A 251,957-nucleotide genomic window follows, 5' to 3' on the forward strand; every position below is an offset into this window, starting at 1 on the left:
CCGCACACTGTCACTGGACAGTGATCCTCTCATGGGCCCCCTACTGACCCGGGCCCTCGGGCAATGCCCGAATGGTCAGTCCGCCCGCATCACTTTCTGAGATGAGAAAGAGAGACACCTTTTAGCATAAATTATGTAGACAAAGGACACATTCCTGCCACCCTCTTGTTATGCAGAAGAATTACTGTACAAAATACCAAAAGAATTACCGTTTAAACTTGCAAGTGTTCTTTTTTTCACTACTACATTTTCTCGATGCTGGCTTTTCAAAATAACACATAAAGATGGATATACAGTTCAGTCCAGTAGAACACATTTTTAGTAGTCATATAGCACATTTTTATTTATCTAGAAATCAGACCAAAAAAGATGGGCATTTGAGGAGGAAAGAGAGACTGAGGGATTTGCTTCTAAAAAAAGTAATTCCAAATGAAGGACTATCTGGAGCAACAGCTGACTGTTGACTTCCATTGTCACCGCCTCCAGAACCATGAACGAGAGTCCAGGATAAAAACAGTATTGCTTACAAGGACTAAAATGCACCACTGTTCACTCTGCAATATATGCTTTGTTTGGACTCTCAAGGTCCAGCACTGACATCTTAAGAGAACAAACCAAACAAATACAAGGTCTGCTCATTCCTTCTCAGCACAAGCAACTGGAACAAATGTTGGTCCATTGTATACTTTTCCATTCTTTTTCCATGGACTCTGTACTCTTTTTCAACAGACTGTGAAGCTGTTAATATTTTGTTACAGAAGTGTTAAGCGCTCTCCACTTCAGAGGAAGTTTACCAACAATTACCTGTCATGGAACATACTGAAAATTGAGTCTATTTAAAATCATGGCAAGAAAAATCTCTGACTCATAGTTCACAGACTGACGCCCCTGGGCGATCTCAAGGGATCACATTTTTCACCCTACCTGCCATTAATTCCAAGAGGTACTCGGGTTAGGAATTCTAAATAAAAGTCACATCTGTTTACATATGTGAACCTGGAAGCATTCTGCTCTGGGCACTTCCAATTTCACAGCTTACACATGCTGGCCTGTTCTGGCCAGAAAGGAGCAAAGCAAGTACTGTCTGCATTCCATTTCCAGGGATGCAGTGCAGGGGAGACATCAGGGTTCTAACAGACTTAGACATCTTCAGTTACCATTATTTTATTCAATGGGTTCTCCAGAAACAAAAATTGAATACACTGTATATTTACCAGTCTTTAGATGTCTTGTCTGAATTAGTTATATTTTTTTTTAATTCTTTCCCTTTATTCTCATGTGGTGACTCTGCCATTTACACACTTCCTGTCCTAGGATGACAACACTCAGGCACCTTTCTGCTTTAGGACAACAGAAACAAAATAGAAGTATGAAACCCTGTACCTCTTCTATTGTCTATAACATAGCGGGGAGTGGTTTTGTTGTCTTCAGAGAAAAATGTAATTGATAACTATCACCTAGCACAGGAAGGTATAAGCTCAGGATTTCTGGTAGGATCAACAGGTACTTTTTAAAACGTATTAAATAGGTACAAAAAACACTTTCAAAGTTAGGGTTTTTTCTTTTTTCCCCAAATAGTTTATTAAGAAACAATATACATTACGAAATAAAACACATTATTGAATAAAGAAATTGTAACAAACAGTTGTCAGCATATATGAATGTACAATATACTGTACACTGTATGTAAAGTGCTGTGTAAACTGTTGGCGCTATGCAAATATAATAATAAATAAAACATTTGTCAACCACTCTACTACAAGATGCCAAAGCAATTGTTAGGGTATTACAACTGGATATGTATATGACATATAAAATCAATGGATTCTCTATAAAATAAACAACTGTATGGCACAAGCGATGGGAGGAGGACAGGTAGAGTCATGCTAGAGGCTTTAATGTAAGGGTATACACGCTAATGCCCTGTACACAATATCAGTATTTTTTTGTTCAACCCAATGGGCTGAATGGAAAAAAAACTGACGGATCGCCACACCAACAGAAGCGGTGTTACAGAGATCTCTCCTGCTGTGCTATTGTGTTCTGACAGGCGGACTGTCCCCGCAAGAACACACCAGACAGCGCTCTCGGCAGACCTTTTTTGGTCATGCTTCTGTCAGACCTGTTGCCATACACATGTGCTGAATGTCGTCCAGTTTCTATAGAACTGAACTATACCATCTGATAGTCAGCCGTGTATATGCAGTTTTCGTAATTTCGCAGGTCTAAAATGCCCATATTTACATGTGTGTTGAGAAAAGGTAAGATTTTGCATGTTTTTCAGGAGGGAAATGGAACAAGGGGTTTAAAGCCACAAGGGGCTATGGAGTGGCAATCCCTCCCAGCTGGCACATGTGCAATCTAATATGGTAATAGGGCAATTCTTTATTAGGTCATTTGCACCATTGTAACAGTTCACATAAGCCAAACATATTACCTGACAAAGCAAACCAGACTTCTCCAATAAACCCCAACTGTTTATGTATAGTTTCTCATTGAGACACCACAAAGGACCAACCTGACAGAATCCTTGGTGGCATTGGCAACAGGTGTTAATGTCTTCTAGGCAGGGACGGACTGACCATTTGGGCACTCGGGCACTGTCCAAAGGCCCAGGGTCAGCAGGGCCCCATGATATGCCCCTGGTACCTTTCATAGGCTTTTTTGGATGTGGTTTGAGTGTATGCGAGGACTCAGGGGCCCCATGATTCCCTATTGCCCGGGGGCCCAATGAGTTGTCAGTCTGCCCCTGCTTCTAGGTGAGGGGAAAGGGTATGAAGATAAGCAGGCTCAGCAGCATGGAAGAGAGACATGCTCAGTCTAGATCCATCACTCATTCTAGATTCCACATTCACCAGAGCAGCAGACAGGGAAGCCCTATTACTGGTACACATATACGCCAACAGCTGGTAGGTTAGCCAGCAATCAACATCATCCAGCAAGAGACATGGTATCCCTGTCCATAGAATCTGCTGCACGATAAATGTCCACAGGCCTCGGAAGAAGAATCTTCAAAATGGGTAAACAATTAGCGGTATGACACACTATTTAAAATAATGATAAGAAGCATTTTCTTTTACAAAAGTATTTATTGAAGTTTTCCAAAAGTTTCATACAGCACATGACATTGGTACAAAAAAGAGTAAGTGCCAGTAAGCAAACAGAGAAGGAATATGGGTCAGTAGGCCTATGACGATAAAGGCAATTCAAAACAAATTGATTGGTATCACGGAGCAGTAGCACAGAAAACTGCCCGAACTTGCGGGGTCTGCACCTCAGTTGTGATCAGCACCACCTACAACTCAGTGGAGGAGGTGGTCCAGGCACAATGTTACATATAGTTACATAGTTAGTCTGGCTGAAAAAAGACAAACGTCCATCCAGTTCAACCATAGAAAAAAAAAAAGTTATAATCCTACACCCGCAGTTGATCCAGAGGAAGGCAAAAAAAAAACAGCAAAGCATGATCCAATTTGCTCCTGCTGGGAAAAAAATTACTTCCTGATCCCCCGAGGTAAAAAAAAAACAGTTAAGGACAAAAAACAAGATTACAGCAAGTAGGGAATAGAAAGGAGAGGACTGGAAGGACAAGGGAAGAAGGAGGGAGCTTGGGGAGGGGGTTCCCACAGGATACAACCACACGTCCACAGCTGATAACTGCATCAGAATAATCAAGTCAAAAGCAAAGAGCAGTCCAGGTTCAGATTGTCATTATATGCGATCCATCTTCAAATGTTGACCATGCGCTCCATTCATAATGGAGGTGAGCTTCTTCTGCACCATAGTTCCCATTAGTTGATGTTTGAAGAAGCATTTTCAATAGCGTTTTACCTTGAAGTTCTGTTTTTCTCTATCACCTAAATATACAACAGCAGGGTAAAGGCTAGATGACATTTGGAGATTATTTCCAACCCCAGAAAATATCTGTACAGAGTTTGTGTGGGCCAACTCTTTCTTTCCACAATCCAAAACATATTGGTAGGTCAACAGGCTTTTATCCAAACTAGTATTAAGATGTATACGTGCAGGATGTGGTAGGTTGATTTGACTGATCACCTTTAGGATATGGATGGACTGGCTTAGTGTTCTCTGTAAAGTGCTGTGAAGTAAATTGGCACGGTATAAATGGATGAAATAAGTCAACTAAGAAAAAATGTCAGCATTTGATGCACTTACTTGGCTGAAACACAAAGCACCCCTCAATAAGTTGAAGTATGCTGTCTCCAAAATTGTTTGAGAAGTAAAATCTGAGAACAGAAAGTTTGTGGATCCAATGCTAACAAATAAGGGAAGAAATTTAAAAATAACTGCTGGGATTGAAAGATGTGGCTCAAAACCACATTAATCTGACATAAATCTGATATGTGCACAGGTAATGCCAAACAAGTAGAATTCCAATTCTTACACAAACTTTAGGCCATCTGTTTTTGCTATGTGTATAGGTTTGCATCGTAAGCAATATAATGGATAAGTGTACTTTCCCCCAAAAATCTGTTTCTGCATTAGACAGATGATGTGCTGACAGAATGTCAATATAATGGAGCATTTAAAATTGTGTGCCTTCAACTACTCAGCGCCTGTGATGACAGTGCCGCATTTACATCATCTACAGGTCTGTATAAGGTCAGCGGGAGACCAGCCATGGAAGTCAGGTACAGCAAGTGACTTTGGGGTCAAGTCACTAAAGTTTACCGCATGCGCTAACACTGTCACATGACTCATTTGCATAAATTATCCATGCGGTAACAAAATGTCCACTTCACAAAAAAAAACAAAAAAAAAACAATGCAGAGGTATTTAACAGAAGATTAAAAATGTGTCAGTAAATACCGCAAAAAAAAAAAATCATGAAGTAAGCTGTTAAGTCCAATTCACAAACAGAACAGAAAGTAAATAGACAGATGCAGTTCTGTCTTCATTATTATATAATTAAGTGCAAGTATTTGAATTTGAACTGGTATTTGGTTTCAATACACTTGAAAAAGTTTGCAGAGAGTCGTTTTGACCTGGTATTTTACCTGCCCTGCACCTATTGCAGTGTCTGTGCAGCAGAGCCCAGACTTGGAGAGGGGAAAGCAGTACAAGACGTTCATGGTCTAACAAGGAGCATGTTGACAGGAGGAGAATGCAGAGTGAGAGATAAATGAGAGTATCAAGATGATGCTTTCTCTTCGGTGTCTTCAGTCATAAGCTGGGAGCAGGTCCATGACAGATTGGGCTCATGGAAGTGGGATGAATTAAACTGGGCATCATTCAGCCTAGAAGAGTGAGGACATCTAGTGGTAAAGAATAAATACTGCATGGGACAGCTTCAGATTGATGGTGACTATTGCAGCAAATAATTATCCTAACTGCTGACAGCATGCAAATAATTATTCTGCAGGGCTGTTATTTTCATTGCCAAAATGTTATTTAGAGGACTGGATGAGTCTCCAGTCACAACAGAAAATACCTTTTAATGGAAGCATTGCCAAACTTTTACCAGGCAGTGCTACTACTTATGGACAGTATATATATCCTGAAATATTCAAAGCTTTGTTTTACAAGCTGTAGTACTGAATGAGGAAGCAGCTCGTGACAACGTTCTGGATTGGATTTTTAGTAAACTCTATTAAACATACAATTTCTATATCCTGGATATCCTAAAGAGAGAAGTAATACACTCTACACACTCTGCTTCATTCACTTCATATCAAAATATTATTTTAGCTGTAACCATAGAAAAGAAAATAAATCCGATTTCCCCATTAAGATTAAATGACTCCTCTAAATTAATCCTAAAATCAATAAACCACGCAAACTGATATTAAGCGCTGAACAGAGACTCTGCTGTGCATCAAAATAATCAAATATCAGAATTTAAACATCTGAAATGAATTAAACTTAGGTAGGAAATCGATGTCACCATTTAAGTGGAGATGGGATAAGCAAAAGTGATCTTTTCCCCGTATGAATCTCGCTAAAACCAAGCAGAGCTCGCTGCACAAGGTTGAATAAAAACCTCAGGTATGATGTAACTTGATGTAAATGTCCAGTGTCACCATGTAAAGAATTTTAAATATAAGGAACTCTCTACCAGACCTGCTAAGCTGTCCATACACACTACAATAGGATAGTGAAGAAATCATTTTTTTTTTAAAGGCAATGGTTAAGTGGTTAGCACTGGCAGTACTAGGGTCAATGGTTCGAATCCCAACCATGGCACCACCTGCCTGGAGTTTGCATGTTCTCCCTGTGCCTGTGTGGGTCCCGCCGGGTACTCCAGTTTCCTACCACACTCCAAAGACATGCTGGTAGGTTAATTGGCTCCAAATGTCCCTAATATGTGTATGTATGAATGTGAGTTAGGGACCTTAGATTGTACGCCCCTTGGGGGTTAGGTACTGATGTGAATGTACAATATATGCGTAAAGCGCTGTGCAAATTGACGGCACTATGTAAGTACCTGAAATAAATAAATAAAGACAAGCTACTGACAGGTGTAAAAAGAAGGCACCTACAGGTCTATACACAATATCTTTAGCAGCCTTCAGTGCCCATGGTCTCCCTGATTGCTGGGCCCTTCCAGGCAGTGAGACAGCTTGGCCACTCCATCCCATTTTTATTGGCCCATCATTATAATTGGCTGCCCCCCTGGCCAATAGAAACATGTTTCAGGCAGGATGAACAGTGCACAGTACTCCCTCTGACAATGACCTAATCTGCTTTGCTCTCCAGAACGATGGCGCCATCTTTGTTCTGGCATTATCTAAGGTCACCTACTTCTTGAACTAAGGAGTTGGCTCAGAGATGATACTGTAGTTAGATTCAGCAGTAAAAAAGGAAACAATCAATGGAAAATACACAGATAATAACAGCTATGTGAAGTATTTAAAGTGTTTATTCAGTATAAGGGAAAGTATTCTTTCATTTATGAAAAAAAAACATAATCTAGTGCACTACACGTATGTAATCATACAACAAGGAATACTAGTATAACGTCTCTAAATTAGACCCGACCACACTTATACTGTAAAGATGATACAAATCCAAACAGTATAGGTAGAATATGTGGACCTCTATTGGGCCAATAAACATCTTGACGCGTTTCATGGATAATCCACTTCTTCTGAAGAAATGTTGAGCAGAACACAACAAATAATATACATTTATTTACAATACCAATAGATAAACATCAAAGCATCAATCCTGGACATCAACATGTTATGGTTACAAATATGTAAAAGCCTTATATGAACAAAAAACATAGAGAGTTACAGTAGTACAGTGAGCACTGTGAGGATTATGTTTTTACAGTATTACAGTGAGCACTGTGAGGATTATTTTTTTTACTTCTCCAATGCTTTTGATACCGTCAGGCCAGATCTCTTGGGTGAGAAGCCAATAGCAATGCAGGTTGAGGTCTCCTTTGTGTCCCGAATTGTTCACTACTTGACTGGAAGACTGCCATAAGGTGATCAGCAATGCTGGGGCCTAACAGAGGACATTAGAGTACCTACATTAGTGTACTCACTGGGAGGCAGGAGAGAAAGGAGGGGGGAGACATCACTCACAGTGGATGGATGGATGGATGGATCAGTAGACTGCACCTTTCCTCTTCTGGCTACTGGGCTTCACACTTCCCGCCCACGCATCTCCTTCTCTGAGGCACAACACTGCTGGGAAGTGTGGGCATAGCAGACACAGGAGGGGAGGGTGGGATAGGGAGGAGTAGAAGCAGCTCTCTCTCATCTCCTGTCTGTGTGTACGGGAGGGGAACTGTCAGTGCTGGCTGTAGGCTGTGAGAGAAAGACTCTCTCAGCTCACAGTCGTGCAGCTGCTGGGGAGCGACAGTCCAGCCTCTTGGCCCCCCTCCCCACAGTGGCATCAGAGCGGCCCAGGGGGCAATTGCTCCATCCCTGCTATTAAGTTATACAATTTCTCTCTGTCAGTCCTGGATGCGAGGTTGTTAATCTAGAATTAAGATTTCAATGTCGTTTATTCTGTAATATTTTGCTAGTGTTAGGCCTATTTGTGCTAGCTTTGAAAGCAGACGTTTGAGGGGCGTTTTTAATGCTCCTCAAATGCCTATGGAATTGATACAATGGGCAGCCCACAGTGCTGTTCACATTATCAAAACATGAAGCTTTAGAGTCGCGTTGCTTCAAAATTGAAGCCTCATGTCGAGTCAGGAGGAGTTTGAAGCCTTACAACTCCTCCCATTCAAGTCTATGGTGACGCTCCTCAAACGCACTGGCAGGCGTTTGCGGGGTGTTGATACCATTAGAGTTTATTATAGGCATTTGTGGTGCAGTTTTAACACTTATAAAAAGCTTATAAAATGCCTCAAAACCACGCATAGCGCGTTTAGGGAGCGTTTTTAATACTTGCCCATACTAAAGCTCATTAACGTCTGTCTAATGCCCATCCCCGTCGGAGATGCTAGGTAATCACTGGGCGCCAGCGGGTAATCACCTGTGATTTTATATACATGATTTTACTCAATCATGTATCAGAGTGCCCCTTAGCATAAAATGCACCCATCAGAGTGTCTCTTCACGTTTTGTTAAGGGGCACTCTGATGGGCACATTTATATTAAGGGGCACTCTGATGGGCGCATTTATGTTAAGGGGCACTCTGATGGGCGCATTTATGTTAAGGGGCACTTGATGGGCACATTTTATGCTAAGGGGCACTCTGATGGGCGCATTTATATTAAGGGGCACTCTGATGGATACATTTTATGTTAAGGGGCACTCTGATGGGCGCATTTATGTTAAGGGGCACTCTGATGGGCACATTTTATGCTAAGGGGCACTTTGATGGGCGCATTTATATTAAAGGGCACTCTGATGAGCACATTTATATTAAGGGGCACTCTGATGGATACATTTTATGTTAAGGGGCACTCTGATGGGCACATTCTATGTTGTGCCCATCAGAGTGCACCTTAACTTTAACTGTGCCCATCAGCATGACCCTTTAACATTCAATGTGCCCATCAGAGTGCCCCTGTAAGACTACACCCGACCCTGAGAGCAGACAGGAGCTGTGGGGGGATCTTTGCTGAAGGATCAGCTGCACGCTTGTGTACAGGCAGGGAGCGGGAGCCGGAGAGACAGTGAGCTGGAAGGGGCACACGTGATGTCATCGGTTGCTGTGACAACCGCCCTGCTGAGCAGTGGATCTGTCAATCCAGTTTGGCGGGCTGGTGGTCCAGAAGGGAACGCTCTTCTGGCCGTTCTTGGACCATGGTTGTCCATTTGGTGACTGCTGCCTTAGAGGTTATAATATAAATAATCGGGGATTTGTTTCTCAACCAATAGGTGCAGAAACGTCCCTCCTCCGAGTCACCCCTTGTCTCCGCCCCCTACCCACCTCAACCCCTCCCCCAGCTCCCAGTACTGCCCCTTTTTGAGAATACGGAACCAAGTATCATGTTGTATGGAACAGAAAAGCAGTAAAATAGATCCCGTGCAGCCAGCAACAATAGATCCCCCTCATATTAATAGACCCCCCAGCAACAATACATCTCCCCACAACAATAGACTCACCCAGCAACAATGGACCCTTCACAACAAAACATCCCCCAGCAACAATAGATCCACACCAGCAACAATAGTCCCAAGCAGCGACAACATTAGATCTCCCAGTAGCCAGCATCAATAGACCTGTCCCTCAACAGTAGTTCCCTCCAAACAGCTATTGACTCCCCCAGAAACAGACCCCCCCGTAACAATAGATTCCTCACCAGTAACAATGGACCCTCTGCAACAACAACAGATCTCCCAGTAGTCAGCATCAATAGACCTGTCCCTCAACAGTAGTTCCCACCAAACAGCTATTTACTCCCCCAGAAACAGAACCCCCCCCCCAACAATAGATTCCTCACCAGTAACAATGGACCCTCTGCAACGAAATATCACCCCTTAACAATAGACCCACACCAGCAACAAAAAAACCCCAGAAGCAACAGCAGATCTCCCAGTAGCCAGCATCAATAGATGTCTCCCTCAACAGTAGATCCCTCCAAACAACAATTGACCCCCCCAGACACAGAATACCACTCCCCAGTAACAATAGATTCCCCACCAGCAACAATAGTCCCAAGCAGCGACAACATTAGATCTCCCAGTAGCCAGCATCAATAGACCTGTCCCTCAACAGTAGTTCCCACCAAACAGCTATTTACTCCCCCAGAAACAGAACCCCCCCCCAACAATAGATTCCTCACCAGTAACAATGGACCCTCTGCAACGAAATATCACCCCTTAACAATAGATCCACACCAGCAACAAAAAACCCCAGCAGCAAGAGCAGATTTCCCAGTAGCCAGCATCAATAGACGTCTCCCTCAACAGTAGATCCCTCCAAACAACAATTGACCCCCCCAGACACAGAATACCACTCCCCAGTAACAACAGATTCCCCACCAGCAACAATGGACCCTCTGCAACAAAATACCACCCATCAACAATAGATCCACACCAGCAACACTAAACCCCAGCAGCAACAGCAGATCTCCCAGTAGCCAGCATCAATAGACCTGTCCCCCAACAGTAGTTCCCACCAAACAGCTATTTACTCCCCCAGAAACAGAACCCCCCCCAACAATTGACCCCCCCAGACACAGACTATCCCTCCCCCAGTAACAATATATTCCCCACCAGCAACAATAGACTCCCACTTAAAAATAGATCCCCTCCAGCAACCATAGATCACCAAACAGCATATGCAGCCCCTTCAGCACACCCCAGCACCCCTTGCCATTACATACATTCAGTGCTGCTGGAAATAGCAATGTTTAGTGCACAGGTGAGATGTTTGTCAGGTAAGAGGCGCTCTTCCTTAGAAGCTTGCCATCTACAAGGAGGGATCACTGCAGGTATGTATGTACGGCTGTACAGCACAAGGTATGACACATAAGCAGCTATCTTCACCTATCTCCCATCAGTGCCTTTGCCTTGTTTGTCAGATGTGAGTATGGTGTCTGTGTGTGCTGCCCTCTGACCTGCAGCAATAACTGAGTACATAGTCCTCCCTTCCAGCTGGGATGGCATTGTCCCTGCTATTTACCAGCATGTGGGTGTGGATAATCCTGCACTGAGCAATTACTTTCTCTTCTGGACTCTGAGCGGTAAGTAAAAGGGTTTTTTCTTTGCGATTGTTTGAGATGTATGTAACAAGGCACATTGTATAGTATAGTGAGGGACACTTTGCAGTTTGGAGGGTAGACCTTGTCTCATTATGTACACAGTATTCTCCTTTACATCTTCGTCATTGCCTCCTCTTCTGTGATGTCTTACAGATCCCTTACATGCATTTTATATGTTTATTTTTTCTTTTTACATGAATATTGTTTCGAAAGAACAGGAAACACTAGGGCTCATTTACAGTTGCGGTCAAAGGGCGGTAAAAAAAGGTGGTTTAGCCCCCCGATCACCTCCTCTTAACCCCTAGACATCGAGTGCACGCAAATATGTGGCCTCTCAGCATCTGGGCCTTGATGCTGAGAGTGCCATTAGAAAATACATATCTGCTGAGAGCGTGCGCCCTGCCCGCTCCCAGCACTTACGTCTATGACCAGGGGCAGACTGACAACTCATGGGGCCCCCGGGCAATAGGGGATCATGGGGCCTCTGTGTCCTTGCCCAAACTCAAAAAAGCCTATGAAAAAGGTACCAGGGGCATCTCATGGGGCCCCCTACTGACCACGGGCCCTCGGGCAATGGCTGAGCTTCCAAATGGTCAGTCCGCCGCTGTCCGTGACTTGCGGAAAGGTCCTGATCTCCCCTTGGAATCGGGACCTTTTCTGATCATGTGACCGCCATGACAGCAAATCGCATGACTCTAAAACCCCGCTCGCCTCCCGGCTTCTGAAACTCTTAAAGGGCGGTGCCGGAGCAAAGGAATTAAAGTGGTTGTAAAGGGTGAAGGTTTTTTTACCTGAAAAAAACCTTCTGTGCGTGCCTCTCCCCCCCCCCCAGTACTTACCTGAGCCTCATCCATTGATGTGAATGACAGCCTCGGTTGTCCTAGGTCTCTGCCTCCTCATTGGCTGAGACAGCAAGCGGGATGTCAATTACAGCCAGTCAGCCAATGAGGAGACAGGGCGGGCAGGCGGGTGGCCCCCAAGCTGTGGCTTCATGTGTGAATGCAAATGTACAATCCAGACGCACACGTTCCTGCGTTAAAAATGGCTGTGTGTATAAGTGGGTGCTGCAGCGACCGTCGGCTGGAACCAAACAGAATCAGCAAGGGAGAATGTCAACAGCACACTGAGGATCACCAATATGGGTCCAAAAGTTTTAATGAACAGTTACATAGTTACAGCAAGGCAACGTTTCGGAGTCCCGCAGGACCCCAGATGACTGATGAAGGGGTCCTGCGAGACTCCGAAATGGTGCCTTGCTGTATATGTGATCGTTCATTAAAACTTTGGACCCATATTAGTGATCCTCGGTGTGCTGGTGACATTCTCCCTTCATGTGTGAATGGACACACGGAGCAGAAGTTGCCCCCATAGCAAGCTGCTTGCTGTGGGGGCACCCGACAGGAGGGAGGAGCCAGGAGAGCCTGCAGGGGACCAGAAAAGAGGATCTGGGCTGCTCTGTGCAAAACCACTTCACACAGTAGGTAAGTATATACATGTTTGTTATTTTACAAAAAAAAAAAAAATTAACCTTTTTTATTATTATTATACAGGATTTATATATTATTATTATACAGGATTTATATAGCGCCAACAGTTTGCTCAGCACTTTACAATATAGCGGGAGACAATACAGCAACAATACAGTTCAATACAAGAGGGTTAGGAGGGCCCTGATCCTTGGAGCTTACAAGATTTAGAATCACTTTAAGCGGCCAAGGCATACAGACCAGGTTGTACACATGCTGCAGCAAAAGGTTGCATTTTTGTGTCTATAGACTTCAATGGAAATGCTGCAGAAAAGCATGTATTTCATTTTTGCTGCATTTTTGCCATGTTTTGGATGCGTTTTTGATACGTTTTGTGTTTTAAATCAAACAACAAGAGAAATGTAAAAAAAAATTGAAAACACCCCTGCAAAACGCATCAAAAACACAGCAAAAATGTGTCAAAAAAGCAAGTGCAAAAATGCAAAACGCAATGCAAAACGCAGTGCAGAAACAACTGAAACGCAACCTACACAAGTGTGAACCCAGACTTAACAAGCCTTCGCTTTAGCAGACTTTCACTAACTCCACTCCATGCTCTGCTTCTGCATCCAAATCTACGCACTTATCTATAAATATAGCCGCCTAATGCCTTCAATATGTATGAAATATACCATATGCCGGGGTTTGTAGACAATAGGTGCTCTGTTTTATAGAACTCCCCTCTGCTCTCCACACCCCCCTTCTCTCCTCCTTAGTGCTCCTTCTCCCTGCCTTCTTCCTGAGCCTGGGGCTGCTGAGTGACACAGGGAGAGTGCAGTGCGAGCTCTGCCTGCATCTGGCTCAGCACATCACTCTGCCTAGGTGGATGTGACAGGGGCTGCTTGCTGCACCATTCACCAGACAAGGTAAGTCCCTGCACACTGCAGCATCCTGCCCAAGGGCAGTGGTAGATGAGTGCCATGCACAGAGCTGGGCAAAAGTTCAAAAAAGTTCTTAAAGAGATACAGGAGATTATAACAACAGGGGGTAGCTGGAGGACCACAAATTGTGGTGACCACCTATGTAACGACTATTCACAGCTCTGCCGTTTTTAGTAAAATTTCAATTATTTAGTCACATGAAAACAATTTTATCTGAAATATTAATAGAAAAAAATTAAAGGAAGTTTCATTTGAAATATATGATGGACCTGTGATAAGGAAGTGAGTGCTGTCATAATGATAGATCTCTAATCTAAAGCTATGTGATCAATTGCATGATTGTTTGATAAAAAGATGAAATGAGAAGTGATTGAGTTTTAAAAAGCACATGATGTGACCGGCTATAGCTATTGTTCTTCTGTGCATTGGGTTACCTGTATTATCACCTGGCAGGCAAGTGCAATGACAAGGATTTGTTATTACCTTGATATTGCTCATAAACTGCTGAGCTGTATGTTGTTTTTTTTTATTGTAATTTAATAAAAATGTTTACTTCAAGGGTTTATTTCATTTTCAAGATCTCAAAAAGATGCTGCTAAGAACGATAACCAATCAGAAATCAGCTTTCATCAGGAAGCCCATTCTTGATTGGTGTCTGTGGTTTAATGCATCCCGATAATCACTGTACTCTGTTATTCTATAAGCCCAAATTTTATTATTATCGTTATTATTATTATTGGTATTAGTATTATTATTAGTAATAGTATTTGTATGATTATTATTAGTAGTAGTAGTAGTAGCAGTAGTAGTATTTGTATCTTATTATTATTAATAACAAAAACAGCAATCATAATAATGTAATATGTTATTAGTATTATTATTATTATTAGTAGTAGTAGTAGTATTTGCATGATTATTATTATTATTATTATTAGTAGTAGTAGTAGTATTTGCATGATTATTATTATTATTATTATTAGTAGTAGTAGTAGTATTTGCATGATTATTATTATTAGTAGTAGTAGTAGCAGTAGTAGTATTTGCATCTTATTATTATTAATAACAAAAAACAACAATCATAATAATGTAATGTGTTATTAGTATTATTATTATTATTATTATTAGTAGTAGTAGTATTTGCATGATTATTATTATTATTAGTAGCATTTGTATCTTATTATTAATAATAACAAACACAACAATCATAATAATGTAATGTATTATTATTATTATTAGTAGTAGTTGTATGATGATGATTATTATTATTATTATTATTATTAGTAGTAGTAGTAGTAGTAGTAGTAGTATTTGTATCTTATTTTTATTATTATTATTATTATTATTATTAATAATAATAATAATAATAATAATAACAAAAACAACAATCATAATAATGTAATGTATTATTATTATTGTTATTAGTATTAGTAATATTATTATTAGTAGTAGTAATTGTATGATTATTATTATTATTAGTAGTACCGTAGTAGCAGTAGTATGTGTATCTTATTATTATTACTATTATTATTATTATCATTATTAATAACAAAAACAACAATTATAATAATGTAATATATTAATATTATTGTTATTAGTATTATTATTATTAAGAGTAGTAGTAGTAATATTTGTAAGATGATTATTATTATTAACAATAACAACTATTATAATGCATTATTATTGTTATTATTTCTTACTACTCTTATTATGCACAGGCCAGGTTTGTGTGACAGCAGGGGGATTCAGGTGTGCTTGTGTTCTGCTCTTGATTCTCTATAATGCAATATTTGTTCATGTACAGCATGGATGACAATGGAAGAGCTGTATATACTGTATGTGTAGGGTAATAGTTATACCATTGCTAGTAATAAATGATTCATGGACCTCATTGATCAAAGTGCCTGACATGAAAACTGTCTAAGATGTCTTGTAATGCGTGCTCCAGCTGTCATGTTCAGCACTGAATATACAGGAGATGCTTGCTGTTGGCCAACACAGGCAGTTCACTCATCCACAAGGCCTTATAATTACTGTTATTATGGTAGTTGTGATTTGTAGGCTTGTACGCTCGCTTATTTTTAAGATTGTGAAAAGAGTGTATTTGCATGTCTCACCATACACAAGAAAAGAAACAGCCACAAAGAAAGAAGGTGAAAGTGCAATGCATGTCTGCACACTACCCACAGGATACACACAGAAGGCCATGTACACCCAATGTACCCAGGACATAAACACTCAAAAGCACAAATGCAAAATCTATTCTGCTTCCCAAATATTCAATCTAATTGAATCTAGCACGGTAATATTAGGTAGCTACATCATTTGTATAGATTTACACAGTCCGTGGAAGTTGGTGATAACATGTAGGTGTGCATGTATATACTACTGATAAATGAATCTCAAGTTTACTAATTTAAGACAACTGTTTGCAATGTACGAGGAATTCAAGGTACACTCATACTTGATAAACACTCAGAATTTAGTCATCGGTGTGGCGTCGTATGCACGCAGGAACAGAAATAGTTTCCTTTGTGTACATAGGTGGTGTATTGTGCTAAAAATGTGCTTTTTTTCCATTCATTGTGTATGTGGACTGTATATTAGAGGTATTGATAAAGGTGGACCAAAATGTTTCATAATAAACTGTCGTGCGACAGCCCAGTGGCTAAGTGGTTAGCACTTCTACCTAGCAGTACTAGGGTTGTGGGTTCAAATCCCCACCATGGTCCTGCCTGTAGTTTGCATGTTCCTGTGCCTGCATGGGTTTCCTCCCATACTCTAAAGCAGCCATTCCCAACCAGGGTTCCATGGAACCCTAGGGTTCATCCAAAGGTTGGTAGGGGTTCCTTGAGCTGTTGTTTGTTGACCTCTCATTTGATGGTGCCTGTATGGTTCCAGGACCTGCACCACTTGGCAAAGCCACCAGTTACATTATAAGCTGCCTGTAAGGGTGGTATTCTGGCCACCACTGTAAGGGTTCTTCCTACTGACCACCAACACAAAGGGAATTTTTGCCGTTAACTACCTAAAGTTGGCTTAAGTAAGGGTTCCCTGAGACCTGAAAATTATTTTAGGGACTCCTCTGGGTTACAAAGGTTGAGAAGCGCTGCTCTAAAGACATGCTGATAGGTAAATTGGCCCAAACATGTATGAATGTGAGTTAGGAACCTTAGAATTTTGGTTCCTTGAGGGACTGATGTGAATGTACAATATATACAGTTGCAAGAAAAAGTATGTGAACCCCTTGGGATTACGTGGAGTTTTGCATGAATTGGGCATAAAATGTGCTCTGAACGTCATCTAAGTCACAACAATAGAAGAACACAGTCTGCTGAACATAATACTACACAAACATTAGATGTTGCCATGGTTTAATTGCACATAACATGTAAACATTCACAGTGCAGGGAGGAAAAAGTATGTGAGGCCCTAGCTTAATGACTTCTCCCAGAGCTCATTGGAGACAGGAGTGAGCCAACCTTGACTCCAATCAGTGTGATGATATTGGATGTGTTGCTGACAGCTGTCCTGCCCTTAAAAAACACACACCTGTTTTGTGTTTACTGGTTTCAAGAAGCACTGTCTGATGTGAACCATGCCTCGCAGAAAAGAGCTCTCAGAAGACCTACGATCAAGAATTGTTGACTTGCATGAAGCTGGAAAGGGTTACAAAAGTATCTCCAAAAGCCTTGATGTTCATGTGTCCACGGTACGACAGACTGTCTACAAATGGAGAAAGTTTAGCACTGTTGCTACTCTCCCTAGGCGTGGTCGTCCTGTAAAAATGACTGCAAGAGCACAGCGCAGAATGCTGCATGAGGTAAAGAAGAATCCCAGAGTGTCAGCTAAAGACCTACAGAAATCTCTGGCACATGCTAACATTTTTGTTGACACATCTACAATAAGGAAAACATTAAACAAGAATGGAGTACATGGGAGGACACCACGGAGGAAGCCATTGCTGTCCAAAGAGAATATTGCAGCACGTTTGAAGTTTGCAAAAGAGCACCTGGATGTTCCACAGCACTACTGGCAGAATATACTGTGGACAGATGAAACCAAGATTGAGTTGTTTGGGAAGAACACACAACACTATGTGTGGAGAAAAAAAGGCACAGCACACCAACATCAAAACCTCATCCCCACTGTAAAACATGGCGGAGGGAGCACCATGGTTTGGGGCTGCTTTGCTGCCTCAGGGCCTGGACGGATTGTTGTCATTGATGGGAAAATGAATTCCAGAGTTTATCAAGACATTTTGCAGGAAAACATACGACCATCTGTCCGCCAACTGAAGCTCCGCAGAGGATGGGTGATGCAACTGGACAATGACCCAAAGCATACAAGTAATTCAACAAAACAATGGCTGCAACAGCACAGAATACGCCTTCTGGAGTGGCCCAGTCAGAGTCCTGACCTCAACCCGATTGAAATGCTGTGGCATGACCTTAAGAGAGCGATTCACACCAGACATCCCAAGAATATTGCTACACTGAAACAGTTTGGTGAAGAGGAGTGGTCCAAAATGACTCCAGATCGTTGTGCAGGTCTGATCTGCAACTACAGGAAACGTTTGGTTGAGGTTATTGCTGCCAAAGGAGGGTCAACCAGTTATTAAGTCCAAAGGTTCACATACTTTTTCCTCCCTGCACTGTGAATGTTTACATGTTATGTGCAATTAAACCATGGCAACATCTAATGTTTGTGTAGTATTATGTTCAGCAGACTGTGTTCTTCTATTGTTGTGATTTAGATGACGTTCAGAGCACATTTTATGCCCAATTCATGCAAAACTCCACGTAATCCCAAGGGGTTCACATACTTTTTCTTGCAACTGTATATATGAAAAGCGCTGCGTAAATTAAATGCGCTATATATAAGTACCTAAAAATAAATGTGTGTTTAAATAATGAGCTGAGATGTAACAATTTGGACACACATGCTCAGGGGCGGACTGACAACTCATGGGGCCCCTGGTCAATAAGGGATCATGGGGCCCCTGTGTCCTTGCCCAAACTCAAAAAAGCCTATGAAAAAGGTACCAGGGGCATCTCATGGGGCCCCCTACTGACCCCAGGCCCTCGGGCAGTGCCCTAGTTTCCAAATGGTCAGTCCGCCCCTGCACGTGCTTTGTATGGAAGTGTGTCTACTGTCTTCTGGGATGTAGTTGGCAAACACCTTGTAAGCAGTGGGAAAGGGGGGGGGGGGAGGGGCATGGGGGTGGCAAGAGTGCCTCTATTTTAGCCAGTGCACAGCTTTATTAAATTCTCTGTTATACAGCTGTTGAGCCTTACACTTGGGTAATCAATTTATATTTAAATTTATATTTGGTACTTAACTGGGTAATTTGGGTACTAGCAGGTGTAAGTACACATCACTTGCACCTTTTCATGCGTATACTTGCAGAGTCTTTGTGCAAGCTTAAAATGCTTGTAAACCTAAAAACAAAACAAATGTAATATATTGCAGTTTACCAGTCCTTAGATGTGGTAGCTGCATTAGTCTTCTTTTTTTCGCTTTATTTTCACCTGGTGAGACAGCCAGTAACACACTTCCTATCCTAGGGTGTTTTCCCATCATTGAAGGAGCAATGGAAACACCTTTGCACATCAGCATTGTCGGTCTGGGGAGAGGGTAGTGGTAGGCTAGCTAATTTGGATGGATTCAGCTAAAATTTAAAGCTGAACAGATAATTTTAACGTTTTTACAGCAAACTGTTTTTTTTCTCCTTTTGAGATGAAGGTTTGGTATAAAAGAATACAAGCTGACCATTGTAAGTACTCCTGTCAGTGTTGAATGTTTTGTCTCAACCCTCCAACTGCCATTTTTGCTGAACTGCTTGGTTTATTGAAGGAAATTAAAAAATAACAGACTTAGTGTCAGGATCACCAAGTGAAAATAAAGGAAAAACTAAAAAAGAAAATAAATAAATCCACCGTATCTAAGAATTGGTAAGATGCAATATATTTCATTTTTGTTTTTGGATTTCATACCGCTTTGATTATGGATGTATTTAAAGTGACACTATCACAGATGCTACCAGAGTGTCTGAAAGTATCTGTAGTTGTTTGTTAGTCATCCTCAGGGGGCGGAGTCAAGTCAAGTAAGGGGTCTTATAGTAAAATTCATGGTGATCCAGTTGGTAAGATTTTTAGTTGGTAAGATTTTTATCTGGCTGAGGTCTGAATCTCATGTTTGCGCTATAACACATCTCAGTCCCCTTTTACATCACATTCACCCCTTTATATCACTGTCCTCAGCCCCCCCTTTACATCACAGTCCCTCTTTTATATCATTGTCTACAGTCCCCCTTTAAATCACAGTCCCCCCCTTTAAAACAGTCCAACTGTTCAGGACTAGCCTCTTCTTCAGAGTGGCTCTGAAGAAGAGGCTAGTCCTAAACAGTGGCTCTGAAGAAGAGGCTAGTCCTGAACAGTGGTTCTGAACTAGAGGCTAGTCCTGAACAGTGGCTCTGAAAAAGAGGATAGTCCCGAACAGTGGCTCTGAAGAAGAGGTTAGTCTTGAACAATGGTTCTGAAGCAGAGGATAGTCCTGAACAATGGCTCTGAAGAAGATGTTAGTCCTGAACAGTGGCTCTGAAGAAGAGGCTAGTCCTGAACAATGGCTCTGAAGAAGAGGTTAGTCCTGAACAATGGCTCTGAAGGAGAGGCTAGTCCTGAACAGTGGATCTGAAGAAGAGGCTAGTCCTGAACAATGGCTCTGAAGAAGAGGTTAGTCCTGAACAGTGGATCTGAAGAAGAGGCTAGTCCTGAACAGTGGATCTGAAGAAGAGGCTAGTCCTGAACAATGGCTCTGAAGAAGAGGTTAGTCCTGAACAGTGGCTCTAAAGAAGAGGCTAGTCCTGAACAATGGATCTGAAGAAGAGGATAGTCCTGAACAATGGCTCTGAAGAAGAGGATAGTCCTGAACAATGGCTCTGAAAGAGAGGCTAGTCCTGAACAGTGGATCTGAAGAAGAGGCTAGTCCTGAACAATGGCTCTGAAGAAGAGGTTAGTCCTGAACAGTGGATCTGAAGAAGAGGCTAGTCCTGAACAGTGGATCTGAAGAAGAGGCTAGTCCTGAACAATGGCTCTGAAGAAGAGGTTAGTCCTGAACAGTGGCTCTAAAGAAGAGGCTAGTCCTGAACAATGGATCTGAAGAAGAGGATAGTCCTGAACAATGGCTCTGAAGAAGAGGATAGTCCTGAACAATGGCTCTGAAGGAGAGGCTAGTCCTGAACAGTGGATCTGAAGAAGAGGCTAGTCCTGAACAATGGCTCTGAAGAAGAGGTTAGTCCTGAACAGTGGATCTGAAGAAGAGGCTAGTCCTGAACAGTGGATCTGAAGAAGAGGCTAGTCCTGAACAATGGCTCTGAAGAAGAGGTTAGTCCTGAACAGTGGCTCTAAAGAAGAGGCTAGTCCTGAACAATGGATCTGAAGAAGAGGATAGTCCTGAACAATGGCTCTAAAGAAGATCTTAGTCCTGAACAGTGGCTCTAAAGAAGAGGCTAGTGCTCAAAACCCGTCAGCCTGTTGGAGGTCCTATTGTCCTGTCTGGTAATATGATGAATTGTGGATTGGATGGTGCTGTTTCCATTTGATGAGCTTGTGATACTTGCTATCTTTGTGAGTATGATACTTACTAGCCATGTTTTCAGGATAATGCACTAGGGTGCCCTCTGTCTTGTTTGTTAATATTACTGGCTTATTAATATGAAAGGAATCCTGCCCTCTGTCCTTATATGCAGCCCCTTCCTCTCCCACCGCCATGAGAATGATAGCGGGGACCAGGCAGGAGACCAGAGAGAGAGTACACCCAGGGTAATAAGTGGCATGACTGTGGTCCGGACAAGACTGTCACCCAGTACGGGTCCAGATCATGGTCCGCCATATGGTGAACCCTGCTCTAAGTGATCAGGAAATCCCTAACCTCGGGTGTATACTTATTTAACCCCCCCGTATTGTAGCTTTCAGAACTTTGATAGACCCACCTCCCACATCCCACCATTGCATACTCCAATACAAGTGCCTCTTCATTGGACATTGATGTCCCTCATTGGATTGTGGGATAGACGGAAAGGTGGGAGAACTTCAGAAGCTAGTGTCAAGTATGCCAGGATCTGTGCACTCGGGGTTCAGGGGCTCCATAATAGCCCAGCGGATAATTTAGTGACAAGTAGATGTGCTTTCAAGTAGCTTGGAGTGGCAGGCTAGAATTAGCATTAACATAAGGCAGCACAGTGGCTAAATGGTTAGCTCTTCCGCCTGGCAGTACTAGGGTCGTTGGTTTGAATCCCAACCACGGCACCACCTGCCTGGAGTTTGCATGTTCTCCCTTTGCCTGCATGAATTTCCTCTGGGTACTCTGGTTTCCTCCCACACTCCAAAGCCATGCTGGTAGGTTAATTGGCTCCTGTCTAAATTGGCCCTAGTATGTGAGTTAGGGACCTTAGATTGTACACCCCTTGAGGGTTAGGGACTGATGTGAATGTAATATATATGTGTAAATTACTGTGTAAAATGACAACACTATACAAGTATCTGAAATAAATAAACATTTTGAGTTTTCCATGACAAATATGTTTTCAGTAGACCATAAAAATCAGTGTTTTGATGACGGGTGCTCATGTACCTCTGTAAGGGACCGCCTGGCGGTACCACTAGCACTCCACTGAATAGGCGTCCCCAGCGCACGGAATCTAAGTCCCAGGGTGCTTGTTCACCAGGGCCCCTGATGGTGGGGATGGACTTGGAGCCCCCCGAGACCAGGTCGTGGCTACTGGTTGCGTCCGTCAGTGGTAGTGGTATGCGCCAAGGGCTCCCACGGGGAAGAGTCTGATGTGAGGAGGTCAGAAGACCCCACTGCAAGGGATGGATAGATGGATGGATGAGCAAGGTCAGACGGGCCGGGTCGGTAACAGAGAGGACGGCAAGGTACAAGGCAGCGGGCATAGAATGGTCGGGTCACACGCCAGGTCAGCAACAGCAGGTCAAATCCAATCAGGGGCATTCAGGAGAGAGGTCAGGCAAAGCAAGGGTCAGAATAGGAGAAAGCAGCAAGGTCAGGTACAATCCGGGTCAAAACTTACAAGGTACAGGTTCACAGGATGCAGGGAAGACCAGAAGGCACTGAATGACAGCTCAGGGCCATTTAAATATCCCGCCCTGCGCTGCCATTGGTGCCCAGCGGGCGGCCGCGGCTTCTACTGCACATGCGCGAACTCGAACGCCGCGGCCCGGACCTAGTGCCCGTGTCCCTGCACAGGGTGGTGCACTGCGCCTGCGCCGGGACCATCGCGGCGGGGATCGAGGAGATCCCTGACAACCTCTATAAGTCCTTGGACTTCATTCCGCAAGGCAGTGTAAAGAGTACTAATGATGTGCAAAGTACAGTAACATAACAGCAATCAATCAGAATCTAATATATTGTAATCAGATCAATGAAATATTGATTACCATTGCTTGCTGTTCTGATTGATTGTTATCACCCTTAAAGTGGAGATCCACTCAAAAGTGGAAGCTCCGCTTATTTGCCTCCCCCCCCCCTCCATTGCCATATTTGGCACCTTTTGGGGGGAGCTGGTACCTGGTTTTGACAGGTACCTGCTCCCACTTCCGGCTCAGTTTGCTGTGCCAATGTGAGCCGGAAATTCGGCCCCCTCTTCCCTCCCGCAGTCTCCTGGTAACGTTCACGAATTAGGGAGCGCAGTGCGACTCACGCATGCGCAGTGGGCACCCGGCTGTGAAGCCGCAAGCTGTCACAACCTAGTGCCCACAGTTGAGATACTGGCGCCGTGGAGGAAAGAAGGGGAGACGGGACGGCGCGGGTCAGCACATCGCTGGACTCCGGGACAGGTGAGTGTGTGTTTATTAGAAGTCAGCAGTTACAACTTGAACAACTTTAGTGCTTCTGTTGTGAACTTTGAGGATGAATTGCTCCACAGTGCCTATAGCTAAAAAGGTCACTGGGGACATGTTTTGAAGCTCATTTTCTGCTTGTTAAGAATATGTAAATACTTGTATGTCCACAGCCTAGCCTCAGTTCCTTTTAAAGCATCACTGTCTGGAAAATGAAATTAGCTTCCATTTGCTTCCTTTGAAGAGAAATTTTCCATTTAATTTTCTTTTCTTCAAAACAAGACACTTTCAGGAGTGTTGATCTCCTGTTCTCCTTCTGCTCCCAGTGGTTTCAACCACCATGTTAGTACAGTGTCCTGTAGTGATGTAAAGGTTGACAGGGGAACCACTGAGTATGGTGGGGAACCAGGAGATGGATAGTTCTGGTGTAGGCTGTAAATCTTCTTATTTACTCTCTTCTTTTATTTTGGCTAATTTAAATTTCCCAATAGGGTCACTTCAAGGTATGGTACCTCTAGTTACATATCATGTGTTGTTTTAATAATTTTTTGAGGGGGTACAAGTTTATTTATTTGGGGGGGGGGGGTCTGAGCTGCTGTCGACATAGACCATAGAATTGTCAGCTGGAGTTTTCAATTTGATAGCATATTCCGTAGATGTCCAATGGTAAAAGTGCCTCATATTTCATACTGGGGACCTTAACTCTAAAAAAGCAAATCTAAATCTTCAACCGACTGCAGGGGAGTTAACTCCCTCAAGAGCTGGTTCTGGCCAGCTCAGTGGATTGCTTCCCAAAGGGCCTGGATTCTTCCTTAGATACACAGAATATAACTGGATACTAACATTTATAGGTAAAGTTGTTCCAGGGAATATCTGATTGCCTCTCGGGGGATCAGGAAGGAATTTTTTTCCCTGCAGGAGCAAATTGGATCATGCTTTTCTGGATTTTTTTTTCCTTCTTCTGGATCAACTGTGGGTGTAGGATTATAACTTTTTTTTTTTTATGGTTGAACTGGATGGACTTTTGTCTTTTTTCAGCCAGACTAACTATGTAACTAAAGACTGGGTACTCCAAGTGTTTACAGAGCTCCATGCAGAACGAATGCAACATCTTCAGACAGTAACAGGATTGTATGTTCCTTCTGTCTCTGTACCAGCCAGTGAGATCCTCATGAGAACTCAGCCTATGAAGTCACTAGGAAGCCAACTCAAATTAACCTAAGCCCCTATGAAGTTTGTTTTGTACAATAAATGTAATATCAGCCTTACAGCAGTAATCTGTAGGGCCAATACAAGTGCTTTATGGCACAGAATGAGCATTTCACAAAGTAAATGACACAAAAAGGTAATATATCAATTTTATTACCATTACCTTGACAGTAACATCACAAATGCAAAACAAAGTACAGTAATGCTGTGTTGATTAAAGCTGAACTACAGCCTTTTCCTTTGGCACAGTTGTACCGGCTCCTCTTCTGTACAGAAATGACTTACTCTGAATTTTCTGCACACTGTGAGCTTCTCATAGTGTACATTAGAAGCTGCAACAAGTTAAAGCCTGCCTTGTTTTTTTGTCTGGAGGACCAGCATTATCTGGCATTTTTTACCCCTACATTACTGTTTATGGCTCATTGCTTTTATTCACTGAATTGAGCTCTTTCAATCACAGAGGCTCAGCATCACATGTGGGCGATCCCTAGGGTAGTCTGCATTCAACAGTAACCTGCATAGATTTGCCCAGTCCCCCAGACTGACATCCACCAAGTAATTCATTTTGATATTTCCATAACTCTTGCCAGGAGCCAGCACACTGCTTGCATCAGGGCTGAGAACACTTAGTACACTGAGTACTGAAGCTGGGTGCTGTGATGTTTTCTCAAAGCTATGTACTGCACCCTTCCAGCCCCTCCCACCAGTCATGATCTGCCTAAATTGCATAGGGAAACACAGAGAACGAGTGATGATTTGTAATGAAAACAGAAAGGTTTCATGTAAAACTTTCATTATCATGCTGATGTGGGGCAAAGGAGGAACCAGGGAGTGCAAATTAGCAAGTTAAACTTCAGCTTAACAGTAAAAACAGCTTTTGGCAAGAAAGGACTACATTAGACCTGCTTTGCCTGCAGCCAAAATGCACCTCCTAAGGACATGCTGCTTCCAGAGAAATACAATGCAACATAGAACAGGACAATGGCAGCCTCTGATTTCAATTGTTTACTGCTCAGTTAAGGTCAATAGAATTTTGTTCACCTTCTTTTGATGTGTGTTACAAACGCATGTCAGAAAAGCAATGCCCTTCAATATGAGCCCTTCTTTAAAGTGTTACTAAACCCACAAAGGGTAAAATCGGTCTGTATATGCAGTAAAGCATGCTTGTTATACTCACTGTGGAACCTAAGAGGTAAATACTTTGCATTGTGTAAAAAGGATGTTTAAACTTGTCCTCTCTGATCCTCCCCTTCTTCTACTGTCCCCAATCCATTTTCTGATAAAACAGAGCCTTGGAGGCAAGCTGCACGGTTTGGTGTGTATTGCTAGAGAGGTTTTTTTTTTGGGGGGGGGGGGGTGCATGATATCAGCACAGGGCCAATCAACTTTGTTGAGACAGAGGGTCAGGGGTCCTGTAGCCTCATAGGACAGTCAGGGGAGAAAGAATACTCCTACAAGCTTTAATCAGTGCTCTGCTGGACACTGATAGAAGCCACAAGCCTGCTCTAACTGCTGATGTGAAAAGGTATTTAGCAGTTTATATTTACTAAAATAATTGCATTTCCATGTTGTGTGTACTGTGGGAGACCAGATATAGTGAATGCAGGGTCCTGGGTTTAGTAACACTTTAAGAATCCATTTATTACACACATCACTTTGATGTTGTTGCAGCAACAATAAAACAGGGTTTCTTGATAGCTATGGAGGAGTTAACTCTCTGTGGGCAAACTTGTAAATACATAAGCTCTTAGGCTCGGTTCACACTACTTCGACCTGAAAGTTGCACGACATAGCCAGGTAACTTCCTGGCGACTTGAGAATGACTTTAATGCGACTTTCATGCCATGGGACTTTGCCTGGGTATCCAGTAATGTCAGATCCAAGTCACATCAACATAGATGAGCATCTGACTTGGAGGTGACTTCCATTAAAGTCTATGGGCACAAGTCGGATAGAAGTAGCCTTGAAGTAGTACAGGAACCTTCTCTAAAGTCGGAGCGACTTCAGTAGTGCTGATTAAGACAGCTCTCATTGACTAACATGGAATTTCACATGTCATGTGACTTTGGGTCTCACAAGTCGGATCCCAAGTTGCGGCAGTGTGAACCGAGCCTTAAGACTCAACTTTTACTACTACAACAACACTTACTGTATTTGTCATGGTGAAGGGACCATTCTGCTCGCAGTACACTTATTACATGTGCAGGTACCCTGCAATGTGAAGCCAAACCCCTTTCCCATCCAACTTGTCACAGCTGGTGCAAACCATTACACTATCACTACATACTGAAGGACGAGTGCATATATACTTTATACATCCACCCCATTGTTACTACATGGAGGGATTCAGAATCATTTGGCTGAATCCAATTTTTACTAATGAGTCACTTTAAATGGCTTTAAATTCTAATACCACTCAGCCTCAGGCTTTAGTCCTTGTCCCTTTATAAAGACTTTTATTGTAAGGCGTATATATTGCATACATGGGATTGTCAGATGCATATGACGTAGTTAATATCTTCTTATCAGCTGTGTCAGAGAATACTGACATAGTGTGACATGGTAATATAGATAATTGAAAGTAGCCAAGAAAAATTATATACCTACTCCCACATTATCTAAAACTATGGTTACCAATATACAAGACTAAACACTGATAGATGTATAGTCAAGATGTGTACAGCAAGTGACGTTTTACAAGCAATCAGAAGAGTGGTAATGCGTAGAATGGTTACTTATCTTTGTGATGAACTGTGGAAAGAATTAAGACATATAGCTAGATATTAATATAAAGAAGGAAGGTGGTAACTTGGTTCCTACAGTCATTGATGTCCAGAAGAACTGGAGAACCTGGAATTCCTATGTCACTATTCCACTGGCAAAAGTAAGTGATACAAAATGATGTGATACCCTGCATCCCTTGGCCTCTCTTCCAACATAAATGGGCTGTGCCTGTCTTCTTCAGCCCCTAGGTGGAAATGATATGGTTGGCAGCACTATTAGAAAATACAAAGGAACAACAAGCAGGGCGCCAGGTCAGCGTGGATAAAAGCAGTAATACTTTATTTAAAAGACACTTACATCTAAAAATCCCTCAGCGAGTGTGGTAAATGAGAACACTGGAGCCAGGGGCATCAGAAGAGCGGATCCGATGATCTGTGCATGGCCTTGGAAGAGATCCGCAGTGGTGGATGATCGGCGTCTAAAGTATTACTGCTTTTATCCACGCTGACCTGGCACCCTGCTTGTTGTTCCTTTGCATACCTCTGTGGGATCCCCCCCGTCCTTGGCAAGGAGCTGCCAGTCTGCTTGTGTGGTTTACAGCTTCCACGGTCTTCTTCCCTATTCTGCACACCCATTGGATGGTTTTTTGACCACTGCATCCTGAACACACCAATTCCGCCCGGAATCCTGCCCCCCATCCATAAATCCCTGGACTGGTTTTTATTCCTCTGTATTCCTTTTAATTTCTTTTTAATTCCAGTTCATTTCATATTTACTTTCCCAAAATATTGATTTCCATCTTCTGTGTGAGCGCTGAAGGGTTGTTCATAGTTTGTGATGATCATCTTTGATGCTATTAGAAAATACAGTACATTTTAATAGGGATGCAAGGGATGCAGACATTTACACAGCTCCCTTCATTTATTTCAATAAAAATAAGCCAGGATCAATTTCTTGTACAGGATCTTAACAGGATGAGTATAATGCTTGAAGTGGTAGGGTATTTTTCCAAATGGTTCTCATGAAATTGTCTATGTTTCTGTTGGCGGGGCAGTTTCCAAAATCAAGTACAGATTGCTACACTCTAAAAAGTTTATCCTTCAGACTAATTCTTACATGAACCATGACCGCATTAAACAAATAAAGCATGGGAGAAAAGTCTGAACCAAAAATCTTTTAAAGGAAATTTACACGAAAAGAATTACTCTTTATGACATGATTTTTAATTAATTGCATGTGCAAACAGAATTAATATAAAGTATAATAAATTCCATGTTTAAAAGTGACCAGCAGATGGCAAGCTGTATCAGAAAAGCTACTGCCTGTATAGTTTCCATATACTACTCAGATCTCCTCCCCCAGTCAATAAGTTTCACATAATTGACTTAGAATATTAGTATTTAAGTTTCTGTTAATGTTTTCCTATGTCTCTAAGGAACTCAGGAGGTGAGAATAGCTGTCCTTTAGTACCCAGTAGAGATGAGTGAAACTGACTGGGTTCGATTTGCAGGAGATTATTTGAATCCTGCTTGAAATCCATGAACCCGATTTAGCTGCCAACCCGGTTGAAGTCAATAGAGGACAAATCTTTTTACTAAATTCTGGCTCATTTCAAGGCTAATAGACAAGCTTTTGAAAAAATAATAGGGCACAAGGAGCTGGACACTGCCATGGGGGACATTTAACAAAGCAGAAAAAAATGTTTAAAATATAGTTCAGTGGGTTCTTTCAATGCAACTATGAGGGTGACATGGAAAAAACACCCAACACCTTAAATGGCATGCTTAGGAGACAGCATATTCTGGCATCATGGGTGTGTTTTTGATTTTTAACCTTCACCTTTAACTTGGCTTGAATACCCCATCAGCACATCCATCTGTTTCATTTCAACTCCATATAACAATATTTTTAGGTAGTTTGCTGCAACTGTTGATTCTTTTATTAACAGGTCTGAATTGAACATTGAAAATGGCAGCTTCAACAGATCTTAAAGCTGTAGTAAAGTTCACTCCTATAAAAATAAAACTAAAGCCCTCAACTTGGCATAAACTGGCCAGTGGCACAACAGTTTAAGAGTATAGTTTTCTTCCTTCCTTCTTTACCTTTTCCTCCTGCTCCCACTCCTCCAACTCCACCTCTTCCTCCCTCTACTTCTATCAGCCATGGTAAAAGTACCAGCCATTTGGGTTCCACATTCATGAGGAAAAACATGGTTTTGCACCACAGAGCTTAATGGGAGCAGCATCTCAAGAAAGAATTTGGCAGCCAAGAGCCCACACTCTTTCTCCGCATTCCCCAATTTCTGCATCTCCTCCTTTCCACAACATTCTCCTCCTGAATCAGCCAGACCACCTTCACCCTCTAGCGACAGGGAGGGAAATCTCTAACGGTATTTCAGAAGCTCGGGATATGTAACATCAAGAAGGGAAGAGTTTCATGAGACACGTTGAATAGAATGAAGTAAAAGCTTGGATTTCTTCATAATTCTCCTATACCCAACATCTCCAGCAGCATCTTACCCAAGGCAGGTGTCCTTTTCTGAAGCGTAAAAAAAAAATGCTCCCAAATCACCGTTATGCCCAGTGTCTAAAGCCTAACATGGCAAAACTTCCAGCTTTGCAGGTGCTCCAGTTCCAACTTACAGAATCACCCCTTTATGCAAGTTCATAACCTGTGCTACATCACAGTGTCAGGTTACCCAGCCACCATTATTTTACCCAAAAGGTCATCCCTGCCCTTCAACAGCATAAGGAATGCAATTAGGAAGCAGGAGACAGAGGAGGAATAGGGAATAGGGGGAGAAGATTTGGGGTTCTAGGTGTGAGGAGGAGGAAATACAGCAGGCTTTAAGGGGGCATTCCATCCATCTCAAACCCTGGGAGCTGTGTGTGGTTGCAGTTTTTTACCACAGTAGGCTGGAGGCTGATCTCACATGCAGCTCCTACACTACGATTGCTGACTACATTGGGTCCAGAACTAATGTGGGCACTCTCAGAAGTGAGGACCCCATGGACTATTGCCTGCAGACAGCAGAAAATGGAGAAGGGAAATTCAAACACCAAGAGGAAGGGCAGGTAAAACCAAAAAATATGCGTTGAATCTTTTGGCCATAGACTTCTCACCCTCCCCCAAACCAGACTGATCCAAAAGAAAAAAAGGTAGTACATAGGTAGTAGTTTGAGAGCCTTGGTAATATGACCTCTTCCTTCTCCACCTCCTCCTTCTGTTACTCCACCCCTCCTTTCTTCTTCACCTCTTCTTCCTCAGTTTGTGACTGAGTAGCTGACTTTTAAAAAAATGAACTTGATCACAGAGGACTACCATACACCCACTGCAAATATTACAATCAATACAATTATTTTATACATGTTTATGTGAAAAAAGACCAAACACTTTTTTGGTATAAAGGGATACGGCAGGGGGTCCACCTGGGGCAAGGGTATCTAGTGTTTTAGGTGCACAGTGTTTTACTTTTTTTTTTTTTTTTTTAAACCACATTTTCTGTATGGCTGCTGTGACCTCACTCTTGTGTAGTGAGAGGGCTGGGTTATTGAAAATCCCTCTTATTGGCCCTTCTAAGCCAGCTGACTTAAGTTCAAAGGCCCAGCAAAGCATTATGGTTGCAAAAAATTTGGTCTGATGAATTTCCACATAAATTTGCAGACATCAGGATTTTCTAACCTGCTGGATTCGTGGCAGTGGTGAACCAAAACTCATCCCTAATCCCCAGGTCTGCACATCTACAATTATTAAGGGGTCCCACTCTCCAAAGAAAATTTTCAGCTCAGCTCAGTCCCATTTTAGCAAAAGGAGTAAGAGTTTAATGTGGTTAGCAACTATGGGTAGAACATTTAACTGATAATATAGTATCACATGTGTGTTGATCTGATCCCTACTACTGCATGTACTGTGGTTGATTTGAATTGTAGTATCAGGTAAAGCCTGAAACAAGTTTTATGAGTGGTCCAGCTGGAATGACTAGCAGGTTTAGAACAAATCCATAACAAGCTAAAGCAAATCCATAGTTATCTGCTGATGGCCACCTAATTCAACTGATTTTAGTCAGCGTGAGAAACAATCTCAGCTCCGTAAGAACTAGCAGACAACCCTGATCAACTGATCTTGGGGGGAAGTAATCAACTGGAGTGATCAAAAAAACTGACTGACTGCAATTGTTTACTGCCTGCATAATAGATGGGATGATTATGAATTAAAAGATGCTGACCCAGAATTTTGCTGATGGTTGGATAACGCATCTGTTCTCTGAAGTCTCTGGTCACTATAGAATTTTTAACAGGTCAATATTTCAGAAATAACAGAGACCATAGACCAGCACAACAGGCGAGTGACTAAAATTTTCAATGGTAACTTGCAAATTTTTATTTCTACATATATCCCTAAATTCATTAGTAAACTTTGTAGGCTTAGTTCAAGCATATTTCTGTAGAAAGGGAAAGGTGTAGGGTTTTACTTTCCAGATATAATTACATAATTGTATATAATGAGAATGGCTTGGAGTGTGTGTGTCTGGCTATAGAATTACTCAGGGCTGGGTTGACTCTTCCTTGTGTAACAGATGGGCTGGTACTGTCTGCTGGAGAAATCATTTCTAGAGCACCCTATATTTGTGAGTGAATAAGATTTTTCTGCTATGTAATACCCATCTACAGCTTCAGCTCTGCCACCCTAGACTGGAAACTTTTTTGTCATACAGGAAATAGTCTGAGCGTGTGAACTGGTGGAGGGTGTAGTCTGGGAATGCTGGCTACCAATGCTCCAACCTGCATGGGTGAAACACCTTCATTGTGTTCACTGACAATCCCAACTGCTGGAAGAGACTGACCACAATTCACTGTTCGTTTCCTGATTCACTGAAGACATGACTTTTCTTTTTACAACAAATCTATGGTATGGTATAGGCTGAAATGATCAGTTGTGTAACTATAAACTTTTTTTTTAGAAAATAGTTTAGTAGGAACCGAAACACTAGTGGCTAGGGTTAATGTCAATCATTATAGTAGACCCCACTGTAGCCCATCTAGGAAAACACCTTCCTGCTTGCTCCTACTTGTGCAGTCCTGCCCATCACTGCACATCCCATTCAAAAGACAATGTCTGATTTGGGAATTTGCTCTGACCATAGATGTAGTTGAAACTTGCATAGGGTACTCCATGTGACAGCACTCAGGCCTGGTGATTGGCTGCTCAGGCACTGTTTGAGAAATTATCTGAGGTACCCAGAAGTACTTTTTCTGAAGAATCATTGTGGGAGAGCATAAAAAATAAGTATAATCTCATTACTGTGCCTCCCAACCAGCAAATCTGTTACTTTACTTTATATGAACATAGTTTATTGAAATCCCAGTCATATTTATTTTCCACCATTGAACACTTGTATTGGCTTATTTAAACATTTTAATTAGGTTAGCATTTTGATTATGGTAATAAGCTCTTATATCAACGAACTAAGATTACACTTATCTGGGTCATTATATGTGTGAGAAAATCAATTACAATGGAATGAAACTATACAAAGGTAAATAGGAATAGTTGTGACCTAGGTAATATAAACCTCATTAATACTGATGTCATCTATTGACATAATGGTAATCTATCCCACAAAATGTACTGCGGGTAGGGCAGATCATAAAATAAAGGAGCCTATTAAAAGGTCAAGATTACTAAATCAGAAATGTACTAAATCAGGAATCAGTTTCTAAAAATTCCACCAATTTCTAAATCTATTCAAGATAATTACTCCATATTTTCTCCATATTTAAAATTAAGTTTTAAAAGGCAGCAAAATCTATTTTTCAGAGAACTTCTTGAATGTATATAAACTTTCATTAGTTATCCTCACTTTTTCATTTTTGCTAATATCCTACCTCAGCCGTCTTCTTGAGTGGGTTATTTACTTTGACTTTTTTAATGTGTTTTGACTTTCTTTTTTATTTGTATCCCATTTTTGTTTTAGTTCAGCTCACTGTGGAGTGTCTTTTAACAATGCAGGGCCAAGTACTAGGTTTGCTTTTTTCCCTACTTCCAAGGAGCATGTAAGCATCTTTTCTTTCCTACCAGCTGCTCTCTTCAGCTGCCGATTTTTGGCTTTGGAGGAATATGTAATCATTTGATGAGAAAGCAAGGGGCTAATCTCCAGCAATGCTAAACGGGGAAGGTCCATAGCCCTGTGCAGGGATGGGCTGTATGTTCGAGTCAAACGTAAGTTGGACTTGAACATTGGCTGTTCGTGTGTTCACTGAACACACGTACATATGGGGCGTTTGACGGGATGTTCGCCCCCCCACAATGCAATGCGCTCTGGCGACACTTTGTGATTGGCCAAAGCATTGCACCTGACCACAAGTTAGGTGCAATGCTTTGGCCATTCACAGCTTGAGATCACAGGAAGAGCCATGATTGGCCAAAGTCTTGGTGACTTTGGCCAATCATGGCTCAGGGGCTAAGTCCATACCCCACACTATATAAGGCTGCTTATACAAATTATATAACTTATGTTATAGGAGCAGCCTTGTGCACTGTTATTGGAGCAGCCTTGTGCACTGTTATTGGAGCAGCCTTGTACACAGTTATAGGAGAAGCCTCGTGCATGGTGATAGGAGCAATGTTATAGGAGCGGTGTTATAGGAGCAGCCTTGTGCACTGTTATTGGAGCAGCCTTGTGCACTGTTATTGGAGCAGCCTTGTACACTGTTATAGGAGAAGCCTCGTGCATGGTGATAGGAGCAATGTTATAGGAGTGGTGCTATAGGAGCAGCCTTGTGCACTGTTATTGGAGCAGCCTTGTGCACTGTTATTGGAGCAGCCTTGTGCACTGTTATAGGAGAAGCCTCGTGCATGGTGATAGGAGCAATGTTATAGGAGCGGTGCTATAGGAGCAGCCTTGTGCAGTGTTATAGGAGCAGCCTTGTGCACTGTTATAGGAGAAGCCTCGTGCATGGTGATAGGAGCAATGTTATAGGAGCGGTGCTATAGGAGCAGCCTTGTGCAGTGTTATAGGAGCAGCCTTGTTCAGTGTAATAGAAGAAAAAAATAAAAAATAAAACAGTTTATAGTGCACTAAGCACAAACATATTGCATCTAAGCACAAAAATCCCATCCCGCAAAAAAAAATAAAGTGATACAAATCCCCTAAAAACATTTCCATCATGTCTGAAAGGCCAAGAAGGAGAGGCAGCTGCTCACAGGTGGCTAAGAGACGGCAAGCAGCCTCTGTGTCCACAGTGAAAAGTGGTGGTTGTGGACACGGTTTATCCTCTGCAGGCAGGACACGCTTGTACTTTTTTTCCGGTGCTGGCCGTATTATTGAGCCACAACATGCAGAAGAGGTGGTGGAGTGGATGACTAAGCCATCCTCATCCTCCTCATCCTCTGTCACCCAGGCTCATACTATTTTGCCTTCCACCACAGCTGCAAAAGCAGTCTATTCCGCAGGCTCCTTATCCACCACAGCTGCTCCTTCCATAGCCCCACCATCATGCATGGAGTCACCAGAATTATTTGATTATGGTGTCAGTTACATGCTGCTGGAGGATGACCAGCAATTTGAATGCTCCAATGTTGGTTCCCAGGTTGAGGAAAGGAGTGACTTGAGCCTAGAGAGAGGAGGTGCCAGAGATGGAAAAGAAATTGGCAGTCATGTTCCTCCAGCCACAGCACGCTTACAAGTTGGCTCCAGTGATGAGGAGGAAGGGGATGATGAGGTCACTGACTGTACTTGGGTGCCTGAGAGAACAGAGGAGGAAAGTGAGGAGGAGGCAGAACTCCAATGAGACAGGATGTCCTTCAGGGGCAGGCGTAAGGGCAGCCAACCAATGGCATCACACAACAGAGCTCCACAGGTGCAGGGCACAGCTGACTCCCAGCAGACTTCCAAAAGTTCTCTGGTGTGGGCTTTTTTCAACACATGTGCAGCAGACTGCAGCATTGCTGTTTGCAGTCTCTGTCTGAAGTGGATCAAGTGTGGACAAAACACCAGCCGCTTGGGCACTACATGCTTGACAAGACATATGACGACCTGCCATGCAGCCCGTTGGCAACAGCACCTGAAAGACCCAAATCTGAAAAAAGTGCAGACTTCTTGTTGCTCCTCATCTGGGATCTCTGCCCTACTCTAAAAGGTCAAGTCTTCTCAACAGCCTGCACTGAGAGGAGTGATGGTACAGCAATGGGTGCCACAGGTCCTCACACCCAATCTGCTAGCAGTACACCACCTGTTGATTACAGCAGGCAAAATTTGCTACCACAGTTGCTAAACCTTAAAAAAATACTGTCCCACATATCCACATGCTCAGCTTCTAAAAGCTAGCCTGGCCAAATTGCTAGTGTTACAACTATAAACCAGGGTCCTCCTGCACTTAAAAAGAAGTGTAACCTCACTTGAAGCTGCCAACACTCAAAACTGATACCTAAACAGTGTTAAATGATTCACAAATAGTGCAGTGCTCACTCGAAAATAATAATATTAAATACTAAAGCACTGGGTGTGAATAGATACACTCAAAAGTGCAAAGATATTACAATAAAGTGCCAAAATGAAACAATGAAAATAAGTAATTAAATAAAATATATAGTGCCACTATAAATAAAGTGACTCATAAACCGTGTATACACACAAAGAATGATGTAGACCCCTTTGATAACCAAAAGTGCTTAGGTGCCAGATAAGTGTCCACACTTTAAAACACTCAAATAATCAAAAAGTCCATACAGCAAACAATATGTGATGGATGCGTTCATGCAATGTGTAATGGTGCTTTGTAATTCCGTGACCGCGTCAACACACTTCTTCTATTGCGGCTAAATTGCCTCCTCACCTCCTCCTGGTGACCCCCAGGGACCAAACAGCTTTCAGGATCACCCTGGATCCTTTACCATAAGGGCTGGTAACAATCCTCATGCAGTGGATCTCCTAAAGAGCTCCCGTTGCCCCAGACAGGAAGTTTCTGTAGAACAATAGCTCACCAACACAGTGAGCCAAAAAAGATCCTCTATTGTGCAGTATTTCTTTACACCAAAACTCCTTTATTTAGAGAAAAAATGCCACTCACATGACAAGCAGTTCTCCCTCCTCACCGATGTATGAGTGTACTGCATGTGTGTGGGACTTCCTGGGTATACCAAGATGGCCACCAATGCCGGAAGTGCGTCACCGCACACCGGAAGCTGCGTATTACCGTACCTACGCGTTACGTCACAGACTGCTCGTGACTTCCTTGGGGTATCGGGGTAGTGTTACAACTGCTGCGTTTCCATCTGGTGGACTCAGCCCCCTTCCGGGAATTTGCAGAATGTGCTGTACCACAGTGGCTGGTTCTGAAAAGACAATTATTTTCACGTAATGCCATTCCAGCTCTGTACTATCATGTGGAAGGCAATGTTTTGGCCTTGTTGGACAGGGCGGTCAGCAGCAAGGCCCACATTATTGCTGACACGTGGTCCAGCAGGCCTGGTCAGGAACATTACATATCCTTCACAGCACACTGGGTAACTCTGCTAGCAGCTGGGAAGGATGAAGCACAGGGTTCAGTGCTGGAGCTTGTTCCACCACTACGCCTCCAGTAAGCTAGTGATTCTTCCACATCTGTGTGCTCCACCCCCTCTACGGCCTCTTCTGCTGAATTGTCATCTGAACCAGCAGTACTGAGTAAGCATTCAAGGGGTTACAAAAGCAGACAGGCTAAAAGATGCCTCACGGTGCTTCAGCAGGTCTGTCAAGGGGACAGGAGCCACACCGGGCCAATGATTCTGTCAGCTCAGCAGGGACAGGCTCAGAGGTGGGTGACACCATGGCAGCTTGCATGCATGGCACATGTCTTTGGTGGTGTAGCGTTTTTTAAACAAGTACCCAGGCTTTTACGATTTTCTGAGGCAGGCCAGAAAAGTCTGTGGCCATTTCCAGCAGTCATACATGGTGGGAGCTTGGCTTCTTTTCGCCGCGCCAGTGACTGCTGATAAAAGATGCATGCACTGTCCTGTCACCATTTGAGGAGGTCACAAGGATGGTGAGCCATGACACTGCATGCATCAGTGACACTATCCCTGTAGTCTTCCTGCTGGAGCACACGCTGAATGGAATCATGGACAGGGCACTTTAGGCAGAACAGCGGGTGGAAGAGGAGCATTTCCTGTCCTCTCAAGGCCCCCTTTATGCTGAAACCATTCCTGCGGGGTCACAGAACACACAGTAGGAGGAGAAAGAGGGGGAGGAGGAGAATTGCAGCAGCATGGAAGCAGAGGATCACATACAGCCATCTTCAAGGGGCGGTTTTCAGTCCCCAGAAACCCAGCCAGGATTAGTACATGGCTGGGAGGAGGTAGTTCCTGACAATTTCATCCTTAGTGACCCAGAGGACTCAGAATCTCCTGCCTCCTCATACTTACACCGCATGGGCTCCCTGATTGTGCAAAGCCTGCGAAATGTCCTAAGGATTCATGGTATCAAGGAGAGGGATCAATACTGGTTGGCAACCCTTCTTGATCCACGTTACAAGGATAAAGTAGCAGAGCTCATCCAGTCTTTCCAGAGGGAGCAGAGGATGAAACATGTTGAAGACACCTTGAAAAAAATTTGTGTAACACCTTTCCAAACAATGGGATGTTACCATTTCCTGGACAACATGTTTCTGAGGCTTTGTTCTGTCAAAGGAAGAGTGGTGGAGAAGGTGGCCGGCTAACTGATGCCTTTAAAAAGTTCTTTAGTCCTCAGTGCCCAGGGCTGCGTGTGCATTATATGGTGCAGGATTATCTAGGGGCAAGAGCAGACTTGAAGACCTTTCCAACTGAGCATCCACTGAGCTACTGGGTCTTGAGGATGGATCACTGGCCAGAACTTACTCAATATGCCATTGAGCTACTGGCCTGTCCTGCATCCAGCGTGCTTTCCGAACTGACATTTATTGCTGCTGGAGGTTTTGTGATAAAAGAGTAATCTGTCCACAGACTCTGTTGAACAGCTGACATACATCAAAATTAATCAGTCCTGAATCAACAGCAACTATCTTGCCCCTGATGCTGATGTCACTGATTAAATTTTTTAGGGATCTGGGATACCTTAAAGACTACCTATTCTATTCCTGAATCCTGATTTTGCTAGCTTCCAACAATTGTTTTGGTTTAGGGCACCACCAACACCCAAGGCCCAATTTTTCTGCAACTGTTTCACAGGTGCATGTAATTTCAATTTTTGTTTACCATTTTTCTGTTATTGTTAACAATTTTTACTGAGGGGCCCATGCCTGCACCCAGCAAGAGTAACTGTAAGGGGCTACAGTGTTCAGGCACCACCAACACCCAAGGCTCAATTTTTCTGCACCTGTATGACAGTTGCATATAATTAGAATTTTTAGAGCAGGGTGCAATCCTGCACTTGTCAAGAATATCTCTGAAGGGTTACGGTGTGAAGGCACAACCAACTGTTGCCCGCCAAACACCCCACAATGCACTGTGCTCTCACAGTGCACAGTATCCACACCACACTATATAAGACAGAGGGGAGAATACACTCCCCGAAAAAACAAAACAATTTCGAAAACATTTTTTTCACTGATTCACGTCCCTCAGGGCAGTACCCAAGTCCCCCTACTACATTTATGGCCAATACTTTGCATATAAGCCTTCAAAATGGGCACTTTTGAATTTGCAAGTTCGAGTCCCATAGACTTGCATTAGGTTCGATGTTTGCGGCAAACTTTTTGGTCGTTTGAAGGTTCTACTGCAAACTGTACCTGGGGAGTGTTCGGCCCATCACTAGCCCTGTGTAAGCACAAGTAACTTTCACCTTACACAGGGTGGCTTCTCCTACTCCCAGCAGTCCAAAAGAGTGGTGAATACGTACTTCTGGGGATGTGGGATTACATTGAACTTGCTCCTCTTCATTGTCAGGTCCACTTTTCCTCTAAAACACCATCCCCCATATAAAGAAACATTTTAAAATAAACCTGTCAGAGTGCGCATGCGCGGCCGCCGGGATCGGATGTCCCGGCATTAGCTCCGCACATCTCCGGCACTGACAGCAGCCCATAAAAGGGCATAGTGCCGCTTCACCCCCGGGGCCCCCCCCTGCCTATCTCCGGATCTCGGGCACCTGTCACTATGCCCGGCAAGTCGGCGATTAAGAGCCGTGGAGGCTCCCAGCTGCGGCTCCCTGCGGGGACTGGGAGGACCAAGATGGCGGCCGGATCGGCGCCCGCGGCTCATGGGGTCTCCTCTGCCTCTCCTACAGCAGCACCTCTCCCTCGGAGAGAGAAGATGGGCTCCTCGTCCCACGCTGGGCCAGGGAGGACTACAGCAGCATCGCTAGGTGGGGTGAGTGACTTCCTGCAGCCCCCCCAGTCATCCTCCAGCCCTGTGCCACTAGAGTCCCAGGCTTCGGCCTGTCCATTGAGCCGTGACTCCCCTGCATCCTCGCCCTTGAGCAGCGACATAGCTGCCATTTTTTCAAGCCAGCATAGCGGTCCAGATCCCGCTGATGACAGCCCGGCTTCCTCGCCAACGATTCCTCCTGACCCGCCTCTATACTCTTGTGATGCGACTTTGATAGCTCGATTCGCAGATTTGCTGCAACGCGAATTAGACAGAGCTACCTCAAAATTGGCGGCGGATTTAAAGCAGGATTTTCAGGCCTTGGGCCACCGTTTAGACTGTATTGAGGCTAAAGTTGATGCGACAGTCCAAAGTATCTCCCAAAATTCTAACATGATCACCGACTTGCAAGATCGCCTGGAGGAGGCGTATTCTAAAATTGATGACCTGGAGAATCGGGCTAGGCGATACAATTTTCGCATTCGAGGTCTTCCTGAGTCGGTTAAGGAGCTTACTAGCTGCGCACATACCCTCATGCGGTCCGCTATGCCTGCAATTGATGATCTTCATCTTGAGATTGATCGCATTCACCGGGCATTGATCCCCCCCCGGCAAGGGGGGCCTCCTAGAGATATCATCGTCAAGCCTCATTTTTTTCAGGTTAAGGAAGCGGTTATGCGGTTTGGCAGGGAGAATCCGGATATAGAGCTTGCAGGGCACAAGGTACAAATCTTTGCTGATGTTTCGTCGGCCACTATCCAGAGGCGGCGCTCCCTCAAGCCACTTCTTTCTCACTTGGTTCAAAAGGGCATTAAATATCGTTGGGCCTACCCTTTTCGTCTGCAGTTCACTCTTAATGGGAAATCCTATGGGTTTACTACATTCCAGGATGGCGAGGAGTTGCTGCTTCAGCTGGGTATTATATCTCGCAGTCCGACGTCCCATTCTCCCACGGGATCGGCTTCTCGACCTCCGCCGCTCCAGCCTTTGTGGACTACTCCATCGTCTAAGAAGAAGGGGTCCCGGAATCCGCCCGGGTGGACTTCTTGAACTTTTGTGTTCTTTTGGGGACTTTTCGCTGGAATATGTTCGTTGATGGCGGCCTTTCTGTGGCTCTTCGGAGCATTGGCCGCTGTTGTTATATTGGTTTGGGGGGATGGGCTGGGGGTGGGACTTAGGATGTTAATTACATTTGTTTGCTGAATATCATTTCAGTGGCTCTAATTGCTTTGTTTTTTTGTTTAATGCACTGTGCGTTTGATTTATTGTTATTGGGTTGTAACTGCTGTTAGTGCCGGAGAGTGTCTTTGCGCTCTCCCTGATTGGAAGACTCTTCCCCGGGAATGTTTCTCTGGGCAGACCTATTCCACCGCAGGGCTATTGCTCTGTATTTCCTGGTACATTGTTTCCTTCATTTTCTGATATTGTTTTGTGTACCGCGGTCACTTGGCATTTGGACTTTTGTGATCCGAATGTTCTCTTTTCTTTTTTCTGTTTTTTTCTGTCTTTTTTTTTTTTGTTGTTTTCTGATTTTTTGGGGGGTCAGCTGGCGACATTTAGGGACTTATAGGGATCTTCTTACTTTTAAGGAACGAGGGGTCTTTATTCTGCTTAGTTCCATAATTATTTGTCATGTCTTCCGTACGGTCCACTAGCGGAGAAATTCGCTTCCTTTCTCATAATGTTCAGGGGTTCAATTCCCCATCCAAACGTATACAGGCTTTCAGCTCATACTACTCCCTTGGGGCGGATATAGTTGCCTTACAGGAGACTCATTTTCCACCCTCCTTCTCTCCACGTTATATTCATAAAAATTACCCTCTCTGCTTTTTTGCTAATGCCACAGAGAAAAAGCGGGGGGTGGCCCTTTGCTTTTCTCGTCGAGTGTCCTTTGTTGACTCTAAAATTATCCGGGACAAGGAGGGGAGATATCTTTTGGTGAAAGGCCACTTGGGAGGCGACCTTATCACTTTTATAATTTATTATACCCCCAATACCAATCAGGTTGAATTTTTCCAATCTTTGCTAAGTACTCTGGTAGGAGAATTTGAGGGTGACGTTATTCTAGCTGGTGACTCTAATTTAGCATTGGATCAGACTCTGGATCGTTCCCAAACCGCCACGCTTCAACCTCCTTCTAGACGGAGCCGTAAATTGGCTCAACTTTTATATCGCTATGATCTTATTGATGCATGGAGGGAGGCTAATCCTACTTCCCGAGACTACTCCCACTACTCCAGGGCTCATGATAGTTATTCTCGCATTGACCATATTTTTCTTCATACATATTCACTCCCCAAACTTGTCACTGCTAAAATCTTTTCCACGCCCTGGTCTGACCACGACCCAGTTTCTATCACCTTTTCGTCCGAGACTCTTGGTAAGACGGCTTTTCATTGGCGTCTTAATGACTCTATTTTGGGTAATCCATCTCATTGTCGGGAAATTTCATCGCACCTACAAATGTTTTTTGATTTTAATAAAGCAGAGGACACGAACCCGGCGATTAATTGGGCAGCTCATAAGGCCTCAGTCAGGGGCTATATTATTCAACTCTCTTCTCGTTTAAAAAAAGCCCGAACTGACCTACTTGCTACTAAAACTCAGTTATATATTGACCTGGTTGCTCAACATAAACATCATCCCAGTTCTGATTTGTTACTTAAACTTGACCAGGCCCGACTGGAACTTAATTTATGTCTTACTACCACTGCGGATAAACAACTTCGTTGGTCTAATCATAAATTCTTTACGTGGAGGGACAGACCTGGCACCTTGTTGGCACGCAAGCTGACTCCTAGACACTCCCAGACGGCCCTCCCCAAGCTCAGACTGGACAATGGTTCGTTATCCCAGGACCCGGGTAAGATCCTCCACAAATTTCAGTCTTTTTACTCTCAGCTTTATAGTTCGCCCACGGGGGGCTGTTCTTCTTCCTCTCTGGAGGCTTTTTTGGAGTCTATCTCCTTTTCCCCCCTCCAGGAGGCACATAGGGAGCTAATGGAACAACCTATCTCCTGTGAAGAGGTTGGGAATGCGGTGAAATCCCTGGCCTCTCACAAGGCCCCGGGACCGGATGGTCTTCCTAATACTTACTATAAAGCTTTCCCGGACATTCTGATACCCCATATGGCCCTGTACTTTAATTATTTGCGGGAGGGGGGTGTGGTTCTCCCAGAGGAAAATAAGGCATTCATTAGTGTCATTCCCAAGCCTTTCAAGGATGCCGCTATGGTCTCCAATTACCGGCCTATTTCTTTAATTAATTGTGATTTAAAGATTCTTACTAAAATCCTGGCCTTACGGCTCCATAACTTCTTGGCCTTATACATTCATGATGACCAATCAGGATTCATAAGTGGTCGACAAACATCGGACCAAATTAGGCGGACTATAGCTCTGCTGTCAGCTGTGCAGTCCAATTGGGATGGATCGTCGCAAAGGGATGTTTTTCTACTGTCACTGGATATTCAGAAGGCATTCGACAGTCTGTCCTGGGATTATTTGTTTAAAACGTTGGACAGGTTTGGGTTTGGCCCTTATTTTACGACGTTGTTGCGGGCCCTCTATTCTACCCCGTCAGCTCAGGTATCCATTCGTGGACATAAATCAGTTCCTTTTTCGATAGAGCGAGGAACTAGACAGGGATGTCCTCTTTCTCCGTTGCTCTTTGCATTGGCGATGGAACCTCTTGCGATTGCTATTCGCGCTGATTCCTCTATATCGGGTGTTATCTGTGGTCAAAGGGTTCATAAATGTGCCCTATTTGCCGATGATGTTCTTATGTATATATCTGATCCTCGAACGTCTCTACCTGGTTTCTTCCATCTGTTTCATCGTTTTTCTGAGGTCTCCGGTCTTACGCTCAACTCCTCTAAAACTGTTGCTTTGAATATCTCTTTACCCGATTCAGAGGTTCGCTACTGCCGGGAAAACTTTGCTTTTCAGTGGGCTCCTGGTTCTCTCCCCTATCTGGGGATTCTTCTTACGAAATCTGTATCGACGCTATACCAGGCCAACTATATCCCGCTTTTCAAGCGACTTAAGAATGACTTATTAGCCTGGCAGGATCTTTCTCTTTCCTGGTTCGGTAGAATTAATTCTATTAAAATGACCTTCCTACCTAGATTATTATACTATTTTAGGACGTTACCAATTTTGATTCCCAAACGAGAACTAGTCTTCCTGCAGGCTGCAGTCTCCAGATTTGTTTGGAGGGGAAAGCGCCCTAGGCTGAACAAATCTACCTTGTTTTCTTTGAAGAGGCATGGTGGTTTGGGACTCCCTAATCTTTTCGCATATTTTCAGGCGGCCCAAATAGCACAATTATCTTGTACTACGGCCAGGGGATATGTCCCCCAATGGGTTGGGATTGAGGCTCTTTCGTGCCGTCCATATGCTATTGGTACTCTCATGTGGCTTCCCAATAGATTGCGCCCTCCTATTTTGTGTCCTACTCTATCTTATTCATTGTCAGTGTGGGATAGATGGCGAGCTCGTAAACCTTTTTTCTCTCCGCATACTCCGTTGGCTCCGGTGTTTGGTAATCCTGAGTTTGTTCCGGGTTTGTCTTTCGCGGGGTTCCAATGGTGGATTAATAAGGGTTTGCTACGTATTGGTGATTATTTAGATGGGGTTCGCCCTCGGTCTCGTCAGTATTTTGTGAATTTTTGTGGGATGCCTCGTGGAGAGATATTTCGTTACCATCAACTTCGCTCTTTTATTGATAGCAAACTTAGACTACTCACAGAACCTTGTGCGCTTACTTCCCTCGAGGTCTCCTGTGGGGCGAGTGGGGTAATGCGGGGTCGCTTGTCCATTGTTTATGCTTTGTTGGTTGATCCTCTAACAAAATTGTCTTACATGACTTTATGGGAACGGGATTTAAATAGTTCATTGGATTTGGATACCTGGCGGACGGCGGCCCATGCCTTATCGAAGATTTCGATTAACACTGATCTTGTTGAATCTAATTACAAGACGCTACTTCGGTGGTATTTGGTCCCTGCTCGCCTAGCCATTATGTATCCTTCCGTTTCTTCTGCCTGTTTCCGACGCTGTGGTCAAGAGGGTACTATGTTCCATGTCTGGTGGAAATGCCCAGTCGTGAGTAGGTTCTGGATCCGCATATTTAATTTTCTTTACTCAGTGACAGGAATTAATATCCGTAGATCGCCGGAAGTAGCCTTGTTTAATATACTACCCTCTGATGTTCCCAAAAGATCGATTAAACTAATTGTATATATCTTATTGGCGGCTCGCATTACTATAGCTAGGAGTTGGAAGCAATCTTTGATCCCGCTGGATAGGGTGAAACAAAAACTGAACTGGATAATGGTTAATGATAAACTGACGAGTATCGTCTCTGATGATGTGTCCAGATTTGAGAGGACTTGGGATCCTTGGATTGCTTATATTACTGTGTCGTGAGTGTCTGGCAGCTGACCCCCCCCCCCCCCCCCTCCTTTCTCTATTTTTCCTCTTTTTTTCTCTTTTCCTACTATTTGTTAAACATTTTTATTTTTCTTTGTTATTTTTGGTCTATTTTGCTATAATTGTTGTTTATTGATCTTTGAAACTTGTATATTTTGATGGCTTTGACTTTTTTCATGTGCATTGTAATGCTATTATCTGCTAAATTTCTTTTTTTTTTTTTTTTTTTTTTTTTTTTTTTTACCTACCAGTATTATGTTTATGATTCTGAATCTGGTTCCATTTTGTTGGTGGGCCCTTTCCTTTTTTTTTTCTTTTCTTTTATTGTTAGCCATCTTGTTTTAATATGTTTATTTCTCAATAAAAATATTGAAATATAAAATAAACCTGTCAATAATAGGAAGTTTACTTATAGTGGTACGTGTGACATGCATGCATCTAGTAGTCCATGCATGTACTCTCAGCCTGTCACATAAAATCCCAATAAAATACATTTATGGTTTTGATTGTAACATGACAAAATGTGGAAAATTTCAAGGGGTATGAATACTTTTTCAAGGCACTGTATTGCCAAAAGTATTGAGACGCCTGTCTTTACACGTACATGAATGTTAGTGACATCCCAGTCTTAGTCTGTAGGGTTCAATATTGAGTTGGGCCACCCTTTGCAGCTATAATAGCTTCAACTCTTCTGGGAAGGCTGTCCACAAGGTTTAGGAGTGTACCTATGGGAATGCTTGACCATTCCTCCAGAAGCGCATTTGTGAGGTCAGGCACTGATATCGGACGAGAAGGCCTGGCTCACAGTCTCTGCTTTAATTCTTCCCAAAGATGTTCTATCTGGTTGAGGTCAGGACTCTGTGCAGGCCAGTCAAGTTCCTCCACTCCAAACTCGTTCATCCATGTCTTTATGGACCTTACTTTGTGCACTGGTGCGAAGTCATGTTGGAACAGGAAGAGGCTGTCAACAAACTGTTTCCACCAAGTTGGGAGCATGAAATTATCCAACATGTCTTGGTATGCTGACCCCTTAAGAGTTCTCTTCACTGGATCTAAGGGGCCAAGCCCAACCCCTGTAAAACAACCCCACACCTCAATCCCCCCTCCACCAAACTTTACACTTGGTACAATGTAGTAAGGCAAGTACTGTTCTCCTGGCAACCGCCAAACCCAGACACGTCCATTGGATTGTTAGACTGAGAAGCATGATTCTTCACTCCAGAGATGCAGCTACTTAGCCATGGAAACCCATTCCATGAAGCTCTCTTCACACTGTTGTTGTGCTAATCTGAAGGCCACACAAAGTTTGGAGGTCTTTAGCTATTGACTTTCCAGACAGTTGGCGACATCTGCGTACCGTGCCCTTCAGCATGCGCTGACCGCGCTCTGTCATTTTGTGTGGCCAACCACTTCGTGGCTGAGTTGCTGTTGTTCTTAGTTGCTTCCACTTTGTTATAATACCACTAATAGTTGACCGTGGAATATTTAGTAGCAAGGAAATTTCACTGATGGATTTATTGCACAGGTGGCAACCTCTCGCAGTACCACGCTTGAATTCACTCCTGAGAGTGACCCATTTTTTCATAAATGTTTGTAGAAGCAGTCTGCATGCCTAGGTGCTTGAATTCATACACCGGTGGCCATGGAGGTGATTGGAACACCTGAATCCAATTATTTGGAGGGATGTCCCAATACTTTTGGCAATATGGTGTAAGTTGTTATGCGCGTTAGTAACATGAGAATTGGATGTAATCATAACATAGGTATCACCGTATATTATGTTTACACAGGACTGACGTCAGTAAAGACAATATTAAACTATAAAACACTTACATTCTCTCTATTCCCAGCTCTACGAAAGCTAGATACAATATGAGCAGGTCTATTAAACAGACAAACATATAGCATCTCAAGAACTTGAAGGAGAACAGTTCTCACTCAAACAAGCTGGAGCAAAGAACTGATACTATAGAGAAGAACAGGGTTGGGTGGATAGCAAGCTGTGGCCTCTCCTTCAACTGCACCCTGTGGCCAGCATAAAAGCATTTGTAGGCAGTGAGAGAAGGTGCAAAGCTGGGCCTGGACTGCCTGCAGTAAATGTAAGAGGAATAGGGTGAGATAGAAAGTGGTGCAATGCTTGTCCCTGTATTTTATTTCCTATGAATTGCCATTGTTGCACATTTGCTGTCCATGCATTTGCCATTATCATCTCTTTGTTTCCTGTGCATTGCCACTATTGGCAGCTGTTGCCCATCTATTGTATGTGTAATGCCTTTATTGTCCGTCAGTTGAACACGTGCCGTGACCACGGACAGTGTATTGTCCATACTGTGTGTTGTCATGATTACAAGTGTGTTGCCCACATATTACCACAGTTGTGTACCACAGTATCCCTGTCTTCCTTTGTGCGTTCAAAACAGAAAAGTAGAGGGACCAGGAAAGTTTACTCTCTGGATTAGGTTATATTGCAGGGTCTGGTTATTGTATAAATTACACTCATAATCATACCCATTTTACTTGAAACCCTTATTCATGTCACTTCAAGGATCCATTAGTTTTTGCCTTGTTCCACCTGGATACCCAAGATCTTCTTACAGACACCTATAGTTCTCTTAAGCTGCATCTTCCTAACTTTATTGAACTAAAATGAACGCTTTAAAACCTCAGTATTTTTTTCCATTTTTACTGTGCCCCTATCACCAAAATTTTCCCTCAGTTCCTGCCCCCATAGACACAACAGTGGTAACTCACAACAGGTATCCCCATTGAAAGGTTTGCTTGCTATTCCTTTCCTAATGAGACATGTTCCTCTTCTGGTGACAATGGTCTCCGGGATAAGTAATGGAAATCTTTCCAACAGGGAAACTGCAATGAAAACCTGACCCTACCCCACTCTTTCAAAAAGTAGAAAAAATGTGCTGCATAAAGAAAAAGCATAAAGTTTAAAGTAAACAAAAACATGGTTCATGGTACAAGCTACAGCCAGATACAGAGGGAATGAAAGATCTGTAAAAATGTTCATATATGAGTATTACCCAAACATTATGCATTCAGGATTTAGAAGTTTACACATGTAAGTGGAGTTGTTCTTTAATTTCCTAAGTGGGATAGTGGAAGGTTGTTCTAGAAGATATAAGCATTACCCCCCTTGTTATGCCTCCTTGCAGTGTGTTGTGTCAGTGGTCATCTATATATTGGTGGAGCTTATAGCATAACATTTATATATGTAGTTCCTACACTGACCAGACCCTTCCCCTTTTACGGTACATCCCTATAGCCTTGTTATTCTACACTCAGGTCATCTAGGTTGTCTAAAAAAAAAAATTAGGCTTTCTGGAGCAGAATACTATAAATGAAATATAGGTAGCTTCTGAGCTATTGTTAGATCTCAAAATAATCATTCTTGGTATCAAGTTCACTTCACAAAGTCAAAATTCCTTTTTATATCACTCTAGGGTTTCAGCTCATGATATAAAGATGAATCATTTTTATTTAGTGGCCATTGTGAGTGTGGAAAGGAGTTGTTTCCCTGAAACCGGAAAACAGATAAGTTGTATTCCCCATGCATGTGAGGGGTTAAGTGAAGCTGGACATAAGATGAGTATCCAGTTTCCATTTGGCAGGGAAGTGGTGGAAATATTTGTGGAGGCGTTATTTTTATTCTCTTAGAAACTCTGGCCTGTGCATTAGACAGCATTTCAAAATATTAAAATATGCTGTTTAAACAAGCATTGAGAAAAGAAATTGTCTTTACTGTTAATATCAACCAATCAGGCTAGGCAAGAAACTGTACGTTTTATAAAATGAAGGTTCTTCTTTAAAACCCAACTCTGGGCTCTAGCCCGCCCCCTCCCCCCAACCAGTAGCCCTCCTCCACCCCTAGGGACCTCCCCAAGCAGTATTTTTTCTTTCTTTGTTATACTTACCCTTTCCAGATGTCTTCAGGCTGGCATTGCCTGAATTCTCTTCCTCTTTGCCACTTCACTGGTGCTGGGTGTTCCTCAGTGATATTTAAGATTCACAGAGAAGATAAAGTACAAGAGAAGCTCTTCGCTTTCAGACTTTCTGTCTCTCATTGAAACTCTTTATGTCTTTTGTGCCTAACATATGGTCCGAGGGTCTCAGCAGCCAAGCAAATGTTTTTCTTCCCAGTAAACAATGCCTCAGGTCTGTCCTGCTTTTCAGATTTCACTTTTAAAGGATGGGTTCAGCTTTGAGGAGTGGTGTCTGGAGTAAGACTGACTAGGCAGCATTGAGTTGCTAGGAGAAGGATCCATGTCCTTGGTATTGAGTTTTCCCTAGAACTGTGCAGAATGCACTAAAACACCCCCCCGATAATGTGAACAGGATCCTTTTTTTATTCCACCAAGTATGGCTACTGAAGTATGTCAGAGATTCCTGATGATGTTTACTGTTTGATTGCAATGTCATCATGTGGAAGATGTACTGACTACATTTTCAGTAAAGAAATTGGACTTAGCTTCTGCCTAGAAATGTGTTATTCAGAGAGGATAATACTTGAATATCTGAATGAAAGTGTGTAAAAATTTGTTTATTCTCTGTGTATTATGTGAATCTAATCACTTCACTGGGTATATGTAAGGGTTTCGAAGCACTTCATTTGTAAACCTGGTTGGGTTAGAGGTGGCTAATGGGAAGAGGACTACCCTCCTGGCAGTAAGTAGAGAACCCTTCAAATGGAACATGCATCAGATGTCCTGAGTGTTGTGTTTTATGGGTCCCAGGTGCATGGTGAGACTATCTGAGCCATAGCATGCATCCACAGTTAGAATACAAGGCCATGTGATGAGATTAACTAAGCGATTATATGGACGGGTCGGTGCTGAGGTTGACCAGGAAGATAGCGTTATGGGGTTTTGAACCTTCCCTCTGTTTATAAGGTGAGCAGACAGAATGGGCCTGCATGAGTTTTGGGGTGGTTTCCAGTACAGACAAGGTGGCCCCTGGATAGTTCAGTAATTACTGTAGGCCCCTAGCTGAACAACAACTACGAGAAACAGCAAGGTAGGTCTACTTGAATATTGAGTCGCTAATGGTGTTCTGCTCTCTAAAAGTATTACAGGTGCTGAATATTACATTCAAGCACTTGGTGACATCAAGGGCCACAACTGATGTCTCCTATGTCTAGTAAGTTGACTAGTACTTCCGTACACCCCTCTTACAGAACAGGAGGGAGGAGGATGAATAAATGGAAAAGGGATATGAATGCAAACAGACATTTTTTAGTGTGTTGAAAGTTGATGTTTACCAGGAGTGAATGACTTCCTCTCTTTGATTACATGCTGATCAGAGAGCCATGTTGCAGAGTCCTGTTTAGAACGAAATTATACCTTGATAACTTTGTCAGTTTATGATACTTGACAGCATCTGCATAGAAAGTTTACACCAATTTGAGTTGGATTAAAGAGGGTAGTTCACAAAAGAAAATATTGTTAACTTAAAGCAATTCTAAAGGTCCTTTTTTTTTTGGGAAAATAACAAACATGCTATACTTTACCTACTGTGTGCAGTGGTTTTACACAGAGCAGCCTGGATCCTCCTCTTCTCGGGTCCCCCGCAAGCTCTCCTGGCCCCTCGCTCCTGTCGGGTGCCCCTAGAGCAAGCAGCTTGGCCTCACCCTCTCTCTCTTCTCATTGGCTGACTGGCTGTGATTGACAGCAGCGGGAGCCAATGTTATGTCAGCCAATGAGGAGGCAGGGACCCAGGACAGTCGAGGCTGTTGTTCACATTGCTGGATCACGATAAGGCTCAGGTAAGTATTGAGGGGGCTGGGGGCACTACTGTACACAGTAGGTTTTTTTACCTTCATGTATAGAATGCATGAAGGTAAAAAAACTTGAGCCTTTACAACCACTTTAAGTAAACCTCTCATTAGAGAAACACAAAGGCTAGCATTACTTCCTTCAGAGTTTATGCTGACCCTAGTAGTTTTTGTGTGAGTGACCCAGAGCAATCATAAAGATCTACAAATTTAGAATAAAGACAGAAGTAACATCACCCCAAAGTGTCCAAACAGATATATAGGGATGATGTAGACAGTTGCTAAGAAGGTTGTCTGTACCCTGTCTTTGTCAAGTTCAGGGCAGATGGAGGGTTCCCCTGTGTCCACTGCGTATAACAGCTGCCCTCAACCCTTTATTAGAACTCTTGATAATTTTCAAGTCTTAGGGAACCCCTACTAAAAATTATTTTATCTACAGCTCATGTTGTAGATATGATAATAAATAAAAGAAAAAGGAAAGAACTGTACATGTGAGTATTTGGCACCTAAAAAAGGATACTTTGTACCATCCTACAGTTCTATACAACAAAATAATTTTCAGTAATAATCATGATATACAATTAATACTTACGGCCAGAAAAGTTCCCCTCACTCCCATATTGGTGGTCAGTGGAGAAGGGTTCACTTACACTGGTGGTTATTGGGGAAGAGCTCCTTTATACTGGAGGTCATTAGAAAGCATGACCCTCACATTAGTGCTCATTGTAGTGCCTTCTTACATTGATGGCCAGTTGGAAAACGTCCTTATTACTCTGGGGGTCAGGGGAGATGCTCCCCTTACAGACAATTGAAAAGATCATTGCTGTCAGTGGTTACTTCACTAAGAAAGAAAAGGAAGAAGTCCCACCGAGTACCAAGTGATTTTGGCCTCCGACTATACACAGCATCAAGTGGGAGATTCAGTTACCACTGAACACTGCTTGCACAGTTTTAGGTAGAATGACCCTTTAGCTACAAAGTGTGCGTAGGTGTGTTGTACCTTTGTATCTACCCAATTTCCTCTAACTCAAATGCTGTTAGTAAAATCAGTGTAAACTTTCTATGCTAATGCCATCAAGTATCAAGTATAAACAGCCATAGACAGTTAAGGTGGATGAAAACCCAGTCACTAAATTGTCATATGAGCATTAATGTGTGAATGTATTTTCAAAAGTATTTTAATTTTGTTTTCATTAAAATAATACCTGATGATCCTGCCATAAAAGTTCTTGTTCAGGTACTGTAATTCTTATTATAGAGTGAAAATATTTTTTCCCTATTTCCCACATGTGCCCCTGCCTTGCCCCTTACACATGAGCTTCCAATGGAGATTACAAGTTGCCGATTCAACACATATGGTCCACTGAAAACCCACCACAAGAAATACCATGCAGCCATTGCTGGTGTGTTCAAGTTGCAGTAGATCAGCAGCACTGAGATGCAACAAAGGATAAATTAAGCTGTAAACAAGCATTTTATTAAAGTAAAACTTAAGTGTTTACATCTACTATAGGCCCGCCAAGGTTGTAGTTGACAGGGTAATTTAACTGGCATGGACTCAGTTGCGTTCTCCAATCTTTGTAGCTTGGCAGGGTGTTTTCAACAGTGGAGGGAATTTTATTATCTTTAAAAAAGATTTGATTGTCTGAATGTTCCTTCACTGGGAGTGGAGATTAGATTTAAAGAGCTTTATAAAAAAGTTCACAGTGCCTTCTGGTTTCTTAAAACTGTGAACTCACCTTTATTATGGCTTTTTAGCATCCTCAGTTCATATTAGAATGTTATCCTTTGCTTTAAGTCTTCTCATTGTAATCCAAGGGATTACATTCAGGGGTCACAGAGCCCTTTAAATCCATGGTTTTGTACTAAATTTGACAGATTCATGGTGATCTTATAATAAATTTATTTTTAAATTTTCCTGCTGATCTTCTTTCACACCTAGGTCCAGACATGTTTATTATCTGCAGCTATAGCACATGACAACACTAAATTTTAAAATTGTTGGCAATCTTTCTTTTCAGAACAAAATGATTGTAAATTATGCCATGTTTACCAAAATTATATACTTCAAACCAAATTCAGAACATATGTTTTAGCCATTTGTGCATTCTGTGTTGAGAAATATTATTATGTTATACTGTGGCTCTGGACATTGCTTTGGAGAAATTTAATTTGTTGTTAAAAAGAAAGACTGAAGAAACTGCAATTAATTAACTTAAAATTTAGAATAATAGTATGTCGAGAAATATATGAAAATGCAATAAATAACTTAATACTACAGTGTTTTAATACGGGAATAAAATGGCATCTGATATAAAAGAACTATTGATAATATTCTCAGTTAAGTTTTCTAAAAACTACATATCTGATTTTAAGAAAAAGTTCACACAATAAGTCCAATATATTTGTGAGCTGCTAGTGTGAGCAAAGAATAATTTCAGCTATTCTGAAATTAGAATACTTTATTTTTATAATTACATTTTAATCTGGTAAATGAAAAACTGAATACATATTGTACATGTGAACTGCCTTACCTGCCAGAAGATTTGTAATTCTGTTCAGTTAGCGGTGTGATCTAGGCTCCCCTGCCACACAACATAGTTTGGTTGGTGACCTCAATTTTCTCTTCTGCAGTTAAGCAATACAGCTTGGTCATGAACCCGCTCTTAGCCTGCAGCCTGGGCAATAAAGGCGCAGTGACACACTGAGTTTATCAATGATCTCATTCTGCTTTTACCTACTGTTAGCAAATTGTCTACAGAAGTGGTCCCCAAATTGTGGCCTGTGGTCTGAACGTGGCCCTTTGCTTGCCTTTATCCGGCCCTTGGGGCACTATTCCTCCCACTGACACCAACAAGGAGGCACCATTCTTTCCACTGACACCAATAGTGGGGAACCATTACTCTCACTGATACCAACAATTGGGCATTTTTCATTCCATTGTCACCAATGAAGGGGCACTATTCCTCCCAATAATACCAATGATGGGCACTATTCCTCCCAATAATACCAATGATGGGGCACTATTCATCTCAATAATACCAATGATGGGGTACTATTCCTCCTTCTACTGACAACAGACACTATGTAATTGTTTTACTCCTACTGATGTTGGGGCATTTTCAACTTCCACTGGCCACTTCAGCCCCCCTAAAATTTGAAAGACAGTAAAGTGGCCCTTTGATTAGAAAATTTGAAGTCCCCTGGTCTAGAGGAATACAAGATGCTAGGATAAAATCAGATTTTGATTTTTAGACTAGCTATATTTAAAGAGATGGTCCATCTTTTCAGGTTTTGCTAGGTATTGGAGAGTTAAACCACCTGACAGCTCATCTCATTTCCAGAGGCTGCTGAGAGAAGTGTTTAGTTTTGTTGCAACCTGTAATAAGCAATTGTTACGTGACATGTATTAGCAATAATATTAGTCCTAAATGATCTTTAAATTCTTACTGCTGTGATTTGATGAGTAAACATTGAATTGAATCAAGGCTTCTGTTCTTCCACAGATTATGGAAGCCAAACACAGTTACAAGTGTGATGAGTTTGCACATCTCCTGTGCGATCCCTTTCCATGAGTGTCTACGCCAAATCCTGCTGCTCATTGCAAGCTGACGCATGCCTTGAATTGGTGAACTCTTACTCAGCCTTTTATTTGTGCCTGGGGCTGTGTCACCACTACTGCAAAACAGGAAAGGGATCAGGGAGAAGACAGGGAGACTTTTCTAAAACAGCAGTTGCTTGATAGATGTAGTATGGGTAGTATTCCGTTTTCTTCTGTTCTTCTGACTCTATATATGACAATTTGTTCAATTTACCTTTACTTTTTCTAAAGTCAAAACTTTTTTTAATTATAGTAGAGAATGGTTAAAACCCCTGCCAATATTTATTTGCTATCTGTGCTCATTCTAGAGAATTCCCTTCACTTCCAGGCCTGCAGACACAACAGGAGGTGAAAAGAAATCTCTCTAAAGTAAGGAAAGACTTCTTTCAGACAGCTGTCACTGAAGCAAGTGTCTGCATTGGAAAATTTTTGCCATTGGTCTTGTTAAGGTGACAACTTAATATTGGATTTTCCCTCACTTTCTGTCCCTGTTGTAGGCAGGAGTGGGGCCTGGTGGTGGGTACCCAAAGGGGAAGGAAAGATACACGGAGGTTTGAAATTTCAAGGAAGTGTATTTTCAAGAATGTTCCAACCACAATGTTACAGAGTCTCTGCAGCAGTATCAAACTGGCAGAGACACAGGTAACTATGCAGAACGATGTTCAGATGCCGGCAAGGGGGGCAACTTACAGACAGTGATGCAACAAGGCACTAGTAGAGGAAAGGCTCCACACAGCAGAACAAATCCTACTGTCCCTATTTTGTCCCTCCTCCTCTGGAACCTCTCCCTTAGCTAGGCACACTCTCCCTATCCATTCCATGTTCTTGTCCATAACCCAACCATATGCAAAATGCAGGCCAACTGCAACTGCAGGCCAACTGCAGGGAGCCAGTGCTTTTTATAAGCACTGCTCTCACAAAACATCGCCGCAGAGGTCATTGGGGGCACAGCATACTCAAGTATTCCCTCATGGTGGCCTCAGCCTTGCCTCATCCGTGAAAATGACATGAGAGTTTAGGTACCCCATATGTGTGAAGTAGAGTGATCCTGTTACAGGTGGCTAGTGTAGCCCGGAAGAACCCACCCCAGGGGTAGTTCTTGCATGTGACCCTCATGTGACCATCACGTGGCACCCAGTGAGTTAATGGGAAACATGAAGGAAGGTCCATCATCAGCTACCCCTTGCCTCACAGTCCTACACACTGCCTCACACTTAGCAGCAGTGTTTCCAGCCTGCTGTGCATGCTCCTTCAGTTAGATGTTGTTCTGATAGACTTGATAGGCCACCCAGCATCCAACAAAAGAAGGACGCACGAAAGGCTGACAGTGCTGCTGCTAATTGCAAAGCAGTGGCTTAGTTGTCAGGCTGCAACCGAAAGTGCCATTGCTGGCAAAATCTCTGGTATAAAAACCTTTGCAACAAATTGACAAAAAAAACATTTTGCTTATGAAAACTGTAAACAGAGAGATATGATGTGGAACACAGAAAAAAAATGTTATTGGGTTTACATACACTTTAATAGTATCAGAATCACAGACCTGAATAAAGTATGCAGATCAGTAAAGTTATTGCCAGTTGGAAGCTATGATAGTTAGGATAGTTAGGTCATTTCATGCTAACAAAGTGATCAGCACAGTTGCTTATTGGTTATCGCTTTTGCCTTGCAGTAATGAGTCCCATGGGTTACATCTTGGCCAGGACACTATCTGTATGGATTTTGCACAATCTCCCTGTGTTTTCATGGGTTTTCTCTGGTTTCTCCAATGCTCTAAAGATATGCTACCTTGTAAAAAAAAATGTCAAAGGCTTTAATCTATCAGAAATGGTGCCCAGAGAGCAAGCCCATAGAATCAAAGAGTCACAGAGTCAGCTATGGTCAAAAAAATATATACTGTACATATAGTTAGTATTACGCCTGTGCTTACTATCACTTTGTGCAAAGCAAGATTTTCTGCCTTATGAATAACTGAATATATTTTGCATGATCCAAAGTTTTAGTCATGGTTTCCTGTTAGGAGACAAATAAGATGGATTTACAGCAAGGAGGTGACCACACTTCCTTCATGCATAAATCAAGTTTCAAGCTTGCCTGAGACTACACATGTCATACTGACAGACTTATTCAGTAAATATTACTAACCCTGAAACAGTAATTGTTAAACGGATAATATACTATATTTTTAATAAGTATATATTCTGAGTTATTATTGCAGATTTTTACCTTGATATCATTTTTGATGTGCCTTCCATGTTTTAAATGTGTGCTCATCCATATTAAGTACTCTTTGAATGACAGAAACTGTGCTATTCCCTCTCCGGTTATTGAAGGGTTACAGCTGAAACTGGGTGAAAATAACTCTCACTAGCAAGGAAAAACAGACTCATATTTTGCATTCTTTTGGGACAGTTAAAAAGGAAATAGAGTAATCCAGCAGAGGTATCCCATGTGTATAATCAGAGCAATTTGCCATCTGTTTAAATATACACACTCACAAATAACTTCTTTCAAGTCCAGCAAATAAAGTGGTATATGTGTAACTGAATGTAAATATCTTGACCTGTACCAATTATCATTTACCAGGTCAAAGACCAGCACATGTTGAGTCGTGTTTTGACAGGACTGAATTGAATGACTATATCGGTAGCACTTCATCAACAGAAAAGAAGCAGGCACCTGGAATTATACTTTACAAAATAGTGAAAAATAAGAATAGGAATAGTGAACATGTTTTCATTTAATTGAAGGATGAAAGATTAATGTCCATTCACAGTATGATGGTACAGGTAGAAGAGATACATAGGTAGATGATGGAAATTTGTACAAATTGAGATAGATAGATAGATAGATAGATAGATAGATAGATAGATAGATAGATTGATTGATTGACCTTTCTACCTATGTATCTATCTTAACTAAATAAAAATATAATCTGTCTATCTATTGCACAAAGAAATTATATAGGTCAGGGTTTTTCGACAAAGATTCAGTGAAACTCTGGGGTTCCTCCAGTGGTTGCTAGTGGTTCATTCCTTGAGCAATGAAAAGTTTTTAACTCCCAGTAAGCATTGATATTAATTATCTTTTTAACCTTTACATTAGAGGTGGGGGGTGGTCAATAATGTAAAGGTGTTTTTCCCCCATTGACCCTTAATAACGGGTCCTTTCCCCATTGGCCACCAGTGTATGTGACCACTACACTGACTACCAATATAAGAAGGCATTTTCCACTGAAATATTTTCTTCTTATAGAGCAGGGGAGTGTAAAAAACTGCTCTGGGTTTTATATATGCTAGATACACTACATTCTTTATTCTTTTATGTATTATTACATTTACAACTTACTGACCATGCAACTAGAGATGTACTAAGTTACCAGGGGTTCCCTGAGGCATGAAAATTATTTCAAGGGTTCCTCTGTGTTAAAAAAAGTAAAGTTAAGAAAGGATGATTTAAATAGGATAGATTTGTAGGTAGGTAGATGAGATAGATAGATAGATAGATAGATAGATAGATAGATAGATAGATAGATAGATAGATAGGGCTCCTCATTAAATTAGCACCTTGAAGGTACCTGTAATGTTCAGCTGTGTTCAGGAACTCTAAAATCCCAAGGAGCTCTATTATGCAAATTCTAATTTTTGTTTCTAAACTTAACAGCTTGCCTTCGCCCTCCCACAACTTCCTCCCTTCATTATTGGTCATTTAGGACATCCATCCTAGTGTTTATTAAGTGGGTCAGTTTTTGACTTTGAGGGGCAAATTTGGAAATTTGAAGGTTTTAGGTATCAGAAAGATGGCTGAAGGTATGTGCAGGGACCTCTGCGTGCATGCAGCATGTTCCTGTTGCTTGTTTAATGCATTTTACTAATGTAGATGACAGGTTTACAGTAACAATAGCGCACATTAAAACACTCATAGCACAGCTGTGTCAGACTTTCTAATGCATAGGAGGAATATTTACAGTAATATTAATTTAGCAGAAAGCTAATTTTTGGTTAAACTGGTTGAGTGAAAGTTACAGAAAGCCAGTCCACATTTTCCGAGCGTATGTGGGGAATATAATCCTGTTCTTACTGATGAAGAAATGACTTCACTGTATGTTGAACAGGAGCCATATAATCAGTCTTTATGCTGAAAGAGACTTTTATCCTGCATAGGTCTCCGGTACTGCCAGTCTAAAGTTAAGAACCTGATCTGGCGGGATGTGTCTGGGTAAAGTGAAGCCAGATGGCAAAGTTTTGAATACAACACTGAAGCCCATTACGTCATTTTCTTCTCTTTGATGAATTTGCTCTGTAAAGGATAAAAGATTTGCTGCCTAATGCAACACAATGGCCCAAAAATCGTGCATGCATATTGTAGAATGTATGGCACCACAGGCTACCAATGCACATAGTGTGCCTTACTGCAGCACGATAGTGTGAATTGTCCCTTAAGGGCAGAGCTTTAAAAAAAAACAGTGTGAGGGTCCACCCAATCCATACCAGGCCCTTTGGATTCCCTGTTGACAGCAAATTGTAAACAAAAGAGATACCATAAGAATAAACAGCATGGGGGACCTCCCCAATCCTTACCAGACCCTATGACGTCATAGGGTGGTGTCTGCGAGGGACGGCATGTGTTGTCATAGGGGGCAGCGGCACCTGGTGATATCACAGGGTGACCCTATCCTCTATGATGTCATTTCTTGAGGTCTCCAAGGGACATCATAGGGGATGGATCATCTAGTCCCTTTGTTTGCTTAGCAGCGGGGGGAAGATGTGCAGTCATTTAGCAAGGGCCCCTTCCCCTTTCCTGGTCTGCTGGGCTACATGCTTGAATAAGGGTCTGGTATGGATTTTGAACATTAAAGTTTAGTTTGACATGATTTTCATAGCTAATTTAATAGGCGCCAGAGAACAGGTTTACCATTTGATACATAAACATTTCTTAAAAGTAAATTATACTAAAATTATACTTAGTAATATTTTTGCAATCATATTTTTATCTTTATAAAATATAAACCTTAGATTTATTATAGTAATGTTGTTAGAATACAATTTGTAATCATTAGAATATGAACTCAACCTATAGTTACGACAACCATGCAACCACAACTGCTGTAGGACTGCATACATTTTAGAGGCAGTGTTAAAGGGGCAATTCCCCCAAAGAGATAGTTTAATTGTAGATGGAGTCTGGTATAAGGAGTCAACCTCTGGTTTCTTATACTATGGATTTGATTTACAAAAACTGGAATGCAACATCTGGTGCAGCTATGCATAGTAGCCAATCAGCTTCTAACTTCAACTTATTAAATTAAACTTTGACAAAAAAAACCTGGAAGCTGATTGGTTTCTACCAGATTTTGCAATCTCCAGTTTTATTAAATCAACCTCTATGTCTTGGATATTCCAACATTGAGATCTCCCAACCAAAACACTATTTCTGTCCTGGGAGTTTGGGGTTCTTTGCCCATCTGTGCACACTCCATCACCTACTGTTGCATTATCCATATAATCCATAACTAGATGAGATATTCAAAAGAAACAGTGGTACCCCCTCATAACAGCCTTAGTAGGTACACAGTCTTAAATGCGAAGATCTCACAAACTATAAAGCCAAAAAATATAAGAACCTGTCCTGCTCACTTTCAGACACCATAATGTCTTTAGCTAGAAATCCCTTGTCTGTGTGACACTCTAAACCTAGCTTCAAATTTTTAGGGTTTGACATCTTAAGACAAGCCTAAGCCTTGCAAATGCCGTCCTGTCCAATTAATGTATCTCAATTGCCAGTGAAGGCTTTCTCATTTGATAGGGGGTTAGCTTTTGATGAAGCTTAGTCCTGAAGCCACAAATGTCAAGCCTCTATTACCCAAGTGACGCTAGTATCAGAAAAGCTATTCTGGCCAACAAAGGTAGTAATTGGTATCCTGTGGTGCTCTTTAAGTTATTAAATGGGTCGAATGGTGTGCTTTAACGTAAATACAAGAGTTTAGTATGTTGTGTCTCATGCCTCAGTTGAGTACTAGTTTTAAACAAACAGACTACTTTATATTGATTCAGCCCATAAAATACCTTTTTGTGCAAGTTACAGGATACACTTACATTTGTTTCCTATTTGATCTCCTAATATAGTATAATATATAATAGTAAATATTTCCCAGTTGCTTATAGCAACAAATCTGATGACTTTTTTGTATTTTTGTGTCATTTTAGGAGAAAGGAAAGAAAGCTGTGAAAATTCAAGAGGAATACGCCAAGAGAACCATCATCATTGAACCCACAGGAACCTCTGTACATTAGGGACAATTCCTGCATGTACTGTACACGGTGCTGTTTTTTGTTCCCTGTTTCTTTTGGAGAAGTGCCTATTAGATCACACTCCATCTGCCTTCCCTGCAGAAAGAAAAACATTGGATTCTATTATAGGTTGCTATCAGTGATATTATAAAAGTGCAGAACTTATTCTTTTTCTACGGAAAATATGAAGTAACCTGTCAGGTGGCAAACAAAGGTATTAAAAAAACTTCATTTAATAGGGATGTTTTTGATCATACAAAGAATATCATAGAACACAGCAGTTGTAGTTTGAGGGAAAGTTATATTCTCAGTTTTCTTATTAAACCTTCTAGAGGATGACAAGTTATTAGTTTCAAATTTATCAGCTGTTGTTGTAAGTGACGGTCGGTTCTTACAAAGAAGCCATGATGTTGAAGTCCAGAACAGTTCCACAGAATGGATCTTTAGTGGGACATGGACCATCTTGTGGTTTTGTTGATCAGAACATAGATGTGGAACATGGAACCTGGAATGCCACGCCAGATGACTGCGTGAGGGAAGAAAATACCAGCACTGATAAGGCAAAGGAGAGTGACGGTGATGAAATCATAGAGATAAGAACAGCCCATTGGGCTGTAGTTGAAGAAGAACCTGAGCAGTCGACAAATGGTTTCACCGAAACAGGAGATAAGATGGTGGATGGAGGAACCAGAGTGACTGAAGCTACTTTAAGGATCGATCCCATTCCTACCAAGACTGAAAACAACCTTGAGTGGAAAATTGTGCCAAGTACCACGGTGGTGTCTACTGTTCAGCATTCAAGAAAGATACGTAAGTCATTGCTACATGCATGCAACCTTTACATTATATATAAAAAGAAGGTTTCCTGTTATTTGACTGATGTGTTCTGGAGTTATATAGCTTTGGAAATAGATGATTTCAAGAAGCCATAGATTGACCAAAATATAAGGCTTAAAAAAAGAAAAGTTCTAGTTAATATAGTGAAATGTTACTTCACCTAACATTTAATCCCTCTCAGTGGGTGAAGTTAAGAGGAAAGAGATCGACATTGGTAATTTTCATTCCTTTCCGTGCACCAGCTCTGCAGGTCCACTACTTTGAAGTACCGAATAAGCAATTTCAGATGTTTCTTCCTTAGCTCTCTCTCAGCCTGAGAATGTCAGGCATGTAGACGTTTAATGGAAAGAATTGTCATCCAGGTAAAGGAAGCTGCAGGAAGACTGCAACGACTGCTACTTTAAGTTGAAATATAGGAGTGCCAAACATGAAAGGTCTGAAAACTGGATACATAGAGTTTTAGTTGATTTGTTTATCCAAACCTTCAAAAAAAAAACCACATGGCAACCTGTTTTGACAATTTAAGTAAATAAAAGCTCTAAAAATCTATACATCCTGTCTGCATCCTTTTATGTTTGATACTCCTACAGTTCGACCTATTCAGAACTACAAAGGCCTTCCACCAGGGAGGCCAGCCTTTCCGTGTGTGCATTCTTGATCATAGCAGAGTGGAGGTCTGGGATAAGTGCACCAGCAGAACATAAACCTCCAGAACCCCACCCGTTCCCAAACACACACCACGCATACACAAACACACACTCACGCACCTTTCTAAACAAACTAAAATGTATGTATAGTCATGTGTATGTATAGTTCATGTTGAGGTAGATTCACCCTTCATATTTCTCCTGGTGATTGTAACTGAATTATAAAAATGGTGAGAAATCCAAGAACAAGAGCTTTTCCAGTAGGGACACCTGCTCTGGTAATGTCAAAAAAAGAATTCCTGTTACTTTGTAAAGACTTCTTCTTACTTCCTGTTGCATCTCAGCAAACATTCCCATTGGGTCACACACATCAAAATGAATAAAACCTATAGGCGGTTAACCCCTCCCTACTCTTTGCAGAACAAAAACATTACATTATATAGTTATAAAAACAATTTTCATTGACCAAGGACACCAGAAGATGGTTGCATGTGCAGACACTCTGGTGTCTTCATTGGCCAACACATCCTTGAGCACAAACCATTGCACCAGGAAGATATTCTTGTTTTTGTCTATGGGGAGTGTTGGAGAAAACAGACACCAATAATGCTGGATTAGAGGAGGGGAAAAATGAGTGAGTCTTGGCTAGCTTTAGCTGCAGGTGCCTGCAAATAAATTGTTGCCCAATCTGTCTGGAAACAATCAGATAATATTGTTATTTAATTTCATTGGGCACCTTACGCGGTCAAAATATCAGACCTCAGACCAGCCTTCCACCCACCTTCTCAAATGCTACAGCCTGTTCAGGACTGGTCACCACTTCACCATCCCAGGAGCTGTGAGTTTTTTTCCAAGTCCATGTTTTTGCGTGGCCCCTTAGCCAGTCATCTAGACATTGTACTAATTGGAGAACTTACAAAACCTGTCCCACTTACTACTTCTCCCAATTCCCTCCCCTCTCCATAGAAGTTACTTGTAAGGTCAGCTAAGCACTTTGTGACACTTTTACGATAGTGGTGATAGAGGTCAGATTGTGCATGCATAATCAAATGTCCTCTAAAGGACCGGTGCCAGTGCCGGTGGTTATGCTGAGGGACCGCACCTGTTTCCATCCCCGCAGACACGCACAATGAAAAATGCTATCCTGCTCAGGAGATGCATGGGAGGACCATTAATCTTAATGGCACCACCACGCACTGGAAAGTGCAGCGTGGTTTCTTGCACTTGGAACAGTACTGCACTATGCAGTTTCCCTGTGGCTGCGTTTTCTGAATAGGTGCAGGGACCTTTTCCCTGTGTCATCAGTGGATACAGCAACCTATTCAAATGAATGGGCTGCTGTGCCCTAGCCAACGTGGCTGTGGGAAAAACTGCATAGATGTGAACCAAGCCTACTGTGTTTCTCTGTCTTGTTTTCCAGAAAGGAAGCCTGTTTTCTGGATACTTGGGAGTTAATAAGGCTCTGATTAGTCAAGTAGCATGGTTTCCTAATGATATGTAAACATCTTTTACCAGAAATAGTATAATGATTCTCTATGTGTTGCCACAGTGTTTACATGATAGAAACCTCATCAGCTCCCTGTTTTACTAATTGCTCTTTTGGGAACAGAGATCTAATCATCAAACATAATGAGAAAACAGAATTATGTTGGCTGTATATAACCGATTTGCACAGATAGTGATTTTTTTTTTTGTTCAGATGGTTTATACATATTTATTTTATATCATCTTTTTATTTACATTTTTCATAGATGATATGTTCTTTTTAGCAAGGAGGGTTGCCCATCTTAAGTACGAAACCAATTCTTGAAAATATTCTACTGTCATTTGTTTTGAAAGCCCAATGAAAACATCCCTTTTTGTCCCTGTAGTGCATTAACAGTAAGACTCCATGGCTTAAAAATCGCTGCTTCTACAGGAGTTTTGTGTTTTGCCTGTAGAAGCAGCTCAATGTTATCCTATGTGTCCATGCACTTTAGGATGTTTAGAGGCATATTTTAAGCTCAGCATTTAGAGGCAGAAAAAAAAACATTTTTTGATTGGAGTTTTATGGCAAAAAAACCTGCTAAACACTAAAGATGTATACAAAAATGCTCTATATGAGTGTTTTTTTTATCCTGCCAAGGGAGCTGGCGTTTTTTAAGCCCAGTGTGAATGGAGCCTAATATTTTTTATACCTCTCCACCCCTCACCTCACCCCCACTATCTCCGCCCGCATCACTCACCTCCTAAATGACATCCCAGACTGGATGTCGCTACACTTCCTCAAGCTCAACCTCTCCAAAACCGAGCTTCTCGTCTTTCCCCCTGCCAACACCCCCCCCCCATCCTATCCATCATCACCAACAACTCCACTATCACTTCCGCCCCGCAAGCCAAAGTCCTTGGCGTCATTCTTGATGGGAACCTCTCCCTCCAACCGCATGTCAAATCACTCACAAACACATGCAGGCTCCATCTTCGCAACATTGCCAAGATACGCTCCTTCCTCACCCCAGACACCACCAAACTTCTAGTACACTCCCTCATCATCTCACGCCTTGACTACTGCAACTCCCTCCTCACTGGCCTACCCAAGTGCAGGCTCTCCCCGCTCCAGACCATCCACAACTCAGCTGCCAGACTCATCCACCTCACCACCCGCTCCACCTCTGCCACCCCCCTCTGCCTCTCCCTCCACTGGCTCCCGATTGCCCAACGCATCAAATTTAAACTCCTAACCCTGACCTACAAAGCCGTTCACAACACTGCCCCTGACTACCTCACCAACCTTATCACCAAGTACCACCCTACCCGTACCCTTCGCTCCTCACAGGACCTCCTTCTATCCTGCTCCCTGGTCTCCTCCTCCCATGCACGACTGCAGGACTTCTCCAGGTCCTCCCCCATCCTCTGGAACTCACTGCCCCAATCCATCAGACTGTCGCCTTCCCTATTCACATTCAGGCGCTCCCTCAAAACCCATCTCTTCAGGGAAGCCTACCCCACCCTCACCTAACGGCCATCCTCCCTCATTCCTCCCACCACTTCATCCCCCTCAGCCACTTCCTACTGTACCTTTTACCCCCTCCCTCCTAGATTGTAAGCTCGTAAGAGTAGGGCCCTCTTACCCCTCGTACATTGTTTGTTGTTGTTGTACTGTGCCATGTATTGTCCCCCCTATTGTACAGCGCTGAGCAAACCCTTTGGCGCTATATAAACTCGTAGTAATAATAATAATAATAATACAAGAGGGTTAGGAGGGCCCTGCTCCTTGGAGCTTACAATCTAAGAGGGAGGGGCTAGTGGTACAAAAGGTAATAACTGTGGGGATGGACTGGTAGGAGGAATTGAAGATTCCATTATTAAGACAGGATAGGCTTCACTGAAGAGATAGGTTTTCAGAGATTGCCTAAAAGTGAGTAGAGTCAGTGATAGTCTGATAAATTGGGGTAGAGAGTTCCAGAGGATGGGGGAGGCTCTGGAGAGGTCCTGGAGACGAGCATGGGAGGAGGGGACAAGGGAGCTAGAGAGTAGGAGGTCGTGCGAGGAGATTTCATTTATGTATAGCATTGCATGACCGTGCAATTGTCAGGTAAAGTAACGCAGCACCATATCGCAAAAGGTCAAGTGGCTAGACTACCTGATGTGCATAGATGCATAGGATAACATTTGTTGTTTCTACAGGCAAAAAGCTAAACTCATCTAGGAGCAGCGTTTGTTTTTTTAATCCAGTGTGCATGGAGCCTAATGATTGGTAAACTGCAATATATTATATTTTTGGTTTAGGTTTATTACCACTTTAACGTTTCACTTTGTGAAAATCCCCACATGTGTCTATGTCCCTGAATTCTGTGACACACATTCACTTACTAGCCCTGTGAGTAGGCACTGCTGTGGCACACATTTCACAGAGCCTGCCTTCTGAACCACAGAGGCGCTGAGAAGAGGAGTTTCAGGAGGCAGAGTCAATACAGGAATTACTGTTTGCAGGCAGCAAGGTACCATGGGATATGTAGTCCTTGAAAATAGAGAAGCTGCAAAGCATGCAGGGAGTCCAGGAAGTTGTGGAAAGAGGTGACCAGCAGACAGGCAGCACTTACAACATGAAAGGAGATTTTTCAAGTATGTTTGTATTGGATTATCAAAAATAACTATTGTGTGTATTGCTATTACAATGCTGATGTTATAAAATAAAAATGTATGCTGTCACAATGGGACTCCTTTAAATTTGAACCATTTTTCACAAACTCACAAAGTTTGTCATTGCACCCACAGTTTTCACAGCAAACAGAGGGAGATTCCTGCGATGGTACAATTAATAAGCAGCATACTTTTCTTTGTTAGAACAGTATTTTACGTCACACATGTATAATGTGCATTAGGCATATGTTCCAGTGGCAGTATTTGTAGAACAAGAGCAGCATAAATCAAGAAGTATTTGCAGTTTAACGAGAACTCCTTTGTACAACTCCCGGAGAAAATGTGTCATTTGTATGGTGTGCACAGTGGCCACAGCAGATAAAGGACATTTGGGTGGGTTGATTATAAGGAAAGCAATCCCACATTCTTTACTGTCCGCAAAAAAAGAAAATCAACCTTTTATTTTAGGTAACGCTTTATTTTTCCTTAAGCTGAAATCCAGTCAAACAGCTAAATGCAAAGATAAAATAAACTGGAAGCTGCTTTACCCGACAAATGATTTGTGTTATTCTCCATACAGTCCTGAAATTTACACGGCTCAGGTTAAAACAGAAATGAAAACCATTTGTGTATACATATAAAAAAAATCCAAATACATTTTTCCCCATTTTTTATAAGCAGGGCTTTTTTTTAGGGGAAATGTGGGGGGACGCAGTCCCGGCACCTCCAGCACTGAATGTATGTAATGGCAAGGGATGCTGGGGTGTGCTGGAGGGTCTATTGATGCTGGCTGCTGGGGATCTATTGTTGCGGAGGGGGTTCAAATATGCTGGGGTGTCTATTGGTGCTGGTGGTGGATCTATCATTGTGAAGGGTTCTGTTGTGCTGGGGAGGTCTATTAATGTTGGTGTGGGATCTATTGTTGTGGGGGGTTTCTGTTGTGCTGGGGAGGTCTGTTAATGGTGGTGGGAGATCTATTGTTGCTGGGGGATTAATTGTTGATGGGATGGATTTTCTGTTGAGAGAGGAGTCTATTATTGCTGATTGCTGGAGGGTCTATTGATGTTGGCTGAGGGGAGAGCTGTTGTTGCTGGGGGGGGGGTCTATTGTTGCTAGAGGGGGTCTATTGTTGCTGGAGGGGGATATATTGTTGCTGGAGGGGGGGTCTATTGTTGGGAACAGCAAGGGATCTATTTTACGGCTTTATTTATTTATTTTAGGTACTTGTATAGCGCTTTCAATTTACGCAACACTTTACATATATATTGTACATTCACATCAGTCCCTAACCCTCAAGAGTGTATGAATGAATCTAAAGTCCCTAACTTACATTAACTTGCTTTTCTTGTTATCATTAACAATTTCCATACAAATTACTTAGCACCACAAAATGATACTTGGTTTTGTATTCTCTAAAAGAGCGGTACTGGGAGTGGGTAGAACCAAGTAACAGTGCTTGAAGGTGGGTAGGGGGCGGAGACAAGGGGTGACTTAGAAAGGGGAAGTTCCTGCACCTATCGTTTGAGAAAAAAGTCCTGTTTATAAGTGATCCCATACTCTCTGTTCTTATTTGAATAAGGAGCTCAGAGAGCTAGGGGAGGAGAAACAGTTGTTCACCGGTCTTCCCAGTGAATGGCTGTGCTGGGAGCATATGTTTGATCATTGGAGTCGAGCAGGCTGAGTTCCCAGCACAGCCGAAGACTAACCACTCTGGGCTCTCGTGCCTACTTTGGTCAGTTTTTAATAGGAAAGCAGAGGGACTGGTAGTGTTTGTCTATTGTTGTCACATACTTTTTCTTGTCACTGTACAGCTGTAGAAACAGGAGTAGCACCGCAATATTTCACGAGAAATCCAACTAAAGGATTTTTTTTAACCGCTTCCCCGCCGCCCTATAGCAGATATACTGCTACAGGGCGGCAGGGGTGCGCAAAATAATGTGATTTCGCATTTCCGGGTAGGGGGCACATGCGCTCCCAACCCGCGCTGCCAGTCACGGCTGTTAGTCACTGGGTCCCGGCCGGTGATTACCCGCTGGCACCCGGTGATTACCAAGGATCTACGACGGGGAGGAGGACTACTTTGTTTACTAACAATTCTCCTCCCTGTTGGCTCGGGCACACTGCTCTGGATGGCTGTGCACAGCACAGCCATCGAGAACAGTGTGCTTACAGTGAAGCACCAACACACCGCCCCCCAGTAAAACACTCCCCGCGCAGTCAGTTCCCCTCAGTGTCAGAATGTCCACCGCAGTCCCGCTATAAGTCGCTGATCGTCGCCATTGTTAGTAAAAAAAAACAACATTCCAGTATCTATACCGCCATTTGTAAACCCTATAACTTTCACATAAACCAATTAATTTACACGTATTGGGATTTTTTTTTAGCAAAGACATGTAGAAGAATACATTTTGCCCTAAATTTATAACTGAATTAAATTTTTTACATTTTTTTACTGGACATGTTTAATGGCAAAAAGTCCAAAATATTGTTTTTTTTTTTTTTCTCAAAATTGTCGATATTTTTTTTTATAGCGCAAAAAATAAAAAACGCACAGGCGATCAAATACCACCAAAAGAAAGCTCAATTTGTGGGGAAAAAAGGAAATAAATTTCAATTGGGTGCAGCATTGCATGACCGCACAATTTTCAGTTAAAATAACGCAGCGCCGTAACGCAAAAAATGACCTGGTCAGGAAGGGGGGTAAATCCTCTGGAGGGCAAGTGGTTAAAGAGTACTGCTTGGACATATTTCACATTTCTAGTTCACAGTAAAATAGCAAAACTTCACTTTTTGAGTTTTAAACTACTTTGAGTTCTTGTGCACAAATGTTTAAAGATATTTCGTACACCTGGAGTGCACATGGTTTCAAATGTAACCGTTCATTGTGTATGGAAACTTTAGAACGTGTATAATATATTTATGCTAAGCTCTGTCTGCCTGCCAGATGATTTCATTTCATTTCATGACACAAAAGCTTTTATATCTTTGCACCCAAATAGATCATATAATACTTCCCTTGGTTGAGGAGCAGCATAAATCGCGTCAACTTTTCATATCCATCTGATGTAAATGTCACCTTTAAGATCTTAATATAATCATCCAAAGATGAAATCCTGTAAGACAATCTCATTGTATATAGGACATCAGTCGCACCTAAAAAAACTAAAAATAAATCTGTTCTTTGGAAAATGTTAAAGTGGTTGTAAACCTCAGATATGACCTATGAACAAAGCATGTCCCTCTATAGTGTGTCTTTCAATCAAGAGCACTAAAGCTGGATTCATACTTGAGTGATTTTTGCACGTTTATGCACTTATTCATACAGTGTTTTTCAAATGTTTTTGAGCTTTTAGTTTTTTAGATTTTGTTTATTAGACCAGTAGAGAAAAATATCACCTGTTGCATCATTTGCTATGTTTTTCAGCTTGTTTAGTTTTTCCATCAGCTTTTATTTCTTTTTTCTTCTTCTTCTTTTTCTTCTTATTATTAATAATAATTTATTATAATTTTTTTTGTTAGAGTAGGGTAGAGTGCAGTTAATATTTTATGTATTGTCTTCTTATTTTTTTTTTTGTTAGGGCTAGGGTGTTAATAATAACATAATAATAACAACAATAAAATAACAATAATAATAATAATAAATACATGTAAAATAAATAAAAATAATCATAAATAATAAATACAATAAATGAATAATATGTAATAATACATAAATAATAACTAACCCCCTAATTATTACAAAGTGGAAGCAACTGGGAACAACAGCAACTCAGCCACCAAGTGGTAGGCCATGTAAAATGAAAGGGGGTCACATGCTGAAGCGCACAGTGCGTAGAAGTCACCAACTGTCTGCCCAGTCAATAGCTGAAGACCTCCAAAGGTCATGTGACCTTCAGATTAGCACAACAGTGCGTAGAGAGCTTCATGGAATGGGTTTCCATGGCCGAGCAGCTGCATCCAAGCCTTACATCACCAAGTGCAATGCAAAGCGTTGGATGCCGTGGTGTAAAGTACTGGACTCTAGAGCAGTGGAGACGTGTTCTCTGGAGTGACGAGTCCTGCTTCCCTTTCTGGCTCCTTTCTTGCCAGGAGAACGGTACTTGCCTGACTGCATTGTGCCAAGTTTGGTGGAGGGGGATTATGGTGTGGGGTTGTGTTTCAGGGGTTGGGCTTGGCCCCTTAGTTCCAGTGAAGGGAACTCTTAAGGTGTCAGCATACCAAGACATTTTGGACAATTTCATGCTCCCAACTTTGTGGGAACAGTTTGGGGATGGCCCCTTCCTGTTCCAACATGACTGTGCACCAGTGCACAAGCAAGGTCCGTAAAGACATGGGGGAGCGAGCTTGAGGTGGAGGAACTTGACTGGCCTGCACATAGCCCTGTCCTCATCCCCATAGAACACATTTGGGATGAATTAGAGTGTAGACTGCGATCCAGGCCTTCTCGTCTGACATCAGTGCCTGACATCTCAAATGCGCTTCTAGAAGATTGGTCAAACCTTCCCATAGACACCCTCCTAAACCTTGTGGACGGCCTTCCCAGAAGAGTTGAAGCTGTTATAGCTGCAAATGGTGGGCCAACTCAATATTGAACCCTACGGACTAAGACTGGGATGTCATTAAAGTTCATGTGCGTGTAAAGGCAGGTGTCCCTATACTTTTGGCAATATAGTGTATGTATACAGTTCAATAGCCTTCCCCACCTAAGCCTATGGTATTGGCCCCTACCCATCTGATACATGGAACAGAGGTATTACCGCTCAGGCAAAGAATCCAGACCAATCCATGTGATGCAATAGGAAGAAGGGTTAACCGCACTCCGGAGGATTGATGAGTATAGTAAATATTTCTTGATCCATAGGATACATAAAACACCAGGACATGAATACAGGACTTGTTAACGCGTTTCACACGATTGCGCGCTTAATCATAACAAAAAAAAACATCCAGAATGCTGTCTTATATAGGCATTCGTTAATAAAGAACACCTGTCTTAATCAGTACTCCTGAATCCTGAGGATACGTCTATGATACATTGTGACAAGACATATAAAACCATTGTCTCAAAAAGAATATCAACAAACAAAAAAAAGGAAGGAAAAAGAAATGGACAAAGGGAAAAAATTGAAAAAAGAGAGAAAAACAGAGAAAGAGAATAAAAAAATAAAAATTAAGAATGAAAAATAAAGTAAAAATACTTACACAAATGATTAAATAAAAAGCAGTAAATATAACAGAAAACTACAAATACATATGGGCATAAGAACCACATTTGTAAATAATCACCTATGGTTAGTGGGAGGAGAAATAATGCCCTATCATTGGGGCCCGTAGGGAGAATAGTGCTCCATCATTGGTATCCATGGGAGCAATTATGCTCCATCATTTGTGTTGGTGAAAGGAATAGTGCCCCAGCGTTGTTGTTAGTGGGAGGAAAAGTTCCCTATTGTGTCTATGAGGAATAATAACACAAGGGCCAGATAAAGGCAAGCAAAGGGCTGTAGCTTGGGGACCACTGCGTTGTAACATCTCAGCAGTAGGTAAACATATTCTTACAAATGCTCATTACTGACCGGTCTTCTGATTTTTAAATAAATATATAACTAGATTGTAAGCTCCAAGGAGCAGGGCCCTCCTTTCCCTCTTGTATTGAACTGTATTGTTGCTGTATTGTCTCCCGTTCTATTGTAAAGCACTGAGCAAACTGTTGGCGCTATATAAATCCTGTATAATAATAATAAGAATGGTGTTCTTGCTTTGCCCGGAGTTCCCTTTTAGCGATGTCAGGCAGAAAGTAGGCTGGCTGTCACAGCAGTTTTAAAGTAGGCACTTCTTTCTGATGAAATGTTACCCTTCTGTGAACTAGCATATGTCACGGCCTCCTATACAACATATGTATTGTGAGTAAATTGCTACAAGTCAAGCATAACAACTCGTATGTATCAAAGAGAACAGAACATTTCATTTTAGGAAGAGCTTTGCAGCACAGCTGGAGCGGTGTGCTTGTGAGGGGCCCCTCCTCTGCCCTCCTGTGTATTACAAGTTCATGGGGTGTTGAGTTTCTCGGAGAAGGCCCTTGTAGGCCGTGTTTTGTTCTGTTGTGATTGCCTCATGGAACTGCACCAATTCACATGACTAGACATCAGGGGGATTTTCTCGGTAATTATCTATGTAATTACTTTACAGTTAGAGTGAGTTTTCTTCCAGACTTAACTGCAGGTTTGTAATGGTTTGGCAAGAGCACCTAGTGATTTTTTTTTATCGTTTTATTGCCAAAGGGGTGTGTGAGATCCCAGTATGGCCCCCAGCACTGATGGAGACAGTTACACACCAGCATAGACTTGCATCTTAGGCCTTTTTACAAGTCTCCCCGCCCTGTGGACCTCCTGCCATGAAGATTGATCACAGCACTTGAGGTCCTAGTTTCAGACAGTAGCATTTTTTGTCTAAGGTCAGGGCACACGGGCCCAGAGGTCAACTGGGATGAGGTTTTTCTGCAAGGACCGGTAGTTGTCACTTGATTTATATTATAGTTAGGGAGTCAATAAAGATCAGGATGATGTACAGCTATAGAGATACACAGTTTGGCAAAAGAACTTGTGAATGAAAAAATGTTCATGTTTGCCAGTACGGATTCTCCCATTGCTGTTTCAAGGATATAGCTGTCAAGGGTACAGTTTTGGATATGATATACTTCTGTAACTTGAGGTGAGGTGATGTATGTGCTGTTGGAAGCTCAGCACATTGCTTCACACACACAGACATAAATACACACACATGCACAAAGCTAAGTGTGCTCATGGGATGACAGACGCTGCTTTCAGGTGGCCTGAGCTACAGTTTCATCAGCCATCCGCAAGTCTCCCAGCCAGCCTCTGGAGAAACAATCCTTCGGACAGGTTACATAATCTGTCCCAAGAAAAAGAGAGGAAGGCACCTCTAAGTGCAGTATTGAAAATTTATTCAGTAAACAATGGAAAATTTGCACTTACAAGATAAATGGTTAAAAAGGCTCATCGTGTGGTAATTAGATCCAGGTGGGACATCCAGCCGCCCAGCAGCAAACTATGCCTATAGGATCAGGAAGTAGAGACCAGGATTTGCCTGTGCATCAAAAATGAAGCTTGGAGAGCAGAGTCAGATGTAGCAGGTGAAGGGGGCGGTAATGCATTTCGGAGCATGCTCAATAGGCTCAATAGGCTCTGTCTTCTCCAACAAGCGTGCCCTATACGATGTACATTACATAATCTGTCCCAGCTGCTTTTGTTTCTCCCTGTGCTAAGCCATACCTGCCACATCTCTCTTCCCTTTCCTTAGCTTTTTTTCTGTTAACTAAATAGGAACATTTGTTTGATACCTTTTGGTCACCTAATGAAAGCAAACCTGAGGAACTGGCCCTGTGGGGCCCTGCCCGACATATCTTGACTTAAAATAGTCAAGCCAAAATGCAGCTGCATCCAATCAGATGTAGTCACCATTTTCCAGCCCTGCCCCAGCTGGAGATTCTTCCATCCAATATTCTTGTTAACATGGATGGAGGAATCTGTTAGTTTATTTTCATTCAGCTTGCAGGCTGAACAAAAGCAGATCTAGGATCAGACCCATCCTCTGTAATGCAAGAGGACCTAGGATTAGAACCACCCTCTGTAATGCAAACGGACCTAGGATCAGACCCATCCTCTGTAATGCAAGAGGACCTAGGATTAGAACCACCCTCTGTAATGCAAGAAGACCTAGGATCAGACCCATCCTCGGTAATGCAAGAGGACCTAGGATTAGAATCACCCTCTGTAATGCAAGAAGACCTAGGATTAGAATCACCCTCTGTAATGCAAGAAGACCTAGGATCAGACCCATCCTCGGTAATGCAAGAGGACCTAGGATTAGAACCACCCTCTGTAATGTAAGTGGACCTAGGATCAGACCCATCCTCTGTAATGCAAGAGGACCTAGGAGTAGAACCATACTCTGTAATGCAAGCGGACCTAGGATCAGACCCATCCTCTGTAATGCAAGAGGACCTAGGATTAGAACCACCCTCTGTAATGCAAGTAGACCTAGGATCAGACACCTCCTCTGTAATGCAAGCAGACCTAGGATTATACCCCTCTTCTGTAATGCAAGCAGACCTAGGATTATACTCCTCTTCTGTAATGCAAGCAGACCTAGGATCATACCCCTCTTCTGTAATGCTAGCAGACCTAGGATTAGACCCCCTCCTCTGTAATGCAAGCAGACCTAGGATTAGACCCCCTCCTCTGTAATGCAAGCAGACCTAGGATCTCGGCCTTTTGGCTAAGATCAAGTGTAGTATCTGCTCTTATCAGTGCCCAGTAGGTGTGCTCTGCCATCATTCTTGCCTTTTGGTGAGGATGGCTAGCTGTATAGTACCCCTGCTGGTATGATGGGGGCTCTGAAGGCTAATACCGGCTGGAACAGAAAGCGGAGCAATCACAGGCAGTTGAGGCACTGGAGTAATTCCCCTGGGAAAACCGGATGGGTCCAGTTCCTCCTGATTTGAATCGGTCTACCTTGTCTGGCCAGGTGCCGAGGAGGCAGAAAGTCCTCAGAACTGTGCCCCCTGGGAGTGTTTGCCCCAGAGGTGCTCCTAGTAACACTTGGGGGTGGGAGCCCAATGTGTGAAATGTGCACATAGTCACAGTTCTAAACACTTTTTCTGCACTGTACCTTTTAGGGATAGGCCTTTTGGTCAGGGCAGGTCTTTTGCTACGGGCCTCAGGGCCTAGCCAGTGCACTATTGCACAGCCACATATTTATTTATTTAGTTTCTCCACGTTTGTCACCTTTCATCTATGTGTGTGTTTTTTTCCTTAGTGGATGGAGGGTGTGTGTCCTTGGGCCTGCCATGACATCTAGGGGGGGATGTGTGGTCCTTCCTTCCTCCTCCAATCGTTGGGGGTTCTCTCTTCGGGGGAGCCCCTCAACTAAGTACTTGGTGGTCAGCTTCGGCTGGCCACAAGCAAAGGGGTCCGCCAGGCCCTTTGGCTAGATGGACCATGTTGCAAACACTTTGTCTCTGTCAGGAACTTTGTGCCCTGAAGGATCAGGGTAGAGTTTCTACCCCTTTGGGGGGGTGGACAAGAAGCACATCCCTAAGTGCACTTTTTTGTGTTGGTGTTTTGCACTTGCATGTTTTTTTTCTCTTACGAGTTTTCATTTTCCACACTTCTGCGGACAAGAAAAAAAAAATCAAACCCATCCTCTGTAATGCAAGCATATCTAGGATCAAACTCCTCCTCTGTATTGCAAGCAAATCTAGGATCAAACCCCTCCTCTATAATGCAAGCAGACCTAGGATTAGACCACTCCTCTGTAATGCAAGCAGACCTACAGTCAGACCCCTCCTCTGTAATGCAAGGAGACCTAGGATCAGACCCCTCCTCTGTAATGCAAGAAGACCTAGGATCAGACCCATCCTCTGTGATGCAAGCAGACCTAGGATTATACCCATCCTCTGTGATGCAAGCAGACCTAGGATCAGACCCATCCTCTGTGATGCAAGCAGACCTAGGATCAGACCCATCCTCTGTGATGCAAGCAGACCTAGGATCAGACCCATCCTCTGTGATGCAAGCAGACCTAGGATCAGACCCATCCTCTGTGATGCAAGCAGACCTAGGTTAGATCCCTACTGAATATTACAAGCAGATTCAGAATAAGTCTCCATGCACACGGGGCGTTTTAATAACATTGGTAACGTTAGCTGTGGAAAGTCACGGTAAAAACGTGAGTTTTTCAGCGTTTTTTTGTATTAGCGTTTAGCAGTGTTTTGCCACGTTTCTTCGCGTTTGCGGTTTTTAGAGGTTTTTTTAGTCAAAAAAAAGGCTCAGGACTCTCCAGTCTTTGTAATGCACGAAGGTATAGGAAAAATCTGCATTTTTGGTTAGTAATTTACGCCACCTGCGCGCAAATATGAGCATACAAGCATAAATAATCAATTTTCCCTAAGGATATATTGTATGCGCATGCACATATGAGCGCAAATATGTGCGTAAATACGCGTGAATACATGCTAAACAAGTGCCTGAAATTACATTAAAAAAGTATATGCTCAAACACCAGTACCATGTGCAGGAGGCCTTATGCAAGCAGCACTAGGACCAAACCAACTCCACTTTCTTTAATGTAAGCAGACCTCGGATCAGACGCCAGCCTCTGTAATGAAAACAGAACAAACATCAGATCCCTCTTCTGTAATGCCATTCAAACTAGGATCAAACCCCTCTCTGTTATGTAAGAATAGTTGGGTCAGATTTCTCCTCTGCAATGAAAGGAGAGCTAGAATCAGACCCCTCCTGCAATGCAAGCAGTTAGACGCCTCCTCACCTGTAAATGATGCAGACCTAGGATTAGAGCCCTCCCCTGTAATGCAAACAGACCTCAGAATGGAACCCTCCTCTGCAACACAAGCAGACCTATGGTGAGAACTCTCCTCTGCAATACAAGCAGACCTTAGAACTGACCCCTCCTCTGCAGTGCAGGCAGAGCTTAGAACTGACCCCTCCTCTGCAGTGCAAGCAGACCTTAGAACTTACCCCTCCTCTGCAATGCAGGCAGACCTTAGAACTGACCCCCCTTCTGCAATGCAGGCAGAGCTTAGAACTGACCCCTCCTCTGCAATGCAGGCAGAGCTTAGAACTGACCCCTCCTCTGCAATGCAAGCAGAGCTTAGAAAAGACCCCTCCTCTGCAATGCAGGCAGAGCTTAGAACTGACCCCTCCTCTGCATTGCAGGCAGAGCTTAGAACTGACCCCTCCTCTGCAGTGCAGGCAGACCTTAGAACTGACCCCTCCTCTGCAATGCAGGCAGAGCTTAGAACTGACCCCTCCTCTGCAGTGCAGGCAGACCTTAGAACTGACCCCTCCTCTGAAATGCAGGCAGACCTTAGAACTGACCCCTCCTCTGCAGTGCAGGCAGACCATAGAACTGACCCCTCCTCTGCAATGCAGGCAGAGCTTAGAACTGACCCCTCCTCTGCAGTGCAGGCAGACCTTAGAACTGACCACTCCTCTGCAATGCAGGCAGAGCTTAGAACTGACCCCTCCTCTGCAGTGCAAGCAGACCTTAGAACTGACCCCTCCTCTGCAGTGCAGGCAGACTGTAGAACTGACCCCTCCTCTGCAGTGCAGGCAGACCGTAGAACTGACCCCTCCTCTGCAATGCAGGCAGACCTTAGAACTGACCCCTCCTCTGCAATGCAGGCAGACCTTAGAACTGACCCCTTCTCTGCAATGCAGGCAGACCTTAGAACTGACCCCTTCTCTGCAATGCAGGCAGACCTTAGAACTGACCCCTTCTCTGCAATGCAGGCAGACCTTAGAACTGACCCCTTCTCTGAAATGCAGGCAGACCTTAGAACTGATCCCTCTTCTGCAATGCAAGCAGACCATAGAACTGACCCCTCCTCTGCAATGCAAGCAGACCATAGAACTGACCCCTCCTCTGCAATGCAAGCAGTCTAGGATCAGATCCCTCCTCTGTAATGCAAACAGACCTGAGAACAGACCCCTCTGTAATTCATGCAGACCTTGAATCAGACCCTCCAATAAGCAGACCTTAGTGTAGACCCTTCCTTTGTAATGTAAGCAGAGCTCAGGTTGGACCTTTTCTCTTTGACACAAGTATAGCTTAGATTAGACCTTCCATAGTCTTTCCAGATTCATGCCATAATACTAATGAGAGAGTACTTGCTGTTTAGTGTGTGTTTGTGTGTAGGAAGTAATGATAATGACAGAGTGTGTACAACCACCACCACTCCATCGGCTTCTGTGATTTTAAAATTTAACAAGGCTGTGAGCATATGTCATGCATACACATGGTCTCCACTGTTGCATCGTATTCCTATCATTCTCCCTCTGTAATTTTGTGGCCTCTCTCATTGTCTGTATGTCAGTCAGTAATATGTACACAAGTTAGTAATGTGAGCAATTGGAGGCTGGTCTGAATACATTGACATCTCACAGCTCAGGTGGCCTAGCAGTCAGGTGTACTGAATAAACATGAATTATTTAAAGACATGCTGGGACTTTAAACCACAGATGAAAAATGAGGACAATGCTCATTGAAAGATGGCAATACCTATGATGGTGAATACCTATGATGGTGTGTACATGGCAATGCCTTTATTTAGACTGTCAGCTGTCCAGGCCTAGTGAGGGCTGCCAATGGTCCCTTATTATCAAGCTTGTTCATTTGGTTTAGTTAAAATAAATAGTTCATGTCATCTCTTGGGCTTCTACTTTACCTGTAGATTTTTCCCAGGGGTCTCCAAACTTTCTAATCAAAGTGCCAATTATCTGTCCTTCAGACTATAGGGGGACTGGATTGTGGCCAGTGGGAGTAGAAAATGTCTCAAGTTTGGTGGTCAGTACGAGTATAAAAAATTATATTCAGCAGGAGGAGGACTAGTGCCCCATCATTGCTATTAGTGGAAGGAATAGTGCCCCATTGGTGGTATCAGTGGAAGGAATAGTGCCCCATCATTGGTATCATTAGGAAGAATAGTGCCCCATCATTGGTATCAGTGGGAGGAATAGTGCCCCATCATTGGTATCAGTGGGAGGAATAGTGCCCCATCATTGGTATCAGTGGGAGGAATAGTGCCCCATCATTGGTATCAGTGGGAGGAATACTGTCCTATCATTGGTATCAGTGGGAGGAATAATGTCCCATCATTGATATCAGAGGGAGGAATAGTTCCCCATCATTGGTATCAGAGGAAGGAATAGTGTCCCATCATTGGTATCAGTGGGAGGAATAGTGCCCCATCATTGGTATCAGTGGGAGGAATAATGTCCCATCATTGGTATCAGTGGGAGGAATAATGTCCCATCATTGATATCAGTGGGAGGAATAGTGCCCCATCATTGGTGTCAGTGGGAGGAATAGTGCCCCATCATTGGTATCAGTGGGAGGAATAGTGCCCCATCATTGGTATCAGTGGGAGGAATAGTGTCCCATCATTGATATCAGTGGGAGGAATAGTGCCCCATCATTGGTGATAGTGGGTGGAATAGTGCCCCATCATTGGTGTCAGTGGGAGGAATAGTGCCCCATCATTGGTATCAGTGGGAGGAATAGTGTTCCATCATTGGTATCAGAGGGAGGAATAGCGTTCCATCTTTGGTATCAGTGGGAGGAGTAATGCCTCATATCAGCTGGAGGAATAGTACCTCATATCAGTGAGTGGAATGGTGCCCAAAGGACCAGATAGGAGTAAGCAAAGGGCTGCAGTTTGGAGACCATTGATTTATCTAATACCTGTTTGAAACTCAAGGTCAATAAAGAGAATCTGTCTTCTTGACCAATCAGGACAAAGTGATTCTGTATAAAGCCTTCCCCCAGACCAACTTATGCTGACATATCTGGCACTCCCTTACGGATCCTTCATCCATGTGTTTGCAGGAATTGGAATATGGGACCTACTCCTATGATACAGGGCTTGGGACTAGTGGCTAGGTCAGAGGAGGTGACATCACCATTCCCTCTAAGTTGTGACATCAGCCAAGTGTGAATAACTTGGTGACAGCTGAGACAGAGGAAAGAATGCTGATGGAGAACTGGAGCTATGAGTATAAGGTGGTCAGGACGTGGTTTTTATACAGTCCTTGTCACCTTGCACTGAATGGACAGGGTCCTTTAATGTACACATTTTATACAGCGTCCCAAACCCGCTGGTGCTGTGGTACAGAAGGCAACCACCCGTGATTTTTCTCAACATCTCTGTCTACTCAAATCCGTTGGGTTTTCATTACTGTCTGTGAGATCTGAACTCCCTTTTTCTTGTTGATGAGCCAGGGAAATCCAGACTTTTACAGGTGTTACTGGAAGAGGAGTTAGGGAAGAATACACAAATGTAGACACATGGTCAGGTGGGCATGTAGAAGGGCATTTTACTTTATACTGCTTTACATCAAAATGGGGGTGGTTGGTGGTATCAGTGTGCATTAATTTTGCAGCACTTTCAGATGACTATAACCCTTTCCTCCATCTACAAGGGAGAGTGTTAAAGAACGGTTTCAATTCTTGGCCAGTTTACAGCAATAGTGGATCTTCACTAGCATGTTGAAGCCAGTGAACAAAATATACAAGTTTTGTATGTAAAAAAGTTTGGAGAGCATTCATACATAAATAAATGTAGTCTTAGGCCTCATGCGCACTAGACGTTAAAAAAACTCTCCTAGAAGCCTTCCTCCTGGCAGCACGCCTGACGCTTGCAAAAGTATCTAACGCTTTCACAAATGTTTAGGCAAGCATCAAGCGCTTGGGCGTTAATTGATTCCATTTGGCAGAAAAATTATTTGTTCTGGCCATTGAAATTAATTAACGCTCAAGCGCTAAACGCTCCTAGTGTTAACACTCGTCTAGAAGCGTTTAATCGCCTCTACCCACGGAAAGCGGTTTTTCTGCCAAAACGCTGCTCCTGGATGCACTGGCCCAGTCTTTTTTTTTTTTCGCCTGTAAACGTTTCTGCCACTAAAAGCTCCTAAAAGTCCATGTGTGTATAGACACATAGGATAAAATGATGGGCTGTTTACAAGCAGTGGAAAAAACGCCCGATGCCCCTAAAAGTGGCTGCAAAAACACTCTGTGTGTATGAGGCCTTATTTACTTACACTGAATACACTTATAATCAAAGTAGCACAGTAAAGAGTACAACTAACTAACATCCCTGGAAACAAATGAGAAATGTGCTGAAAAGCGCTCAAAGTATGGTGCTTTTTAGTGTCATTTGTCAGTGTCATCTGAAAGAAGCCATGATTAGCATCCCTTTATATGTATTTGCTTACTGTAGGTCTTTATACAGCTAGGCAAATGCACATCTAGGTGAAGGCCAGGGATGCCTTTTTTCAGATATCAGTATATACAGAAAACCCTGGGTCTGTAAAAGGTTTTGTTAGGGAAAAGATGGAAAATTAAAATAGTGTGGCTTCTAATGGCCCCGGTGCGGTCTCATAAACCAAAAGGATAAAAGAAAAAGGTCATTTTTACAAATCTGCCTGTTTTGCCTTGGTATATGATGAGCTCATCACTGTACTGCTACTGCTTCACTGTACAGGCAGTAACTGAGGGCAGCCCCATGACAGGCCGGGCTCAGAAAGAGTGAACTGAATGATAATGGCTGTCATTCAACCTGTAACACTGTTATACTGGGGGAGGAGGGGGTTGGCAGCTTTGGTTGGAAGGTAAATATTGCAGAAAAGGCTGCTTTTTTATTTCACCTTTGAATTCACTATTCTTTTGGTTTTTATTTTTGGCTGGAGTTCTACTTTAGGCCTCTTTTATGCTGTTGTTGCTTGAAGGGGTAGCTAAATGAGATGACAGAATACAGATAGATTTAATAGTTACCCACCTAAAGACACACCAGCAGGATGCACAGCAGCTTTTATTCCTGACATAGGCATTGAATAGACAAGGTTGGGTTTTAATGGTCTGATCTTTAGGCCAATTTTACTGTGCTGTCGGATGGCCCAAAAATTTGTATACAACAGATTAAAGGAATTTTCCATGTTGTGGGATACTCTGTATTCTTTCTCTGCTGTCTTTCAGTTTATTATCCCTACCACACTCACATACAAGCATACCTCTCAAATTTATAAGATAAGGAAAAAAGGAACACCTTTCACCACAAAGCGTGTAGGCAAAGGACAACCCACACTACCCCATAAGCTACATGGGCCATGAACAAATAATAATATGCAAAAAATTATTGGTAAAACCCACAAGTGGTTTTTTTCCACCACTGCTTTTCCTTTACGCTGGGTTTCAAAATAACATATGTAACTATATAGTGGTTGGATGAAAGATTTATTGTAGTATAGCACTTTTTAGCAATTCAATTATTCTTTTTTTAAAGGAGTCCAATAGAACCAAAAAAATGGACAACTGATAAAGAAAGTGGGGCAGAGTGATTTTTTTTTTCTAAAAGATGGACAGTCTCACAAAATGAGGAACACTTGGGTATGTCCTCCATCCACACAAACAAGATGGATGAAGAAATGAAGGAATCCTCCTGCCTGGACATTGTGTCCTGACTGTGGCACCCACATTGATCAGCAGCTGCAGCCAGCAACCAAGAAAAGGTTTCCAACATGTCCGTCAAACAGACATCAATTAAATGATCAATGTTTGTCGAGCAGAAACTGACAAATAAGGCAAGGGAAGAAGGAGGAATGCACAGGCACTTTTGACTTATCTTTGGAGAAACAATACCAACAGACAAGGTATTATAACCTGTCAATTTGCTTTAGCCCCTGAAACTGACCAAACACTGTTTATAATCCTTATAGTGCGTGGCCCTACTGGCTCAACAGAAGTTGATCACTCAGTCAACTTTTGTCAAAGGAGCCAGGCCAAATATCATCAGTCATACAGTGCCTGCAGCCAGTTAGAATACAATAGCCAGCATGTAGGCATGTGCGGTTGGTTTCTCCAATGCAGGTGTTGCTCATACCAAGTGGCACCTCAGCCTGGAGAGGAAGTCCAAGAGAAACAATGTTTCTCTATGGTTTCCTTGGTCAGTGGAGCAGTGTTCTGGTTGGCTACGCTGCACCCATGTGACCCTCTGTTAGTACATCCCTGCCCCCCAGATTAGGGAAAGTAACTAGCAGTAGGGAATGGTTCCTAATGAAGAGGGAAAGATTAGTGACTTGCTATCCTGAAAAGGAGCTTCCCTCTTGGGACCAGACTGGCCAGGCCACGCTTCACCGTCTGAAACAGATGCTGTCAGAACCTCTTCTCCTATACATCTGACTACATTGAACTTTGAGTTATTTCCCAAGCGGTGTTCTCCCGCCAGGTGTTTCTAACATTGGCATTCTGTTTAATTCAAGTTCCAAGTTTTGCTGCAAACGGACATGGTGTATTTACTACCTGCACCATGCTGTACCTCCCCACAAGCAGGGGTGGATTTGCCCACTCATGCTGTATGTGTGGATGGAGGAATCAGTGTGGTCCTCTAAAGAAATATTTAATGGTAGTGATTTGGGGTGTTTGACTCTAAAACCAGAAATTAGCAAAAATTGTTGCAGGACGGAGTATAAATCGGGGATGGAAGTGATAGGGGAGAAGAGCAGCAATAATATGTCTGGACTGGACTGGACTTTTACAAGTTTTACCTTCCCAAAGAAAATATCCCACTCTTCACAATTACGCCTTATTCATGTCATCAGTTTTCGGCAGCTCCTATTGTATATTTGTAAGCAACTATTTTCAAGGATGTAGCACACAAAGAGCAAAATTAGAACCAAAATATCTGAGGAGCACCTTGTGAATTAATTGAGAATTGATACTACATCCATCTAACCAGATATGGATACGTTAGCTTATCAAATACAGTGTCAAATATCGCACTAGTTTTATATTGCCCTCTGTTACTTTTATAATAAAAAATATTACAAAAAATGAAGTTTTATTACTCAGATAGGTACATTATCTATATCAGTGATCGTCAACATGTGATCTGCCCAATGTTTTCTGCTTATCAGCTATGCTTATTGTTAGTGTATTTTATAGTGTGTTGCCCAAGACAATTCTTCTTCTTCCAATGTGGCCCAGGAAAGTCAAAAGGTTGTACACCCCTAGACCACAGGTTCATATGCAAGGAGCTGTCTTGTTAAGGGAAACCATAATTTGTTTGGAATGTATGTTCTTTCTCTCTCTCTATAGATAAATATATGTGTACACAAACCGGCCACTATATTAGGTACACCTTTTCAATTGCTTGGTAATACAAATTACTAATCAGCCAATCACATGGCAGCAACTCAGTGCACTTGGGCATCTAGGCGTGGTGAAGACAACTTGTTGAAGTTCAAACTGAGCATCAAAATGGCGAAGAATGGGGATTTAGACAACTTTCAACATGGCATGTTTGTTGGTGCCAGACAGGCTGGTCTGAGTATTTAAAAAACTGCTAATCTACTGAGATTTTCAAGCACAACCATCTCTAGGGTTTACAGAGAATGGTCCAAAAAAGAGAAAATACCCAGTGAGTGGCAGTTGTGTGGATGAAAATGCCTTGTTGATGTCAGAGAAGAATGAGCAGACTGGTATGAGATGATAAAAAGGCAACAGTAACTCAAATAACCATTCGTTACAACCAAGGTATACAGAATACCTTCTTTGAACGCATAACACGTCAAACCTTGAAGCAGATGGGCTACAGAAGCAAAAGACTACACCGGTGCCACTCCTGTCAGCTAAGAACAGGAAATGGAAGCTACAATTGGCACAGGCTCACCAAAATTGGACAACAGAAGATTGGAAAAACATTGCCTGGTCTGATGAGTCTCAATTTCAGCTGCGACATTCAGACGGTAGGGTAAGAATGTGGCGTAAACCACATGAAAGCATGGACCCATCCTGCCTTTTATCAACAATTTAAGTATGTGCAGCCAACAAATCTGCAGCAACTGTGTGATGTTATCATGTCAATGTGAACCAATATCTCTGAGGAATGTTTCCAACAACTTGTTGAACCTAGGCCATAAAGAATTAAGGCAGTTGTTAAGACAAAAGAGGGTCCAACCCCTGGTACTAGCAAAGTGTACCTAATGAAGTGGCCAATGAGTGTATATTTTATATATACTGTGTGTGTGTGTATATATATATATATATATATATATATATATATAAATATATATACACAGTATAAGACCTTTGTTTCCAATTAAGCATTTCATAAGTGACAAAGTATTCCCATACCAATACAGGTCATCCAAAAGGATAGCACAGTAGAAAATTCCTCTCTGGAAACTGGCATTTTCTTAGGGCAATGAGTAACCCTTTTTGCTCATTCATTTGCATGTGTACATTATAGTTTAAGATACTAAGCTCTAAAAACAACAGTCCTTAAGGGAAAGTGGAAAATGTGAAGCTGTGTCCTTCCCCTGCTGGTTAAAAATGAGAATGCAAAATATTAATACACAGTATTTCATGTTTACTTGGTAAAAAAAAGATCAGACCATAATAAATAAAGAAAAATATATACAAATTCACTGTACATTCCCAGTAAACCCCTTTCACAGAGATAACTGTACCACACTGGGGTGTAATGAGCTTGTTGAGAAATAATGATACACCGCACCGATGAGGGAATTTCCAGAGTGCACAGGGGAAAAAAACACAATGCCCTTAAATTTACCTTATTAGTTAATCTTTTCTATCTGTAATAAGCTGATTTTGGCAGTGTGACACAAGTAACATGTCATTGTATCATGTTTGCCTGAGATTTGGATCTATGAGGTTTTTGTGTTTGTGAGACAGGAGGAAGTTGAGGTGTGTGCGGGGTGTGTCACCACTGCAAAGACCAGTGAGACTGGGAAGATCAGTAAAGTACAGTAAAGGAAGAGGGCATAGCTCTGTTTTAGTGGGGGATAGTCTACTAGCAATTTTAAGAAACAATTGGTGCTTCCAAATTTTTAACAGAACTAGAAAAATAAAGAAATTTGTTTGTCAATTAGTATCCATTACTTAAAGCTGACATTTAATCTGCCTATATTTGCCCTCCCTGATTCCTTTTTTCCCCCTCATCAACATTTTTAGGTAAAACCATTTCGTTTTCATTACATACTAATTTTGGCCCCATTGAGGGCATCTTTATGCAATGCAGGAAAATCTGGACCGTGTTTCCTGTAAAAGTCGCAGCACCCTGCCTCTGTACATCTCTGAAGAGTCCTTAGCCCGGCAAGTAATGGGCTGGGTCTCGGGAGGAGTTTTGGAAATATCAAAAAGCCTTGATGGACAGATGTCAGTCTAGAAGAGTGTCTGAAGTTAGTGGGAGAGTGCTGGACTGAGTTAACTGGTGACTGGTAGCTATCTCCATGGAGAGTATTGAAGGAATCACTTCTTGTGGGTCATCTCTCAATGGTGGATGGTGGTGATAGGGGTCTGGGGCTGCTGCCTGTCTGACAGAACAATGCGGTAGTTTCAGCAGAAGACACTTGGGTGAATATGAAGGAACACCTGGCATAAAAAAAAATCTCACTTGATGAATTGTTAAAATCTTATATGGAAGATGCGTACAAGTATGGCCAACATATTTTGAAGTGATTTAACAATGTATGCATCTTACATTGAAATGCATAAGGTATACCCGTTGCAGATTTTTATTGTATTTATCTAATTATGCATATATTTTATTTGCATATTGTCCTGAAGAAGTGGGAGAATGTTCCCCCAAAATGTGTTGGCCCTACTTGTACTTACACATTTTCAACAAAAGGTTTTACCATTTCATCACGTGAGACTTTTTTTTTTTTTACACCGGGCACTCTTTCATTAGAGTCTAAAAAGTGGACATTCCTAGGCAGACTGTACTTGCATGCATATCAACCAGTTAAGCTCCGAAAGATTTTACTCCCTTTACAACCAGGGCATTTTTTTGCTATTCGGCACTTTGCTACTTTAACTGGCAATTCGCAGTCATGCAACACTGTGCACAAATGAAATTTATATAATTGTTTTCACACAAATAGAGTTTTCTTTTGTGGTATTTGATAATCACTGTTTTTTTTAATTTTTTATTACATAAACAAAAAAAAACCCCAAATTTTGAACAAAAAATATTTTTTACTTTCTGCTATAAAACATATCCCATAAAAAAATTTTAAACAATCAAATGTCTTCATAAATTTTGGCCTAAAAAGAATTCCAATAAGTTTATATGGATTGATTTGTGTGAAAGCTATAGTGTCTACAAACAATAGTGTATATATACTGGAATTTTTATTTATTTGTTTATTTATGTATTTATTTATTTTTATACTGCTAATGGTGGTGATCAGTGACTTATAGTGAGACTGTGATAGTATGGTGGACCATCTGACACTAACTGACACTGGCATCTCTAGTGACACTAATACAGTGATCAATAATAATACTATACACTGTCACTATACTAATGTCACTGGCTGGAAAGGGGTTACTATCTAGAGGCAATCAAAGGGTTACCTGTGTGCCTAACAAGTGCAATGTGTTCTGCTTTTACAAAGAGATATGATTGTTTCATCTCCCTGCTGTGCAGGGAGAAAAAAAACAGCCACATCTCTGCTCCATGTACAGTGTCCTGTGTTGTTAGGAAACACAGGCTTCTGTACTGTGATTCACTAAGCTGATCAGCAGGTCCCAGGCATAAATCATTGGCCGAGACCTGCTGATCAACTTTTGCTGTACCCAATGACAGCACAGATGGGGTGGAATGCACGTGTGCTCCCCCACTTGAAAATTCACAGAGCAGCCGACCCGCCATAGTATATTTACATGAGGTGGTCCTCTTGTAGTTAAAGAAGTGGCCAGTGCATTCAATGAGACTCAAAAAAATATATTGAGGTTCCATTATAGAATACTAAAAATGTAAAGTACAAAAAAAGCACATCCACTGATGTTCTGGGAGAAAGAAAGAGAGATGGAGAGAGAGGGGAGAAGGAGAAAGAGATGGGAGAAGGAGAAAGAGATGGGAGAAGGAGAAAGAGAGATGGAGAGAGAGGGGAGAAGGAGAAAGAGAGAGAGAGGGGGGAGAAGGAGAAAGAGAGAAGGAGAGAGGGGGCAGAAGGAGAAAGACAGGGGAGAAGAAGTAAGAGAGAGTGGGTAGAAGGAGAAAGAGAGAGAGAGAAGGGAGAAGAAGAAAGAGAGAAGGGAGAAGGAAAGAAGAGAGAGAAAAGGGAGAAGAAGAAAGAGAGAAGAGAGAGAGAAGGGAGAAGAAGAAAGAGAGAAGGAGAGAGGGGGCAGAAGGAGAAAGAGAGAAGGAGAGAGGGGGCAGAAGGAGAAAGAGAGAAGGAGAGAGGGGGCAGAAGAAGAAAGAGAGAAGGAGAGAGGGGGCAGAAGACGAAAGAGCGAGATGGAGAGAGGGAGCAGAAGGCGAAAGAGAGAGAGGGGAGACGAAGTAAGAGAGTTGGAGAGAGAGGGATAGAGAGCAGGGAGAGAGATAGAGAGAGAATGAAGAAAGAGGGGAGAAGGAGAAAGCGAGAGGGAGAGAGAGGGGAGAAGAAGAAAGAGAGGGGGGGTAGGAGAAAGAGAGAGGGGAGAAGGAGAAAGAGAGAAGGAGAGAGGAGGCAGAAGGAGAAACAGAGATGGAGAGAGAGGGGAGAAGAAGTAAGTGAGAGGGGAGAAGGAGAAAGAGAAATGGAGAGAAGGGAGAGAGGGGGAGAAGGATAAAGAGAAATGGAGAGAGAAGGGAGAAGGAGAAAGAGAGATGAAGAGAAGGGAGAGGAAGGGGATAGAAGATAGAGGGAAGGGGGAAGAGAGAGGGAGAGCAGGGAAAGAGAAAGAAGAATATAAGAGAGAGAGGGGGGGAGAGGAAGGAATACAGAGAGAGGGGAGAAGGGGAAAGAGGGAGAGAGGGGAAGAGAGAAAGAGGGGAAGAGAAGGAGATGGGTGAGAGAGAGAGAAAATTGAGAGAAAATGGAGAAAAAGGGGGAGAACGGGGGGAGAGACAAGAGGAGGGGAGGAGAAAGAGAGCATGGAAGAGAGTTAGGGAAGGAGAGAAAGAAAAAAAGGAAGGAAAAAGAGGTGGGGAGAGGAAGAGAAAGAGAGGGAGAAGGAAGAGAGTGGGGAAAAGAAAGGGGGAGAGGAGGAAAAGAGAGAGAGAAAGGGAAGAAAGATAGGGTGGAGAGAGAAAGAGAGAGAGAGAGAGAGAGAGGAGGGACAGTGAAGGAAAAAGAGAGCACGGAACAGAGAGAAGGAAAGAGGGAGGGAGAGAAATGGAGGAAAAGAAAGGTGGGGGGAGAAGCAGAGAGAGCAGGAGAGCCCTGAGCATCAGTCAGTTCACATATAAAAAGGCTAATGGACAGCTGAGCCTGTTATAAGGTAATATATGGACATAGGAATAGAAACGTATCCTGCCCAAAGCTCTACAAATCTTTTAGGCTCCAGGACACAAAACAGGACTTATTAGGACTTCAAGTTTGTTATCTCTATATCCGCGATAAACCCTGGAGCCCTTCACCATGTGTAAGTGAGAACTCTACGTGACATATACGGTGTACACCATCCCCAATCCTGCCAGCCAGTAACTCACACAGGTTTACTTTATGTTTTTGTTTTTTGACTGGTCTATCCCACCACCAAGTACAAGAAAAGAAAATATCCTTGCAGTTGGCTCTTCCTTTTCCAAACTCTACAAGGGTGAAATGTTCATTAGGCGCAGAGGGGAATAACAAAGTGTAATACTTACCTTATCTCCGGCAGGCTCCCTCTGTCTTTGTGACTGGTCCCCCTCAGCATCTTGTCTAAGGCATTCCAGGCTGCAGTCACACTCTTACCTCCTCACATACAATGCAGAACTAATAGTCCTGCATTGTATGTGATGATACTGAGGGACCACCCATAGTCCAGAGCATTACAGAGAAGAGAAGAGGACGTCATCCTGCAGGAGAATGATATAGAGTAAGTATTACAGCCTTTTCCTCTACTCCTAGAGCTAATGAGCATTTAACCCTTGCAGTGCAGGGCGGGAGGCACAGAGCTAGGCTTTAAAGCAGCATGAAACCAAAAATGTAATATATTTCAGCTTACCAGTCATTAGATGTGGTGGCTGTATTAGTTTTCTTTTTGTAGCCTTTTTTCCTTCCACACAGAATCAGAATCAGGCAGATTTCAGCAGCAGCATTTTCAGGCCGGGGGAAGAGAATGTCATAAATGTTAGCAGATTTACATACACTAACAAACTGAAGCTGAACTCCAGCTAATACTCTATAATCGGCTTCAGCAAACAGTTTTTTTCATTTTGGGATTAAAGCGGAGTTCCAGTTGAAAAAAAATAAAAAAATTAAAAGTCAGCAGCAACAAAAACTGTAGCTGCTGACTTTTAAAATACAGCCACTTACCTGTCCCTCGGTCCAACAGTGTCCTTACTATAGCTGGTTTCACTGGCCGTCTTCTCTCCCTGGTGCCAGTATCTTCAGTGTGGGCACCCGGCTGTGGCATGACAGCTTGCGGCTTCACAGCCAGGTGCCTACTGCACAAGAAGCGCTGTGCTTTGTGAATGGCCCCGTAGTCTTCTGGGACCTGTCACATGTTCCAGAAGACTACAGGGAGGGAGGGTAGGAGGACAACTTTCACTTCTGATCGCCCCAGGCGATCGCATCAGAAGTGGGAGCGAGAACCTGTCAAATTCATGTACCCACTCCCCCAAGGTGCCAATCCTTAATGGGGAGCGGGGGAGAAAGCCTTAAAGCAGAACTTCCCCTTTTGGGTGGAGCTCCTCTTTAAGGTTTTACATACATTTTTTACATAAATAAAAACTGCTTTTTTTAAAGTGATATTAAAGGTTAATTTTTCCTAAAATAACAAACGTCATATTTACCTGCACTGTACAGTGGTTTTGCACAGAGCAGCCCCAATCCTCCTCTTCACTGCCAGCACTCCTGGCCTCCCCTTCCTGCCTAGTGCCCCCATAGCAATCAGCATGCTATGGGGCAACCGAGCAGGCTCAGTCAGACACTGCTCTGTGTGACCATTGACATGGAGTGCTGCTTAGCCCCACCCCCCTCTCTGACTAGCGGTGATTGACAGTAGTGGGAGCCAGTGAATACCGCTGTCTCGGCCAATGAGATGGGGCTCAAGTAAGTTTTAGGGGGGGCTGGGGGTGCTGCTGCACACAGAAGATTTTTTACCTTCATGTGTAGAATGCATGAAGGTAAAATTCCTTGAGCCTTTACAACCACTCTAAGCACCCCTGTCAGTGGTCTGTCTCATACCTGTAACTGCAAAGGAGCTTTTCTTTTGAAAAGCAACAGACTTGCTGGCTGGATTAACAGATGAAAAAGGAAGAAAGCCTAAAAAAAAAAACTAATGCAGCCATCACATCTGATAATGGTTAAGCTGCAATATAACATGTGCTTGCTTTAGGGTTTAAGGTTCCTCGGTCACTGGCTTTTGTTTAAGTTCATAAAATGCTGGATAAAAACCGCTGGCAATAACAATTTTTAGCAGTGTTTTTGTAGCATTTAGAAGCATTTAGGAGCGTCTAGGGCCATTAGAGTTATATTAGCGTTTTTACAGCACATGTAGAAAAAAGCTAGAAAAAATCCGTTAGGAGTGTTTTAGTAGTGTTTTTACTAGCGTTTTTTTCTGTTCCTAGAAGCCCAAAAAATGTTAATAGCCTAAAGTAGTGTGCATGAACACATGGGATAACACTATTTAGCTTCTAGGAGCAGAAACAAAAATGCTAAAAACTAGCTTAAAAAATCCACTAGTGTGCATGGAGCCTTATACTGCTTTAGTCTAGGTTCACACCTAAGCTCTTTCTGCTGCGTTTTGCAGAAATGCACAGCAGTCCATTTAACATGATTTCCTATGGGACAGGCTCACATCTCCATGTTTTCACCCGGTGCGTTTTTTGGAAAGGGTCATGGACTTTAAATGTAAAACGTTATATTTTTGTTTCTATAGACTTCAATGGAGACACTGCAGAAAAGCGTGTAGTTCTTTTTTGATGCGTTTTATTCCCAGCAACAAGTTTAAAAAAAACCCCGCAAAACGCATTAAGAATGCGTCAAAAACACGTGCAAAAACGCACTGCAGAAACGGATTAAACGCAAACTGCATAGGTGTGAACCTAGCCTTAAAGCGGAGCTCCACCCAAAAGGGGAAGTTCCACTTTACTGCTTTGTCCCCCGCTCCCCATTAAGGATTGACACCTTTGGGGAGCGGGTACCAGAATTTGACAGGTATCCGCTCCCACTTCCGCTGCGATCACCTAGGCGATCGGAAGTGGAAGTTTTCCTCTCCCCTCTCTCCCCGTAGTCTTCTGGGACACGTGACAGGTCTCAGAAGACTACGGGGCCATTCACAAAGCGCAGTACCTCTCGCGCATGCACAGTGGGCACCCGGCTGTGAAGCCACAAGCTGTCACAGCCGGGGTGCCCACACTGAAGATGCCGGCACCAGGGAGAGAAGATGGCCGGTGAAACCAGCCGTGGTGAGGACACCGCGGGACCAAGGGACAGGTAAGTGGCTGTATTTTAAAAGTCAGCAGCTGACTTTTTTTTTTTTTTCAGCTGGAGCTCCGCTTTAAGGTGTATTTCAAGCCAAAAACATTTTCTTTGCACCATGATAATACATCAAATATAGGGTGAAATCACACGGTAGTACCGCCTCCTTGCTGCCTGTGAAGTGCCTCTGAAAAGCGATCCGAGTGGGGATCGCTTTTCAAAGGAATGAACTTGCCTGTTGCACTTGTGAACAAGCCCTAAGAGGAGACTAGAACCCCTGCCAGATATTTATTTCTTTATGGCAGCACCCCTGTTACCATTTTTCTCTCCCTTCCTATCTGGTGAAACCATTGCCAGCAGGACAGGAAGTGAAGTAAAATCTCTCTAACGAATCTGCAAATAGCAGTACAAATCTGTCCGGAGCTCTAATCCTTCCTAACTCTGTCCAAAACTAGAAAAAAGAAAATAAGTTCTGGGTTGGCATATGCTTTAAAATTCGAAGAGATGTAATATAATTAGGAAATTAGAATCGCCAAGTTTTGAAGAAACGGTTTGCAGGAATGTATTATACTGAAAGAGAAAGAGTGCAGAGGGGCTGACAGAGCCAGAAAGAGGCAGGGAGACTGCGTCAGCAAGCCTCGGTCAATGTGGTGAGAAGAGCTATTTTGACAGACACAGCCAGTTGCAGAGCAGCTATGAGACATCCAATCCGTCTGCTCTAGGCAGAGGAGGCAGTGCTGTTAAATGAACCAACTCTGGCTGTGCAAGCACACAGAATGACAGTGAGACAGCCGGGGAACGCCGAGACGCTGCAAGAGGTGAGACTGCTGCTGGGTGCAGATGCAACAGGTGTGGTGTGGACAGGTGGAACCATGGAGAGAGCAGATGCAAATATTACAGGGCTTTGGTGTTAACGTTTAGCTCAGTTTTTACAATTCTCTATACGAGTCGTTAAACTACAAGTCAGTAGTAGAGAGCTGGACTGTGTTAGCCATCAATTAGTGCACAAAGTTTGGGCTTTAAGTGACACCCTTTATTGGCTAATTGAAGTTATTGAAGACGCAAAACTTTTGGGATAACTTTGATCTCTTCGAACTTTACAACTCCGAGTTGTCCCGAGAGTGTGCATCTTTGTTAGCCATTGAGGGTATCTCCTCAACAAGTCCACACATATCCTGTATTCAAAGACAGGTCAGACATGCTGGGACTTGTAGTATCTTCTTAGCAAAAGAGCCTCGAGACCAGTTTAGGCAACCAGTAATGCTGAATAAGCAGCTTCAGTAAGGACAGAGAGTCTGCTGGGGGGACTTACTGTCCACTGGTTGAAATTGGAGTTGAGGGGTCACTAACTCCAAGATCATTTATGATCACCTTTATGAGTCACCTCAAAACAGATCACATTTGGGTATTGAATGCGATACAATTACAAGTTAAAAATAATTCAACTGCGATTATAATGCACACCATATGACAGTTAAATATAGCATGTGGCCTGAATGCGGTTAAAGAGAAGCTGGCATTTTAATGCTGAAATTTCCATCAATTGCTCTTTCTAGACTGGAAACGCCACCCAGAAAATTCAAAGTTTTGGAATTCAGGGGCTCCAGAGAGTCTGCATTAAGTTATAAGGGTTACCCGGTAATTTTTTATATTTCTTTTATGCTTTCTATGTCTTGTACATATCACTACATAGGATAAAACCCATTGCTTTTATCCCCCTCATTTTTCCTGAACTTATTCCTTCTGCATAGATAGAGATCTTAAAGCTTCAAAGTTTTCTTGCAGAAAGCCTTGGCTTTGAAGTTTCAGTATCTCCATTTATCTAACAAAGGATTACAATGTTGCTTGATCCTATCATCGGTAACTGGTGGTAATGGAATATCAAGTGATTGTGTATGCTTCAATGTGTTACAGGCAGTACGTTTATTATTATAACTGATTGCATGTTGTCTTGTCTATGATGTTGTTGTTCCTCCGTAATGTCTAATACCATCCCTTGACATTAATTTAATCTGATTTTGGTAAAGCTCTTTATCTTGATTACATATACACATGTAACAAGTTATAACAGACATACCAAGGCTCAACAAAGACAAGTATATGTTATTGTAGCGACCAATCAGATTCCTCAGATATGGAGTTCAGAAATTAAAGGAATGTATAGAATTGAATTTCATAAAAGTTTATTGGTTGATATAGTCAACTGTCCTATTGAAAACTTGAAAATGAAAATTTGAGAATAATCCCTAATAATAAGATTTATATTTACCCGTTCAGCTAAAGCTTGATGAAGGATCTTTAGCAGTGCCCCCCCGTGCTTTATGGTTTGATCCACCAAAACATACATCATGGGGACACAATAGTGATATAGGGGCATGACTTTATATCTTCTTAGTAAATAGGAGACCAGATTCACCTATTATTTATTTATTACAGGTACTTATATAGCTCTGTCAATTTATGCAGCACTTTACATATATATATTGTACATTCATATCAGTCCCTAACCCTCAAGGGGCGTACAATCTAAGGTCCCTAACCTATATTCATACATACACATACTAGGGACAATTTAGACAGGATCCAATTAACCTACCAGCATGTCCTTGGAGTGTGGGAGGAAACCAGAGTACCTGGAGGAAACCCATGCAGGCACAGGGAAAACACAAACTCCAGGCAGGTGGTGCTGTGGTTGGGATTCAAACCAACGACCCGAGTACTGCCAGGCAGGAGTGCAAACCATTTAGCCACTGTGCTGCCCACCTGCATGTTGTCCATAATGTATTTCCACCTGATTGGGTCACAGTGGTTGGTTTGTATGTAGACAGTTTTGTGTGATAACAAAATGTCCCACAAGAGCTGTTGAGTTTTCCTGAACTTCCACTATGTGTTAAAGGGAAAGCAAACTATTTGTATTACTGTCCATTAATTCCTGAGATTTACACAGCTCTATCATACAGAACAGTCCTTTTGAGCAAGGGGGGGGGACCTGATCTTTCTCTGATGCAGTTTCACTTACAGGTCTCCTCTCCACCCCACCCTGGACAGTGAAAGAAGAGGCAGCAAGCTAATTATCTGTCACTTGTTCCTCCTGTTGGCATGCTCTTTATATTGCAGTTGTTGATTGGGTTCTGATGAAAAAAAACAAAAACAAAGGGATTCTTCCAGCCCAGCCTTTCTCAACCTTTTCACCTTAAAGGACCTTCTGAACTAATTTTCAGGTCTCAGGCAACCCTGCCAAGATTAGTCCACTGGGGGGGCCATTGGGAAAATGCCACTTTCATTGGTGGTGATTAGTGAAAGGAATGCACCCCTTACAGTGGTGGTCAGAATTCCACTCTTGTGACTCATGTCACCAACTCTGCCAAGTGGCGTTGGACCTGGAACTATGAAAGCACCATTAAACGAGAGGTCAGCTAGCCACAGCTCAAGGAACCCCTAGCCACCTCTGTAGGAACCATAGGGTTCCATAGTCCCTGGTTGAGTATAGCTGCTTTAGCCACAGGGGCACGGTGGATGAAGGAACCCCCTCTGGACATTGTTTTCTGACAGTGGGACTCGTGGCATGTCCCTATGACAGAAATCAAATAAAATTATTGACTTCTGTTGAGCAGGGACAGCCAATTCTGCTGGGCCCTCCTGAACCTGCTGAATTTTGATCAGTGTATGGCCAGTTTTATGAAGTTGGTAAGTCTTGCAGCTACCATCTAACAGCCCTGTGCTTGTTATGGACCCCCTTTTAGGCTGGCTGAGCCTATCAGCATATTTAACTGAACAGAGGGAAGCAAAGGATGAGAGGATGAACAGAACAAGTGTTGGCTTATCTCTGGGGAGCTAATACTCCTTGGACAAGATCTGAAGACCTGATTTTATTCAGAGTGCCGTCACTTGGTGGGTGTCTGATGCTTCTGTAGGAATGATATTTTTCTCCAAGAATCCTAAAATAGCTGGACAGCATAATACTAATCTCAGGTCTTAGCTCAATTTAAATGGGAGGAGACCTTTCTATTATTTTTTTTATATATATTTACTGGATTAATATAAATAGCCCTATTCATGTGTTTTCAAGTTTTAGAAACCTTGATTCTATGTAAGGTGTTCAATTGTACACATACATGGGGCCAATTGTATTTGACAGGTCCCACGTCCTACTTAATTATACATATCTATGCTGTGCCTTGGTGATCCTCATATATTACTACAAGTCACAGATGAAACACATCTTGCGCTGAGGGACCCAGATCAGTAGAGGGCTGATGGACCAATAATATTAGAGTGTATGGAAGTTTATCCAAGGCCGATCAAAGGCTGTGCAGCTCCAACACAAAGCTGGGGAAGCTTAATACAAACTGTAGTGGAGAACAAAAACAGAGCGCACCAACCTTGCGCATTACCTCAGTAAACAATTATTTGATTTATTGATTTGGGAGATATACTCACAAAAGTAGTAGTAAAACAGGCATGTATAATCCAGTGAATCCTACGATAAGGAGACACATATGAATCCCATCAGAAGAGGAAACTCTCGGAGTGACACTGACTCGTTTTGAAGGGAGACCCTTCTTCAACAGAGATCTGAGTTCACTTTACTGAGGTAATGCGCAAGGTTGGTGCGCTCTGTTTTTGTTCTCCACTACAATTACTACAAGTCAACCAGACAGGGTCTGAAAACATCCAACTAATTTCTGTCTCTCATTTGGGATCAAATCCTTCTGTCCCTCTTTTCTCCCCATTTGTTCCTCTTTGTGATCTAAGACCTCTATACATTGCATTGTTTACCCACCTAATCCAACAATAAATCTTTCATCCAACCTCTATGTTATTGCATTTATTACTTTTAGAAGCTCCTGTAAGGCAAAAGTAGTGGTGACAAATTTGCACTTGTGGGTTTAACCGATCATTTTTGGTTTATTAATTCTTCATGGCTCACATATATATACACACAGATTGTGTGTTCTGCTACAAAGGTGTTCTTCTTTCTCAAACAGAAAGTTTGGGAAGTATGGCTTCTAATGATTTTAAAACAACTCTGTTGCTTCTACAAATATGAATAAAGAATGGTCCCTGCAATAAAATACTTATCTTTCAGGGATCTAGAGAGTCTGAACTCTGCTGTGTACAAGCAATACAGCCTTTGGCAAAGGCTTCAGCATTTGAAACTTTCAGATGTGTTGGATGCCTGGTCCCCTGCAACAGACTGTGGTTCCTCCTGCTGGCTCCTACATCAAAACAGATCAAAGTAATGGCATAGGGGCCAGCAGGAGGAACCATTGAACTCAGCAGGGGACCAGTTATGTGAAGAATTTGTCATGAAGTGGTATCGATTGATGATAGCAATGTTCGGTCTTTCCAGAGAGGTAAGTATTCAGAACTAAGTATTCAGATTCTTTTATTGCAGGGACCAGTCAGTGGTATTTATTTGGAAAGCAGCAGTCTCTTTAAACACCCGCAAAGATTTTGCTGTGATCTTTTGCCAACTAAGCTTGCAGCATGTGAGGAAACTTAAGAGGAGAATTGTGTACTCATCAAAAGATAGACTTTTTTACTCAGCATAATAATGTGATTTGTAAATGAGGACATGCTGCTTACCGATTCATTGTAAATTTTATTGACAGCTTCACTTAAAGTGTTACTAAACCCCAGACCCTGCATTCACTATATTTGGTCTCCTACGGTACAGAACATGGAAATGCAGTTATTTTAGTAAATATAAACTGATAAATACCTTTTCTCATCAGCAGTAGCCTTAGGTTCACACCTAAGCGTTTTGTGTTGCGTTTTCCAGAAATGCAGTACAGTCCATTTAACATGATTTCCTATGGGATAGGTTCACACTGTGCATTTTCACCTGGTGTGTTTTTTGGAAAGGATGAGGGACTTTTTTGAACACAAAAAGTTGTGTTTTTGTTTCTATAGACTTCAGTGAAAACACTGCAGATGTATTGTGTTTTTGATGCATTTTTGCTGTGTTTTTGATGCGTTTGTGATGCCTTTTAAATCTACCTACCAACAAGAAAAATAACAAAAAAAAGAAAAATGCATCAAAAACGCAAATGCAAAACCTCAAAACGCAATGCAGAAATAGCTCAAATGCAACCTGCATAGGTGTGAACCTAGCCTTAGAGCAGTCTTGTGATTTCCATCAATGTCCAGCTAAGCACTGGTGAAAGCTTGTAGAAGGAGTTTTAATTCTCCTCTGACTGTCTTATATGGCGCATAACCCCTGACCCTCTGTTTGGACAGTGCTGCTTGGCCCTGTGCTGATCACATGCACCCTCCCAAAGAAAAAAAAACTCTCTAGCGATACACACTAAACTGAGCATGTGCAGAGTGACTCCTAGAGCTCTGTACAATCAGCAGGTGGATTGGGGACAGTAGAAGAAGGGGAGGATCAGAAAAGACAGGATAAAACATCCTTTTTACACAATGTAGTGGATTAACCCCTTAGGTTCCATAGTAAGTAAAACAAGCATGCTTTGCTGCATATATAGACTGATTTTTACTGTGGTGGGTTTCGTAACACTTTAAAATGAAGTCTGTAAGAAAAAGATCAAATTGTTGTGGGGCTTCACTTTCATATTGGTGCTATCCTTGTCTGATTGTCAGCAGTAGAAACTAAACAGCTTTGCTAAATTTAATTTAAAATGGTTCTTAAGTCTAAACTTTTTTTTTACCATAATACATTCCCTGCAATAAGGTAAAAAGGTTCCACTATCTGTTCCCTCTCCCACCCTTTCCCTAAACACTTACCCAACCTCTCTCACCACACCTCACACAGTCAGGCTCAGGAGCACGTGTGTACGGGTGCCCCCTTAGCAGTCAGATTGCTGAAAGGGCACTCTGAAGAAGGGGGAGCGAGAGCGTCAGCGGGGGACTCCAGTGGTCTAAGATTGCTCTGTGCAATACCATTGCACAGAGCAGGTAACTATTACATCTTTTTTATTTTAATGAAAAAAAAGCCTTAACTATCACTTTAAACCTGTGTATAATGAGCTGAATTTATTATCAGACTGATGCAATGACCCTGTACTGCAGAGCTCAGACTGGGAGAGACAGAAGCAGTCCAATAAGTTGTGTTGTGTGCTGCAGTGCTTATGAGCTGTGTGGCAGAGATGTGTAAATGTTAAGACTGGATAGATAGAAAAAAAAATTCCTTGACAGGTAGAACTACTTTCATATATGTTTTAATCTGCGTATTTAGCTGCCTGTATTTTAGCTGAAAAGCAAATAATACTGTATCTATAGAGTAGGTGTTGGATAAATAAGGTCTTTTTCATATTTGTGTTCAACTTGGGATTTTTCTTTTAATTTTCTGTTTAGAGATACAACTAGAAGTGAGGGAGAAACCCTTTCATGAACAGCTAGTAGTAGTTAGTTACATTTTATGGGCTTGTTCTGTAATGTTGAAGACATTTTGTATCTTATCTGAACCATGTCTTCAGTTTTAATGAGTGTCAGGAACATACCCCAGCATTTTCAGTATTTCCACACAGCTAGCAAAAACATCTTAATCCAATTACTAGAATTGTCAAGGCAAATGTTGATTGTCCGAGAACAGGATGGGAGGTGTGAAAGTTGTGGAACCACCTTGTTCTTGTTAGGTAATCCCACTCTTGGTGTCAAAAAGTTTGCATGTGTGTGTGACTCCTATTCACTTGGCTGAAGGGGTGGTTTGTTGTTTGATTGCTGGGGTAGAGATGGTAAAATTGCACAAACATGTCAGCAGATGGTGTTGAAGGCCCCTGCCCTTGTTCAGGGATGGTTGTTCAAGTTTATCGTAGCTGGCCCCTGCCCTTGTTCAGGGATGGTTGTTCAAGTTTATTGTAGCTGGCCCCTGCCCTTGTTCAGGGATGGTTGTTCAAGTTTATCCTAGCTGGCCCCTTCCCTTGTTCAGGGATGGTTGTTTAAGTTTATCGTAGCTGGCCCCTGCCCTTGTTCAGGGATGGTTGTTCAAGTTTATCGTAGCTGGCCCCTGCCCTTGTTCAGGGATGGTTGTTCAAGTTTATCGTAGCTGGCCCCTGCCCTTGTTCAGGGATGGTTGTTCAAGTTTATCCTAGCTGGCCCCTTCCCTTGTTCAGGGATGGTTGTTCAAGTTTATCGTAGCTGCCCCTGCCCTTGTTCAGGGATGGTTGTTCAAGTTTATCGTAGCTGGCCCCTGCCCTTGTTCAGAGATGGTTGTTCAAGTTTATCGTAGCTGGCCCCTGCCCTTGTTCAGGGATGGTTGTTCAAGTTTATCGTAGCTGGCCCCTGCCCTTGTTCAGGGATGGTTGTTCAAGTTTATCGTAGCTGGCCCCTGCCCTTGTTCAGGGATGGTTGTTCAAGTTTATCCTAGCTGGCCCCTTCCCTTGTTCAGGGATGGTTGTTCAAGTTTATCGTAGCTGCCCCTGCCCTTGTTCAGGGATGGTTGTTCAAGTTTATCCTAGCTGGCCCCTTCCCTTGTTCAGGGATGGTTGTTCAAGTTTATCGTAGCTGGCCCCTGCCCTTGTTCAGGGATGGTTGTTCAAGTTTATCCTAGCTGGCCCCTTCCCTTGTTCAGGGATGGTTGTTCAAGTTTATTGTAGCTGGCCCCTGCCCTTGTTCAGGGATGGTTGTTCAAGTTTATCGTAGCTGGCCCCTGCCCTTGTTCAGGGATGGTTGTTCAAGTTTATCCTAGCTGGCCCCTTCCCTTGTTCAGGGATGGTTGTTCAAGTTTATTGTAGCTGGCCCCTGCCCTTGTTCAGGGATGGTTGTTCAAGTTTATCGTAGCTGGCCCCTGCCCTTGTTCAGGGATGGTTGTTCAAGTTTATCATATCTGGCCTCTTTCATGCCTTTTGACAACCAGTTGTCCTCTCTGGCCTAAATGTGCATCTCCTTGTCTTCTCTTGGACAGTTGTTGCTGAAATAAGTGCTCTCCTTTGAAGAAGATTCCCCATCTGTTCCTTTTCCAGGGATAACTGATTTTTTTTTCTTTCAAATCCTGGTCACCAGGACAAGCAGAGAAGTTTAATCCTCCCCATTGGGGAAACAGCCAGCAATAAAAACCTGACAGGAGTTCTAGCCCTTCCCTACTTTATCTATAACGGGTTAAATGGCCATCTACCTTCCCCTTCTATTACTTAACCCCTATTCTCACTTCATCTTGGCTCCTACTGGGAGCTCCATTGCCAAGGGCTTGCATATCCCACGTCAAAATCATGCAGTGCCAAGAATTTGGCTCCAGAAACGGCTGCTAGGGGTATTTTGTTTATTTGGTGAACTTCTACATGTTCAATGGCTCTTTTTTTAGGGAGATTACTTTTAAATTACAAGTACGGCCCAGCTGTGCCTTGTTGTCTATGATCCGTGTATTATTACACTGAGCTAAGTGTCTCCGTTTTTTTTGTCTTTGTAGTCCCCATTGTGAGCAGTATCTCCGTGCCAAGCTATTGTCGGGTTTTTCTGTGTAGGCGTCTGTTTTTCCATGTGTTTCTGCTTTGTTGATGTTGACAAGAATTCAGCTTTTATTGTGCCTTTGGTAAGATGATATTAGTTTGTGCATGGCTGTGTGTCCGCATATCAGGCTATGGAAATTGGGCATGGCTCAATAAGAAAACAGCTGTTGGGGTTGTGTTGGAGGAAACACCAGGATCTGTTGGAGGCGGGGTACCATGCCAGTACTATGGTTTTCTTCGAAGCAAGCATATTTATTTAACCCCTTCTTCCACTTTAAGCGTGCTTGAGTGCCAAAAGGTGGCATGGCTTCTCAAGCCTCTCCTGCTAGCTCCCGAGCAGATGCTGTGACTGTTTAGATGCTGTGTCTTAGTCCCTCTGCAAAGTCCTTGTTTATAATGCCATTGAAGTCCACCTAATGCAGCTCCTGTGATGGGGTGGTAACAATGCGGCACTGCTCCACTCGCATGTAGGCTGTGCCTGCTAGCGCTACAGTTGGATGCAAAAATATTTGAGGGAGGCCTGGCTATCAGCATTTCACTGCCGATTCACAATCATGTAGCTTGTCAAAACGCACCTGGCCACACCTAGTCCTGCCCACCACTTTCTGGATTAATAGCACTGCCTCTATTGCTGAAACCTTCCATGGTGCTCTTCAGTGTGTTAGCCACAAATGAAGGAGGATTTGGTCCAAGGAAGGTAAAGATTGTTTTATGTTGACGTTATAAGGTTTGTGCAACTCATAGTAAATGGATTTGGTACCTTTTTAGACTGCCTTACAATTACTTTTAGTTGTACTTTAAGGCTAGGTTCACACTATGAATCGCCTATGATACGCACAGGAATGCGCACCTCATTCCTGTGCAATTGACATGTGATTCAGTGAGGTGTGATTTGAACCTATTCATCATAAAAGGGCTCAAATTGCACCGCATCACACAAAAGTAGTGCATGCATTACTTACGTGAATGCACTGTAACCGGATCGTATGGTAGTTTTGTACCCTGCAATCTGGTGCAGGCAAATGCACTGCATTTGTTACCTGCGTCTGGGGTGGTTGATAACATTGCACTAAAGCCAGCTGCAGATCGCAAGAGCAGTGCATTTTTATCGTGGGGAAATGGGCATGGATACCACGTTTTCCACACCATGTTCTAGTGTGAACCAGCCTTGCCAACTTTCAGTTTTTTACTGGTAGCCAGTAAAAAATGGGCACTTTTTTCCTGAAGGTTGCCAGTTAAAAATATGGCTGTGACGCTCAGATCGTGCATGCGCAGTTCCGGTCTGGAGCCAGCTGAGACCATCCAAGTGCCTGCTACAGTGTGTTTGGGTGGCACCAGCAGGGAAGGGGGGGGAGTCTGGCAGAGCCAGTGCATGTCGTGTGATGTCATGGTGCAAAGGAGCGGAGCAGCCAGAGTCTCATGTGTGGGTCTGCGGGAAGGGAGCAAGGCAAGCCAGGAGTGGGACTGTCAGTGCTGTTTGGACTGGAGTGGACTGAAGGGGACACCTGGTGTGGAGAGAGACTGTCACTGACTCAGGAGGGGATGTGTCATGATGACCTGCCATCATGAGCCAATTTCCACTCTGATTGCAAATGAGATTATTACAGCAGATATTAGCTTAGAAGTGGGGAAAGGAAAGGGGATCCTAGGTGCTATGCCTTGTCCTTGTTCCAGTGTCATGCCGAAGCTTTAGTATATGCATCCGGTCATCATTGACATGACTGATCAATGTCTTGATCTGTGGGTCGTTTAGCTAGTGCCACTGATTACCTCCATGTGACATGTTGGTGATTAGTCAATGTCTTGATCTGTGGGGCTTTTAGCTAGTGCCACTGATTACCCACATGTGACATGTTGGTGGACATGACCTGCCATCGTGAATCAATTTCCACTCTGATTTCAGATGAGATCATTACAACAGATATTAGCTTAGAAGTTGGGAAAGAAAAAGGGATCCTAGCTGTTATGCCTTGTCCTTGTGCCAGTGTCATGCCAAAGCTGCAGTATATGCATTCGGTCATTACTGACACAACTGATCAATGTCTTGATCTGTGGGTCCTTTAGCTAGTGCCACTGATTACCTCCATGTGACATGTTGGTGATCAATCAATGTCTTGATCTCTGAGGCCTTTAGCTAGTGCCACTGATTACCACCAAGTGACATGTTGGTGGAGATGACCTGCCATCATGAGCCAATTTCCACTCTGATTGCAAATGAGATTATTACAGCAGATATTAGTTTAGAAGTGGGGAAAGGAAAGGGGATCCTAGCTGCTATGCCTTGTCCTTGTTCCAGTGTCATGCCGAAGCTTTAGTAAATGCATCCGGTCATCACTGACACGACTGATCAATGTCTTGATCTGTGGGTCCTTTAGATAGTGCCACTGATTACCTCCATGTGACATGTTAGTGATTAATCAATATCTTGATCTGTGGGGCCTTCAGCTAGTGCCACTGATTACCTCCATGTGACATGTTAGTGATTAATCAATATCTTGATCTGTGGGACCTTCAGCTAGTGCCACTGATTACCTCCATGTGACATGTTAGTGATTAATCAATATCTTGATCTGTGGGGCCTTCAGCTAGTGCCACTGATTACCTCCATGTGACACGTTGGTGATTAATCAATGTGTTGATCTGTGAGGTCTTAAGCTAGTGCCACTGATGACCTCCAAGTGACATGTTGATGGACATGACCTGCCATCATGAACCAATTTCCACTCTGATTGCAAATTAGATCATTACAGCAGCTATTAGCTTAGTAGTGGGGAAAGGAAAGGGGATCCTAGCTGCTATGCCTTGTCCTTGTGCCAGTGTCATGCCAAAGCTTCAGTATATGCATCTGGCCATTATTGACACGGCTGACCCAATGTCTTGATCTGTGGGGTCCTTTAGCTAGTGCCACTGATTACCTCCATGTGACATGTTGGTGGACATGACCTGTCATCATGAACCAATTTCCACTCTGATTGCAAATTAGATCATTATAGCAGATATTAATATAGTAGTAGGGAAAGAAAAGGGGCTCCTAGCTGCTATGCCTTGTCTTTGTGCCATTATCATGCCAATTGGTAGTACATTACTGCACAGCAGATGAACAGAACTGTTGTCAATCTCCAGTGGGTGATTGACAGTCTGAGAGGACATATCAGTCCCTGCATCGCACAAACCAGAACCAGAATGTTTGTTGTCAAGTGGAGATGACATTGACTTGATGCCAGAGCAATAGTAACTTGGGTTGCATGAAGGCGCTAGCATTCATTTTATGTGTGTAGTAATTTAGCACTACTCACTGAGTAAGCAGCAGCCATTGCCACTGTATGGGCAGCATTAAAGTCACCCTACAGCCATAGTGAAGTTATGCTTGTTATGACATGCCCCTGTGACAGAAGTGATAGTTAATATGAATGTATCATGTGTTCATTCCCGATTATAGACCGCCTGCTGACATATCTGCTTATGTCTGTTGCATTGATATAGGATTACTTGAGGTGACTTTTGTCTGAATAGCTTATGCAGGCTGATCTTGGTTTTTGCAACTTGATCCCTTCTTCAGACACAGATATAAAATACGGCTCTTCTAGGGTAAACTAAGCAACCAATTAGCAATAGTCTTCCTGTGAACTTGCCGCAGTTTTCTGATTGGTTGCTATCAGCTTCTGCATAGCTCGTAACTGTCCCTTATTTTGAATAACTTTTTCTTCTTTTGGATCTAGCGGAGTTCCACCCATTTTTTAAAGTTCCTCTGATTACATGGTTCATGTGTTGTCCAGCACGATTTGGATATATTTTTTTTTTCTTAATGTAAATACCTTAAAATCGTATTTCAGGACTGCACTTCCAGTCCCGACCGCCTAGGCGATGACGTGTTAAGGTGATTCGCAATCTCTCCTGGGATGTCTTTTCCTGTATCTCAGGAGTCCTTTGGGTTCCTAGTGACTAAATATCACATTACTTCGAATCCGGAAGTGACGCGAATGGGCGGCGTTTGGCCAGTGTGGGAAGGAAGTGTAAGATTTGTGCTGTTCTAATTATTGTTGCGGGGCTTGCTCCATTTTCAAACCTCACTTGCCTTCCCCCTGGTATGATTTGATGGACAGGTTGTCATAAGGGGGCAGGAACGTACGCCGTTCCCGCCATTGTTATGGCAACCTGTTCTATACAAGTAGCGCAGAGCAGTGTCAGTACTGCGCAGGAGCGAGATCGAGTGGTGCATGCTGGGATAACTAGCAGCACCAACTCCAGGAAAAAAAGCCTTGTGTGCTTCAGCTGCCCACAGCCATCATGGCGCCTGTCTGCTTCTGAGATCAAGGTAAAGATTTACATATTTAAAATGAAATAGAAGGCTATAACTTATAACTTTATCCAATTGTTAATGTTCTGGAAAAGGCAATCCTGGGTCAACTTTTAAAAAAAATTTCTTCTGGGGACTGTAACTCCGCTTTAATCACTCCTCAGCTGTTCCTCTTTTGGGGCTGACGTAAATTAAATGTACCAAAGTGATAAATAAAACCAAACCTTTCATCTAAGCCAGCAATGGGCAAACTACGGCCCGCGGGCCGTATACGGCCCGGCGGACCTTTTAATCCGGCCTGCGGATGTGGCTGTCAGGATGTGTATAGGCGGGGCAGCGTGACGAACGTGAGGGGAGGGGAGCTAGGCTCCTCTCACAGTCCGCCCTGAAGACCGGAATGGCGCGGGAACACGGCGAGAGGAACGCGCGGAGCAAAGGTAAGTGAATTGACACAGGGGGGACTTGGCTTACTACTTGGGGGGGAATAGTACTGTGGGGGATGAAATACTATATGAGGGATGAATTAATATGGGGGATGAATTAATATGGGGAATGAATTACTATAGGGGGGATGAATTACTATGGGGGATGAATTACTATAGGGGGGATGAATTACTATGGGGGATGAATTACTATATGGGGGATGAATTACTATATGGGGGATGAATTACTATGGGGGATGAATTACTATATGGGGGATGAATTACTATATGGGGGATGAATTACTATGGGGGATGAATTACTATATGGGGGATGAATTACTATGGGGCGGGTGTCGGCAACCCGCGGCTCCAGAGCCGCATGCGGCTCTTTTTCACCTTGGCTGCGGCTCTGGAGCACACTGCCCACCAGGTGACAGGCAATAGGGCAGCAATGGGCAAACTACGGCCCGGCGGACCTTTTAATCCGGCCCGCGGAGCTAGGCTCCCGCTAGGCTCCTATCACAGTCCGCCCTGAAGACCGGTGTAGCATGAAAATCTGTCTCCTATGAGGATCTGTCCCCCTCGACGTATCTGCGCATGTGCCGGAGATCGCCGATCGGCTGCTAATGCCTGAAACTGGCACATGCGCAGATACGTCGAGGGGGACAGATCCTCATAGGAGACAGATTTTCATGCTACACCGGAACAGCGCGGGAACACGGCGAGAGGAACGCGCGGAGCAAAGGTAAGTGAATTGACACAGGGGGGACTTGGGGACTTAATATGGGGGATGAATTAATATGGGGGGTGAATTACTATAGGGGGGATGAATTATTATATGGGGGAATGAATTACTATAGGGGGGATGAATTACTATATGGGGGATGAATTACTATATGGGGGATGAATTACTATAGGGGGGATGAATTACTATAGGGGGGATGAATTACTATATGGGGGATGAATTACTATGGGGGATTAATTACTATATGGGGGATGAATTACTATGGGGGATGAATTACTATATGGGGAATGAATTACTATGGGGGATTAATTACTATGGGGTATGAATTACTATGGGGGATGAATTACTATATGGGGGATGAATTACTATATGGGGGATGAATTACTATGGGGGATGAATTACTATATGGGGGATGAATTACTATGGGGGATGAATTACTATGGGGGATGAATTACTATATGGGGGATGAATTACTATATGGGGGATGAATTACTATGGGGGATGAATTACTATGGGGGATGAATTACTATATGGGGGATGTATTTTCAGTTTTAAAAATGTGGCTCTCAAAATAAATTTCAAACGTGGTTTTGGCAAGATTTGGCTCAGTTGAAAAAAAAGGTTGCCCACCACTGACCTAAGGCTATGATTGTGATTATGATGATACACTGTGGCCCTGATTAATCCTTTGCTTACTGGGCCCTTAAACCCCCTTCATGACCAGAGCGCTTTTTGCAATATATGCAGTGTCGGATTTGTTTTAAATGTTGCAATGGTTTTGCGGCTCCCAGTCTTTTTTTCCCTCTCGGGAACGGGTCCAAGTGGCTCTTTATGTCTTAAAGGTTGCAGACCCCTGCTATGGGGGATGAATTACTATATGGGGGATGAATTACTATGGGGGATGAATTACTATATGGGGGATGAATTACTATATGGGGGATTAATTACTATGCTTACTATGGGGGAATATTACTATACTTACTATGGATGACACATACACATCATTCATCTACTCTTGGTCCGGCCCCCGGGTCCAATATATGAACCCATTGCGGCCCTCAAGTCAAAAAGTTTGCCCACCCCTGATCTAAGCTCTGATCTATTACATTTGCTATTTTGGAAAGCAATCATACAGAAAAAGCAGTGGTGAAAAAAGCACTTATGAGTTCATCCAATCATTTTTTACATATTACTTGGGTTTATAGTATGGGTTTGCCCTTTGTGTTGCTCAAAGGTATCCCTTTTTGTTGCATCTCAGAAAGTTTGAGGAATGGATTCTGTTCTAAGCATGTGGTTTTGAAGCTACCCACAGGCTAACCTAAAAACAGTTGAATTGTGTCTGTATGTTCAACCACATTAAAGTCCGTGGACGGCCTTCTGAGCTTCTAAGCACATAATATACAGTGTTTAGACTGCTAAAGGTGTATGTATCATTGACCCCATAAAAATTAGGAAGATCTGTTTGTAATACAGTTTGAATCTAGAGGTCATATATGTGTTGATTTGAATACCGATCCTACCGCTAAGAATAAATTGTAAAAAAGGGTTTGTACCAATGGGATGCAGCCGCTGATCAGTGTATTTTGACAACAGAGTGGTTTTATGGTTAAAGTGGAACTACGCTGCATTTGAGCATCACAAACCAAAAATGCTATTTAATTCACTGTTAATATTCAAAGCAAACTCACCCATCCATCCATGTCTCCATGCTTTATTTTGCTGAGAATTCATTTTGAAAAACACCCCCCCCCCCCCCCGGTATTTCTGGCAGTGGCCATCTTAAATAAGGACAGATGATTCATGTAGCATTTACTTCCTGGAATCCATCTGCCCTAAGCTCAGGCATTTGTTGAGCTGAGAACCCTCCCTCCCTTCCTGAAGGCTCCTGGGATGTGTAACATCATTTGCCTAGGCATGGAAACCAGAAAGTAACTGATGAATATAAAATAAAGCTTAAAACAAGTAAATATGATATACTTTCCTATTAATTTATTAATGCTAGCAGCATAAGGATTAAAATTCATCAATGTTGATTGAGAGACTGAGGTTCCACTTTAACACCTACAGTATGCCTTGCAGTAATGGAACCCTTGCTTCGAATCTCAGCCCCCAAATCCTTATCTAAAGGTTTCATTGAGACAAGCATTAAAAGAGGGGGGCAGGACACATTTCCAACTCTTTAAAATCAGGCCCAAAAAAACATACTGAGCCAGATGGCTGAGACCACATTTTTGTGTTTGCTAGGTATCTACAGTATTTACAGTGTGCAAACTAAAACATTGCACCACTTGGACAACTCCAGACCCTACTAATCCACTAACATAAGCCCACCATAGATGGATCAAAATTCAGCTGGTTCACCAGGGATGGACCAAAATTTGATCCATGTTTGGGCACCTTGGTTGTACATAAGACGATCTATCAAATGACTTGTGTACAACCAGCCTGTCGGGTTTTTCCTAAACGATTAGTGCCGCCAGCTATGTGTTCTGCCAGCAGCTCCCCGCCGGCACAACACAATAGCGCTGCGGGAAGAATTCCCCCATGAACACTGACTGTGTTGATGGGGGAATCAAGCAATTTTCCTTCCTTCCACCTGGCCTGCCTTACATTGTTTCCACAAAAGTAAAAAAGGCCAGCGTGGGACTCAGTTCACCAGAATCCACCAAAAACTGAAATACTAGCTTTAGATGGACTTTTTTTGCTATGAAGTGCCCCCTTTGCCTGTTTCTGGATTCAGTAATATAAACACTGTAAATTCACTATCCTAAGGATGCTGTACAGTATAATATTACCTCCAGTCACTGTGCAGTCACCTAACAGCTGACCTCTGAGATCGCAGATGGGCCAAAGGGGGGCCAGCTTATTAGGGACATCTAGCATTCTGCTCATTCAGCACTCACTGATGATCCCCCTGTCACCACCTGGCACACACAATGCAGAATGGGCAAAATTATAAAAGGTTTACGGTCAGCCAGCTTAGCGACAGAGAGTCTGCTAGCCACTGACTGGTCATTTTCCTGCAATAAAGAAGAGGAGTGACAGCTCATACTTGCTATTTCCACATGCACTAGGAATTTTTACACTGTGCATGGAATAGCCGAGAGTTTACTCCTCTGCCCTTTGATTTATTAAGTCATATTTTGTATCCCATTTCAGAAGACAAATCAGTCACATTTTTCCACGCTATTATGTGAAACTATCCAAATAACTTTTTTTCTGAATATATTGATCGGAAAAATTATACTATCTGCATTTACAGTTGTGCTAAAAAATGTACATACCCTGGCAGAAATCATGAAATTGTGGCATTGATATTGAAAATATGACTGATCATGCCAAAAAAACTGTCTTTTATTTACATGAAGCCATTTATATCACATAATATAAAGTAAAGGTGAAGCGCTTGTATAAATAACATCTAAAATGAGAAATTATCCAGCAATATGAATCATATAATAAAATACCTTGTATATGTCAATTCAGTGATAATATGATAAAAAGCTAAATAAAATTGTAACAAATAATCAGTCACTCAGCAAAGTGAAGATTCGTGTATAAAGTGCCAAAAGTCCACATATATTAACAAAATGTGAAGTCTACTAGTGAGGTATCGGATTAGGAGTGATCCTTTCCTTTATCTTCTGGTGACAATCAAGTAATAAAATTGCGCACTCACCAGATGCGCAATTTCATTGCACATTTGAGAACACAATATCTCAGAAGGTCAGCTGGAGCGTCTTATGGGGCCTCTATAACCTGGTATGTATTCCTCCCTGGATAGATCGTATATGGCAGCAACTTCCCTCTCCTTCTCAAGAGACTCTGTGGGTGGTTAGACTCATCAAGTGCCCAAGAAAAGGATGCCACATAGCGTGATACTGCTTCAAAGGATTTTAATAATCCCGTCGCAGGTGCAATAGAAAGCAAACAAAACAAGAACTGACCATGTGTGTTGATAAGATGGCCACCGGACCAGCAAAGGGCCTCGGCGGCGTGACGTCACAGCGCTGTAGCTCCTCTCTAACGCATTTCGTGCTCTAGCACATACTCATAGGGGGTATGCGCTCACTTCTCACTTTTATACATATTTATATCACATAGTTGTTTTGGCTCCTTTTAAAAACATAATGATAACAGAAAACACCCAAATGACCCTGATCAAAAGTACATACCCTGGAATGTTTGGCCTTGGTACAGACACACAACTATAATAGGATAACATCTCTTAAGAACGCTCAGCCGAAGCAACCCTCCTAAGATTGGGGAATCCAGTGGAAGCTAACAAAACCAGAAGGGTGCAAGTGCCTAGTGCATTACCAGAGGTTTATTGTAAAAGATGAGAATGTAGATAAAATGGGTAATCACAAAAGTGGAAGGGATGAAGGCATTAAAACCATAAAGCATGAGTGGCGTAACAAATGATACTGTTATCTGGTGCGTTTCAGGGGCGCACCTCCTTCTTCAGAGCTAAGCTTGTAAAGAGCCTTCACAGACATTCAGCAATCCCATGTTGCTGGCTTGTATGCAGCAATGGTGTAGGCCTTGGTACAAGTGGAATGCCCTATGATGTTGATAGGCTAATGCTGATGGAAAATGGTCTCTTGTCAGCTACAAGGACAGAAACAAGGGGTCCATTGAAGGTTCAGTTTTCAGTACAGAGGCATTTTGTTAATGACTACATTTTTATGTTAGACATATTAAGGCATAGGTTTGCCATAAAACTAACATTTGCTCTAGGAATTTGGTTATTGTAAGGTTATGGTTGAGGGTAAGATTAGTATTAGAGGTTATGATGAGGGTAACAAAGATTATAACTCTACCTTGTCAATGCTGCCATGCTGATCCATATCAGCCCCTCAGAAGATCCTGAGCTTTCAAATACGGGACATGTCTCCGACAATAAATCTAAAAGCTGAAATATACACAGCGCTAACCAAGAGATCCCCACCTAGCTTGGGCGCTACCTTGTGGTAATAGGGAAATTAAATGTGGGCACATGTGAGACTTTCATAGGCAGGTGAGAAGAATAGCCAAGCTAGAAGCAGGCCTGCTACTAAACTAAAGATTGTTGCTTTATTTTTTTTCAGCAGTAGAAGGTTGAGGAGGATTAACACTTGCCTACCGGGCACTTTCACCCCCTTCCTGCGCAGGTCAATTCTTTCAGCGCTGTCACAATTTGAATGACAATTGCACAGTCGTGCTACACTGTACTGAAACAAAATTTTTATAATTTGTTATGATACAGAGCTTTTTTTTGGTGGTATTTAATCACCACTGGGTTTTTACTTCTTGCTAAACAAAAATAGACCAACATTTTTTTTTATTAATACTGTTATAAAATTTTTAAACAGGTCATTCTTCTCCATTACTGATGTGCGCTGATGCGCCTGCACTTTTGGGAACTGATAGGCTGCACTGATGGGCACCGCCGAGGTGGCACTGATATGATATGCAGCACTGATATCCACTGATAGCCTGAACGGATGGGCACTGATGAGATGGCACTGATATGATATGCATGGGCACTGATAGGCGGCACTGATGGGCACTGACTGGCGGCACTGATGGACACTGCTGGCGGCACTGATGGGCACTGACTGGCAGCACTGATGGAAACTATTGGAACTGCACTGATGTCCCCTTGGGGCCACACTGATGTCCTCTTTCACAGTTGCCGGTTACTGGCTCTCCTGTCCTCATGCTGTGACAGCGTGAGGAAAGTGCAGTCGATAACCGGCAACTGTGCGTACATCATGAACAGCGGTGTCATTGGGCACTTGGTAAAGGGCTGCTGTGATCAGCTGTATCCAGTAGGGGATGTGCGGGAGGTGCGGTTCTGGGAGAACATCATATGACTCCCTCCCAGAACTGGAGGACTGCGCTGTAGCTGTCCTTTGGCTATAGCCTGGCCATCAAGTGGTTAAACACATACTCATTTAATTTGTCCCAATGCAGAGATTTCCTTTCACTTCCTGCCTGAAGACCCAACAAGAAGTGGGAGCAAATTTTCAAATTAAGGTAAATATCCTCTTAGTTTTTTACTGGAACTAGTTTCCCCAATGAAAGATTTTCCCTTGTGTCTTGTTCTGGTGTCTACTGTAAAAAGTTGGATTTCCAATCACTCTCTGTAACAAAGAACATGGTATAACCAACAATGTCGGTCGTCATGACTCAAGCACCATAAACCAAATAAAATTGACCATCTTAAATCAAGTGAACCCCTAACCACCCAAAAAGTCTGCAACATTACCCATCCACCAGGCTTTTCAACAGCATGTAAATCAAACAAAACTTAATACCATATATTATGTAAAATACTGTCTACTGAAAGTGGGTGACATTACCCCAACAAGGAGAAACCATATACAGTAAGCTCAGGTCTTCTGTTGTAGATAAACCTGCTTTAAGTCCTTATTGATAGCTCTGTGTACAGGTAGGGGTATTTCATTATCGAGTGCCAAATTTTCTTGCCAAACTGTCAGTCACCAATCAGATGATCAGTTGTGCCTCACTCTGCTTAGCCCGCTCAGTTTTCAAACAGAAACTTCAGGCAGACTTTACCCTGAAAGAGAAGTAAAGAAAGCCATTCTATAAAAGAAATTAAAATAAAGTTTTTAAAGAAAGAAATAGGGTATGATTGGGTAGTGGGGTAAGCATTTCATGGGGCCTCATCTTCTTTTTGTGGCCCTGACATTATCATTTCAAGATTATCAAGTAGTCCAAGTAGTCATGGAGTCTGTTTAATCTGAAGCTGTACGTGGGTGAAAGGTACTGAAGGAAAATCGTTAAACAGTCTATTGGAAGTAAAAATAAGCTGCAATGTGAAGCCTTTCTCTCTGCTTTCAGCCTGACTGCCAGATTACAGAGGAAGAGCCAAGCCTGGTGCATATTTTAAGAAAGCCACAAGTCTTTGGGAGGGAGTAAAACTCCAGACTTCTGTTTTAAAGTTCAGTTAACCCCTTTCCGCCTGGAGAAAAGAGGCATTTTTTTCCTCCTACCTATCATTTAAGATTTGGTAGATATTATCCAGGCCTCAAATCTGATTAAAGCCAAGGTTTTCTGGATTCTGAGAATTTGAGTAACGTGCAACTGGAACGTGGAACTCATTCCACAAAAAATGGCCTTTCCTGCAAATAGTTGTCAAAATAAGGAGAACCACATGGTGAATCATATTGCGCATCTTGAAATTTAAACTTTCTTTTTCCTGTAATTTGATAAATATAAAGGGTCATTCACCTAAAGCTGATATTTTTTTTGGTGGATACAGGAAATGTTTTTCCTTTCTTCTTCTTTTTTTTTTTTTTTGATAGCTGCTCCACCTTGTTTGTATAACTGTCCTTGTCCTTTCTTAAGATATTCACCCCTATTTGTCCTGATGACTGTTATCACAGGGACTTAAGGTGAGGAAAAATCCAGAATTTGATATTTCACCAGAATTCGATAACAAGGAAAATCTTTCAGAAGGAACATTTGTTCTGATAACAACTGTCTAAAAGCGGGTTTACTTTATTTTGAAGAGATCTCTACTACCTTCCTGCTGGAAGTGAATGAATATCTGTCCAATTGGACACAGACAGCAAAAATTAAAAAGAAAAAATACCATACCAGCTGTATCAAGATCTGCATAAATGAGAACCATAATTGAGGGCATCAATGGGACTGTTCTAGAGGAAAAAATATACAGTGCCAAGGAGATGTGTTGGATTCCCCACTGCAGAGCTGTGCAAAGGAGCTAAAGGGATGGCATAGTTCATAGCAGTCATTAAAGTGTTGTTGGGGGTGCCCAGCAAAAGGGGGTGCAGCAAGGACAAAGATGGTGGCAGACCAAAATGTACACAACCTGCCCAGAAAGTAACAGCTGGCTTGAGTGGATTGCTGTACAGCACAGGCAGAATCCCTTCCAAGTTTTTTATTAAATATTCCTCAAGTGGCAGTCATTTTTTCACTCTGAAAAGAGGATTTTTGTCAATAGGGTAAATTAGGGGATTTTCATGAATATGACTAGTCAGACAAATATTGTAGACTATTTCCAATGTAAACCGAAAGGTTGACAAGAAACCCATTGAGTCATTTCCCAGCAATCACATATTTTTGATCAAACCTCAAATAGGCAAGTCTTGTTTGAGCAAGAGTGGGAATACTCAATCGTTGACTTCTGAATACATTCGTATTTTAACCCGTTTCCTACTTTAATTGCACATTTACGCAAACAATGAAACCAATAAAATTCAAGGAATGCGGAGCAGGGAGTGGTGTGTAACTCCTTGGCTGCTGAAGTTGATTTTTATGTTGAAAAAACAAACTTAGACTCTCCTTTGAAAGCAACACTGAGTCTGTCGGAAAACAAACACACATAGGGTGCAGCTAAGCTTCACTCCCCTAATGATTTATGCATTTATAAGTAAAAACTGTCAGTGCCAAAGCCCCCCTAACGCCCATCTTATTATTTTTAAGCTGATGTGATTACCAACGTCTCCATCCAGCCTTTTTATCATCCAGCAAATTGCAGGATTTGGATTAAGAAGCCGGCCATATTTGAAGCAGCCAAGATTAACAGTTATGTCTGTCTTTGCTGTGTACGTACACGCGGAGCCAATAAAAATACAGCGGTCTTGGCTAAGGTGAAAAGGAAAAGAAAAAATGTCAACTGAAAATTGTTCATCTCAAAAGAAACATAAAAATACAGTATTTTACATTCCTTGTGGTATTGCTTGATTTTCAGCTAGCGCTTCTGAGGTAAAATTATGCTCTGTAGCAAAGCGTGTTTTCCTCTGATATTCCATCGTTCTCGGTTTCTCTAAATCACAGGGCTGAGCTGAAAAAGGAAGCTTCATTTATTTCCCTCAGTTCAGAATTTGGCAGGATTACACAAACAACATAAAGTTTATGTAAAATTGAAAGGCCCTTGGAGAGATGATTCTTATATCGAACAACAGTTTTTATGTGTAAGAATTATGTACGTTAATATCGAGTTCTTTAGCTACCAATCAATTTTATTATTGTATTTGTTTTGTTACGCCTCAATAATTGTGCTCTATCACAAAAACAAATCCCATAACTATAGAGGCAGATTTTTATATTTTAGCTTGCAATAGAAATGTGCATCAAAATGATCACGAGGGCTTCTTCTTATGAAGAACCAGTCTGGTTGGGTTTTCATAAGTCATGATTGGGGTTCCCCACGAATCTGAATATTCAGTCTTAAAGATCCGTCATCATTTTATATTAAAGTTCTGTACTCTATGTAGTACTTTTTGCAAGTGCTTTCTAACATTAGTTATGAGATCCAACCTTCCCCCCTCCAGTCCTGCTGCAGCCAATTCAACAGAAATTAAGAATGAGACGGCTGATTCATAGCTGTAGCGTGTCTTGGCAGTTTCCTAAGATGAGCAATGGCAAAAGGAAGGCATAGGCTGATACCACCCTCCTCCTTCTGCCTTCCTCTTGCCATTGCTTGTCTTAGAAAAGTGCTCCCAGCTGAGAGATGCAACAGATCCTTCATAGCTGTTGTTGGATCAGCTGCAGCAGATTGAATCTCATAACTAGGTTTAGAAAGCTCTTTAAAATATGGAACAAAGTACTTTGTACTTTGTCCCATAGGAGACAGAACTGGACATTAAAAACATTATAATGATAATAAATAGAAATACTGTCACCAGGCCCATTCAGGACAAAGTAATCTATGGTGCTCATGATGGGCAGGAAATCACTGCACAGGGCAGCAATGGAGCCAAATCTGGGTGCTGAAATGAATGTTTCCAAATCCCAAAGCAGTCCCTTAGAATCCAGGACTGTTGAGCAGCATAGATTGTGTTTGTAAAAGGACCTGCCCCTAATCCCTAACGCTCACTTTGGCAATGATCCCTCACCACAGGGATGGACTGATAACTCATGGTGCCCCCAGGCAACAGGGGATCATGGGCCCCCCCCCCCACACTCAAACCACACCCAAAAAAGCCTATGAAAAGGTACCAGAGGCATCTCATGAGGCCCCCTACTGACCCTGGGCCCTCGGACAGTGCCCGAGTTCCCAAATGGTCAGTCCACCCCTGCATCACCATTACTGTCTTTGCCACAACTGGCACTACAATCTACAGTGTTGGCTGGTGTCAGAAGCTATGAGGATTGTTGTCACTCCCTCAGCCATGTGTCAGTGCTGGGGCCTTGCGATTGATTGCTAGACCTGAGCACCAACCAAGGAAGGATATATGGAAAAACCCTCTTTTTTTGTGGGATTTTAGAGGCACAGACAAAACCAATTAATTCATAGAGAAGATAAAAACTTGACAGACCATGTTTTATTTATACAAAAGTACATGTAAAAACAAAATGTGGTGGTAATTATATAGCTGTTGCAAGTGCGTGCATGAATTGCAATAACTGCATCGATGAGAGAAACAACAAGCAACAGCTGTATACCATTTGTGTTTACATGTTCATTTTAACATTTTGTATAAATAAAACATGGTCTGTCAAGTTTTTATCTTCTCTATGAAGTCATTGGTTTTGTCTGTGCCTTTAAAATCCCACAAAAAAGAGGGTTTTTCTATATATGAATAGGGATGATGGCACTCTTTGTTACCACACCCACTATTTTTCTACCAACCAAGGAAGGAGGTCACATGCTCTCCTATACCCAAAAAAAATCAGAACTTTGGTTATATTTATACATCTGTCGGTGTCATCACTGAGAGATCTCCTCTCATTTCCTGTCCCAGTGAAACCAGGACAAGAGATGAGGGGGTGCAGGTATCGATGGAAAGCAAGACAAGCCAGTAATAAAAAATGGATATGTTTTATCCCCAGCTTGCTTTACTAAATTAACTTACTTTTGTTTGCTGGTTTTGTCTCTATCAGAAAAAATGTCTGATCACTGCCTACCCTTGTGACATATTGTCATTGAAAAAGGAAGACGTTACCCTAGCTTCCTATTCAAGTGACAGGACGAAGAGATATATCTCTATTAGGGACAAAACCAACAACCAAGGCACATTCATTCCCCCAACTAGGACACAGCAATGTACCTCTTCCCAACACTACTCTTGGGATTGGGCATTATTGTGCTGTTGAGAACAGAAATTAGAGGTGGGGGCCACCAGACCAGGCTGGGACAAGGGAAGGAGGGACAAGAGGGGTATCCATGCTGGGCCAGCAGGAGTAAGGGGGGGGGGGCTGTTCATCGGGCACCCCACTGCATGCATGCTCGAGATCAGTGGTGGGCAACTAGTTTACCATTGCCTCCTCTTCTACAAGGCCATGGCTTACTGTCTGCTCTAGCTAGCTACTAGCTACTGCTCACAAACTGCACTCCACCATGCCCTTTCTCTGCTCCCCTCATCCCAACCACTCACAGCCAACATGAAAAACACATCATACATGAGAAACCTCCTACCCACCCCAAGCTGCTAGAAGGGAAGCAAATGATTCTGTATGCACAGTGCAATTATCTGCAACCAGACCACAAGAGGACGGAGAATGGGCATGTCATATCAGGCAGAGTGGTAGGTCCCTCTATGACTTGCATTAGCAACAGGAAAGAAGGGCACAGTTCTGCATTTGAAGAACTCTGTCCCAGTACAACCAACAGAGTCAACTGCATACCACATGCTGATAACACACATGTCCTCCAGTGACATGATATCACAAGGAGAGGAAGTGACTGGATATTTATTTGATGGAGAAAGAGACAGGAACAAAAGCACATTTATATTGTAGAGTGAGGATGGGTTGGAGCATCTGTCAAAACAGCAAGATTGACTATGACTTAGACACCTGCAATCGTGGAACAAAGGGGATCCAAGAGAAAAACGAAACCAAGAACAAAAATGTGAAATATTTCCATTTAGCATTATTTACATGTGGTGGCTGCATTAGTTTCCTTTTATTGAGGCTTTCTTTTTCCTTTATTTTCACCCGGTAATCCTGCCAGTAGCACACCTTGCTTCCTAGGGTAACAACAATGATTCATTGTAGTGTATCTCTGGGGAAAAAGCATTGTCAACCTAGGAGAGGACTACAATCACCTTTTTCCTCTCCTTTTCTCTATAAGAGGGCTCTCCAAACCTTCTAAACAAAGGGCCAGTTTACTGTCCTTCAAATTTTAGGAGGGCCAGATTGTAGAAAATATATTGGTCTCATCTTTGGTGTCATTGAGAGGAATAGTGCTCCATCGTTGGTATCAGTGGGAGGAATAGTGCCCCATCATTGGTGACAGTGGGAGGAATAGTGCCCCATCATTGGTGACAGTGGGAGGAATAGTGCCCCATCATTGGTGACAGTGGGAGGAATAGTGCCCCATCGTTGGTGACAGTGGGAGGAATAGTGCTCCATCGTTGGTGACAGTGGGAGGAATAGTGCCCCATCGTTGGTGACAGTGGGAGGAACAGTGCCCCATTGTTGGTGACAGTGGGAGGAATAGTGCCCCATCGTTGGTGACAGTGGGAGGAATAGTGCCCCATCGTTGGTGACAGTGGGAGGAATAGTGCCCCATCGTTGGTGACAGTGGGAGGAATAGTGCCCCATCGTTGGTGACAGTGGGAGGAATAGTGCCCCATCGTTGGTGACGACAGTGGGAGGAATAGTGCCCCACTGTTGGTGTCAAGTAGGAGGAATAGTACTCCATCGTTGATGTCAGTGGGAGGAATGATGGGCAGCACAGTGGTTAAATGGTTAGAACTTCCGCCTGGCAGTACTAGGGTCACTGGTTTGAATCCCAACCCCGGCACCACCTGCCTGGAGTTTGCATGTTCTCCTTGTGACTGCGTGGGTTTCCTTCGACATTCTAAAGACATGCTGGTGGGTTAATTGGAGCCTAGTATGTGTATGTATGAATGTGAGCTATGGACCTTAGATTGTATGCCCCTTGAGGGTTAGGGACTGATGTGAATGTACAATGTATGTACGTAAAACGTTGCGCAAATTGACGGCGCTATATAAGTACCTGAAATAAATAAATAAATAGTGCTCCATCGATGGTGTCAGTGGGATGAACAGTACCCCATCATTGGTGTCAGTGGGAGGAATAGTGCCTTGGTGTCAGTGTCCCACTGTTGCTGTCAGTGGGGAAAATAATAGGCTAAGGGCCAGATAAAAGAAAGCAGAGTGCCGCATCTGCCCCCAGGGTCACAGATTGGAGATCACTGTTCTATAACATAGAGGGAAGAGGTTCTGTAGAAAACAGAAAGCACTGCAAGCTAGCAGCTGACACAATATCAGGAAGAATCAACAATTCTATTTTGCAGTTACCAACCAGAATATAACAAAACCCTTTCAATGGCACATTTAACAGCACAAAAGAGAGCAACTAAAAGAAGTTCATTCTTAGAGTTTACATATACTTTTAGTGCAAAACATGGAATTTACCGCCAAAAGAGGAAGCGCTAGAAGCTATCCCATGCCATATAACTGCTGAAAATGCTGTAGCTAAAGGTTTATTTATTTTATACAACTGATATCCAATGGGGCTCTTTGTTCTTTGAACTGAATAGGCAATCCGGCTCATAGGGGATTTTATTGCTGTCATACTTTTCTTCCCAGTTAGTAAATATTTGTGGGGTAGATGTTTTATACTCCAGAGGAAACATTTAACCTTTAAGGCAGGTCTTGCATCCCATTGTAAATAGGATTGCCCACCTACAAGGATGTATAAGAGCTATATGACACCACTTGAGGTACTATACAGACATTCCTTCAAATGCAACTATTTACATAACTATTGTGTATCCTTCTTGCCTAACCATTACCTCAGTGGTGAGTTTTATCATAGGTTTTCTGTCTGGCATCAGCTTCCTGGATAATTACCCAGTTTGCGTTTTCTATTCAAAACGTTTAGACGTCTAGTGGACTGTGGATAAAAGCCATATGTAGTACTTTTATTGTACGTAGACATAGCAGAAATGAGGTTTCCTGTGCTGTGATGGATAACTATTGGGGTCGAAATGCCAGCATTGCTATGTTAACAAAAGTGAACTCGTCTGTCTGAAAATGACTGGGGGTACTTTTGTGTAGGGATTGAGAATCAGATACTTCAGAATGCCAGCGAATGTATAAAATACACGAAATGGCTTAGCGCGGAACTTAATTGTGTCTGGGCAACACAAATTGGAAAGCTGTGTCATTCATTTTTAATATTCAAAGCATACTCACCCATCCATCCAAGTCTACAGGATTTATTTTGTGAAGAAATAACTTTGAAAAACACCCTATCAATTTTAGCTGTAGTCAAGTTGAGTAAGGGCAGATGGTTCATGTAGCAATTACTTCCTGGAAGCCATCTGCCCATACTAGAAGCCATCTGACACCCTAGAAAATCTTGTGCATGAGCAGTACCATATACATGGGCTGCCAGTACACTTTCTCAAGGCCAGGCATGCAGGCTAGAGGGTGTTCTTACAGTGTTATGTCAGGGGTGTCAAACTGGCGGCCCTACAGCTGTTGCGAAACTACCCATCATGCCTCTGCCTCTGGGAGTCATGCTTGTAACTGTCAATCTTGGAATGCCTCATGGGACTTGTAGTTTTGCAACAGCTGGAGGGCCGCCAGTTTGACACCCGTGTGTTACAGCGGAGCTCCACCCAAAAAGGGGAAGTTCCGTTTTAAGGACTGCTCCCCCGCTCCCCATTAAGGATTGGCACCTTTGGGGGGCGGGTACCCGAATTTGACAGGTACCCGCTCCCACTTTCGGTCCAATCGCTTAGGCTCCAATCGCCTCCCTGTAGTCTTTTGGGACACGTGACAGGTCCCAGAAGACTAAGGACCATTCATGAAGCGCATCGCTACTCGCAAATGCGCAGTGGGTACCCGGCTGTGAAGCCACAAGCTATCACAGCAGGGTGCTCATACTGAAGATGCCGGCCTCCTGGAATACAGGACGGCCGGTGAAACGGGCTGCAGGGGACACACCATGGGACCGAGGGACAGGTAAGTGGCTGTTTTTTAAAAGTCATCAGCAAAAGTTTTTGTAGCTGCTGACTTTTATTTTTTGACAGGGTGAGTGGAACTCCGCTTTGAGTAAACATTTATTTATTTCAGGTACTTATATAGCGCCGTCAATTTACACAGCTTTTTACATATATATTGTACATTCACATCAGTCCCTAACCCTCAAGGGGTGTACAATCTAAGGTCCCTAACTCACATTCACATACAAGGGCCAACTTAGAAAGGATCCAATTAACCTACCAGCATGTCTTTGGAGTGTGGGAGGCAACCAGAGTACCCGGAGGAAACCCACGCAGGCATAGGGAGAACATGCAAACTCCAGGCAGGTGGTGCCATGGCTGGGATTCAAACCAACGACCCTAGTACTGCCAGGTGGAAGTGCTAACCATTTAGCCACTGTGCTGCCCCGTATTACCCATATTACAGTATGTAGACCAGTGTAATCAGTGGCAGCCAGCTAAGATACTTTCATGGACAGTTGCTTCAAGCTTGATAAAATCTTGTAGCAGACTGGATGTGTCCCATGGGCCACAGTTTGGAGAGCTCTGGTTCAAACCAATGATGGTTTGCATTATGTTGATCAACTTTGTTTCTGACTGATTAAAGTGATACTAAACACACACATTGTTTAGTTCACATTGTCCCTTCTATTCCTGTATATGGATGATGTCACTGTGATTATTTTAATTAAAAAAAAAATTCTAAGTTATTTTTTGCTAATCAATATACAGCTGTCACATGACCCAGCTCTTTCCCAGTCTCTCTGCAGGGAAACATAAGCAGGAGGAGCTTCTAGTCCTCTGCTGTTGGTCACATGTTCAACATAAAAACAGCCTTTGGAATACAGAGTAAAAATTAATAATAAATATCAATAAACTGTTTTAAAACATCATACAAATATATATTTGAAATCAAATTTTTTTTTTTTTTTTGGCAGTAACATAGTGTGGGCGGATTTCTGCCAGTCACAGGCAGTGTCATGACCCTCCAGCCTGTGTCTTAGAATAAAGGGAGGAGAAGCCTGGATCAATCTACATGTAACATCACACCCCCATTGTGTTTAGCTGGTTAGTGGGCATAGAGGAGAAGGGAGGGTGTGTATACGCCCACATGTGTGACTCTATATATAGAAACTTACTGCAATCTGAGCATGTGCAAAGCTGCCAACACTGTGCTGCAAAATCCCAAACTGCATGTGGGACATGGACAGAGGGGGGAGACCGAGAACAGCAGGATCAACCAGGTTTTTTTCCAGAATACAGAAGATGAATCCCATAGTGACTGAACGAGTATGAACAGCATGTAATACAGCATTTATTGAGGGTTTAGTGACACTTTAACTGAAATGAAATGTACCATTATGGAGCTATAAAAACTCAATCTGAGATCAAATATGATACAACAAACTGTAATATTTAAGAGATATTGGGCTTAATTTACTAAAACTGGAGAGTACAAAAACTGCTGCAGCTCTGCATGGTAGCTGATCAGCTTCTAGCTTCAGCTTGTTCGATTAAACTTTGACCCAAAAAGCTGGAAGCTTTGCAAACCTTCACCAGATTTTGCACTCTCTACTTTTAGTAAATCAACCCCATAGTCTTAAATATAGTCTTCAGGAAAATCAACAAAATAAAACTAGTAATATAAATCTGCTGATAAGTTATTTTTAGAACTACAATATGAAACCGTTTCAAAGCGCAAAGTCTTTACTATATGAAGGAAGCAGAACCTCTACTAAAGATAAACTGAGATATGAGGACAATATTCCAAGCTAAATGAGCAACAATACTCTATCAGCAATGAAAATGACCCTAACAGTACCATAAACTTCAGTCAATCTGCTGTTTTAATTGCATTTTATGTTTTTATGAACATGCATTCTTTCATCGAGAATAAAGGTCACATACATTTCACATTATGTCCATTAAAGGGTATAATAACTTAAAATAGAGATAATCAATCATGATATCTTTAAACATTTACAGACAAAAAGTATACAGGAAAAAGATCCATAAAAATCACATTTGATATAGAAATGCTGTTATACACTTTCTGGCTTGGAAAATACTCTATCTGATGCAAACTGAAAAAAGCTTCCCACGGGATTAAACTTTATGTTATGTCAGTGTTATTGAAATACTAACATCATTAAAGGATAGAACGTTTGAAATACATCATGCTGCTGGATTCAGTCCGATCTGACAACCAAGTTAGCAACAGATGAGCATATATGTTACGAGAAGCACAAGTAAAAAGATACTGCCCATCCTCAACAAGTTGCAGGTTCCAGGACCACTGCCATCCTGCCATCCTGCCATCCATTTGACTATAATAGTATTGCACTTCATAGCAGAGGAAAGAATCCAAAACCTGCTATACCTAAGCCTCTCATGTGTTTCCAGTTCGATTAATCTAAGAGACTCCTTCCCCACCATTATCTGTATAAAGGGGTTTCATTTCTGAGGCACGCCCTACTATCTCTGCGAGTACAAGGTGGTTAGTTCAGCAAGGGGAGCAAAATCATTAAAATAATGCCTGGGGATTCTGCATTAAGGAAACCTGTTCCTGTTATGAAATGACAACTTGTGGTCCTGTGTTGTCACCATGTCACATGCCCCCCATATGAAGACTACTTGGGTTTTGCTGACATACTTAGTGCTGGACTGGCCATAGGGCACACCAGGCACTTGCCCGGTGGACCTGAGCTGCATGTCCTTGTAGGGTGCAAAGCAGCTGCCCCTTGAGCCCAGCCCGCTCACCCAGACTCTCCACGGTCGCCCAGTCAGTTCATGGCATGGGTTGAGGCAGAGACTAGAGGTCAGCTGACCCATGACTAGCCTCTCTGTGGCCACCCATTCAGTGCACAGAATGGCTGGGGGTGGAGACTAGAGGTCAACTGACCCAAAATGACCTTAAAGGGGGAGTCTCGGCATAGGTGTTACTGTTTCCACAGACACCACGGAGCCGGAGACAAAGCGAGTAATACTGCCAGTGATAATAGTTGCCATTAATATCAGATAATCAGATGACTTTGATCAAGAGCACCTAAGTTGGTTGGGTAAATTCCTGATTTCTGCTGAGCCAGCTGGTATAGTACAGTGCTTTCCTGACCTTTTCTTCATAGTCTAATGGAGAAGCCACCTACTTGTAATGGTCTATGGAGAAAAGGTGTGCATATGCATTCCCATCCCCCTCCAGCACTGCCACTCATCCCATCCCCCCACCAGCACTGCCATTCATCCCACCCCCCCCAGCACTGCCACTCATCCCAACTACCCACCAGTACTGCCATGCATGCCATCCCCCCTCCCCACAATGCCACTCATCCCCCCCCCCCGCATTGCCACTGATACCATTCCCCTCCGCACTGCCACTCATCCCATCCCCACCACACTGCCACTCCTCCCACCCTTCCCTGTCTACTCTTCCTTCCTCCGGGTGCCCCCTGAGCAAACCGTGTGCTAAGGGGGAACTCGTGCAGGTGGGCTCCCAAACCAGACTGTGGGTGTCCATAGAAACACACAGCAGCAGTAGGCCACTCCCCTATTCCCTTCTCACAGGGGAATTTCATTGACAGTCAATTTTATTGACAGTTACAGGAGCCTATGGCTCCAGCTGCTGCCTGTATCTCCTGTGAGTGCTGGATCAGTGAGAGGAACCAGGTAAGTGTTTAGGAGCAGGGAGGCTAGGACAGTTAGTGGCATTTTTTTTTACCTTAAAGCAGCTGTAAAAGTATAATTATGTTTTTCTTACAATAACAAATATGTTATACTTACTTACAATGGTATTGCTCAGAGTAGCCCAAACCTCCTTTTCTGGGGTCCCTCGGTGGAGCTGTTCACTCCTCCTCTTCTCTGAGTGCCCCCATAGCAATCATCTTGCTATGAGGGCACTCATATAGGCATGCTCCCAAGCCAGGCTGTGTGCGTCCATAGATAAAGTGTGGCCCCACCCCCCCTCCACTCCCACCTCATAGGATTTAATTGACAGCAACAGAATCCAATGGCTCTTGCTGCTGTCTCTGTGCCTGTGAGAGGGGTAGAGAAGACAAGCACTGCTGCAGACGGGCACAGTGCTGGATCAAAAGACAAGCCAGGTAAGTATTTAAAGTGTTACTAAACCCACAACAGTAAACTCAGTCTGTATATGCAGTAAAGCATGCTTGTTTTACTCACTGTGGAACCTACGGGGTTAATCCTCTGCATTGTGTAAAAATGATGTTTGATCCTGTCTTCGCTGATCCTCCCTTTCTTCCAGTGTCCCCCTCTTATCTACATGTGGAGACACTCTGCACATGCTCAGTTTGGTGTGTATTGCTAGAGAGGGTTTTTTTTCTTGGGAGAGTGCATGTGATTAGCACAGGGCCAATCAGCACTGTCCAGACAGAGGGTTAGGAATTCTGCATCCTCCTAGAGCAGAAAGAAAACTCCTCCTACAAACTTTATCCAGTGCTGTGCTGGACACTGATAGAAGTTACAAGACTGCTCTAACTGCTGATGAGAAAATGTATTTAGCAGTTTATAGTTACTAAAATAACTACATTTTGATGTAGTGTGTACTGTGGGAGACCAAACAGAGTGAATGCAGAGTTCTGGGCTTAGTAACACTTTAAGAGGGTGCTGGAGGAAGCTCATCATAGAAGGTTTTTTTACCTTAATGCATAGAATGCATTAAGGTAAAAAAGAAACCCATGCCTTTAGAACCACTTTAATGCAGGGAATACATTAAGGTAAACATGTTTTGACTTTAGAACCACTCTAAAGCTGCTCTTGAACTATAGAAGTTTTCCAGCCTTTGACCAGTTAAAAAGATCTGCATTGATGTTACCTTTAGCTGGTTGGCTCTGGACTACCAAGGGGTGCCATGCTCTTTTAACCTTGCAGTTGCAGAACCCAAAGACATACATTTTTCATGCCTCTGCACAAAGCTTATAAGAGTTTGCCTTTTATCATTATTACGCTTCAAGATTGATTTTTTGTTCTAAGATTAACCTGCACAATTGCAGTGAACCTACTTTCTAGAACATGGACAGTGTTTTGGAGAGATCACGGGGTTAGAGATTCCTGGAGAACCCCATTGTCCTGAAAACATTAAGCCATATTCAGAAGCCTATCAGTGTTCCTGTGGCTGCTAATACTGTGAGGTCATCAATAATATCATTGGCCAGACTGGATTCTTTGTAGACAGTTTAGAAGGTTTCACATGCATCTAGAAGACAAACAATTGAGTGTGGAAGGTCCCAACAGCTGTTCCACTGCATAGGAATGCAGTCTTACTGCATCACGCACATAGACCTTTGTAGTAGTAATTATGTTTTTTACCATTTGAAGGTATTTTTTCTTTGTTATGATATTTTACCTTTTTTTTTGTCTCTACACTGTCTGGTATGTCATACATTCCTGTCATAAAGGGAATCCCTCCTCCTTCCACTTAGAAATGCAACGTTATAGAAACTGGCCAGAAACAAGGTAATAGACAGCCCAGTTAACAACCAAATAACCCCATGTCTGTAAGATAAGAGCTCTTTGGTCTTTCAAAACTTACAACAGATGAAGACAAATAAAAATATTATGTAAGATAATGCATGTTATGTCTGACCTGTCATTCCTGCCATTCTTGATCTATAATTATAGTATGTGTGATGGCTCTTCACAATGTTGACCCTGGTGACCATAAATAGTGCTCTGGAAGTGCTTATCTTTATTTTCAGTTTATATTTTTAGGGACAAGGCTCAGGTTTGGTGCTACTATGGGTGCAACTTTATCAGTAGCACTTCCTATGCTTTTCCTATCACAGGTTAAGCACATTGTCAAATTGGCTGCAAGGTGAGGGGGTGGCTTATCTAAAAGTCCCTGTATTGGTCTTTCTAAGGGCTCATGTACTGTATACTGCAGCTGATAAACTCACATTTAGGAGCTGTTCAGCATTTTTTCATCAGCCCCCGAACTCACCCTAATGTTTTCCTATGTGTCCACATACACTATATCGTTTACAGTCATTTACAGGCAGCTGAGTTTACAGTCGTTTTTTTGAACGCAGAAAACTTGCATTCAGGAGTAGATTTTTTCAGCGTTTCAAACGCAAAACTCTTGTGAACACATGTAAACGCAGCTAACCGCGTTTATAGGCGTTTGCAGTTTTTTTTTAACTCTTTCATCTCCAGATGATGTCCAGAGCCTTTTTTCATTATGAAAAACGCATGCAGAGTGTTTTCCGGTACTCAAATGGACCTGGCACACCATACTTTGAGGGTTTGCATGAAAGAAAATATGTTAGACACTGCTGCAATAATTTCTGCACAGAAATGAGCTGGAACACATCCAAACACCACAAAATAAAAGACAGCTAATCTCAACAAATACTGCTTTCTCTGCTTCTGCTCTCTCTATTTCTCTCAAAATGTTTTTCAGTGCTTTCTTGGCATTTTGGAAGGTCTCCTGAGGTTATCTTAAAAAAAAAAAAACGCTTCTAAATGCAAACGCGCATAAACATGGTATGCAAACGTGGCTAAACAGACTTTTTTTATCTACGTTTTCCAACAGTCAGTTTCCATAATTCAGAAGTGTCCCATGTACATGGGGCCTAAGACAGCTGACCTAAATGCAAAGGCCAGGCCAGTGCATTATTTGCAGAAGTTATGGAAAGTATAAACAGAAATAGATATAGCATTTTATTCACTGGAGGATGTGACTAAAAAGTACATTTCTTGGATTTGGTGATTTGTAGGCATGAAGGGAAACTATGTACTAAAATGCTCTTTAAGGAGACTGAGCAGAATAATTACTTACCCAAAAAAGTTGCCCCCATCCCAACTGAATAAAAGGGATACTAAAAGGGCAATTGATGAGGATAAAAAGAAATTGTGAATAAAAGGGAAAAACTGAATAAAAGGGATACTAAAAGGGCAATTGATGAGGATAAAAAGAAATTGTGATTTGAGTAGTGAATATATAGATAATACTAATGTTATAATAAACAGATTTGTTGATAAATGTTATAATAAAATGTTTAAGGAGGGTGGTTGGAATGATGAATAGAGAAGACCTATTGCGGGATAAGGAACAAACAAATGAACACTATGATGTGGCTTTTATTACACAATACAATAAACAATTTTTGAAGGTTGAAATAATTTTTAAAAGTATTGGCCCATTTTATTGAAGGATAATATATTAAAGTGATACTAAAGTCTTGGAGTTTTTTTTCTTAGAAATAACATATAGTGGTTTTGCACAGAGCAGCCTGGATCCTTCTCTTCTCTGGTCCCCTTCTAGCGCACCTGGCCCCTCCCTCCTGTCTGGTGCTCCCACAATAAGCATCTTACTATGGGGGAACCCGAACAGGTGCTCTCCCGAGCCATTCATTCACACACAGAGCTCGGCCCCACCCCTTTCCTCTTCTGCTTGGCTCACTGGCTGTGATTGATAGCAGTGGGTGCCAATGCCTCAGCCAATCTGGAGCGAGAATCCCCAGAGAACCGAGGCTCTCATGGACATCGCTGGATTGGGATGGGGTTTAGGTAAGTGTTATGGGGAGCTGGGGGGCTGCTACACACAGAAGGTTTTTTTTACCTTCATGCATAGAATTTTGCCAAGGAAACCTAAGTTTATCTAAAAAAAAGCTCCAGTATTAAGAACCAAACTAGTGCATAACATCCTTGAACCTCCAAAAAAAACTGTTACATTTTTTGAACAAACTGGTTTCTTTACATGTAAGAGAGAAAAATAACTTTAGGTTAACACCTCGCAGACATAAGATACAAAAAAGTTTATTTCATGTGAAAGCACATGTGACATACAATCTAGAGTGTCCTTGTGGGTGGCAATATGTAGGAAGAACAGCAAGAAAATTGGTCACCGCATAGAGGAACATATAAATCACACATAATGTATATCACACATAAAACACAATCATCCTGTGATCAGCTGTAGGATCATTCTCGCTGGAGTTCCCACCTCAAGTTGTCTCATTATTGAGTCTCCTTGTTGTGATATTCCATGTAAAGCATATGCAAATCCAACAGGAAATGCACCCCCTCTCCTTAGTTCATATAGAGGAGTAGGTGAATGGTTCAGCAGTGGTGTCGACCAGAGAAATAGGAAGCAGGTTTACATTCACTTATATCTGAGATATCAAATTTGGTAGGATTGACTTTTTAAAATATGAACACATTTTTCAAAGGGATAAAAATTGTAGACCCAGTTTACTAAACTAGAGAGTACAAAATCTGTTGCAGCTTTGCATAGAAACCAATCAGCTTCCCGGATTTATTAACAAAGCTTAATTAAACAAGCTGAAGTTAGAAGCTGATTGGCTACCATGCACAGCTGCATCAGATTCTGAGTGCACCAGTTTTAGTAAATCTACCCCTAAATATTAGTTCTTTGTTGAGAAATTATGGGGCTTACCTGAGGTCAAGTTAGGTGAGAACATATTTTTTTCTGTGACTATAAAGGTGACTGATTCAAGATCAACTCTGTGCCCTCTGTACTAAGTTTTCAGTGGATGGTTCAGAAGTAAAAGTAGTGATCTTTATCAGCACTAGACATAATTAATTATATCTGCCTGTCCTTTTATAAAATATTTAATATTGGAAAAAGCTGAAAGTATTGCAAAATATCTGTTTAAACATTTTGTAAACTAGATTGCTTCCTTTATAAAATGGTCTACAGTGCAATGACAATTTGTTATAAAAATGTATACAAAATGTTATAAAAGTGCCCAAAGCAGTCAATTATATCTCAGTTTACTATAGGCAGGAATATGATTAGCAATTACCTTGCTACAATAAATACAGCTTATTTTATAGGTATTACCAAGAACAATGATAAAATGCTAAATATTTGTACTCATAGTAACCAATCACATTAGTTATTGTAACAAAAGATACCTTATTACCTTAAATTGATTGTGAAGACTGGACAACATAGTCATGTATTGAAAGGAAAAATACAATATTGGTAATCCCATGTTTCAATATTTTATATGATGCAAGAAAATAATTCAAATTTAGTAAATCACATTATTTTTGTTTTCCATAGATATTCCAAGAAGCATCAGCCTTACAGAGAAAGAGCTGAGGGAAGCACAGTCTCTTAGTGATAACAGTTCATCCCAACTGAATCCAACAGGAAGTTGTTCTAGGGGAGCTCAACTTTTTCACCGCCGACGTCAAAAAATTAAAGCTTTTGAGGAGCAGAAGCTTGCCAAACAGGCTCAGTTACAGGCCACCAAGAATCCACAGCTTAACCAAATTCAGTATGATGCACGCTTTTCACAGTCTATAAGAGAGGAATCTCTTTTTGGCTTTGGACAACCAAGACGTTTCAGCAATATGGAAGAGACCTCTGCTGACCATGGGAGCACAAGGGAAACAGATAATGTATGGGTAGATGAGGTTAAAGAAGCTGATTATCTGCCTATAGATAAACGAGCACCTTCTCCTAGTGCTTCTGAGGAAGACCATCAAGAACCTTTAAGTGAGTGTCTGAAGGAAACTTTGGTAGTAACCAATTCTAACACAAATGGTTTGATTACTGACAACGGCAAAGAGACAGAATCACCTATTTTGAAAGAGCGAAATAGCACTCAAAACACACAATACTGTGAAGTACACCTTACTCTGTCCAAACCAGCATCTGTGGCTAACAGAACAGCTAGGCCCTTTGGAGGTCAGTTACCTGTTAAAAGAAGTGTATCCTCACCAGAAAAAAGTCCTACCATTGATCTCCCTCCTCCACCTACTTATGCAGAAACCCTATCAAGTCCCCCTCCAGTCACCCGCGTTCGTTCTCCACCTTCTTATTCTGCATTATACCCCTCTGAACCCCAGGATGTTGTCCCTGTCCAGCAAGTAATAAACCATGGAGAGATAAGACTTACACCTCAACCAAAAACTGGCATTTTAGACTCCATTTCAGCACGTCGGGGGCCTAGAAAGTCCATGTTCACCTTCATTGAAAAGCCAAAGATGGCCCCTAATCCTGATCTTCTTTCTATGGTGCAAAATTCAGATGACCGTCGAAAGCACAGAGAGCATGGAAGTGTAGCTATAGAGGATGAGTCATTTGCTCTTGGAGCTGAAGCTTCCAATTTCCAAAATATTAAGTCACCTAATGCAACACACATTACAGAAAGCTTAGACACAGTTGTAGACTGGTCATCTGGTCTTAAGTCTCCTGGTGTCAGAGCAAAGCCACCACCTGTACCAATACAGCAAGCTCTAGCTGAAGATAAAGGGAAAGGTGCAGAATTGTTTGCTCGGAGGCAATCCAGAATGGAACGTTTTGTGATTGAGTCTCCTGACACTGTGCGATCACCTTCTCCTACTATGTCACTACCACCTTCTTGGAAGTATGCTATGAATGCCAGGACTCCACCTTCTCCACTCAGTCACCTGCCTAAAAACAACCAAAGATCACCTGTGCCTCCCTCTGCTACGCAAACCCCCAATTCTGACGCAGAGAGTGTGCAGTCTCAAAAGGAACTTGAAATATCTAAACGTCAGCCATACCAACTTCAGCCTTCTCTGTTCATCCTCTCACCAACGAAAGATCCTGTAAGCTCACTTCCCAAAGGAGCACCTCCTCCCAAACCCATGGTGTTTGAATCTCATCGGATAACGAGACAATCTTCCTGCCCATCCTCGCCTTTGGTTCTTTCTCCCACAGTCTATTCTCCACCGCATTTTCAGTCAGTCCGATCATCTTCTTCTGCAATGTCACCACTCCCTGCTGCTGACACTTCCACCAACTTTGGCAGAATGACTCCAACCAACTCAACCAACTCGGCCTCCCCTATTTCACCAGTTCCTTTTTTAAACACCAGAGTGTCATCTCCTCGAAACAAAACTGTTGTACAAGCTCCGCGGCCATCATTTTCTGCTAAAAATGCAGGATTGGAGTCACAGGTGTGGAAACCCTCTCCATATTACAAATAGTAACGTCCAATATTTCTAATATATGGTTTATGATTATGACAGATATTGACACAGGAACTAAGATCAGGTCATATTGTACTATAGCCTTAGCAAAATTAATTCTTTTAAAGATCCAGCTAGACTTTTAAACTGTGAATTATTAATAAATTATTTAAACAGTACAATTATAAGGAAAAGTAGATCAGATCACTGAAAGAATTATTTCTTTATTGACTCTCTTCCTTCTTCTCTCTGCTTGGATTTCTGAAGTTCTGCAACTCAAGCCTTCATCTTTCACTTTCTCTATGCAATTTTCTGGACAAGTTCTTTTGCCTTTGACGCTTTTGCTTGTTCTTTCTTGATTTTATTTTACATAATGTGCTATAGATACTAGATAGAAAAAACTTTCTGAATCATTGTGCCTTCTGCATATGGCTCTGCTTCTTCTTTTTTGTGTCATGTTTTTCTTTTTAGGAGGGCTATAGATACATTTAAGATTTCAAAAGCAATGGCAAAAAGTATTACTGACTAAGCAATCATAGATCAGTCGAGGTACTTTGCATTGATAAAAGCTGACTGGTTATTGTTCACTCTTGTCATTTTCACCGGGTTACCCTATGAAAGTGCCTGAAAGAAGAACTGTCTGTTGTTCACAGCAGTCAAGTCATATTTTTTCTCAGCGCAGAATGAAAAGATGAAATAAATTGCTATAGTCAGTAATGACACATCTTTCAAATAGTTTGGGAGATAAGACCCTATAATGCTAGTTTGAAGAGAATTAGAAATAGTATTGATTGGGTCTTGAATATTTCTTAGCTTTCCCCAGGAAATATTCTGATGTTGACGTAAGAGTCTAGTGAATATTAGCACTCTATATTTTCACGGTGAATCAATTCCTGGCTCTAAAGCAAACTACAGATAAAAGCCTACCAATAACCTTCATTCTGCTATTCTATGTATGTAATTTATTTGAACATCAAAACCTTCAAACACCATCAAGCAAAGGTGAAGATTTCCAGCCCAATCAATATTCTTTTCTTTTAAGACGTTTCTGCTGATTTTTGTTCCCTGTAGACATCCAGGTCATTTTCCTAAATTGCTAAAATTAACATTTTAACAATCATAAGATATCCTAGGCCTGACTAGTGGAGTTGGGAAGAAAAACCCGCTCCCAGACCTATAGACCCTGATTTACTAAGAAGTCTGCCCAACAGCAGACGCTGAACATTCAGTTAGACTCAATGCAATCCATTAAGACCTTTCAGTGGTCCAAAAAACGTCTAGCAGGCAGATTGAAAAGCGTCTAACACATAGACAGAATTCTCTTCGTAAATATCTAGACACCATAGGCGCATTTGTAGGAGCAATGCTGGATATGGTCCCTAGGTGGTGCACAAGAGCGGGCTTTGTCCCATTCACATTTATTTGTGTGCCAGATGAGAAAACTCAGGTGTGCCTTGTTTTAATAGCTTTTTAGGCTTTTTTTTTTTTGCTGCTAATATTGTTGCCTCTATTAATTTTCTTGCCTTTTTTTTCTCCAAAAATGATCGGCCAACTAATGCACTTCCTAATGAATGTTACAAAGTCACAAAAAAAACAAAAAATGTAGTGTGAAAAAAGACAGGACACGGTCTTTGACAAGTCCTTTATTAAAAGAAAAAACTAAAAGAATGTCCCCCGCAGTAGATCCAATGTCGATCACGATGTCCGCCACCGAAAAAAGAATTTAAAAAAAAGGCTTCGCTCCCAACAATGACTCCCTGCTTGCTCCAGTGGTTTGACAGTTCGTAAAGATATAAGGGGCGGGTCCACCCGGGGACATCACCTGAATGACTCTGCCCCATGTGACATCATTGATGACACCTGAGGTGTGGTCACATGCCTGATGTCCCCAGGTGGCCCTGGCCCTTACATATTTAAGAACTGTCAAACCAGCTCACAGGCAGACGGCCTGGAGCCATCATAGGGAGCGGAGCCTTTTTTTTAAAATTCTTTTTCAGGGTGGCAGCAGCAGCGACGGTGATGGTCGGCATCCTGTTTGACATTGGATCTACTTCATTCTTTTACTTTTTTCTTTTTATAAAGGACTTTTCAAAGACCGTGTCCTGTTTTTTTTCACACTACACTTTTAGTTTTTTTGTGAATGTGTAGGGGTTCCATGTACCCCATACTCATTCAACTGGGGGGGGGGCATGATCTTCCAGATTCCAATAAGCCCCACGCCCGCAGCCCCCCCAGGCATGGGGCTTCCCCTCTAAATCTATACCAGACCCGAAGGGCTTGGTATGAATGAGAGGGGGGACCCCACGCCGTTAGTTTTTTATTTTTTAATTGCTGACCTTTATTTTTAGATTCAGCTGTCAATAATATATATTATCTAGATCTTCGAAATATGTAAAACCATTACAGAAAATCATTATAAAGGATAAGAAACAAAAATAGAATCAATAGAACTAAGGAAATCAAATTAGAATACATAAAGATATGCCTAGCTAAAAATAGTGCTGTTTGTGAAACACAGTTGACGGGCACGATTGTCGTCTTGCAAAGGACTCCAAGAGATTTTCTATTAAACAGCATTTAAAAAAAAAGTGCCCACGGTGGACGGCTAAATTGTGTTCTGCGCATGCGCATTTCTATCTGTGCATAGACGTTGGAAAGGCGTCTAGTTCTTGACTGTCATGAATTCCCTAAAAAAACCTAATTCTTGCCTACTGAAAATTTTTTTTGAAAAGGAATATATTCTTTAACCACTTCCCAACCGGCCGTTGCATATAAACGGCCGGACGGTGGCAGTGCAGGGTCGGGTGGCCATTTATAAACGGCCGCCCCGCACCCTGCTTGTGCGCGCTCCCTGGGAGCGCGCAGCACCGTGATCCGGTGCCTGCTGTGTCCTCCGGAAACACCGATCGTCGGACGGGACCTCTGTACGAGGTCCCGATCATGTGATCACAGATTAGCCAATCAGTGATCACATGCAAAGTAGTAAGCAAGATGTCACTTGTGACATCATTGCTTACTACGTGTGAAATCTGTGAATGATCACAGAGGTCACATGGTACAAGGCTATTCACAACAGCCTTGTACTATGTGACAAGCTGTGACCAATCACAGCTTACTCAGTACTTCTCAATGAGTGCAAGAATGCAGACAGAGAGAAAGAGAAATGATTGACACTGTACTGCTAGGGTGACAGTATGTAAAAAAATAAATAAAAAATAATAATATAAAAAAAAAATGTAAAAAAATGTTTTAAAAAATTATAATTTTTGGTTATAAACTAATTTTGGATTTTTTTTTTTACTAAAAAGATAACGGAATAAATTTTGGCCAAGATTTATGATGAAATATTATTTATTTGCAAAATTTTATTTAAAAAAACACTTTTTTTTCTAAATTTTTGGATTTTCATTTACATAGAAAAAAAAATAAAAATCCCAGCGGTGAATAAATACCACCAAAATAAAGCTTTATCTGTCTCAAAAAAATTGTAAAAAATTCATTTGGGTACAGTGTTGCATGACCGCGCAATTGTCATTCAAAGTGTGATAGCGCAAATTTCAATGTGAACATGTTTCTACAGAGATTTTGCGTTCCTTTAGACGTGCCTTCTAGGACGTCTGCTTTTTTAGATGGATTCCTTTATTGTGTCCAGTAATAAATTTGCTTTCACATCTACTTGTTAGATTGTTTCTTCAGTAAATGTCTTTGCCGTCTAAACATAGACAGATTCCAATGAAAAGTAGACTTTAGCCTACGGAAATGCACCTAGATGCCATTTATGCACTTTAGTAAATCAGGGCCATGATGTCAGTGGACCTAACCAAAACTATCCTTCCCTTTATTAATGTATTTACTGTGTGCTCACAATACATACTGTAAGGAATAAGATGGCATGACACACTTTCTATTCAGGAACCTCATTCTCTGGATAGGAAAGTTGAGGGTTTTTTTGTGTGAGATATGGTGGGGCCTATGCTCAAATTTTGTTCCATTTGTGTGCCCCTGATAATGTCTATGAGTATGTTAAAGAAAACTTATAAGAGAAACATAGAGACTGCTATTGCTAATTTTTTTTTTTATTCCACTTTCCGAGCTGTCATGATGAGCCTCTGGCTTTAATACTTTGAGTCATTGATTTGTTATAGCTATGTAATGGAATAAGAACTTTCTTGATGATATGAATACTTGCTCTAGGTCAGAGACTTAAAAAGAATGGAAGTCAGCGAGTCAGTCAAGCAACTAGGAGGAGATCACTGGTGTTACCCCATATTTCTGTCATAGCAGACTCTCCCAGTAGATTTATCATTGAAGTACATATAGGGCTATGTACAGTGCACTGTCATCTGATCGCTTGTAAAATTTGTATGTAAAATTCCGCGATCAACTGTAAACTGTTCTCAGAACACCTAATTCTGAGTCTGCTATTTTGTGGAACAAGTGTTACAGAACACACAGGACAGTACAAACACCCCCAAATGACCCCTTTTCGGGCATAGTCTGTATCACTTGTTCCACAAAATAGCAGACACAGAATTAGGTGTTCTGAGAACAGTTTACCGTTGATCGCGGAATTTTACATACAAATTTTACAAGTGACCAGATGACAGTGCACTACCTTTGCAGTCATGTTGTGCACATCCAAAGAGCACTCAGTTTTAATTATGAACACCCATTGTCATTCAGAAAGAAATATTACCTCTTCTAATCCTACTTAAAAAAGCAACCCCAGCAGATGTTTTACCTTTCTTTTGAGTAGAGTGGGGAAGGTTTAGAACTGTGTCAGATTTTACTGCTGTCTGTGCCCCTGTCTGGGAAGATTTGCATTACTTTCAACCCCAGTGATGGGGATCAATGAGACAAAACATTGAGGGCATAGATATGCAATGGGGGCACATAGAGAAAAAAATATGTTTATCATAGAACAGGGAAAGTTAGAATCCAGGGCCAGACCGAAGAAAAGGCAAATAATGCAAACACCTTGAGGCGGGACCCTTTTCCTGCCTCTGCATTTCTGGGCCTATAACCAGAGAGTGAAAAATCTGGTGCAGCTGTGCATGGCAGCCAATCAACGTTTAACTTCAGCTTGTTCAATTAACCTCTTGGCACCGGCCGAACGCAAATGTGCGGCCTCCCGGCGTCTGGGCCTAGACACCGAGCGGCCGCACATTTGCGTTCTATTAAAAAAACCATATGTGCTGAGAGCGCGTGCCCTGCGTGCTCCCAGCACACATGTCCGGTACTCACGGAAAGGTCCCGATCTCCACTTTCGATCGGGACCTTTCCCGATCATGTGACTGTGTGTCACGGTGGTCACATGGCCCTAAACCCTGCCCCGCCTCCCGGCTTCTGAAACCCTTAAAGGGCCGGGAGGCGCTGGCACCAAGGGTTTAAGCTTTGACAATAACCCTGGAAGTCGTATGGTTTCTATGCAGAGCTGCACCAGATTTTATACTCTCCAGTTTTAGTAAATCGACCCCACTGGCTCTCCCTGTATAGCCAACAGCACTCGACAATGTCAGTGCGAAAGTCGCATACTCTGTATCACTCTGTATCGGGAGACCTGTGTGCTCCTGGTAAACAGAGCACAGCGCCCGACTATCAGAGAGAACGGATGATTACACAGGGAGAGATGCATTCTCTCTGTGTATTCTGCACGATTGACAACTGCTGCAGTAGCTTCATTCAAAGATCTCTGTTATGTGCATAAAATATTTTTTTAACCCTTAGTGAACCCTAATGAGTTTATTTTATTAACTACTTTATTCCCTTAGCAATCTTTTTTTTTTTTTTTTTTATTGCTTTGTATGTAGACTTTTTAAATTTGCATTTGTTTGTGTTTGTAGCACGAAATGAAAAAGAAACATTATTATAGTGCCTTTATAAAAGTTACCTTAAATTTGAGTTAACCCTTTTTTAACCCTTTTCTCAATGTCTTCATTTCCTTTCCTTAGTATTTTTATTATTTGTATATAAATGTTTTAAATTTGTTGATGTTTGTAATGGCAAAAAAAAGCTGGGAAAGGGGGGCAAAGGCATCCTTGTCTTGGGTGCCAGATGGTCTTGTCTTGCCTTTTAAAACCTCTGACAAGTTTTATTCCCCTTACTATCTAAGATGGAGGCTATTTGAGGGATAGTCTGCAGTAAATATGCAAATAAGCTTGTAAAGGTGCAAGTGGCCTTGTCGTGTACTCAGAGAGTAACTGAGCCAGAACAGGTAATGGCTGCAGGCCTCATTTGAAGCAGAACTAAAGGCAAAACTTTTTTTTTTCATTTTGGATAGAGTAAGGGAGAATTATATACAGTATATAAGTGCAGGATACATGTCTAGACTAAACAGCTTCAATGGCTGCATGCCTTGTTTAAATTAGGCACTACTTTTTTCATTTTGAATAGAGTAAAGTCAGATCATAACCTTCGTCAGTTTTGTTTTTGCCATTGGAGAGATTTTCCTTCACTTTCTGTCCCATTGCCAAAACAGGAAGTTAAAAAAAGCCCTCCAAAGTAGGGAAAATCCCTGGTAGTCCCCATTTGAAGATACACTATTTTGCCAAAAGTATTGGGATGCTTGCCTTTACAAGCACATGAACTTTAATGGCATCCCAGTCCGTAGGATTCATTATTGAGTTGGCCCCACCCTTTGCAGCTATAACAGCTTCAACTCTTCTGGGAAGGCTGTCCACAAGGTTTAGGAAGGTGTCTATGGAAATGTTTGACCATTTTTCTAGAAGGGCATTTGTGAGGTCAGGCACTGACGTCAGACAAGAAGGCCTGGCTCACAGTCTCTGCTCTAATTCATCCCAGAGGTGTTCTATTGGGTTGAGGTCACGACTCTGTGCAGGCCAGTCAAGTTCCTCCACCCCAAACTCACTCATCCATGCCTTTAAGGACCTTGCTTTGTGCACTGGTGTGCAGTCATGTTGGAACAGGAAGGGGCCATCCCCAAACTGTTCCCACAAAGCTGGGAGCATGAAATTGTCCAAAATGTCTTGGTATTCTGACGCCTTAAGAGTTCCCTTCACTGGAACTAAGGGGCCAAGCCCAACCCCTGAGAAATAACCCCACACCATAATCCCACTCACCAAACTTTAGACATGGCACAATGCAGTCAGGCAAGTGCGGTTCTCCTGGCAACTGCCAAATCCAGACTCATCCATCAGCTTCCCAGACAGATAGGTGTGATTCATCACTCCAGAGAACATGTTTCCACTGCTCTAGAGTCCAGTGGTGGCGTGCTTTACACCACTGCATCCGACACTTTGCATTGCACTTGGTGATGTAAGGCTTGGATGCAGCTGTTCAGCCATGGAAACCCATTCCATGAAGCTCTCTGCGCACTGTTGTTGTGCTAATCTGAAGTCCATATGAAGTTTGGAGGTCTTTAGCTATTGACTCTGCAGACAGTTGACGACTTCTGCGCACTGTGTGCTTCAGCATGCACTGACCCTGTTCTGTCATTTTACGTGGCCTACTACTTTGTGGCTGATTTCTGTTGTTCCCAGTTGCTTCCACTTTGTTATAATACCACTAACAGTTGACCGTGGAATATTTAGTAGCAAGAAAATTTCGAGAAAGGACATATTGCACAGGTGGCAACCTATCACGTTACCACGCTTGAATTTACTGAGCTCCTGAGAGGGACGTAGAAGCAGTCTGCATGCCTAGGGGCTTGATTTTATACACTTGTGGCCATGGAGATGATTGGAATACCTGAATCAAATGATTTGGAGGGGTGTCCCAATACTTTGGTAATATAGTGTATCTGTCTATGAAAAACAATAATCAAAACTAGAAAAGCTACAATTTCTGGGGAAATTGTGTGAAGTGTTCTTGCCTCCACCAGTAGTCTACAACTGGAGTGGGCGGAGTAACTGGGTGGAGAGGGCGGAGTAACTGTTGTGTGGTTGTAGTGGCTGGAGTAACTATGAAAAGGTTGGACTGGGCAGAGTAACTTTATGGAGTGGGCAGAGTAACTGTGTGGAGTGTTTGGAGTGAGTAAAGATAGTAAACATTACACTAACCAATTGATTGATCAAATTTAAAAAGTGCACATGGCAAGCTTGATAGAGTGAAAAATGCATTTCAACTTTTAATTATTTATATAGCACATTTAATTGCAATGTTGTTGCCCAAAGTGCTTCACAGTTACATTAAAACATACATTTATAAAAACATTAGCAGCATTATCAAGGGAGTGATGGCACTTTAGAAATCGTGTCCTGATTTTTCATCTCACACTCAAGCTTTGTCAGCTCCCACTCTAGTTTTGAACATTCCGCCATTCATTCCTATGGGACCAAGTTCACCACAAAAACGCCGATATTTCGTGAACCATTCGGCGAAACGTTCCACAAAGTAATAGCACACCAATCGGGAACAATCCGCACGTTTCGGTATATTACTGTCTATGTAGTGTAAAAACTGTGGGAGGAGTTAGAGTGGTAAATTTGGCACAAATAATAAGAATATATATGTGAGATAACAGTAAGTGGTCTTGCCATGCAAGAACACTTAATAAGCAAGTAAAACTATTCTGGTGACAGCCCAAAATTTGGGATTTTATTTCACTTTCACTTGGGGCAATAACAGTAATCATGAAAAATAGAGATTGTAAGCTCGAAAGGGCAGGGCCCTCGAACCCCGCGTGTATCGCATTGTATTGTTACTGTACTGTCGCATGTTCTGTCCCCCTTTGTAATGTACAGCGCTGAGCGAACTATTGGTGCTTTATAAATACTGTATAATAATAATAATAATATTAGAGGATGTGAATCTCCCTAATGGGGGCACAGTCAGTAATAAAAACCTGACTGGTGTTCTAATCCCCACTCTATCTACAACTAAAGAAAACATTTTGACTTAAATTATATATAAAGTAAGTGACTCATTGCTGAACCAATGATAAACTTGACAGTTGCAGAATCTGAAATTAAAAAAAAAAGGTCAGAAATCACAGATTTCTGCTCATTTAGATTCCTTTTCTGTTTCAATCATTTTTATTGGTCTTAGAAGGATATATAACAATCACACCCACGCAGGGGCTACAACATCTGGTAGGGATAACAGACAGGAAGGATATATGGTCAACCTTATGCAGTAATCAACATACAGGTGACATGTTATTTAAGGTCCTCTCGTGAACCTAAAATGTATTTATTTATTACAGGTATTCATATATCGCTGTCAATTTATGCAGCGCTTTACATATATATTGTACATTCACATCAGTCCCTGTCCTCAAGGGGCGTACAATCTAAGGTGCCTAACTTACCTTCATACATACACATACTAGGGCCAATTTAGACAGGATCCAATTAACCTACCAGCATGTCTTTGGAGTGTGGGAGGAAACCAGAGTAACTGAAGGAAACCGTGCAGACACAGGGAGAACATGCAAATTCTAGACAGGTGGTGCCATAGTTGAGATTTATGTATTTATACATACCCCCTTTTACTTGCCTCTGAATAAATTCAGTTCCTCTAATCTTCCCTCATAGCTGAGCTCCTCCATGCTTATCATCAGTTTGGTTGTCCTTCTGTGCACTTCTCCATAACCCTTTTTGTGAATTGGTGCTCAAAACTGAATTGCATATTCCAGATGAGGTATAACTAATGCTTTGTTCAGGGAACCATTTGTATGGTGAACATTCAATACGCAGCAACTTTTGATTTTATGTTTAACATGACCTTTAATATGTACCTGTTATTTAACACTGAAAAACTTTCAGTTATGCATGACAGTTAAACTTTAAGGGCTACTTGGGTAGCATATTACAATCCTGGCGTGTAAAAATTGGACTCGGTATCTTTGCTAAATATAGAACCAAAAAAAGTAACAACTACTATTTGAGCTGCTACATGGTTGGAAAAATAGTATACCAAAGTAATAGCTAGCTGTAAGGGGTATGACTTGCTTCTAAAGAACTGGGCAGCACAAAGAGCAATTATGTGCAAAGTACAGTAACTTGCAGCAACTCATCCCTTCAGAAATGAACACTGGCTTCCACCAGTTCTTTATAGCTGTGACCCCCACAGCGAGATCTCGGCATACCTCCCACATATCTGTAACAGCCTTGGCAATGCAGTCAGCAAATCTTCCTGGTTCCTCTTACTGTAGTGCATTTTCTATATATTGCCATGACAGGGCTGTATCTATGTGTAATAGGGTCCCATAGTAAAACCATCAAAAAGCCTTCTTATATTCCTCTAGAAGGTCATTCCTAAAGTAAAAAATAAAATGAATTGATTTCACAACAATCATATTAGTGGTTCCAAGCAGGGGCGGACTGACAACTCATGGGGCCCCCGGGCAATAGGGGATCATGGGGCCCCTGTGTCCTTGCCCAAACTCAAAAAAGCCTATGAAAAAGGTACCATGGGGCATCTCATGGGGCCCCCCTACTGACTTCGGGCAGTGCCCGAGTTTCCAAATGGTCAGTCCGCCCCTGGTTCCAAGACTATATATACATTTATTTTATCCACATTTATTAACTGAACACTATTCCTAGGGCCTCTCTGTGCCTCTGGGTTCACAATTGAACGTTTAAAATGAAATACAAATTTATCTTCTTGGCGCCGAGCCTACACAAGTATGCAGCCTCTCGGCAGCTGGGCCTTGGTGCCGAGGGGCCACATATTGGCGTACCCAAATGTAATCAAAACATTTGCCAAGAGGGTGTGCACTGCATGCTCTTGGCACATTTACCTGCACTTTACGGAAAGGTCCCGATCGCTACTTGCGATTGGGAGCCTTCTGATCATGTGACTGCCGTGACAGCCAATCACAGTCACGTAACCCTAAACCCCGCCCTGCCTCCTGGCATCACAAACCCCTGAAGGGTTAAAGGCCATTTGCACCCTTTAAAAAGCTGTCAGAGGCTCCAATCCTTCCATATGCCACCCAAAAACATGGTTATAGAGATACTTTAAGGGCCACGTCACACCATTTTGTTGGAGTACGGCAATTATTCATGCATCATCGTGGATGTAAACATAACGTGTTCCAGCTCACGTGAAATGTGTTGGTGAAATGCAACGCCATTTATTCTGTATGGCAATCTAACACACCTTCTGAAGGCCATTTGTTGCAGCATGATACCAAAAATAGTGCATGAAACTGCAACTAGATGGTGTGAACTATTAGGCTCCATGTACTCGGGACGTTTGGGAAACACTTCTGAACGATGGAAACTGACTGCTGGAAAATGTACGTTAAAAAATGTCTGTTTAGCCACGTTTGCATATTGTGTTTATGCACGTTTGCGTTTAGGAGCGTTTTTTTAACCACTTCCATACCGGGCACTTTTACCCCCTTCCTGCCCAGGCCATTTTTCAGGTTTCAGCGCTCTCACACTTTGAATGACAATTGCTCGGTCATACAACATTGTACCCAAACTAAAATTATATAATTTTCTTCACACAACTAGAGCTTTCTTTTGGTGGTATTTAATCACCGCTGGGGTTTTTAGTTTTTGCTAAATTAACAATTAACAAAAATGTTGAAAACAAAACACGTTTTTCTTTGTTTCTGTTATAAAAGTTTGCAAATAAATAATTGTTCTTCATAAATTTAGGCTGAGATGTATTCTGCTACATGTCTTTGGTGAAAATAACCCAAATTAGGATGTATTATTTAGTTTGTAGGGAAGTTATAGAGTTCACAAACTATGGGATAGATCTGAATATTGATCAATCCTGAAGTACTGACAGCCAATCTAATTTCTTGAGGTCCAAGAATGTCAGAATAGTACAGATATCCCCCAAATGACCCCTTTTTGCAAACTACTGTACTACTACTGTACTACTTTGGGGAAGTGATCAGTATTTTTTTTTTTTTTTACACAATTTGCTTATAGCAAAGAATTACTTTGCTATAAGCAAGCATTTACTTGAATGACATCGATTCATTCAGGGGTTTTTTTTTGTGCTTAGCTGTGATTTGGCCACAGCTAATCATATGACATGTTAATGTGATCGCTGTGACCATTCACAGCTAGACACTAGTATACAATGGATGACATGAATGAAGCCATCAATTGTATACAACTGTCATGTGACCTGCTGTGATTGGTCACAGCAGGTCACATGGTACCGGCAACGGGGACCAGTACTCAGATCTGTCATCGGCCGTGTCCAAGGTGCACGGCCGGTGACAGACAGCGCCGCTGCCTGGCTCTGCATGCGCACAAACTGCGCATGCCCGGGAGGAAGCCATATAGCGTCCACCCGGAAATCTAAAGCATTTTTACGGCTGCCAAACGGCTATTGGCCGGGCGGCTAGTGGTTAAAGATAACCTCAGGAGACCTTCCAAAATGCCCACAATATACTGAAAAACAGTAAAAAATTATTTCACAATAAAAAACTATTTCAGATATTTTGAGAGAAATAGAGAGAGCAGAAGCAGAGAGAGCAGTATGTGTTGAGATGACCTGTCTTTTCTGGTTGTATTCACTATGGATCCCATCATAATGCGGCACGTTCTACCATATTTTCCTTCACGCAAAACCTGGAACTGACTGCGCTGGTGTACCGGGTCCATTTGAATACATGGAAAATACTTTGCATGCATTTCTGATGATGAAAAAAGGCTCTGGACAGCATCTGGATATGGAACAGTTAAAAAACACTTCTAAATGCAGTTAACTGCGTTTACAATAGTGTACACATGTTTACAAGTATTTGGCGTTTGAAACGCTGATAAAATCTACTCCTGAACGCAAGTTTGGTGCGTTCAAAAAAATGACTGTAAACTCAACTGCCTGTAAATGACAGTGTACATGGACACACAGGAAAACATTAGGGAGAGTTCAGGGGCAGCTGGAAAAAATGCAGAAAAGCTCCTGAATGTCAGTTTATCAACTGCAGTGTACATGGAGCCTTAAACGTAAAATGTTTAATGTTAGGATCTAGGAGTGCTCTGATGTTCACTTGATCTTTACATTAAAAATGTATATGCTTGATCAGGGAGCTACCACCCATTTATTACAATGGATTGTTCTTGAAAGTTAAATTAGATGTAAACCCTTACTGAATTACAATTAGTTAGCTAAAAATGCCTCGATCTCCTGCAGCCACTTTCTCCAGCGATGGCTACATGTCGTTTCTCAGGGCCAGCTTCATCATGGTGACAATTGTAGACCATATCTGGTTAATGTTTGAAACGCTGATAAAATCTACTCCTGAACGCAAGTTTGGTGCTTTCAATAAAACGACTGTAAACCAGGGGCGGACTGACAACTCATGGGGCCCCCGGGCAATAGGGGATCATGGGGCCACTGTGTCCCAAACTCAAAAAAGCCTATGAAAAAGGTACCAGGGGCATCTCATGGGGCCCCCTACTGACCCTGGGCCCTCGGGCACTGCCCGAGTTTCCAAATGGTCAGTCCGCCCTGCTGTAAACTCAACTGCCTGTAAACGACGATGTGTACATGGACACATAGGAAAACATTAGGGTGAGTTCAGGGGCTGCTGAAACAAATGCAGAAAAGCTCCTAAACGTGAGTTTATCAGCTGCAGTGTACATGGAGCCTAAAACAAAGATATCTGAAATTACATTAACATGTTAAGGATTATATAAACTGTCAGTGATTGGGTTTACATTACTTTAATGGTTGATTTGTGCAGTTTTTTGCACTTGAGTTTAGCCAAATATCTTTCCCTCTTCCTTCTTGGCTAATGAAGATTGGTTGCTGTATTTTGCTGCATTTGCATGTTGCTGCTTGCCTAATAAATTCACTATTTTAACAGATTTACAGAAAAATGAAATGGCCAGAAGGCCTCTCTGATAATACCATGAATATAAATTGGGTTTACCTGTCATTTTAATGGCACTAAAGTAGTGTGTGCTGAAGGAATATCTTGGTCTTTTTTTTTTAATTTCTTACACAATTATGTGATATGCAGCCTTTCTAAGACTCAACAGTTTCCTAATATAGACTGCAATGACAAAAACAGAAATGGAAAGAGTGCAGATTTCTGGTAGTGGACTCACAGGAAGTAACATTTGTTACACGTTCCTTATTATTTTGCTATTTCTTGGCATGGAAATATTCCCAAATAGCAACTAGTATATATTTTCCTGTAAAAGAACAGAAAACACAAATTGGTCAGACTTAGTCTGTAGGAAAAACAGGATCATTATATGTTATATTTTTAGATTGAGCTGTGAGATTTGTTGGCCCTGGAATTAATTGGAAACCATGTTACTATCCCTACTAATCAGGAGCCAACTAACCAATCTACAGAGAAGTATAGTTGCCAATATTATATAAAAAATATTTTCTAGATAAAAAATCTAATAAAGAGCTGGCATTTGTTAAACATTTTACACAGAAATGCTTGGCAATAGCTGCAAAACACTATATACCCAGCTATTAAAGAGAATCTATAGTATTTTTTAGGATATGCAAGAGACTTTGGATGACTGCACTCCAGTTTATTGAAGAATCATATAAAAATACACATGTGTAGGCATATAAAGGCAACAAGGGTAAAGGGGTGCAAGAGTCAACACATTTCTCACTGATTCACCATTTACTCTTGACTCAGATTTAGTATTTTTACTGTTCAGTTGGTGACCACCCTATATCCGCTTTACTGTTACAGGGTGGCCTCTGTGTGCAGAGTCACGTATGTATATGTGATTCTGCACTTCCTAGTTGAGCACACCGCATCTGCTCTGACTGGTCACAGCAAAAGCCAATCAGTGGGTGCCGGCCAATGGATGACTGCCAACACCCGCTGATCGTTGAGGAGAGAGACAGAATACAACTCATCCTATATAAACAAGGCTGCGCTGTGTCTTGTCAGCGGCGATGTGCTGGATTTTGTTTCCCTGCAAAGTAGGGAATAAAATCCAGCACATGCCTTAGCAAAACCACAATATAGTACACATATAAACACTGCCTAAGCACACAGTTAACCTTTTGATCGCCCTAGATGTTTAATTCCTTCCCAGCCTGTGTCATTAACCTCCCTGGCGGTATTCCCGAGTGTAGCTCGGGGTAAAGTTTCAGTACCGCAAGCGGTAACCCCGAGCTACAATCGGGAATACCATGCGGCGCTGCTACGCGATCCCTCGATCACTTACCTTGTCCTGCGCTCCCGCGATATCCCTCCTGCAGTGTCCCCGGCAATGTAATCCGGCGGATGTCGGCATCTGTCATCTGGGTTCCGTCTCCTGCGAGCGTCAGGACATACGGGGGACGGAACGGCAGGAAATTTGAAAATGACAAAAGTGACATTCACTAAAATCACATAGTATAACATTCCTGTATCAAACCATTTCACATACATTTTGTCCCGAGTGCTTTGTCCTGTGCCCTGCCTGCATTTTTACTGTTCTTATTGCCTGGAAACTGAGAAACGTCCATGGCGTCCAAAATGCGTCCCTTTAGGTCAAAAGCGGTTTTAGATCAGCTAGAGAACAGCGATAGTAAATCAGAACCACTTGCAGAATTGAGTGATAATGATTCGTGGGGAAATTCGTCATCAGACACTGAAAACAATTTTGCGACTTTGCTCAGTGATGTGCGAACTTGGCGCTATATTTCAAATTTCAGTGTTTTTGGTTTGATTATATTATTTAATTCAATTTATTATTATTATATTATTATTTTTTATGATTATTTATTAAATTATAATTTATGATTTCGTGTTTGAAGTTTTATCCTACCCGGGATGTTTCATAGACTGTTGTGCGGACAGATTTCAGTGAGTTATTCCTAAGAATTACAGGCCTACAATATAAAACACCAACTTTCCATGCAAAATAATGGTACCACTTTCAGCACCAAAAATCTGAAATAATCATACCACCAGGGAGGTTAATAAAGTAAGTGTATATTTTTATCACTGACCGCTGTATTAGTGTCACTGGTTCCCACAAAGTGTCAGTTAATGTGAGATTGTCTGCCACAATATTGCAGTCCCACTATAAGTCACTGATCGCTGCCAGTACAAGTATAAAAATAAATAAATAAATAAAAATTTCCAGTGTATATACCATAGTTTGTAGATTCTATAACTTTTGTGCAAACCAATCAATGTATGCTTATTGGGATTTTTTTTTTGCCAAAAATATGTAGCAGAATACATATTGGCCTAAATGTATGAAGAAATTAGATTTAAAAAAAAATTATTAGATATGTTTATAGCAGAAAGTAATATATATATATTTTTTTTCAAATTTTTGTTAGTTTATAGAGCAGTATTATTTTTGTGCCTGTGTTGTGCGTGGTGATACCTAATATGAGTGGGGCAATCGTCCTTTTTGTACATTAGTGCACCCAGTCTGGGGATCTGTTTACAATCAGTGCTGTCAACTTTGTATACCATTCGTCGGTGGACTGTTTACTTTTTTTTAGCTATATTTGGTATGTAAATGCGATAAGCTTAAAGTTACCCTGTTGCTATAAAAAACCTGTTAGCTGAAAAGAAGACTTGTCACCCAAAGTGTTTAGAGAAACCCATAGATCCGGGAGCGTTGATGGTCTGTATTTCCTCTGTAGTGCTCACTGGTTCCATTACAGTAGCAATGTAGAATTCAACATTAGGATCCAGCAAGCACTGCGAGAGACAAAGGAGTTTGACACTCCAGGAAGTGACGGTTTTGCAGCAGACTTCAGGAGATGATTCCTGAGCAATGTTCAGTGGTGCAGGCAGCAGGATAGGTACTGAAAGTTTTTACAGTCCCTTTTTCAGGTAACATTTTTTTTTTTAATTACTTTGATATTGGCAACAGAATTGCTTTAATGTGAATATTTTAGTCTATGAGTCAGGGCTGACTATACTGTAGTCAACAGATTCTCTATAAGAGTAAATTAATTAGTCATTACACTCAACCAGAGAATATGAAAGCAGCCTAAGCTGACTTCTGAAAATGCTAGCATGATGTGAGGAAGGACGCCGCTCTAATCGCTCATGGAGTCCTGTGTAAAGATGGCCATCATGAGCAGATAGAGTGGCGTCCTTTCTCACATCATGCTTACAAGACTGGAAACATTTGTGGATGCCGCTCCCCCTTCTTACCAGTGAGGTGATTATCGAGCTCCATCTTGGAGCGGCGCCATTACGCTACACACCTAGATTGTAAGCTCCCAGGATCAGGGCCCTCCTATCCCTCTTGTATTGAACTGTATTGTTGCTGTATTGTCTCCCGTTATATTGTAAAGCTCTGAGCAAACTGTTGGCGCTATATAAATCCTGTATAATAATTATAATAATAATAATACACACATTGGCTTCTGAAAATGCTAATTGAGTATTTGTCATTCTGACTCTCATACTTTTAGTCAGTGACTCAGAACAAGTATACAGCTAAGGATTTCTGACTTTACTCTGACTCTACTGATCTGCATACCTGTTATGACAGTAATACAGACAGCGGTTCAGCATAACAGCCAGGCAGCTGACTTCAAAATAAGATCTGCAATAGGTAGACTCTAAGCCCTGGTTCACATATATGCGGCCATGCGGGCCGCATTTTGCATGGGCACGAGAGCCCATTCATTTGAATGGACTACCATGCCCCGTGATAAGCAGAGAAGAAGTCCCTGCACTTCTGAAAACGCAGCCCACACGGGAACCTCGGTTCCAAGTACGGTTGCATTTTCCAGTGTGGGCAGAATGCCATTAGAATTAATGGCACCCGTCTGCGGGTCTGTATTCCTCTGTGCGGGTGGTGTGGATGCATGGATTTTTGTGCAGATCTGCAGTGGTACCATCCGCACAGATGTGAACCTAGCCTAAATCAGACCTGTTTTGAGAGACTGGAGGATGCCACTGCTGACTTCTCTTTAAAAATGAAATTTAAACATTTTACCAGCAGCCATTGTTAATCCAGTGGCTCCAATAGCAATCCAATGGCTTTTAAGGCTTTCGGGGGTCACTGACCTGAAACATATATGCATATCAGGAGAGACTTAAGTCTGGCTTTCTTCTCTGCATACTTGTTTCAGGTTAAAGACCCAGAAAGTGAATGTCAGCAGTAGCAGTCTATGTGTGTTTCTTATGTCAGGTTTCCTTTCGGGTGTTGAATTACACTGCTCAAAAAAATTAAAGGAACACTTTTTAGTCAGAGTATAGCATCAAGTCAGTTAAACTCCTGGGATATTGATCTGGTCAGTTAAGTAGCAGAGGGGGTTGTTAATCAGTTTCAGCTGCTTCGGTGTTAATGAAATTAACAACAGGTGCACTAGACGGGCAACAATGAGACGACCTCCAAAACAGGAATGGTTTTACAGGTGGAGACCATTGAAATTTATTCCTTACTCATCTTTTCTGACTGTTTTTAGCTAGTTTTGCATTTGGCTAGGGTCAGTGTCACTACTGGTAGCATGAGGCGATACCTGGATCCTACAGAGGTTGCGCAGGCAGTCCAACACCTCCAGGATGGTACATCAATACGTGCTGTTGGCAAAAGGTTTGCTGTGTCTCCCAGCACAGTCTCAAGAGCATGGAGGAGATTCCAGGAGACAGACATTTACTCTAGGAGAGCTTGACAGGGCTGTAGAAGGTCCTTAACCCATCAGCAGGACCGGTATCTGCTCCTTTGTGCAAGGAGGAACAAGAGGCGCATTGCCAGAGCCCCACAAAATGACCTCCAGCAGGCCACTGGTGTGAATGTCTCTGACCAAACAATCAGAAGCAGACTTCATGAGGGTGGCCTGAGGGCTGGACATCCTCTAGTGGGTCCTGTGCTCACTGCCCGGCACCATAGAGCTCATTTGGCATTTGCCATTGAGCACATGTGACAGACGTGAAAGGGTCTGAAGAAGCCGTGGAGAATGTTATGCTGCCTGTAACATCATTCAGCATGACTGTTTTGGTGGTGGGTCAGTGATGGTCTGGAGAGACAAATCCATGGTGGGATGCACAGACCTCTACAGGCCAGACAATGGCACGCTGACTGCCATTACGTATCGGGATGAAATCCTTGGACCCATTGTCAGACCCTACACTGGTGCAGTGGGTTCTGGGTTCCTCCTGGTGCAGGACAATGCCTGGTCTCATGTGGCGTCCTGGAGGTTGAAGGAATTGATACCATTGATTGGTCTCCACGCTCGCCTGAACTAAATCCAATAGAACACCTCTGGGATATCATGTTTTGGTCCAACCGACACTGCCAGGTTGCTCAGTGATGCCCTGGTCCAGATCTGGGAGAAAATACCCCAGGACACCATCCATTGTCTCATTAGGAGCATGCCCCGATGTTGTCAGGCATACATACATGCACGTGGGGGCCATACAAACTACTGAGTACCATTCTGAGTTGCTGCAATTAAATTTCAGCAAAATGGACTAGCCTGCTGCATCATTTTTTCACTTTGATTTTTGGGGTGTCATTGAATTCAGTCCTCTGTAGGTTGATAATTTTCATTACCATCAAACGATAGGGTGTCGTTACGTTCCTAACACATTACCCAGTCCCTATCAGTATAAATATCCAGCATGATATTTTCCCCCATTGAGATCTCATGTGTTTTCAAGGTGTTCCTTTAATTTTTTTGAGCAGTGTATATTGAGAAAGTTGTTGTTTGAGAGGATGGGGGCGTAAAATCTGTCAGGTTGCACATATCCTTTCAACATGCATATTTCTCTGAACACAGATCACCACTAGAGGTCACACATATTGCCAAAAATATTGGGATGCCTGCTTACTTGAAGTGTGATTGGTCACTCCAGAGAACACATCTCCACTGCTCTAGAGTCCAGAGGTGACGTGCTTTACACCACTGTGTCTGGCTCTTTGCATTGCACTTGGTGATGTAAGGCATGGATGCAGCTGCTCGGCCATGGAGCCCATTCTATGAAGCTCTCTATGAACTGTTGTTGTGCTAATCTCTAAGGCCACATGAAGTTTTGAGGTCTTTAGCTATTGACTCTGCAGACAGTTGGTGACTTCTGTGCACTTCAGCATGCGCTGACCCCCCTCTGTCATTTTACGTGGCCTACCACTTCATGGCTGAGTTGCTGTTGTTCCCAGTTGCTTACAATTTGTTGTAATACCACTATGCAATAGGAAGAAGGGTCAGCAGCACACCGGAGGATAGATGAATATAGTGTGTATTTATTGATCCATAGGACACATAAAACACCAGGACATGAATACAGGACCTGTTGACGCGTTTCACACGATCTCATGCTTAATCATAGTATGCATCGTGTGTGGTGGCGAGCCAGAGCCTGCACCTGTTGTGGATTGATCTGGATTGTTTGCCTGCGCGGTATATCTCTGCTCTTTTTAATACCACTAATAGTTGACCGTGGAATATTTAGTAGCAAGGAAATGTCACGGATGGACTTATTGCACAGGTGGCAACCTATCACGGTACAACGCTTGAGTTCACTGAGCTCCTGGGAGCGACCCATTCTTTCACACGTTTGTAGAAGCAGTCTGCATGCCTAGGTGCTTGATTTTAAACACCTGTGGCCATGGAGGTGATTGGAACACCTGAATCCATTGATTTGGAGGGGTGTCCCAATACTTTTGGCAATATACTGTATCTGTCTATGAAAAACAATAATCAAAATATGGAAGAGCAAGCAAGTAAAAGTGTGACAGTAACCCCAAACTGACTGTAGTGAACTGACAATGCTGTCCTGTAAAACTGAAATCCAAAGCATTGATTTCAGTCCATCCTGAGTTCTCCTCTGCTGGACTAGAGAACACATCCCCTTATGTTATGGAGATGAGTAGAGGTGATGGTGTTCTGTAATCCATTAGGAAGACAAGACAAGGCTGACAACAATGCTTGGGATTTCAGGGATCTGAAGGCTCTGGGTGGTCTACTTAACACAGGGAGTTAGGAGAACTTCTAGTTTAAATCAGCTAAAAACCCTCTTGGCGCATCAAAACAAATGGTATGCAAAGCCTTACAGTTTGTTTTCTTTCTAAAGCAGCCACAGCCTGAGTAGAAAAGCCTGTCCCCTGCCAGCATACTGCAGAGAAGCACTCTTGCTCTCTTTAGGAGAGCAGTATTCTCTCTGCAGGGGTCCAACACATCCCCTTCTGAGTCAGACCTAGAGCTGTGCAATGAGCAAGGCTCATCATTCCTGAATGGAGAGCTGTGGTTCTGACTCAGCAGGGGGCATTTCAGACCACTACTTTCATAAAGAAAGCAAGGGAAATTATTGAGAACACCCACACAGAGACAAATAATATGCCAGGAAAATCAGGATATAGCTGCTTTTTTGGGTTAAAATTTTTAAGTACTTTGTAGTATCTATTAAAAAAAGGAGGTGTATCGGGAAATAAAGCAGAAATCTATGAATTATCTTTTTTGCAAACTTACATTAGTTCAACTTAACTTGAGGTAAGTATCCATATCTAATATCCAGAGAGCCACTGGAGATGCTGAAAATCAGTGTAGTAGTCCATGATACAAGATAGCTGTGATCCCCTCTGCTCACTGAACATGGGGCCATTCAGAAAATGTGATGACACCTGCTGCTCCTCTCCACCTTGTCCAATCAGAAAACACCTTGTATTTGTTTTAAAAAAAATACAGACTTTTCCTGTAACTTGGCATCTAATTCATTAGGTGAAAAGTGTATATAAATATATACATACATTACAAAGGCACATCTTTGAAATGTAAGTGATGCTTGGACAGAATGTATTATTTGCTTTCACACATAACTGTGCAAGTGTTTATGATCTAGCTTATGGCGCAATAACTGCCAGCTGTCCAAAATTTTCAGCTACATACATGGAATTGTTGTGATATGTCAAACATGATGGATGCTAGTTATGGAGTATGCTTCTATTTGCTGACTTTATTTTATTTATGACAGGCAGAACGGGGATTTCTGTAGGGGATCTTACCAACGAGGTCTCCTAGATATACAGTATAACAAGACAGTATGTAATTTCACTTGTCCATACCCTCATAAACTGACAAATAAACCTTGGATAGAGTTAGTCTTTGAAAAATGAGTTGATGGCTAAATAAAGATGGAATGAACGTGCTTGCTTTTCTTGATTTCTGTATACCAAATGCAAGTAGCAAATTCAAAACTCCAGCATTTAGGAAAAAAAGGCCTAAAACAGTAATATTATGGGCAGCACAGTGGCTAAATGGTTAGAGCTTCCGCTGGGCAGTACTAGGGTCGTTGGTTCAAATCCCAACCATGGCACCACCTGCCTGGAGTTTGCACGTTCTCACTGTGCCTGCGTGGGTTTCCTCCAGGTTCTTCCTCCCACACTCCAAAGACATGCCGGTAGATTAATTTGGTTTCTGTCCAAATTGGCCCTAGTATGTGTATGTATGAATGTGAGTTCGGGACCTTAGATTGTACACTCCTTGAGGGTTAGGGATTGATGTGAATGTACTAAATATATATAAAGCGCTGTGTAAATTGATGGCGCTATATAAGTACCTGAAATAGATAAATAATAATATTATCATTTTCATAGGTAGGTTAGTAGGAATGTCAGACTTTCAGGGAATTAGTGTAGTACAGATGGCAGACTGGAAGCTGTTGGACCATAGATGACTATCTCACTCCTTCCTGATGGCCTTTAAAAATACTGCACTAAAAGATATTAATGGAGGTGATAATGTAATTGTGTAGCAACATAGTGAGCAGTAGATGTCAAACCTAAGGCATCAAAATCTCAGAAATAACCCTGAGGTTTGCTGATAGGCACATGACTTTAAAGGCAAATGTGAACTTTGCCCTTTGAGGACAATACAATGGGTTCACTGTAATGCCCTCCTCCCCAGCTCTTGTCCTTTATTTTCCTCCATACATCTGGGTATGGAGGAACATGTGACTTACTTCTCTGCCTCTCATGTGACAGAGTTGGTGTTTTGTGGGTGGCCCAGGGTTGAGGATGAACAGACAGACACCAAAAACTCAGACTAGAGTGACTTGGAGCTTATGCTAGGCATCCTTTTCCAGTGGCTAAACAGAGCAGCAGGGTAACAAAAAAAAAGGGTGTGTGCTGCTGGGAAGTGGGACAGTAAAGTAGTTCTAAAGGCTCAAGGTTTTGTACCTTCATGCGTTCTATGCATGAAAGTAAAAAACCTTCTTTATTCAGCATTCCCCCCAGCCCCCCTAATACTCACCTAAGCCCCCTCTCGATCCAGCGATGTGCAAAGGAGTCTCGGCTATCCCGGGACTCCCTCTCCTCATTGACTGAGACAGAAATGGAAGCCATTGGCTCCCACTGCTGTCAATCACAGCAAGTGAGCCAATGAGAAGAGAGAGGTGGCAGAGCTGAGCCACGGCTCCGTGTGTGAATGGACACACGGAGCAGCGGGTGCCCCCATAGAAAGCTTCTGCGTGGGCGGGGGACCCGAGAAGAGAAGGATCGGGGCTACTCTGTGCAAAACCTCATTGGCTGAGACAGAAATGGAAGACATTGACTGCCACTGCTGTCAACCACAACAAGTGAGCCAATGAGAAGAGAGAGGTGGCGGAGCCGAGCCACGGCTCCGTGTGTGAATGGATACACGGAGCAGCGGGTGCCCCCATAGAAAGCTTCTGTGTGGGCGGGGGGACCCAAGAAGAGAAGGATCGGGGCTACTCTGTGCAAAACCGCTGCACACAGCAGGTAAGTATAACATGTTTGTTATTTTAATAAGCCTTTAGTATCACTTTAAAGATCGCCTGTTTTTCTGCCCTACATCAGCAATGCATAGGTCCACTTTAAAGATCTGCTCCAAGCAAAAAGTAAAATATTACCCAGAAACCATTACCAGTAAACCAAAAATCTAAGTATTATAAGAACAATTACCACAACTGAAAAAAAAAAACAAATTTTTAGAATTTGTCTGGGACTACAGCCTCTTTCCACTCATGTTGTGCTTGCCAAGCCCACTCCCTCAAATCTATAGTCTTTGTACTGAGTGGGAGTACATCAGATGATGGGTGCAAAATCACTAGGTCAACATAGGGCACACAACACAATAGTTACACTGTTGTGTCCTCTTCAAGGGTGAACAACAAACAGTATGCTTCTATGGTATAACGTATACCTTTCAAACAATGGATACATGGTTCTAACAATTTTCAATACCATGACGTCAAAGGACTTATAATCACGCATAAGTACTGTGTGAGGACTGATAGGATTTAAATGCACTGCTATATTGAGTTAAATCAGCAGATGACAAAATAGGGAAACAGTATGCTTCAATCTGGTGAAAGGGCAGGGCTGTGAATTGCATCTTAAGTCTACAAAGATCCAATTTCATTACATAACATTCCTCATACCAAAAACACAATTGAAAACAGGGTGTAGGGAGCAATTCTTAATATTGCCAGAAGACACAGGGTCGGTCACAAGTACAGGATTACAGAATTAACACCACAGCCCATCAGGGAAGGGGGGACGTAACATACAAGTTGCTCTCCCTCTCATGCTGAAGTCAAATTGTAATCAGCATCTTATAAAAGTCATAAATGTAAATGATAGTTCTCTGCCCATGCAGATTTTTTATAGGAACTATAGATTAAGAAAAGTGCTTTCTTGCCATCTGTATACTATTTGGGAGATTTCGCTTCACTTCCTGTCCCTTATGGCTCATGTACACAGCTGATAAACTCACCTTTAGGAGCTATTCTGCGTTTTTTTCAGCAGCCCCTGAACTCACCCTAATGTTTTCCTATGTGTCCATGTACACATTGTCGTTTACAGTCGTTTACAGGCATTTGAGTTTACAGTCGTTTTTTTGAACGCAGACAACTTGCGTTCAGCAGTCGATTTTATCAGCATTTCAAACGCGAACCGCTTGTAAACGCGACTACGCGTAGCAAATCGCGTTTATAAGTGTTTGCGACTGAAATTTTTTTTTAACTCTTCCAGTTCCTGATGCTGTCCAGAGACTTTTTTCAGTATGAAAAATGCATGCAAAGTGTTTTCAAGGTACTCAGATGGACAAAACACTGAACACAGGATGTTTCTACCAAGCTTGTCACACATTGTAATGACCAATTCACACCTCAGACCTCTCTCACCCTTAGAAACAAAAGAAATGTTAATGACCATTCACACCTCAAATTCCTCAGGAAGACTCCCTGCCAGGTGGCTTTAATGACTCATTCAACCAGACACCTTTCCCACCCTTGGAAACAAAAGAAATGTTAATGAGCAATTCACACCTCAAATTCCTCAGGAAGACCCCCTGCCAGGTGGCCTTAATGACTCTCTCCACCAGACACCTTTCCCACCCTTGGAAACAAAAGAAATGTTAATGAGCAACTCACACCTAAGTTAATGTCAACACATACTGCTGTCTCTGCTTCTACTCTCTGTGTTTCTCTGCAACAGTCTGAAATGGTTAATAATTTACTATTTTTCAGTGCATTCTGGGCATTTAGGCGGTTCTCTTGTGCTTATCTTTAAAAACCGCTTCTAAACGCAAAAGCACATAAACGTATTATGCGAACGTGGCTAAACAGACCTTTTTTGTAACCTACATTTTCCAGCAGTCAGTTTCCATTGTTCAGAAGTGTCCTGTGTACATGATAACAGGACACAGGAAAACTCTCCAAAGTAGTGAAATCTTGTCTTACCTCCTTGATAATGCAGAATTTTGAACTGTTCTTCTTTTCTTTTAGTACTGATAAAAATTATTACTAAAAACCAAACCAAATAGTTTCCTTGCACTAGCAAAAAGAAAAAAAAAGAGAATATAAATAAAGACTGCTGCATCCAGTACACAATCTAGATACTAGATGTAAAACAACTACTTCAAGAAAAGTGGGCATGCTTAAAAATATAACTTTATCAAACCATATTATTTTATAAGGAAGTAATAATAGTGTAAACTCAATACATACAATAACCAAAAACAAATAAACATTGAAAACCAAATATAAATAAACTTGTGCTGTATGCCTAAAAAGCATTCATTTTAAGCATTCAGTACAATTTTATTTATATTCAGTTCTCAATGTTTATATTTTGTTAGGTTATTGCATGTATTGAGTTTACATTATTATTATTTCCTTAATATGGTCTGATATCATTATATTATATGCACAATTGCACTTTGGAATTTTTAAGAGACATTGTGCCCACTGAAAAAATGGTTACTAGGACCAATAGAGAGAGTCAGTCTCCCCATACAGGGACAAAGACAGCAATAAAAATTTGAAAGAGTTGACAACCTCTCACTGCAGCGTCCCCTGCACTGTCCCCTGCAGCGTCCCCGGCCATCTCCTCCGGCCGATGCCAGCATCCAGCTTCCGTGTTCCGGTCCCTGTGACGTTGGGACGTACGGCGGGAAATTTGAAATTTTTAAAAAATGTCATTTTTGCTGTCATTGCTGTTTCAATGCATTTCACATACATTTTGTCCCTACTGCTTTGTCCTGCGCCCTGCCTGCATTTTGACTGTTCTTTCTGCCTGGAAACTTAGAAAAGTCCATGGCTTCCAAAAAGCGTCCCTTTATGTCAAAAGCGGTTTTAGACCAGCTAAAGAACAGCGATAGTAAATCAGAACCACTTGCAGAATTGAGTGATAATGATTCGTGGTAAAATTCATCATCAGACACTAAAAATGATTTTGCGACTTTGCTCAGCGATGTGCGAATTTGCCTCTGTATTTCAAATTTCAGTGTTTTGGTTTGATTATATTATTGAATTAAATTTATTATTATTATATTTATTATTTTTTATGATTATTAAATTATAATTTATGATTTTGTGTTTCAAGTTTTATCATATCCGGAATGTTTACTAGACTCTTGTTCGTACAGATTTCAGTGAGTTATTCCTAAAAATTACAGCCTACAATAAAAAACTACATATTTCCATGCAAAAAAATGGTACCGCTTTCAACACAAAAAATCGGAAAGAATCATACCGCCAAGGAGGTTAAGGACCTTTCTCCATAAAGTTTACTGCAGAAAGTATGACACTATGGGGAAGATATACTAAAAGTGGAGAGTCCAAAACTGGTGCAGCTCTGCATAGGAACCAATCAGCTTCCAGATTTTATTGTCAAAGCTTAACTGAACAAGCTGAAGTTAGAAGCTGATTGGCTCCCATGTACAGCTGCACCAGATTCTGAGTGCTCCAATTTTAGTAAATCCCCCAACCCCGTATTTCGTAAGGCTTCATCAAATTTATACTATTCTGTTGTAGACCAATGACAGGGCCCATGCACACCACCATGTGCTGCAGTAGTGCACTGGCCACAATACAATCTATCATCCCTTGTTGCAAGTTATGTTTTTAATGGGCCCCAAAGTAATCTCTCCTGCTGTATTTTTTTATTGCAACCCATCATAATAGGCATTGGGATTGAGTTACTAAAACTGGAGAGTGCAAAATCCGGTGGGACTGTGCATGGTAGCCAATCAGCTTCTAACTTCAACTTGTTCAATTAATCTTTGATTTAAAAAACTGGAAGCTGATTGATTACAGTGCAGAGCTGCAACATATTTTGCACTTTCCAGTTTTAGTAAATAAACACTTTTGTGTGTTATAGTGTGCTGTGGTGCACTGTAGGGCAGCTGTACACTAAAGATGTGCATTTGGAGCAGCACTCTGGCCATCAAGATGGTATGAACTGGCCGTTATTATTAGATTTTTTTCTTTTAAATTATGCTTATCAGATTCATTGGGGTGGTAGGGGCCCCCAAAGTAATTGGAAAGTAACAGATCCCTATATATGGACCGTGATACATTGTTAATGGTTGGGACACAATAACGCAATAACAACTGCACATAAACTCCAGGAAAACCATAATGACATATTATCAAAATTCACCATATACAGTATATTACAATACTTTAATTGCATTTCTCATTGCAGTGTATATAACTTAAAGTGACTTCTGAGCATTCAGGTTTTAGCAGGATTGTCACTTGGGGGTTTATTTACTAAAGCTGGAGAGTCCAAAATCAGACTCCCTTCTGCATAGAAACCAGTCAGCTTCCAGGTTTCATTGCCAAAGCTTCATTGAACAAGCTGAGGTTAGAAGCTGATTAGTTTCTATGCAGAAGGGAGTCTGATTTTGGACTCTCCAGCTTTAGTAAATAAACCCCTTGATGTTTTTAGATGAATAGCCAACCAAACTTTGATTGATGGTGGGTAATGGGGGGGGGGCCCAGTAAGGGTCAATTACAGTTGTGGCCTGAGTACAGTTGCTCAATTCACAGCCTCTAGAGTTCCACCTGAGAAGGTCTTGACTTATGTCATAAGCTACCATATGGAAGCTTTTTTTTGTAAATTTCTATCCAAGTTGTACTGTTTAATTTAAATTATTTTTTTTTTTTACCCACAGAAATTTAGAGAATTTGTACCAGGGACCACCAGCAACAGAGTTCTTCAACATCAAGTATCACTGGATGGATGGGGTACATCTTCTCAGCTGAGCTATGATGAGGGTTCAGTTATACAGACTCCTCCACCCCGATCCATGTCTCCTGCTTGGAGTGACTGTTCACCATCCCCATCACCTGTGCGAATGGAGAATGATCTTAGAGCAGGAAAGCAGATGAAAGCTCTTCTTGCCCGAAATATAATCAATGCAGCAAAGCGCAAGAATGTCTCACCCTGGGCAGTTGCTAGTCCACAGTCTCCTGTTCATATTACATCACCTTGGAGCCTACCAGTTGGCAATGGATCTTCTCTGCCCGCTACACCCAGAGCCAGACGGTCACCAACTGGTTCAGATATCTCAATGGAATCAGAGGATTCTGGAGCAAAATCTCCAGGATTTCGGAGCTTTCCATTCTCACCAAAGGGGTGGTATGGGAGCTTGCGGGGGAAGCGAGATAGTCTACCCTCTAGCTCACCCTTTGCTTACACCCCATAAATGAGTCTGTCCAGCTCAAGTTCCATTAGATACCAAATCAACCATTGGGAACGCAAGCCGTTTCCCATGACTTATACTGCCAAATAGGCTTTTAGATTTAAACTACAAATATTTGGGAATAAAAAAATAAAATCTTAAAAATAAATCTAAATTTAAGTGGATCAGTTCTGACTTCACAGGGTGATACTCAAAGGAAGTCTCAGCAATCACTGACATTAAACTTAAATACACAATGAATAATTCCCGTAACAGCTGAGCAATATATTTCAAAGTGGTTTCTCATGAACACTGTACATTTTATAAAGTCAAAAAAGCCTCCATTTTTTATTGTTATTTTAATCCCCGCATTTAATTTTTTTAAGACACAAGTTATAAAACTAAATGAAATAACTGCATTATTAATCACATTTTGGAGGCAACAGTATGAGTTTAAAGAATTATTACTGGAAAAAAAAGAAACGTTTGTAATTTTGAAGGCTATTTTTTTAAACAACTGACTGTGGACCTTTATTATCGGCTATGTATAGTTTTGTGGACAAATAATCAGCAGATGGCTTCTCGTACCTACAAAATATGATGGACAGGTTTTGCAAGAAATTACTTTTGTAATGTGGAGAACTTTTGTTAGGCATATAAGACACAATGGCTTCGGTCTACCAAGCAAAGATTTAACCTCTGCTGATAACAATCTTCAAAATGAAAGGACTGAGCATGGATCATTCCAAGTAACGAAGATCTTAAACTAATGCTTCAACATGCTGGAGAAGCTTGACCATTGGAGAGCCTAAGGAAACTAAATTGTTGTCACAAACAGCATTCAGGTGAATTGGTTCTCCAGTTTGGGCAATTAACAGCAGAATACAAGAAATTACTAAAAATGATTGAAAATTCATGAGAACAAACAGTATTTTAACTAGGAGGAATACATGGCGGTTAGTGGTGCTTGCTGACCATCTAGTATAACCAATCAGTTTTGTTCTCAGACAAAAAATCTGTTTGTTCGTGGCCAACATTATCCGTAATCAGATATCAGGACAATCCAGAGGGTGGATGTAATGTGCTTAACTGTGGAGACCTTTCCACATCTGTCTTTGCACTGATAAAAACCTCTCAGTATTCTATGCATAGGCTTTTGTCACTGCACATTTATCAATGCACTACAATTGCTTTTTACTGTCCACTGCGGAGAAGGTGCACACAAGACCAGGGGACACTAATGAGATAAAATACTAGTTCTTCAGCGAAGAGAATGAAGCAACATGCCAAAGACAGATAGACAGTTTTGGGAAATTGAAGGTACTTTATGATATTTAATGGTGTTTTAAATTAAAGGGCCCAATTGTCTGTAGCCAGCAACAACATGGCTAACTTGTGAAGGATTTAAAAAGAGCCAGAAATAAACAGGTTGCTTAAAGGGTAACTCCAATTTCATGGGAAAAAATTAGCAAATAAAAAAAAATAATAATATAGCACATACAATTGTGACACAAGTCATATTGTAATTGAATCCTACTACAAATGACCTTTCCTTTTCAATCTCCAGCACTGTCATTTTCTATAAAATGCAATGCAATATGGCTGTCTGGAGGTGTTCTGTACACAGATGGTGTATAGAACACCCCCAGATATGTCATTTCCTGCTGGTGTGATTGGCTTACTGATTTTTCCCAAAAGTCTGCACTAAGGTACAAATCAGATTTTGAACAGCCTCATTTTTGGTGAGATACTCCCAATAGGAAATTGCGTCTAAAGGGATGCAGACCCTGTAGTTTTCCACATTGGAGCCATGCAGCTACAGCAGCTGATTGATTAAAGCAATTGTAAAAGTAATTAAAAAAATAAAATAAAATAACAAACATCTCTATACTTACCTGCTCTGCGCAATGGAATTGCACATTGCAGCCATGAGCTTCCTCTTCTCGGGTCCCCCGCTAGCGCCTCCTCTCTGTCCAGTACTCCCATGGGAAACGGCTTCACATGGGGGCACTCATGCATGCTCTTTTCCGAGTCCTGCTGCTGCGTCCATTGACAAAGACAGCGGGGCTCGACCTGGCACCCCACTCCCTCAACACTGGCTTTGATTGACAGCGCTGGGAGCCAATGGCCATGCAGGTGCAGCAGCTGATTGATTAAAGCAATTGCACAAGTAATTAAAAAAAAATAAAAATAAATAACAAATATCTCTATACTTACCTGCTCTGCACAATGGAATTGCACAGGCACGAACCTCCTCTTCTCGGGTCCACTGCCAGCGCTCCTGGTGCCTCCTCTCTGTCCAGTACCCCCATAGGAAATGGCTTCACATGGGGGCACTCATGCATGCTCTTTCCCGAGTCCCACTGCTGCGTCCATTGACACAGACAGCGGGGCTCGACCCAGCCCCCCACTCCCTCAACACTGGCTTTGATTGACAGCGCTGGGAGCCAATGGCCATGCAGGTGCAGCAGCTGATTGATTAAAGCGATTGTACAAGTAATTAAAAAAAAATAAAAATAAATAACAAATATCTCTATACTTACCTACTCTGCACAATGGAATTGCACAGGCACGAACCTCCTCTTCTCAGGTCCCCTGCCAGCGCTCCTGGTGCCTCCTCTCTGTCCAGTACCCCCATGGGAAATGGCTTCACATGGGGGCACTCATGCATGCTCTTTCCCGAGTCCCACTGCTGCGTCCATTGACACGGACAGTTCGGCTTGGCCCCGCCCTACTCCCTCATCACTGGCTTTGATTTACAGTGCTGGGAGCCAACGGCCAATGGTTCCCAGTGCCCCAGCATAGCCAATGAGACACTGAAGTGAGGGGAGAGGAGAGCTTCAAGCGTGCACAGCGCTGGATCAAATGAGGACTCAGGTAAGTAAAAGGGGGGTGTGAGGGGGCATGCTGATGCCTAGACATTTTTTCCCTTAATGCAAGGCATGCATCAAGGTAAAAAATGTTTAGTCTTTAAAACCACTTTAAAAAAAAACACTGCCATACAGATTCACTCCGCACATGGACACAGACAAACAAGCAGTTATTTGTTCAGAATAACAAAAGGTAGGAATCTGCAACAAAGTTTGTTAAAATCCCTGCAATGTGCATTGGTCACCCAGACAGGAATGTTTTTTCTCAACAAGAGTGGAGTTACTCTCTAAATGACTGCAATACACAACTGATTGATTTATCCAGTAATGAAATGCAGCTTGTAATATTCACAAGTATATCAGTAAATTGGGTGTTGAATATGTGACATTCAGTTGCAGAAATATTTTTTCTTTTTTTGCAGAGTGTAAGACACAAACCACTTTAAATGTGGTCTCTAGCCTAGTTAAAGCTGAACATCACCCAACCAAAAGGGGAGGTTCTGCTTTATGTCCTCCTCTCCCCATCCCTTTTACTTTTGGAACTTTTTTTTGGAGAGCGTATACCTAGCTCTCCACTGGCTCCCCATGTCCACTGGAATCAACTAGTATGTCCTTTGCACAGGTTTCCTTTAAAGTTAGCCTTTGGTCTAGCTATGGACATTCAAGTATTTACATATTTCTAACAAGCAATAGATACCTTTAACAAAGCCCTTACTAAGCGTTATAGTTGTAGGCACTGTGTATGGTGAAGTAGGCTTAGCTAAACTTTTGACTTGAATTATTTGAGTTTCTCTGCTCTGAATTATAAAGATGAATTGCTCCACAGCGTGTACAGCTGCAGAGGTTAGTGAGGTCTTATATTAAAGCTTATTTACTGCTTGTTAAGGATATGTAAATACTTGAATATCCATAGACTGGCTGCAGGTTAACATTAAGCCAAGTGTAATAGACACGTGTAGATTCTACAGCACAATATTAAACATAGAAGAACACAACACACCACAACAATTTCTACACATGAGTACAGCAATTCTACACTAAATCTCTTGTGGGAAGATCATTTTCGTGTTATTTTTACCTACCTGCACATCATGTGTCATTATGACGAAAGCCAGAACATAATGTTTTTAGTCAGTTTGGGTCTTACAAACCTTTCCAATTAAAATGCCAATATTACAGCCATTTACAGGATTATCTACTTGTGAATATTACTAATAACACTATGCAAATATAGGAAAACATGCACTTTAGTTTGTAGCCTTGTAACCTTGTTTTATTTTACGCTGGCTGATGACTGAAGGCTAATGCTGTACGTTAAATGGGATATGATAGGCAAGTGTATAAAGATTACTGCAATTGTGTAAAAGGATTGTGTTTATGCACTGAGAAGCAGTTTGATGTACTGCTCCATGCTGTATCCTAAGGAATGTGCTTGTTAATAAAGTTTTACAGCTGATTTTGACTGACGTAAAGTGAAATTTAATGTCATTTTACCGCAAGACTAAGACCAGAATGTAGTAGATTTAAATGATGCGGAACATTTTTTTTTTTTGTTAAATACAATAACCAGCACAGTAAACTAAAACAAAAGAAACAATTTGCATACATTTCTACTTCTGTCTACCATGGTTGTCCTGTTCTTGCAAACAAGTCACTTTTTTTTACAATGGCCAAAATGGTAAATGGGGGACGGTAAAACCATGATAAAAAAAGCAGTCAATACAATACCATAGAAACCCCTCTTACTTTATTCTATTATTACAAAGGTTTAAGGCCCCCATCACACCTGTGTGCATGCGTTTGGGCACAGTATATGTGTAATATGGTGCATTCCAATTAATTCTTCATGATGCACCAATGCACCTACCCCACCAGCACAATGTAACACACAGATGTTAATGCATTGTATCTTGGTCGGTGCTCAGTGTTGTCTAAAAAATATTGCAGGTGCATTGTGCAATATAATACAGTATTGCTCCTTGGCGCATAACAAAATGTAGGTTTGAACAGAGCCCAAACCGGTACAAAAGCCAATATACTGACCTCCTGCTAACTATGCTTGATGTCATGCTGATTCAGTGGCTTTAATACTTTGTACCTGAAATAAATGTCTAAGTAAAGGCAGAAATTGTTATCTGAGTCACATTCTGAGCAGTGATTCAGAATGGTATTAAAGCTCTAAGATCAGCATGACATCAATGCCTTTCTCAACAAGAGAAGTCAGCAGTGGCCACCTACCTATTTTCCTAAGCACAGGTATCTTTAAAACTTGCATATGTGTATGTATATATCCGTCCAGTTGTATCCAACTCTTATTCAGTGAGCCATCTGTTTTCTATAGATATTTTTTGGTGAATTTGTTATGAGGTACGTGACCAGGTCTTCAACCATCTTCAGTACCTTAATTTGGCTTGGGACTGACATACAGAATGTAATAACACATGTAGAAAGCCAATTTTTACACACACACACACGAGTCAATTTAGACAGGGATCCCTATAGAACACACCTGCTTTGAAAATGTATAATAATAATATAATGGTGCCTACTTTTCAGTAAGAGCACCTCTGTTAGAGTCATTGGTGCAAATGTCCACCTTTGTAGTTTAAGAACAAATATTGATTGCACTACAAGACTACATGTAAGAAGTAGTGTAGTTCAGCAATGTGTGGTTGTCTGCATATACAAATCAACAGTATCAGGATCATTTATTACAAGACAGTAAGAACAAAGCACTACATATAAAGTGTAGTACCCTAAATGAGAATCTTGTAGTGGTCTGACTTCGTGAACGTGAATTCTGGTTGCTGTGGGTAACTGGCCTTTGCCAGTTTCTTCTTTCATCAGTTTCTGGATATACCTGCATGCATTAAAAAGATACAATAAGATAAATAGTGATAAGCATCTACGCTCACCGGCCACTTCATTAGGTACACTTGTTCAATTGCTTGGTAACACAAATTGCTAATCAGCCAATCACATGGCAGCAACTCAATGCATTTAGGCATCTAGATGTGGTGAAGACAACTTGCTGAATTTCAAACTGAGCATCAGAATGGTGAAGAAGGGGGAACAAGTGACTTTGAACGTGGCATGGTTGTTGGTGCCAGATGGGCTTGTCTGAGTATTTCAAGAACTGCTGACCTACTGGTATTTTCACACACAACCATCTCTAGGGTTTACAGAGAATGGTTTGAAAAGAAAAATATCCACCGAGCTGCAGTTTTGTGGAAGAAAATGCCGTGTTGATGACAGAGGTCTGGTTCGAGATGATAGAAAGGCAAAAGTAACTCATGTGAATATGGACCAAAATCTCTAAGGAATGTTTTCAACACCTTCTTGAATCTATGCCATGAAGAATTAGCAAGGTGTACCTAATAAAGTGCCCTGTGAGTGTACAGTCCAGTTACATACCATTTTCTAACATTTTAATGCAAACCTGTATTAAATACCAAATATTATAATACCAAATACCCATGCTTTGGTGCCATCCTCTGGTGCCTTAAAGTACATTGCAAACCACATTTATTTTCTAGTTTTATATAGAGTAGGGCAGGGTCAAAGTGATTATAAATGCATACATTTTTATTTTTTTTTTATAACAAACGTCATACTTACCTGCCTGCCTAATGTTTTGCACAAAACAGCCCTGATCCTCCTCTTCTGGGGTCCTCTGCCTGCACTCCTCCCCTTGTTGAGTGCCCCCAAAGCAAGCCCCTTGCTATAGGGGCACTCATGCCTGCTCATTCCCAAGCCCTGTTCCCTGCTCCCTCCTCATTGGCACCTGCTGTTGTCTCTGAGCCATGAGGAGGGAGAGAGCCAAGAGAGCCTCTGCTCTCATGCACATCATTGGATTGGGTTCCGGCTCAGGTAAGTATAGGGGGGCTGGAGGAAGAGCTGCATGCAGAAAGTTTTTTTACCTTAATACATAGAATGCATGAAGCTGAAAAACCTTTAGCCTTTAGAACCACTTTAAAACCACTATCAGTTTATTTTTCACTATCTGTACTCCCGCTGGGGAGATTTCTCTCCACTCCATGTCCTGGAGACACAAGAAATAAGAGGAAATCTCTCCAAAGTGAACTGAAACCATTTTAGAAAATTGTCACCTTTTGGATTTCCCCCAGTCTCCTGTGTTAGTGACAATTGTAATCAGGAATATTAGAGAGGGAGAATTTCTCTTTCCCTACTAAATCCCAATCCAATTTTTAAGACCTAGTAGTGTACAGATACTATCAGGATATATCAGCGCCTTCATAGAATCTTTGTGAGGGCAGCAGCAAGGCACGCAGAAAGGTTATAGCAAATATAGATGTCAGGAACATGCCTTACCTTGACTTGCCCATACAGGCCTAAGCAACAGGGTCTCTGTGAATTCAGTGATGTAAGCATCCTAAGGGTCAGTGATGCCACTCCCTTGGCCATGTGGCAGTGCTTAGTAATAGAAACACTTTTTGTACAGGCATCTGGACACTGACATAAAGGCGAAATGTACATAGAGGAGTGATCCCGTCACTTCCGGGTTCCTGTGACGTCACATTCGGCTCAGCGAAAGTGAGGCTTGGTAGCGCACGCCGGCCATTTTTTGGACTATACAGGCTATACAAACTTGTGCTGGTCCTTTGGGCAGCTATACATGTGAGTTCAAGGTCATTTGTTAATTTTTTTTATACAATACCTCAATAAATACTACGCTTAGAATGCTTAATCCATCTGCTTTATTTGAGCTCTGTGGAGCATTACCTTCATGATAAGGAGAGCCTGATGATAAGAACCCTTATATCTCTGCTATATTGGAATCTTGTGAATGTTCTTCTGGGGCAACACATAGGATGTGCGGATAACCGGGATGGATATCCCAAGAGAGCCCGCTGCTGGTCTTCCATTTTAATATAATAATGCAATATTTGACCACCTTAAGTGCGTTCAACTTCCATTGGTGAGTGTGAAATTCACTTATTTTGTCTGGACGTGGTGAAAGCAGATACAGTTTGGTCTACAGCAATGCACTTATATGGAACTGTCACTATATACATTCTGATTGCCATATTATCACTTTTATGAATATTGGATGTTTAATATTGGCTAGTTGCCATATGAAGTATGTAATGTCACATTTGATTTGTTATTAGCATCTGCCATAAGATGTAGAGAGATGATTCATTTTTTTATTTTTTGTTGCACGGTTGTTTTAATAACTGGCTGCCAGGCCAAAGCACTCTCACAGGTACATGTTTCCCACACCTGGAAGTACTAGGTAGTGTAGTTGGATGCATAGGAGGAAATGATCAGCAGAGAAGTGGCCTTGCATGGGCCCAAACACTATATCAGGGAGCAGGTACCTGCTGCCCGTAACAGGAAGCACTGAGTAGTGTAGCTGGAAGCAGGGTAGTGGTCCACGGAAAGAGCTGGCCTTGCATGGGTCCAAGCACCATCACAGGGGAACAGGTACATGCTCCCCATACCAGGAAGTACTGGGTAGTGTAATTGGATGCAGAGGAAGAAGTGGTCAGCAGAAAGGTGGCCTTGCAAGGGCCTAAACTCTGTCTCAGGGGAGCAGATACATGTAGCACATACCAGGAAGCACTGGGCTGTGAAGTGCGAGGAGGAAGTGGTCCACAGAGAGGTGGCCTTGCATGGGCCTGAGCACTGTCACAGGTGAGCCGGTACATGCTCCCCATAGCAGGGAGCATTGAGTAGTGTAGCTGGATGCAAAGGAAGAAGTGGTCAGCAGAATGGTGGCCTTGCAAGGGCCTAAACACTGTCACAGGGGAGCAGATATGTGTTGCACCTACCAGGAAGCACTGGGCTGTGAAGTGCGAGGAGGAAGTGGTCCACAGAGAGGTGGCCTTGCATGGGCCTGAGCACTGTCACAGGTGAGCCGGTACATGCTCCCCATACCAGGGAGCATTGGGTAGTGTAGCTGGATGCAAAGGAAGAAGTGGTCAGCAGAAAGGTGGCCTTGCAAGGGCCTAAACACTGTCACAGGGGAGCAGATAAATGTTGCACATACCAGATAGCACTGGGCTGTGAAGCCGGATGCAAAGGAGGAAGTGGTCCACAGAGAGGTGACCTTGTATGGGCCCGAGCACTGTCACAGGGAGCCGGTATATGCTCCCCATAACAGGAAGCATTGGGTAGTGTATCTGGATGCAAAGGAGGAAGTGGATAGGGAGGTGGCCCTGCATGGGCAAGGTGACTGTCTTATTTAAAAGTGGGGCAGTCAGTCGAAAGTACATAATCAGCAGTCCCAGAATTGGCTGTTAATAAATGACATCCTTCGTATTGCTGGCCAGATCAGATGATACAGTGATGGTTGTCATAATATTAAATATTGTCATTATAATCTGTTGTCTCAGCATAGATTGGATGAAACAGAGGGGAAGTGTGTGCACAGTAAACTTAACAGACAGGAAAGGGTTTCACTGTGTCTATCGGCTGCCAGACACATTTCCCCAGCATGTGCGCACTGGCCTAGCTGTGCTCTGATTGGTCCCTGGCTGTTGGACAGTTACAGGTGCTGATGTTTAGCAGTGATGAAATTTCTATATTCTTTTTTTAGCGAGGTAACCTTTAAAGGGTGAGCCAAGCATTCTAAACACTTGTGTCACAGATATTTGGTCTGCGTGCGTTAGTCTGAGTAAACAGCTAGAAAGGGCTGGGGACTTGAACTGTCAAACAAAGGAAATGAGACCACTTTGTATAATTCACGTCCTGTGTAGGTCAGCACATAGCTAAACTAGTTGCAAAGTGCAATGGTGCATTATATAATTGTTATGACTGTATAAAGGTCGACTTTATCTCTGGAATATCTCTTACTGGACACCCAAAAAAATAATAGAGACTGGATTTAAGTAAAGGGGATCTAAAGCTAAAACACTTTTTATTTGGTTTTGCATTGTGTGTGAAAGGTTTTATATGCCTGTGTCCCCTTCCCCAGATGGAGATATTTCTCTCTCTTTGTCCTGGGGAACAGGACAGGACCAACAGGATAGAAAGCAATGGGACTTCGCATTTGCATTCGGTAAAGCACAGAGCAATTGACTGATAAAAGATCAGGAGAGGGTGAGGTTTAGGGTGGTGATAGAACCGCCTATGACACATCCACGCAAAGAAAAAAGTAATACCTACAAAGAACTCACTGTGAAAGGACAATTACACCACTTCCCTCAGATGATATCATCATCTTCATCATCTCCCACTAAACTATTGCTGAGGGTGCAAATTAAATAAACTCAGAAAAAATGTCATATGGAGAATATAAAATCTGGGTAAAGCAAAAACTAAAAAAGATACTTAAATTATACTTTACCTTCTCTTTAGCTGGACGGGCAGTAGTCAGGTATATTGGTAAGAGAGGGGTAACACTGTTACAATTACTAGCAGTAGCAGAGTCACAGTGGTTACATGGAAGTGGAGTGACACCTTGGCCCCATTGGCTAAATGGCCTTCAGTTGTGACCCCAATGGCTAACTACACATATTTTTTGTAAGTGTACCACTGGAGAATCATGTTACTTATTGCAGCCAATCAGAGGTGTTACCTCTAGCAGACATGCTAATGTTTTCTCAGCAGGCCAGAAAGTGAATGGGATAAATTGGTTGGTTGCAATTGGAAACAAGGGTGGATGCTTCAGATATCCCCACACAAGAGACCGATTGCTCCTGTGTTTGCATGATCTTTCATAGACCCTCATAGGAAGCCTTTCGTTGTACTGCAACCAGGGGCGGACTGACCATTTGGGAACTCGGGCACTGCCCGAGGACACGGGGTCACTAGGGGGCCCCATGAGATGCCCCTGGTACCTTTTTCATAGGCTTTTTTGAGTTTGGGCAAGGACACAGGGGCCCTATGATCCCCTATTGCCCGGGGGCCCCATGAGTTGTCAGTCCGCCCCTGACTGCAACTATGTGTGAAGATGCCACCACAAGGTGATAGTATAGCCCTGATTTTTTCTTTTAAAAAAAGTACTTTGTTAGCCTCTTTCATTTTCATTACACTTATTGAACAAAGTGAAGAAAGCCAATGTTCAAGACTAAATGCAGCTTATTGATTCCAGCAACTAGTAATTTGAAAAAGGGGGTTCTTTCATGCTTGACCAATGTCACTAGTAAAATGGTTGGATGTTTTTTTTCATGAATATTGCTCCAATAGACAAAATGGCTCTATGCAAATTGGAGGCAAGAACAGACCATGATTTAAAAAAAGCCATTTAAAAATGCTTAGAAGGGGAGGTTTAAGGGGAGCCTACCAGAACCTATCCAGCTCTGTGGTCTACCATCATCCCATCACTGGGTGGATTTCTTGCTCAGTGGCAAGAACTCCACTGTGAAACTGCGGAACTGGACACTATCTTGGTCATGCTTTGGCCACCCTTCAGAGCTGTAATGAAGCTTTGGCTGAAGATAAGCAAGGCTTTAGCAAAAACATACTTAAAGTGAATGTCCAGCCAAAAGATTTTTTTTATTGTGGATAGAAAGCATGAGGCTTAGAACTCATGATGGGCTTTTACTGCTATTCAGTACGTAGCTAGTAATATCTCCCCTCACTTACTGTCATGGCACCCATGGTTAAACCTTACAGAGAGGGAACATTAGTAATAGGCACACAGACACCAGTGTAATATTGACAGGCAGAAATAGATTAAGGCAGACATATCCATAGCAAGGTAGTAGTTCCCCCCCCCCCTTCATCCCTTTGATTGACGTGTATAGTGATTACAATAGGCACTAAGAAATTGCGCATTTGTCTGTACAAGTATGGCCCCATCAGACATCAACTGTGTACAGGTGCATCCTCCCTTGTGAATGACACAGATTTGACAAATTGTGCTATCTCTGGTTTACTGCAGGAAAATAAACGTTGCAGTACATTCACGGGGCCCTAGGCTACTGCTAAGGTTGTCTTGTGAATGATCCGGCTCTGCTGACAAGGGTTCTATCCTTCCCTGCCCAACTAAAAATCATTTCTTTGCAGTCATCCCAACATTTTGTCCCTGCTGCAGATTTTGCTTCACTTGTTGTATACTGAAAGCATTTTTCCTGGGACAGTAATTTAGGGGAAATCTCTCTATTGCAGCTCTGGATGTTGGTAAAACACCACAGAGGTCCTAATCTTTCTCCCCTCAATCTAAAACAAAAAAAAAATAGTTTTGGCTGAACATACACTTTAAAATGCACTTAATAGGGCACTTTTGGAAATCCGTCACAGATTTGATGGCATAGCAACAATTGGGATCTCTGAATGCAAAGTTTAATAAGATATCCGTTCTGCAAATCACTAGTATATAAACATGACACAATTTCCTGATTAGATCATAGGCACGTCATTTGATGGTCTCGGCAAGGGCCTGACCCTGCACATGGGTTTGTGAAGGAGACAACTTTACCTGTCATTGACTAGTTCTCACTGGCATGACTCTTCAAACACTAATTAGATAATAGTTAACATATCCCAGCATGTTCCAGCAACTGTTTATTCATTACTAAATGATTGTATACCTTTTAATCTGCATTAGTGTGGTATTACTGTACTTCACCATGGCATATTTCGTGTGCAAGGATGCTATGAAAAAAAAACAACAGGACACAGTGTCCCCTACTGGACAAATGGAGCATAAGGAATAAAAAATAAAAATGTTTGTGATGTCTTTTGATCAATGATATATCTTTTGTTACACACTTAAAAACTTTTTTTTTTTTTTTTTACTTTTCCAAAAAGTAATCTATAGGAACATCATATAATTGTAACCTTCAACTCAACAAAAAGTGTCATTCTCATTACAATCTAATACATTCAATACTTTATTTCTCAAAGTGATGTTGAGTGCCTGGCTGTGTGTAATAACAGTATTGCTTGCTATATTTACTGCACAAGTTATCAATATGTTTACTTTGTATAGTCTCCAAAATAAACATTATTTCATGCTTTCCAAACTATTGTCTTTTTGTTTAGGTTTCAGGTCACATTCTCTGCTCAAGCATTTGTCACTAACATATAGAAATGTGGCTCAACCAGTAAGTATTAAGTGGTTTGCTGCAGGAATATGACGTATAGCCCTCTTTTGTGGGGTTTTGAGAAATGGCCCTTCCTAAAGAAAGATTTGCACTAAACCTGCAGGTAACCAAGAGAACCAGAACCTTTGCTATGTGGAAGAGTGGGTTTGATAATAAATTTGTGTTTCCACCCAGGACAGGACCTCTGTGAACAGAGGGGACTCCCTTCTTGGGAAATTAACCAGTAATCTAATCAAAGTAATTGGGAGCAGAGGAACTACTGCAGCCCAAATATAACATTACACATAATTATGTAGATGCACACAGGTATAGAAAAAATACAAGCTTAATAGAAAATTCTTTAATAAAAGATGAATAATAGTACATAAACATTCAACATGTAAACAGGTATTATCAGCAAAGGGCCCAACAAGAGGCTTGTGGAATTGTGTACATATACCAAGGTATATATAGTTATTGATAGAGATACAGTACCTCCAGATGAATGTTGCAGCAAAGTCCAGTTGCAAGGGACTCTAAAGATGATCACAATGCAGCATTTGTCTTGGTGTCAGAAACCTGAGTACAAGACCTGCAGTGATCAGGGAAGCAGGCATTGTCCAACCAGCTTGGAAAGCAGCTTTTCACCAGCAAAAACTGTTGTGTGGCACTGGAATTCAGAGTCAGTCTATCTACTCAGCGTTATTCCCAGTAGCATCTAATCTGTCATGCAACCAAACTTCTAACTACCAAAAGTGGCCGTTGGATTCCTAACCTGGCTTTAGCCTATTCTGTTTATTGAAACCTGAGTTAACACTAGCTATAGAATCCTACACCAGAAGGGACAGGGTTAACTACACTAACAGAAACTGCAAATAAATTATTTAAAAAACAGACAAACAAATTGTCCCCAGCACAAAACTGTTAGATAGAACCAGTCTGGGATGAATTACCAGGTACAGTTGGGCTGTTTGTTGGAACTGCACATGGTCCACATTATTATTATTATTATACAGGATTTATATATCATGCCAGGGTACTAGGTGTAATCCTAGACTCCCATCTGTCCATTCAGCCCCAAATCCTGTCCAAATCTTGCAGACTTCACCTCTGCTACATCTCCAAGCTACGCCCGTTCTTAACCTTGGAAACTACAAAGCAACTTATTCACTCTCTTGTTATCTCTCGCCTTGACTATTGTAACTTCGTCCTCATTAGCCTACCTCATCGCAGGCTATCCCCTCTTCAGTCTATCATGAATGCTGCTGCCAGACTCATCCACCTTACTAACCGTTCTGTATCTGCCATCCCTCTCTGCCAATCCCTCCACTGGCTTCCCATTGCCCAACAGATAAAAGTTAAAACATTAACAATAACATATAAAGCCATTTATAAATCTGCCCCAAATTACATCACCAATCTTGTCTCCAAATATCACCCAAACCGTACTCTCCGCTCCTTGCACGACCTCCTGCTCTCTAGCTCCCTTGTCTCCTACTCCCATGCTTGTCTCCAGGACTTAGTTCAGAGTCAGAAATACAGTATATACTCGTATACACCCAGAAGCTATGGGAAACAGTAGTAAACTATTAACATAGGAATACTTGTCTAATAATCCCTGCTTCTGGTCTGGAATAGCAACAGTTCTCTCATGAGGACATGTGGTCCCAGCTACTCTGTCTCCACTTCCTTCCCATGGGGTTTTCAAGCCAACCTCCCAGAGACAGGAAGTACTGGTACATAATTATACATAACTCTGTGATGGCTAGGTTATTCGCAAATAAAAACAGTAGAGGGCAACAGATCCCTCCACCTACTGTGGGCTGTCTCTCCTTCAGCCATGGCTGTGGTTGCAAATACAGCCCTGTCAAGTACCTGCGTTCTCTGGCCAGCTCTCTCTCTCTCTTCCTCTGAAGCACAAATACTTGATTGAAACAGCTAGGGAAAGGGGAAGGAATGGCAACTGCAGTTTTGTGGGCAGCTGTGTAAGCTGTCACAGCCCGGTCAGTGTGTTTGGGAGCTCAGCGTACAGGGGCTACACTTGTTTTGTTTGAAACATTTATTTAAAGTTAAGTATTCACCTCGCAGCATTAGGTTCGTTGGTTTGAATCCCAACCACGGCACTACCTGCCTGGAGTTTGCATGTTCTCCGTGTGCCTGCGTGGGTTTTCTCCGGGTACTCCAGTTTCCTCCCACTCTCCAAAGACATGTTGGTAGGTTAATTGGTTCCTGTCTAAATTGGCCCTAGTATGTGTGTGTATGAATGTGAGTTAGGGACCTTGGATTGTGCGTTCCTTGAGGGTTAGGGACTGATGTGAATGTACAATATATATGTAAATCTCTGTGTAAATTGACAGCGCTCTATAAGTATCTGTAATGAATAAAATAAATAAGTATCTAAACCCAAGAAAGTGTAATATGTTGCAGTTTACCAGTTCTTATATGTGGTGGCCACCTCAGTTTCTTTTTATCAAGGCTTTTTTCCCATTTATTTTCACCTGGTGATCCTACCAGTATCACAATGCCTGTCCTATAGTGACAACGCTCCCTCACTGTACTGTATCTATAAAGGAGCAGTGTTGTCACTCTAAGACAGGACTACAGAACAGCCACCCCTATGGGAAACAGCTCCCCTCTAGTGAATATGACCACTTGCAAATGGCAACTCTGAAGTCTCCAGAACTGTTACTGCCAGCCCCATAGGAGAAGGCCTTACACTTGGTTTCAATCAGGCTTCCAACTCTATAATTGAAAGAAAAAGTAATCAAATTCAAGAAGTTTATTGTTATGGATTAGATATGCTTTAAATAATAATTCATTGATATATTAGATCCCTTTAGCACTCTGAAAGTACCTTAGTTATGTTCAGTTCAATCTATGATGCCATGTGAAAGGTATTTCAGGATCTGTATACAATTACATGTAAAAATGTATGAAGTATGCACAGGTGTGCTTCTTTGTGTTTGGAATACAAAAGGGAAACGCCTCAGACTCAACATTGTATAATACGATTCTTTTACAGATAAAATGCTAGCAATTGCAAGAATCTGGATAAAGTGCAATCAACTAAAGTGATTATCAACAAAGCTCTTCTCATGTCAGCAAGCTGATAAGATCATTATTAAATCCAACTCAAACACACAGGCTGCAAAGCCTTTGCTGGGAAGACTATATCAGGGCAATGTCTTAATGGGAAATGGAATCTAAAGCTTTTTTTTCTGTTTGTTATCCTATATATATACTTAAATGAATGTGATTCACTTAAAGCACAGGTGTCAAACTGGCGGCCCTCCAGCTGTTGCCAAACTACAAGTCCCATGAGGCATTGCAAGATTGACAGTTACAAGCATGACTCCCAAAGGCAGAGGCATGATGGGACTTGTAGTTTCACAACAGCTGGAGGGCCGCCAGTTTGACACCCCTGACTTAAAGGCTCAAATTTTTATCTGGCATTTATCTCCTATACCTGGATGATTAGGCCACTTGTTCTGTCCTTATATTATTATTATTATACAGGATTTATATAGCGCCAACTATTTGCTCAGCGCTTTAAAATATAACGGGAGACAATACAGCAACAATACAGTTCAATACAAGAGGGATAGGAGGGCCTGATCCTTGGAGCTTACAATCTAAGAGATGGTTTTATAAGGCTTGTTATATCCTTATATTTATCTTAATGTGGAACTAAACGCATCGACTTAATAGCTTGAAAAAACAGTTACATTCCCAGCATGCCAACTGTCTCATTTGCTTGTGCTGTCAACCAAACTATCAAACCATTAAATGGTGTCATAATTAATCACGTGTACAGCAACATGGCAGATCAAACTGAGGCTAAGGTGACAGCTTCCATGGCTGAAAAGGAGAGGAGGGTTTAGTTCTACTTTAACCGCTTAAGGACCACCCTATAGCAGATATACTGCTACAGGGCTTCACCTGTGCACAGAATCACATATATATATGATTTTGCATTTCAGGGTAAGGGGCGCACTCACACCCTACCCACGCCGCCATTTACAGCCGCGGATGTCAATCACTGGGTCCCGGCCAGTAATTACCGACAATCACTGATGGGATTAAGATTGTTTTGTTTACAATCTTTCTCCCTGTCAGCTCGAGCACACTGCTCAGGATGGCTGTGCTCAGTACAGCCATCCTGATAAGTGTGCTTACAGTGAAGCACACACCCCTCGCCCCCTAGTAAAACACTCCCAGCTATGAAGTGACTTAAAGTGGTTCGAAAGGCTCAAAGTTTTTTACCTTCATGCATTCTATGCATGAAGGTTAAAAACCTTCTCTGTGCAGCATCCCCCTCAGCCCCCCCCTAATACTCACCTAAGCCCCCTCTCAATCCAGCTATGTGCACTGGTGTCTCAGCTATCCCAGGACTCCTTCTCCTCATTGGCTGAGACAGAACCAGGAGCCATTGGCTCCCACTACTGTCAATCAGCCAGTGAGCCAATGAGAAGAGAGAGGGGGTGGGGCCAAGCAACGGCTCTGTGTGTGAATGGACGCCAGGAGTGCCAGCGAGGGACCTGAGAAGAGGAGGATCCAGGCTGCTCCGTGCAAAGCCACTGCACACAGCAAGTAAGTATAGACATGTTTGTTATTTTTTCTTAAAAAAAAATAAGCCTTTAAAATCACTTTAAGATGGAGCTCCAATCTCTGGTGAAAAAAAAATAAAAGTCATCAACTAACAAAAACAGGCACTCACCTGTCCTAGGATCCAGCGGTGTCCTCACTGCAGTCGGGTTTGCCAGCCATCCTGTGTCCCAGGCTTTGGCATCTTAAGTGTGGGCACCCGGCTGTGACAGCTTACGGTCTCACAGCCGGGTGTCCACTGTGCATGCGCAAGTGGCACTGTGCATTGTGAATGGTCCCACAGTCCCCTGGGACCTGTCATGTGTCACAGAAGATTGTGGTGGGGAGGGGGAGAACTTTCACTTCCGGTCACCTAGGCGATTACAGCAGAAGTGGGAGCGTGTACCTGTCAAAATCCAGTACCTGCTCCCCAAAGGTGGCAATCCTTAATGGGCATGGGCGCTTTAAATTTAAATTTGGAGAGACGCTCTCCTGATGCAATAATGGAGATTGGCAGTTGGTCCAATTTTGTGTATAAGTGGCTTTTGATATATAAAGCGGGACTGGCTATGAAACTCAGCTGAGGGTCCACAAGGCTCCTAATCTGTTTCCACATCTAAACACTGCACTTGTGATATCTATAACCAATTCTTAGTGATGAAATGTCTTACTCACAGACTCAGTAGCTTGCCAGACAGTGACTCGATCCAAATAACATGCTGAAGATCATAGAAAGCTTTTACTCCAAAGACATTCTGGTAGGTTAATTGGATCCTGTCTAAATTGGCCCTAAATTGGCCCTAGTCTGTGTATGTATGAATGTAAGTTAGGGACTTTAGATTGTACGCCCCTTGAGGGTTAGTGGCTGATGTGAATGTACAATATATATATATAATGCACTGCATAAATTGACGGTGCTATATAAGTACCTGAATAAATACATAAAAATAATCAAAAGCAGAGAGACTGAGCATGAAGAAGACAGGGACTAACTACTGTACATAGAACACCTAGCTACAGAGTGAGTGCACATATATTCAAAGTGTATATCAAAGCAAAATAGCAAAAAAAATATATGCAGTACATTTCTGCATTTCATCCACATTTCCACATGTTTTACCCCTTTAACTATTTGAGTACCAGCTCATATACAGTATACGCCTCCATTTTTTTTAGAAAGATAGTGATTTCCTTTGGAGGTGTTTAATGACCACTTCTTTCTTTTATTACATTTTTTTTCACTATATAAAGGAAATGGGACCAATGATTTTGAAAAAAAAGAAGATTCCTTTACATTTTGTTATAAATCATAGCAAATAATAATGCTGGGACAGCACGGACTCCAGTGAAAGGACCCCTTTTTGAAAAGTAGACACACTAAGTGGATCTCACTTTTTTGCCAAAGTTTAAAAAAAATACAGAAACATGCTAGTATTGCAACTTGGTAATTGTACACTTGATACGGCAGCATCATAGGCTGTACAAAGAGAGAGGAGAAGGGGTTATTATACTGGTCACATACAGTAAGGTATTGGGATGAAGGAGTTATTGTTCAGATGTGCAGGGTAAAACGGTGGAGGGTAAATATACAGGTGAAACTCAAAAAATTAGAATATTGTGCAAAAGTTCATTTATTTCAGTAATGCAACTTAAAAGGTGAAACTAATATATGAGATAGACTCATTACATGCAAAGCAAGATAGTTCAAGCCCTGATTTGTCATAATTGTGATGATTATGGCTTACAGCTCATGAAAACCCCAAATCCACAATCTCAGAAAAATAGAATATTGTGAAAAGGTGCAATATTCTCGGCTCAAAGTGTCCCACTCTAATCAGCTAATTAAGCCATAACACCTGCAAAGGGTTCCTGAGCCTTTAAATGGTCTCTCAGTCTGGTTCAGTAGGAATCACAATCATGGGAAAGACTGTTGACCTGACAGTTGTGCAGAAAACCATCACTGACACCCTCCATAAGGAGGGAAAGCCTCAAAAGGTAATTGCAAAAGAAGTTGGATGCTGTATCAAAGCACATTAATAGAAAGTTATGTGTAAGGGAAAAGTGTGGAAGAAAAAGGTGCACAAGCAGCAGGGATGACCGCATCCTGGAGAGGATTGTCAGGAAAAGGCCATTCAAAAGTGTTGGAGACTTTCACAAGGAGTGGACTGAGGCTGGAGTCAGTGCATCAAGAGACACCACAAACAGATGGATCCTGGACATGGGCTTCAAATGTCGTATTCCCCTTGTCAAGCCGCTCCTGAACAACAAACAACGTCAGAAGTGTCTTACCTGGGCTAAAGAAAAACAGACCTGGTCTATTGCTCAGTGGTCCAAAGTCCTCTTTTCTGATGAGAGCAACTTTTGCATCTCATTTGGAAACCAAGGACCCAGAGTATGGAGGAAGAATGGAGAGGCACACACTGCAAGATGCTTGAAGTCCAGTGTGAAGTTTCCACAGTCTGTGTTGATTTGGGGAGCCATGTCATCTGCTGGTGTTGTTCCACTGTGCTTCATTAAGTCCAGGGTCAACGCAGCCGTCTACCAGGAGATTTTGGAGCACTTCATGCTTCCTTCCGCAGACGAGCTTTATGGGGATGCTGACTTCATTTTCCAGCAGGACTGATTGGCCAGCAAACTCGCCTGACCTGAACCCCATAGAGAATCTATGGGGCATTGCCAAGAGAAAGATGAGAGACATGAGACTGAACAATGCAGAAGAGCTGAAGGCCGCTATTGAAGCATCCTGGTCTTCCATAACACCTCAGCAGTGCCACAGGCTGATAGCTTCCATGCCATGCCGCATTGAGGCAGTAATTGCTGCAAAAGGGTCCCAAACCAAGTACTGAGTACATATGCATCCTTATACTTTTCAGAGGTTCTATATACAATCCTTATTTTATTGATTGCATGTAATATTCTGATTTTCTGAGATTGTGGATTTGGGGTTTTCATGAGCTGTAAGCCATAATCATCACAATTATGACAAATCAGGGCTTGAACTATCTTGCTTTGCATGTAATGAGTCTATCTCATATATTAGTTTCACCTTTTAAGTTGCATTACTGAAATAAATGAACTTTTGCACGATATTCTAATTTTTCAAGTTTCACCTGTACAGTACTCATAGAGACAGCATGGAAATCAGATGTACAACATAGGAGGGTGAGGTGAAAGGGTTAAAAAACAATCCCATACTCAAACCCTCTCCTACCCTGAATCTGCTGTTTCCTTTTCTCTGGAACTATAATATTTCATTCATCATTTTCCCTTATCTCCATTTTTATGTTGTAAATGGAAAGGGCAGTTTCTTAGAAGTAGCAATAGTACTGTTCACATTTTGTGATCGCTGTGACTGGTCATCACAGTGACCAGAAGGAACAGAGCCAATCAGATCTGCTCTGTACACTGCTTATGTCTTGGTTCACAGCCCTTAATAGGCAGACTGGCCCTTCAAAGGCTATTTTGGAAGTGATATTTATAAAGGACCACTAGAAGGTAGCACAATAGAGTGTAACATAGTTTCAGAAAAAGTTAAGATGCAAAACAAATGGCGTAGCACACATTAAAACGAATACAGTTTACTACAGGTTCATGGAGTTGGGGTTGTAACGTCTTCCTCGATAGGAGGCTGACTGTAGTTGTTAGTTCAGGCACTGGTGTGCAGGGTCCAAATGGGTATGACTAGAGGAGTCTTGATCTGGAGGCTCGGGTGGCTGAGGACAATTTCACCCCACTGGAAAGGCAGCATTCTAGAACCAGTTGTCACAGTGTCCATTGTGTTTGGGGATTACAAAGAAGCTGTGTGCTCTAGCATTTGCCAGCGACAAGTATGCTGGATACAAAGTTGGAAGTCCCAACTTCTGATTACAGCTCATGTGCTCAGTCACTGCTGTCCCATCAGGTGTGGTCCCTCTGAGCTCCAGAGGTCAGAAAGCAATGGAATTTACATCCCTTTAATGTGTAAAGGAGTTCCTAGGATTGTGGGAGCCTAAAGCCCCGTACACAAAGGCAGAATATTGGGTGGTACTGTTCAGTTCAACAGAAACCGTCCGACATTCAGCCCATGTGTACGGCAGCTGATTTGACAGAAGCCGGATGTTCATCTGGCTTATGTCGAAGGGGAATGACCAGGGGCGGACTGACCATTTGGAAACTCGGGCACTGCCCAAGGGCCAGGGGTCAGTAGGGGGCCCCATGAGATGCCCCTGGTACCTTTTTCATAGGCTATTTGGAGTTTGGGCAAGGACACAGTGGCCCTATGATCCCCTATCGCCCGGGGGCCCCATGAGTTGTCAGTCTGCCCCTGGGCATGACTGAAAAAGGTCTGCTGATCAACTTTCAAACAGCACTCTCAGCCAATGGCACTGAATGGTATGTTCTCACGGGAGGGGAAGTCCCCCTGCCAGAACACAATAGCACAGCCAGGGGAGATCGCTGTACTAACGCCGCTTGTGTTAGTACAGCGATCTGTCAGTTTTTTTCTGTTCAGCCTGCTGATTTGAATGAAAAAAAAACTAATAGTGTGTACAGGGCATTAGGGATTGCAGGAAATTAAATTAAAGGGACCCTCTACTGAACAAGATAAGTAAAGATGAATTTAACTACAATCTAAGATTACAATTAAGAGGGCTAAACAGTCACTTTGAGATAACATGGGAAGTATTCATAGAAACATAGAAAAGTGACAACAGAAAAAGGCAGAGTGGTCCATCGAGTCTACCTGTTTTTTTTTTTGTTTTGTTTTTTTGTTAACTTTTTTCCCTAAGTATAGATCAATACTTGTCCCACAGATGTCTGAAGCTATTTACGGTTGACTGCCTCGCTACCTCTGCTTGAAGTTTATTCCAAGCATCAACTACTCTTTCAGTAAAAAAGTACTTTCTGAGATTAGTTTTGAACTTTCCTCCAGTTAGTTTAAAGTCATGTCCACTTGTTCTTGATTTTGGTTTCGTGTTAAAAATACTGCCCTCCTGAACCTTATTCACCCCCTTGATGTATTTAAAGATTTCAGTCATGTCTCCTCTTTCCCTTCTTTCCTCCAGACTGTACATGTTAAGTCCCTGAAGCCACTCTTAATATGTTTTATCAAACAAAACCTTTCACCATTTTTGTTACCCGTCTCTGGACTCATTCTATCTTATCAATATCTTTTTGTAAGTGAGGTCTCCAGAACTGGACACAGTATTCTAAATGAGGTCTAACTAAAGCTCTATATAGAGGAATCAGGGCTTCCTTCCTCCTGCTGGTGACCCCTCTAGTGATGCATCCTAGAATTCTATTCAGTTTCCCCACTGCCTAGCCACACTGTTGGCTCATTTTGCAATCATCTGAAATAAGTACCCCCAAGTCCTTTTTCTCCGAAATGCTGGCAAACACTGTGCCCCCAATGTTGTAATCTCACAAGGGATTATTTTTCCCTAGGTGCATTATTTTACATTTAGAAACATTGAACTGCAAATTCCACTTTTTTGACCAATCTTCCAGCAATGCCAAATCACGTTCCATGTTACAAACACCTCCAGGGATAGCAACCCTATTGTACACCTTTGTGTCATCAGCAAAAAGACATATCTTACCCAAGAAACCTTTAGTTATATCACTTACATATAGATTAAATAGAACAGGACCGAGTACAGAGCCTTGTGGTACACCACTGGTGACTGGTCTCTTTTCCAAGTGAGCCCCATTTACAACCACACTCTGGTGTCTATCCTTTAGCCAGCTGCATGTGCACTGAACCACCCAAGGGCTAAGTCCTAGCTTGTACAAAGTTTGTATTAGATCATTATGTGGAACTGTATTCAGAGGACCCAGGACAGCTCTGAATTTCAAAATTGTTTGCACTCACTAAACAGATATAACAAGATGCTTCCAATGGTATATTTAACAGACCAAAAGGGAGCAAAAGTTAGAAGTTCATTATAAGGGTTTAAAAACTATTATAGTGGTACATTGAAAACACTTCTCAAACTCTGCAGCCCAAGCCAAAATTACCATGGATGTGAAGCAAGCAAGCATGACGTGTACAACCCTATTGGGCTGTAATGTATTACATGTATGGCATGCCCTCACACCTTTTATATGTCATATTCTGTCATAATATTTGAAGCCGTAGTTTTAGTGCTCAGAAGGCTTGTTTTTGTTCATATTTTTGGTTAGCCACTGAAAGATATCACTTTGACAATTGTTTTTTATTCCTTTACTTCAAATTCTGAGGAAAGCTACCTCAGATTCTGAAGAAAGATATAAGCAGAAGAGATCTGTGTGCTACTGGCTTGTTTTAGTTAGAAATTATTTTTGTTCAGACATGTTTAAAGCTCGAAGTACGTTTTATTACATTGTCAGTTCACCAAAACAAAAAGTGAGCAAAGTCTTCGAGTTCCTTTACTTTGGAAAGTAGCCATGACCTGTGTAGAAAAGCCTCTCTCTTGCCAGCAGTTTCAGAGGAGGACTCAGCTCTCTGGAAGCAGTGGCCTCTATTTGTAGAGGTCCAACATGCTGCCTGCTGAATCAGAGAATCAGAGAAGGAGCTCTCCAACAGCAGGGAACATGAACAACTTTGTTGACTGCAGAACTATTGGTCTGACTCAGTAGGAGGTGTGTCAGACCTCTGCAGATAGACCACTGCTTTCCCACAGAAATCAGGGGTCTCATTTTGCAGATGTTGGCAGGGATATGCTTTTCTACTTAGGTTGTGGCTACTTTTGAAAGAGAATTAACTGTAACATATTGAGCACCTCTTAAAGTAAAACAAAACTCTTTCAATCAACCTTAACTATATTTAATCCCTATGTTGCTTGTCTTAGTAAATAGGTATATTACATTTCCTTGTTTTAGACTTTTTTTTTTACATTTCTTCTGTTGATTGCTCATTTCTACCCTAAGCCAAAATAATGTCATACATCCCAGGAGTCCTCATGGGCCTCTTTTTGTTCATCTGGAGGAAGGGAGGAGGAGCTTTCTCACCTAAGAGCACCCTCCTGCCTGCATGCCTGAGCATGGGTAGATGGATTCTTGCGGTAGATACTACATGAATCATCTGCTCCTACCCAATATGCCTGTGGCTAGAAATACTGGGAGGGGGGTGTTTTTCAAAGTGATATTTCAGCATAATAAATTATAGTGACAGAGATGGATGCGTTTACTTTGAATATTAAAAATGACTGAAATAGCTTTTTCATTTTGTGGTGCTGACATACAGCTAAGTTCTGCTCTATTGTGATGTGCCTAAGACGCATTTAGCAGATTTAAAGTGGAAATTAAATATGGCTTTAATTTGGGGTACTACACAGGGCCGGGACAAAAGTTATCTAGCACCCAGGTCAAAGATGCCAAACGGCACCCCTCAAAATGTATGAGAATTATGTGTCAGCAAAAATACCCTTTCTCCCCTCCAAAAATGTTTTAGCACTAATCTTCACATTCACCCCCTAAGCATAAATTACCTTTGCAAGCCAAAATTCTCCCCAAACCTAAATTCCCCCTTTTCCAGTACAAATCCCCCCTTGCAGCTCATATCTTTTCCCTCCCCAAATCCCCCCTCCTAGCACAAATCCTCTACCCAGCAAATTTCTCCTCTAAGTATAAATCCTCTTCCCTCCTAGAAAATGTCCTTGGTACTAAGAATATGTGTGATAGACTGAAATTATTTGCTGTTTAGCCTTGGGTTAAAAGAGGTCATGTGTCTATGCAATCCTTCATTTTATTCTCTGTTCTTCCAGAAAAGAAGTAAACATTTAGCATCTACTGTCTACAGTACACATGTATCCACCAAACAGAGATACAAAATAAGCATGAAAATAAACTGAGCAGTAGTGTACTGACTGCATTATGGGTCTGTTTCCCCCAATGCCACATTACAAACGCATAGCATCTCTTTGGTTGGTTAAGACAAGCTTCAGTGAGGAGAAAGGGCACTCGATTAGTGTGACCGTACTGCTCCAGGTGCTTCAAAACGTTGCAAAAGATCTAACAATAGTGTTTTTGCCAAAAGAAACTATGAAGTGCTCTGTTGCTTTTAGAGAGATGGTCTAACTACACTCGCTAAAAGTGGTTGAGTTACAATCACACTCTTGGCAGTTAAAACACATGTATCTAAATCCTGGTTCTGTGTAGAAACAAAGTGACATTGGTCACTGATACCAGAGGGCCCCTAAAATGTCAGTCAAACCAGGACTGATATTTCAGCTATGAGTAGATGCTGGTGTGTTGTATTACCTGCTTGATTTCTTACATCTCTCAAGGACTCTGCAGAGACCTCCACACCTACATTCTCAGCTCCGATATCCTGCTCTGGCTGTTGCCTTCTCTATAACACCATGGAGTGTTTAGTTTAGTATTCAGAATAGAGAATGCAATGAGAAGACCAAAACACCATAGAGAACAAGATGATATCCCCAGAGGGAATCCTTTACTGCTGGACTCCATAAGAAATACAATAAACCGGCAAGGATTTCAAGCCAAGTTCACTCAAAGCTGGATTATCAGTTTTAGGTGAACCGACAATATTTTGATATGGAAACCTGTAGTATATATTTAGTAGTTCAATGCTTAGACACTTAGTAGTTAGAGGCAAATTTTCCAATATATGAGTGCCTATGAGCAACAAAAGAGGGAAATGTAAAAAGAGCAATTATTAGTTAACACAAAATCTAAGGTCGTTCTTGGTGATGCCATGATTGGACAGACTGGCTTGAATTTTAACTTCATTGCTTTTTTCTTGGCCAGCTTATGCTGTTACCTACATTTTCCTTGCACTCCCAGTCCCAGCCAGTAAGCAAAAGACAACTAAAGACATATATATATATATATATATATATATATATATATATATATATCACTTTTTAGAGTACAGAATTGTTCCAAAATGATGTTATGTAATATATTGATAGCCATGTAGTTACATGACCATATGCAATGCAGTATTAGCACAGCTAGGGTTTCCAAATGTGTTAGTACCCTATCTACACGGAAAGGTCCTGTATGATATTCCAGCAGTGGGGTGACTAGGGTCTATAAACACAGGGTGTCTAGGAAATATGAATATCATTTTCAGATAATAAAAGTTTAGATTTAAGAAAAAGCTGACAAACTATTTCTTAAAGGGAAACACTACAATAGTTTTTGGTCAATTTCATTTAGTTTTCGCAGATAAGCCATAACTTTATAACCACAGGCAGGTTAGGTGAATATTATTGAATATCTTGTTACAATGGCATATGAAATTCAATGGGATATTTTAGGCAGCAAGTAAATATTTTGTCCCTGAAGTTGATGTGTTGAAAGCAGAACAATGGACATCGTAGTTTTTTGTGTATGGAGCTGTGTGACCACTGACTGGTCAGGATGCCTGCGCTGACCTGGTCTATGGCCAAAAGCACCTACAATGGACATCAGAACTGGACCATGTAGCAATGGAAAAGGTGGCCTGGTCCAACAAATCAAGTTTTCTTTAACACCATGTGGATGGCCAAGTGTGTGGATGTCGCTTACCTGGGGAAGAGATGGCACCACCATGCACTATGAGAAGAAGGAAAACCAGCAGAGTAATTAGGATGCTTTGGGCAATGTTCTGCTGGGAAACCATGCTCCTTCCAGTCATTTGGATGTTAGCCTGACGTGTACCACCTACCTAAACATTGTTGCTGACCAAATGCACTCATCATGGAAACTGTATTACCTGATGGCAGTGGCCTCTTGCAGCAGGATGCTCCCTGCTGCACTGCAAAATTGGCTCAAAAATGGTTTGAGGAAAACGAGTTTGAGGTGTTGACGTAGCCTTCAAATTCTCCAGATCTCAATCCAATCGAGCATCTGTGGGTTGTGCCTGAAAAACAAGTCCAATCCATGGGGGTCCCACCTTACAGGACTACAGAACAGTTCAGGGTGTTTTGGGACCTACTCAATATTAGGTGAGTGGTCATGGCTATAGTTATGTCTGATCGGTGTACTTCTTTTTTTAGTTTTGGATGGTGTAGGGAAGGAACCCTATATCAGGTTTTTATTGCTGGCTAGGGAGATTTACTCTTAGGATTGATGTTAGGGTTCAGGATGACCATTAGTTCAACCTGATCTGTAGCTGTTTGCAAAAAAGAGTTTAAAGAAGTCAGGTGCACTTTTCAGTATGCCATTATCCATTACTATATGTGTAAATTTAGAAACTGGCACTGATAGCTGAAAAAAAAAAATCACTCTATATTTTGCTTGCATGCAGTAACAAGCACACGCACAGATTTTGTTTTACAGTGTAATAGTAGATATGGCAAATTAGGGAGAGATTTTCTGACTGTTATCATGAACAGTTCTATGCTGGTGACCATTGCTGAAACCATCTATATTTACATCGATCAATCATAACTTTGTGACCACCCACCTAATATTAAGTAGGCTCCTTATGCTGTCAATACAGCCCTGACTTGTCAAAGCATGGACACTACTGGACCTTTGAAGGTATGCTGTCACCAAGCAATGTATCTGGCACCAAGATATCAGTAGCAGACACTTTAAGTCCTGTAAGTTGTCAAGGTGGGTCTCCATGGATCAGACTTGTTTTTCCAGTGCATCCCAAAGATACTTGAATGTATTGAGATCTGGAGAATGTGGAGACCAAGTCAACATCTTGAACTTGCCACTGCCATCAGGTAATATCGTGTCCATGAAGGGTGTACTTGGTCAGCAACAATGTTTAGGAAGGTGGTACAGGTCAAGTAACATCCACATGAAAAGCAGGGCCCAAGGTTTCACAGTAGAATGTTGCCCAAAGCATCATACTACCTCCGCTAGCTTGCCTTTTTTCCATAGTGCATCCTGGTGCCATCTCTTCCCGAGGTAAGCGATTCACATGCCCCCAGGCATCCACATGACGTAAAAGAAAAACATGATTCATCAGACCAGGCCACTTTCCTTCACTGTTCCATGGTCCAGTTCTGATGCTCAGGTGCCCATTGTAGGTGCTTTTGGCTGTGCACATGGACTGGCATTGGGCACCCTGACCAGTCTGAGGCTCCACAGTCATGCACACAACAAACTGCGATTCCTATTTTTTCTGCTTTCAACACATCAACTTCAGGGAGAACATAGTTACTTGCTACCTAATATATCCCACGACTTTTAGATGCCATTATAATAAGATAATCAATGTTATTCACTTAAAGTGTTACTAAACCCACAACAGTAAATTCAGTCTGTATCTGCAGTAAAGCATGCTTGTTATACTCAAATGGAATCTAAGGGGTTAATCCTCTGCATTGTGTAAAAAGGATGTTTGATCCTGTCTTCTCTGATCATCCCCTTCTTCTACTGTCCCCAATCCATCTGCTGATAGTACAGAGCCTTGGGGGCAAGCTGTACATGCTGAGTTTGGTGTTTATTGCTAGAGAGGGTTTTTTTTCTTGGGATAGTGCATGTGATCAGCACAGGGCCAGTCAGCACTGTCCAGACAGAGGTTCAGGGGTTATGCAGCCTCATAGGATGATCCAGGGATAATGAAAACTCCTCCTACAAGCTTTAGCAAGTGTTCAGCTGGACACTGATAGAAGTCACAAGATTACTCTAACTGCTGATGACAAAACGTATTTAGCAGTTCAGTTTATATTTACTAAAATATTTGCATTTCCATGTTCTGTGTAATGTGGGAGACCAGATATAGTGAATGCAGGGTCCTGGATTTAGCAACACTTTAACCTGTCAGTGATCATAAAGTTGTGTATACTGAGACAGAAGGGTTCATGTGCTAAAGGCAAATAGGCTATTGTGAAGAATAGCCAATAACATGCAAAAATAATTTTAAAAAGACAGTATTTTTGCTTGCACATGATTGGATGATGGATGTGAAGCACCCTCCTAGATTAGTTCAGGTTGTTAGGTAAATTTAGTCTAGCTCCTCTGTAATCAGTGGAACAGGGTCTGACTATTCTGGCCTGCTCAGTGTCTCACAGGCTTCTGCTCTGATTACTTCCCCCTGCATTCTAGACCCATCATAACAGGTATGAATACACTCACCGAACAAATCTCAGGCTTTGTAGAATTTTTTTTTAAAAACCGTTAGTCAAGAATACTGCTAGTTTCCTGCAAGACACCACTGACTTTCTGAACAAGATCAACAACATACAGCAATTACCATCTAATACACTTCTAGTGACTATGTATGTAGTATCCCTGTACAGTAATATCCCTCACAAGGGATTAGCTGCATGTCACAGATCCTTATCATCCTCACCAAACCACAAATACACTGCTGAGGATGTTACACAGCTCATTGAATTCATACTTACACACAACTACTTTGCCTTCAATAAAGACATCTATCTTCAATGTATGGGTACTGCGATGGGAAGTACAATGGCACCCCAATATGCCAATTTATTTATGGCTGATCTCAAGGAAAAATTCCTGAACAGCATGGAACAAAAACCATACAGATACTATCGCTATATTGATGATATTTTCATCATATGGACAGAAGGTGAATAATACCTAAAACAATTTACTCATTGATCAACACTTTTCATCCATCAATCAAACTAAAAATGGAATACTCAAACACACACGTCAACTTCCTAGACACCACAGTATACATCAGGGATGATACTCTTCACACCTCAATACACAGGAAACCCACTGACAGATGCAACTACCTCCACAGTTCCAGCTTCCACCCCCAACACACGAAACGTGCCATCATACACAGTCAGGCCATTAGATACCACCGAATATGTTCTGACCCAAGAGACAGAGATAAACATCTCGGGACACTAGCAGACTCCTTCCATAAGAAAGGTTACAAGGACAAAACTATCAACACCGGCATAAACACAGCCTTGAGAACACGAAGGGAAAACCTACTTCAGTACAAAGAGAAAAAAACAAACAACCGTGTACCTCTAGTAACCACATACAACCGAGCACTAGAAGGAATAAGAAAAATAATCAAAGATTTACAACCCATCATAACAGAGGATGGAACTCTGAAAGAAATATTCCAACAACCCCCAATACTGGCCTTCAGACAACCCCCCAACCTCAGAAATAAAATAATCAGTAGGAAACTTCCTTCTGATTATGAGGTCACAAATAATGGAAGCAAACCCTGCAATAAAAAACGCTGCAAACTGTGCAACCAAATCAAGCAATCAACCAAGTGTCAGACACTCAAAAGGGATCTTCAATATCTCCGGATCATACAGCTGCACCTCCAGTAATGTTGTGTACCTTATCCAGTGCAGAAAATGTAGCAAAGGATCTTATGTTGGCGAAATAGGACAGAAGTTGCAAACACGGATGAATTTGCACAGACATACCATCAAGGAACATAAAGAAGATGACCTCACACCTGTAGGACACCATTTCGCACAACCAGGTCACACAATGGGAGACCTCAATATTTTAGTTCTTAAAGAAAATTTTAAATCCATTCAGGAAAGAAAAACTTTTGAACTAAGAATGATAATTCTATTTGACACAAGAGATAACGGCCTGAATTTGGACATGGGATTCCTCAATCATTATCCAACATTTTTATGACTATCAGCTCAAGCTTGACTCCTTCTGATGTGAGTGTAGTATCCCCCTCCCCCTCGCTTTTGCTGTCTCTTATCTCTAGCCTCTTTTTTTTTTTTTTCATCACTTCTAACATTCTGCTGAAACTTTGTGATTTGTATTTGTATAGTACTGCTTGGACTTTGAAGAAGGGGACATACCCCGAAAGCTTGTCCTCAAAATTGTATGTTAGTGCAAATAAAAAAAGTGTCACGTCAGTACTCAATTGTTTCTGTCACAAATGCACTAATACGGCTACAATCACCTAGAGCAGGATTTAAAATTTCAAGTCCTGAGCTACTAGCCAGGCCTTAAGAGTTACTCGCCACCAACAAACACACACAAAGACACCTGTACACACAGAAACGTACACACGCGCACAGAGACACATGTACACACATACAGACACATGTATACACGCACAGGCACATACAGACACGCATACACACAGATACATGTACATAAACAGAAATACACACGCAGATACATGTACATACACAGACACATGTCCATACATACACAGACACATGTACACACAGACACATGTATGTACATACACACACACATGTACATGCACACAGACACATGTACACACACACATACATGTAGATACACACAGACACATGTACAGATACACACATGTACATACACACAGACACATGTACATGCATACACAGACACACACACATGTACACATACGAACGCTGTTAAGTGCTCTCTCCTCTCCCCTGAAGCCACCACTGGCTGACATAGAGGATCATGTGACCAGAGTGAGCTGAAATTATTTAGACACACACACCCACCCCTATAAAATGTTGCAGTACTTCGCTGTTCACTCACAGAGTCGGGTACTGCACTCTAGGGGGAGGCAGAGAGCACAGCACACACTCCTTTCTTTGCTTTCACTGCGCTCAGTTATTGAGCAGTCTGACGGCTCCCAGTGCCAATGACAGATCCGGCCTGAGCTCCGAGCCTGCTCAGCAAGATGGCCCTGGCGGACACACTCATAATTTCCACTCGCCATTGGTGAGCAGGCGAGTGGAAATTTCAAGGCCTGTTCTAGAGGATTCTAGAATCATAGTGGTAGGAAGAACAGAGTAGGTAGCCTGAATACAGCCAATCCCTGAGGATGTGTGCTCAGTAGGTGGCTGGAGAGCTTATAAATAGCCAGAGGGACAGAGTTCCTGGGTCCAGTCCTGCTGGAGGGGACCCCTGTGCAGTGGCTTTGCCCAAGGCAGGATTATTGGAGGTGCCATTTAGAAAATATTGAGGTCCCAATTGGAGCTTTAGTTGGAGGGTCTATTAGCAAAGCTTAGTCCTGGAGTCAGTTTGAGTCTGGAAAAGCTCACTGGAGAGTGCCAGGAGAAAGTTGGAGGGAAGAGTGTACAGCTGTCCTATAGTAGTGAGAGTTTGTGTCTCCCTCATTGAAGAGTGCCTTGTGGATTTCGGAAGTAGGAAACAGACAATCCTGTGGCATTGTGAGTAGATGTTCCAAATGTCCCAAAAGAAGTCATAGTCACGTGGAAGCAGTAGAGATTCAGTGGTATTTTTTTCAATTGTCATTCAAAGTGCAACAGCACTGAGAGCTGAATATTGGCCTGGACAGGAAGGGATAAAAGTGCCCGGTACGCAAGTAGTTAAAATGGACCTTCCCTTTATAAAACTACAAAAACCCTGGTGTATGCAGCTCTGCTGATCTCAAAACATCTAAAATACATTTAAAGTATTTATTTTGGTACTTACACCCTGTTTAATTCCACTTCTTTGATAATGTGAGACACTGGTGAGGTAGCCAGTGTCTTAGATATTCTCTTTGGAAAGACTGTCACCAGTGCCTTCCAGGGAGATCTTTTTTGTAAATTGTGAGCTCTTGGGATTTTCAATATCTCACAAAATTTTAGGCAGAAAATGTATTTTTTTCCACAGATGATAACTGTGAGAACATACCAAGAACTCTGCGCTGACATCATCAGTAGGAAGAAGAAGCCAATGATGTCAACTGCTAAAATTGTAGCACAGGTTTACATGTGAAGGCGGACCAGGACATATGGATGCACTTTTATTAATGATATGTATTCATTTGGCAATACTTATTTCATTACTACCAGCGGTTTCAGATAAAAAGAGGGGGGAAGGTCTGCATTAAGTGCAATGAATTAATACGAGAAATGGAGACACAGCAGTCTTTATTGGGATTTTTTCTGGAAATAAATGACATTCTAATGTAAATGGTTGTTAGGGATCAGTTTGAACTGGGGCCTAGTGACCAATAATTTAATACCTTGAACGTAGATACTACCATTTTTTAGGCTGTTATTTTTTTCTGCAAATAAACAACAGTCTCCTACTTATTTTTAGATTTTAAAATGACTTGTTCAAATCAGGGCTTAAAGCAGAACTAAAGGCAAAAAAAAAAAACAACTTACGAACAAGCAGGCTCTCTAATGCAGAAAAAACATGTAACCTATGTTCTGTGATAAAATAAACTTACCTAACAGTTCATAATTCTCTGCAGAATGTACACTGAACCGCACATGCAAAATGGTCTTTTCAAGATGGGGTAAAGTATTTCCATTTTTGAAGTCAAATTTGAGATAACCCTGCTATATGTTTGTTTGTGTTCCCATTCACACATCATAATAATAAATGGGTTTCTGGTGTGAACCAGGGTTGCCACCATCCCTCCAGCTTTGTAAATTCCTACCAGAAACCTCTATTGGTGACTTAAAAGACGTTCAAAAATTGGCAAAATATTTAACTTTATTATATACAAATGTTAAAACCATAGTATGGTGATAAAACACCCATGGCACATGTTTATTACAAAAAGTATCAAAGCCATAGATAGTTAAACTCACCCATTATATTTATTAGTGGTGATCACACTTAAACCCAGTTCAGACTTTGCCACTAGATTTTTAATCAAAAAGTCTGTGTGTTCGGTGAGCCAACACATTTCAAATGTCTCTTTTATACTTCCTCAGGAGTAAGAGTCCACCACTCTGGAATCAAATAAAAATAAATTCAACAAACAATCACAAAACAAGCACAAAACCTTTGCTGACAATACAAATTGTAACAGCCATACAGCACTTACATTTTTATACACAAATGATTATAACAGCCATAGTGTTCATAAATACCAGATGTCCTTTCACTGAATCATAAGGAAAGCCATATCTCCATTTGGCCAGCCCATGAGCTCACAAGGACCACACAGGCCATATTCACCACTGGAATTGGAGTAATATGTAGAATTATGCAAATATATAAAGACTAGCGAAATATTTTGATAAGGTTAGCTAGCATTCACTGCCCCATATCTCCAACACATCTTACAAAGGGGGCAGCTTGGACCAACTAAGTACAACATGTAACACTATAATAATACTTGGGGGGGGGTAATATTATTTTGTTCTGGCTAAATCAACAAAAAATCAACAAAAAATTTTTTACATTATCATCCCATAAGTTTATACACTGAGAAAGTATACATATTAAGTACTAAAATAGTCCCCAAAATAGATCATTACTTACGATGTTGCGGAACACTCATGTGATAGACCAAATTTCTCAGCTGTCCACCATATTTCTATATATCAGCCAGCTTCCTTATATATCCGTCCATTAGAGTTGGCAATAAATAATTAGCCCAATGAACTATGTAACCACTTGCTGACAAGCCATAGTACATATACTGTGGCTGAGCTGCACCTGCAGGCAAAATCATGATCATGTATGTGTATGTGATTTTGCCTGCTCTGGTGCAGTCTGGTTCAGGGGCACACAGAGCCCCCCCCCACGCGCATCCCGATTCTTGGGTCCCAGTGATCATGTGATCACTATGCAGTCACATGATCACAGTGTCAACAAAGCTGTTATGAGTTAATTCATTCATAACAGCTGTGTTTCCTAGGCTGTGATCGGCCCACAGCTATCACATGGTACCTGGCCCAATCACAGCCCTCTGTACTATGTGATTAGCTGTAGCCATCACCAGCTGCGCTGGCTGAGACCACATTTATCTACATACTAATGTACTGGGTTGTTGAGCGGAGACTTTTCTTCTCTTTGATAATGCTCTTACACCTCCGAATGGTACACTGACATCAGCTCCCTGCACTGTAACCAGCTTGGAGATCTCTGCCTCAGCTTAGAGTGGCACTTCAAGTCTTATTTGGATTAGCTGTAGCCAATCACAGATCACTAGTGATCACAGCTGTCATGAATGGTTACCCCATTCATGACAGTTAAAAACGTTTTTGTGAAAAAAAAAAATTTTCAATTAAAAAAAAAAGTGACAAAAAATTACAACTTCAATAAACTCACCACGCCTCTTACTAAATGCCTCAGACTGTCTACTTTCCAAAAAGGGTCATTTGGAGGGAATTTGTACTGTCCTGGCATTTTAGGGCCTCAAGACTGAAGACTGAGGCGGAGCTGTGCAGTTACTTTTGCAGCAGTGGTTTTCTTATTCTTGGTCACAATCCTGTGCAATATCCTTTTGTCTCTTTCAGTTAATTGACCATGTTGGCCGCGCTTATGCTTATCAGATGATATTTTCCCAGAAACTGTATATGCCAACATAACCTTTGATACTGTACCTTGTGACACAGCAAATAAATTGGCAACTGTAGTCACCAGCTGAGCGAGCATCAACAATTTGCCCTCATTGAAGCTCAGTAAGCTCTGACATGACTCCGTATTATTAGCAGCGCATGACAAAACTGAGGCTTTTACCGGTTGTCTTATCACTCAGCGGAAGCTAAAGAATGTTACAATACTCCCACTTTCAACACAAAACATGTCGTCATTTTCACACCTGCAAATCATGTAGTGCTTCCATTTTTTTACCCCGTATATCAAAAAGCATATAATTTCAGCAGCTAACTTATGCACAAAAGCACAACAACAAAACCTAGTAAGACACAAAACCAATCACCCTCTTCCTTAGCTTCCTTGCTTAAATATTGGGTGAATTCATTTATCTTCTAGATGTCTCACATATATTTTACCTGAGACATTCTGTCCAGTGAAGAGATCTAGTCAGTTGTAGACGTGTGAGATGAGATATTCCACAGAACGATGGGTTGGTAATGATTTGTTAAGTGAATGCTTTTTTAATAGAAAGGGAACAGAAATGTTACAGTTTCTTTTGAAACAAAGGGAGATGAAAATGTTAGAAGCTCAGATAAAAGAATTGAAGAAACTGCATAAGGAGACTCTGGAGTTTTGTAAACTCTTAGAGAAACTAAGAGCGAGGATGAAAATATGGAAATATGGGATAAGGAAGAACAGGAGAAGAAAAGAAAGAAATTCTTCATATATGTTGGAGACTATACAAGTAATGAAGTCTTTAAATGTCAGAGAAAAGTGGAGGAGAATGAATTTTCTTCACATAACACTACCCCAAATACTCAGAGAGATAGGTACGAGTCCGCCCCTAGTTAGGGGTGATCACAGTAACAACAAAACCCCAGAGGAACCAGGGGATTGGATCAGAGGGATTGGATGTAACAGAATAAGGATAGTATGCTGTTCTAGTAACGGTTAGCTGACAATTAGCTAACAAAACTGACAGAAGCAGCATTGTGTTTCATTCCAAAACTGAATTTACTTCTGGAATAGTTCTGTAAAACTGCAATACAATCACATAAAGTGAAATTAAAATATGTTTGTATATGCCTCTCACAAATGCCTACAATGAATACATTTCTACCTACCAATCACGTTGAACACATTTAAATGCGATCTAGCTATGCATGTGACTTTAACAAACACAGAGAAAGAACTTTACGTGTATCACAGAGAGAATAGAGGAGACCTATACTGGAGTTTTTCTAGAAGCTAAAATGTCTGCAATGGTTTATGGGAAATCTTTATTCTTAACAAACATAAAACGCTTCCTGTTCTTGTTAACAGGGAATAATAAAAACAGACGCAGTTGCAGTGAACACCCAATAGATGGCTCCCTACTCAACACAAAGATGATATAAAGAACAGATAGGGATCAACAGGGATATGATTATACTCCCCAAAAGCAGTTCTTCTCCCCATGGAATGGGAGAAAGAGAAGCAGACAATATGATTCATATAATGGTGCATGTGGAGGCACTGGGTAACATGAAGGGTTGGGATTCCCACCTACAATAGATATATCCCTTATAGAATATGGAGGAGGATGAATCAAGAACTTTTTTTAGGACGACAGAGAAACCAACTATGGGAGAGAACCATTAACTGGAAGAAAATTTGGGGAAAGAGGAAGAGAAGAAGTAGGGTAAGTAGAAAATTTCAAAAGAAGATAAAATTAGGTGAAGGAATTTTTAGTTTGTGCAGTGTTTCTCTTAAACATGAAGGAATTGATGGTGCTAGATAAAGGGCTTACATTTGCCCTGATTGAAAGACTTATCGTATTTTTCGATCCATAAGACACACCTGACCATAAGACGCACCTAGATTTTAGAGGAGGAAAACAAGAAAAAAAATTCTGAACCAATGGACTGCAGACAGGGACAGACTGACAACTCATGGGCCCCCCGGGCAATAGGAATCCATGGGGCCACTGTGTTCTCACCAACACTCAAACCACATCCAAAAAAGCCTATGAAAGGTATCAGGGGCATCTCATGTGGCTGCCTACTTACCCGGGCCCTCGGGCAGTGCCCGAGAGCCGGAATGGTCAGACCGCCCCTGACTGCAGACATAGTACAGGAAATAACCAGAGACTGCAGACATACTATATGACCAAAGACTGCGGACATAGTACAGGAGATGACCAGAGACTGCAGACATAGTACAGGAGATGACCAGAGACTGCGGACATAGTACAGGAGATGATCAGAGACTGCGGACATACCACAGATGATCAGAGACTGCGGACATTCTACAGGAGATGACCAGAGACTGCAGACATAGTACAAGATATGATCAGAGGCTGCAGACATACTACAGGAGATGACCAGAGACTGTGGACATACTTCAGGAGATGACCAGAGAATGCAGACATACTGCAGGAGATGACCAGAGACTGCAGACATTCTACAGGAGATGACCAGAGATTGTGGACATACTACAGGAGATGACCGGAGACTGCAGACATGGTACAGGAGATGACCAGAGACTGCAGACATAGTACAGAAGATGACCAGATACTGTGGATATACTACAGATGACCAGAGACTGTGGATATACTACAAATCACCAGTCTTCAATCATCAGAACAAATATAACAAGCATGTTGATGTTTTTCATAATATGGTCCTAGGGGATTTGGAAAACCTGAAAGTTAAGAAAGTACAAGATCTGAGTTTGATCAGAGCGGGATTAAAGAATTAGAAGAGAAAAAAGAGTTAGGTATCAGCCCCGTAGATAAAAGGGGTGGTACTGTGGTGATGACTAAACCTTACTTTAAAAATGCAATGTAAAGATTGTTGCAGGATCATGAAACTTACCGTATTCTTAGAAAACCTAACACTATAGAGAGACCTTCTCTGCTAAATATGCCAATTTACAAAAGGCAAGGATAACTGGGCCCAGATTTCACAAAATATCTAGATCAGTTTAAACTGTAACAAGGGCACAAAGGGGTGCACTTATAGCAGCTAGAGATGTAGTAGCAAAGCCTCTATAGACTATGATCCCATCAAGTCCCCTGGAGTGACCCAGCTAGTTTCAAGTCTGCCTGCAGGACTTTGCAATATACCTGGCAACCAATTTCCCACAAGAATAGGGTTTGGATGGTAAAGTCTGTGTGAGTGGGTAAATGTCTACCAGACAAAAGGAGAAATATGCTGTTCCCCACAAAAAACACAAAAGACGGAAATCGCTTAGATCCTGACAGTTTAATTGGGACCCTAATAGTGGTGCATGATTGGTGCAGCTTAATGATCTTTACCTGCTTAATGTCAGTAGGATAGGTATAGCAGAAAGAACTGAATGGGATTTAACTAAGAGGAACTAAAGTTACCCACAAAGGTAAAGCAAGTTCTGGGTGCTGAATGAAGGGAGGATTGTCAGTTGTAGTGGTATCAGGATAGGAGGAGAGGGGATCTTGAGGAGTTAAACAACAGTCTTGAGAATGGTCTGGTTACAACGGATGGCTCTCAAATGGTAGAAGGGTAAGGCAATGATGAACTATGGTGACAGTGTCAGCTGTTCAGTGCAAAGAATGGGATAACAACCCTCTCATCAAGTCCTGCTATTCAGTGTTAGGTACTGATGGTGGAGGGAGCCCTCATGCGCCGATAGGATGACTCCGGTGAATCTGTCTGGTTCTTCTGGAACAGCTGGGATGGATTAGCGACCCAGTTCTGAGTCTCTGGAATGAAGGGGGATAGACTGGTGATTCCGTTCTGTGTCCCTGGCATGGCTGAAGTTGCACCGGAAGCTCCTCTTTGTGCCTCTGGTTCAGCTAAAGGCAGGTTGAGGATACTGCTCAGTGTCTCTAGGCTGCTAGGAGTAGGCCAAGCAGGCGTACAAGTGCTTAAGCATGAAGATACGTTATCTGTGGTTAGATAGGCTCTTGAAAAATATGAGTTATTCAATAAATATAAGAGGTTTCTAATGGAGAGTCTACAGTTCGGGCTCCAGCACAATTAATTCTGGTATGATAATCAATACTATCAAGTGTATGAAGTTGCTATGGGGGCTCATTTCGCTCCCAGTTTAGCCAATATTTTAATTGCACACTGGGAATCGGAGGTTGTATTTCATATAAAACTTCATCAGTTAAGACGTTAGAGATGATTCATTGATGATGTGTTTATTATTTTGGAGGGGGATGAGGCTAGTTTGGATTTGGTGATCTTGGTGGAAAACGGTAGTGTCAGGGCTCCCGGGTATGACCAGAGGTGTGTGACTGACGCAGGGAAACGAAGACTTCAGATATGTTATAAACGATGTAATTTATTAACACTAACAATACAAACATAAACGCAGTGCAATACTAAAACATAACACAGTGCAAACAAACCAAACCAACCACCCACAGATAACAGTACATACAATGCAAGCGTCGTCAGGCAGGCCGGGTCAATATCAATCGGGCAGGTAGGTACAGGGGGAGCAAGCGGAGAATGGTCAGGGTCACAAGCCAGGTTCAGCAGGTAGCGGGCAGCGTGGTACAGAGGGTCAGGCAGAGGAGAATGGTCAGACAAGCCAGGGATCAGGAGCAGGAGAATGGTCAGACAAGCCAGGGATCAGAGCAGGGTCAGCAGAGAATCAGACAGGAATAGGAACAGGAAACAGGGCCCAGGAGAAACACAACACCAAGGCAGAGTCTGCAGGTCTGAATGTCCCTTAAATACACCAGTATAATTAGTTCCAGGTGTTTGACTGGCTGCAAGGTTGAGTCTCTGATTGCTGGGAGCACCCGCTGGCCAGCCCTGGTACTGCAGCTCATAAGGCAGGCGAATCCCACTATTGCTGGCCAGTTCATTCCTGATAGTACCCCCCCCTCAAGGAGCGGCCTCAGGACGCTCCAAACAGTCCTAGCTGGGCAAAATGTTCCACCGCCCGGGTCTGGTAACTGGCGGGATATCAAAGACTGGCACACCGGGCAGGACTCCGGGCAGCGGCACACCGGGCAGAGGCACATCGGGCAGGACTCCGGGCACAGGCACATCGGGCTGGACTCCGGGCAGAGGCACATCGGGCTGGACTCCGGGCAGAGGCACATCGGGCTGGACTCCGGGCAGAGGCACATCGGGCTGGACTCCGGGCAGAGGCACATCGGGCTGGACTCCGGGCAGAGGCACTCCGGGCAGAGGCACGTCGGGCCGGACTCCGGGCAGAGGCACGTCGGGCCGGACTCCGGGCAGAGGCACGTCGGGCCGGACTCCGGGCAGAGGCACGTCGGGCCGGACTCCGGGCAGAGGCACGTCGGGCCGGACTCCGGGCAGAGGCACGTCGGGCCGGACTCCGGGCAGAGGCACGTCGGGCCGGACTCCGGGCAGAGGCACGTCGGGCCGGACTCCGGGCAGAGGCACGTCGGGCCGGACTCCGGGCAGAGGCACGTCGGGCCGGACTCCGGGCAGAGGCACGTCGGGCCGGACTCCGGGCAGAGGCACGTCGGGCTGGACTCTGGGCAGAGGCACATCGGATTACCAGGCGAAGCAGCAGGCACCGGGCCCCCAGGCGGAGCAGCAGGCACCGGGCCCCCAGGCGGAGCAGCAGGCACCGGGCCCCCAGGCGGGGCGACAGGCATCGGGCCCCCAAGCGGAGCGGCGGGCGCCGGGCCCCCAGGAGGGGCGACAGGCATCGGGCCCCCAGGCGGGGCGACAGGCATCAGGCCCCCAAGCGGAGCGGCGGGCGCCGGGCCCCCAGGAGGGGCGACAGGCATCGGGCCCCCAAGCGGAGCAGCGGGCGCCGGGCCCCCAGGAGGGGCGACAGGCATCGGGCCCCCAGGCGGGGCGACAGGCATCGGGCCCCCCGGCGGGGCGACAAGCATCGGGCCCCCCGGCGGGGCGACAGGCATCAGGCCCCCAAGCGGAGCGACGGGCTTTGGGCCCCCAGGAGGGGCGACAGGCATCGGGCCCCCAGGCGGGGTGACAGGCATCGGGCCCTCAGGCGGGGCGACAGGCATGGGGCCCCCAGGAGGGGCGACAGGCATCGGGCCCCCAGGCGAGGCGACAGGCATCAGGTCCCCAAGCGGAGCGGCGGGCGCCGGGCCCCCAAGAGGGGTGACAGGCATCGGGCCCCCAAGCGGAGCGGCGGGCACCGGGCCCCCAGGAGGGGCGACAGGCATCGGGCCCCCAGGCGGGGCGACAGGCATCAGGCCCCCAAGCGGAGCGGCGGGCACCGGGCCCCCAGGAGGGGCGACAGGCATCAGGCCCCCAGGCGGGGCGACAGACATCGGGCCCCCAGGCGGGGCGACAGGCATCAGGCCCCCAGGCGGGGCAACAGGCATGGGGCCTCCAGGAGGGGCGACAGGCATCGGGCCCCCAGGCGGGGCGACAGGCATCGGGCCCCCAGGCGGGGCGACAGGCATCGGGCCCCCAGGCGGAGCGACAGGTCTCGGGCCTCCAGGCGGAGCTGTGGGCACCGAGTCTCCAGGCACGACAGTGGGCTCCGAGTCAACTGGCAAGACTGCGGGCACCGAGTCAACTGGCAAGACTGCGGAACCGAGTCAACTGGCAAGACTGCGGGCACCGAGCCAACTGGCGGAACAGCGGGCTTCGAGTCGTCTGGCAAGACTGCGGGCACCGAGTCGTCTGGCAAGACTGCGGGCACCGAGTCGTCTGGCAAGACTGCGGGCACCGAGTCAACTGGCGGAACAACGGGCATCGAGTCAACTGGCGGAACAGCGGGCTTCGAGTCGTCTGGCAAGACTGCGGGCACCGAGTCGTCTGGCAAGACTGCGGGCACCGAGTCATCTGGCAAGACTGCGGGCACCGAGTCGTCTGGCAAGACTGCGGGCACCGAGTCAACTGGCGGAACAGCGGGCATCGAGTCAACTGGCAGAACAGCGGGCTTCGAGTCGTCTGGCAAGACTGCGGGCACCGAGTCGTCTGGCAAAACTGCGGGCACCGAGTCGTCTGGCAAGACTGCGGGCACCGAGTCGTCTGGCGGAACAGCGGGCATCGAGTCAACTGGCGGAAAAGCGGGCACCAAGTCGTCTGGCAAGACTGCGGGCACCGAGTCGTCTGGCAAGACTGCGGGCACCGAGTCGTCTGGCAAGACTGCGGGCACCGAGTCGTCTGGCAAGACTGCGGGCACCGAGTCGTCTGGCAAGACTGCGGGCACCGAGTCGTCTGGCAAGACTGCGGGCACCGAGTCGTCTGGCGGAACAGCGGGCACCGAGTCCTCTGGCAAGACTGCGGGCACCGAGTCGTCTGGCAAGACTGCGGGCACCGAATCACCAGGCACGACAGTGGACTCTGACTCAATTGGCACGACAGCGGGCACCGGGTCATCAGGTACCGGATTGTCTGGCTCGACAGCGGGCATCGGGTCACCAGGTATGACAGCGGGCACTGGGTCACCAGGCATCAGGTCATTTGGCTTGCCAGCGGGCACCGCGTCATCTGGCAAGGCAGTGGGCACCGGGTCACCAGGCATTGGATCGTCTGGCTCGACAGCGGGCATCGGGTCACCAGGTATGACAGCGGGCACTGGGTCACCAGGCATCAGGTCATTTAGCTCGCCAGCGGGCACCGCGTCATCTGGCAAGGCAGTGGGCACCGAGTCACCAGGCACGACAGCGGGCTCTGAGTCAACTGGCATGACAGCGGGCACCGGGTCATCAGGTACCGGATTGTCTGGCTCGACAGCGGGCATCGGGTCACCAGGCCTAATAGGATCGTCAGGCTGGATCAGTTCATCATGCTGGGTAGAGGCATCAGGCTGAGTAGAGGCATCAGGCTGAGTAGAGGCTTCAGGCTGAGTAGAGGCTTCAGGCTGAGTAGAGGCTTCAGGCTGAGTAGAGGCTTCAGGCTGCGTACAGGCATCAGGCTGCGTACAGGCATCAGGCTGAGTACATGCATCAGGCTGAGTAGAGGCTTCAGGCTGAGTAGAGGTTTCAGGCTGAGTAGAGGCTTCAGGCTGAGTAGAGGCTTCAGGCTGAACCACGGAAGGCAGGTTCTCCGGTTTGGATACTGGCAGGATGGTATTGGTTGGAAAGAATTTTCGCTTTTTTCTGGTTTTAACTACTGGAGCACTGCAAGTAAACGCAGGTCTGCAAACGAATGGAGCAGCTGGAGACAGAGAAGAGCTGGAGGATGGGACAGAGGAGGGAGCAGTTGCTACAGAGGGCTTTTTTACAGGGTTAAAGGCAGGATAGGTGCAGCGAGTGGGAACAGGGTACTGACATGCGGTAGATAGCAGGGCAGGAGGAGCTGTTGGGAATACAGGAGTAGAGCTTTGAGGAAATAGATTAGAAGCAGGACTGGGTCTTTGTAAGCTGACTGAGGCTGGGTGCAACAAGTCTGTCCATGTCTGCAGTATGGGTTGAACAAAGCTGGGCTTACACAAAGCCTGTCTGACCAAAGACTGCACTGCGTTTATACAATCTCTTAGTGTCTGTGGTGAACATGTGGAATAACGCTCCAGAAAGTAACCCACATCATCCTCTAATAACCATACCAGGGACTCTACCTGGTCTGCACTAAATGGTGGCAAACATTCATCCCTGCATTCGGGGGAACCAGATGAAACCAACTCAGCACAAACCTCAATCAATGGCTGCACCTCAGAGAATTCTGTGCCCTGATCTACTAGAACATGAGCGAGCCGTATACATTCTAGCAGTTCATCCCGGGTATACTCCTTCAGAGTTTGATAAGCATACTCCCTGTCATCAAACACTAGCAGATATAAATACGCAACCTCATCCAGATCCATCCTTCCCATCAACAAACCAAGATGGCTTCCCTGTGCAGCCACTTCTGGTCAGGATTGGCCTTGGTGTAATGTCAGGGCTCCCGGGTATGACCAGAGGTGTGTGACTGACGCAGGGAAACGAAGACTTCAGATATGTTATAAACGATGTAATTTATTAACACTAACAATACAAACATAAACGCAGTGCAATACTAAAACATAACACAGTGCAAACAAACCAAACCAACCACCCACAGATAACAGTACATACAATGCAAGCGTCGTCAGGCAGGCCGGGTCAATATCAATCGGGCAGGTAGGTACAGGGGGAGCAAGCGGAGAATGGTCAGGGTCACAAGCCAGGTTCAGCAGGTAGCGGGCAGCGTGGTACAGAGGGTCAGGCAGAGGAGAATGGTCAGACAAGCCAGGGATCAGAGCAGGGTCAGCAGAGAATCAGACAGGAACAGGAACAGGAAACAGGGCCCAGGAGAAACACAACACCAAGGCAGAGTCTGCAGGTCTGAATGTCCCTTAAATACACCAGTATAATTAGTTCCAGGTGTTTGACTGGCTGCAAGGTTGAGTCTCTGATTGCTGGGAGCACCCGCTGGTCAGCCCTGGTACTGCAGCTCATAAGGCAGGCGAGTCCCACTATTGCTGGCCAGTTCATTCCTGACAGGTAGGTTGCCACTAGGACCTGTTTTAAACCTACAGACCACAACAGTTAAATTTCAAAGGATAGTTTCCACTTCATGAACTGATTTTCAGAAGTAGTGGGTCAACGTTTTATACAGAAAGGTTAGAAAAAAAGATTAGTTAAAAAAAAAGTATAGGAGTTACTCAGAAAATTGTTTATTGAGGATAAATAATCTAGGAGAGAGTGAGATAGACTTGGATTTTCATGTATTATTACATTTATTTTTTAATTTTTCATTTACTGATGCAAAAAGAAGACAAATAACAGTAAGTATCACAAAGCTTGTATACCAAAGAATAATACAGCCCACAGGGGAAAAACAGATACCTTTAATATCCGAATCAAACAATGCTGTATATGCAAATAGAGCTATTAAAGGTTAAAGTGCTATATCTGTATAGATTGAGTTCTCAATCAAAAGCTCTTGATGCCCTTGTGTTTGTGTCTGACCCCCATCACATTATCCAATAAGCTGCGGAACTGTGCATCAATGATTTTAATTTTAAAAGAGTTAACATAGGGTAAAAGGGGAGAGGGGAAGAAAAAAAATGGGGGGGGGGGCAGGGGCAGTTGGACAGGTTGGGGAGGGAAGGAGAAGAGGAAGGGTAGCTACTGAGCTTGCGAGTAGTGCAAAGACAATCTTAGCCATGTGGATGGGATAGGCATGCATTAGTTTACATATGTTGAGAATATTCAACAGAGAAACAACACTTGTCCCAATAGAACCAACTGGTCTTATGTTCCTCTGATTTGCCCCGTATGGCAGAGGTCAGATGTTCCATGCTTTCTATATAGTTCACTCTGGAGAACCATTGGGCTAGGGTAGGGGAAGACTGTTGCTTCCACATACAATAGCAGGAATGCAGGCTCTAGCTGTGTTGAGTAAATGTTTAAGCAGGGATTTGTGGTACTTTTTCTTGGAGAGAGGAGTCAAGTTAAGAAGGACTGCTGCAGGGTCATCAAAGAAATGTCTGTGAATTTGTGTACAAATTGTAGGAATTGTTGACAGAATGGGCCGAATGCCAGAGCACTCCCAGAAAATAAGGAGAAGTGTGCCCGTATGAGAGCCACATGTCCAGCAGAGGTCATCCACTTGTGGGAATAATTTGGCTAGTACGGATGGGGTCCTATACCATTGGGTCACGATTTTATAGGCTGTCTCCTGATACTTGCTGCATAATGACGATTTATGCACAAAAAAAAAGAGAATCCGGTCTTTTTGGGGTTTCGAAAAAGGGACTTTTAAGTGTCTTTCCCATTTAGCAAGAACAGGGGGTCAGATTGCACATGTAAAGCAAGCAAATGTTGGTATGAAGATGACAGAGATTTTCGTGTTGAGCCATCCCCTAGACAGCTCCTCAAACTGAGGTCCTCTGAAAAAGGTATGGTAATGTGCTCAAAAAGTGTGATAATTGGAGGGCCCACCATTGGTTTAAGAGCAGGGATCCGGGACCAATAATCAAAGTTCTGCATGGAGCCCAGCCATTTGGGCAAAGGAAATAAGACGCACGTAAGAGCCTTTGGGGAGTTTGAAAACTGCTGGGTCTGATAGATCTAGGCTAAATGCTTGATGACCTATTATTGGTGTCATAGGAGAGGGGAAACGGAGCAGGGAAGAATGTTTGTAAAACCTTCCGATTTCAAAGTCAGGCCAATTAAGGGTTGGAATGAAAGGTGGGAAGTGTATTGAGTGCCTGCTCAGGTTAGGCCTGCGATAGGTGCCTTTGCTATGTCCTGTTCTAAAGAGACCCATCATTTATGGGTGTTATGTCTGCACCAGTCTACCACCCTGGTCATATGGACTGCAGTGTAATACAAAGCAGGAGCATTAGCTTTTAATGTGCAGTATAGAAAAGCTGACAGGATTATTAATAAATATTAGGGCATTTTGAAGAAGGATAAAGTTCTGGGACCCGTTTATCTATAGGAAAGCACCTAGTCTGAGAGACCAATTAGTTCATGGTGTTAATAATGCCCCCCCAAAAAAAGTACTTTTCTGGTATTCACTGGTTTCTATTCTTGAGAGAGAGCATGTAAAATGGGAAGAGGAAGAAGGAATTCCTGGTGTAATTAGAAATGATCAAATGCATGATTCTATCTCTTGCACAACTGAGGGGGTTGTGTATATGCTGGAGTGCCCTTGTGGTCTCCAGTATGTTGGTCTAACATCGAGACAACTTAATGAATGTCTAAGGGAACACACTTCCAATATTAAAAATGGAGATAAAAAACATAGGGGTTGATTTACTAGAACTGGAGAGTGCAAAATCTGGTACAGCTCTGCAAAGAAACCAGTCAGTTTTTTTTGTCAAAGCCTACAGTCATGGCCGAAATTGTTGGCACCCTTGATATTTCTCCAGGAAATCATGTATTTCTCACGAAACGTATTGCATTAACACATGTTTTGCTATACACATGTTTATTCCCTTTGTGTGTATTGGGACAAAACAAAAAAAGGGAGGAAAGAAAGCAAATTCGACATAATGTCACACAAACCTCCAAAAATGGGCTGGACAAAAGTATTGGCACCCTTTCACAACTGCGGATAAATAAGAATGTTACAAGCATGTGATGCTCCTGTAAACTCACCTGGGGCAAGTAACAGGTGTGGGCAATATAGAAATCACACCTGAAAGCAGATAAAAAGGAGAGACGTTCACTTAACCTTTGCATTGTGTGTCTGTCTGTGCCACACTAAGCATGGACAACAGAAAGAGGAGACGAGAACTGTCTGAGGACCTGAGAACCAAAATTGTGGCAAAATATCAACAATCTCAAGGTTACAAGTCCATCTCCAGAGAACTAGATTTGCCTTTGTCCACAGTGCGCAACATTATCAAGAAGTTTGCAACCCATGGCACTGTAGCTAATCTCCCTGGTCGTGGACGGATGAGGAAAATTGATGAAAGATTGCAACGCAGAATAGTCCGGATGGTGGATAAGCAGCCCCAAACATGTTCCAAAGACATTCAAGCTGTCCTGCAGGCTCAGGGAGCATCAGTGTCAGCGCGAACTATCCGTCGACATTTAAATGAAATGAAACGCTATGGCAGGAGACCCAGGAGGACCCCACTGCTGACACAGAGACATAAAAAAGCAAGACTACAGTTTGCCAAAATGTACTTGAGTAAGCCAAAAGCCTTCTGGGAAAACGTCTTGTGGACAGATGAGACCAAGATAGAGCTTTTCGGTAAAGCACATCATTCTACTGTTTACCGAAAACGGAATGAGGCCTACAAAGAACAAAACACAGTACCTACGGTAAAATATGGTGGAGGTTCAATGATGTTTTGGGGTTGTTTTGCTGCCTCTGGCACTGGGTGCCTTGACTGTGTGCAAGGCATCATGAAATCTGAGGATTACCAAAGGATTTTGGGTCGCACTGTAGGGCCCAGTGTCAGAAAGCTGGGTTTGCGTCCAAGATCCTGGGTCTTCCAGCAGGACAATGACCCCAAACATACGTCAAAAAGCACTCAGAAATGGATGGCAAAGAAGCGCTGGAGAGTTCTGAAGTGGCCAGCAATGAGCCCAGATCTAAATCCCATTGAACACCTGTGGAGAGATCTTAAAATTGCTGTTGGGAAAAGGTGTCCTTCCAATAAGAGAGACCTGGAGCTGTTTGCAAAGGAAGAGTGGTCCAAAATTCCGGGTGAGAGGTGTCAGAAGCTTATTGATGGTTATAGGAAGCGACTGATTTCAGTTATGTTTTCCAAAGGGTGTGCAACCAAATATTAAGTTAAGGGTGCCAATACTTTTGTCCAGCCCATTTTTGGGGTTTTGTGTGACATTATGTCATATTTGCTTTTCTGCCTCTGTTTTATATTTGTTCCAATACATACAAAGGGAATAAACATGTGTATAGCAAAACATGTGTTAATGCAATACCTTTTTTGTGTGAAATACTTGATTTTCAGGAAAAATATCAAGGGTGCCAACAATTTCGGCCATGACTGTAATTGAACAAGCTGAACTTAGAAGCTTATTGGCTACCATGCACAGCTACACCAGATTTTGCACTCTCTAGTTTTAGTAAATCAACCCCATAGTGTTTCCCAACATTTCAAACCTGTGCTACAGATGCTGTTACCTTCTTTTTTTCCTTCTGATCGTTTATTTTTGGTATTTTTTAGAGACTTTGTAATATCTTTAGTTTTACATTCCCTTTTCCCTTTATTTGTTTTAGTATTTTGGATTTTTATACTGTTTTTATGATATTCATTTATATTTTAAAGTTATATTTTAAAGTTTTTATTGTATTTCAATATTTGGATGTGCTGATAGCCTTGTGTCAAAGATGTGTAAGACTCCCTTGTTATAAAGTATTTATTTGTTATATGTATCTTTATTGAGGCTTGTGGTTTTTTTCCTGTAATAAAATGCCCTGTACCTACTGAGGAAGAGCCGATTGGTTAGACATAACACATATAAGGGCAGAGTCACGTGCCCGATGACATCATCATGCTACTGTTCTGGAGTTAGATGCAGAGTGGTGAAATACCTATACATGTCATCTGATTGGCTGCAATGGAGCTATTTTTTGATGTGCATCCTTTCTTACTTTCTCTTGTGTTTTTATTCTTGGCATTTTTTTGAATAAAAATAGCAGTGAGCTCTATAAGTTGCTTTCTCTTTTATATGCTATACTGTACATCTGGGGCAAGAGTTGGAGAGGTTTGGAAATGGAGTGCCAGAGAATTATTGTCTCTGTTGGGGAATGTGCTGGTTGACTTCTGTTTCATTTGGGATAAAATTCTGGAGGTAAGCAGATTTGAGTGTTCATGGGGTGAAGTGCATGTTCCTTTACACGGTGTGGAGTGTATGAAGAGGAATTCTGAAAAATCATGCAATCTCCTTCACTGGTGTTTGGTGGTCACGTTTTTTTCTATGGACTTTTGTTTATGTATGGACACTTTTTTGTTGATTTAAACAAAGATTTTTTCATTTATGGACACGTGTTTGCCGATATCATTTTGGTTTATGATTTTCTACATGTATAAATGGTTACTACACTTTTTAAGATTTTATTGTACATAGAGGTGATTTGGTTTATAAAAATGTGGGCAGTGCTATGTTATATTTATGTTTGATTTGTACTATTATTAGGTGGGGTGGAATCACCTACTGAATGTTAGCCAGCAATCCAGTATGGTTGGGTACTGTGACCGTGTGGGTTGAATTTTGTTGTTGAATTGTTTAACAATCCCTTTCCTATTAGAGCTTAAAAATAGCCAGAATAGAGTTTCAAGATTCACCCATCATTGACTTTAGTAGGGTTCAGATTAATGTTTGTAATCTCCAGAATTTGTGTTTGAAAAATAACTTTAAAATTACACATTTCAAAGATGTCATCAGGGTGTGGCAACTTTTGAGCGAAAATCTAACACAGGCAAAATCACTCTATTTGTCCTGGTAGCCATTTTAACTCAGAAAGAAAGTGACACGAAATACTAATTTTAAAGTTGTCATCAAAGCAGGGCAACTTTTCTCCAAACGGAAAACACTTTGTTCTATGACACCTTTTTAAGACTGAAATTCTGTTAACTTTGTAGGGAATTTCTCTAATTTCCTACTGTGTCTCCAAAACAGGAAGTGACGAGAAATCTCTCAGCTGGACACAGGAAGCCAAAAATACCCAAAAATGTCTTAACCCTACCCTAACCCTATCCAAAACTAAAAGAGATAAAAGTTTAGGCTTTGTATACACTTGAAGTTTAATTTTACTATTGTATCAATTAAATGATTTTTACAGAACATCACACGTTGTCTACTGTTTGCATTCAGACTGTTTCTGTCTAATTCAGGGGTCACCAAACTTTTCAAAGGGCCAGCATGCTGTCCTTCAGACTTTAGGAGGGCCAGATTAGGGCAAGCGGGGGTAGAAAATGTCCTGGTCCCAGCATCAGTGAGAATGAACATGGCCTCAGGGTTGATGGTCAGTAGGAGGAGTAGTGTCTCATCATTGGTTTTAGTGGGAAGAATAGTACACCATCTTTGGTTTCAATGGAAGTACTGCCCCATTTTTGGTCTCAGTGAGAGGCATAGTGCCCAAAGGGTTGGATAAGGGGTAGCAAAGGGCCATACCCGGCCCTCTGGACATAGTTTGGAGACCCCTGGTCTAATTGATTGCTTGTATTGACTTTACAGAGCAGACCAATGGGGAGGCAGTGGGAGTGTTCACTCCCTGAATCATTCAACTGTGTGCACAATTTGAGCTTAACACACTGAGCTTGGTAAGCAACAAGCGTGTTCAGCAAAGCAGTTACGATTAGTTTGGTAAACATATATAAAGATGCATAAAGATCCTCCTCCTTGCTGTAAATCCTAAATATGATTTCATATGTATGTGACAAAAGAAAATAAATATATGAAATCTAAACATTGCCTTTAAACTGCTTTCAGAGATTTTGACAAGCCTTTAGATCAGTACATGAATACATAAACAAATTTCACCTAGCAACACTGCTTGACACACTGTAAATATTGCTTACATGACATTAGGTAGGAGAGATCCCTAATGGGTTTTACATTTGGAGTGTTGTCTGTGCTAACTTTAACCTCTAGCCTGTAATAGTGGCATTATGTCATCATTGGAAGGCCCAGCACAGTTATTCTGAGACAGAGCAAGACTGGAGGGAGAGTGCTAGACAACGAAGAATCAGACTACCAGAAGGAGAGAGAAAACAGCGTGAAATCGTCAACCTGAGTGTGGAAAAAAGGAGAAACTGATTGTAAAATACAGAGAAGGAACTGGGAAAAGAAAGGCAGACAGAAACAGATGCAAGACATAAAAACAGGTGGCGAGAAGTCACACATGAGAAGATAAGGCAGAGCGGTTTGCGTTTCAAAAGAGAAAGCATTGGGATAAAGAACATTTTGATCAATAAACAACACAAAAGAGCATCTAAAAAAAGCCAAAAGAGCATAAGTTACATAAATAAGAAGACTCAACGTCTGAAGATTCACATTTTTACAAAAAGGTGAGCTAATATATGCTAAAATGCAGGCTGAGCTTCCCATGTACCTAATCCAGGCATATGCCGAAGGGCAGCGAGAAAATAATTATCTAAATGCTGTATTGTTTTTTAATCGACTAATTTGGTTACTAATGTCTTAGAAAACCAAAATATACATTTCATTAGAATTAAATGTCTTAATTTGAGATTGTTAAATGTGACCTGATATTGTAAGATGATATCTTCACTTGTGTGTCATTCTATTTTTCACAATTATGCATACTTGGTAAGTAATCAATGTAGATGTATGTAGTTACTTAGGTAGCCATTAAGTGATCATCCGCTTTGGCCTTGCCTGGTTATAAATGAATCATGCCAAAATGGAGCTAATTTGCAGAGTGTGGTCATTTTACCAGATACAGATTACAAATAATAACTTTAGGACTATGGCATGGTAGAAGAGCTCTCTTGGGATAGAAATGATCTCGTTTGTTATCTTTTTATAGTGCAGAAATCAGGTTGAATTGCTCACACTAGATTACAATATACAGTACCTCAGGTGAGAAAAGGAGCTTCTTAAAGCGTTAATAAATGCCGCTTGGACACTTGTTCCTACAGGTAAGCTTATAATTATTATTATTATACAGGATTTATATAACGCCAACGGTTTGCTCAGCGCTGTACATTATAATGGGAGACAGTACACGAGACAGTACAGTAACAATGCAATACAATACAATATACGTGGGGATTGAAGGCCCTGCTCCTTGGAGCTTACAATCTAGGAGGGAGGGGAGAGTGGTACAGGAGGAAATAGCTGTGGGGGATGGAGTGGTGGTAAGAGCGGAGGATATCAGCAATTAGGTGAGGGCGTGGTAGGCTTCTCTGAAGAGATGGGTTTTCAGGGTGCGCCTGAAGGTGAGGAGGGAAGGTGACAGTCTGATGGGTTGGGGTAGTGAGTTCCAGAGGATGGAATAAAGCTTACCTGTAGGTACAAGGAATACCTCCTAAACGTGCACCATTTAGGAGATATTCACTGTTTCTGCAGCCTGTGACCTCACCGCCGCATGCGCTCTGAGGGGATGGCATACTTATGTCTTCACTTCAGAGCACTTTGCTGCAGCCGTGGCCTCTGTGCACATGCGCAGGAGTGGCATCATCGTGGCTTGGATGATCAAACAGCCGTAGCCCACAAACGCGGAAGGAGATGGAAGCCCTATCAGTGGTGACAGCCCACCCCTGGAGGGCTTAATTTTAAGGTAATTCTTTCATGATGTGCTAGTATGCGATAACTTGCAGGGAGAAGGTTTTTTTTTTTTTTTCTACCACCGCTTTAAGGTCTAAGTACTCACTAATGCCTAGTGAGTGAAGTAAAACCTATCATTTGCAGTTTATCTGAACACTTTCCTCCTTCTGTGGGGATACCTTTCCCTGTTCACCCCTACTCTCCCCCTATTCAGCCCTATGACCTACCTGGCACTTCTGGATATATGGGAGCATGCACCCCTCTTTCCTTCCTCCCTTGACTAGCCAATTTCCAAGCCATAGCACTGTCACATGGGAAAGATCTTTATCTCTGTGCAAGTTTCAACTGAGACCAACACAAAGCAACTGTAATCATTTCATTCAGGACTCCAGCAGGAGAACTTGGCAGGATGAGGAGCATTGGCTTTGAAGGTTAATTGCCAGAGGAGATGGACTATCAAGATAACCCGCTACTTTGTTCTAAATGCACAAAGTGACGTGTTCACTTTAGGCTGTGACTCGGGATCCAACTTGTAAGACCCCAAGTCGCGTTACACTTGAAAACCCATGTTAGCCAATGAGAGCTGATTTAATTAGCACTACTGAAGTCGCTCCGACTTTAGAAAACATTGCTATACTACTTCAAGGCAATTTCTAGTTGACTTGTGCCCATAGACTTTAATGGAAGTTGGATCCTCATCTATATTCATGTGATTTGGATCCGACATTACAGGAAGATTACCCAGGCATATGGCATGAAAGACACATATCAAGTTGCATCAAAGTCATACTCGAGTCACTAGAAAATCACTAGGAAGTCACCTGGCAAAGTTGCAACATAAGTTGAACAACTCTCAGGTCACAGTAGTGTGGACTGAGCCTTAGAGAAGAGGAGCTATAGGAGCTATACCAGATACTTTCCTAGAGATCTCTTGTTATATGCATTGTTTGAATGCAGAATGGTGCAAAGAGTAAAAAGCTAGTAGGAGAGGGCAGACAATCATATTGACCCTTTCACCATTTATGGAACACGCCATAAGTGTCTAGAGCAGAATCAACTAATAAAAGTCACTGCAAACATCAAACAATGACTTGATTCATTTTGACAACTACTTAATTTACATGCTACTTAAAAAAAATATATATGTGCACTTTGATTAACGGCAAATCCATTCAAAAATCATTTCATGTTTATTGTAAAGCATCCCAATATTGCATTGCTTTTTTTAGTATAGTAAAATAGAAAGATGCTGGCTAAAGATTGGCAGATGCCTCTCCAAGAACATTGGGAGGAGATATAATTGCCAGTGTACAAACAGTATAGCAAGTCCTGATACATATCTTGTTACTCAGCCAATAGGAGAAGCAATTCATAGGCTGTATACTACTACCTTTTTCTAAAATAGAGGAAAGAATGGGTCCCACCATGTACACAATTTCCAATAACCTGGATTTATCTGCTCCATATAAGTGATTCCAATGTTGAATCATCCCCTAGGGTATCAATCTTAATTTGAATGTTGCATTAGACTTTGAATGGCCACCCCAACTATGATGTGTCCATGCAAAGTGCAGTTTGCGAGAAACAGAAATGAACCTGCTATTTTACTGTAGTCAGCTCATTAAAAAGATGAATTGGTTGGTTGCTGCAGATTTGTTGCACTTGGTATGGTTTTTGCTCTATGTACTGACCAGAGCTGGATTATTGGCAACATAAGCCATTTCCTGAGGACAAGCAAGTGCAGGAGCTACTCGGAGGTGTGATTCCTCTTTGTTCCCAGGAAGCTATCAACTATATCATGTGACACAGCTGGTGACACGCCAAACATAACCAGAGGAATCCTTGTGGGCAGGTTAAAGGGAGGGAGACTGTTCCTATGCAATTCTGCATGGAAGATGTGATCATGTATACAAGACTGCTTCATAAACTCACTTTCTGTGGATGTGCACTCCCACTGGACCCCCTTACAGGACCCCCTTGCATGACAAGGCACATTAACTAGACTGCCCATCTGTCCTACATACTGCGGCACTCTGCAAGAGATTCCTATTTCTCACACAGGACAGGAGCATTTTCACCAGACTCTTTCATAAAGGACTGGGAAGTCTCACTGTTCTCTCTCTGGTACAGAACAAAGGGCAGTCTCACTGGACCCTCTATTTGTCACAGGACAGGAGCAATCTTACTAGACCTTCTCTTTGCAATGGGACAGGGACAGTCTCATTGGGCCCCCTCTCTGTGACAGGACAGGGACAGTCTCACTAGACCCTCCCTCTGTGACAAGACAGGGACAGTCTCATTGGATCAGATTTCTGTTACAGGACAGGGGCAATCTTACTGGGCCTTCTCTTTCTCATGGGAAAGGGACATTCTGACTTGGCATTCTCTTTGTCACAGGACAGGGGCAGTCTCATTGGGCCCTCTCTTTGTCACAGGATGGGAACAGTCCCTCTGGGCCCTCTTAATGTCATAGGACAAGGCCAGTCTCACTGGACAGGGGTAGTCTCATTAAGTCCTATCTCTGTCACCGGACAGAGGCAGTCTCAATGGGCCCTCTCATTGTCACGGGACAGGGGCAGTCTCACGGGGCCCTCTCTTTGTCACAGGACAGGGGCAGTCTCAATGGGCCATCTCTTTGTTACAGAACAGGGGCAGTCTCACTGGGCCCTCTCTTTGTCACAAGACAGATACAATCTCACTGGACCCTCTCTCGGTAATAGAACAGGGGCAGTTTCACTGGGTCCCATCTCTGTCACAGGACAGGGACAGTTTTACTGGACCCTTTCTCTGTCATTGGTGTTGGGGGTCTCTCAAGTGTACAGAAGAGGATTTGATAATTAGTAAGGTACTTTTAGACATCTTCTAAGCTAATTGCAATATATTGGTCAGGTGGAAGCTATCACTGTGTCTTGGGTCCTTTGTAGTGTCACTTCAGCTCTGGTAGTGACTTATCAAATATCTCTTTAATATTTCATGAACACATCTTAGAGACATTTAGAATTGGTCATGTTTGATGTTATCCATAAATCTGACATTATTCATAATCGATCTGTCCTGTAATTGCTACCCTGCAAAGATCTAAGAGGAGCTGCTGGCTAAAGACACAGGTCTCAGGATTTCTTACATTCCTCTAATGTAAGCTGGAATCTGATATTAAATCCTGGCAGCAGTAAAGGTGGTCTATTTTAAGGAATGATACATTGTAATTTATGTATGCTGCAGATAATCTGATTGCCCTCCATGCTCTGCTGTAATGAAGAAGGCCACCGGACGTCACTGTGCAGTGCTAAGCACATTCCCCAAGTCTCACCAAGCACGGCAACTCAGGAAGAATGCAGGTTTCAGACTGATTGACAGGGTCTGGGAACAATCTTTTATAGCCTGAGCAAAGAGCAGTCATTAGTGAAAGGGAAAATTCTAATTAGACTCAATTTTCAGGTTAAGCTACAGAGCAAAACAATTTGACCTGTAAATTTTTTTTCTCACTAGTAAATCAAAATGCTTTGTACGTATTGGCTAGATTTGGTCGTCATTATCACACAAAAGCAGCCACATTTTGCTAATTAATTTAATTTTCTGCTGTAGCCACACAATTTAGGGAACACTTGACACAATGAATTAAATTATAATGTGTGTTATTTTCCATAATAATTGTTTTTTCACCTATGTAATTGTTATCTTCAGCTTTTATTCATGAAGCTATGGATCAGGGGCGGACTGACCATTTGGAAACTCATGCACTGCCCGAGGGCCCAAAGTCAGTAGGGGGCCCCATGAGATGCCCCTGGTACCTTTTTCATAGGCTTTTTTGAGTTTGGGCAGGGACACAGGGGCCCCATGATCCCCTATTGCCCGGGGGCCCCATGAGTTGTCAGTCCGCCCCTGCTATGGATAGTTATAGCTTAATGCATTAAGCCTATATTGTTTTGCCTAAGATCCAGCTAAGTAGCTTTGTTTGCACATTTTAAATTAACACCAGGTATACCTACCCACCAATTGTTTCTCTGTATGACCGAACACTACTCCTCCCTTTTTTTTACTGGCTCCTCATAGATGATATGTCTTAGCATGATGAGATGATGAATGACCTGTTCATTTGATGCATGTGGCACCCCCTATCACAATAGTCCAAAGCTGATCAGTACAAGGGTCATATCGACAGCAGGGAATGATCCAGACCCAACTGGACGTTGAAGATTATCCAAGGGTACCAAACATTCAGAAACGTTATATGGGCATCCATGAGGATGGACACGAGCTCCTCGTGCACCATAAGGCTCTGTTTAACCTCAGGAAAATCAAGAAAACAGCTGGCGCAAGGTCTTAGCTATTGTTTGTCGCGCTGCCAGAATGACAAAGCCCTCTGGGCTTTGGTCAAGGACAGGATGGACACCAAGGCTTCCCAAGGGGTATGTGTTAAGGTGATGGACAGGAACGAGCGAATAAAAAAGTAGACCTGTTAAGGCTTTCGAACAGGGACAGACTGCGACTTGGTTTAAATCACATTTGAACAAACATTGGCATTTATCAAGCTGCATGCCATCTAGGGCAGGATATAAAGCATGTTACTATGCATCACAGTGGCAGTCAGGAAGATCTTTGTAAAGAACTTAAAGGAAGCCTGTATTGAGAACATATGCAACCAGCCATTGCTGAGCTCTCCTTCAGCAATTCTAAGCTTCCCGGTTTTTATGCTGGTCCAATGGCTGCAATATTTTTTGAGGCCTAAAATAAGCATGCTGATCAGGAATTCTGTCTTCATTCTTTCTGCTAGAGTGCCATTGTCAAGTATCATCTGTCCAAATAAGATTGAGATACTCAGAAAAGCCCTGTCAGTTTTTATTGCTGTCTGTGCCCCCATTAGGGATGTTCGCCTTCTCTATTTGTCCTGTTTACCATTAACATTGAAAGTGAAAGTAAAAGAAAATCCAAAATGTTCCAGAAAAGTAATAAGAAGGGAAATCTTTCAATGGGAACACTAGTTCTGGTGACCTTGGGGTCTTCATGAAATTCCCTTAATTTGCAGAGATTTTCTCACTTCCTGTTTTGGCTATGGAACAGAAGGTAAATCTCCATGATGGGACACAGATAGCAAAAAATAAAGTAACGGGTTATAACTTTCCTTTACTCTATCCAAAACGAAAAAAAACGTTTTGCTTCTAGTCCTAAGTAATATATTCCAGGACTCCAGCACCTTTCCAGGCCTGTCCAGTAGGAACATGCAATGGTGGGATCAGAGCCTTCTGGGATTTAGGGGCCTATCTATATTACATGTGGTTTAGATGGGAGCTGGAACCCTTCAGCTGTTACATAGAAATATTTGATTTCTATCCAGCTCTAAATCAGTGCACAATCAATAAGTGTTTTTAATTGGCAAAAAGTTAAGAAGGAGGTACAAAACTGTTCTCACACAGGGGCCCTCTGTTGACTCCAATACTGGTTGTGAAGACACTTCCATCACACACTGCTGCTACATCATGGGCAGATGTGGCTTTGCTACATGGATAGAGAGTATATGTTAGCGACAGTAGAGCAGGCTTTGTCCCTCTTCTGAATTATGCAGCACTGTGTGTTGGGAATAAAGGTAAACAGCGAGAGATCAAATATACCTGCCTTTTCAACCCATTCACAGCATCGCAGTAAAACAACGCACTCAGCATAAACAATTATCTTGTGTGCACCACCTGCTGGATGTATAATTTCATATTTACAGGACTCAAACCTTTAAAAGAAAAATGAGTCCTATATATAATTTCACGTTATTAGAATATATAAAAACCATCAGTAGAGATGGGATGAGGTACAGAGAAATTAAATAATCTGAGCCCATGTTTAGTATTGGACTGCTCCTAGCACTGATAACAGCTGCCACAGTATGTCAACTCCACAAAGGGTCACACACAGAGTATACAATATCAGTGCACCATATGCAGCTCAAGGCTGAAAATCCCTTTTACGTTCCCTCATTCAATCTCTTCCCAAAAGCATAGTGGCACAAATGGAGTCTGCCATCACAGAGCTGCAATTACGCGAGACAATATTTTCTTTGTTGACCAACAGTCAAACACTGATGTTCTTTAGTACACTGCAAACAGCTTTTGTCTGTTTCCCATCGATAGGAGAATCATCTTCAACATCATCTGCTGCTGTACTAAACATCTAAATGTGATATGAATTGTCCTTTCAGATATTGCTTGTTATAAACCACAACTGTAATGTGATGTTAAATGTAAGTTGATGATTTGTACTTGGGGTCTAACTCCCATATTAAACACTCACATTCTGCCTGCGTTGTCTTGAAAATGTCCAAATCCTATTAGTGATGAACATGCCATTTCCAGGTCTGATAGTCCATTCTGCATAATCTGTTTATATGCAAAGCATTAGAAAGAATTGCAATGGGGATGGATGTCTCTGTATCTCAGATAGGGTGGGCCAATTTCTGCTGCAGGAGCTGGACTTTTATTCCTCTAGTCACGAAATGTACGTTCCTCAAAGCCAGGCAAGAAGGTCATGTGTCTCTAATTTCAGCATGCTTTCTAAGTCCCTTTAGAAGGGATTTTGTTGATAGGCGTTCTTGTCAAACACTGCATCTTCCCTTTAAGCACATTCACATTTGATCAGAAAATGTAGCATATGACAGAAAAAGCTGCTTTGAGCTGCATTTCAAATGCAAATCAATAGGATATGCTGTGTTCAAAGAAATAGAGTGCAATGTCCAGCAGGTCTAATGCAATTCCTGAATTGCCATGTGTATTGCTCCTTAGAGTTGATGAAATTCTGCAAACCTGTGTTTGATGTGTGTTGCACACACCGGCCAAAAACAGAAAAACAATGCCCATCCTTTTGGAGCAGAGTGCACAGACTAAGTGTAGCAGACACTTAAAAGACAATTAACAACTCACTTTTATTAATATCAAAAGAGCTTATCATAGTTCTCAGATGGTTTTCCCAACCAGGAGAGATCCGTGGAGGGTTGTCAATATGGGTACCCTGGCAGTGGTCCTGATGTTTCCTGTAATAATCAGAGAGACAGCAAAGAGGTGCCAGACTAAGTGCAGTAACATAGAAGAATGGACACGGCCACTCACTCAAATTGTGTAGGCATGCACATGAATGGTATGCTAAGGTGCCAGTCACAGGTACTTTTGCAGCTTGTGTCAGAATCCCAGGATTCCAAGATGGAGACGCTGCTGTGGGGGTGGAGATGGATAGCCAGGGTAATCAAGCAGCCTCTAGAGAAAGCAGGAGGCAGCATGGGGGGGGGGGGGGGTTTTGTGGAGCACAGATGGGGACAGGAAATTGCAAAACCTGAAGTGATGTCAAAGGGGGCATGGCTATGCATATCAAAGTTACCACCTCTTTTTCTAGCCACCTGGCTTGAAAAAGAGGTGTTACCCTGGACACCCAACTCTATCCCCACAGTAACAAAGGGTGGAGGGGGCTCCTTGGATCCTGGAATTTCGACCCAAGCTGCAGGAGTACCTGTGACTGGCAAATTAGCATACCATTCATGTGCACGTCTACACAATTTGAGTGAGTTACCAATTGTGTGTGCTGTGTCCATTCTTCTATCTTACTGTACACAGTCTAGTGCCCCCTTGCTGTCTCTCTGATTACTACCAGAAATATAAGGACCACTACCGGGGTGTCCATATTCACATGTGAGAACTATGATAAGCTCTTTTGATTTTACTAAATTTGAGTTGTTAGTTTGCAATAAATATCACAGTACCCGCTATACTAAAGCAGGCCATACATGGGTCGAAAATTGAAAACATTTTTCATTCTGTAATTCGTTTGGTGCCATTAATGATTTTGAAAATCGGTTGTTTTTCACAAATTTTCCAGCATGCCCGATAAACGAACTGGGGAGGAACCACGAAAATTGGCCAGTGCCATTGCCCCACTGCAAAGCGAAAATTGGGCAATTATTCTTAGGTCCGATTTTCGAACAAAAATCGTTTGAATATCGTCCCATGTATAGCCGGCCTTAGTCTGCGCACTCTGCTCTGGTTGCTTGTTCCTTTCTGTCTGTATTGCTGCTGGGGAGTCTCCCTCACTTCCTGTTTGGTAAACATTGTAAGCAGGGAAGGAAGTGGCGACAAATCTCTCTAACAGAGCCCTGGATAGCATTAAAACCAGACAAGATTTCTAATCCTTTCCAACTCCATTCAAAACTAAGAAAAAAAATTGGTAGTACATATACAAGGTTTTTACATGACTATAGTTTAAGGCCCCTTTCACACAGATGTTCTGATTGGGTCCGCCTGCCCGTTTCTCAGGCAGATCTGATCGGAACTTTCATGAAGTGGCGGGTGTAAACAGACGTGTTCGCTTACACCCAATGACATCCAATCCGATCCGCCAAAAGAGATGGATGGGGATCCGTTCCGCTTCCATTTGTTGGATTGGATCAGATGGCAGTTGGATGGAAATGGACAGACAGTCCATTTCCATCCGCCTGCCTGTAGAGGACAGCAGACTATGTCTGTGTCTGCTCTGCACAAGCGGAGCGGACTTGGACCTGTCATCAGCTTGCTCACCGGGGGATCTGTCTGCTGATCCGCTGACAGGTCTGCCCCATGTGAAAGGGGCCTTATAGGCAAATGTAAAATGTACAGTTTATTCAAACCCAGTAGAGGTTCAGTAAGAGCTATCTTGCAGAATAGAGGAGAATGGCCCTTTTGAATTTACAGTGTATGACAAGTATACTCCTTCAACTACGTCTTTATATAACCACATTTATTCTATAATATGCTTTTCTCACACGACTTCCAGTCTCCAGTCTGAGACTTTACAAACCCCTAACCTATAGCCTAGCACAGACATAAACAGCTATCATCCCTTTCCAATCTCTTCTCCTAAGTCTCTCAGATGTGCAGTTGAAATATTAAATTATCTAAAAGAAAATAAGGGGATTACATGAAATCCTTGTGGTATAATTATTCTTTTCTCTTTCTAGCCAGGAGAATGTTTCCCACGTATGCAGATCTGGTGAAGGAGAGGAAAGGTCTGGCGTCTGCAATAGTTCGAGAAATAAGAGGGGAAGGTGAGCATTTAGCAATCTGAGTTTGAGAATTCTTAAAGGGGTTGTTCAAACAAGAGTACCATTTATGTCTGGGGTGTCTGAACATTAAAGAGTGTAGGGCAAATAATTCAGTTTATCCCAATCATGACACTACACGTGTAACCAATGGTGGGATAAAACAGAAGCAACCTAGCTAGTTGCCTGGCCATGCACCTTGTAATCCTATTGAACAATCTTCTTGTGTTGTACAGACCATTATGCAGGACAAAAGGGTATCTGACTAAAGTAAAATGGACTGGATTATTTAGGTGGGGCTTCAACTATTTACTACACTAGTTTTGGTAGATTTAATGGAGACTGAATAGAGATGGATTAATCATTGCAAGTTGTATGGACAGCATTAGATTTTTAGGGTACCCAGCAACCTGCCATTGCCATCAAATTTACAAGAAATTTATTGAGAATGTGAATTATTTCAATTTATTATCTCACTGAGTGATCATGAGAGAGAGAGAGAGAGAGAGAGAGAGAGAGAGAGATTGATTGATTTTGTAGCTCTAGCTGTATTATCCTTGGAGTGTGGTGAAGAACATTTCAATACATTGGTTTAGATTCTGCAGATCCAGCCAGTCAGTCAGCACCCATGTATATAAGCTATGGTGGGGACACAGCAGCAGGGGCGGACTGACAACTCATGGGGCCCCCGGGCAATAGGGGATCATGGGGTCCCTGTGTCCTTGCCCAAACTCAAAAAAGCCTATGAAAAAGGTACCTGGGGCATCTCATGGGGCCCCCTACTGACCCCGGGCCCCGAGTTTCCAAATGGTCAGTCCACAACTGCACAGCAGACTTAGGGCATGGGAGCCATACACCCCACATCTGTGAAAATGTCATCTACACACTTAGGCCCTGGACAGGGCAGGAGGTCAGGTGGAGTGGACCTGTAAGCAGGAGGAGCCAGCTGTAGATATTCTGTCCCTTAAGGAGGTGGGGGCTAGGGTGGATTGCAGAAGGCCTTTTAGGTCAAGCTGGAGGTCACTGTATGAGGCTGATTACCTGGAGGGTTACCAGGAGAGTTGCATCCAGCAAGGAGGTGTCTGCAAACAACACAGTCCTGTGAGTATTTATGACCCTGGGCAGAAGAGAAAGTGTAGGGAGATGGCTGTGAGACAAGGCATGTGCTTTCACCTGAGGCTACCGTGGATCTTCCACTTTATGTGATTGACTGTGTATATCAAGTGACTGTCTTGCCATTCCCTGAACAACATCAGTAAAGTGCAATGAAATTTTTTATTGTGTGGACATTCCTTCTTTGGATATAAAGGTCTATGGTTGGGAATGTCATGAGGAGGCCTACAGCAAGGAACAGGGCACAAGATGGAGGAGGGGACGGGCTGAGCAAGAGGGAGTATGTTCTAGCAAGGCTGGAATGTGGATAGGGCCTTGTGCTTGGGTGCCAAAACTAGCCAACTGCAAAGCCCCTCTTACATGCTGATAAGCTAGAAGAGGTTTTCATGTGAGCTTCTGAGTCCTGGCTCAGATGTGACCCAGAGGACTTTAGGCTTTACTGTACCTACAATTTGAGATCAGCTCCTACCAGGATGTTTTTATGGCTTTACTCCAAGTGTCCTTGTTTCCTCCTAAAACCCTATAAAGTACTGGTAGATTACCAGATCTTCTACCTAAACTGTGGTAGGAGCAGCCAATACCTTCAAACCATCTAGTATTAGTGGTAGAAAACTGATTGTTCAGCCCCTGAAGGTCAAGTTTTAAAGAGACATCACTTTGCCCATGGGTTGGATTTACTAAAACTAGAGCAGACAAAATATGGAGCAGATGTGCATAATAACAAATCAGCTTATATTTTCAGCTTATTCAGTTAGCTTTGACAATAAAAGATAGAATCTGATTGGTTGCCATGCACAGCTGCTCTAGATTCTGGCTTCTCCAGTGTTTGTAAATTCTCCTCCATGTCTCTGGTAAGGTCATCTTTACCCCCTTATGCTTGCCTTACCAGTGCTCTTTTGCCACTCCTTCCTCCTCTGCAGCCAGATACAATTACTCGCACTTCCAGCTTATAGTCCTGATAGAGGTTTATTCCAATGTAAAATCAGGTGAAAGATTATGTCAACGCATTTCAAGGACCAGACCTCACATCCTTAAGACCTCTTCCCAGAAATAGTTAAACTGCTGAGACAGTGTAAATTGGTGTGGGATGCTGTGGCTCCCGATCTGGAACGTGATGACTGGAATGATATTTAGGAGGCCCCTTTCACTTGCTTAGTTTTCATCTTGATACACTTCAGATTCTTACAGAGCGTTTACTTCACCCCAGCTAGACTGGCCAAAATATATAGGGCCCAGTGCTCTTTATGCTGGAGATGCTCCACGCTAGCTATTTTGAGAATGTCCTGTTGTCAAACCCTTTCGGCAGGCGGTTTTGACATGTATCACCTCAGTCACTTCCATCTCCATTGCCCTTTTGGTTGAAGTATGTTTGTTAAGCCTGGTCGAGCCTCTAGCTACCAAAAAAGCAATCTGTACTCTTCTCACTCTGTTAGTAGTACTACCCCTGCAGGAGCCACTGAGTTTTGGGTCCCCCTAAGCTCTGCACAGCCAGGAAACATGCATTTTCCACTCTTGTATCCAAAGACAGTAAGCAGTCCATGAGCTTGTGTTTGTTGTTTTATTAGGGGTTAACGTGGTTGGGGCCTGGGGGTATATGGGATTCCCAATGGAGCTGAAATAACTTAGAGGACAAATTTCTTATGTACAGGGAAAAAAGCTGAAAAATTAGATCAGCACACAGTCTTTTCAAGGAGCACTTCATCCCCTTAAATGAACCTTCTTCAGACCCCAAATGAAAATCTCATCACAAAAAATGGCAACTATCCCAACCTATAACCAGCCTTTGCAGTAAGGTGAACATGGAAGGGCAATGCACATCGCAAACAAACAAAAGATTTCCCAGCAACATTTACCAGCCAGCCTGCGAAACAACCAATTTGGCCCTAACAATATGCATTAAAAACAGAGGGTTTTGTTTGCACACGTTTGCAAATACATGCGTAAGCCACAGTCCCACATCCAGGGTCCTCTGTATAACTAACTAAAAATGTTTACAGAATACAGAGGACCCCCCAGGCTACACACCAGCAGCACTTCTGCACTTAAGCTTCCACTCCCCTGCTGGCCAGGCTCTCTCATATTCATGGCGTGGAGCATCTCCAGCATAAAGAGGACTGGGCCCTATATATTTCCAGCCACACTATGAGGCCACATGATCCAGCCACACTATGAGGCCTTTTGCCTGGGATTGGCCAAACTCCCATAAATATGCAGATCAGCCCCTCCTCACCCCACTGGCTTCTAGAAACCTCTCTAAGTCTCTAGAGCAGGGAGAGGTACCAGAGGACTGACCTGTAGAGCCCTCCAGCTCTAACCTAAAGTAACCTTGCTGACTCACACCCAGGGTTTTAGCAAGCCTCTAACTACACACAAAAAAACCTATCTACAGTGGAGGGAATTACAGCGCAAAATTAATTATTCTGACATGGAAGAAATCCTCTGCACTGACTCTGGTGACCTGGAAGGCTTTAGTAAATACAGTTGTCCCTTTATAAAAAAAATCCCCCTATTCGAGTAAAGGAGCCTTTGCCAAGTTTGACAAAGTGTGGGGTGGGTGGTTTTCATCTACTGCTACAGTTTCTGGCTAAATTTCTGTGTCTCTATTGCCGATTTCATGATGCCTGATGTATCTGTCTATGTTTGTCTATCAGAAGGTACTCTGACTCTCAGCTGTTGGGGGATGAGTGAGGTTAGCTAGAGTTTTTTGCAAGTACAATACTGAATGATGTCATTCATGGGGATGTGTTCCACCAGATGTTTCCTTTGATTACTTTTCCTGATGGGTATGGGAGTGGGTATGTACTATGTATCCCTATAATGCAGTGTAGTGGGGGGGAGTGGATATGTATTAAATATCCCTATAGTGTGGGATAGTGTTTGTGTGTGGGGTGGGGTGGGGGGTCTTGGATCTCTACCCTCCTCTTGGTGGAGACCCTTGGGTGGTGCATGGTTGATGAGGCAAATATACTGTTACTGTTTATACTGCCTTTTGCATTACTTTTGTACAGCTGTTTGTACCTTCTGTTAAACTCAATGAAAAGAATTCTACAAAAAACAAACAAACAAAAGAAAAACAAATAAACCTCATGCCCTTCTTTAGCGTACTGACCTCTACATTAGCATCACTGCAATACCTTTCGATAGAGAGATACAAGACATTATCAGCAGCTACCAAAAATCGAAATATTCATATATTGGAATTTGATGGGGATATGTGGATTGGACTTTAAATGCTACTAGATAGGTAATGATATAAATGGTTCAATATTTCTTGTTAAGTGCTATAGCATATCATCTTTAACAATAATACAAATAGATATCAGCGGTTGATTTTTTTGTTCTTTTTACTTTGAAGTACAGTTTGTATTATTAAACGCATACTACCAAGACTTTTTTTCTACCAAAACAAAATTGTTCCGGCTAGTATTGTGATGTAAATAGCTGACCCAACCAGCAACTTTTCAGATGTAGAAACTAGCAAGATATATACTGTATATATTTGGTACAAATATGTTCTTCTACACATGTGCCTGTATATAAGAAGACATTTGTTCACCTAATTTTTGATGACCCCTTCAAATTTTGGAGGGTGCTGTTCAATTCAGGGATGCAGGAAATATATTGCCTTGTCTGAAACAATCTATAGCCAGAATGTATTCTGTTCAGCTGGGAATGGAGCTTACAGCTGAATTTTAGAAAGATAAATACTGCCATCTAGAGATCAGACTGTGTTTAGTTTGATGAATGCATAGAAGAGCTAGCTTACATCAGAACTCATGCATTAAAGTGTATCTAAACCCAAATACAAAAATATTTTGGAACTTATCAGTCCTTGGATGTGATGATTGCATTAGTTTTCCTTTTTCAAGCTTTTTTTTTAACCTTTATCCTCACTTTGATCATTCTGCCAGTAACACATTCAGTCCCAGGATGACAGTGCTCATACCTCCTTCTGTATCAGGACAGCAGAACCCTGCCTTCTCTTACTGTTTATAACATAGGGAGGTGTAGTCCTAAAGTTCTCAAAGAACAATGTAATTGATAACCTGCAGCACAGAAGTTATCAGTTCACACGATTTCCAGCAACCATATATTACCAACTATTTACAGGTCATTTGGTTGAACTTGTCAAACAGATATAACACTTTCAATCGTATATTTAATAGACCAAAAGACAACAAAAAAGAGTTCATTATTAGGCTCCTTTCACATGAACAGACCAATCGGGTCCGCCTGACTGTTTTTCAAGCGGGCCCGATTGGACACTCCATTGCTCTCTATGGAGCGACAGGTGTAAACGGACACGTGTCTGTTTACACCCACCTGAATCTGCTCCTGTCCACTAAAAACAGATGGATGGGGATCCGTTCCTTGTCCGCTAAAAACAGATGGATGGGGATCCGTTCCTTGTCCGCTAAAAACAGATGGATGGGGATCCGTTCCTTGTCCGCTAAAAACAGATGGATGGGGATCCGTTCCTTGTCCGCTAAAAACAGATGGATGGAGATCCGTTCCTTGTCCGCTAAAAACAGATGGATGGAGATCCGTTCCTTGTCCGCTAAAAACAGATGGATGGAGATCCGTTCCTTGTCCGCTAAAAATAGATGGATGGAGATCCGTTCCTTGTCCGTTAAAAACAGATGGATGCGAATCCGTTCCTTGTCCGCTAAAAACAGATGGATGGGGATCCGTTCCTTGTCCGCTAAAAACAGATGGATGGAGATCCGTTCCCCATCCGTCTGGCAGATCAGATGACAGTCAGCTGGAAATGGACAGGCGGTCCGTTTCCATCCTAGAGTCCATAAAGGACAGCAGGCTGTGTCTGTGTCCGCTCTGCATAACTGGAGCAGACACTGAACTGTCATCCACTTGCTCAGTGGGGATCAGCAGACATATTCCCTGCTGAGCAAGCAGATCCACCCCTGTGAAAGGGGCCTTGGTCACACTGGATTCAAATTGGCTTGCACCTTGGCACACCAAGTTGCACCCTATTGTCCACAATTAGAGCAGACCAAGTCGGAACCGCACCGATTGCTAAAGTAGTACATGCACTATTTTTGGTGCCATCTGCATAGACATCTGTGTCAAATGTCTTGAAAATCGCACCTGAAATCGGCAGGTCACCCATCACTGAAATCATGCGACTTCACTGACAGTCGCACAATTTCAACGTCGGGTTTGATGTGACCGGGGTGTAAGGGATTATAAACACCTTAATGTCCATTTATACCCATTGAGTTGCGTTTTTGGAGGACTACTTTTGAATTGACTTGCATGGCAAATTGAAGGTCAACACACTAAAACTATAGACAGTAAGGTTTTTAAAGCCCGCCAAACTAAAAGCCCAATAATATTAGCTACAGCTTAAGGTGTCTAGTTAGTGTGCATGGCTTCTAATTTGTTGTTTCTGTTGCTGTAGGTCCTACTTTGGACCTTGGTAAGAAGGTCAGCGTCCCACGAGATGTAATGATGGAAGAACTCACTTTACAGCGCAATCGTGGTTCTTGTATGTATTTGGAGCGTCAGAAGCGCGTTCAGAGGTTTACATTTGAATACCCAGCAGATCGTGTCCATGTAAGTTAACTTTTGTAATGTAAAGGAGACTCTTAAAGCTGAAATATGGGCAAACCACTATATACCGTGATGAAATACACATATACAGTAGTTGTCTTATCTGCACAAGGATTTATCCATCCAGTCCTGAGATTTGCACAGCTCTGCCACACAGCACAGTCCTGTCTGGCAGGGCAGGAGACTTGCTTTTTCTCTGCTACAATTAAGTAATACCTACAGGTATTGTCCCTCCTCAGCCTGTAATAGGACAGAATTTATTTTGTACCTTTATTACAACAAATCACTACAAATACCTCCTGGTCAGTATATCAAAGGTACCCCCTAATGTGTAAACATGTATAATTTCTAACAATCTCATATGCTTGTTAAAAGTTAATAACATAACACAAGCCCCCCCACCCCCCAGGTCACTATATCCTAGCACTAGACAGGTTGTGGAAATGAGACCACTATCCCTCCACATATAAGGTCTACATTCACAATGATAGAATATGGAAATCTAGTCATTACAATCTCTAGTAAGAGGGTGACAAGACAATATGGGGTGCCTGTTCCTGAATTAGGCTCATATGTTATCACTCTGTCACAGCTGGTGGTGACACAGATTGTCCAGCCATGGTCTATTGTTACCACCAACAGGAAACCCATGCTGGGAAATGACATGCAGCAGTTGCTGGAGGGTATGTTGACACTTGACCGGAGGTGGTTGCAAAGAGGCTGCAGGAGATCAACAGTACTGAAATCCAACAAAGAATGACAAAAAAATGGAAAACTATTTTACTGCAAAACAAGCATGGCAGTGGTTTGTGATACAGTTTTACAAGCTAAATTCAGTTAGGGCAGGGGTGCTCAACCTGTGGCCCAAGGAGCCCTCTGATGTAACCCTCAACCTCAAACCAGGCAAGCTCATGCCTGGGGTCAGCAACCCATTGATCGCAATCTGGGCTTGCCGACCTGCCATCCCAGAGCATCAGAGTGCATCGAGCCAGTGCAGGCAGCGGAGGGAGCAGGAGCCACGTAGAGCCATGCTTTCTCTGTAGTGCTGGCCCCTGTCACAGGCAGAGTGATGCCAAGTGCACTTCTCCTGGGACCTTTCTAGCAGTCTGGAGAGTGATGCTAGCAGAAGCTGGAAGAGGAAAAGGTCAGTGTATTATACAAAACATACATTGTGCTTTTGTAATGGGCATATTAGCACCTATAAAAGGTTTAACAACTATTAGGCTGCCCTCACTCTGATCCACGGGTGCAATGCAGTGCACCTGCAGGTTTCCTGGGGTTAGCTGCACTGAGCTATTATATCACGAATGCAGGAGTTTTAGTGCACTTTCAAAAAGTACACAACACCCGCAAGATATAATAGAAGTCTATGTCAAATCACAGCTAATCCTCAGGTGCACTGTGCTATACCCGCGGTGCTGGTAAACTGCAGCTCATCAGTATGATAGCAGCCTTACAGAAGGCACTGCACAGTAAGGGCTCCTTTACATTTGTGGCTGGGGGGGCAGAAAAACCCCATTGTTAATACGTGTTTTTACAAACCCCCCCTTCAACCACTGTTGTAGTGTCAGGAGTCACAAAATCAACCCTGCCCCATGCTCCAGGGGGCCCATGCGGCCTCCCTGTCACATTCTGTTTTACATTTGGACAGGAGGGGCAGTGAAGGCAGCATATCCTCTCCATTTTCTTCCTGCAACTGCAGAAAGACGGCTTCTCCTCCTCCTCCACCTCCCGCCGGGATTCAGCTGCTGCAGGAGGAAAATGTTCATTATGCTATTCAAAATAAAAAAATTAGAAATTCTTAATTTAACTTCATTGTGGCCCATGACCGGTTACTAAATCACTTAAGTGGCCCTTTCTTCAAAAGGCTGAGCACCCCTGAGTTAGGATGTACTTTAACTGTATGTTATAGAAGCGAGGAAGTAGGTTTTCGTGTAGTTTAAATTACACTTATCCACTAATTGGCATACAGTACTGTTAATCCAGATGAGATCGGCTACTTTTATCCTGCATGGCAGCTACAACGGGACAATAAACTGCACAGCAAAATTACATAAATGCCATCTATGTTAGGTCTGGATTACTATATATGTACAGTATACAAATGTTTGTGAACATTATTATTTTTTCACAGAAGGTCACTTTTGCGTGGGATTACTGAATCCAGGTCATAAAATGACTCTTTATTTATTAGGCAGGTAGCAATGTACATGGCCTGAATGCTGATCAGACAGCTGTCAATGGCTCGGTAGGGGTTGATGGGAAAGAGAACTTCCGCTCAGAGATACACATAGTCCCAGGAGGAAATCAGACCCCACCAAATATCCCTAAGAAATCTGCCAAGGTCTTGCAGATGAAGATGCAGTTGAATCCAGGAGGGATTGCTCCAGGTAAGAGTGAATAAATTCTACAATAGATGGGTATATGGAACAAGTCTGGATCCAAGCAGGAACAGAAATGGCCAGCACACCAAAATAAGTTGTCACATTTTTACCGAGATCTCAATAGCAAAACATAGTTCATGCTGTATTGCAATTAAGATTTCAGTAAAAATTTTAGATCTACTATTTTGATGTGCTGGCCATTTCAATTCATGGATTTATATGGTGTCTCCATTGGTCCTCATTAGGCGTGAAAGGTGAAAGTGTTGGATGGATGATTTGCATGGTTCCACTTCGGTCTGGTCTAACCACACCCATGATCCACATGGTATGGCATCTAACATTGTCTACATCCGAAGACCCTGTCCACTCCCAAATATTCATACATTTTCCCTACTGTCATCTAAAGTAGTCCTCAAAATAAGTCCCAGCATTGATAAACTCTTTCCTTCATGGCAAACATATGCACAGCTCCCCTCCAGTAAAAGGAAATGTACTACGCTCTCGCACCCTCTGTCTAACATAGCTTTCAATTAAAGGGAGAAGGATTTTTCCCTAGAGGGGCAAATGTCCATGTCAGAGACAAATGACTGTATCATCGTTGAATCTGTTTAGTGTGTGTTAACAGAGTGGAGGTATGGTTTGTGGTAGGAAAAAGAGATCTAACGCAATCCCAACAGTGGAGCTTGGGAGGAAAGTGCCTTGCGCCTAACGTTTTTGCCAATGAATTCCATTGGCTTCACCACAGAAACTATGACTATCCAGAAACCTGCGTGAATGCAATATTCTGGCTCCTCTCAAATTTTTTTTATTTTTAATAAAAGCACCCTGATTATGATATTGTATATTGAGTACCTGTCTTTCTTATGCCAGGTTACTCTGGACCTTTGAAGGAGATGCCATATGAGAAGTTCAACAACACAGCCATCCCTTACTATTGCCCCTGGGCCGAGGGCCACTCTGTGGAGCATGTCATACCTGCCGATGAATCATTACCACCACCTCCGAAAACACCATTAAATGTCTCACACCGTACCCATAACAGGTAAGTGTATGATTCTTCACTATGAGAGTGCCAAAAGGTTGCATTAATGTTGGCCTATGCCCAATGCTATATTAAATGTTTTAATAATCTTGTTGGGATGTACAATTGAAGTGCAATAGCAAAGCTGAAATGCTTAAAGTGTTACTAAACCCTGGACCCTGCATTCACTATATCTGGTCTCCCACAGTACACAGAACATGGAAATGCAATTATTTTAGTAAATATAAACTGCTAAATACCTGTTCTCATCAGCAGTTAGAGCAGGCTTGTGACTTCTATCAGTATCCAGCAGAGCATATGTTAAAGCTTGTAGGAGGAGCTTTCATTCTGCTCTAGGAGGATTGCAGAACCCCTGACCTCTGTCTGGACAGTGCTGATTGGCCCTGTGTTGATCACATGCACCCTCCCAAGGAAAAAAAAAAAAACCTCTAGCAATACACACCAAACTGAGCATGTGCAGAGTGACTTCACACAATATATCTTATCAGGAGATAAGAGAGGGCACTGGAAGAAAAGGGAGGATCAGGGAAGACAGGATCAAACAGCCTTTTTACACAATGCAGAGGATTAACCCCTTAGGTTCCACAGTGAGTATAACAAGCATGCTTTACTACATATACAGACTGATTTTATGGTTGTGAGTTTAGTAACACTTTAGAGCAGAAAAATGCTTTTCCCAGGCTCTTACATTTCTAAAATACTAGGCATTTGGTCACCTTGACATGAAGTTCAGATTTGCTGATTCTCCTCTTGAGCAGAAATCAAATGACCAAATGCCTTGGCAAAAGAGGGAGCCTAAGTCAACCCATTTCAGAAGACTGGACTGGAGAGGAGGTTAAGTTGTAGCTAGGGTGCAGAATCACCCATCTTCATAAAGAGTTCCTTTTATTGTTGCATCTTCAAGTCAGTATATGAAGGTAAATCATCCAAACGAGGTCACAAGCAGCAAAAAAAAACAACACAGGAGGGCTTTAAATATATCCCAATCTATCCCATACTAAAAACTTAACACATACTACTTTAAATTGACACTATCCTTATTCTTCAAAAATAATCTATGCACATCCACCACTCAAAAACCTTGTAATCCATTTTTCATTAAATAGTTTCTTATTGTGTTTTTCTGCCTCCTTGTAATGTCCTCTGTGGGCTCCTTGCTTCCATTTGTTTGGAACAAGCAGTGTGCTTTGGTTGCGGTCATGTCTCCTGCCCTATGCATCCTATAGTCAATAGACTATAGTCCATCTTGGGAGCAAGCAAAAGGATGGCTCCGTACCTATGTACAGTGGGAATACGTAGAAGGAACGTAGCTACCCCTCTTAACAGGAAATACAGCAGAAAAAAATGGAATTTGGGGATTTGGAGACAGAGTTATAGAAGATACTTTTCTGAGTTAAGAATACATACCTAAATAACTGTCACATACCTAGTGATGGAGCCTGATTTGGTGAGGAAGGCATTCTCTTACGCCTCCTACTCAGTACCCCTGATAGAGTAGATGAGACGAGAGTGGCATGAGTGCCTGACAGATCTGCGATACCAGATGCAGGTAAGTCGTCCATCTGTACCAGTTACAGACTGGACCAGGGATGTGGAGCAGTAGGACAGTAGGCTGGGGATGCCAGAATCAGATGCGTCGTCCGTCTGTACTGGATGTAGACATTGCTGTAAGTGCTGAGTAGTAGGACAGCAGATGCAGAGTGCAGATGATAGCAGGGTCAGGCAAGCGGGCTGGGAACTTGCAGGTGGATCAGATACTAGGTGACAAGCAGAAAAATGGTCAGAGTCCAGGCCGAGGTTGGCAACGGTAAGGTAGGTAGGACAGCAGGCTGTGGACGCCAGAGTGCAGATGATAGCAGGGTCAGGCAAGCTGGATTGGGAACTTGCAGGTGGGTCAGATACTAGGTGACAGGCAGAAGAATGGTCAGAGTCCAGGCCGGGGTTGGCAACGGTAAGGTAGGTAGGACAGCAGGCTGTGGATGCCAGAAGCAGATGTGTCGTGCATCCTGTTGCAGGCAAGACTTAGAGATGCTGGGCAGTAGAACGCAGGCTGACAGATTGCTTGCAGTAGGCAACAGGTGCTTTAGTAGGCTGTGAATGCCAGAAGCAGATGCGTCATCTGTCTGCACCGGTTGCAGGCAGGACTGTAGATTCTAGGCAGTAGAACAGCTGGCTGGCTGGCGGATGCCAGAGTGCAGATGATAGCATAGTCAGGCAAGCCAGGTTGGGAACTGGCATGTAGATCAGATAGGTGACAGACAGAAGAATAGTCAGAGTCCAGGCCGAGCTTGGCAACGGTAAGGTAGGTAGGCAGTGGGAACAGGCAGAGATGTGGTCCAGAAGCAAGCCAAGGGTCAATGCGGGCTGAATGCAAGTGTGGTTAAACAGATCGGGTCAGCAACAGATGATCAGAACACAGATAGCAGGTTAACAGGAACGATATAGACCAAACGGCAGTGACATCAGGGACTAGTACAGTTTAAGTAGCCTGCCTGGTGCCAATGCACACCGCTGTTCATGCATGAGCACCCACTGAGTGCCCGTGAGCAAGATTCCTTTGTTTCCGGATCCTTTCCTGACAACATTTCTTTAAATTTAGAGTCACTTCCATTGCCAGGTTTCTTTGGAAAATGCTAAATGCATGCCTGTCTCTGGCTTTAAGATAATGACCCAGAACACAGCATGCAGGTTTGCAAAGTCAGAGTGAAGTCAGAACTCCCAACCTTCATACTTGTTCCAAGTCCGTGACATTGAAAGTATTGGAGCCGTTGGATTAGCATGAAATCCAAGAAACTTACAGAGGCCAACTATAGCAGCATCCATACTTCTCTGCAAGTTGTCCTTTGGCAAGTATAGCAGCACCAAGCATTAGGCAGCACAAACTAACATTAGGTCCTGCACCCAAAATATTTTACAAATACACATCATTACAGGGTGATATAAAATGGAAGTCTAGGAGGAAATTCCAGATGGTGGTAAATCTTGCGTCACATGTAAAGGAGCCCTGACAGGCTGTACACAAATGCTCAGGGTGTTTTGGGCCCTGCACAGCAGGTCACAATCACTTTTTTTTTTGCAAATTTGAATTGTTTTGATTCATGAACATGCATGTTAAATGAAATTAATGTTTATTAATAAGGTTTTTGTCTTATTTATTTTCTCCAGAGCTCCAATACCTTTTGGAAGTCTATCTGTAGTTAATGGTGGAGAAGCTCCCTATATTTTTGAGGAGATTCAAGCTCAAATTGAAGAATCACCCAGCGGACAACAACTCATGTTCTGTAGACCCAGCTTCAACCGAGCACCTCGGGGGTGGGCAATGTTCAATGTGCCTGAATCAGCAGACTTGTAGATTTATTTGGGGTGTGTTAGGACAATGCTACAGATTGCTTCACATTGCTTTGCTTAAAAGTAGTTCAGATACAAATATTTGCATTAGGTGATGAGTACGTATACTCAAGTGCTCAGACTGTACTGTCTGTAGGATCCTAAAAAGCAAAGTTACACTGCAGTTGATTGACATTTACCCTCCAGTGCTACATGGTATATTTACAGAGTCTGCCCAACCATGAGAATCTTTTCCATAAAGCTAGGTATGCCTTCTACCTTCCATGTGCCAATGTCCCGGCCTTGTGATATAGCTGGGATGGAGGAGTAGAAATGTGTATACATATCCCAAACTCAATAATTCAGTGTTTTTAGGGCTCTGCTTGGGTACAATGTGGCACCTGAGGGTGTCTGCCAGCTATATGCAGTGCCCTTTATTTTGTAGCACTATATTTTATGTTTAATACATTGTAAATGTAGTGCTTCCTTACAGGAAAATACACAAGGGAGCATCAGGCAAGGACTCAGAGCATTTGGCATTGGGAGGCAAACACAACCAATTAGCACTTTCACAGCAGAGACAGATTTTTCTTGGTGAGAGAACATGTACCATGTAAATTGGTTATGATACTGGACATAATGAAAGGCATGGTGATAAGTGGCTGTTACTAGAGGACATGATGTATTGTGACACATCTTCCAGGACCAGCTCCTTTGGTAGCTTTCTGCATCATTCATATGAAAACTGTAACGGAAGCCAGTGCTGCTCCCTCTTTCACTTGCACTTTCAGTTTGTTTAAATATCTCCTCTCAAGACCCCCAACCTAACATGATGGCCTGCTGTGATGCATATGCCTTTTTGCCCCCAGCCCCTGACCAGTCCTCCCTTCAAGTATATACAGTACATCTCAGCATAACACCAAATATTGCTTAAAGGCTAGGTGCAGCCAAAAAAAAAACGCAGAACAATCAGTACAGGGGGCATAAATTACAGTTAGTAGGATATGTCCCTAGTGCTGATACCTCTTCTTATAGTAGAAATACCCCTTCGCCCTGCCCCAACCTTTATCTTCTGGTGCAGCAGGGGTTAACACAACTAAGGGGCTGTAACAGGGTTTCAGCAAGGGATCCCACCCTTTCTGCACTATAGCGTCCCTTTGTAATGTACAGCGCTGAGTGAACTATTGGCGCTTTATACTGTATATTAATAATGTATGGACCACAATCTAAGAATAGAGGATGGCAGATGATTGATTGGGGTGGGGGGGAGGGTACAGAGGAGGATTTCTCCTAAAAGAAGAGGTATCAGCAGAAGGGTTGCATCCTACTAACTACATTATGTCCTTGGTCCTGATTTTTCAGTTTTTTATTTTGGCTGCAATACTATCAGGAATCATATAGCCACTTAAAATCCCACAGCACTAATATTACTAAAACTGATAATCCAGTGTAAATGTATTTGGTGAAGAGCAAATGAAAGGTTTCTGAAACATAAGGAGAGCAAAGAATGTGAATCTTCCATGAAAGGTATAGGTGATGCTAATACTGATTTGTTTAAGAATCTACAAGTATGTTAACTTTGCTGGATTAATCATTGATGGAGCCAGAACCCAAGTCAAAAGGTGGCTTTTTAAAATAAACAATTACATTTAAGATTTCTCCTTAAAGTGAATGCTTAACTATTCTTGGTTATTGACTCATATCAAAAGTAGTGAGCAAGAGGATGAGGAAGACAACTTTGGTATGTCGTCCGTAAGGCTGGTTGTGAACCTTCCATGACGACAGGTATGGGTGATACTAATACTGACTTGTTTAAGAAACTACACGTTTATTAACTTTGCTGGATTAAGCATTGATGGAGCCAGTTCCCAGGTCAAAGGTGGCTTATTAAATAAACAATTACATTTTAAAATTTCTCCTTAAAATGCTTGCTTAACTGTTCTTGGTCATTGACGTACGTCAAGCAGTGAGCCAGAGGATGACAACCTTGGTATGTAGTCCATAAGGCAGGTTGTGAATGATATTACCTTGACATTATGGTGCATTCATTGTACGTATTTCTCTTGGTTCTCCTGCTGGTAATGCGATACTAGAAAGGCCAAAAAATCAATAAGTCCTTTTTTAGACTAGGCAGCTGTTAATGTTTGTGCTGGTTACAGAGAGTGTTCCTTGTGGATTCAGTAATGACCATTTAAAAGATGCCCTGAACAGCAGAAGGAAGACTGGCTCTAGTTCTGACCTACAGGATCATTCTGGCCAGTTATGGTCAAACTAAAATACAATCTACTAGCTGCAGATTCTCCAAGACCTCTCCAGACTGGGCATGTCTGAGCACTTTTGGGGGGCAAAAGGATTTTCTGGGATGGATTTTTGTGACTAATCACTATTATTTTCCTACAAGATAGGGGTTTGCTCCTCCATAAACCACCCACTGACATCAGCCTCTGCAACACAGAAAATGATCATCTAACATCCATGGCACAAGCACAGCCATCACACACAGTGGAGTCAGTTTCAGCTAAATCCAGTTCCACTGCCAGTATGTTTTAGACTGGTCCTATATCTTCAACTTTGATTTAGAGCTTTAGCATTCTCCTGCCACAGTGTTACACACTGAACCTAAAATTTAGGTCTATGCAAGTGTGGAGTTACAAAGAATCAGGTATTTTTAAAAGAAACAGTTGCAGTTTTTCAGAAATTATAGTGTGCTTAAATTGTGCTCGACAGAGTTCTCCTTTAAATCTTTAGCCAGGCTAACTTCTTGATTAGGATTTTATTGTACAGAAAGTTTCTAACATTGTTGTGAGATGTGCTAAAAAAAAGAACAAAAAAAAAACAGCCTTTTATAACAACATTAATCTGAGGCATAGAATTTGATATACATTTTTTCTTATTTTTCTACTCAAAGCTGTATCTGTGCTTAAGCTGTATTCACCACGGCTATCAATGTCCAGCGGAAATAAAAGCCATGTACAACACTTGCATTTAACACCTTATTTTTGTATATACACCCTTAAATCTTATTTTAAAGCTCAATAAAAAGCTTCTTTTGCACCTCACTGGCTGTAATGTCTAATTCAGTATCACTTGGAATTTTTACACCTATGTTTATCATGCCTTCCAGGCTGTTTTTACCAATAACATATCAGATGTAATATACAGAATACATTCATTACCACATTCCCCACCAGCATATCACTGCTCTTCCAGCTGGAAGAAACTCTTTTTGGTGAGTGGCTTTTTATAGCAGGGATCATAAAATATTGCAGGACATTAATAGGACATAAATGCATGCTAGACTGGAGGCTATTTCAGAGTATTGTCGCCATCTGTGACTTGTAAAAGTCTCCCAAGACTTTCCTTTTACAACCCTTAAAATGGATCAATCGTTAAAATTAGATCTCTTGTGCACCTGCTCACCTATTAATCCCCTATTCAGCAGCACCCATACTGGGGAGAGGAGGGGAAGTACTATGTACTAATCAAGTGTTCTGCATGCAAAATTAGCTGGCAGGGAACAAGAGCACAGGACAAGAGAGTAGAGATGAACTCATCAGGGCCGCTTCTCCTTCACAAACCAATCACAGGATAGGGAGAATAAGTCCTGAAAGTGTTACTAAAGCAGCAACAGCAGCCGCTCCAGCTTAAAATATTATTCCCGCACCTGTTTCACATTACAAAAAAAAAAAAAATATCCCAGGTTTTACTGTACTTACCTGTGCCACGATCCATTGCCATATATAACTTCCTGCTTAGCCCTGCGCTGAAGGTCCTCAGGGCAGAACATGTCATTCTGCCCATTTCCTGTAAGCCCAGCCTATCATTTACACACCAGCCTGGGGGTATGTCATCACATGGGCTCGGCTCATGTACAGTACTAAGCCCCAGGGTTTAAAAGAAAAAAATACTGGAGGGGAGGGTGGAGGAGAGACAAGAAAACCCAGATTTTGGCTTCAATTGCCACAGATCTCTAGCCCCACCAAAGAAGGCTCTCATACACCATCTTTGGATTCAGCTGTTGCTGCCTTCAATGAGCTCTATGGCAGCTTGCTATGAACTTCCATGTGGTGGAACACTTATGACTATGCCCTTTTGTTCTTGAGCACAAAATTTTCAGGACAAGGTGGAAGACCAAACAGGATATGTAGGGTAGTTGACTAATACGTGTTAGTGTCTGGTAGGTTGAAAATACTGTAAGTTAGAGCTAATAGGCTCCCATATGAGAATGTTCACCATTGTGGCCACAACTTAGAAAGTACCCATTTAAAAAAAAAAAAAAAAAAAAATTAAAAATGAAAAACATGCAACTTTTTCTTAACACTATACATCATGTACATTAATTATAGAGGAGGAACGGTGTGTATTGCTCTATTGAAGGGGGCAAGCTGCTAGTCTTAGAAGATCCAAAGGTCCTGCTCTTTCAAGAGGAAAACTGATGGTTTTACGGTATTGGATAGGCACATACTCACTTTTTCCCGGCCTCAACACTATATTTCGGTGCCAAGAACCAAAATTACCATTACCTCTTGGTACAGCGGAGTATGTGATGCAATTCATGTGATAGGACTGTCATATAGAAAGGAGGAGGTGGCTATAGAGCACTCGCTGAGCTGTGTTCTCTTTACTCCCACTGATGCCAGGAGATTTTCTACTCAAACTGGCCACAGTCCAGCTCCACCTAAAACGTCAAGGGCAATAGACTGGCCCTTTGTTTAAAAAGTTTGGAGACCACTGATATAGCATATTAAATGTATCTTTCCAGTCCAATCTGCAGCTGCTGTAATTTTTTTTTTTTAAATGTAGAAAACCAAAAAAATAAAAAATGTAATGCAATACAGCAACTTGGGAGGTATTCTCTACAGCACTGGTGTACAGAATGCCCACAGAAACCGGTTTCAAATACTTACCATCGTTTTCCCTGGCACCATTGCATGGCAGCATACATGTAACCCCACCTACTTCTGGCTACAGGACCAGCGCTTAGCTATAAAGTGTTGACACCCAAAACAGCCCATTTCCTATACAACACTAGCAATGAACTGCGTGGGTTTAATATGCTGCCATTGATTGGCTCCAGGAAAGCAACATTACTGTATTTTGTACATTTTTCTGGTGCAAACAAGGCAGCATACATGGGATAGACCAATAAATAATTATCAGGGGGGAGCTTAAGCAAATCCTACTTCATAAGCAATGGAGGAAACTCCTACATTCCATCCAAAATCAGCTAACGAGAGAACTACTGAGCCCATTAGTACTGTTGAAGGACCATGCCATAAGTGGACTAGTTTGGTACCCTGCCTATCATCTCTGCCAACACCCCTACACAAGATACTCCTAATGTCAAGGTGCTTCTGGTTAAAATGTGCAATATTACACACAGTGGCTCCAGGCAAGCCATTTAGTATGTGCTTTGAATTAACTTTGGAGTGCAAACAGTAATTTCCTTAGAAGACATCCATACACATTTGCGTTGTGCTCTCTAATCAAGGATAGCACACTTACATTGAGGGGAGTATTTAACCTAAGGATATCCAAGAAATCCCACTGTGGGTTTAATGAGCTGCAAACAAAACACCAACAAGCCAAAAGACAAAAAAAAAAAACTGAACTGTTGTCAGGTTCTTTGAACTGACTTCAGATACGGCAATCTCCCATCTGGGAGAACTGTGAGAAAGGGAGGATAGAAGCCCAGGTGGCAGGATTGCATATCTGAGACACAGTCATCTAAATCCTAAAAGTTTAGAATGCACTCCCAGACTTAATAGAGTCAGAGTGCATTTGGTCAAGAAAATTTGGAGCATGAACCCTAGGCCATGGGTTAGATGATAGTCTACGAGTCACCTCAAGATATTGGAACAAAAACCCAGACCATCAGTACAGTGCCCATCTTGGAAAACTAGAGGAATAGCCTGTCTGCAAGGCGTAGAGGATGACAGACTCTCAAACTCACAGTAAAAGAGAATTTTCTTTTTGGTGAACAAGGGACCAGATAAGGATATCCTGGCTGGGGAGACAGATCAAAAATTACCCTAGGCAAGAGGAAGAACTAGGTCACAACACCTTGTCTTATGCAAAAAGCACCAATGGTTCCTTGATGGATAAGACTGCTAGTCATAAGAGGCCGCTACATGGGAGACCCCCTGAACAAGGGTGTTAAAGAGGGAGAGGCCAATACCGTACAAAAAAAAAAAAAAAAAGAGGAATAGAAAGGGTAGGTCCCTGACCTCTAATAGTACTGAGAGCCAAGCAATGGCCTACACCCAGTTGCAGGAGAGGAATTGTCCTATGGAGAAACTTCTGGAGAAGTCAGGCCTGAAGTTTACACCAAGATAAACATGCATTGCACATCCAGCGACAGACTTTACAAGCATCACTAAATGGATCTGGACCAAGCCAATGTCCCATTTAGACCCACTGTGGTCACATAGTTTAGCAGGCAGTTCTTCCCCTCAACTTACCTCTAGCACTGTCTTCTTTGCAGAGCTGACATTAGGAGGCAGCACAGTGATGGACAGAGGACGAGAGCTGGTCCAGTTAACTGATTGATTGCTAGAACCGCCCTGCATCCTAGGAACCATTCCGTTAACTGGGGCAACTTCTGCCCTCTATTGCTGTGCTGTCCTTCCGATGTCAGCTCTTGACCTTTTGTGCCCCCGCCCTCCTCCCTGTGTAAGGTAGGATAGGGAAGAGGGCTCTGTCACTGCTATGAAGTACAGGGAAAGCTGGGGGTGATGTGAAGGGGCCCTGGAAACTAATGTAATGTAAAGGATGAAGGGGCTAATATAAAAGGGGAGGGGGGTGAAAACAGCAATGTGCTAGAGGGTGCTATGAAGGTGTGAGGACAGGAATGTGAAGGGGGGCAGGGGACTTCAATATGAAGGGGGGAATCTATAAAAAGGGGGAGGACAGGAATGTGAAAGGGTATGCTATAAAGGGGAGGACACAAATGTGAACTGGAGCTGGGGGTTACAGTGAAGGAGGGGTGCTATAAAGGGGGAGAGGACAGGAATGTGAAGGTGGGGCGATATAAGGGGGGGTTGGGAACTGAAATTTAAAGTAGGGGACAACATAAAGGGAGGCCAAGGACAAGAATGTGAAGGGGGACTGAAGACTGTAAAGTAAAGGGATGATGTGCAGGAGGGACTGACAACATTGATGTAACATCAGGATTGCGGTGGGAAAGATCGAAGGCTACATCATTGCGTATCTATTTCAGTAGGCTGCCTTATACGCAGAAATGCAGAGAAAGGAGTCCGTGACCCTTTTAAATTGCACTGTACCAAGTTGAATGGTACTGTGGCACCATGCAGTTTGGCACTCACAAAATCGCACATTTGCCAACGCACAGAGGTGCCATTAAGAATCAAACATGTTATTTGGACCTCTGCTGGAAGAAAATTTTACTGACTGGACCTTTGTGAATTTTAATTCAATATTCCCGCTTTACAAGAAACATCAAGGGACTCCTAGATGCTACAATGTCCTCTCTCTCAGAACTTGAGCATCGGCCACCATGCTGTTAAAGGCAGCAATCATAAATCCAGATAGCAAAATGGTTCTTGGGAACAGATGATCCTTATCTGGTAGAGCCCTCAAAGCAACTGTCCAGGATCTTACTGGGTCAGCATATCACATCTGTTTGGGTCAACCTAGAACAATGGGGGAACACAGGCATGCCCTACATTATGAACCTGTGACACAGACAAGGAAAGGCATACATTAAGAGATACTGATCAGTCAAAAAAGCATCAACTACTTCCACTAGATGACCACTGTGCCTTAAACTAAATGGTCTGGCCTGTAGTTTGACCAAGAGGCTAAGAAGTCAACCTCTGGAGTTGCCTATCTGCAACAATCCTACTGGAATAGCTTCGGGGGTAGGAACCAATTCCATGGCTTCAGGCACCGCTGGCTGAGGCAGTTTGATTGTCACTGTGTATACCTAGAATGCACATGACTGGAACATGACAACTGGCCAAAGGATAGGATTCATTCTCCCTGCTATGGTAAACTTCTGGCTGCTACTGGCAATTGATGTACAGGCATTATAAGCCAAAAAGCTGACTATATTGTCTATTGTGCTCTTCCTTTCCAGCAGAAGCTTGACTACTCCCCTGCTGTTGAAAGCTCTGTGCAGTTAATAGCAACACTGTTTTAATTCACCTTGAGCTATGGTAAGGTTTAACAAAGCAGTGCTGAAAACTTTGTCTTCAGTAGAGCTCCTTCCCTCAATATGACCAGAATCCTCACCTGGAAGTGTAGAGATGTAATACCAAGTGTAGAGATGTAATACCATTGAGCCGCAACATCACATTGCTTAACTGGCCGTGAAGAGAAAAAAAAAAAGAAAAAAAAAAAAAATCTTCTAGAGATTCTCCCACCCCCTGGCAAGAAACTATTCTCTTACCCTTGCTGTCCGTGAATCTGGCTATCTTTTTAAAGGCAGTTCGGACACAAAACTCTTTAGCTGCTAAGGGCAGCTTCACCCAACGCTTATGGTGATTCTTTGTAGACATGAGTAGCAGGCAGGAGAGCTTCAGCACCTGCTCTCTCTCAAAAACTGGAGCAACCACAGTGGTGGGGTTTGGCAGCCTGGATGAGGATAGTTTAAGAAAGGCCCACAAATTCTCAATAAGGTTTAATTCAGGTGAGGAAGCGGGCCATGTCCTTATTCTTTCATCTTTAACTTCTTTAACACTGCAAGGTATTCCCGAGTGTAGCTCGGGGTAAAGTTCCAGAACCAAAAGCAGTAACCCAGAGCTACACTCGGGAATACCTTGCAGTGTTGCTACGGCAGTGTTTCTCAACTCCAGTCCTCATGGACCCCCAACAGGTCATGTTTTCAGGATTTCCCTCAGATGAAACAGCTGTGGTAATTACTAAGGCAGTGAAACTGATCAAATCACCTGTGCAAAATAATGGAAATCCTGAAAACATGACCTGTTGGGGGTCCATGAGGACTGGAGTTGAGAAACACTGTGCTACGGAATCCCTTCTGCGCTTACCTTGTCCTTCACTGCCCCAATGTCCCCCTGCAGCGTCCCCGGCCATCTCCTCCGACCGATGCCAACATCCGTCTTCTGGGTTCCGTTCCCTGCGACATACGGGGACGTAACTGGCAGAAAATTTAAAAAGTGACATTCACGCAATACACTAAAATCACACAGTAAAACATTACTGTATCAAACCATTTCACATACATTTTGTCCCGAGTGCTTTGTCCTGTGCCCTGCCTGCATTTTTACTGTTCTTTCTGCCTGGAAACTGAGAAATGTCCATGGCGTCCCTTTTAGGTAAAAAGCGGTTTTAGATCAGCTACAGAACAGCAATAGTAAATTAGAACCACTTGCAGAATTGAGTGATGATTCGTGGGGAAATTCGTCAGACACCGAAAATGATTTTGCGACTAAGATCAGCGATGTGTGAACTTGGCGCTATATTTCAAATTTCAGTGTTTTTGGTTTGATTACATTATTATATTAAATTTATTATATTATTTTTTATGATTATTTATTAAATTATAATTTATGATTTTGTGTTTCAATGCATGCGATGAAGCCTTGTGCTGCATAAATATCAAGGTCTTCTTGAAAGATGCAGACTTTTTCCTGCTACCACTACTTGAAGAAAAGTGTTTTCTAAAAACTGACAGCACTGTAGGTTTAGGAGTTAATTTTGAGTCCATTTTAAACATCAAAAAGTCCAACTAGCTCATCTTCAATAATACCAGCACCTTGCTGGCACTGAGTCGAAGTGGAGCTCTGTGCCCGTTACTGATCCAGCCACAGGCCGTACCATCTGGTCTGTCACGAGTCCCTCTCATCTGTCCATAAAAGCTTTTAAAATCTGTCTTCAGATATTTCTAGGCCCAATCTTGACGTTTCAAGTTATGTGTCTTGTTCAGGTTTCAGTACCCTGACCATATCTCCGAGCACTGAACACTTTGTACTTCTGGGCACTCCAGGTACTTTGCAGTTCTGGAATATGACAGCACTGGAGGATAATGGGTTCCTGGTAGCTTCACGTTTCATTCTTTTCAAATCTTTGGCAGTTAGTTTGCATCTTTTTTTTCTCAGCGTGTTTCTTGAGATCCTGTTGACTGTTTGCAACAAAATGTTTGATGGTGCTGTGATCAAACCCCAATATCAAAGTGCTGCATTCATCTGAAAGACTTTTACAATTTTTGACTTTTCAGTCAGTTAAATCTTTTTGGCCCATTTTGCCTGAGGAAAAGAAGCTGCCTAATAATTATGCACACCTTGATGTAGGGTGTTGATCTCCTTAGGCCACACCCTCCCTCATGACACATCACCTGATATGCTTAAATCCAATAAGCATTCATGTTTATAGAGCTTGGAGTTGAACAATATGCATAAAAATGAATGGTCAAAATATTCACTTGCCCAATAGTTGTGCAGACAGTGTATGGGAGGTCCTGCACATAGCTCAGGATATTTACGCTTTTACTCAATGATATATGTAGTTTATATAATATATAAACAAATGTCAAGGATTGGAAACCATTTATTTTTCAGGATACTCCTCTGCTACATTTATACACGTATTCTAGCGTTTAATGCCCGGAAAGTGTCAACATAGAAAGATTTGTCAGTACGCCTGAACCAGCTTAGGACAGCCTGCTTTCACTTTATCAGTGCTAAAATGCTGACCACAGAAAGATTAGTCTCTTGTGCAATTTCACGACAGGTTATGAGTTGATTATCCAGGATCAGGCATTACATGCGCTGAATGTTCACAGGAATGACTGCTGTGGGCTGGGAACCACCACAGCCGAGATCGTCACTGAAGGACATATGACCATCTTTGAAATGTTTACACTATTTAGGTTTCTTACTGTGGCGGAGTGTCTCATCAATATATACAGTCTTCTGTAGTTATTTGAGGGTTTTACAGCTTTGTTCACAAGAAACGTCATCACCACACACTGTTCCATGAACGCACAAACACTGTTGTCTGCCATCTTAATGATCTCTGGATTGGCCCGTGACATGTGCGCTGCCTATCAGTAGGACGACACACTTGCCAGTTACTACTGTATGTAGTACCGCCACGCTAGCATCCCTATTTATACCTGTGAAAATATAAGTCCTGGTTTGGCTTTTATATATTTTATTAATAATAATTGTGCATTTTACTTGCAAAAAGATGTGTATTATATATTTTATTTTTTTCTTTTAAGAAAGGCAAACTTATCCTTTAAGCAATGCAGCCCAACCAACAAGCGTGGTGTCAATGGACTAAAAGGGTTTTTTTTTTTTCCCCTCAACAAAAGTGAACTTATCAAGTTGTCCACCACACATCACAGGAAAGGTATATCTAAACTGCACTAGCTAAAAGAAGAGAATCCACAAATCGGTCTTTTTTCACACATAGCACATAATGGGAAAAAAAAAAAAAAAAACACTAAAAATTATGGATCTTTAAAAACACACGCATGTATGTTATCTGGAATTTGCTGGAGTCATCTAGTTTGGTATTAATGTGCAGCAGCTAAAAGTTAGAAAACATTTTCTTGCACAATGACTACTAGCATTGGGTGACTAGCCAATAGAAAAAAATGTTGAAATGACCACAAAAACAGAAAACTACCAAGAAATGCATCCCCAGCCCAGAGAAGAAAGCTCCTGATAAACCGGCTTGCTTCCAGATCACTTATAAAAAAGATGCACACAGTGTTTTTTTGTTCATTTTTTTTTTTTATTACTTTGACATTACTGTACGGTCACAACATTACATGGAAGCATGGTGAATCATACAATATACAATATGTCTCTGAAATGTTCCCATTTGCTAATCATTCAGTAGAATGTGAATGCAAGTGTTCTTTTGTTATAAACTGATAGATGAACCCTAATCTGCTAATGCTAGCCTGAAGAACAATATGTACAGAAAGCATTTACAAAGCTTCAGCACAGCATTCCACAAGCTTTGAGCAACTTTGTTGAAGTCACATGATCTCTACACCTAGATGTACCCAGCATTTTTCTCTGCTCCCAGTAGTAAATGGAGCCAAAGAAAAATATGTGCCAAAAATGTTAAAATGAGCCTTTTGTCTTACTTTACGGGCAAAGCACAGGTTCACTTCAAAACTGCTTTCTTGCTTCTTGGAGGTGTCAAAATTTGCATACGGCTAGGAATACTCAATACCCAACATTTGTTGGGTCTGGTGATTGGTCCTTTAGGTACTGAACAGTGTTTTTTTTTCTAGGTCTGTAAATAAAAAAAGCCAACCTTTACTGAAACATGTGCAGACAAGAAAGTAAACTGGGGGAGTGTGTGGGTTTGCCCCCAAGTTTTTTTTTTGCGCTGGGGCTCCTAGGGACTACTGGGACATAATGATGCACTGCAAAGTTACCAGAGGCGATATTATAAAAGGTTACAATTGTTACTTGAATTTGTTTGAACTGCTAACAGGCTTTTGTTTTTTAAAAAGGGCCCCGTAGACCCAAGCACGGCAGTAAAACATGCATTTTACTTCAAAAGCAAACTGTGTGTGAAGCAATTAATTTAGAATGGCCCCCAATATACAAGTATACTAGGTGCTAATGGACCCGCACTGCAGCACACAACACGCGCTATAAAATGCGGTGCGCTGCATAAAAAAAAAACAAAAAAAAAACCCCACACAACAGGTCCAGTTTGCGGCCATTGTTGCAGTGCGCCGCTCAACCCAATGCACAAAATCTTGCATAGTAATACCAAAAAAGCTCTGCAAGGGCCAAAAGAAATAAAGTAAATGGAAATACTTTGTACAGTAAATGCTTGTCGAATGCCTTCTGTATACATTTGTATTCAGACTAGCATTTAAAAGCCATTGTCATTGAAAATTGTCATCAAGAAATACTTTAAAGACCTCAGTTGAGTAACAGTGTCCAAATTACATGACAAAATTATATATGCGGCTTTACAGTGTTTTGGGTGATTTTACTTCATTATAACAGCCCTTAAAAACGGCTCATCTAGAGTAGACTTGTATTCACAGACCCATACAGTAATTATATATTTCTATAGCACTTAAAAAAAAATCCACAGCAGAACGTTGTGTGCTGACATAATATAGGCTGCAGACACGTTAATGTTAATACTATAATCTCTTAATAAATATAGGCTAAGCCTGTAAGTCATGCTGTAGGTGCGGTGACAGTGTAAACATAATATGGCATTGTGTGGACAGGCGATCATTACCTACAAGCTACCCCTTCTCCTTAACACCATGGATAATAAACTACAAATAAAGGGTAACCTATCATCAGGAAAAGAGCTCATGGACATGCAGCAGTTCACTGTTCAGGTACGGTAATATTTGGCAGTCAGTTCAGGGCTAGATTACCATTACAGTGTAATACTAAACGTTCTCAACACGGATGCTGCCATCCTGAATAACCAGCAGTGCCAAAAACTCACAGCTCCATGGAGGTCTGTTTTCTAGAGCTGGGGATCCAATTAGAAGGTACCAAAAGCGGCTGATGTTCTATCAATGTTTATTCAGCAACGGCAACGTTGTTTCAGTTGGCTCTACCATACTATGAGCTTGTGTATAATACGAGTTTGCTTTAAATTTCCCCATGTACAGAACAGGGGCAGACTGACCATTAGAGCACTTGGGCAGTGCCCAAGGGCCCGGGGACAGTAGGGGGCCCCATGAAATGCCCCTGGTACCTTTTATAGGCTTTTGTGGGTATGCTTTGAGTGTGGGCAAGGACACAGGGGCCCCATGATCCCCTATTGCCCGGGGGTCCCATGATTTGTCATTCCGCACCTGGTACAGAATGTATTCTTCAGAAAAACCCAGCGTCTTCCAGATTTATCACAAACCCAGCAGACATCAATTCTATTAATGTGTATTGTACAAGAATAAGGCGCACACACCATTGTGTCTCCAGTAACCTTCTCTTTAGAACCTCTAAGGGCTTATTCACATCAGGTGCCTTAATAGAACCTTAACGCAAGGACAACTGTTCTCTATGTGCCCTGTACACACCATACAAGTGCCTTTCAAAGCACTATTGTGCATAGATGGTTGAATGATGGTTTTTTTTTTTTTTAAAAACACAAGGCATTGCAATGCATGTTATACACGCCCTTTGAAGTGAACAGACCCCCATACTGAAAATAAACTTTACTACAGTATAGAGGAAAGTTTTTTTTTTTTTGTTAATATCTCCAGACAGGAGCAGATAGGAATTTGTCGTGTAATGTATTTTTAACAAGCTTAATGATTTTTTAGCCTAATTTTAGACATCAGAGGAACTGAGGTTTGTAAAAAGCTGGAGTTTAACATTAAATTGGACCAATACTCCCAAGTTTTACAAAAACTCTGTTCAGTCTTGCTGGAACAGATTAATATGGAGCACAATGGGGTAAACTGCTTACCTTTCCAAAAGGAAATGCTGCAATGCAAAGGGGCCACACAAGCTCAGGCACCTAATGGTAAACTGTTG

At 42.4% G+C, this 251,957-nt stretch overlaps 2 protein-coding genes and 1 pseudogene across 5 annotated transcripts; all 3 read left to right on the forward strand.

The window, feature by feature from the left end:
* Positions 1-13,412: 13,412 nt before the first annotated feature.
* On the forward strand, positions 13,413-166,134 carry SYNPO (synaptopodin). Of its 3 annotated transcripts, XM_089682777.1 has the most exons (4): positions 13,413-13,527; positions 60,673-61,566; positions 131,177-133,044; positions 161,299-166,134. In XM_089682777.1, the coding sequence occupies exons 2-4, from the start codon at positions 61,161-61,163 to the stop codon at positions 161,830-161,832; spliced, it is 2,808 nt and encodes a 935-aa protein (XP_089538903.1). In that variant the 5' UTR covers positions 13,413-13,527; positions 60,673-61,160; the 3' UTR covers positions 161,833-166,134. The 3 variants fall into 3 exon arrangements, 1 of the variants encoding a protein (XP_089538903.1); XR_016313526.1 differs by lacking the exons at positions 13,413-13,527; positions 60,673-61,566; positions 161,299-166,134 and adding exons at positions 92,983-93,135; positions 93,874-93,955 and having other exon boundaries at positions 131,177-131,313; XR_016313525.1 differs by lacking the exons at positions 13,413-13,527; positions 60,673-61,566; positions 161,299-166,134 and adding an exon at positions 92,983-93,135 and having other exon boundaries at positions 131,177-131,314.
* On the forward strand, positions 74,638-74,758 carry LOC149457981 (U2 spliceosomal RNA; annotated as a pseudogene).
* A 47,268-nt stretch (positions 166,135-213,402) lies between the features above and the next one.
* Positions 213,403-240,551, forward strand: MYOZ3 (myozenin 3). 2 transcript variants are annotated; one of them, XM_089682778.1, is made up of 6 exons: positions 213,403-213,787; positions 223,975-224,061; positions 230,588-230,742; positions 232,934-233,129; positions 233,994-234,165; positions 237,331-240,551. In XM_089682778.1, the coding sequence occupies exons 2-6, from the start codon at positions 223,983-223,985 to the stop codon at positions 237,515-237,517; spliced, it is 789 nt and encodes a 262-aa protein (XP_089538904.1). In that variant the 5' UTR covers positions 213,403-213,787; positions 223,975-223,982; the 3' UTR covers positions 237,518-240,551. The 2 variants fall into 2 exon arrangements, with proteins under 2 accessions (XP_089538904.1, XP_089538905.1); XM_089682779.1 differs by lacking the exon at positions 213,403-213,787 and adding an exon at positions 214,882-215,022.
* The last annotated feature ends 11,406 nt before the right edge of the window (positions 240,552-251,957 follow it).

Source organism: Staurois parvus, unplaced genomic scaffold, assembly GCF_062004578.1.
Source record: "Staurois parvus isolate SC_StPar_1 unplaced genomic scaffold, SC_StPar_1.0 ptg000298l, whole genome shotgun sequence".
NCBI classification, from domain to species: Eukaryota; Metazoa; Chordata; class Amphibia; order Anura; family Ranidae; genus Staurois; species Staurois parvus.

Excerpts from the sequence above, each read along its gene's own strand:
- MYOZ3 (XM_089682778.1), top strand. The coding sequence starts at position 223,983 with ATGTTTCCCACGTATGCAGATCTGGTGAAGGAGAGGAAAGGTCTGGCG. Across the intron at positions 224,062-230,587 it reads TCGAGAAATAAGAGGGGAAG|GTCCTACTTTGGACCTTGGT; the intron begins GTGAGCATTTAG and ends CTGTTGCTGTAG. Across the intron at positions 233,130-233,993 it reads TCCAGGAGGGATTGCTCCAG|GTTACTCTGGACCTTTGAAG; the intron begins GTAAGAGTGAAT and ends TTCTTATGCCAG.
- SYNPO (XM_089682777.1), top strand. The coding sequence starts at position 61,161 with ATGATGTTGAAGTCCAGAACAGTTCCACAGAATGGATCTTTAGTGGGA. Across the intron at positions 61,567-131,176 it reads TCAGCATTCAAGAAAGATAC|ATATTCCAAGAAGCATCAGC; the intron begins GTAAGTCATTGC and ends TGTTTTCCATAG. Across the intron at positions 133,045-161,298 it reads ATGCAGGATTGGAGTCACAG|AAATTTAGAGAATTTGTACC; the intron begins GTGTGGAAACCC and ends TTTTACCCACAG.